General features: G+C 47.8%; 7 protein-coding genes and 4 long non-coding RNA genes across 18 annotated transcripts; 9 read left to right on the top strand and 2 right to left on the bottom strand.

Moving 5' to 3' along the window:
* Positions 1 to 16,236: 16,236 nt before the first annotated feature.
* LOC144718580 (fibroblast growth factor 16-like) lies at positions 16,237 to 20,337 on the top strand. The gene is made up of 4 exons (XM_078593953.1): positions 16,237 to 16,308; positions 16,411 to 16,699; positions 19,388 to 19,491; positions 20,047 to 20,337. The coding sequence occupies exons 1-4, from the start codon at positions 16,237 to 16,239 to the stop codon at positions 20,335 to 20,337; spliced, it is 756 nt and encodes a 251-aa protein (XP_078450079.1).
* A 12,083-nt stretch (positions 20,338 to 32,420) lies between these two features.
* LOC144719019 (uncharacterized) lies at positions 32,421 to 56,311 on the top strand. The gene is made up of 7 exons (XM_078594735.1): positions 32,421 to 33,665; positions 36,161 to 37,066; positions 37,833 to 37,919; positions 46,160 to 46,304; positions 47,397 to 47,558; positions 48,399 to 48,490; positions 52,304 to 56,311. The coding sequence occupies exons 1-7, from the start codon at positions 33,495 to 33,497 to the stop codon at positions 52,466 to 52,468; spliced, it is 1,728 nt and encodes a 575-aa protein (XP_078450861.1). The 5' UTR covers positions 32,421 to 33,494; the 3' UTR covers positions 52,469 to 56,311.
* Positions 39,006 to 44,904, top strand: LOC144719018 (uncharacterized). Its single transcript, XM_078594734.1, has one exon. The coding sequence runs from the start codon at positions 39,531 to 39,533 to the stop codon at positions 42,882 to 42,884; it is 3,354 nt and encodes a 1,117-aa protein (XP_078450860.1). The 5' UTR covers positions 39,006 to 39,530; the 3' UTR covers positions 42,885 to 44,904.
* Positions 56,312 to 79,347: 23,036 nt separating the features above from the next.
* Positions 79,348 to 151,653, top strand: LOC144719017 (uncharacterized). 2 transcript variants are annotated; one of them, XR_013585524.1, is made up of 4 exons: positions 79,348 to 79,516; positions 83,273 to 83,353; positions 107,382 to 107,494; positions 144,707 to 151,653. It is a non-coding gene; the product is annotated as an uncharacterized LOC144719017 (long non-coding RNA). The 2 variants fall into 2 exon arrangements; XR_013585523.1 differs by lacking the exon at positions 144,707 to 151,653 and adding an exon at positions 129,829 to 142,347.
* LOC144719012 (uncharacterized) lies at positions 91,563 to 97,892 on the bottom strand. The gene is made up of 2 exons (XM_078594725.1): positions 96,507 to 97,892; positions 91,563 to 91,675 (listed from the first exon to the last, which is right to left on the bottom strand). Exons 1-2 carry the CDS (start codon positions 97,776 to 97,778, stop codon positions 91,664 to 91,666), a joined length of 1,284 nt encoding a protein of 427 aa, XP_078450851.1. The 5' UTR covers positions 97,779 to 97,892; the 3' UTR covers positions 91,563 to 91,663.
* Positions 151,654 to 165,882: 14,229 nt separating the features above from the next.
* Positions 165,883 to 170,400, top strand: LOC144719011 (uncharacterized). The gene is made up of 4 exons (XR_013585520.1): positions 165,883 to 166,008; positions 166,172 to 166,264; positions 167,175 to 167,304; positions 169,043 to 170,400. It is a non-coding gene; the product is annotated as an uncharacterized LOC144719011 (long non-coding RNA).
* Positions 170,401 to 173,006: 2,606 nt separating this feature from the next.
* LOC144719010 (uncharacterized) lies at positions 173,007 to 178,334 on the top strand. Of its 2 annotated transcripts, XR_013585518.1 has the most exons (5): positions 173,007 to 173,274; positions 173,893 to 173,997; positions 174,288 to 174,366; positions 175,012 to 175,163; positions 176,650 to 178,334. It is a non-coding gene; the product is annotated as an uncharacterized LOC144719010 (long non-coding RNA). The 2 variants fall into 2 exon arrangements; XR_013585519.1 differs by lacking the exon at positions 173,893 to 173,997 and having other exon boundaries at positions 173,010 to 173,274.
* A 15,406-nt stretch (positions 178,335 to 193,740) lies between these two features.
* Positions 193,741 to 197,821, top strand: LOC144719009 (uncharacterized). Its single transcript, XR_013585517.1, has 3 exons — positions 193,741 to 194,037; positions 194,716 to 194,794; positions 195,450 to 197,821. It is a non-coding gene; the product is annotated as an uncharacterized LOC144719009 (long non-coding RNA).
* Positions 197,822 to 210,013: 12,192 nt separating this feature from the next.
* On the bottom strand, positions 210,014 to 219,974 carry LOC144719016 (mitochondrial ubiquitin ligase activator of nfkb 1-A-like). 5 transcript variants are annotated; one of them, XM_078594731.1, is made up of 7 exons: positions 219,557 to 219,974; positions 217,794 to 217,939; positions 217,105 to 217,192; positions 214,880 to 215,000; positions 213,680 to 213,896; positions 212,774 to 213,026; positions 210,014 to 211,391 (listed from the first exon to the last, which is right to left on the bottom strand). In XM_078594731.1, exons 2-7 carry the CDS (start codon positions 217,932 to 217,934, stop codon positions 211,126 to 211,128), a joined length of 1,086 nt encoding a protein of 361 aa, XP_078450857.1. In that variant the 5' UTR covers positions 217,935 to 217,939; positions 219,557 to 219,974; the 3' UTR covers positions 210,014 to 211,125. The 5 variants fall into 5 exon arrangements, with proteins under 5 accessions (XP_078450857.1, XP_078450858.1, XP_078450855.1 ...); XM_078594732.1 differs by having other exon boundaries at positions 217,794 to 217,934; XM_078594729.1 differs by lacking the exon at positions 219,557 to 219,974 and adding an exon at positions 219,477 to 219,518 and having other exon boundaries at positions 217,794 to 217,934.
* Positions 219,975 to 231,742: 11,768 nt separating this feature from the next.
* Positions 231,743 to 233,399, top strand: ANKRD9 (ankyrin repeat domain 9). Its single transcript, XM_078594723.1, has one exon. The coding sequence runs from the start codon at positions 231,839 to 231,841 to the stop codon at positions 233,258 to 233,260; it is 1,422 nt and encodes a 473-aa protein (XP_078450849.1). The 5' UTR covers positions 231,743 to 231,838; the 3' UTR covers positions 233,261 to 233,399.
* Positions 233,400 to 256,582: 23,183 nt separating this feature from the next.
* LOC144719006 (uncharacterized) lies at positions 256,583 to 268,093 on the top strand. 2 transcript variants are annotated; one of them, XR_013585516.1, is made up of 4 exons: positions 256,583 to 256,704; positions 257,959 to 258,006; positions 265,048 to 265,177; positions 266,702 to 268,093. XR_013585516.1 is itself a non-coding variant. In XM_078594722.1 (4 exons), the coding sequence occupies exons 1-4, from the start codon at positions 256,702 to 256,704 to the stop codon at positions 266,717 to 266,719; spliced, it is 237 nt and encodes a 78-aa protein (XP_078450848.1). In that variant the 5' UTR covers positions 256,589 to 256,701; the 3' UTR covers positions 266,720 to 266,855. The 2 variants fall into 2 exon arrangements, 1 of the variants encoding a protein (XP_078450848.1); XM_078594722.1 differs by having other exon boundaries at positions 256,589 to 256,704; positions 265,048 to 265,215; positions 266,702 to 266,855.
* The last annotated feature ends 11,638 nt before the right edge of the window (positions 268,094 to 279,731 follow it).

Here is a 279,731-nt window from a genome sequence, read left to right as displayed (position 1 = left end):
CCTACCAGCTCCCTCCGCAGGAGGAATGTGTTTTGGAGCTTTCGTGCCTGCAAGAATTACTCCCCTGTGTGCCTATGAGTGCGTCTCTCTCACTGTGTCTCTGTGTTATCTCTCTCTGCTTGTGTGTCTATGTGTCTCCGTGTCTGTATTTTGTCTCTCAAATTTAGCAGTCTTTGGAAGAACGTAATCAACCAGGTGGGGTGTTGACTGTTATGTTAGCCGACTCCCTGTGTTGTATTGCATTACATTTCCAAGTTTACTAGGTTCTGTTTTTTCTTTCATTTGTACCTGATGATGATTGCTTGTGTTGCAATCGAAACGTCGTATGCGATTATTTAATTTATTATTTTCTCTTTCACTGTGGGAGGTTTCTGTTTGCGTGTGTGCGCGTGTGGTTTTTTTGCAATATTTAGCTGTCTTTTCTTGGATTTCCTGTTTGCAAATAGTCACTTTAAGATGTTTTCTTGTTCATGTTTTTTTGTTTGTTGCGGTTGCACCCGATTCAAGAGCCGAATGGCTCACAGGGCTATACCTAATAAATGAAATTGAAAAACTGAAAACTGAAACCCGAAACGCCACCTGCTTGCCGAGTCTGGCCCGAGCCTTCGACCACTTCACGCGGCAGCCTCGAAGTGCGCCCCGACCTGGCAACGGTCGCCATGGTGGAAATCGCCGTCACTTCGTGTGCGAATGGCGGGTTGTGTAGGTTGAGATTGGTCTTACAAGGTAGCGAGGCTTTATAAAGCGTAAGAGGGTTGGGGTGCGACCTTCCGGTAGACTTCTTCAGCTTCTGGAAGATGGGGGGGGGGGGTGAAACCTGATCAGTATTCAGAAATGAGAATATTTTATGTATACTGCAAGGAGGAATCCGATGAGCTATAAAGCTCCCAGTAGGGGCGGGTAAGAACATTACAACAACAAACAAACAAAAAATACGATAGTAGTGCAAAGTGCAAGAAAGGTAAACAAAATCGCCCAAACGCAAACAAATACAACTAAACCATCCCCATCCTACCAGGCAAAAGTCCACCGATGTATTAACTTTTTATCTTTCAGAAGCGACCTCGCCACAAATGATAGCTCAACAAAGTGGCCCATTATCTGGACATTTATAGCCACCAAAATAATATAAATAATCTCAATGCATTCGTCATAAGTGCCCTGGCATTAAAATGGAATATACTGTGTATATATAATAGGCGGCGTTTCGGGCAATGACCCTTCTGCATAACATATAGGGGACTCGAGAGATGGACTGAATAATAGTTGGAGACTGCACCCTGCATTACACACACCATGCATCAAATGTGTGTGTTTTTTTGTATGAATGTAACCCAGTAAACATGGAACGTCGGGCGAACATTGGTCCCAACGGTTCCAATAACATGCCGACGTTGGCCCAACGTATGTTTAAAACCAAAAGTACAGGACCAAAAAATTGACAAGTGCGCAAAGGAGCGCGGCAAAGAGACGCATGCTCGGAATGACATTGAGAGACAGAACGTAAGAACCATGTGGATTCAAGAGCATGGCAGTAAGGTGGCTTGGTACACGTCATGGTAGAAGGGACGTGATAGCCGACGGTCAGCAATAATCACGGAGCGGGCAGCCAAGGAGTGGAAGCGTCCGAGAAAACGTGCAACGGAGGAGAAGGAGCGATGGAATCAGTGTGCAGGCGCTAGGTGGATTATTAAATTTCAGGATGGTGAGAGGTGGTGGGGGCTTGGGGAGGCCTTCATCCAGCAGCGGATTGACCATGGTTGATCAGAAAGAGCTATGAAGCTCTTTTTTGTCCAGTATGGGCGGGTCAGCAAGTCCATGATGAGGTGCAGGCACTGGACATTCATAATTATTAGCAGCGTCTCTTGTGCTCGACTCGTACGTGCGGTAACAATTGTTTACGAGTGATGTTCTTCATCATCATCATCCACTCGCTCTCCCAAGCCATCGGTCGCGTGATGTAACAATCCATCTAGCTTCTGCACACGAGCTGATTTCATCGCTTCATCTCCACGGTGGACGACTTCCGGTCGTGTTCTCTCCTCCGACTGCCACTCCGATTAAGCACGGTTGGCTACGTACGGTGCGAATCTATTAAGTTAACCGTTTGGTAATTTTTTTTATAATAATGCTCGTAATTCGTCAGGAGAAATAACATTCATCCCACGTGCAAATACCGAGCAATGAGCTAAAGAGACGAACGTGTCAGTGCAGGGCCCTCCTTGAAAAACATTGAGGCTCAGTTACAATTTCAAGAACATATCTGGGATTTATTTTCATTCTCTGCATAATAATTAGTTCCATTGCTTCAGCTGGATGTGAATTTGTTCTAAAATCACCAATTTAATCTACGTCAATTGCGCTATTAGAGGATCCGTGTCACCAGATTGGGGAAATGTTTCACGAACTCTCTTAGCAGATAATCTTCACGTCAAGTTAGCAAAGCGGTGCTGGAAGATGACAAAATTAAACAAGCGTGCAATGCGCCTCCATCCAACATTTTATCTCTCCGAATAAAAACGAAATGAAAGGCAGTTTTGTTTGCACATCTCATCGGGCCGCACGAGCTTCCGGAATTGTTTAAACACAAAGAACAATGCAGACCGGGTTCGGCATTCAGCGTCTCATCAGAAGAGGCAGGCTTGCTTGAATACCAATGCTGGTGAACTGACCCTTTGTTTTAAAAATGCGCCCCTGTTCGATGCAAAACTATTCCAGAAATATGCATGAAACATTCATCATCATGGTGGGTATTTGGGCAGACTTAAGCGCCGCTGTGATCAGAGGATGAATTATTGCAGACTTCCCTATGAAGTGATGACTACCCCTGACTTGCAGGGAGCTGTACTCGCAACCTCCGGATTGTGGAGACTGTAACAAATAAACTGATTGTGGGGTAATGTAAGGAACAACATGAATAACTAGAATAAGAACATCAGATGTCTCGGCTCGCTTCAATATAGGTCTCTCTCACACCCCGCACTCTTCGCTGCCCATGTTTGCCCTGTGAAGAGTGGTACACCTACACACGTCAGTTATCTGGTAATCTGGTATATTGATAGATACCAACCCTCAGGTTGAGATAGACAATATTATCTGAAAACAGCATATGATGGGGGTTTTGTAGGGTCATTGGTGATAGCACAGCAGTCACCCGGGGGGGGGGGGGCTGGGGGGTAAAAGAGGCGATTTTCCCCGGGTCTCACACAAAAGAGGGCACCACAACGGACCTGTGGCCAAACGAGATCTGACACTGAGCCTCTATCCCTCCAGGAACCTCTGGGGTGGTGATTGCAGTCATTGTTATGACTGCGTCTCCGTAATAATTATTTTTGGATTAGATCGCGTAAATATAAATGTGTCGTTAAACCCGCCACCAACCGACACAGCTAATTAGTAAGGTTGTTTACGTAATTATGGGCGAAACGTCGTACTCGAATTGTAAACGTGGGTTTACTCTCCCACACTCCGATGTGCTGAACTAGTAACAAATTGGCACGGTTTTTTTCGTGACAAACCTTACTAACTGGCTGTATTAAGTGGTGGAATGTTTAACGACATTTGTATTCATGTGATCTAACCCAAAAATACTCTTATGGTTTATTATTGTTAAAGTGACAATGACTGTCAACTCGCTACGCACTGCCATCACCAATTTTATCCCGATTGTGCGAACGGCGTCACGTCGGGAGACGAATCACTCCATTCGCATCTTCGTGTTAGAGATCGGCCCACGGAAGTGGATATCACAGAGCCACTTCGAGAACCACCCCTTTCAAGTGCACTCTGGAACACGTACAGTAGAGGGCAGCACTAGCCGCTCGCTCTGCGTGTGAGGTTCGTCGTGTGGCAATCAACTCGATATTTTAATTCTCAGAGATGAAATTTCGCCAATTTAAGTGCAGAACCCACGTATAATAAATAAATCTATGTCTGTGTGGAGTCATTGGTGACCGGGATGGGATGAGACAATAATCTCATTGCACTTAACAACTCGGTTTTAATCACAGGCGATTGGCTGCCTGGATTCGAACCCAGGGTCTCAGTGGTGCCCTGTAGGCGCTCTGACCTCTGAGTCAACTGGCCATTTCCTCTTGGCAATTAACATAATCGCTTTGCGCCATCACGAATTGTCACTCTCATCGTCATTCGCGAATGGTCCTTACGCCGACAGAGGTTTTGAGCCATGCAATTAAGCTAATATCTACCAGCTGAGTTGATTGTCGGTTATAATAAACACAGCGTCACTAAGCCAATTACGTGCGCCGTATGAGTCTCAGACTCACTCACCTGTCATGAGCTGATTAGGATTCTTCTGGGACAAAACTGTGGCTGAGCAATACTCGTCTCGTGTTTGAATAAAGGATATTGAATCGCATCGCTGCGTTGACGTTGTCCGAGAGAGAGAGCGCGCGCCCGTGTATCGGACAGCGGGAAAACACACAACAATACAAATCCCACAAGTCATCCTGATTGACTTTAGAAGCAAATTATGTTTGCGAGCACCTATTAAGGTCGGTACAGCAGACGACGAGTTGGTGGTATGGTCAACATCATGATGTTCACACACCACACCGGGCACTCATTTGAGGCTGAGTCGACATAGTAGTGATCCAGGACAGGCTCAGATAACTTCCACGTGCCACTAATGTTGTGCGTGACCATGAATCGAGCGTCGGTTGTCGGGATCTTAGCACACACACAGCGCACCACACAATGGCAAACATACCCCGAATAGCACATCGAGGCTGCGGGGGCAAGTGCTGTTAGCGAGCACCTATGAAGGCCAACACGGCGGTGATTTGGCCAGCACAGACACAGACACACATGTGGGGGGTGATGGTTGTGTGTGGGATGAGCGTTGGGAGGGGAGGGGGGAAGGTTGGTGAAGGTGGTGAGGAGTGAGGGGGGGGTGAAGGAGATGGTAGGGGAGGGGTGAGGGTGCGAGGGGCTATAAGGTGGAGGGGGGGTGTGGAGGGGAGGGGCTGTGGGCTCTTAAAAATATATAGTTTTGGCTTAGACAGATAGGGAGGGAGAGACAGGGGGAGAGAAGCAGAGAGAGAGAGACAAGGAGAGATGTCTCCACCAGGCAAGCCTTCACAATGCATGCATTAACACCACCATCATCATCATGCCACCGCTATCATCGCGTTACTGCTAATGTCAACAATCAGCATCGCTGCTATTGCAATACTTGCTGCTAATGTCACCGCGAAAGTGTTGCTGTGATGTCAACGTGCTCTCGCAGACGCGGACGTAACGGGACGAGAGTGCAATGCTATGACACGCGTGAGTTTTGCGCACTCTGAGTGCATGTTTTTGGTGTCTGTGCGTGCGTACGAGTTGGTGTGTACGTTTGTATGAGTTTGCACACTGTTGAGTTTTGTGCCTGCGGTGTGTGTAATGAGCATGTATGAGTATGTGTCTGGGATTGTGCATTCGATGAGTGCAAGTATGAGTTTGCACACTGTGAGTGTGTATATCTGTGCCGGTGATCGTGAGTATGAGTTTGTGAGTGCATCTGTGGTGTATCTGTGAGTGTGTACGTGTGAGTTTGTGTCGGTGAGTATGTATCTCTGTGCGCGTATTCGTTTGTTGTATGCGTGAGTTTTCGTGGTGCTAGCCACCCACCCCATCGTGTGTCGTGACGGCCTTCATAGGTGCTCGCTAACCGCACTTGCCCAAAAAAAAGTCTGGTCCAGGCTATATGGCGGATATTTGTCTTTGTATGGGATTGCACCTGGGGAGACAAAAGCGGCCGGGCGTGGTGTTGGCTACCCACCCCCTCGTGTGCCGTGCCTGCCTTCATAGGTGTGTGTGTATGTACCGCATTGGGTTAGGGCACTCCGCTATGAACCCGGCTAGAGCTGAGTTCGAATCCGGGCTACGGCTCACGTCGAGCATCTAACCCTGCTGCTGGTCCTCCCCTAGGTCGACTCGGCCTTAAATGAGTACCTGGCGCGGTGTGCACGCATCAGCACTGGGGAAACAGCGGCGACCGGGCGTGTTGCTGGTCACACCACCCGCCTTATGCGCCGTGCAGAATTGATAGGTGCTCGCGAACTGCACTTGTCCCAACAACCTGTGGAGGCTACACGGGGGGGGAGTCTTTGCCTTTGCATATGTCCGAGTATCTGAGGTTGCATATACGAACGTGTGTATATGAGTGAGTTTATGTTATATATATACGCACACGTGTGTGTGTCAGTTAAATAGCTGCACGTGTGTTTGGTACAGGCCGCGGGGCTGCTATGGTTTCATTGTTGAAGCGCTGTTAGGAATTCCTGTACATGGCGTTCGTTTGTTCGTGATGGCTAGGGAGAAATGTTTAAATCTTCGTGCTGGGTGAACGCTCAGAGGGTTCGGGCTTTGCTAAACGTTTTAGATCAGCATGGAACGTTCTTCCACGAGATATCAGGGATATCTGAGTCTGTGGATATAAAATGCGTTTTTAAAACCTATTTATACGTTAAAACTTTAAGTTAATTTAGTAAATGTATTTTTTATGTATTTATAATTTTATTATTTTCATGCTGAGTGTCTGTTGCTGCTGTGTCCTGTTAAGCGCTTTGAGATCCTTGATGAAAGGCGCTATATGAATGGAATTATTATATTATTGTGATGCCCAACGTGCAATGTGTCTGTCTATATAGTCGATCGTGTATATACAATGTGGAGAGCGGTAGTGTAGTAGTGTTTTGGTTAGCGCGATGCGCTACGAACGATTCCTGATCACGGCCAACACCAGTGACGAATTATCTGAACCGATCCGTGGTCGCCTCAGCCTCAAATGAGTGTCTGGTGCGATGTGTAAATATGAGCACTGGGGAGACAAAGGTGGCCGGGCGTGGTGTGGGCCCTCTTGTGCCGCGTCGAATTTCGTTGGTGCTCGCTAACAGCACTTTCCGCAGCAGTCTGTTAATTGGCTATACGGGGGATCTTTGTCTGTATATACAGGGTGTTTCAAAAAGATGGACCCAATTTCAGAGATAAAGCGATTTCAAATCGGGTCCATTAGTTTGAAATACCCTGATATACATATAAATAATCGTGCCTGACGGAGATTCCCAGGCGCTAGCTGGATTATGAACATCGCAGGATCGCCTGGGGAGGCCTTGATCCAGCAGTGGATTGACCGTGGCCGGCTGACTGATGTACAATTTTGTTGAAACAAAAACATTACACATCAATGTGAAATGTGTTCATTGTGCATCAACGTCAGACGGCCCACACACGATATGTATTCGTCACTGCAAGGATGTTAGCCGCACTAAATGGACACGGGAGGGGGACAGATGTTGAGCCTTAATTACATTTTGCGGTGTATTATTACAGAATGCTAAGGCGTGCGTTAATCTACGTGTTCCCCGATTTTAAAAGGTTGTTCACCCCTGATTTCGAGTACAGTATACATATATGTTCGAGTTAGACCGTTTGAGTGATTGGTTTACTGTAAGGCTTGGGAGTTAATCTAAGAGGCTCGCACTGAGGTCAGACAGAGAGGGCTCTGCACAATCAGGAAAAGACTGTGAGTCCAAAATCGCGCCAGCCCATCATCATCATCACCCCTTCAACCAGGGTGGGAAAGTTAAATACTACTTTGTGGAAGTCAACTGTGCACAATCAGGAGTAGACTGTGAGTCCAAAATCGCGCCAGCCCATCATTATCATCACCCCTCCACCAGGGTGGGGAAAGTTAAATACTACTTTGTGGAAGTCAACGGTATGTACGGTGTTAATATACTGGCCCCGTCATGGGAATCAGGAATTTTCACCATCTGGTTCAAGGGCTTGAAATTAACTGTAGCGATGTCGGTTAAACGCTGGGATCAGTGTAATGAGTTAGACCCAATGACTCCAGTGTAAATACACAGCCGCTTTTTCAATCCACTGCTGGTTGAGGGCTCGTGGGAGGGGGTTGACTATACTTCACCATCCTTGGCCAGTGCGGGTTGGTGAAGGTAGGGGATCACAGAAGTGCGGTACAACAATTGATTGAGCTGCACTGCCCTCTGCTGCCCCGCACGTGGCAGCCGATTGATTAGTGATCACCCATCAAAGCACTGCTCAGGCTCAAATCCTGCTTAGCTTCCGAGATTTGGCGAGATCGGGGGCGCATTGCGGGCGATTTCGCCACAAACCTTTGTTGCCGTGGTTGTCAGTCATGAGTTTAAGGTTGGCATCAGAATGAATTACAGTACACCGATTAACGTAATCTCCAGATTACAGAGGTGTGGACTCGAGTCATGTGACTTGGACTCGAGTCAGACTCGAGTCATGAATTTGATGACTTGCGACTCGACTTGGACTTGCATAACAATGACTTTGTCCCACCTATGAGATGTGGACTCGAGTCATGTGACTTGGACTCGAGTCAGACTCGAGTCATGAATTTGATGACTTGCGACTCGACTTGGACTTGCATAACAATGACTTTGTCCCACCTCTGCCAGATTATAAGACGCACTTTCCGCTCCCACTGCACTTTTAAGAGAACGTTCGGGGCAGGTTGCGCGTTATAATCCGGTCGCTGTGAGAGAGAGAGACGAGAGTTGATCAGACCAGAGTTGTCTAACTTTATTTGCCACCGGGGCACACGTTTTGGGTGCGTCTTACTTTCGGGAGCGCTCTTATAATCCAGAGAATACGGTCGTCGTTATGCGTTGGTGTCAGTTCTGTGGTTATAGTTTAGACTGTTTTGGCATTGAAGAGTTGAGGTTAGGCTACATGAAAATTTGGGACATCTTGCAGCCATTAACCAATTCAACGCAACTCTGGGTTTCATTAACAGAACTGCTGTAAATTAAAATATACAACTGCAGGTCATATTACTGTAATTGAATTCATGTTTACATTCTTAATACAAGTACTGCACATGTCGATTCATTACGCATGGCTCCTGAAACTATTCATCAAACCCCATTCTTACCGTTGATGAACTCCGGTATTCAATTCATTGATATAACCACCGATTCTATTCGTGCATTCTCCAGATTATAAGACGCTCCGGAAAGTAAGACGAACCCTAAATGTTCTTGGATCTTCCGGTAAAGTCACGTAGAAGGGAAAAAATATAATAATAAAAATAAAACATAATAAAATTCTCACGACGTTTCGGCCACAACACAAATCAGCCGTCCTCCGACAGCTCTGTTCTTCACCTGAGGACGCCTGCTTGTGTTGTGGCCGAAACGTCGTGATAATTGTATTATGTTTTATTTTTATTATTTTATTATTTCCCTTCTACGTGACTTTACGGAAAGATCCAAGAATATGAATCCCTGCAGTCACGAAAGCTTTAAATCGGAACCCTAAATTATTGTGCTCGGTGTCAATAAAGTAATATATTCATACACAGATACATACACACCTATCGGATTATAAGACGCCGCGGTGGTGAGATGTTAACTCCCTCGCCTGATATGGAGGAGGTCGTGGGTTCGATCACGACCCTGACGCCTGCTGCAGTACATTTGGAGTTTGCACGTTTCTCTCTCCCTGTTGTCACGTGGAATTTTCTCCTGGTCCTCCGGTTTTTCCCTCCACATTTATAATGATCAACGCGCGTTTAGAGCAATGGGCCATTTTCACGTGAGCTATCATTTGTGATAAGTCGCTTCTGAAAAAGAGCGATATAGCTCATTGGGCCTTACCTGGTAAACATTATAAACTAGTTTATAGTGATAATAGTTGAGTTATACTTTTAATTTTAAATACTGTACGAGAAAAAAATGCATCATGTCATACGGAGAACATGGTGCACAGCAATCATACCAACTCAAATCTCCTTTGGTAGAAACTCATTGAATAACAATCGGAGTTCTACTGACTCGATTGGCTCATTAAGCAATTCAGACCACCTCTTAATGCAACCCAAGCAAGTCAGATCTCGGAAGCTAAGCCTGGATAGTGTGTTGGATGACACCGTGCGTGCATCGACAGGTGCTGTAGGTTGTTCTTGCTGCTGTGGGGCTGCGTGCTTGGGCAGTAGAGGGCCGGCCGTGCAGCAAAAAGCCATATTGCTCTCCCCATGGTTGCCAACCGTCCCGGATTGGCCGGGAGTCTACTGGAATTGGTATTGATCGGTTACGATGGAAAGCAATCCGGGAGATGTTAATTGTGAGATGTTTAAAAAAAAAGTTAATAAAATCATTAATAGTTGGAAATCCTAATTCTCCCCATCGACCTAGTACACGACGTTGGGGAAGGGAGGCCCTTATCCAGCAGTGGAATTGATGGACAACTGGATGTATACATGTATGCCTGCGAGCACTTGTGTCAGTGGATGTTCAACAAACAGCACGTGAACAGTTGTATGTATATACAGTATCTACACATACCAAGTAAATAATGAAAAAAACCTTAAAACACCGAGGAATTTAACCCTAATTTCAACCAGGTGCTCGGCGTTTGTCCTCCAGCAGCTGGGAAGCTCGGTTGCAGGGGCGTGAGAATGATTTAGACTTATTTTTGGGGGGGGGGGGGGCAAGTAGCCGGGGATAAGGGGGGGGGCTATGTCATATCGAGTCTTCACGGGAGGGGGGGGGCTATAATGGATATTATCTGTGGGGGTGGGGGGGGGCACAGCATATGGCTTGCTTGCTTTGCTCCTCTCCCGTACAAAATTTGCGGAGGAGCCGTTCCTCTCTCATGCCATGCGCAGGTTGAGCTGTGCACACGCGGCGTGTGTACGGGCACGTGGCTGTTGTCGCGCGAATAGGACGTATAAGCCAGTAGGGTGCATATGTGTGTGTGTATGCTCTGACGATTATCCGAACCAGTCCCGGGCCTCCCCTAGGTCGACTCAGCCTCAAATGGGTACCTGGTGCGGTGTGTAAACATCACCGCTAGGGAGACAAAGGCGGCCGGGCGTGGTCCTGGCCACCTACGCCATCGTAAGCCCTGCCGGCCTTGATTGGCGCTCATCAACAACACGTCTGTTAAGGCTAAACGGGCGGTCTTTGTCTTTTGTGCTGAGTGAGAGTTGTATACCTGGAACACGTTTGGAGTGCGTCTTATTTTCCGGATAGTCGTATACTCCGGAGAATACGGTGGTTGGTGTTTGCGTCATCGCTGGCAGAGGCGATAGCAAGGAATGAGCGACTCACGGGTGTCTGGCTAACCCATGCAGCTGTCATGTCGATAACAACTTTGGACAATTTATAAGCCATTAAAATAAAACTCCAACCAGGCCATACACACCTATTCCCATACCTTATGGTTCTGTTGTCAATGACTTATTAGGGACACCCTGACCCCTCCCTCCATAGGCACATGTGCCTGTTTGGCATTTCTTCACTCGTGATTTCATCTCCGCCCCCACGGGACCCTCTATGAAAATTCCCATCAGTGCCTTTCAGCCTCCTCCTGCAAATTGAACCACTGAAAAACTCCAGATCTTCCCACTTTAGAACATGAGGCACGAGGAGTAATTGAACATTGTGGGAGTCTCTCTCACACGGGGTTCGCTGGATGCCATGAGGATGGTGTGGGTCCGACTTGCTAATTCGTCGTTGGCTTGATCATCTTACCCCCTCAAGTCACTCCCGATATTTAATGTTCCCATTCTCTCTTTCACTATTTCTCCCTCTTCCTCTCTCTTTCCTCTGCACCTCTTCTCTGCTCTAAATCACAGCCAGGGTTTGGAAATGAATCCGTCTTAAACTGATGTGGCGACCCCTTGTATCCTGGTTCCGTGTTCATGCTCGTTTTGTTCAGAATCAGAATATGTATTTATACTGGAGGAATCCGATGAGCTATCAGGCTCTTTTCACATATTTTTTCACAGATGTGGAAAATGTAATTATAATAAAATAAGAGTAAAATTATACCTTCCCACAAGGCAATTTTTTCCTATGTGCGTTTATAATGCAGTAAATGAAGTTAATATTTTATGGAAATCCAGTGCATTTGACAACGTATTGACACAAAAGGACATTGGTCACCAGATTTGCCAGATGGGAGAAACAAATCCCAACTGAAGATTAGGAGGTGTTTACCGTAGTAAGTTTGAAAAATAAGAATAGGTTTTACACTTTCTGGCAATAGAACAGGTGTTAAGATGTTCAAACACCAAATAGGTACCTTTTGCAAGGCATCAAGTCTGCATTAACCACACACAGTACGTATGGTGAACATGCAAACAAACATGCTCTGGTAATATATACATTGTCTTTGAAACTGATTGGCCTACACCAGAGACAGCCTTCTTTATGGCCTAGTCTCACCCAGTGTCAGACCATAGAATGGCAAAAGACGAACAGTACACCGACAATGCACGTATCAGATCATTTCTAGCTGGGGTGAGCAGCGATAACATGGGACTTTTTTGCCAGTATCAAAGTACAGGGTATTTAAAAAGGATAGACCCGATTTGAAATCGCTATATCTCTGCAACCACGAACCGCCCATGAATGAAACACTTACCACTAGAAAGGGCGGGGCATAGAGAAGGCGGGGCATGGAGAGGGCGGGGCATGGAGAGGGCGGGGCATAGAGAGGGCGGGGCATAGAGTTTCAAATGATTACCGGTAGATGCCTCTCCCAGCGCACAAACAGCCCCTAGCCTCAGTTATTCGCAAGACGGTGACCCCACAACACACAAGGGGCGTTTTGCGTTCTGCAGTTCAGCAAGACTAAATCCGTAATTGCGGTGCAGCGTGCATTTCAACGGCGTTTTGGCATTGATCCGCCAATGTCAAAGAGCATTCGTCGTTGGTACCGACAATTTGAGGAATCAGGCTGTTTATGTAAGGGGAAGAGCACAGGGCGACCACGCACCCCAGAGGAAAACGTGAGAAGAGAGGCGTTTGGGATAAATTCAACTATCGTCTCGATGTTGTCCGTACAGCAGGTGGAGGGCACATAGAGCATTTATAAAATGGTTAGTAAAACTTGATAACTCATTAAACCATTTGTAACTTTTTGTGTAATTTTAACATGTTGCCATACTGCTTTGAAAGTGGGTCCACCTTTTAAAAACACCCTGGTATGAAACATAAAACGTAGGTTTTACCCTTACTGGCAATAAAACAGGTGTTAAGATGTTCAAACACAAAATAGATATATGTTGCAAGGAATTAAGTCTGCATTAACCACACACAGCATTTGTGTGAAAATATGCAAACATACTCTGATAATACATATATTTGGTGTTTGAACATCTGAACGCCTGTTTGATTGCCAGACAGGGTAAAACCCACACTTACTTTTGTTAAACTTTGATACCGTCAAAAATATCCCATACGCTTTAATTGCTTTAGTGTTTACCAAACTTTCCCCCCATTTGATCCCACTTATTGCAATCGGTGTCATGCCATGAAGACGAAGTTACCATTCGGATTTTTCACACAGCAGTGCCATCCTTCGTGTTAGAGAATGGCCCGCAGAAGCGGATGCCACAGAGCTACCTCTGAGATCCAATCAAGCTCTGTTCCACGCAGCAGGAGGCAACACATTCTCCACCTGCTCTCGTATCACTGCCAAGCTGATCGTGTAATTCTTCGAGCTGGAATTTTTGCCAAATGAAATGAAGGAGAAAATGTAAATTTATAAGATTTTTTTGCGTGCAGTCATCGGTGATTGAGCTAAGCCTATCAACTCTGCTATACTTGAGAAGATCCACTTTAAAATAACTCTCTTCGGTTATTTCAAACATCCACTTAATTTTCTGAAAGAAAACAAAACCCGTCCACGCGTCAAAGGAATGATCAAACCAAGCAAACAACGACGGACGCAAAACCCAACCGGTCAGCAAAACAAGAAATCGGCCGCAGCAGTTCCCTCCAGATGGTTTTTAAAAAATAAATCAGAACCCCCCCCTCCCCTCTCCACCCCTCCCCATATAGAACTAATTCCAAGAACACAATCTCTAGGTATAGGGGTAAAACCTCCCATCTGGCAATGCTGCTAGCCATGCACGTGGGGCACGATGGGGAGTGGGAGGAGAGGAGCTCTAAGCTGCTCTCCCCTCTCTCTCGTCGTGACAAGGGACGGGTCCAGCGATGAGCTTCAGTCCCTGTCACACGTGCTTGTCAGCTCCACGTGAAGGCCAGAGAGGCTGCCATGGAACGATCACTTTCAGTTGTAACAACAGTTCTATGGATCACGTTGCTCGGAAGTCTACGACGTAGACATCGTAATGGCTATGTCATAATAGCTGTAATAATATATTGTTGTATTGTATTACTATGACTGTCTGTATTAACCACGCTCATAACCCAAGTGTGTCCTTAATGTATATTTATTTAAATGGTGCGTCTCCTTGGAGATGCGGTGATGACCGTGGGTCACCATGCGGATAATCATTGATGGTCTATCTCCATGGAGACGTGCGTCTCCATAGAGACACATCACTGAATATGCTGCTATGGGGACAAGACAAGTGTGTTTCCATGGAGATACGTTACTGAGTATGTTTCTATGGAGACAGGCTACTTTGTCTCCGTGGTGATGCAGCACTAACCTGTGCGTGTCTGGTTTGTGCACGTGGTTGCAGGTACTGGGTGGACACACGCTCATCCGCAAGCCCACGTGCCTCTCCCCGGCCAGAAAATTCGCGCGTGATACTACACCCGCGTGAACACACGACAATACTAACAGAACAGTCATCGTCGTCATCATCCTCAGCCTCCCCCTCCTCACCCTGAGCCTCCTCGTCATCATCCTTAGCCACCTGGGCCCTCCCCATTCTCATCCTTCGTGCCTTCATCACCTGAAGTCTTTATCCTGCTCCTCATTCTACATTAATATCTTAGTTCTTCTCCTACTCCTGTGTTTTTTTTGCCCTCCTAATATTTATCCCACTTTTATTTCGACTGTCCTCCTCGTATTTGACCGACTTCCTCCACGCCCTCCTTGCCCTACATTATACACCCGCGACGATGGCCATACCTCGGCTCTGAATGGAACGGGCAAGTGGCCCGAGTTTGACTGCGACTCCGTTGGGACTTCGTGTGACCGCGTGACGCTCACGCCAAGTCGCCACGTGCAGCTTGGATTTCTGATCGCTGCGGCCCAACAAAACTTTGATCGACGAAAGCCCCCCGGGCCACGGCACCCTCCACTTGTCTCTCATTGGACTAGAAGGCAGTGTGCCCGGCAGGCGTTATGATCGATCATTAATCTCAGCCAAGATCATCATCCTCCATTCTCTGGTGTCGGACTCGTTTTCATCGTCAATGTACATTGGCTTCTATAGCCTGAAACGTCTACAACATTTACATCTGCTATATCACAATTAGTGCTGGGCATTTGGGGTCATAGCCTTTCAGGCCTGTACTCGGCAAACCTTTGAAAAGTGTCCCGAGTGCTTTAAAACCCGAGTTTGGCCATCTCAATCCAAGGCCTCCAGCAACTCTTGGACGGTGTCTTACTCCCAACCATCATAACATTTCGTCCCAGACGTAGAACGACCAGATCTTGCAGATTCTTCCAAACGTCTTCTCTACCAAGCCATCTCTTCTATTAAATTGAAACACGTTTTTCCTATATTTCATAAACTAACTTAACGTCAGTATAAATTTGAGACCTGCAGCAGGCCTTAGCTGGACTGCACACGGCCAGCAGCGTCTGTACGAGGGCTGAATTGACGCCCAATAAAATAATATTGACTCAGCCCTGAAGGGAAACTAAAAGGGTTACAGCTAACTCAGACTTCTGAGGATACAAGTTGGCGGGACACAGCGTGGATGCGCCTCAAACAATATTGTTCACAGCAAATTAAAAGTGAGAACATTTAAAAGCGTTGGATACAACGGGGACTTTTATTTCTTGGTTTAAAGTTCATTCGTGAATTCAAAAAGAATCCGCAAACACTCAATTCATTGTCAAGAATAAAGTTTGATGCGTGTTGGTTGGGCATTAAAATTGGAAATCTTCAAATAAAGTTAATTCCATGTTTAATGACCTGATTGTGAATCACACGCAGTTCCAGCAAATCCATACAATTTTCTACCCATATCCGAACCCAACAGAATCAAACGAAATCCAAACAGAATCTGCTCCTTCAACCACCACTTAAGAATCCAGTGACAGCTACTCACGAATATTCTGGTTTTCATTAACAAACAAGACAACTTCCAACACAAGTGGATTTCTTCAGATGAGAACAATTTGTTCATCGGCAAGCAGTCAAGTTTCACCCGCCAACCTTCGTGCGAACAAGACATCTGCATCGCCGGCGTCATTTTGTCCTAAACACAAAACCTCGTCGCTCACCTCTGCATGTTCACAACAATGCCGGCCATCGCAGAGATAACCTCAGCCCTGCAAGCCCTCGCGGCCGCCACCAACGGAATCCCGGCCAACGTAATGACATCTCTACCCAGCGAGCCACTGGGCGCACTCTTACAAAGCATGCAGGGCAACCACCATCAACATCCAGTGAGCCACCACCACCACCACCACCAGAGCGCCGGTCTCCACCACAGCGCCGGCCTCCAGCAGCAGAGCGGCCACCTCGCCGACGTGATGTCCCTGAGCGAGCACATGGGCCGCGGCGGAGCGGATGGGGGCGGCGGCGGCGTCGTTGGCGGCGCTGGCGCCGGAATGGGCATCTTGGGAGCAGCCGGAGGAGGGGGCCTGCTCCACATGAAGGGCGTCATGCGGCGCCGGCAGCTCTACTGCCGCACGGGATTCCACGTCACCCTGCTGCCCAACGGCACGGTGCACGGCACGCGCCGGGACCACAGCCGATTCGGTAAATGGTTACCGGAGGCAGATCGGTTTTTTTGCGAGCGGTCAGCATTTGGTGACCGCACTCGACTGACGAGCCCCAATAGTGATGATGACACCACCGTGTCTCCAGTTGGCTCGTGTCTTTCTCGCTGCTGCCTGTCAGTTGGTAGGTCAACATTTTTGCTCCAATTTATTTTCATGGTGACAATACACAAAGGCTCTGAAACGCTTTTTGTACATCCTTCTGTATGCGTTTTGAAACGGGGAGAAGGGTTGCCGGGCAGTGGACAGGGGAGCAGCCACTGTGGGGGTCGTGCGTGCGAGCGGCACCAGAGCCTCAGAGGCTGCGTGCCTGCAGGCAAGGGAGTCCAATGATCCTTAACATCCACGGTTAACAAAAATCCCCGAAGCGTGCCTTCTCATTTTCAATTGAACACGAAACGGCACGTTCACAGCACTCTCCTGTGGTAATCTTGGGACAATATGAGCATTGGAGAATAAGAGGTCAGGTATTCTGCCCGCTACTCTGCCTGCGAACTCCGTAGTGTGCGTTAAAGCAGATAAAACGATGGGTATCATCTTCCTTGACTGCTAAAACCCTCATGCATTACAGGTGTTTTACAGGGGAATTTTTTTTTCGTTTTAAAAACTTTGTTGCGTTGTTATATATTTTTTTGAGTCCATGCCTGGTGGATTTTTTTCCCCCTTCAAGTTTTATTAGACTGTGCCAGACGTGGTTAAGAAACACTCAGAAAATCTTGGATAAAGCTCACGGTAATTTTGGAAGCCTGCTTTTTTCTCCGTTCACTTAAAGCTTCCGATGCCTGACAGTGTTTGTCTTTAATCAGCGATAATAACGGCAGGGCCCATGCGGGCACACAGGAAGCGGTAACATCTGTAGGCCGCGACGAGACGGACAAGGGCCAGGATGTCGAAGTGGGTCGTTTTAGTGCGCGGCGTATGGGTCTACAAACTTGGGGCAACGCTTTGATCAATTTGACTGGGGTTTTTTTTTTAATGGCAACGCAACCTTAAACTGGCGTTTCGTTCATACCGGATCATCTTTACGAGAGTTATCGTGCCCCCTTCTCCGTTTCAGACAGATGGACAAAGCTGATGCATTGACGCTGTCAACCCAAGTTGGAAAGAGTTAAAAAGAATAGATTCTTAAATTTATTGAATCGCTGCGAGGGTTTAGGCCGTAGTGGGCGGGGGGGGGGTGTATTGCCGCATGCTTCGTCTAGGACCTCTCGTTGCTGCTGCTGCTACCGCCACTGTATAAAACGTTGCAAAGATGACAGTGCTGGGTGAAGGAGTATATGATGATGATCTGTGGGATCACAAGGACCATATCAAGATAACTGTGAACCTCACATTGAACCTCTTTGGATCAGGGAGGGAGGGAGGGGGTTCAAGCCCCGGGTTGGGTTTTTACATCGCTCGGGGGCGTTTGTAATGGCCATGATGTGACACCGAGCCAAATTCTTTGAGTTCCTCAGCTCGTGCCCTGGGGTTGGGTGTCCCTCGCAGGGGCTAGTGCCCATGCCAGGAGACTCTGCAGACTTTGAATTTAAGTGCTGCGGGTAAAAAAAAAATGTTTCCCAATAACTGTGATATAGGTGAAACCATGTGCTCGACGTCGTCTGGGTCTAGAGTGATCGTGCACGCGACTGAACGTGTTGTTCCATGTCATATTTTTAAATCCTTTATATTAAGTTCGCGTGCTTGCTTGCTTGCGTGCTTGCTTGCTTAGGACCGTGCAAATCTTTCGGTCGTTTTTTAACCCACTTCCCGTGATCCAATCGAGCTGACATTTTCCACACAGACTCGTTGTGCCAGACAATTATTGTTCGTGAAAAAAAATTCCCAAAATTTTACACTTTTTAGGCAAAAAAAAAATATTTTACATATCAAATAGAACGCATTCATGGCTTTGGCTGAACGTCAGAGTGTAAGAGCCCAGAGCGTAACCCCTCTACAGGCCGTGGCGGAGTAGCGCAGTTGGTAGCGCCCTCGCTTCCCATGCCAAAGGTCGCGGGATCGATCCCCGCGTCCTCCACAGGCGAATATATTTTTAAATCCTTTATATTAAGTTCGCTGCCACGCATATAAAGGATTTATAGTGAAAAACTTTGTTTTTACGGGTTATACTTATTGGAATTCCGGTCAACGAATACATGACAATCGTCACCTCATCACGATAACTTATTTTGTGTGTATATTTCTACTGGGAACTACAATTTCCAAATGAGTCTTTTCTCATCACGATGTCATGTATTAGTTTTGAAAAATCAGAATTCATATCTTGGAAGAGGTGCGAGGCGGCAAAATAAAACAGGTGTCATAGGCTGATGCTGCATTGTGGTCAGCAGAGAGCAGTGCAGTAAAATCAATTGTTGCATTAAACTATGGCTCCATGTCGACGCTCATTTCCCGTCACCAACACGCACTGACGAGCGTAGTGAAGTACGGCCGAGTAACCTGCACAACGACCCACGCGGAATCAGGAGGCCCTCGTCCAGCAGTTGATTGGCAAAAAGGATGTGTGTGCACGTGCATCATGGGTACACCAGTGCCACCTTGGGACTGTGAACTGCTGTGCCCTGCTCATGATAACAAACCTACTGCCAGCCAATTGCTGTTTCCACCGACCACTGTGCACTCGCTGAAGTGACCGTTGCTCACAGATGTGGCCCCGTCTCTGCTGCAGGGATCCTCGAGTTCATCAGCGTGGCCGTGGGGCTGGTGAGCATCCGCGGGGCGCACACGGGCATGTACCTCGCCATGAACCAGCGCGGAGAGCTGTATGCAACAGTGAGTCCACGCACGCACAAACGCAAACACAAACAAAATGGCTCCCCAATTAACCTACCTCTCACAGACTTTTGGAGCAAGTGCTGTTAGCCAAGCACCCATTGATACATTTCATATCCAAACAGGGCACGATGGCAAGGTGTGGTCTGCACCACACCTCGCAGTGTGAACTCGCAACTTTCTGATTGTGAGATGCTCACTCTGCCATTGATCCTACACACCGGCTACTGTACCACGTTGTGGTGCAGTCAACAGTGGTCGCCCTATGAATAGACTTACCGTATACTCACCATAGGATTGTGGATTTTATGCCACTGGCTCCCCAGTAAACATGGAATTTTGGGCTAAACGTTGGTCCAGCATTTCCAACGACAATGTCCACGTTGGGCCGACATTGACATATTTACTGTTTACTGGATGAAGCTGGGGAGGGGGGGGCTGGCTGTAAACGGTAGATGAGCATCGCCCCAGCGCTCAACATTGAGCGGAAGACGACTTCGACTCGACGGACCTTTCATTTTGTGGTCGTGGTGTGTCTCGCATACGTGGCCCCAGGCCGCAATGTCGTCGGACACCATCTTCCGCGAGCAGTTCGAGGAGAACTGGTACAACACGTACGCCAGCGCAGCCCACCGCCACGCGCTCTCCTCCCGCCGCCTGTACGTGGCGCTCAACCGCGACGGCTCACCCCGCGACGGCACGCGGACTCGCCGGCACCATAAGAACGCGCACTTCTTGCCGCGTCCTGTCAGCGACGGCGGGCCGGGCGGCCGGCTGGGGGAGACCGAAGCCTCGGAGCGCGAGCAGGCGGCGCTCGTGCGGTCGCTCGGCAAGCAGCGCAGCTGATGGCACAAAACGAACGTTTAGTAACATTTTCCAGGTCAAGGGTCGGCAACCGTCGCGCCAGTTGTTGGCGATTGACTTCAACACCTTAAAGTGCACGCGTTCGTTTTCCAGATTGTTGTTATTATTTGTTAGCCCAAATCATTATTTATTCAGTGTGTATTAGGTTGATCAGAATTCAGTGTTGTTGCTGTTTAAGTTAAGTGAACCTCGCATTGATGGCGGAAAGGAAATAGTTAATTTAAGGTGGCTGGGTGGCTCTTGGGCGCTCGTCATCCTGAGGCAGGACTGAGAAGAAGCTGGGTGTGATCTGCGTCAACTCCTGTTGCCCCACCTGGTCCTTCCTTCTGTTCAGTGCAAGTTCGATCCGTTCAGCAGCAAAGTCGCCGACGAAGCACAAAATAAAACCTCACCACTGGTTTTGCACTTCATTCGGTGGAGACCAGGCCGGAGGCTGAGCCAGAAGGGTGCATTGTGTGAACAATTAATTCACCTTCACGACTAAGTAAAAAATGTCGAGTAGTTAGAGCACTTTCTGCGAGATAGACTTCTGCGGAAGCCTGGTATGTCACTTCTCAGTTGTTGCTAGATGATGCGTCTCATCGGTGTGAAGAAGTGCATACGAATTTCGAATATTCACATTGGGGAGGTGGGGGGTGGAAAGCGTAAAAACATGAAAAACATGACACTAAAATATTTTAAAAAAACCCTAAACTAAAAATATTCTTGGACCAAAAACAGTTCGACATGCTAACTGATGTTACACGATAATTTTAACACGAGTCAATTTCTCTGGCTGTGTCGACTGACCCTGGGATCTGTTGGTTCCTAGCTCCTGTGGTTCCTTGCCTCGCAAGCTATGTGCTGTCTCGCAAATCACACCATCACACCGGTCAATCACATCAATGGACATCACACATTTGGTGCCGGGCGACATATACCGGCATCTACCCAGTAAACATGCAACATTGGGCCATCATTGGCATGTGGTTGGAACCGGTGGACCGACGTTGGCCCAATATCGGCCCGACATTCTACTGGGCAGTATGTATGTCCTGTATTTGAACTTCTTTCGCACCGTACGTAGCCAACCATGCTAATCGAGGACAACAAATTCAACACAAAAAGCAGTTCTAAACATATTAGTTTTCAATCTAGATTTAACAGTACATAAGCTCCAGTGGCTTCCTAATATTGGAAGGAAGAGCATTCCAGATGGCCGCAGAATCGCATCTGAAAACGCGCGATGCAGTGACCATCTTTGTTCGATGGTTCGCCAAAAGCCACTGCGAGGATGACCGCAGTTTGTGTGATGGTCTATGCCCCTTTGCGAGATCAGCAAGGTATTGTGGTTTATTTGTGGCGAGCACTTTGTGTGTAAGAGGTCGTATATATAGAGTGAATGTGAAGGTGCGATGACCTCATCCGATTCTGACCACTGCCTCGGGACAAAGAGCGGCCCTGGCGTCGTATGAGTGGGTAGTTGAGGTTAGGGTCGTTTCTGCAGGTTGTTTAAAATTACCTTGGCCCATATCACCCAGGTCGGGTGAAAGTGCACGGTGGAATAAATGTAATTAAAATAAAAATTCAGATAAAACAGAAACAATGAAAATACCACTAAATATAAAACTTTATTTAAACTTAAATACCACAGATGTAATTTATAGGACTGTGGCCTTTGACCACCCAGCAACAATGGGCACTGTCCTGCCCTAAATGTTGTGGCAGAGCCAAGACATCTGCTTCAAGAAGAATTACCATCGAATAATCACCGAGATAGCGTGTACTATTGTTCTCTTCATACGCGTAACTGAATTAGCGTAGTTCTAACTCTGACTTCTGCTGGCGCCCAATCCTCCCAGGACAGCGATCCTCAAAAGGCGTTCTGCACTCGGACGAGGCTCTGATCCCAACTAGGCCGCAACAATCTAAAACGCTGTAATCTCCGTTATTTATTACCGCATTGATATTTTAGAAGGCATAATTTAAGCAATATTAACATATTATCATCACTATGCCGTTCCTGTATGTTTGATAACTGCCTTAAATGATCGGTTCTGTCGTCAGTGTAATCAATAACCGGTATTTAATGTAATCTCAATATCACTAGCTTTCTGATGCAGATATGGCTGTAACCAATCACACATAATTACTTAGTTTGAAATTACAGATATCTATGCATATTTAAGGTACGTTGTAGTATACGTAACGTATTATTAATATATACAGAGAGATTACTATACTGTAATTAAGGTTTTATACATGACTAATAATAAAGTGGCTCTGCTGGACTAGAATTAGCGAACGCAATAGCCTGAGAGGTTATTAAAGCTGGGTTCTAACTCAGAATGTGGTTCTGATCCCTTTGGTATGGGCTTGGGGGATGCCTCACCATTGTGGGATTGGATTCAAACTCAAGGTTAACGTGCCACTCATGTCGAGATGATCATGAGAGTGGCACGAGCATGTGAATCGCGTGTGTGTGTTTTTGGGTTCCGTTTATTCCAGCATTGGATCCAGACTCGGAGCAGCGTGGCATTTGGACCCGGGCAGCGGTGCACACTGTGTGCACATCAGTCATGCACACTGTGTGCACATCAGCGGTGCACACTGTGTGCACATCAGCGGTGCACACTGTGTGCACATCAGCGGTGCACACTGTGTGCACATCAGCGGTGCACACTGTGTGCACATCACACACTGTGTGCACCGCTGATGTTACCAGCAGTGCAGAAGCGCCCTATTTGCCCGACGTGATGACAACCGTGTACCGGTGTCACCTTTATTATTATCTTCAGTGCAGAGTGGCTCTGCTGCTTGATTTGAGGGCTGTATTATTACTGGTTTTATCGTTTTTAAGTAGCATAAACATTGCCGTGTATGTCCCATACCGTTCTTTTCAAATGCGTAACCCTTTTCAGTCTTCGATGTGACACGTGAGCAGTAGAGCCCTGCTGCCCGACACAACAAGTGTGTTAAGTGGTTTCAGCCCTATTAGGGATCATCGGTGGTGTGTCCCCCAACAACGATGCTGCCACACACCTTGAAATAACACCGCGTGGGGCAACTAAACTCATCCTCGCCCCTGTACACCTGGCAGTGTGAATAGGTACAAACCGACGGTCGATCGACAGGATGCAGTACGGTGGGGTAAAGTGTGGGCACCTCCACCTCTTCCAAGACGTTAAAGCCAGTGCGGAAATGTAGGCAAAATTGGGGGGGGGGGGGGCTGCCGAGAGGTCCTTTAAGTGGAGGCCCTTCTGCCAGCGAGTGGCCTGGGCAAGTAATTGCAGGGCTACGCCTTTACCATTAACCACCTTTGTGTGCCATTCGGGGAGGCACTCGGGTTACTACAATAATGTCGACGGGGATTTTGAACACTGATTAGATGAACAGAGTTAGATCCATTCCCAAATTCTGTGAATGTACAGTAGTCCTGCAACTAATTTACAAAAAGCTATTTACAAACCCTGCAACTAATTTACAAACTTCAGGCCAGAATTTTTAAGCACAGTTGTTTTGCTTTTCGCTTTTTTTACCTGAAGTGCCAATGGTCAAAGAAGCAAGTGGTAGTTAGCCGACAGAATGGGTTTAATTAGAAAGATTTTGACGAGATGGGGATTTGACCAATTAAGTCGATTTCATGTTTTAAACAACACAGCATCTTCCTCCTCCAGCAAATTGCCAACCACAAACGTTTGCAAGTGAATGCAAAAGCTAAAACACGCGTTCTTATTATTTTTAATGCAAAGAACTTTATCGACACTGAAAGTAAAAAGACCTTTTAGCGGTTTTAAAATAGACCGTAATAAAATTGGAATGTTAAGTAAACTCACCCGGGGTTTTATTTTTTTATTAAAGTTTTAAGTGACTGCAGAAACATGCCTAATTAGCAAAAAAAACACATGTAAAATGCGTTTAAGGTTCTATATGACGTTACGTTTAAAAGCTTGCTTAATTTAATCAGATAATTTAATAATTATTATATTTATTTAATGTTTGATTACTGTTATAATGAGTGCACTGAGCAACAGCGACAAGGTCACGCAGGGCCTCGCAGACCCTTCCCCCTTGCCTGAATCAACTGAAGCAGATATAGAACATCGGAGACGCGATGCCACTCCTTACACTGCTTTCACAACTGAAGAATTGTACATAAAACAAAAAAGGTTCCTTAACTGGCAGAGTACCAATTGAGGATCGAGCCACCCCTTTCAGTCGGGTCCAAGTTTAACTTGTTTGGCCAATTCACAATTGAGCATTTTGGAATGTGGGAGGCATCCGGAGCATTGTATGCACTGTAATGGGATTATTCTCAAATATCCACACAGGTCAACGATCTACAGGCTATGCCATGTTCCGCATACCATCTTCCAGTGAACATGTCACGTAGGACCAGGATTGGCCCAGTGTCAACCAACGTTGGTTCAACGTTGCATCTTACCGGGCTCCTTCCCAATGGGTATCTCACGCAACAATTTTGCGGGGATGACCCATACACCTATTACAGGTGTGCTCAGCCATGCTTGGCCTCTGCTTTCGGACAGTGGCCCATCTTTGGAGCAGAGAGAGACAGAGGGGAAGCGTGTCGAAAGTTGCGAATCATAGCCGAAGATGTCATTTCACATTGCGATTATTTAAAACCCTTTAAACATCGCACAATGAATTGGCGTACGAACAGTTTGCATGAGTAGATACCGAGTACCGAAAAACTCACTCTCGATGACGCAGCCGTAAGGGTTTAATTTTAGGCACATGAAGCAAATAAAATGTGCAATGTGGCATTGGGGCAAACAAATCGTGAGGATGGGCGATTGACCAACGTGCGTACAAAGATAATTTTGGGGGCCCAAAATTATCTTTATTGTCACGACGTCTGCCAGTTTCTTGTGGCTAAATCACGTCCAGCATCAGTTGCAAATGTCACGCAGTTTTACTCCCCCCGATTCTTTCCATTGTAAACTGTTGCATGATGACAGGTTGTAATAACTGCTGCACGAGTACCGATTGATCAATCGATAGCATGGGCGAGATTAACTCTGGTCCGAGACGCCTGGAGTGTTTATGGCCCGGGGTGAATTTGTAAAAGCCAAGTTTTATCTCCCCGGATGCCCTTTAAAAAACGAATTGTGTTGTCTAGTGGATAAGCGCCCTTTAAGACCGTATTGGGGGTAATGCTGTACTATCACGCATAAGCTTTGGAGGTTGATTCGCCATGCAATTACTGCTTGTGAATCAATTCAATTCCTGACTGCCGAAGGCTTCGTGGGAGAAACCCGCACCATCTGCTGGTGTGAATGTGCACAGCAGCCCGATTGTCAGCCACCAGGATTAAACAAAACACTTAATCTAATGTTCTAAAAGTTAATGCCAGGAAAGGGCAGTACGGGGACTATTTATTACGTTCATTTGTATTCATCATCAGTGCGTAACAAGCGCGTATTTGTTTAATTCGTGTAGACCTATTTGCCCTACGTTATGATAGCTGTGTACTGGTTTCACCTTTATTATCATCAATGCAGTGTGGCTCTTCTGCTTGACTTGAGCGCTGTATTATTGCTGGTTTTACCGTTATTAAGTACCATCAGCATTGCCGTGTATGTCCCATACCGTAAATTTGAAATGCGTACCCGTTTCACTCTTTGATGCGACACATGAGTAGCACGGGCCCTGCTGCCCGACATAACAAGTGTCTTCCGTGGTTTCACCCCTGTTAAGGCTCATCAGTGGTGTGTCCCCCAACTACGATGCTGCCACACACATTTGACAAACAGGGTTACTGGGGAAGGGGCGGGGTGGTGTGCGGGCCGGTGATATTTATTGAATACGTTTCTACAATGATCGCAAAATTGTGCCAATAATGAAATAAATCGTATCTGATGTTTTAAAAAAAAAAACGCGCGTGCACTCTTTTGTTCGCTGTGTTATTAGCAAGAGGGCAGGTGTGTTCCCTCTCCGCAGCACGGACTTAATTAAAGCAATATGACTGCAAAGGTCCTGCAATATTTGTCTTGAACACTGTGCGTGCGTAGTATGTGTACACACCACACTGGATATGGATCCTCTGAAAGAATACAACGTAACCTTAAGGCTAACAACACCTTAAAGGTCAACGTTTTCCAAGAACAAGCTACAGTTGTACACACAGTTTCCGTTGTAACAACCATGCCTGGGAGTTATAGAAAAGAAGACAACACAAGCCCCTTTGGGGTCAACTTTGAACCCGAACATGTCTTTGTTGCGTCTGAGAAATGGTATAAAAAATTGATTGATTATAGCCTTTAATGTGTGTTATCGTAATTTTTGGCTTCTTTCGGAGGTGGTAGAAGCAAATATTCAGAGCAGGTGCTGATATCTATCCATGGGGGTTTTTGTAATTGTGTTGAATGGTAACGCCAAAACAATTGATATCGCATCATACCGCGAATAATTATATCGCAGCAAACCCGCATGCTAAGTACAGCACGCATCTTTCTTATCCCATCAGCAATCCATTTGACAACGGAATTTAATATTCCCATAACGAGCAAATCAACAGTTTTCAGTAAAAAAAATATCTACGGTTTACTCCACGGTGCAATATACGGACAGAAACTGCACGCGTAAAAATATTTGCACGTATTATCTAATCAGTGGCCACTGCCCAAAAATAAGGTATGGATTATAGGGGAGCGGCGATAAAAAAAATGAAAATCGTGAAGAATGTGCGTTTGGGCCGAAAATAAAATATTAAAAATAAAATAAGTCTTAAAACGTGGAGATTAAAGAGAGCGCGTGCCGCGCGCCCCTGGGATTCAGGTATTTCCGCTGCTGGACGCCTGGATCTTATTAGACACAGCCTGGGATCCCATAACACAGAGCCTGGGATCCCATAGGACACAGCCCAGAATCCCATAGGACACGGGTAAACAATCCCAAAGGACATAACCCAGGCTCTCTCTAAGACACGGTTCCACGTTTCCATTTCACAATTTGTGAGGCTCTCAAGCAAGGCTTCCATACAACAAAACCCAGGTTCCATCACTGGTTCACGTTTTAGGCTCTCCCAGAAGACTCGCTGAATAGTCCCCTAGCCCAGACTCGCAGCCCAACCTTCTTGAGCAGGTGCCCATTAGACTCAGCCCAGACGCCCATCAAAGGCTCCCTAACCAGATATGTCTGGTGTGTGTTTATTATGTTTACGATGTGTATGAGGTATGTTTATGCTGCATGGTATGAATGGTGTATCACTATGTTATGTGTAGCATCTGCCACAGTATGTGCTTGTTGCAAATATGTATAGCATGCATTGTGGTGTCACTGGTGTATGTACGGTATATTAGCGTGTATATTATGACAGGTTTGTTTATGGAGTGTATATAAAATGCATAGTCGTGCTTTATTCTATGGTCATGGCAGGGAGATTCCTGCAGGTATCGTATCAGATTCCTACGGTTCCTCCCTGGATGATTCCGGAAAGAATCAGAGGTTTTCTATGGGTGATTCCCACGTAAAAAATCTCCATGAACGTGAATGGGATTCAAGCAGGCCCTTGTACAATATAATGGCATTCTGTGATTATATTTGCGAATTCTTCTTCGCCAAGCTGTGAGTTATAATGAGCTAAGCTAAGCCAATTCCAGCCGGCCAGAATAGAAATTCAAGCTTATTCTAGGCAGCCATAATCACAATCGAAACGAATGGTTGGTGCCGAGTGCTCTATGTGTCCAAGTGGAGCGGTGGCATATCGGTTCGCGTGACCCTGCGCTACAAACCTGGCGACCTGGATTCGATTCCCGCTCGTGTCCAACACCAGGTGCCAAATATCTGAACCGGTCCTGGGCCTCCCCTAGGTTGACTCAGCCTCAAACGAGTACGATGTGCGGTGTGTAAACATCGCCACTAGGGAGACAAACGCGGCCAGGTGTGGTGCTGGCCACCTACTGCGTTGTGTGCCTTGCCGGTCTTCATAGGTGCTCGCTAGCAGTACTTGCTCCTAAAGTCTGTTAAGCTCAGAGGTAGATATCGCAGCAAGTAATGGGTTCTCATTTACTTTGCCAGCACTTAATCTAAAAGGTGTAAATTCCACATTCGTATGGCACTGATACATTTTTCCAAAGCAGAACCATTGTTGACTTCCCACGATATGTCTGTCATTTATTTATATACACCATAGATCTGATATTGATAATAATTATATGATTATGATTTTGACCTGTGCCATTGCAATACAAAACTGGGTAAGCAAGGTCAGCCCCCCCCCCGCATCCCCCCTCCCCACCTATCCACCCCCTGCCCGTTTCACTTCCCCGCCAATGTTACCGTATTATGCGAACTATGGCGAAATGTTAACTACCTTGCCTGGTATACAGGAGGTCGTGGATTCCATCCCGGGTCCTCCGGGTTTTTCCCCTCCACATTTAGAAACACGCGTTTCCAGTGTTTGGCTGCTATACATTTCCACGTGATAAGTCCGTTCGTTGAGCTAACTTTTGTGGCCAGATCGCTTCTGAAAAAGAGATACAAAGCCTTACTTGGTAAAATAAAAAAAATAGTTTAAAATAAACAAGACGCATTTTCGGCCCCTGTATCTGAAAGCAAACGTTGGGGATGGTTTCTTACACAGTAATCCGGTTAGGTCTACAAGTGCACGAGGCCAGATCTGTTTAACTTGATCGACACCGGGCACACGTTTTTGTTTGGGTGCGTCTTACTTTCCGGAGCGTGCGTCTTATAATCCAGCAGAGCAGGGCAACAAACAGTTCAACAGGCGTGCACTTATAAACTTGTGTCACTGTGGTAACGGCCATTCACATTTCGTAGAACAGACGGGGCCGCTGCAACCTTCGAAAATGGCAGCATACATCAGCGGCGACCAAATTGCACGAGGTCGTCTTGGGTGAACCCCCCTTAAGATTGTCCTTCAAGGCAATTCGGTTTGTTTGAAGTGCTTTTAATTGCAACACAAATTGTATGCAACGCTGGCGTTCATGCTTACGTGATGACTTCACGGACACTTGTAATGAGATCATATGTCCTGTCCTCTTGACCGAAATACTGCAATGATTTACCCCAATTATGTATAATGGTTTCTCGAATGTAATTTTACTATGGATGGTTCAAAGAGTTTTTTGTCCAAGTCATCGTATGTTACAGAAGATTGTGTTGATTCAATACTGATATATGGACTGCACAGTATTGCATCATTGTACAATGCGGTAGTTTTGTTCTGATTTCGCTTTATTTACCTGAATGTGTGTTTTTTTGTTTGACATTTTTTTAGTAATTTTAATAACCCAGGTTATTCTGGCAAATGAGGATTCTCTGGTCTCTTTTGCATTTGTCTGACGTGGTTAAATTAAATTAACTATTAATTATACGAAGCGATGTTATTGCCTCATTTAATGCTGACAATTCAAATAATTGTGGGAGTTAGGTGGAACAACCTTCCTCGTAAAACACCTTGATTTCCTTATGCTGCTTCAAATATATAGCCTCATATAGTTTATTTTGTGTATTCTGTGAATTGCTATGATCCAGAGTCTTAACTGTATTTTTTACATTTTATATAGTGCATGCTGTATCTAGTTCCAACAGCCCATCCCCACTTCTTTGATGATGCCCACAAATATTCATTTTTGTCCAAGAGCGTTCCCCTTTTAATACTTTCCAAGTCAAGTAAATTTTATTTTTGCTTACACATATGGCGCTTTTCTGGCACACATCTGCCACCCAAAGCACCATCTCAACTCAGGTTGAAAGCAGTTATGCATTAGCTCTGACCTGTCTAAAACGGTGGGGGTGGACAGTTAATCTTATAGCGACGATCCAATATAACGTTTCTTGGACAAAGGTTTGCCAAAAACTTGGGAAATAAAAAACAGCGCTAAAATTATTTGCCTGCGCGTTAGTGTTGTCATATGGAGGAAATCGCCCCAGCCACATGAATGTGGAATTTCCACCATTGTCTCAGAATTTTAAACAGGAAATGAAAACCACCTCAATGCTCTTTTGAGCAGGAAATCACCGAAGTAATATATTTAAAACATTTTAAAATAATCAATTTAACCACTGAACGTGCTCCATATATTTTATTTGGGGTAGGCCACGTAATCATTTTACGCCAAAATTATTGTCATTAATCGCACACGCGACTTTTGAGTTCATTATCTCATGACGCTCAGGGAAGTTTCAGCGAAATCTTCGTATGTTCATACTGAATGCGATCTTTGCAAGGTTTTAACCCAGTAAACATGGAATGTTGGGCCAATATTAATTCAACGGTTTTAACCACATGCCAACGTTGGCCCAACGTCTGGTATGTTTACTGGGAAGCCACGGGTGAGGAACTTTATTGGTCGGAATTCGATCAATACATAAGCCAGGTTTTTGGGGTTAAATCGTGTAAATATATAAATGTGTCGTTAAACCCGACACCACCCCACACAGCCATTTAGGAATGATTGTCGCGTAAACAGAATATTCCAATTCATTACTAGTACAGCACACTGATGTGTTGGACAGCAAAGCCACATTTCCAATCTGAGTATGATGTTGCGCGCCAGTAATCACAACTAGCTTCATCAGGAAACAGCCAGATTTGTGGAGGAATCCTCCTGCTTCGTTCGTTAAATAGAGGGAGAGATGTGATGTCACTTGTGTGCCCTTCGAGCGCGAAGTAATCAATACAAATCACCTATTTGTAAACGTGACAATATTGTCGGGCGGTGGAGGGTTTATGACAACTGCGGCATAAAACGACCACCTTGTGGCCTAACCCAAAAACAAATATGGATCATTGTAGCTCAATCAACTCTCCAGGAGTGTGCGACTGTGATCATCCATAACAGACGGTACAACATGTAACAACGCAATGCCCCGATCCATAAATATAAAGGAGACATCACCTCCATGTGAAATTGTAGTTGTTGCTCTGAATCTACATCAGTAGCCATACGAAAGAAGCTAAACCTCCCGTAAATCTCATGACTTTTGTGTGGCCATCCCCACTCTGAATCCCTCCCGTCTCCCAGCCCCTTGTGAAAACAGACGCTGCTCCATGTAGCAGCACAGAGGGCCTGCAATAGCCTCTTCCTCCCTATGCCTCATCTTTCCTGACTCTTTGTTCCCGTTTTCCGTTCCCTTTTCATCCTTCTCTAAATTAACAATCATCAATTCGACTTGTAACCCGCGCATTCATCAAGAGAGACCGCTACTCAACAGGAGCGAGGAACCACAGACCAGCGGTAAAGGCCACCACGTGATGAGCCTGCGCCAAATCACCCTCCAAGCTCTGTAGTCCTCGATATATTAAATTATCACACAATTAAGAAGTGTATACACGTGGGAGACAATCCACGCGAACTATGGGGCAACATTCTATCCAAGAACTAAAGCGATATTTTGTTCGTCAACATTTGCCGTATTGTCTTCTCCTGGTAAGCCAGGCCGCCACGGTAGGAGGACACCTCCTCGAAGCGCCCACAGGAGTTTCACAACATTCGCGTGATCCACCAACCTTCACCTCCACAGTTCTGGATGACAGGCCACGTGCGTAGCCACCACCGCCCATTCTTTCTCTTCTCTCGTCCCTTTTCCTTTTTCCCCATTATATTATATCATCGACTCTACTGCTGCCCTATACCGTTGTGTGTGCCACGGGTAAAAACGAAATATATAAAATTGCTAGTTGGCAATCAAACACCACCTTATGTTGTAATCCATGAGAATGTGGAATTTCCAGCACCCTATCTTGTCGTATGTGCCACGTGTAAAAAAAAATTGCTAGCTGGCAATCAAAACACCACCCCACGCTTTAAGCCATAAGAACGTGGAATTTCCAGCATCATATCCCGTCGTGCGTGCCACGGGTAAAAAAAGAATAATTTCTAGCTGCCAATCAAAACACCACCCCGCGCTGTAAGCCATAAGAACGTGGAATTTCCACCACCGGCATCGGGTCGACAACGAGTTTCGGACACGTGCCACGGTTCGACAAACTTGCCAGGGCGACCCGCGTGCACGTGACGTCACGCCACGTGCGCGCGCGGCGTCGCTTCCGGCGCGGCGGTCGCCACGGCAACGCAAATCACGTCCACGCCGGCACTCGACGAGTTGACGAGGCGGCTGGCGGCTGTCTGAAGAAGCCACTCTGAGTCGGTCCGCCGTGAAATCGATACGCGGCAAAGTGGGACGCCCTGCGGCAGTGACAGCAAGGGAAGCGTCGAGCGGCGGCAGCTGGATGCTGTTAGTGCCCCCCCTGTTCGATCAGGAACAGCGGTGACAGCGACGATATAGCGAAAGCGGACGGCAAAGTGTCCGCTGTTGACAAGGCCAGCGGCGAGCGCGAAAAGAGACTTGGATGCAGCAGTAACAGCAGCAGTGTTGAGATATCTGTAGCTGCGCCAGCCGTAGTGAGAGACTGTAGTAGCTGCATCAGCAGCAGCTGTATCAGCAGCAGCAGCTGCAGCAGCAGCTGTATCAGCCGCAGCTGTATCAGCAGCAGCAGCAGCAATAGCTGCATCAGCGAGATTAATGGGCAGCGGTCACTGTGCCACAAAGCACTGAGACCCCAGTAATTGTGACAGCAGAGAGAGACGTCAGGAGGTGTATTAATAGCAGCAGCATTATCTGTATCAGCAGCAACATCATTATCTGTATCAGCATTAGCAGGAGGATCCAGTAGAGGCGGCTTGAGCTGTGCCAGTGAAACAGCAGTCGCAAGAGGCGATATTATCACTTGCAGCAGGAGCTCTACCAGCAGCGTTAAGCTGTAGCAGCAGTGGAATACAGCCGCAGCATTTGCATCAACAGCAGCCGTAGCGGTAGACGCAGCAGCTGTAGCAAGCAATCACAGACAACAACAACATCAACAGCAGCATCAGCAGCACCAAGGCAGCAGTAGAGGAGACAGCAGGGAGGCAGCAGTAGCAAGCAATCACAGACAACAACAACAGCAGAAGCACCAAGGCAGCAGTAGAGAAGACAGCAGGGAGGCAGCAGCTGCAAGCAATCACAGACAACAACAACAGCAGCATCAGCAGCACCAAGGCAGCAGTAGAGAAGACAGCAGGGAGGCAGCAGCTGCAAGCAATCACAGACAACAACAACATCAACAACATCAGCAGCAGCTGCAAGCAATCACAGACAACAACAACATCATCAGCAGCAGCTGCATCGCTATGGAGAGCGACAGCAGCCTGCGTGGGGACGTGGATCACGCGTTCTTCAGCAGCGACTCGGAGGCGGGGGGCAGGGGGCCTGGGACCAAGGAGCCGGAGACTCCAAGGGACCAACCAGGGACTGGGACCCCGAGGGCTGAGAACCACGTTGGAGGCCACACGCCTGTGCCGGTGAGTTGCCCCCGCACGGTTCGACGTCGTCGGTGCGTGTCCAGCTGTGTGGTTGTCTGTGTGTGCCAACGCCAGTGACGATGATCTGAACCGGACCTCCTCTAGGTTGACTCAGCCTCAAATGATTACTTGGTGCGGTGTGTAAACATTAGTGCATGGGGAGACAAAGGCGACCGGGCGTGGTGCTGGTCACCCCCCCCCCTCTCCGCCCCTGTGTGTGTGTGTGTTACACATGTTATAATTGCTGAGGTCAAAAGTGGGCGTCTCATTGTATTTGTGTAAATTACGATGCAAATTGTCTGTGAAGCAAATCACCCCGAATGTGCACCGATCTCGTCAGATCTTGGAAGCTAAGCAGGTTTGAGCCCGGATAATGCGAGGATGATTAAAGGAGACCAAACATGCACCAACAGATTTTTGACTTCAAACTTTCGTGACTTCAGGATTTCATATTCTTTGGTTCTTTCGGTAAAGCCACGTAGATATAAAAAAATAAAAGTTAATAAAAAATTACGACGTTTCGAAACGTCGTTATTTTTTTAAATTTACTTTTATTCGAAAAATTACGACGTTTCTAAACGTCATTTTTTTTATTTACTTTGATTTTTTTCTATCTACGTGACTTTACCGAAAGAACCAAAGAATATGCACCAACAGGTTGTTTGTTCGGAGGCTGCTGCTTGGCTTCAGGGTGGTCAGCAGAGGGCAGTGTAGCCAAATACGTTTTCTGTACTGGGCGTCTTTCGTCTGGAGATGTTTCTCACCTTCATCAAAGCCAGCCAGCACTGGCCAGCTTAGTGAAGTACCTGCGTTCCTAAGTCGAGGACCTGCTTGATATCTATTGTAAAAGCCCGGCGTTCCGTTTGTCCGTCAAATAAATAAAAATAACATTTCAGAAGGCCTGAATCAAAAAGTTATAGAAATTGGGGGGGTCCACAAAAATTGTCGACCCCCCTTCCAATTTTTTCACTCCCCCCTCCAAAATAAATGCCTACACACCCTACATACAATAGAGTCAGTAGAATTCACACACATTGGGCGGGGGGGGGGGTGAGAAAAGCCCTCCGCAAGAGTTAAAATAAGGCGGTCATAGGCCGCCGAAATTATCGTAGTCAAAATAACCACGACCCGCAACAAAGTGTGGTTGAGTCCCTCATCCAGCAGTGGATTGACATCGTTGTTCATCTGTGTACACATACGATCTGAACTCTTTGCACGGAGGGCCAGACTGCATCGCACGTTATAATAGCCACGAACTATACACGTAGACAATTGTTGGCTTGTTTGACTGGGTCAAGAGTCCATTGAGACAGGAGGTATCTTCCATGGTTGCATAGAGACGACGTGGCATCAAGCTATGCATTATACGCTGCAGTGTTATTCACCCTCTCTCTGTGTGCCGTTGCGGTTGAGACATCGTGTATGTGGCTGTGTTGTTTTTCTGCTGCTGTTTATTTAACATATTTCTGTCGGGCATTTTTTAAATTCTTATTTTTGGCTGTATATGCTGTTTGGGTTCATATGTTGCCATCTCTGGTATCCTCAGAAAATTTTTCGTAGTGTTGAGACACTATAGATATTCAAGTAACCACCTTTAAGATTCATCATTGGGGTTTATAACCAAAGGCATGCCTTACTGTTCATATGGATCTGTGGCAGTGTTAATCGTCAAGACTTGGAGAGCCAGACTGATTTATAAAGGATTATTAGGATGTATTATTAATACCTAAGGCCCTGTTTCATGTTTGGTAAATTTGATAAATAATTTTGCATTTAGGGGCCGTCCATAAATGACGTCACGCACCTGGGGGGGGGGGGGGGTTCAGACATTGTGACAATGTGTGACGGGGGGGGGGGGTGAGAAATGTGACGTCACATCAAAATGCGCAACTTTAAATAAATATAGACAACACGTTCTACTTAATTAAATATACTTTTAAATACATGTTTTCTCCTACAACATCAGAGTGCAGCGCCACATTAAATACGCACTACAATGACAATAGTTTAAAGCGATTTGAAGCATGTTTTATTTTTTTTGGGGGGGCAGAGCTTTGTGACGTCATATTTGAAGGGGGGTCTGACTTTTTGTGACGCCGTGTGACAAAGGAGGGGGGGGTCAAAAATCGTCCAAAATCACGTTACGTCATTTATGGATGGCCCCTTATCCATCTACACATAACTGGCCTTGTATAGTATTTAGTGTTATTTGATTATTTCAGGATGAAAGTCCGCATTTATGATTCTAAAATTCACCAATAATCAAATTCAGTAATCACTACATCACTACTGTAGTTGTGAATTAAGCTCAGGGGAATTTATCCAGACCAGACATATGTCTCATGGCTCCATACCTATGACCCCTGGTTACGATTCTGTTATGATGGGTTTCATCATCATTTACAGATTTGACCCGGATAAAGCCAACATCTGTAAATGCAGTGTAGAGACTGAGAGGCAGCTTAATTAACTGGACACTCATTACCTCCCTCCAGGTGAGACAAGTGACTTTTGGCGACAAGAGTGACAGCGATAGCGTGAATGAGGATGCGGAAGGTGGGGCGTCCCCAAGGGTACGGGCTGGGGAGCCAGCAAAGGATGCGAAACTCGATACTGCTAGTGGAGAGGACACCTCGGCAACCAGGGGCCACAAGGAGGAGGGTGACGACATTGAGACGACTCCACGCGCGGAAGCGGAGAGCCACGAGAGCAACAGGAGCAGAGGAAGCAGCACGAGCAGCAGCAGCAGCAGTGACGAGGACAGTTCCACGGATGACAGAAAATCGATAGATGGCAGAACGGCTCAAAATAGTGCCAAAATTGAAGATGATGTGAAATCAGAAAAGAAAATGGAAGATGACGCCAAGTCGGAAAGCGATGGAAAATTGGAAGATGAAACCAAATCAGAACGTGGAGCTCAATCGCCGTTTCGTACGCAGTCAGCGGACCACGGGAAGCCTCCGGATCATGCGAATTCACCAAATGGCGCAAGGTCAAGGGGGCGTAGCAGTTCCCAGGGCAGTGCCAGATCCTACAGAGATTCGTCAAGCGACACCGTCAAGTCCAGAAGCAGCACCGCGTCCAAGAAGAGCATCGCGTCACGGACCAGCGCGAAATCCAAAAAGAGCACAGGGTCTAGAGCTCGAAGCCAGGCCTCGCAGAGTCGTGAAGAGCATGGAACCAGGGCTGGTGCCAGCGTCAAGAACGACAGTTCTAGCTCCGACGAGGAGGACCACACGGTGCCACCGGCGAAGGCACAGGGTCTCAGGAAGCCGAGCCCAGTCATGAAGTCGACATCCGACAGCCTAGATGGTGGCCCACGATCGCCGCGGCAGGCGAAGGCGTCAAAGAAACAAGACAGGAAGGCAGACATTTGGCAGGCTCCTGCAATCTGCTCTACGGTAAAAAAAAAACACCACACTCTTCGCTGCCCCTCCGACCATCCAGACACATGACACGGTGCGGTGTTCATCTCTGTAGGGTGTCGTCAGGGATTGGTTGGTTAAGCATTACCCTTTGGCAGAAAAAAATCTAGGGCTTGTTTTAAAATTCATGTTCGGATAATTAATGAGTAAGCATAAGTTCAGAGCCCCGTGACTGATAAAATAGTGCACGCTGTTGTAAAAAAAATTCTCGGCTGCCCAGAATTATGTATGTATGTTGAAATTATTTGGCGCCGTACATAGCCAACCGTGCTAATCGGAGGCGCAAATATTATGGGAGAGACCCATAATGACTTTCAAGCCTAGCAGAGGTATTTATGTATAATATGTGCGTCACAGCTCCTTTCTTCAGCACCAGACTTAAAAAGCTGAAAATGTTGCCTTTGCAGAGACATTGCGGTAGTAAAGGAAGTAGGCAATTAGTTTAACTCTCATAATGTAGCACATTGTAGTACAGCTGTGCTACCATACATTACATCCATATTACAGTTTTACCCTTATTTTGGATGATCAATGTTGTGGCCTGGCCAACATACTTGTCAACTGTGTAACAGTTTCGCTTTCAGCAGAAATAGCCAGTAAATGAGGTGAGTACAATATATTTCTGCTACACTGTCAGGAACATGTTTAAATAGGTTTACTGGCGATGTCCATGCCATTGTCACTGAATGAATGTCAAAGCAGCATTCGTGTTAACCGGAGCAACTGATGGGTATGCCTGCAGACAAAACCGGTGAAAACGGCAAAGCAGTCATCCTCTTCGGCCATCTCCTCCTCGTCCACTCTGTCACCTCTCTCATCCGGTGTGGAGGTGAGAATTGGTACTACCTGATTAAGAGTACGTGGGATTCGAAAGAAGCGCGATCGATATCACGTGATGTCGACCTGATCGGCAGATTTGATTCTATTTTTACGATCTCACCTTGTTGGATTTTTTTAATGGCTGCAGGAGTCACCATTTGATTTGCGAATCATTTATTATTTTTCTATTTTTTCGTAATCAGATCAATAGCACCTGCACGAGTCAAGATTGGATTCACAAATCTATTAATGCTTTTATTTACTCGTAGAAGAGAGGCTTCAGTAGTCACAATTAGATGCATGAATGGAATCTTTCACGGTATGATGGAGCCATGACACACGTCTGTAATTCAGCAGTTCAGAGGAAAGTCCTGGTGGATCATATAGGCTTTGTATTGATGTTTAACTTCTTTTGCACCCTACGTAGCCAACCACGCTAATAGTAGGGTGCAAGACTCCCGAACGCACTCAACAGTATGGTGGCCATCAGAATTCAGTATGCAGGTGGGTTCATATACCCATTTGTAAGAAACGTGTATGTTTATATGTATGTAACTCCTTATACAGTATGTGTAAAATTTAAAAGCTCACCTCGGGTCCCGCTGATTGGTTCTCGCCAGCAAAAGGAGGCAGGGCTAGGAGCACGCACGCCTATTGGTTGGTTTCACCCCGGCTGATCACTGGCGGGAAAAATTAATCATGCGGGTGAGATCCGCTGTAGGGTGACGACGGTTTGAAGGGAAGAAGGCGACATTAAAGAGTTTAAGCGATTGGTGACTCCGGAGACAGATGCTGTATATGTTTGATAGGCTTAATAGACAGCCCTTCATAACTTTATATGTGTTGGAACTTTTTACATATGTGTGGGTTTTTATGGGTAATCTGGTATCCTATAAGCAAAAAATGTAATGGAATTGGCCAAATATCTTAATGTCAGACACGAGGATTCAGCCAGTATTTTTTTTATTAACGTTGTGTTGCTCCAAAAAAGACGTGAATTTTCTGTAGTTATATCATGTAAGCCTAAAAGTATTGCACAGTACATTTGTAGAGGTGTAATTGTGTATGGGAGCGGATGGCAAACAAACACAAGGGGCGTGGTTAGGGCCGTACACATAGGAGGTGGCCACACCGACGTCCGCACCTGCATCCCCCACGGGCCCCTCCCGGGGGGGCCGCGGACTATAAGAGGGGGTGAGCCGGAGGGCTCGAGGTCGAGGTATCAGCTTTAACCAGCGAAGACGGAAGACCAGCTAGAATAGGCCCCGGAGCTCCCCTGGCTCGCTGTCCTTATAAGGGCCGACCAGGGCAAGCCGGTGGCGTGGCCCCGAGAGCCCAGACTGACGAGCAGGTCTGGGAACTCAGGGGGTCGGATCCCAGCTTGACCAGGGCTGGGACAGGTAGCCTCCCCTAGCTCCCTAGTGGAGGACTTGGGCTTAGGTTAGCGGGGCTTAGATGTTGTGTCTCCCTGTTAGCCGAGTAAGGGGACGTTACCCCTTAGGTCCTGTGTATACTCGCTAACTGTATACAAGTTGTGTTAATAAATAAGTGTGCCTCCGATCCCGTCGTCAAGCCTCCTGAGTAATTACTACATCTGGTGTCAGAAGTAAAACGTCCAAAGATGGACACACGAGGGACGACACGTACCAGGGAGTCGGAGAGGGAGGACACCGCGGCCGAATCACCACCAGAGATGGCCGAGGTCGGATCGGAGCAGCCGGGGCCGAGTACACCCGCGCCGCTACGACAGGAGGGGGGGGATGCGTCGGCCGAGGGACTTCGGCTGGCTCACTCCCACCTGGCGGAGCTGCTCTACGCCGCGGCCGCCGTGTTGGAGGAGATCACGCGGCTGGGAGCTGGAGGGGCTGCGCGGGAAGACGGCAGCAGCCGACGCACGCCGGCATTTCCCGCCACCCCGACGCGGCTCGCGGTTAAATTTCCCGCCATCACTACAGTGCGAGCAGAGGGCGGGGCCGGCCTGCGTCAGGTGACTGCTGAGGGCCAAGCACGAGCCGTGACATCATCAACGCCGGCCAGCGCGTCAACAACGGAGCGACCGGCGATGCCATGCTCACAGCCCGCCCACACTGTAACGTCGGCTGGGAACGAGGGAGCGAGATCCGCAGCCACGGACGTCGCCTTACAACAGCGACTGCCGCCTCTCAAGGAGTTCGTGGGAGCGGCTGGAGATTGGGGCGGCTTCAAAAGGCGGTTCATCGCTCATCAAGAGATGGCGAACTGGACGGACGCCGAGGCACTATGCGCGCTGCCGGCGATGCTGGACGACGACGCCCTGGCTACCCTCACCTCGGCGCCTAAGGAGAAGCGCGCCACGCTGCACCTGGCGCTGCAGCTGCTGTCAGCCGTCTATGGGCCGCCTTCGGACTGCAGGCAGCTGTTCCACGATCGGCATCGGGGCGCCAACGAATCGCCCCTGGCCTTCCGAACGGCTCTCCTGGCCCTGGCAAAGGCAGCTTTCCCGCGGATGGACGAGGAGGGAGTGGACGCCATGGTGGCTGAAAAGCTGCTGCTACTCGCCGATGAGCTGGACATCGCCGTCTTGGCTCAAGACGACGGAGAGATGTCGTCCCTGCTGGTCGCGCGCCACATCCACGGGGGCTTGCGGTCCCTGCGTCGCAAGGCTGCCAAGGGGGTGGCCGGCCATGCCATGGCGGCCACCGCCCTCCCATCAGAGGAGGTCTGCGGGGTGGAGCGGCGGGGGGAATGGAGATCGGCGGCACCGCAGGCTCGGAATGGACCGAGCCGCCAGGAGCAGCCCAGGCCATCTGGGGCGCTCACACGCTGCTACAACTGTGGCCTGCAAGGCCACGTTGCGTCAGGATGCCGGGCTCCCCGTCAGCGCGGAGCGACACCTCGTCAGGACGCCACGCCGTCTCCACCCAAGCTCCAGCAGAGAAATACGGCGAGTCGTGGCACCTCACACGTTTGGCCCATGCACACATCCGACACACACTCACGCGCTCAACTGAACAGGGTTCGAAAATCGCCGCCCATCGCGCGCGATTGTTCTGAAATGCGGCGAGCGCTCCAACCGGGTCAGTGGTCGGAGCTCGCCCATCGTGTCGTTGCTGCGTCGGCGGGATCATCGGTTGTGGTCGGTCATATTGATGGGGTAGAGGTGCGGATTTTAATTGACACAGGGGCATCGGCGACCATTATATCTGATTTGATTTATAACATCCTTCCCGTTCAAAGTCGTCCCTTGCTCCCTGTTGACGTGCCATGCTATGCTGCTAACGGGGGCTCGCTGGGCATTATTGGGCAAATCCGCGCCAAAGTTTGCATTGGAGACATTAAATTATCCGGGCCTGTTTTGGTTTCCTCCTCACTCGCGGTTCCGTGCCTGTTGGGGACGGATTTCTTGGCCAAAATGCCCATCCGTATCTTGATTGACCAGGGGTGCATCGAGCTCCCATCGGGCCGACGTGTTACATTTTTGTCTTCCCCCACCACGGAGCGTCGGGCGTTTGCCACCGTGCAGGCGCTCGTGACAAAAACTGTGCGCGTACCCCCGGGGGCTCAGATGCTTGTCCCTCTTAGGTTGCGTCGGCCGTTTGCTAAAGGGGTTGCGGATCGGGGGGTCTTGTTGGGACCATCTCGGGCCGGGGTCAATGGACCCGATTTGCTAGCGGCTCAGACCATGGTGAAAGGGGATGGGGACCCCTTCATTGCAGTCCTTAATGTAGGATCGCGAACGGCCGTGGTTCCTCAAGGGACCGTGCTTGCACACGCAACGCCGGCGCCCTATGAGGAACCACTCGTGGGTCAGGTAACCACCGATCCTCCGTCGCGACCGCATTCGGACTGTGATGACGGATGGCTGGATGCACTTTGCGCGGGATCTGTGGATCTGTCCGACACGCAGCGTGCGCAGCTGCGAGTTCTCCTGAAAGAATTTGCCGACGTTTTTAGTAAACACAAATTTGATATTGGTTGTACTAAATTGCTGCGACACCATATTGACACGGGTGACAGCGCGCCAATCCGCCAAAATCCCTTTCGGCTCAGTCCCGCCGAAAAGGATCATGTCAAATCGGCTGTTGATGACATGCTTGCCGCCGATATCATTTCCCCTTCCAACAGCCCGTGGGGCGCACCGATCGTTTTGGTGAAAAAACACGACGGCTCACTGCGGTTTTGTGTCGACTTTCGGCGATTGAACAAAATTTCTGTGGCAGATGCGTACCCGCTTCCTCGAATGGATGAGTCGCTCGATGCCTTGGCGGGGGCGCGATTCTTTTCCACCCTCGATTTACTATCTGGATTCTGGCAGCTTCCTCTGGATGACGAATCAAAACCTAAAACTGCTTTTCGGACACCGCAAGGTCTCTTCCAATTTAACCGCTTGCCGATGGGCTTACATTCTGCGCCGGCAACTTTTCAGCGGTTAATGGAACTGGTCTTGGCAGGCTTACAATGGGATTCGTGTTTAATTTACTTGGACGATGTCATCGTCTTTAGCAAATCCTTCGAGGAACACCTCCAGAGGCTGCGTGCTGTTTTTCTCAAAATGCGGGCTGCCAATTTAAAATTTAAACCGCAGAAGTGCCATTTGCTCCGCGAATCGGTGCGGTATTTGGGTCACATTGTTGGGCGCTCGGGGATATCCACTGATCCCGCCAAAACGGAATGCGTCAGCTCCTGGCCGACTCCCACCTCGGTGGGAGAGGTCAGGAGTTTCATTGGGTTCGCGTCGTACTATCGACGGTTTGTGGCTGACTTCGCTACGATCGCGAAACCATTGCATGCCTTGACGTCCAAGGGAGTCAGGTTTCATTGGGGGCTGGAGGAGGAGGCTGCTTTTCACGCCCTCCGGAATGCCCTGGTGGGGGCTCCGCCGTTGAATTACCCCGACTTCTCACAACCCTTCTTGCTCGATACAGATGCAAGTAACACGGGCATCGGGGGCGTGCTGTCCCAACTCATTGGGGGCGTAGAGCATGTGGTGGCTTAGGGTAGTCGGGTACTGTCTCCAGCGGAACAACGGTACTGCGTTACCCGTCGGGAATTATTGGCAATTGTTTATTTCATTCAGCAGTACCGCCCATATCTGTACGGTCGGCGTTTCACCGTCCGTACAGATCATGCGGCCCTACAGTACGCTCTGCGGGTTCAACAACCATCGGGCCAGTTGTCTCGATGGTTGGAGATTCTCCAGGACTACGACTTTGTCACCACATATCGTAAGGGCGTCCGCCACACGAACGCTGACGCCCTGTCACGGTTGCCACCCACTTCGGAGTGCGCTTGCCTCCTGGGTTCGGGGCGTTGTAGGCCCCCGAACGTCACCACCGATTCGGTCCTCGTGGCCGCCGCCGATGCGCCTTTGGCTTCGGGTCCTATCGAGCAAGAAGGGAGGGATTCGTTGCTGGGGTTGTCGGTCGCGGAATGGGGACGCCTCCAAATGGAGGACACCTCCCTCCTCGCTCTGCGCCGTCGCGCAGGGGGGGTTGGGCAGGGGGTGGCGAACATTGACTCGTGGGGGTTGTTCCAGGGTCTTTTAATGCACTGGGACGGAAAAACCCGCCGCCAGCAGCTCGTGGTGCCTGCAGCATTGAGGGGTAAGGTGGTATGGGCTGTTCATGAGCGGCTTCTGCACTTGGGGGTTCACAAGACCTTTGCCACGCTCCAGCTCGATTTCTTCTGGCCGGGCATGGCAAAGGACGTGGGGGATCTCCTGGGGTCGTGCACGCAATGCGCGCAGCGAAAGCCACCAGCTAGGGGGTCCAACCCTCCGCTGCAGTCCATAAAGGTTTTCCGGGTTAACGAGCTCGTTGCGCTAGACATACTCGGGCCATTTCCCGCTACACCCAGGGGGAATAGGTATTTATTGACAGGGGTCGAATACTTCACGAGATGGCCTATGGCCTGGCCCCTGGCCAACCAGTCGGCAGCAGCCATCGCGGAGGCCTTTGTCCAGGGCTATGTCCTCGACAAAGGTGCTCCGGAACGGCTGCTTACTGACCAGGGTAAGAATTTTTCGGGAAAACTCCTCCGCGAGGTGTGCGACCTCTTGGGTACGGAGAAAATTCGGACCTCCCCGTATCACCCTCAAACTGACGGGATGGTGGAACGGCTACATCGGACCATCACGTCTATGCTGTCCCAACAGGTGTCCGAATCCCAGACAGATTGGGACCTTCGCATAGCCGGTGTGTTGCAGGCCTACAGGATGGCTCCCCATGCGGCCACCGGATTTTCCCCTTTCTTTTTAATGTATGGCCGCGAGGCTAACCCCCCTGTGACGACCCAGCTGAAGCTCTCGGCGCCTCAGGCGAAGTCTACCTTGTCCGAACACGTTAAATTTAACATCAGCAAATTGTCTGAGGCGCGGGAAGCGGCCGTGCAAAATTCTGAACTCCGCCAGAAGGCGAACGAGAGGCTTCGGCTGGGGCGGGTACATGTGTTCAAATGGAAACCAGGGGACAGGGCATGGTTGCACTGTCCCCAGGTGCCACTGGCAACCTCGTCAAAGTTGGTACGGCCGTGGCGGGGGCCAGTGGAGGTCGTACAGGTCTTACGGCCGCAATGTGTTCGCGTCAAATGGGGGAGGCGTCGGTGGTACGTGCACCCCTCAAGGTTGAAACCGTTCATTGCGCCGGCCCGTGGTTCACACACACACACGCATGGCCAAACGTGTGAGGGGTCCGCCGACTCCCCGACGTCGCTGCTCTCGCCTGACATGACATCAACTGTTCCATCTCCAGGTGCAACAGGAGTGACGGGTCCACGCCCGCCAACCCCTCCCGGAGGGGTCGGGGGTCACTCGGCAGCGACGCCAGACTCTCTTGCACCCGGACCGTCACCAACCACCACTGAGCGTGCCGGGTCGAGCCCTTGTGACGGGCCCGCCGCGAGAACGCGCGCCAAAACGCGCAGACTATTGTGAGGTCGGCCGTTGGGGGGCCCTTGCGGACAGTGGGGGAGGGGCATCCGGAGCGCGTGTATATATGTTGGGTTTGCGGAATGGGGTATTTATTGGGGAGGGTGCGCCGGGTTATTTTTTTTCTCTTTCTTCTTCTACCTGTTTCCTGTTGTTGTTGTTGTTATGACTGTTCTTGTTCTTGTTAAATTTACGCGAGGCACACACGGTTTTGGGGAGGCATGCACCTTTATTCTGGTTTTTTTGCAGCCGGGGACGGCTGCGAGCTGTACAGGGGGGGGTGATGTAGAGGTGTAATTGTGTATGGGAGCGGATGGCAAACAAACACAAGGGGCGTGGTTAGGGCCGTACACATAGGAGGTGGCCACACCGACGTCCGCACCTGCATCCCCCACGGGCCCCTCCCGGGGGGGCCGCGGACTATAAGAGGGGGTGAGCCGGAGGGCTCGAGGTCGAGGTATCAGCTTTAACCAGCGAAGACGGAAGACCAGCTAGAATAGGCCCCGGAGCTCCCCTGGCTCGCTGTCCTTATAAGGGCCGACCAGGGCAAGCCGGTGGCGTGGCCCCGAGAGCCCAGACTGACGAGCAGGTCTGGGAACTCAGGGGGTCGGATCCCAGCTTGACCAGGGCTGGGACAGGTAGCCTCCCCTAGCTCCCTAGTGGAGGACTTGGGCTTAGGTTAGCGGGGCTTAGATGTTGTGTCTCCCTGTTAGCCGAGTAAGGGGACGTTACCCCTTAGGTCCTGTGTATACTCGCTAACTGTATACAAGTTGTGTTAATAAATAAGTGTGCCTCCGATCCCGTCGTCAAGTCTCCTGAGTAATTACTACACATTGTTACGTAATACATTAAAACCCAATCACAATTGATCAGGATAAGTTGAAATGCCCAACCAGGATTGGATCTGTGGAAACCCAGAGGAGACTGGTTTGGAGTCACATTATGGTACCGATCTAAATCACGTGAGTGGGTGTAATCAGAGCCGATTCAAAATTGCTCATTTGGCAAGTGCAATACAATCTGTCGTAGTAAGTCGAACAGGAAATCGGTCATTATAAAGGGTTTATTTATCCAGGACGGTATGTTGGTGTACACTCTGAAATTTTATCCAATGAAAATCAAATGACCTGGAAACAGAATAATGAGGGGCTTTTCGGAGCCAGTATAGATCATGTTTCAGACCTATCCGTAGTGAGTTTTGAGTGTGTGTATGGGTTTGTCGAGGGACACGTGTTTTCTCCCATAAGCACCACATTACTCACCATAGGAGTAATTCATCTTGTGGCGATCGACTAATTGAGGAGTGGTGGACTAATTGCGTGATATTTGATTAATTATTTACCAAGGGTCAGTCGGGTGGTGGGTACCGCAGCTCGCGCGTGCTCAGCGAGGCTGAGGATCTCAACCACCTGCTCAAGGCTGTAGTTGCTATGGAGACACGGCCCAAGACTCGGCGGGCACCTGGAGAGGGCAGCTCGGCCACCAGCCGAAGTGAGTGGAGCTCACCTTGCCTCACCGTGCCTCACCACGCTTCACCGTGCCTCACCACCCCTCACCTCGTCACACCTCACCATACTTCACAGTGTCTCACCACACCTCACCATGCCTCACCACTCCTCAACGTACCTCACCTTGCCTCACCGTGCCTCACCACCCCTCACCTCGTCACACCTCACCATACTTCACAGTGTCTCACCACACCTAACCTCACCACCCCTCGCCGTGCTTTGCCACACCTCACCGTGCCTCACCTTGCCTCACCGCACCTCACCTTGTCACATCTTACCTTGCCACACTTTACAGTGTCTCACCACACCTCACCGTGCCTCGCCACACCTCACCTTGCCACACCTCACCTTGTCACACCACATCTCACCACACTTCACCGTGCTTCACCACACTTCACTACACATCACCATCATCATAATGTTTGCAATTTAAACATACTGACGATAATGATGATGACACGTAAGGTCACAAAGTGCGACACAACCGAAACGTAATTAAAGTAGTGACAATGAAACGGCTTCAAAAAGAAATCAAACTGCGATTAATGTGGCAAAAACAATGAACAACAAACATGGTTCGAAGCATCAAAGGAAATCACGCAGCTAAGATGCACACGTGTAAACTCAACGATGTGAGTGAACATCAGTGACCAGGAGCAATACACCACAATTGCCAATGATGCACTTTATTTGGCCTCATTCAGTTTCACCAAATCTCACCAAACCCCTCTGCACCACTCAGCGCAGCAACTCACCAAACTTGATCATCACTCAGCTCACCACGTCACAGTGCGCCAAGACTCGCCTCCCCTCATCACACGTCTTCTTTACCACACCTAAACGTCCCTTCTACACCACGTTGTGCCCCTATGAGTGTTGACGATGCCCCTGTATTTCCAACATTCCCCGTTGTGTTCCCCTTTACGTCACCCCTTTACCTCCCTTATCCCTCCATTGTCTCATGTTTGCCAATGACATCTGTGGTTCCTCAATGCCCCCCTGTGCCTCTCCCATGTCTCCTCGTGCCGCCCCTCCTCCCCGCTCACCGGGGCTCGCTGTGTCCCCGCGTCGCCAGTCCTGCGGGCGAGTGCCTACGGCAACGTGCGCCGTCCACTGCGCTCCAACTACTCGTTCAGCGAGGAGCAGGTGCGCAGAATCGACCGCGACAACCAGCGACTGCTTGAGCGCCTATGCCACCTGTCCCTGCCACCACTGCCCCCGCCCGTCCGCCGTGCAGGTATGGAGGCTGTGCAGGTGCATCCCAACGCAGGCACGAGGCCATAAGTAAAGCACCTCATGACCCCCATGTGAGAGTTCTACTTTCTCTTCCAAGGCCCCCATCTGGATATTGAACCATTCAAGTAAAAGGACAATCAGGTGTGGGTCTGCTCAAGCACGGGGCTATTCCATTCAGCGTCAACCTTTAAGCAGCAGCTCAAGGCTCACCTGTTCAGGCTGGTGGCGTGTCAGGGACTTTGAGCTCTCGCTCTGCGCCTCCGAGTTCTCGATCAAACATTGTGACCGATTCGCAAAATTGTATTCATCATTACGGTATTATTGTGAAACCACGCAGCTACAAGGCCACGCATGTAAGGGGTATATCGGTATTGTACGGCTCCCAACGATATAACTATCAATCAGGAGAGTGAAGCTACTTCATAAGTTTGGCATAAAAAGGAAGCGTGATTCTTTTTTATCAATGTCGGATCTCGTTCGCCCTCTGCTGCGGGTTCTCCCAGAAGGGTCATCACTGGGTTTTGTCTGACATCCTTTACCACCACTAGATTGCATGATTAACGAGATGTGTTACTGTTGGCACACAATCCAAAGATATCAGTCGGTTGACTTTTTGAAGTACAATTCAACTGACAACAACATTTACAAATTGTAGCTCTAAGTGACACCACCACACATGCACTACTATGGGGAGGCCCCACAGTCCATTCAAAACCCCAGAGGAGGACTCGGATATTCATATGTGATCCCGACATTATGCTTGACCCTCCTTTATTTTTCCGTTTGTATAGTCCAGCAGGAAAATGTACCTTGTGTGTGTGTGTGTGGGCTGTACCACTAGGAAGTGGGAGTGTCGTTATGGTTCCCAGCAGACCATACCACACAGCTGTGACGCGGGAGAGGGCACTTCGCAGAATTCAGGAGGAGAACATGGTGAGAACTGATGAGACATCACCATACACACCATCATACCCATCACCATCAACACCGCCAACAGCACTACAACATAAAGGCAAAAATCATCATGATTAATATCATCACCATCTCTCTCCGCATCAACATCATTAACATAATTTCCAATATCCGAGTACTGAGATTTTACAATCTTTATTGGCTGTGTAGGGTGCTGGCAGGTTTAACGACGCATATTTACGCGACCTAACCCAAAAAAACCTGTTTTATGGATAAGAGACCATGCCCACTAACATGCCCACCAACATGCCCACTGAAATGCCCACCAACATGCCCACTGACATGCCCACCAACATGCCCACCAACATGCCCACCAACATGCCCACCAACATGCCCACTGAAATGCCCACCAACATGCCCACCAAGATGCCCACTAACATGCCCACCAACATGCCCACTGAAATGCCCACCAACATGCCCACCAAGATGCCCACCAACATGCCCACTAACATGCCCACCAACATGCCCACCAACATGCCCACCAACATGCCCACCAACATGCCCACTGAAATGCCCACCAACATGCCCACTAACATGCCCACCAACATGCCCACCAACATGCCCACTAACATGCCCACTGAAATGCCCACCAACATGCCCACCAACATGCCCACCAACATGCCCACTGAAATGCCCACCAACATGCCCACCAACATGCCCACCAACATGCCCACCAACATGCCCACTAACATGCCCACCAAGATGCCCACCAACATGCCCACCAACATGCCCACCAACATGCCCACTAACATGCCCACCAACATGCCCACTAACATGCCCACCAACATGCTCACCAACATGCCCACTAACATGCCCACCAAGATGCCCACCAACATGCCCACCAACATGCCCACCAACATGCCCACTAACATGCCCACCAACATGCCCACCAACATGCCCACCAACATGCCCACTAACATGCCCACCAAGATGCCCACCAACATGCCCACCAACATGCCCACCAACATGCCCACCAACATGCCCACTAACATGCCCACCAACATGCCCACCAACATGCCCATCAACATGCCCACCAACATGCCCACCAACATGCCCACCAACATGCCCACCAAGATGCCCACCAACATGCCCACCAACATGCCCACCAACATGCCCACCAACATGCCCACTAACATGCCCACCAACATGCCCACCAACATGCCCACCAACATGCCCACCAACATGCCCACTAACATGCCCACTAACATGCCCACCAACATGCCCACTAACATGCCCACTAACATGCCCACTAACATGCCCACTAACATGCCCACTAACATGCCCACCAACATGCCCACCAACATGCCCACTAACATGCCCACTAACATGCCCACCAACATGCCCACTAACATGCCCACTAACATGCCCACCAACATGCCCACTAACATGCCCACTAACATGCCCACTAACATGCCCACTAACATGCCCACCAACATGCCCACCAACATGCCCACTAACATGCCCACTAACATGCCCACCAACATGCCCACCAACATGCCCACTAACATGCCCACCAACATGCCCACTAACATGCCCACCAACATGCCCACTAACATGCCCACTAACATGCCCACCAACATGCCCACTAACATGCCCACCAACATGCCCACCAACATGCCCACCAACATGCCCACCAACATGCCCACTAACATGCCCACTAACATGCCCACCAACATGCCCACCAACATGCCCACCAACATGCCCACCAACATGCCCACCGACATGCCCACCGACATGCCCACCGACATGCCCACTAACATGCCCACCAACATGCCCACCAACATGCCCACCGACATGCCCACCGACATGCCCACCGACATGCCCACCGACATGCCCACCGACATGCCCACCGACATGCCCACTGACATGCCCACCTAGTAGACCGGACCGTGAAGCAGCAATGCAAGCGGTCATATGGAGAACCCAGAGAAAATCCTCAAATATGATGGGATAGCTGTGAAAGCACCATACAGATCATTTGAGCGAATACTGTATATTGCGATACACCTTGCTGCCCAGGCCTACAACACTCAGCGCTAAGCAGGCTGAACCCCTTCGTTTTCCAAGAACTTGCAGACAGATTCTGAGTGATTCGTCATTATAGAAATACGCAACCCATAAAGACTATCACCACCGATACCAACACCATGGGCGAGACGACTCTGCTCCTGAATGCAGCCATCAATATAGTTACTGGAGCCACACAAGTGTTACATTCACCCAAACGCCACTGACAGATGTACAACCAACACCATCATCATCATCATCACCGTTACATTCACCACCACCACAACCGTCAGCATTGCCACCAACGTATACAATTATCGCCACATGGTGGCGCCACACGTACATGTACCGGACGTGGATATTCCGTTCATCCACTGCTGGTAGAGGACTTCATTGCGGATCGTGGGGGTTACTTGACCGTACTTCACCATGCTGGTCAGTGCGGGTTATTGAAGGCAGGGGGCATAAGGCGTGCTCTCTGCTCGCCACTATGTAACACAGCCCCGCGTTGCCAAAGTGAGCCTGGCATGCAGTAGCCACCTATTCAAGCACTACCCAGGCTCAAGTCTGCTTAGCTTCTGAAATCTGAAGAGACAGGGCACATTCCGGGTAATTTGGTCATTGGAATACACACAAATACTGGGCCTATATTTGTATGCAAGAAACATAATTATCCACACGATTATTAACGCCACCATCATCAGCACTGTTAACACCAATTCGTTTGAGTAAGCCAAATGACCAACTCCACTTTCACGGACATCATCATCATTACTAAAGAAAACGTATCCACTTATTAAATGATTTTTTTGTGATGCTGCGTTAGCAGAGGTGCACAGGTACAAAAGACAATGAAACTCAACGGATTCATCAATAACACTGCATTAAAATTAAATGAATACGTGCAGCAGTTGGCAATGTTTTGGACAATGGCACTTCGTCATAGCACGTGTTATGTGATGTGCTATGAAGAGAAATATGTTGAGTTTTATTGCTTATAATGCATGGAGCAATCAGGCAATTAATGGTCGAGGAAATGTTTGTGCTGATGGTGATTGTGCTGCTATAAATCGTAGTGTTGATACTGACTTGCAGGTGATGTCAAAGTTCACAATGTTTATGGTGGCGGTGTTGTTGATAGTGGTGACTGGTGCTATTGACATTATGGTTCCATTGATAGTGGGGTTGATATTGTAAATGGTGGTGATGATAATAACGGTGGTTATGGTACTCGTGATTATTGTGTTGATGTTGGTTATGTTGGTCGTGGATTTGTCAGTGTTTTTGCCGCCTCTATTCATGACCGTGGCACTGTGGTTCAATATGACCTCAGTGGCTTGAGTTCGATTCCTGACTACAGCTAACATCAGTTGCCAGTGATATCTGACCTGGTTATCTTCTCCCCGCTTCACCAATCCACACTGACCAGCATGGTGAAGTATAGTCAAATTATCTCCATGGCTTCTTATTTCATATGGCCTATGAGGAGCAACTTAGCGTGAGGAGGTCTTTATCCACCAGTGGATTGACAATAGGCTTACGTTATTATTTTATAAAATATTAAATGTAACTTAAAGCTTCTAGGTGTTGCAGAAGTGGTGATTTTCATCCTCAGCCTCAGTACAATAATTTTAATTTACATGCAGCTTCTAATACAACCGGATCTCAAGAAGCTCTACAGAACACTGGGGACAGCTATTGTATCGAGAGGACACAGTGGTGCACAATTCACAGTGACGTTGATGTCCTCGTTCATGTTGTGTACAGCTCATACTGCGCCGCCTGGAAGCTGTGCGACCGACTCCGGGTCTGTCCAGAGCAGAGCTGCTCCTCCAGTACTCGCGCCAAGCGGCATACATGGGCGGCCCCTCCTGGGCCCCAAGCTCCTCGCCCCGCAGGGCCCGTCGCCTGGGGGTCCATAGCTCCGTCTAGAGCCCCCCCACTGTCCCACACCCCACCACCAACTGAGGGTCTTCGTTACAACTCTGGATACCCTAACCAATTGAAGGCAGGTGCACCTCAAGAAATGGATGGCACTTATCTTGCAGGTCTGAACCTAGGTTGCGTGCCATCTGACACGAGTTTCAAGTTTTATTATTGAAAATAAAATAAAAAATATAACATCACCGTCGGGCGCTCTGCGGTGATGCTCCAATGACGTCGCTACATTGGAGCGTGGAACTGCTGTGAAGTGACGTCACGTTGACTTCACACGAGTGCCATAGTGACACGCTTGACCATCATTTCTAGATGTATTCTCTCTCAATAATGGCGCATCGAACTCGTATCGAATATCTTGTAATACACAGCCAGGGTATGTATCTACAACGTACAAGCTGCTTAACTTTTTTTGGGGGTTGTATCTTCCTTGAAGAGCCTCCTACCCTAATGGGAATTTTGCTGGTTATTTTCAGGCAAATTTTCCAATAGAGACGACCTTTCATCCAGCACAAATGACTCACCTCCACCAGAGGGGTATCCCCTCCACGGGGGTCTTATTGCTCATCCTAAGAGACTCCTCTTCACCTAAATCAGGGGTCGGCAACCAAAATAACAAGAAGATAATTTATTTTCGAATTCAGTAAAAAAATCTCAATATCTCAAGAGCCACAATGCATGTGATTTTGAGAACGGTGGTCCTTTATAAATAACGTCACAAAGCGGTCCTTAAAGAGCCGCATTCGGCTTCGGAACCGCAAATTGCCGACCACTGACCGAGATGATTTTTCCTTCACCAAGGAAACCTATTCTCTGCCAAAATAATTCTCTCTCTTAACTGGAGGCCTTCTCCTCTACCTCGGAGATCTCTAATACATTGAGACCACTCGACCACCAAGGGGCCTCCTCTCCCTCCCCCTCTCTCCTCCAACGAAGGGACCCCTCCACTCTACCCCACAGAAACTCTCATTCCCTTTCATGGCTCTTCATCTCGGGACCCTCGCACAAGGCCACTGAGCAGCAGTCCTGTCTGCAGCTGCCCACTGTTATCGTTTTATGGGTGTTATATTTGACCTTGTGAGTGTAGGAGCCTTGTAAATTTGAAAGGGTGGGAATGCTACTGCGTGTGTCGCTCCTAGCAGACGCGCACACGCACGTCTATACGCAGTGGTCTGTTCACTCACATGTGTACAGTACACACCTACGGGTACACATACAGTTGTGCACGTACACCCATACTTTGTTCCACGTAATCATGCGCACACAACACACATGATCAAGATTCTATGTGAAGCCATAATGTCCGCTATTAATATCCCAGATATTTAGGCATTGGCTTAATTTGGAAAGCAACACAACTTATCAAAACGACCTGCCTATATTTTACAAAAAAAGAGATTTCGATTATGTGTTTAATGAATGAAATGGCTACAGCAAAGAATTGTATTGAGATTCATACAATTGGCTTTAATCGGCCCCGTTGGAATTTGACAAAACATTACCTGCTAGTAAGACTATGGAATTTAACATAAGATGTCAACAGGCATGTTCCTGCTCCATATATTATTGCAGGTAATTACACTGATTACAATTTCCTTATTTAGGCACATTGCTATGTTGATTTTCATTATAAAGTTCAGTTCCAATAGCGCTCCCTACCTGCTGTTTGCCTGCCTGTTTATTTCATAGCTTTAATCCCGGTTTACCTTCAATAGCTTCCCTAGGTATGTGTATATATATATACTCTTACGTGCTTTCCATTTGTGTCTCTCCTTGACATTTATGATTTGTTTATCTAAATTGTTGTGCATGATGTTTTTGCTTATTTTTATCTTCGGCCAAATATTATTTAGCGGCCTTCTTAAGTTCTCCAACAATGTCCTTGTAGCTTCTTTCGTATGGCGTTTAACATTTTCACCAGAACTAATGGCATGGCCCTTTACAAAGAACATTGAATAACAGCTCAAAGGGGCACATATGAAGCAAGTAGAGGTGCACGTTTGGAATTATGAGAGACAAAAATGAGAAACACTTCGATAAGAGAACAGCAAAGGCAAGTTATAGGCATCGTTTGACCATTTATCAAGAGTCGGCTTGGTGAAGAAACACCGCTTAGAAAAGATGAGATAGCCAGTGGTCGAGGCTAACGACAGAGTGGCAACAAAAGGAGGGAACATGCCCGAGAAGACGTTCACCGCAGAGATGGAGCAGAGGTTCAACTCTTGTTCCGGAGCCAGATGGATTCGTGCATCGCGAGCGAGTGAGAAACGGCAACAATTTTGGGAGGGCTTCATCCAGCAGAGGATAGATAATCGCTGACGATGGTGATCTTCACGTGCATTATTCGTTTTGTTCAACGAGGCAGAGCTACTCGCTAATCCATCTACTCTGGGCTTTGTCGACTCTCTGATCCAAACTCAATTATTCCCAATCACTACCACCATTATTGACCAATACTTTTCTAACTGTATTTAACAGGCCTACTGGTGAAAATCTGAAACTGAATCGTATTTTTAGCATTGCCAGACGTAATATATAACTCTATATGTTTACTGTTGATGCTATTCTTATAACTCAAACAGTTTCTACATCATGGGACCTCCTTTGCCAGTACCAAAATATGAGAATAGGTTTAACCCTTTTTTCTGGCAATAAAACAGGTGTTAAGATGTTAAAACACCAAACTGAAACCTTTTTCAAGGAATCGTGTCTGCATTAACTACAATGCTTGTGGTCAGAATGCAAACAAAAAACGTACTTTGATAATATATGCATGGACTTTGAAACTGATTGGTCCACACCAGAGACAGCAACACAACGTTTTGAGACGAGACTCAAAAGAAAGCTATTTTTTTTATGATAGAATATAGTATTGTCATCAGTATGACATAAGTATACCAAGTTTGCAGTCGATACCACATTGGGAAGTGGGTTAAAATTGAGTTACAAGATTTGAGGATACAACGACAACAACAACAGACAGTTAATAGAAAGCGTGTAATAAATAGAGCTATAAAGCTCAATGGTCTTTACCTGGTAAAATTAAAATAGTATAGTCGTATAACACAAATCTACATGTAAAAAAATATATCAGTCAGCATATTTTACAATTTTGTCATACAGAGTCTAGTAGAGACTCTTTGTGACCGAAAAATCCAGGGGTGTTCATTATGGAGTGTAGAATATGGCCTGTGTAGGACATATAGGTCGCTGGCCTCGGTTAAAAGAAAAATTCGTGTCCGAATAATAAGAGCAATAAGTGCTGCGCCACCTGGCGGACAAAAGTGGACATTGCATGCTTGTATAACGCCGGCTTCACATTGTGCATACGGAGGGAATGGCTTACAGGGAGGGGAGCAGGCAGCGGCTGATGTGGGAAGAATCACCCCGTTTCCTAGGATGGGTGCTCCAGTTTCGATTTCTGAAAATAATTAACTTTAATATTTTGATAAAGTTACATGTTTTCCACACCAAGCATGATGACAGCTGCCCCCATAGTTACTAAAGCTAGTGTCCATGTGGGTCATAGTTGTATAATGAGGGCAAATCTCGCAACTTCACAATCACATTAACAAATTCCAAGCGACTAAATCACATCGTATCGTAATATGCTATTGCTGCTTCAATTACCATGCTAAGCCATATTTTGTTGCTTCTGTTCCTGGAAGGAAAATACGATTTAAAATGAATGGCTGTTCAGGTTTAGATTAACCACATTCCATTATTTTCATCACACACGGGTATCATGAATTTCGTGGGCCGTAAGTATTTGCGTGTTATCTGTACGTTGATCTCTGAAATGTCTGAATTCCGAATAAAGTATGAATTAACAATTTATCTCAAAATGGTCAGTTTTACTTTTAGTAATCGTGACGACGTTTATCCCGCAGTGTGTTCTCAGATTAGTGAGTAAAAGCGACACTCAGTGGCCTCACATCACTCATTGAGCTGAGAAGGCGAAGGTTGGTGGATGACAACATGTTGTGAAACTCCCTCTGATGACGGAGGCTTGTGTTTCTTCCGAAACGTCGTGATTTGATTAACTTTATTTTTTTACCTACCTGACTTTACCGAAAAAACCAAAGAGTATGGATAATTGCAGTCACGAAAACTTCAAATCTAGAACAAAGCCTGTCTTGCCAGGTGAATGCAGTACAGTAAAGTGTGGAGTAAACACATTCCTGCGGAGGGAGCTGGTAGGAACGTTGGGTTGCTCGGTCAATGGCCAGGGTCAACGGCGGCGTGATGTATTCCGCAAATATGCCCGACTGTGAGGGCGGGCACAAGCCGGCGTGAGTAGGTTAAACGTTGAGTTTTATAAGGGCACCACGGGGTGACCAGCCCCTCCCCACCCAGCCCCACCACTCCCACCCCCCACCCAGCCCCATTCTCCCCACCCAGCCCCTCCCCGCCCTCCCCACCCAGCCCCTCCCCACCCTCCCCACCCAGCCCCTCCCTGCACGACGGACGGAAGGACACAATAATCCCCTGTGGGCATGTGTAACCAGGAGGTTCCTACCAGTATTATCTATCTCTCTGAATGAAATAGAATGTTGCCTTCCACATGTATATACACTCATAAATTGGCGAACAAACATCTTCATATATGAAAGCCTGCAGAGCTTTCACAACTGCGTCGGCTCACTGCCTGGTTGCCTTAGATTTGTTTTCTTTTTAAGGACATTTTATTCACGAATGTGTTGAATTTTCATGCATGAAAGCGACATTTGGAAATGTAAGGTTACTGGACAGGTGGCGAACTGATCTCGACGTGACGGGAAGGTCCGTTCCCCGGTGTGACGATCCCTGTTACCTGCGTCGCTTTCCGAGAAGGGGCGTTTGTTTGTCACGTTGCGTGACGTGGAAATCTTCCTTAAATGGATGAAAGGTTTCTGCATTTTTGGGTTACGCGCTCGGGTGGTTGCGAAAGAGCAGAGATTTTAAGGTCACATTTCAATACTGCGACTTTGAAATCTCGCAACTTCACAATCACATTAACAAATCTCAAGTGACTAAATCACATCGTATCGTCATATGCGGTTGCTGATTCAATTACCTTGCTTAACCATATTTTGTTGCTTCTTTTCCTGGAAGGAAAATACGATTTTAAATAAATGGCTGTTCAGGTTTAGATGAACCACATTCCATTATTTTCATCACGCACGGGTATCTTAAATTTCGTGGGCCGTTAGTATTTCCGTATTATCTGTACGTTGATCTCTAAAATGTCTGAATTCCGAATAAAGTATGAATTAATAATTTACCCCACAATGGTCAGTTTTACTTTTAGTAATCGTGACGACGTTTATCCCGCAGTGTGTTCTCAGATTAGTGAGTAAAAGCGACACTCAGTGGCCTCACATCACTCATTGAGCTGTGATGGAGAGGGTTGGTGGAAACTCCCTCGAACCAAAGCCTGTCTTGCCATGTGAATGCGGTACAGTAAAGTGTGGAGTAAACACATTCCTGCGGAGGGAGCTGGTAGGAGCGTTGGGTTGCTCGGTCAATGGCCAGGGTCAACGGCGGCGTGGTGTATTCCGCAAAAATGCCCGACTGTGAGGGCGGGCACAAGCTGGCGTGAGTAGGTTTAACGTTGAGTTTAATAAGGGCACCACGGGGTGACCAGCCCCTCCCCACCCAGCCCCACCCCTCCCACCCCCCACCCAGCCCCATCCTCCCCACCCAGCCCCTCCCCACCCTTCCCACCCAGCCCCTCCCCACCCAGCCCCTCCCTTCACGACGGACGGACGGACACAATAATCCCCTGTGGGCTGATGTAACCAGAAGGTTCCTACCAGTATTATCTATCCCTCTGAATGAAATAGAATGTTGCCTTCCACATGTATATACGCTCATAAAATGGCGAACAAACATCTTCATATATGAAAGACTGCAGAGCTTTCACAATTGCGTCGGCTCACTGCCTGGTTGCCTTAGATTTGTTTTCTTTTTAAGGACATTTTATTCACGAATGTGTTGAATTTTCATGCATGAAAGCGACATTTGGAAATGTAAGGTTACTGGACAGGTGGCGAACTGATCTCGACGTGACGGGAAGGTCCGTTCCCCGGTGTGACGATCCCTGTTACCTGCGTCGCTTTCCGAGAAGGGGCGTTTGTTTGTCACGTTGCGTGACGTGGAAATCTTCCTTAAATGGATGAAAGGTTTCTGCATTTTTGGGTTACGCGCTGGGGTGGTTGCGAAACAGCAGAGATTTTAAGGTCACATTTCAATACTGCGACTTTGAAATCTCGCAACTTCACAAACACATTAACAAATCCCAAGTGACTAAATCACATCGTATCGTCATATGCGGTTGCTGCTTCAATTACCTTGCTAAACCATATTTTGTTGCTTCTGTTCCCGGAAGGAAAATACGATTTTAAATAAATGGCTGTTCAGGTTTAGATGAACCACATTCCATTATTTTCATCACGTACGTGTATCTTAAATTTCGTGGGCCGTTAGTATTTGCGTATTGTCTGTATGTTGATCTCTAAAATGTCTGAATTCCGAATAAAGTATGAATTAATAATTTACCCCACAATGGTCAGTTTTACTTTTAGTAATCGTGACGACGTTTATCCCGCAGTGTGTGTTCCCAGATGAGTGAGTAAAAGCGACGCTCAGTGGCCTCACATCACCCATTGAGCTGTGAAGGAGAGGGTTGGTGGAAACTCCCTCGAACATAAGCCTGTCTTGCCATGTGAATGCGGTACAGTAAAGTGTGGAGTAAACACATTCCTGCGGAGGGAGCTGGTAAGAACGTTGGGTTGCTCGGTCAATGGCCAGGGTCAACGGCGGCGTGGTGTATTCCGCAAATATGCCCGACTGTGAGGGCGGGCACAAGCTGGCGTGAGTAGGTTAAACGTTGAGTTTTATAAGGGCACCACGGGGTGACCAGCCCCTCCCCACCCAGCCCCACCCCTCCCACCCCCCACCCAGCCCCATCCTCCCACCCAGCCCCTCCCCACCCTCCCCACCCAGCCCCTCCCCACCCAGCCCCTCCCTGCACGACGGACGGACGGACACAATAATCCCCTGTGGGCTGGTGTAACCAGGAGGTTCCTACCAGTATTATCTATCCGTCTGAATGAAATAGAATGTTGCCTTCCACATGTATATACACTCATAAAATGGCGAACAAACATCTTCATATATGAAAGACTGCAGAGCTTTCACAATTGCGTCGGCTCACTGCCTGGTTGCCTGAGATTTGTTTTCTTTTTAAGGACATTTTATTCACGAATGTGTTGAATTTTCATGCATGAAAGCGACATTTGGAAATGTAAGGTTACTGGACAGGTGGCGAACTGATCTCGACGTGACGGGAAGGTCCGTTCCCCGGTGTGACGATCCCTGTTACCTGCGTCGCTTTCCGAGAAGGGGCGTTTGTTTGTCACGTTGCGTGACGTGGAAATCTTCCTTAAATGGATGAAAGGTTTCTGCATTTTTGGGTTACGCGCTGGGGTGGTTGCGAAACAGCAGAGATTTTAAGGTCACATTTCAATACTGCGACTTTGAAATCTCGCTACTTCACAATCACATTAACAAATCCCAAGTGACTAAATCACATCGTATCGTCATATGCGGTTGCTGCTTCAATTACCTTGCTAAACCATATTTTGTTGCTTCTGTTCCCGGAAGGAAAATACGATTTTAAATAAATGGCTGTTCAGGTTTAGATGAACCACATTCCATTATTTTCATCACGCACGTGTATCTTAAATTTCGTGGGCCGTTAGTATTTGCGTATTGTATGTACGTTGATCTCTAAAATGTCTGAATTCCGAATAAAGTATGAATTAATAATTTACCCCACAATGGTCAGTTTTACTTTTAGTAATCGTGACGACGTTTATCCCGCAGTGTGTGTTCCCAGACGAGTGAGTAAAAGCGACGCTCAGTGGCCTCACATCACCCATTGAGCTGTGAAGGAGAGGGTTGGTGGAAACTCCCTCGAACCAAAGCCTGTCTTGCCATGTGAATGCGGTACAGTAAAGTGTGGAGTAAACACATTCCTGCGGAGGGGGCTGGTAAGAACGTTGGGTTGCTCGGTCAATGGCCAGGGTCAACGGCGGCGTGGTGTATTCCGCAAATATGCCCGACTGTGAGGGCGGGCACCAGCTGGCGTGAGTAGGTTAAACGTTGAGTTTTATAAGGGCACCACGGGGTGACCAGCCCCTCCCCACCCAGCCCCACCCCTCCCACCCCCCACCCAGCCCCATCCTCCCCACCCAGCCCCTCCCCACCCTCCCCACCCAGCCCCTCCCCACCCTCCCCACCCAGCCCCTCCCTGCACGACGGACGGACGGACACAATAATCCCCTGTGGGCTGGTGTAACCAGGAGGTTCCTACCAGTATTATCTATCCCTCTGAATGAAATAGAATGTTGCCTTCCACATGTATATACACTCATAAAATGGCGAACAAACATCTTCATATATGAAAGACTGCAGAGCTTTCACAATTGCGTCGGCTCACTGCCTGGTTGCCTGAGATTTGTTTTCTTTTTAAGGACATTTTATTCACGAATGTGTTGAATTTTCATGCATGAAAGCGACATTTGGAAATGTAAGGTTACTGGACAGGTGGCGAACTGATCTCGACGTGACGGGAAGGTCCGTTCCCCGGTGTGACGATCCCTGTTACCTGCGTCGCTTTCCGAGAAGGGGCGTTTGTTTGTCACGTTGCGTGACGTGGAAATCTTCCTTAAATGGATGAAAGGTTTCTGCATTTTTGGGTTACGCGCTGGGGTGGTTGCGAAACAGCAGAGATTTTAAGGTCACATTTCAATACTGCGACTTTGAAATCTCGCAACTTCACAATCACATTAACAAATCCCAAGTGACTAAATCACATCGTATCGTCATATTCGGTTGCTGCTTCAATTACCTTGCTAAACCATATTTTGTTGCTTCTGTTCCCGGAAGGAAAATACGATTTTAAATAAATGGCTGTTCAGGTTTAGATGAACCACATTCCATTATTTTCATCACGCACGTGTATCTTAAATTTCGTGGGCCGTTAGTATTTGCGTATTGTATGTACGTTGATCTCTAAAATGTCTGAATTCCGAATAAAGTATGAATTAATAATTTACCCCACAATGGTCAGTTTTACTTTTAGTAATCGTGACGACGTTTATCCCGCAGTGTGTGTTCCCAGATGAGTGAGTAAAAGCGACGCTCAGTGGCCTCACATCACCCATTGAGCTGTGAAGGAGAGGGTTGGTGGAAACTCCCTCGAACCAAAGCCTGTCTTGCCATGTGAATGCGGTACAGTAAAGTGTAGAGTAAACACATTCCTGCGGAGGGGGCTGGTAAGAACGTTGGGTTGCTCGGTCAATGGCCAGGGTCAACGGCGGCGTGGTGTATTCCGCAAATATGCCCGACTGTGAGGGCGGGCACCAGCTGGCGTGAGTAGGTTAAACGTTGAGTTTTATAAGGGCACCACGGGGTGACCAGCCCCTCCCCACCCAGCCCCACCCCTCCCACCCCCCACCCAGCCCCATCCTCCCCACCCAGCCCCTCCCCACCCTCCCCACCCAGCCCCTCCCCACCCTCCACACCCAGCCCCTCCCTGCACGACGGACGGACGGACACAATAATCCCCTGTGGGCTGGTGTAACCAGGAGGTTCCTACCAGTATTATCTATCCCTCTGAATGAAATAGAATGTTGCCTTCCACATGTATATACACTCATAAAATGGCGAACAAACATCTTCATATATGAAAGACTGCAGAGCTTTCACAATTGCGTCGGCTCACTGCCTGGTTGCCTGAGATTTGTTTTCTTTTTAAGGACATTTTATTCACGAATGTGTTGAATTTTCATGCATGAAAGCGACATTTGGAAATGTAAGGTTACTGGACAGGTGGCGAACTGATCTCGACGTGACGGGAAGGTCCGTTCCCCGGTGTGACGATCCCTGTTACCTGCGTCGCTTTCCGAGAAGGGGCGTTTGTTTGTCACGTTGCGTGACGTGGAAATATTCCTTAAATGGATGAAAGGTTTCTGCATTTTTGGGTTACGCGCTGGGGTGGTTGCGAAACAGCAGAGATTTTAAGGTCACATTTCAATACTGCGACTTTGAAATCTCGCTACTTCACAATCACATTAACAAATCCCAAGTGACTAAATCACATCGTATCGTCATATGCGGTTGCTGCTTCAATTACCTTGCTAAACCATATTTTGTTGCTTCTGTTCCCGGAAGGAAAATACGATTTTAAATAAATGGCTGTTCAGGTTTAGATGAACCACATTCCATTATTTTCATCACGTACGTGTATCTTAAATTTCGTGGGCCGTTAGTATTTGCGTATTATCTGTACGTTGATCTCTAAAATGTCTGAATTCCGAATAAAGTATGAATTAATAATTTACCCCACAATGGTCAGTTTTACTTTTAGTAATCGTGACGACGTTTATTCCGCAGTGTCTTCCCAGATGAGTGAGTAAAAGCGACGCTCAGTGGCCTCACATCACCCATTGAGCTGTGAAGGAGAGGGTTGGTGGAAACTCCCTCGAACATAAGCCTGTCTTGCCATGTGAATGCGGTACAGTAAAGTGTGGAGTAAACACATTCCTGCGGAGGGAGCTGGTAGGAACGTTGGGTTGCTCGGTCAATGGCCAGGGTCAACGGCGGCGTGGTGTATTCCGCAAATATGCCCGACTGAGGGCGGGCACAAGCTGGCGTGAGTAGGTTAAACGTTGAGTTTTATAAGGGCACCACGGGATGACCAGCCCCTCCCCACCCAGCCCCACCCCTCCCACCCCCCCACCCAGCCCCATCCTCCCCACCCAGCCCCTCCCCACCCTCCCTACCCAGCCCCTCCCCACCCTCCCCACCCAGCCCCTCCCTGCACGACGGACGGACGGACACAATCATCCCCTGTGGGCTGGTGTAACCAGGAGGTTCCTACCAGTATTATCTATCCCTCTGAATGAAATAGAATGTTGCCTTCCACATGTATATACACTCATAAAATGGCGAACAAACATCTTCATATATGAAAGACTGCAGAGCTTTCACAATTGCGTCGGCTCACTGCCTGGTTGCCTTAGATTTGTTTTCTTTTTAAGGACATTTTATTCACGAATGTGTTGAATTTTCATGCATGAAAGCGACATTTGGAAATGTAAGGTTACTGGACAGGTGGCGAACTGATCTCGACGTGACGGGAAGGTCCGTTCCCCGGTGTGACGATCCCTGTTACCTGCGTCGCTTTCCGAGAAGGGGCGTTTGTTTGTCACGTTGCGTGACGTGGAAATCTTCCTTAAATGGATGAAAGGTTTCTGCATTTTTGGGTTACGCGCTGGGGTGGTTGCGAAACAGCAGAGATTTTAAAGTCACATTTCAATACCGCGACTTTGAAATTTAGCAACTTCACAATCACATCAACAAATCCCAAGTGACTAAATCACGTCGTATCGTCATATGGTGTTGCTGCTTCAATTACCTTGCTAAACCATATTTTGTTGCTTCTGTTCCTGGAAGGAAAATACGATTTAAAATAAATAGCTGTTCAGGTTTAAATGAACCACGTAGTTTATAGCAATGATACCCACCCAGTTGTGTCACCAACTACAAACGAAGTCTCACTGAGTAGGAATTAACATGCTAAACTACCGCTCATAAGCAAGAAGACCGCATAGTTTTGATGACCACTTATTCGGGTTCTGAATCTACAGGAGTCTGATGGGTTAGGTCCCACATTCCATTATTTTCATCACGCACGGGTATCTTAAATTTCGTGGGCCATAAGTATGTCCGTGTTATCTGTACGTTGATCTCTGAACTGTCGGAATTCCGAATAGAGTATGAATGAACAATTTACCTCACAATGGTCAGTTTTACTTTTAGTAATCGTGATGACGTTTATCCCGCAGTGTGGGTTCCCAGATTAGTGAGTAACAGCGACGCTCAGTGGCCTCACATCACCCATTGAGCTGTGAAGGCGAGGATTGGTGGATTACAACATGTTGTGACACTCCCTCGAACCAAAGCCTGCCTTGCCAGGTGAATGTGGTCCAGTAAAGTGTGGAGTAATTATCTATCCCTTCTTAATTAAATAGAATGTTGCCTTCCACGTCTATATACAATCATAAAATGGCTAAAAAACATCTTCATATATGAAGGACTGCAGAGCTTGCACAATTGCGTCGGCTCACTGCCTTGTTGCCTTAGATTTTAAATTTTTTAAAGTACATTTTATTCACGAATGTGTTGAATTTTCATGCATGAAAGCGACATTTGTAAATGTCAGGTTACTTCACAGGTGGCAAAACTGTTCTCGACGTGGCGGGAAGGTCGTTCCCCGGTGTGACTTTCCGAGAAGGGGCGTTTGTTTGTGACCTTGCGTGACGTGGAAATCGTCATTAAAGGATCAAAGGTTTCTGCATTTTTGAGTAAGTGCTTGGGTGGTTGCGAAACAGAAGAGGTTTTAAGGTGACATTTCAATACTGCGACTTTGATGACAACAAAAATGCCATTATGTTCATATATATTATAGACACAAACTAAGTCATACAAAAACTTAAGGTGATTGTTTTTGTATCTTCACAATGTGTCAACTTATAATCAAATGCGTATTTGTACACTTCATGATATTTAGTCACTCATGTTTTTCCCCTGAAAAGTTATGGTGATTTCTAAAACCTATCCAGCAACGTGACGATCTTATATTGCTGATGTGTGTGTAGTTACTGCATAGGGACACACGGGGAGACGCAGAGACACATTGCTAATAGGTGTATCTACTGCTAGCAACAAAGCCATTGAAAGTACTGTGCAGGCATTTGTTTATTATAACAGAATTCAATAATCACATGAACACAAACACAAAACGTACGCTTATGTTAAATTAAATCCTTTACGTATTCCTTATCATCTCACATCGAGTATATAAATCAACAGCAAGCCCCCCCCCCCCCCCCAAGAAAAAGTATTTGTGCTTAACTAGTAAACATGTCAACGTTGGCCGACGTTAGCCCAACGTTTTGGAGAGAAGAGATATACGCGGTGCGTGCAGTTATGCGGGTGCAACTGAGGACAAACAGGTATGCACGTTGCAACATGAGGTTTGCACCGACAAACCGACAGTAATTAAGGGGAGAAGCAGGTGCAAACGAAGTCAAACAAGTGGGGACGTTGAGGCTGGAGGTTGGTGTCGGGGTAACGGGAGATGGGGGGTGATGATAAGGGATTAATGAGGACACCAGGCGCCGGGCAGGCGGCGGCTTAAGTGGAAGCACGTGAGGACTCGGAATGAGCAGGGGGATATAAGCCGCAGTGTGCGTGAGCGGAGGGGAGATGCCTGGGAACCAAGAGTGAAGACATCTCGCTGCTGCCGCTCAAGGGGTCAACAAAGCCTCGACCCTCACGCCATCGCTGGGTGGGTGTTGGCTGAACCCCCTGCCAGTGACAGACAGATGAGCGGGTATGACGCAATGTAGGTGAGGGAAGCGGTGGAGATGCAGAGTTCTAAAAGCTGCTGTGTGCAGAGCCGCTGAGTGCAGAGTTGCTGTGTGCAAAGTCGCTGAGTGCGGAGTTGCTGTGTGCAAAGTCGCTGAGTGCGGAGTTGCTGAGTACAGGATAGGTGAGAGCGGAGAGAAGTCGATTGTATGTGACAGTAAAGATAGATATAGGAGTGCCTACAACTGGCGCGTGAACAGGAGTGATAAAGTGTAAGCAGGTGACTTGTTAACACGTCAGTTTAACATGTAGGCTCGCGACCAATATCATTCATGAGAGGTTTTTGGGTTAGATCGCGTAAATAAATAAATGTGTCGTTAAAACCCACCACCACCCGACACAGCCAACTAGTAAGGGTTGTCACATAAACAGAACATGCCAATTCGTTACTAGTACAGCACACCGGTGTGTTGGAGAGCTAAGTCACAACATTGGCCAAGCCACAACATATAAATGTTGTGGCTTGGCTCTTCAACACAGCCCAGCTGCACTCCGCCTTGGTCGTCTTCTTCAGTCTTGTCCCGAGCCCCCAATCAGACCATGTCTCCACGTGGACAGACCCACCTGCTCTTAATTAACTCAACATGTGTGTTCCACAATATTTCCCCCTCATAGTTTCCCACGCCTTCGTGGCCACTGTATCTCAAAGTGTGCACCAACCATAACTCCGATATAAAGGTCCCTGACAAAGGAAAAAAAACGGTTTATTTAAAAGGTAAAAACAACCGTTTGTTGCTTGACAATTCTACATCTAATCTTGATTTGAAGCTTTCGTGACTGCAGGAATTCATACTGCTTTGGTTCTTTCGGTAAAGTCACGTGGCTAGAAGAAAAATAATAATGGATCACGACGTTTCGATCGCAACAACAAGCAATCGTCTTCAGGTGAGAGAGAAACAACCTGTTGTGACGAGGTATTATATAGATTCGAGAGGGGGGGGGAGTAGGGGGAAGGGGGTTCCGCATCGGGCAAGAGGATGGGGGTGAAATCCTAAGAGGGAACGTGCGGAAGAGAGAGAGGTGTTCCGATTGCCACACAAGCCACACAAGCAATCGTCAACGTGACTTTACCGAAATAACCAAAGAGCATGAATTCCTGCAGTCACGAAAGCTTCAAATCAAGATTGAACCGCCTCTACGGGGAGGGTTTCCACAAAACACGTAACTTCAACCAAAAAGAAAGCTATGAATTGAGTAATCATTGGAAGGATGTAATCAACCAGGTAAAGTGTTAACTGTTGTGTTAGCCAACTCTCTGAGTTGCATTGCATTCTAAGTTTGCTAAGTTTGATGTCTCAGCTTCTTTTTTCTCTCTCTCACCTAAAATGATTGCCCTCCAAGGTTTTAATCAGCAGACGTTAACCACCCTCTCTCGATCCCTCTCCCCACCTTGGATCAGCACCGTCCAGGGGGAGATCTGCCGCACCACGGTCCAGGGTCCTCGCCAGTAGTTGGTCAGCTTCCCCACTTGTCCGGCCCCTACGCGCAGGGTATGCAGCCATACCTTAAAGCCCGCCGGGCTGGATCCCTTCCTCCGGTTGTGGCGAGACTCACGAACGGGGTCTGTCCAGTAGATGTGGGTACTGTGGTGGTATAGGTGAACAGGGCATAGGGGAGGTGTTAGTCCCAATCCTGCTGATTGGCGGCCGCCATTCGTTTGAGATTTCCGGCCAAGGTCTGGTTCATGCGCTCCACCATACCATTTGCTTGGGGGTGGTATGCCGTGGTTCGATCCTCCTGGATTCCAAACTCCCGGCACAGTGCCTGGAATAGCTCTGCCATGAACTCACTACCCTGGTCGGTAATTACTCGATTGAGCACGTAATGCTCCACAAATGCCCGGGCGACCACAAGGGCCATTTTATCAGGGATGGCCACTGCCACTGGATAGCGCGTAAAATACTCCACCGCTACAAGAATGTACCGGTTGCCTTGGTGGGACCGTGGGAATGGCCCCTGCAGGTCGACCCCAACCAACTGGTTTGCCCGGCTGACGCGGAACGGCCTCAGGGGCACCTGATACCGCGCCAGCTTCTGCCCACACTGTTGACACGGCAGCCATGTCTTGCATCAGTTTGGGCCAGAGATACTGGTGACGCAGGGTCTCCCGGTTGTGCTGTTCTCCATCATGGCTCCCAAGTGGGTGGTCGTGCACCAGCCGTAGCAGCTGGGGCCGCACCTGGGTGGGAACACAGATGCACCCCGGCTGCCTGGCTTCGGCTAGTTCCCGCATGACCCCATTCCTCACACACAATCGGGAATACAACCCACTCCAGGGTCCTGTAGGGCCGCCTCCATTGCCGCCAGGTCCGGGTCCCACTGCTGGGCCTTTCGCAGTTGTTCGTCGTCCAGGCCAGGGAACACACAGCCGACACCCTCTTGGATCTGACTGGGTTGGTCAGAGCATCCCATCGGGCCCATAGGTGCGGGATCCTTGCCCGCCGGGCGCCCCCCCGGGCCCCCGGCCCCTTCAGCAGGGACCTCTGTGACACACACGGCACTCTCTCTCAACAGAGGGGGATTATATTCCATGGTTCTTTCGGTAAAGTCACTTAGACAGGAAAAATAATAACAATAAAATAATAAAAATAAGTGAATAAAAAATAATATAAATATCACGACGTTTCGATCACAACACAAGCGGTCGTCATCAGGAACAGGGAAGATAGCCTCTGAAAGCAAGCTGTTTATAAAGGTTTAGAGAAGGGCGGGGCAGCTAATGTTAATGTAAGAGAGGTTTCTGACACCGGCAGTAGGTCTACACAAATCAAAGAGCTGTTTATAAAGGTTTAGAGATGGGCAGGGCAGCTAATTTTAATGTAGGAGAAGGCTCCAATACCGGCAGTCGGTCGACACCAATCAAAGAGCTGTTAATAAAGATTTAGAGATGGGCGGGGCAGCTAATGTTAATGTAGGAGAAGGCTCCAATACCGGCAGTCAGTCGACACCAATCAAAGCATTGCATCTTGCTGCACACACCCACACTGCTGACGGTGGAAGTGGGCAAGAAAAGACAAATCAAGTCATGACCCAAAGTGGTTGATGACAACTTTCCAATGATTGAAATTGTGTCTGTGTCTGAATATAGGGATGGCTTCGTGAACGAATTTTTGTTGATAGCCAGTCGGCTTGCAAAGTACCATCGTCTTAGAGAATCAATTTCATGTGAGCCAGCCACATTAAAGTAATGGTCAGCCACGGCAGAAGTATTGGACCTGCCGTGTTTTAGATCTGCCTTATGTTCACGAACACGGTCTGAGACATGTTGTTTGGTTTCCCCATTGTAACTGCTGCTGTAGATACAGCTTAGTTTGTAGACGTCGGAATATTGCATGTCAGGAATCTTGTCCTTCACAGATGGGATCAGCTCACGCATTTTATGCACTGTGTTAAATTGGACCTGGATCTTGTGTTTGTTCAAGATTTTGGAAATCTTTTTGGTCATCCCTGCTATGTAAGATAAGGTGATTGTTTTGATTGGATCTTCAGATGGCTCCTTCCTCACGGTTGGGGTGATGGCTTTGCGGATAGTGTAGTAAGAATATCCATTCGCTCTGAGAGCCTGGTGTACGTGTTTGAGTTCACTGGTCAGGTGTTCATGGTCGGAGATACACTGAGCTCTATGGTGTAGCCTTTTGATGAGGGAATTCTTCTGGAATGGATGGTGGTGGGAATCAGGTTTTAGGTAGGCGTCAGTATGGGTTACTTTCCTGTAGACAGAGTAGCTCATTGAGCCATCTGGTCTCTTTTTGATTAAGACATCCACGAAGGGTAGCATACCATTCTTTTCTACCTCCATGGTGAATTTGATAGCTGGGCGTATGGAATTGATGTGGTTGAGGAATTATTCCAGAGCCGGTCGGCCATGTGGCCAGATGACAAACGTGTCATCCACGTACCTTTTCCACAAGGACGGGTGTATAGTGGATGCCTGGATGGCGTCCGGCTCAAAATTTTCCATGAAAATGTTGGCCACAAGGGAGAACCCATTGGAGTGCCTTCAGTTTGTTTGTAGAATGTTCCATTCCAAGTGAAGTATGTATTGGTGAGGCAGTGTCTTAGCAGGGCTGGTACATCAGCATTCAGTCCTTGTTGGACCAAATCTTCAATTATTGCAATGGTATCGGGCACATGAACTTTGGTGAACAGAGAAGCTACATCGAAACTAACAAACAAATCACCCGAGGACAGTGAGATGTCTTTAATTGACGATACCAGGTGAGCTGAGTTAAGAACAGAAGAGATGGTCTTACCAATGAATGGCTGCAAGGTCTCAGACAGATATCGGGCCAGTTTGTAGGTGGGTGAGCCAATGGTGGAGACGATGGGACGAAGGGGTGTACTTTCTTTATGGATTTTTGGTAAGCCATATAGTCTGGGTGGTCTAGCAGCAGAAGGTTTTAAGGAAAACCGTTTGGTCTGTTCAATGAATGAAGCTGAATCAGTGATGATACTGTTCGTTTTTGTAATGAAGCAGTTGGTGGGATTTATTTCAATTTTTGTGTAGCTGCCATCATTAAGTAGGTTAGTCTCATGGCGTTCCAATGGGGGCGCTGCTCAGCCCGTTTTTCAGAGCACACCGCGGGTCGCCTCGACAGTGCGTCCGCGTTTGCGTGCGTCCGTCCAGCCCTGTACTCGATCTGCAGTTTATATTCCTGCAGCTGCGTCAGCCACCGGGCCAACTGCCCCCGTGGTTCCTTGAAAGTGAGGAGGAACTGTAGAGCATAATGGTCAGTGCGCACGCGACATTTCCGGCCATAGAGATATGGCCTGAACTGCTTGCACGCGAAAATCACGGCATACAGTTCTTAACGGGTCACATAATAATTCAATTCGGCCCCGCTCAGGGTCTGGCTGGCGTATGCGATGACCCGCTCCGCCCCATCCTACACCTGTGACAACACAGCGCCCAACCCACTGCTGCAGGCGTCGGTGTCCAGGATAAAATCTGCAGAAAAGTCAGGGAAAGCCAGGGTGGGGGTATGGGTGAGGTGGTCCTTGAGGGTGGCCGTGGCCATTCCACTATGGCACATACCTTTTCCAGGTTGGTACATACCTCTGCCTCGCTGACGCGGTGTTCGAGGTACCCCACCTTGCGCTGTGCAATATAACACTTCCGTGGTTTGAGCTTGAGATGGGTTGCTCGTCGTCGTTGGAACACCTCCCGTAACCTGGACCAGTGTTCAGACAGGGACCTTCTGAACACTATCACGTCATCCACATAAATCAGGCGCTGTTCCCACTGCAAGCCCTGCATCACCAACTCCATCAACCGCTGAAACGTCGCAGGCACGTTAGTGAGTCCAAACGGAAGCACTCTGAACTCGAACAGTCCTATTGGGGTGGTAGATGCGGTCTTCAGCCGATCCTCCTCCGTCATCTCCACCTGCCAGTACCCGGACGCTAGATCTAGGATGGAGAAATACCATGTCCCCGCGAGGCTGTCAAAGGTGTCATCGATGCGGGGGATGGGGAAGGCGTCGCCAAGGGTAACCACATTCAGCTTCCGATAATCAACACAGAACCGTGTCAACCCATCCTTTTTCGTCACCAGCACAACCGGGGCAGACAAGGGGCTCGCTGAGGGCTGGATTATGTTATCGCAGAGCATATCCGCTACCGCCTCTTTAATCTGGGCCCGTTTGGGTGCACCCACTCCCCCTCTCTCCAAGCTACCCCGCATGTCTCCGCTACAGCCCCCCTTTCCCCGCTCCCTCCAGGACGTCTTGCTCCAGCTCTCTCCTCTCTCTCTCCCTCCTCCTCTTCCGGTCCCCCGTTTTTATCCCCTTCCTTCGGGCTCCTCCTGTAATGTCCCCCTTCCCGTGCTCGCCCCTCGTTGACTGTTGAGGTGGTGGTGGGTGGAGGAGTTGGGGTGGAAGGTGGTGGGTGGAGGAGTTGGGGTGAGAGGTGGTGGGTGGAGAAGCTCATCAGTGGCTGTTGGAGGCCGTGATGGCGTGGAGGAGGCCGTGATGGCGTGGAGGAGGCCGTGATGGCGTGGAGGAGGCCGTGATGGCGGGGAGGAGGCCGTGATGGCGGGGAGGAAGCCGTGATTGCGTGGAGGAGGCCGTGATGGCGAGAAGGAAGCCGTGATGGCGGGGAGGAGGCCGTGATGGCGAGGAGGAGGCCGTGATGGCGGGGAGGAAGCCGTGATTGTGTGGAGGCCGTGATGGCGAGAAGGAGGCCGTGATGGCGTGGAGGAGGCCGTGATGGCGAGAAGGAGGCCGTGATGGCGTGGAGGAGGCCGTGATGGCGTGGAGGAGGCTGTGATGGCGTGGAGAAGGCCGTGATGGCGTGGAGAAGGCCGTGATGGCGAGAAGGAGGCCGTGATGGCGTGGAGGAAGCCGTGATGGCGTGGAGAAGGCCGTGATGGCGTGGAGAAGGCCGTGATGGCGTGGAGGAGGCCGTGATGGCGTGGAGGAGGCCGTGATGGCGTGGAGGAGGCCGTGATGGCGTGGAGGAAGCCGTGATTGCGTGGAGAAGGCCGTGATGGCGTGGAGGAAGCCGTGATGGCGTGGAGGAAGCCGTGATGGCGGGGAGGAGGCCGTGATGGCGTGGAGAAGGCCGTGATGGCGTGGAGGAGGCCGTGATGGCGGGGAGGAGGCCGTGATGGCGTGGAGGAAGCTGTGATGGCGTGGAGGAGGCCGTGATGGCGGGGAGGAGGCCGTGATGGCGTGGAGAAGGCCATGATGGCGTGGAGGAGGCCGTGATGGCGTGGAGGAGGCCGTGATGGCGTGGAGGAGGCCGTGATGGCGGGGAGGCCGTGATGGCGTGGAGGATGCCGTGATGGCGTGGAGGAGGCCGTGATGGCGGGGAGGAGGCCGTGATGGCGTGGAGGAGGCCGTGATGGCGGGGAGGAGGCCGTGATGGCGTGGATGAGGCCGTGATGGCGTGGAGGAGGGCGTGATGGCGTGGAGGAGGCCGTGATGGCGGGGAGGAGGCCGTGATGGCGTGGAGGAGGGCGTGACGGCGTGGAGGAGGCCGTGACGGCGGGGAGGAGGCCGTGATGGCGTGGAGGAGGCCGTGATGGCGTGGAGGAGGCCGTGATGGCGGGGAGGAGGCCGTGATGGCGTGGAGGAGGCCGTGATGGCGTGGAGGAGGCCGTGATGGCGGGGAGGAGGCCGTGATGGCGGGGAGGAGGCCGTGATGGCGTGGAGGAGGCCGTGATGGCGGGGAGGAGGCCGTGATGGCGTGGAGGAAGCCGTGATGGTGGGAAGGAGGCCATGATGGCGGGGAGGAGGCCGTGATGGCGTGGAGGAAGCCGTGATGGCGGGGAGGCCGTGATGGCGTGGAGAAGGCCGTGATGGCGTGGAAGAGACCGTGATGGCAGGGAGGAGGCCGTGATACGCTCACTCATCTTACACTGAATCACTCATCATACGCTGACTCACTCACACATCAAACACTTACTCACACTATCACTGACCCATTCACTCATCATACACTGATTCACTCATCATACGCTGACTCACTCACACATCATACACTGACTCACTCATCATACGCTGACTCACACATCATACACTGGGAGTGGCATGCTGCCAGCTATGGCTGCAAGTTTGGTCGTACATGTTATGTATTTCGTTTATTGTTAAATTTGAATCACAGTTCCTATGATTACTGTTGTTACATTGTTTTTATAGCTTTATTTTGGTGATTTCGAAAACATATGGTTAAGCCATGTTTATTGCGGAAGTGCGGAGTTGGCCTGATAACTTTGATCTAAATTGTCTTATGGTTGTTATTGTTTGACTTGCATCACACTGGGATTTTTGCACACAGCGTTGTAATACGGTGTTTTTTTTTTCTGTAAGATTTGCTGGTTTATCCAGGATGTTTCTGTTGTGCGTCGTCGCTTTAAGATGTTCTCTGTTCATATTTTGTTTGTTGTGGTTGCACCCGACTCAAGAGCCACATGGCTCATAGGGCTATACCTCGCGGTATTCCTCTACATCACCCCCCCCCCCCCCCCCCCCCCCTGTGAAAAAAAGATTAGCCATCCCGGCTGCCAACGTTATGTCGCAGAAAAGAGAAAAAAAACGCGGACGACTCCTACGACAAGCAGCCAACAACACAATAGAAGAACAATATCACAGGAAAATAGGAAAACAGCACGAGAACCAAGCGAAGGGACCGGATGGCCCGTGCAGAGGCCCCTTCACCATGGCCTGTCGTGCGGAGCACACCACCTGTGCAAACAATGCCCCGCCAAGCGGCGGGGTGCAGGAAGAGGGCTCAACGGAACAGCCTCTCCCTGGACCTCATCCCCGAGGCTGGTCCGCTTCCTCGAGTCGTAGCCTGGTCGAGCGGTGGCATTTCAGCCCTGCGAGACTGCTCCCCCCTTGGCAGGGGTCCAGGCGTTTCCTCGCGAATTAGGTGCTACGATCCTGCAGGTGGAGGAGAAGAAGCACCCTGACGCACCACCTCTCGACACCCACGACCCGGCTCGTCGGACACATCAGACACCCACCGCTCCGGATTCAACAGAACAAGGCACATACCTCTTCAACCATGAGGGGTGCACAATCCAACGGCGCCGGCCGAATTGGATGCGCATGCACTGTGGTCTCCGAACCTCTACAATCTCCACTGGACCCTGCCACGGGCAATATAATTTACGGGAGGTCCCCAGGGGCACCTGTGGGCAATGCAGCCAGACTTTATCACCAACCACCCACGGGGTTCCAGACCCCCGGTGCATCGTCAACCTCTCGTTCGTCGACTGATCCGACAAGGCCCGTGCCATAGGCCAACGAGTGAGGTACTCGACCCCGACCAGGAGATATGTATGGCCCCTTTTTGAATCCGGGAACGGGCCCAGGATGTCGAGAGCCACCACTTCATTGACCCGTCTAACCTGGATGGATTGCAGTGGGGGCAGATCCTGCCGAACCGGCGGCTTCCGGCGGGCACAATCCTGGCAAGCCTTTACAAACAGTCCCACCTCATCCTCCATACCCAGCCAATAGTAGTCGCACTTAATAGTGAGCAACATCATCCGAACCCCCAAGTGCATCACTATTTCGTGAACAACCCGGGTACGCTTCCCTCGGAGGACCATGGGCACGATAACACAATACCTCTGGGATTCGGCATCCCTCTGCATAAGGAGGCCACACTGAAGGGTCACCGATGGGGCCCTTGCTGGAGAGGACCTTTGGTCGGTCGGAATAATGCAGCATCACAGCTTAAGCAGAGGCGTCCTCTATCTGCAGGCGGGACCATTCATCGGGTGTAAGGCCCAGCTCATATTCCGCCAGCGACGGTGCCTCATTGGGGGGCATTGCTTCGGCTACTGCCACCAACTGGGTCGCGTTTACAGCAATGGGCCTGCAGCGACTGGCGCCCAAAGTGCATTCACAACTGCCACCAAGCGGCAATCGTGACAAGGCGTCTGCGTTGCTGTGCTGCACGCCCTTCCTGTCAATGACCTCGAAGGAGTATTCCTGCAACACTTCGAGCCAGCGGGACAGCTGATCCGAAGGTTGATCAATCCGCAAGGAGTACTGTAAGGCGGCATGGTCCGTGCGGACAACAAATCGCCTCCCATACAAATAGGGCCTATACAGCTGCATAAAATGGACGATAGCCAGCAGCTCCCTACGCATGACGCAGTAGCGTTGCTCTGCGGGGGACAATAACGTGGCTGCCGTATGCCACAACCCTTTCGACGCCGTTGACCCTCTGGGACAAAACGGCCCCAATGCCCGTGTCGCTGGCATCAGTGTCCAGGACAAAGGGCAGGCTAAAATCGGGGTACCCCAATGGGAGCGCGTTCTGATTGTAACAAACGCAGCTTCCTCTTCATCGCCCCATCTAAATTTTTGGCCCTTGGCGGTCAGCGCATGGAGTGGCTTGGCGGACGAATCGGCGGTAGTAGGAGGCGAACCCGACAAAACTGCGAACTTCAACCACAGACTTAGGGGTCGGCCACACACGCACACACTCAGTTTTGTTAGGATCGGTAGCCACCCCCGATGCGCTCACGACGTGACCCAAGTATCTAACCGAGGATTGTAGCAAATGGCACTTTTGGGGCTTAAACTTGAGGTTAGCGGCCCGTACCTTTATGAAAACCGACCGCAACCGTTGCAGGTGTTCCTCTAACGCCCGGCTGAAAACGATGACATCATCCAAGTATATGAAGCATGAGTCCCATTGAAGACCCACCAAGACCATTTCCATAAGGTGCTGAAAGGTGCCCGGGGCGGAATGGAGGCCCATAAGGAGACAGTTAAAATGGAAAAGGCCCTGAGGTGTGTGGAAAGCAGTTTTGGGCTTGGACTCCTCATCCATTGGCAGCTGCCAGAACCCCGACAACAAGTCCAGAGTGGAAAAGAACCGCGCACCCGAGAGAGCATCCAGCGAATCATCTATTCAGGGAGAGGGTAGACATCAGCGATGGAAATTTTGTTCAATTTCCGAACGTCAATGCAAAAACGGAGACTGTCATCGCGTTTCTTTACGAAAACGATGGGAGCTCCCCATGGACTGTTAGAGGGTGAGATTATATCAGCCGCAAGCATTTCATCAATGGCAAGGCGGACATGATCCTTTTCGTTGGGGCTTAGTCTATGAGCATGTTGTTGAATGGGAGCGAATTACCTGTGTCAATGTGGTGATGAATCAAGGAAGTAGGCCTATGTCAAATTTGCTTTTGCTAAAAATGTCGGCGAATTCGTTTAAAAGCGCTCGAAGGCGGACCCTGTCCTCCTGGGATAAATCCGTGTTCTCCGCACACAGCCAATCGATCCACATGCTGGATGAACCGCAATCCTCCACCACGCCAGCAACAACTCCCGCAACAGCTGCGGTATCTCCCTCAGCATGAGCTGGGGATGCGTGGGTCGAGACGGCCCCAGTCTGGGTGACCGCGTGCACCGAACGCTAATGCCTAAACACTGGTGGCTACAGAAGTCAACCGGGTGGGGGAGTCCAAAAACCGCAACTGGTGCCCCGGATGGCATCTCTATACAACCCTGGTCAATCAGGATTTTAAGGGGCATTCTGCCCAAAAAGTCAGTGCCCAGGAGGCATTGCACGGCCAAGGTTTTAGAAACCAGTACCGGCCCCCTTAGTTCCGTGTCCCCAACCTTAATAGGGGCCGTCATCTGGCCCATGATGCCCAGGTTGCCCCCATTAGCGGTGACGCAAGCACCCTCGGCCGGTCTCAACCGAGTACCCTTAGGTGTAACGAGGTTGAAGATAACCTCCGATATAATGGTGGCCGACACGCCCGTGTCCACCAAAATGCGGACTGCCACTCCCTGAATGTGGCCGAATACCGCGGAAGACCCGGCTGCCGTCGCAACAATGCGGTGTGCTAGCGCATCCCATTGTCAAATGCCCCTAGGCTATTCGGCCGTTGGCCCCATCCCCTGCATATGCATTCTGTCATTGATGGGGGTAACAGCGTGATTCGGACGAACCTTAGATGCATGAGGTGCGAGGAGCAGTCGAGTGTGTGATGTGTCTGTGGGCTCTCGGAAGAACATGACCTCGAGGCGGCAGGAGGTGCAGGCCAGGCGGAGTCCCCGACGACGTTTTGGCAGCCCCTGGTGATGTGACCCCGTTGACCGCACTTAAAACAAGCAGTGGGCGAGGACCAGTGCCCTGGGGGGCCCCCACTAGCCACTGCTCTCCCGGTCAGCGTCCTGCAGTCCCTATTGTGCGCTGACCGCGAGCGAAGGAGGCAAATGCCTGGCTGTCATCAATGGGAGTGAAGTCCTGTGGTTCCTCATGAACCGCCGCGTACGCCATCACTGCAGGCCACTGGCATAGGCCAAGGTGGGCCTGACTGCCTTGGGCATCCTTGAGGGATGATAGGTCAACCTCCTCCGTGATGGCCAGGATGACGCCCAACTCTGACGCCAGTGAAAGAAGTCGCTCCAGCGCTAAGGAGTCGGGCGCCACCCTGTCCATCCGGGGGTAGGCCGCCCGACCTAGCGCCAACAGTGCGCTGCGGAAAGCGAGAGGCGACTCGCCCTCCTCCCGCCTCCGCAGCAGGAACTTGCGGCGCGCTAGATGGCAGCTCGAAAATCGCAGCCATCTGAGCGCATGCTTGAGAAAGCGTAGAGCGATCAGTTGGTGGGATGGCGTTGATCATGGCCAGGGAGTCGTCATCCAAGGCCGTTGACAGGGACCTTAGCGCCTCCGCATCCGATCATCCCACTGAAGAATAGGCCGCCTCATAGCGGCTCTAAAAGGCCATCCAGTCCTCTCCCAACGCGGTAAATTGGCGGACTGGAGGCAGGCAGCGACATTTAAATAAATCGTTGCCGACGTCCGGCGCGAGCGGTACCGGTGCGGCGGTCAGCAGCAGATGCACGTCAGCAGAAATGGCACGCAGATGCTGCGTCGCATCTGTGAAGTCGTTGGCAGGAAGCGCCGGCCCGGGAAGAGAATTGGCGGGATCCGCCGATGTCGAAGAGATGGCGGGAACCCCTGCAGCCATGGCCACGTTTTGCTGGAACCCCGCCAAAGACATGCGGGCGACCAGTTGTGCGGCCGATGCGAGCAGCTGGCCGAGCTGTCTGAGTTGGGCGGCGACCTCCTGTTGGCCCTCAGGCGGCGGCGGAAGGAGAACACTTCCGCCCGCCTCCTGCGCTGTCAACAGCGGCGCAGCAGAGCGCATCTCCAGGGTCCCCGACTCTGGGGGTGTCGGAGGGACGACTTCATCGGCTGAATGCGCCGCAGGTACATTCTTCCACTTAGCAGTCGCTTTTGACATGACGCCAGCCAATGTTTACGTCCTTGATGAGTCGGTTCCTCCTCTTGCGAAAGCTCGATGGCCACTTTCGACACCAATGTAGAGCAGGACTTCGTGCCTGGGTATCAAGGATCACACAGATACCAGATTCTGTTCAGGGCATGCCGCCGTTAATTCCTTCTCTCACTCTCTCAACACTTCCCCTTGGTTGCGGGTACTCGCTACCCCCCCCGCACGTCCCTTTCTCCCTCCTCACTTCCCCTCTCTCCAAGCTACCCCGCATGCCTCCGCTACAGCCCCCCTTTCCCCACTCCCTCCGGGACGTCCTTCTCTCTCTCTCTCCATCCTCTTCCGGTCCCCCGCTTTGATCCCCTTCCCTTGGGCTCCTCCTGTTCCATCCCCCTTCCCGCGCTCGCCCCTCATTCGGTGCTTGCGGTACTCCTCTACACTACTATACACTACACTACTATACAAATACACTACCATATACTACACTACTATACACTACACATTGGGCTCTATGGAGGCTCGTTATTAAGCGATTAGTCGTTAACAGGGGTGGTCGTTAAGAGGCGTTTTTCTGTACCAATAAACCTTTAACGTCTACAAAAAAACAACGTGTCCTTAGGCTGCTATCTGTTCTCAGAATTGACGTCATTTCTGCAAAGAGATAGCATCCTGTTCCCAGAAACTACGTGATGCCTCTCCAAACACACCCGCCCCATTCGCACGCTCACTTCATATACGACCACCACGCCAGGTATATAAACAGAGCAGCAACGCTGAGTACCTCGTGAGCTCTTTCTGTCGCCCATACGACCGCCACGGACTCCTGCTGCCAAACCGCTAAAAAGGTAAGCGGCGCTTACACTCTCTTGATACTCAAACGAGTTTAAACTATACACGAGATCACACACACTCTGCTATGAGATTGGTGTCTTTCGAATGACAGTCAAACCAATATTTGGGTTTCAATCGTTGCTTGAAACGCAAAAACTGAAATACGTTTCTGTGCAGTTATTTATGACCGTGTTCAGTTCATTCGTTGATTAGATTTGACATTGCGTTTTTTATTTATTACAACAGCCCCAAGAATTATTTTAAATTTGCATGTACTATATCTGCATGAAGTCCTAGAGAACATGCAATTAGAATTATTTTCTTCGCCGGAGCGATCATCCGCTAGATGTAATGGTTTCCAGAATTCCGCTAGGAGTGTGTGTGTGTGTGCGCTAGCAAATGTGTGTGTGAAAGTGAGTGTGCTTGTGCTCGCATGCCCCCCTGTGTGTGTGTGCATGTGTGGTCATGTAGCATACAGCAAAAATAACCCTCTACCTACTCAGTGGTGCCGGTCGGTAATGCAGTGGTGGATAAGCCATCGGCGGAAGTTCAATTACAATTGGCTGCTCGTAGCCACCATATCAGCCAATGGGGGCTCTGGACGGGTGCAAAGGGCCACTAAACCATGTAAATAATATAGAACTAAGCTTGTGTCAAGGCCCCAGGGGGCCAGGCGTCTGATATCTCCTGGTCAAACTCCATTTGGTGGAGCCAAGAGACTGAACCCACACCCTCGGGGTTTCTCCAAAAGATGTGAAAATCCACTGCTAGTAGCCATGTAGAATGTTTGAACGCTGTCTCCCCAGTGGCGATGTTCACACACCACACCAGTTACTCGTTTGAGGCTGAGTCGACCTAGGGGAGGCCCAGGACCGGTTCAAATAATCGTCACCGGTGTTGGCCGTGAGCGTGAATCGAACTCGGGTCGCCGGGTTCGTAGCGCAGCGCGCTAACCACTACACTACCGCTCCTCCCACACACAAACACGCGCGCGTCCATAGGTACACATACACGCGCTTGCTGCAGACACACACAACTTTCAGGGTGCGTACGGCAGTAAACGACTCAAATAATAAACCAATGCTGCGCGAAGAACGCCTTAGACCTGCAACACATTTGTATTTCACTTTACCCGCGATCAGCAGGCACACTCCGTTACGCTTCCGCACACGGGTCACATGACAGATTTGACGTCACAGCTCACTTGCTGTGCAAAATATATGCATAATACACGGAGGAACAATGTTCCACACTGCCCACCAGGGATTATTTAGCTGTCTGTCTGTCTGACTGTCTGTCTGTCGTGCATAAATAAATATATAATACACACAGCTCTTTGATTGGTGGAGACCTTACAAACAGCTCTTTGATTGGTGGAGACCTACTGCCGGGTACGGAGAGGGGAGGTGCCTACGGGAGGAGGGTCAGGGGAGGGGCCTAAGGAAGGGGGGAGTCAGGTAAACAGCTCTTTGATTGGTGGAGACCTACTGCCGGGTACGGAGAGGGGAGGTGCCTAAGGGAGGAGGGTCAGGGGAGGGGCCTAAGGAAGGGGGGAGTCAGGAGAGGGGCCTGAGGGGGGGGGGGGGTTCAGGGGAGGGGCCTGAGGGGGGGTCAGGGGAGGGGCCTAAGGATATGGGGGGGGGTGCTCAGGGGAGGGGCCTAACAGAAGGGGGGTCAGGGGAAGGGCCTAAGGGAAGGGGGGTCAGGGGAGGGGCCTGAGGATATGGGGGGGTGGTCAGGGGAGGGGCCTAAGGGGGCGATAGTTAAGGGGGCTGTCTGCCTGGCTACCTAAAGTCAAGTTATCTTTTATACATACAGGTACGAACAACAGGTTCCACACTGCCCACCAGGGATTATTTGTCTGTCGTGCACAAATGCGCTGTCCAACCAAGTTCCTACCTGCCCACTCCGAAGGAACGTGTTTGCGCCCCCCCAAAAAAATACAAAAGTATTTTTTTTATATTTTTTGCATGGTGTACAGTCTGGAAAGTACCCACATGGCAAATTTCAAGTTTGTTGCATGTCGGCAAGTACGCTAAACGTTTTGAACAGACACATTCACAAATTTATCACAGTATTACATTTGTTTTATTTATGAGTTTAAAAATGCGTCCCTTTTGTGTTGAACCATACCACATTTTAGAACACTGACCGTATATTCTGGACAATAAAATATTGTAAGTCTGAGCATTTCTTATCGCGCACCATTATGAGTCCAGTCCATCACGAATGCGCACCTATCACACATGTAAACGCTTTGGAACAACACTGTTTTAGTTATCTTGCAAAACTGGCTCTAGCTGATAACTCGTTCCAGGTCTTCGGGCTGGAGACCCCGAAATTGCGCTGGCCATATTGCACAAGGTTCCCACATGGGTACAGCAGATCACCATCGGCCACGGATCGTAGGCGGCGTCGATGTGGGTCTAGTACGCACGAATAGGCAAGATAGGACGGAGCGTATTCATGCAGACTCCTGCAAACGAGTAGGTTCAGTTTGTAAGCAATCATGTTTTGATAGGTAGCCAGTGTAGCTCATCTCGTATCGAAGTCGTGATAGAATCACATTACCACTTCTGAACTATAAGACGAGCTGTAGCGTATAGTGGACGGACATGCACAGCGCTGGAACAACCGAAGATGCTGTTGCAGTTGTCCACATGGCTGATGATGAATGCGTGAACGAGCATGCTCGCTGTCTTGACGGTTAGCCTATAGCACCGTCCGATCAAGCGCCTGATGTGAGCGGCAAACGTCAAGTCATTGTCCACAATAACCCTGAGGCACGTTACCTTATCTGACACTGAAATGTCACGGCCATTTATGTAGATGGACTCACAATTTACTCTTGTGAGCTGATGGTGGGTCCCGAGTGTGATGAATTCAGTTTTGCTCCAGTTTAACCTCAGACTGTTTGACATCATCAAGATGTCTAAGTTGTCAAAGCACGATATCAGACGTGAGACGTGAGACACAAACAAATTGGCTTTTGAGTGAATGTAGAGCTGTATAACGTCGGCATGTGAATGCATGCTGATGTTATGATGATGGGAATGACATGTGCAAACGGTCAATGGAGTGTTCCATGATGAAAACTTTGAAGTTCCAAACTGAAAAGTGCCCTTAGGCGATATTTAAACTAAATTATTCAGGTGATAATCTACCTCTGTATATAAATCCTAAAACGTCACAAATGTAATAAATAGAGTTTCAGTTGAACTTTTCATTGCCCACAATTGGTAAATAATCCTATTTGCTCGGGAACGTGATGCGTCACAAACCACATTCCTGACCACATATAAATGTGAACGTCCTTCTCGAGGCGTTCACTCATCCTCCGTGGCACTTGCTATTTCTTTCACTTCTGAAAAAGTAATCTTTTGCTCCCTTCATGCATTCAATGTTCGTGTTTAATATTACATTTCATTCACCGTTTATGTTAAGGTAACAAGACTATGCCTCACTAAGAATGATATATTCTCTTTCAAAGCTGTGCCAAGAGCATACAAACGATACATTCCTTAGATGCACTCTGACATCTACTCATCTGCGAAGATGGGGATTATCTAGTGACGGTATTGACACTAGAAATGTTAAACTGCAGTAACACTGTAGTGATTCTACATAATTAGGAAAATGCTATATTTTACCTTTTGCTAGCTCAAAAATGGGGTCTCAATTTTTGTGAACGTGTTATTTTTGTTATACATTGTAGTTATATGTAATTATAACTGTATCGTCTTCTGACAATGTTATATTTTATTATACAGTTGTGCAAAGAGTCTGCAAACAACAGCAGACTACCACATCCCTTGGACTCAACGTGCTCTGACATTCCCTCAACTGCTAAGGTAAGGATTAACTAGTCACGATGTTGACTTCTGTCCAGTTATTCTGGAGTTAAACTGCAGTTTCTACATACTATGACTTAAAAAAAACTGTATTTTAACTTTGGGCAACTGAAACATTTAGGGATGTAATATGAACATTTTAATTTTGAACATAAGCACAAGAAAGTGATTACTTTAGTGTTTGTATAGATTCCTTAGCCAATTCAGGCATTATATAAACATTTTATGTAACCAAAATCATCACAATTGTCCCCAAAAATAAGGGCCTCTCCAGAATAACGGGGCTAAAGTGATAGATTAAATTTGGCACCAAAAGTTACGTCTATGATTCAAATTCAATACAAGAATTGTTTATTTGCAACCCACTAAAGGTTTCCCCACACCTTGAGGGTCATGGAATTTGCTTGACCATACTTCACCACACTGATCAGTTAGTATTGGTGAAAGGGACACGGGGGAGCCTTTATTTGCCATTGATGCTAACTTTGGCCAGAAATTGAACTTAGGTAGCCAGATTCATAACACAGTGACCAATTGTACAAATTATTTTGAACATTGGAACATTATTCTTTGGATTATATCTAAACATGTTATAATTGGGCATTTATGAATGCTTTATAAAAACTTGTAAGATTTTATTTATACTATATATTGTAGGCATAATGGTATTTATTATTGTTAATCACATGTTACCTACTATGACATACAGATTGGATATGTTGATGAATTACTGATAGAAAACAATGAACCAAAGCTGAAAAATATACAAAGTCTGACGAGAAGCCTGCTTTGAATTACACCGACTTGAATAAATCATGGATTAGCAAAGCCATACAAGTTAGAGACATTTAGATACGAAGCATTTTTCATAGCTGACCAGCAGTTGCTGGTCGGCAACGGTGGAAAATTACAGATCATGACTTCAGAAAAGTACGCATGGGTACAACATGTCTCTAGGGCGATGGAAATGATTGCCGGTAGTCTAGACTGTTGATGTAGTGGTAGCCAAATGACTGGACATGCCCAAAAGAATGTTCAATGGAGAGATGGAGCGATAAAATCAGCTCGTGTACAGTTGCAAGATGGATGGTTGCATCAGAATCTTTATTTATACTAGAGGAATCAGATAAGCTATGAAGCTTTTTATCACAAATGTCCAGTATGGGAGGGTCAGCAAGTTCCAACAACAAACAATCCAAAAAACTATAGGACTGCAAACTCGAGAAGAAGGTAAGTAAGTTACTAAATATAGGCAAATAAATATTATGTTATAAGTCCGATTTATCAAGCTTGGGCAAGGCAGCAATAACAACAACAAACAGTCCCAGACCAAACCAAGATAACACATAGTCCCTCGATAAAATGGCACATTGACATAGAACTATCAATATACAAGGGTCAAAGTTACAAATGACATTGGCAAATGTGACCATATCCAGCACTAATCTTCTGCTTCAAGATATTTTTAAAGGAAGATTTACGATGTTAAGAGAGCAAACAAGGTCATTCCAAAATATTGGTGCTGTAACGCAAAGGCTTAGCCATCTACTCCAATTCTTGTTCTAGGGATATTTAAAAGGCAATTAAATGGATGTCTTAGGTTTCTTGGGTTTGACAATGGGGATAATGAATTAGATAAGTATAGTGCAGATTTGCCAATAAGGATTTTCTGGATGAACATGGCCCAATGCAGATTTATTTTTGCATAAAGTGACGTGCGGTTGTATTATAAGTAGATGTCACAATGGTGGGTCCTGTATGGTACATCCAGTGAAATTCAAAGAGCAGAATGATGAAGCGGGTTTAGCCTATTTAGTGTTTCATTAGCAGCTAATGTATATGAAATGACTCGAACGACGAACTACTAGGAGCCTATTTTATTTCGACTCAGTAACAACACTAGGTGCGGGCTTCGTGCTTGGTCTTGAAGCTAGTCCCTTTCCTCGAACGTCCCATCCCCTTTTGCTCTCTACTTTTATATCACTCGAGCCCCCTTTCTCGAATGTTCACTCACTGTTTTTCCCCTAGCTAATCCCTGGCCTTCGCCTCTAACGGTTCCCCACCGTCGCCTTTGGGTTCCACTCTGTTTCTTACCTATTCTAGTTCAAACATTTTCTTCCAATCATTTAAAAAGCCTACCTCCCAAACTTTATTTGGAGCTTTCGTGACTGCAGGAATTACTCTTTGGTTCTTTCGGTAAAGTCACGTATAAAGATAAAATAATAAATTAAATACTAGCATACGACGTTTCGATTGCAACACAAGCAATCATCATCAGGTATAAATGAAATAGAAACACAAATCTAGTATACTTAAAAATGTAATGTAATACAACAGAGTCGGATAACATAACAATCAACACCCTACCTGGTTGATTACGTTCTTCCTGAGAATGCTAAATTTGAGAGAGAGATAAAACACAGAACCAGAGACATATAGACATATAGACAGACATATAAGCAGACAGATATCACAGAGATACATAGAGAGAGAACAAACATAGGCACACAGAGAAACCACGCCTCCGTGTCGAGGCCTTAAATAGAGAGGGGGCGCGGGGGCGGAGAGAGAGGGAGGGGGTTAGAGAAATTAGCATGTCAATGAGTAGCACGGTGAGTGGTACGGTGCGAAAGCTTGAAAAATTTAGGAGACAGGGAGAGAGACACACTACATTAAATAACCTAGCAACATTTCGAAATGTAATGTAATGCAACACAGAGTTTTTGAAAAACGTAATCAACCAAGCTATGCGTTAATTGTGTGTTGACCGACTCTTTGTGTTGCATTACATTACATTTCGAAATTTTGCTAGGTTATTTAATTTAGTGTGTCTCTCTCCCTGTTTCCTAATTTGTTCAAGCTTTCGCACCGTACCACTCACCGTGCTACTCATTGACATGTTAATTTCTCTAACCCCCTCCCTCTCTCTCCGCCCCCGCCCTCCCATCTCAAGCTTTTGCACCTTGCCACTCACCGTGCCACTCATGGACATGCTAATTTCTCTAACCCCTCCCTCTCTCTCCGCCCCCGCCCCCTCTCTCTATTTAAGGCCTCGACACAGAGGCGTGGTTTCTCTGTGTGCCTATGTTTGTTCTCTCTCTATGTTTCTCTGTGATATCTGTCTGCTTATATGTCTGTCTATATGTCTCTGGTTCTGTGTTTTATCTCTCTCTCAAATTTAGCATTCTCAGGAAGAACGTAATCGAACCAGGTAGGGTGTTGACTGTTATGTTATCCGACTCTCTGTTGTATTACGTTACATTTCTAAGTATACTAGATTTGTGTTTCTATTTCATTTATACCTGGTGATGATTGCTTGTGTTGCAATCGAAACGTCGTATGCTAGTATTTAATTTATTATTTTATCTTTATACGTGACTTTACCGAAAGAACCAAAGAGTTAAGCCTACCTCTCAACCAATCGCCGTGGAGGCCTCTTTCCGCCAATCGGAGACATTGGCCTACTTTTGAATAACTGTTTGGCTGCACATTGGCTTGAGGCGAGTGCTTGTTAATTTTGGTCAATATATACACAGCATCACAATAGTCAAACAGTAGTAGAATGATAGCTTCAACAATTTGCATGAGCAAACTAATGGGAATACAATGTTGGTTTATACATGAAAAAACACATTTTGTATTTTCTTTGAGATCTGATCAATTTGAGATTGGAATGTAAGTTTTGAATCAGTCAGAAACACCAAGTATTGCAAGCACTCCGTTTGTTCAATTATGTTGTTTCTGATATATGTAATTAGTAAAGGGATGAAACTGGATTTTTATTTGAAGAAAAGAGCATGATCTTTGTTTTTAAAGATTTAGGGGCAATTTTAATGATATCTAGCGGGAAATACCCAGCGTTGCCCAGGGGAAAAATATATTTCAAAACTTATCTTAAAAACATAACATATACATACACACTCTTTGGTTATTTCAGTAAAGTCACGTAGAAAGAAAATAAATTAAATAATATAATACGACGTTTCGATTGCAACACAAGCAACCGTCATCAGGTAGAACTAAATTTGAGAGAGACAAAACACAGACACGGAGACACACAGACAGACACACAAGCAGAGAGAGACAACACAGACACACAGAGAGAGACACAACATAGAGAGAGAAATAGTTTGAGAAAACAAAATTTAGCAAATCTTTTGGGAATGTAATGTAATGCAACACAGAGAGTCGGCTAACACACAGTTAACGCATAGTCTGGTTGATTACGATCTCCAAAGATAGCTAAAAATAGAAGTTAAGTTAGTAATTTCTGCAGTCATGAAAGCTTCAAATCAAGTTTGAACCACCTCCACGGGGAGGATGGGGGGTTGTTTCTCTCTGTGTGTGTGTCTGAGGATGTAAGTCTTGTGTCTCTGTCAAATTTCACACAACTTCAAATTTAGCAATCTTTGGAAACCGTAATCAACCAGGCTATGCGTTAACTGTGTGTTAGCCGACTCTCTGTGTTGGATTGCATTACATTTCCAAAAAAATTCTAAGTTTGTTTTCTCTAACGGCCTATTTCTCTCTCTAAAATTTACCAGGCTCTCATAGGTCCATTCGCTCTTTCTCTCCCCCGGCCGCTTCGGGGTAGATTTCCACACATCTCTCTGTATGCCTCTGTTTGTCAAATTTCACACTTAACTTCTATTTTTAGCTATCTTTGGAGATCGTAATCAACCAGGCTATGCGTTAACTGTGTGTTAGCCGACTCTCTGTGTTGCATTACATTACATTTCCAAAAGATTTGCTGAATGTTTTCTCAAACTATTTCTCTCTCTAAAATGTGCCAGGCTCTCATAGGGCCATTCGATCTTCTTTCCCTCGGTTGCTTCGGGGTGGATTAATTGACATGCTCATTTCTCTGCTCCAGCAAACTCACCTCTCTCTCTGCCCCCTTCGCCCCCTCTCTCTCTCTATTTAAGGCCTCGACACAGAGGCATTGGGTCTCTGTGTGTCTATGTGATGTGTCTCTCTCTGTGTGTCTGTGTTGTCTCTCTCTGCTTGTGTGTCTGTCTGTGTGTCTCCGTGTCTGTGTTTTGTCTCTCTCTCAAACATAGTTCTACCTGATGACGGTTGCTTGTGTTGCAATCGAAACGTCGTATTCTATTATTTAATTTATTTTCATTCTACGTGACTTTACCGAAAGAACCAAAGAGTAATTCCTGCAGTCACGATACCTTCAAATACAGTTTATATACATACACAAATACTAAGCTACTGTGAAAGCCTGGCGTGCCGTTTGTCTGTCCATTTGTCCGTCAACAAAATTATAAGAGGCTTGCGGATGTCCAAAAAGTTATAGAAAGTGGGGGGCAAATAGTTGACCTAAAAGGTTTCCGAAAATTGTCGACCCCCGTCCCCCCCTTAAAAAATATCTTTACCCCCGCTTAGGCATATATACCTACACACCCTACATACAATAGAGTGAGTAGTGTCTCGTGACTCTATAATAGTGTTGCGCCATAACAAGGCGCTGTAGGTCGCTTTACCTGCCACCACGCTCACGGGCCGACAGGGGGCAGCCGAGAGAAAGAACGAGGTGTGTAGGGGTTGACCGAAGGTAACCCCCCCCCTGGGTGGCCCGTGACCGGAGGTTGACACCCCAGACCCCCAAGGGCTGGGGGCTGGGGCGGATAAGGGCCACCCACCGATTTAGACCCTTTAAGATTTTAAACCCTTTAAGTCCTTTCCAGAACCTACCAGACATTTCTGGAAGGCTCTGGAGAGAGGGTGATTAGGGGAGGGGTAAGCCCCGACCTGGGGATAAAAGCCAGCCCTCTGAACGGGTCTGGCAGTGTTCACCAACTCAAGCCTGAAGACGTCCGAAGACCTGAAGACTGGACCAGCACCCTGGGACCCTCGACCGAGGCTCTTGTCAGAGCCGGGTTGTAGCAGACCGGTGGTGGGACCCGTATCCTGGCTGGGTCATGTTGGTCTAGCCCAGGGGTCTGCAACCTTTAAGACATAAAGAGCCACTTGGACCCGTTTCCGAAGGAAAAAATAAACTGGGAGCCGCAAAACCATTGCAACTATTAAAACAAATATAACACTGCATATATTGTTTCTTACCTTATTGCTATATACAGGATCGTGCAGTCAGCTGTCAATCTGAATAAAAAAATGACTTTTTCACTTAACAATGTAAAATATATTTTTGCAAATTAATAGCTAAATTACCTGGTTAATGGGATTTTTGCTCCTGAACCTCAGTGCACAGTGTCTGCACATCAGGGCTGTAAGACGTCACCTTCATTTTCACACAGGCTTGCAAGCTGTCATCTGTGAGACGTGATCGATGTTTGTTTTTAATATAGTTCATGTTGGAGAAGACCTGCTCACATACATGTGTGGAGCCGAAGATCGACAGGACTCCAAATGCATACTTTTTCATGTTTATATAAGTGTTGGGGATGGCATTCCATGTTTCGAATACAAGTTTGTCCTGTTTGGGAAGGTTTTCAATATCACTCCATTTATGATTCTGAGCCAGAATGGCCTTCTGACGGGCAACATCCTCAAGAGTAGCGGTCAAGCATTTGAACTTGGACACCCATATATCTTTGTCGGCTATATCGGCCAGTTCCATCTCAAGATCAGGTTGACTTACACCTGCAAATGCAGTCATATTCAATAGGGATGGATCGATCGCCAGGGGAGTGACAGGGAAGGATAATGTCGTTTTTTCCTCTCTGAACTCACAGAATCGTTTCCCAAACGAACTTTGCATTGTGGTGATTGCAGACTTGAAATATTCCAAATTTATCGTATCATGACTTTGTTTGAACTCTCTCAAAGAGGGAAAGTGAGACAGTGTACCTCTCTGTAAATCTTTGACAAACACTGTCAACTTGCGCTCGAATGCCAAAACCTCCTCCAGCATGTGCAGGGCTGTGCCTCCTTTCCCCTGAAGGGTTGTATTTAGCGTGTTTAGATGTGCTGTCATGTCTACCATAAAATGTAATTTTTCCAGCCACTCTGGCTGTTCCAGCTCAGCAAAGGTGAGCTCTTTGCTGCCCAGGAAGGTTTTTACTTCTTCCAAACATGTGACAAAGCAACGGCAACGTTATTGCCTGTCACCGGGCGGGCAGTGTGGAGCGGAGCGGCGACCTGTCAGCAGCGGCAACGCCAGAGCAGGTGTCACAGTGCGCCTCCTCCCCTCGCTAGCATCCGCCCCGGAGCCGCGGTCAAGGTTCAAAAGAGCCGCATGCGGCTCCGGAGCCGCAGGTTGCCGACCCCTGGTCTAGCCTCTCTTCACGGCCGTGGCAAGGGACCTGTGTGTAGCATAGCCCGGGGTGTGTAGGACACACTAGAAGGGAGGCTGTACCTCCCTTAGGCTATCAGGTTGAAGGGGCCGTACCCCTTCGTGTTACAGTTGCTGTCCGTTGAGTCTGTTGTAATAAACACGTTGCTTCCAGACGACGTCTCCCTGAAGTTAGTTATACACACAACAGTAGTATCTGACTCTACAGTAGTATCTGGCTCTACAGTAATATCTACTGACTCTATAGTAGTATCTTTCTATAGTAGTATCTGCTGACTCTGTAGTTGTATCTACTGATTGTACAGTAGTATCAACTGAGCCCAATAGTAGCTACTGACTGTATAGTAGTATCTACTGACTGTAGAAATAACTACTGACCATAGTAGTATTTACTGACCCTACAGTAGTATCTACCGACTCTAGTAGTATTTACTGACCCTACAGTAGTATCTACCGACTCTAGTAGTAACTACTAACTCTATAGTCATATCTGCTGACTCTATAGTAGTGTAGAGAGGAGCCGACACGAGATTGCAGGGGTCTCGTCCTTTATTCCTTTCCTTCCATTCACACCTGTCGCCAGCCGTCCCAATCCCGTTCCCCCAAAAGGCCCCCCTTTCCCGCCCGTTCTCTCCTTATATCACCTCGATCACCCCTCCCCCTAACCCATCTATTGGTGGGAATCCTTCCCCTGACACCCCTACATCACCCCCCCCCCCCGGAGAAAAAATAACCGTCCTCGGTTCTGCCTCCCCCATGGACCATTTAAGTCTCCCCATGCCTCCCACCACTGACAGTGACGACAGCCCTTACCCCCCCCCACAACCATACAATGCAATATAACACAACAAATCAATTGCGCGGCCTGCCCAGGTCTCCAGCCAGCATCCCGTAACAGCCCGGACATCCACAGGCAGCAGATGACCGTGGCGGCCCCCTCCTTCGAAGGCCCTCTCGTCGCGGTCCCTGGTTCGGTGGTGCCGGTGTCGCCTTGCCTGGCGCCGCTGTCTCTCCGGCCCCCGCTCGTGCCGCCGCTCCGTCAGGCCTCACATGGGGTGCTGTAGGTGACAAGGGAACACAGGGCACCGAACCCCCTGCCGGTCGGCGCGTGGTGGTCGGCGACCTTGGCCTGGGTAGGGATGATGATGATGTTGGCAGTGATGTTGGTGGTGATGTTGGTGAAGATGACGGTGGAGAGATGTATGGCTTAAGGCGGGTGGGGTGTACAAACCATCGTCGCTTACCCAGTTGGACCTGGACGCACTGCGGTCGGAGTGCTTTGATGACCTCGACCGGCCCTTTCCAGGGTCGGTGCAGCTTTGGTGAGAGGCCAACCGGCACCTGAGGACAGTGTAGCCATGCCTGGTCCCCGACTTTAAAGGGCTTGGCTGTCACTGTCCTCTCCCGTATCCGTACATTACTCTCTTGGCTCGCGGCCGATGCGGCCTCCGCTGCTTGGCGGGCCTCTCTCAAATAAATGAGGGAGGTCTTTAGTGCCTTCGGCCATGCGTCGGCTCTTGCCGGAATGTCCGTCAGCTGCACCTCAATAGGCGGAACGGGATCCCGTCCGTACATCAGGAAAAACGGCGAGAACCCCGTCGCCGCGTGTGGGGCCACCCTGTACGCCGCTAAGACCGATGGAATGTGGAGGTCCCAGTCGGAATGGTTTTCGTCCACCACTTGGGACAGCATGGCCGCTATGGTGCGGTTAAGCCGCTCTACCATCCCATCGGTCTGGGGATGATATGGAGATGTTCGGACCTTTTTAGTGCCCAGGATAGAGCAGACGTCCTTCAATAGCTGTGAGGAGAAATTCCTGCCCTGATCCGTGAGCAACCGCTCCGGTGCCCCCTTATCAAGGACATAGCCTCCCACGAAGGCATCGGCGATGGTCTGTGCCGTTTGGTCCGGGAGGGCCCACGCCATCGGCCACCTCGTGCAGTACTCGACTCCGACCAACAGGTATTTATTTCCCCGTGGCGTGACCGGCAGCGGTCCCAAGATGTCCAACGCAACCAATTCGTTGACCCTGGTCACCGTGATGGGCTGTAGGGGCGCCCGGCTTACCCGGGGTGGCGGCTTTCGCCGCGCACATTCGACGCAGGTAGCGACCCATCGATGCACGTCAGCGGTCATACCTGGCCAAAAGTACCGACCCTGTAATGTGTGCAGTGTCTTCCGCCCTGCCAGGTGCAGCAGCTGGCGGCCGTGTACGTCCATAACCAATTGTTGACGCAGCGACTCCGGAACTACCAGGCATCGCCGGCGCCCTGTCGGGTCCCATCGCATGAGGAGATCCTCCCATACGATGAACTCCTCCCCCCCTGCCTCTGCTGAGGCGCGTAGTGTTCGCAGTGGGGCTTCCTCCAGCTGTAGCCGTCTCCAATCGTCCAAGGTCAGCCCCAGGTCGTGGTCGGTCAGCTGGACCTCACCCTGTGCGCCCTCCGCCGTGCGTACAGGAGCGATGACCGTCCCCTCCGGCCTCGCCTCCTTGCAGCGTGCCCCGCCTGTGGTGCATGCACAAGGGCCCTGGGGCACCAGTCGGGACAATGCGTCTGCGTTGGCATGTCTGGTCCCTTTGCGGTGCACTACTTGGTACCTGTACTCCTGCAGGCGTTCTATCCATCTGGCCAGCTGGCCCGAAGGCTGGTCGATGCGGAGCGAATACTGCAAGGCCGCGTGGTCAGTGCGGACCGTAAATTTGCGACCATACAGGTAGGGTCGGAATTGCTGCACAAAGTGAACGACTGCCAGGAGTTCCCTACGTGTGACGCAGTAGCGCTGCTCCGCTGATGAAAGCACGCGACTACCATAGGCGATAACCACCTCCCGACCCTGCTGGACTTGCGACAAAACACTGCCGATGCCCACATCGCTGGCGTCCGTGTCCAGGATAAAGGGGAGGCCAAAATCCGGAAAGGCCAATGGTGGTGCATCTGTCAGACGTGAGCGCAGCTGCTGGAATGCCTCTTCCTCCAGAGGGCCCCAATAAAACCTCTGGTTCTTCGCCGTCAACACGTGCAAGGGCTTGGCAATGGTTGCGAAGTTGGGCACAAACCGGCGGTAGTAAGAAACGAAACCCACAAACCGGCGTACCTCCGGAACCGTTGTGGGAACAGCCCAGGCCCTCACGCAGGCCGTCTTTTCCGGGTCTGTAGCCACTCCCGACTCACTGACGACGTGGCCCAAGTAGCGTACCGACGACTGCATAAGGTGGCACTTCGACGGCTTGAGCTTCAAGTTCGCGTTCCGGAACCGCAGGAACACCTGACGCAATCGGTCAATGTGTTCCTCGAATGATCGGCTGAAAACAATGACGTCGTCCAGGTAGATGAGGCACGTTTCCCATTGGAGGCCTGCCAAGGCCAACTCCATTATGCGTTGGAACGTTGCCGGCGCCGTCTGGAGGCCCATAGGCAGGCAGTTGAACTCGAACAGGCCCTGTGGTGTCCGGAATGCTGTCTTAGGCCGGGAGTCCGCGTCTAGTGGGACCTGCCAGAACCCGGACAACAAATCCAGCGTACTGAAAAATTTTGCTCCCGCCAGTGCATCCAATGAGTCGTCGATACGTGGTAGGGGATATGCGTCGGCCAGCGTGACGGCATTGAGGCGTCGGAAGTCCACACAGAATCTCAGTGACCCATCTGACTTCTTGACTAGGACCACCGGTGCCCCCCAGGGACTCGAGGATGGAGAAATTATGTCGGCCCGCAGCATCTCCTGCACCGCTTGTTGAATGTGCCCTTTTTCCATTGGGCTCATTCTATATGTGTTTTGGCGCAGGGGTGCGGCATCTCCCGTGTTGATGTGGTGCTGTGACAGATTTGTGCGCCCTAGGTCGAACGGTCCCCGGCTGAACACGTCCGAGAACTCCTGCAATAACGAGTGCAGCTGCTGTTTCTGGTCGGGCGGCAATCCCGGCTCAGGCCCCGCCAGCTGGTCCATCCACGATTTGGCCCCTCTGTCCTCGGACTGGCTGATGCTGCCTACAAGCTCGGGCTCTGTCCCTGGGGCTCCTAGTGACAAGGGACTAACGTGGGCCAGAACTGTTCCCTCCTGCACCGTCGCTGTTCTATCGGAGGTGTTCAGCACCTGAATGAACAGATGCTGGTTCCTCTGTACAATAGTTTCGGCCCCCACCAGCGCATGACGATCCATGGCCGCTGACGCCGGAGACACCAGGATGGGTGAGTCTGGTCGGGCTGTCACGAGGGGGGACCGATATTGCAGCGGAACCAGCATCTGGGCTGCCGGGGGAATGGAGACAGACTTACTGACCAGAGCCTGCACGTAGGGTACACCCCGGCTGGCCCCCTCCGCCTTTAGGAAATGGAGATGCGTTCCCTGGACTTCCACCCGCCCATTGGCCAGATCGATTTTCATTGGCATCCGCCTCAGAAAGTCCGTCCCCAACAGGCAGGGTACGGGCAACGTTGCGGAGACAAGGATGGGTCCTGCTACCGAAAGCTGCCCAATCTGTATCGGGGCTTCAACCTGGCCCAGGAAGCCCATGCTGCCTCCATTTGCTGCAATGAACGTTGTCTTGACGGGGACTAAAGGTCGGATTTTATCCGGCAGCATCTCATGCATGGTGCTCGAGATGATCGTGGCTGATGCCCCCGTATCGACCAAGATACGTGCCGACACTCCCGCGATTTCACCGACCAGGACCGAGGTTCCTGACGTGGCCGCTACCACCCGCCTTGCCAGCTTCCTCCATTGTGTGGCTGAGTCCGGCCACTGACCAGGCGGCGTCTCGTTATCCTGTGGTGCATGGTGAAATGATGGGGGATGGGTGTGGATGGACTGAAGATGGGGTTCCTCCCTTTGGAGTGCGTCACAGCAGGGTGAACGCGCCCTTGTTACATAGTGTGGGCTTACCCCTGGGTTGCGGGCTGGGCTCTCTATCTAGTGCAAATTGCCCCCCCTAGGTGACGTAGGATGGGCCCCCCTTGTGGTGTGGGGGGGCCCCCCCATTGTAGGGGGCGGTGGGGACTGGGGGGTGGGCCTTCCCGTGAGCCCCTCCCTTTCCTTTGTCACGGGGGCGTGGTCCCCCTGGTTCCGTCTCGCTCTGTCGCAAAGCGGTGGTGAGGCGGGTCGTGGAATTGCTCCAGGGCGCAATGTCAATCGTGTGGGCTGCCTCCGCCCCCGGGCCGTTGCCCCTGGCAACTCGCCGGCGTTGCAGGTAACTGGTGACGTCACGCCCGCCGGCGACGTCACGCCCGCCGGTGACGTCACGCCCGCCCGCGAACCCACGCCCGCCCACGAAACCACGCCCACCCGCGACGTCACGCCCGCCCGCGAAACCCCGCCCGCCCGCGAAACCACGCCCACCCGCGACGTCACGCCCGCCCGCGAACCCACGCCCGCCCGCGAAACCACGCCCGCCCGCGACGTCACGCCCGCCCGCGAAACCCCGCCCGCGCGCGACGTCACGCCCGGCATCGACGTCGCTGCCGGCCGCGACGTCACTTCCGCCCGCGACGTCACCTCCGCCCGCGACGTCACCTCCGTCCGCGACGTCCCTCCCGGCGTCGGCGCGACTCCCGGCGCGGTCCCCGGCCTCGGCGCGATCCCCGACGCGGTCCCTGGCCCCGGCGCGATTCCAGGCGCGGTCCACGGCCCCGGCGCAATTCCCGGCGCGATCCGCGACACCACTTCCGACCGCGACGTCACTTCCGGACGCAACGTCACGTCCGTTCGCGACGCCACTCCGGGTCGCGATGCGACCACAGGCCCCGGCGCTATCACCTTCCCCCGACCAGAACAGCGGGGACCGGGAAACGACACCACCGGCGCCCACCCCGAGGAGACTCCCGGTGAGTTCGCGGCGTCGGAATTGTAATTACCCGGCCCGCCCGAGAGGCCGGGTGGGACGGCGTCACTCGCCTGGCTCCTGTCGGCGTTCGGCCCCGGCAGGTTCCAGGTGACGTTGGCGGCCTCCGGCTCCGTGCGGCACCCCCTCGCCACATGCCCCTCGCGACCACAACGGTGGCAGACCCACGGGGCGTTGCGTCGGGGGGGCTCGGCGCGATGTTGTAGAGGCGGCTGCCAGCGACGCGGCGGCTGGTCCCTCTGCTCCGCCAGTCCCCGGATCGCCGCGTACACCTCCCGCAGCGATGGCTCCGTCTCAGACGTCGGCGGTCCGTCTCCAGATGCCCCACCGGCAGCCTGTGGTGACGGTGCAGGTTCGGCGGTTAGTGTCGCTGGACCAAGTAGCGCCGCGGCAACGGCTCGGCTGTTCCCCCCCGCCGCGCCAGCCACCGGGCCCACGGGTGGCGCCCGGCCCATGACCTGCTCGTGGGCTTGGATGGTCCGGGCAGCCCACAGCGAGGTGCGTTCTTCCGGCGTCACTACGGGCATTACAACGCCGGCGCGGCAAGCGTAGGCGATGAGGTGCTCGACCACGAGGTCCTCGAGCGCTTCTTCAGCCAGGCGAGGGAAAGCTCTCCTCGCCAACACGAGCAGCGCCCGCCTGTAGGCTAAAGGGGATTCTTTAGCCCCTCGCTGGCGATCCTGGAACCGTTTAAAGGCTCCTTCCGCCGGGCAATAGATCTCCCCCAAAGCCTCGTAGGCCGCCTGTAGCGTGGACTTGCTGTGCGAGGGAAGGGAGGTGTAAGAGGAGAGTGCTTCTTTGCCCAGAACAGATGGCAGCGCTCGTAGGGCCTCTTCGTCTGTCCACTCGAGAGCGTGGAAGGCAGCCTCGAATCGGCGGACAAACTCCTCCCAATCTTCTTCCTCAGCCACAAACTTGTCGACGGGCCCCAGCCGACGCGGCCGTCCGGCCACCTGCTCTCCGTGTTGGGTGTTTAGCCCTGGGGGTTTTGGCGGGAGCGGCGGCGGCTGGCGTGACGAGGTTGGTTGCGGCTCCTGCCCGGCCGGCTGGTCGGCGTCCGGTTCCCGTGGCCTCTCCTCCCGTAGTACGCGTGGGGGTGGGGGTCCCGGTGCCGGCGGGCCCCCCATAGGGAGCCTCTGCAAGAGCTCCTGGAGCGCCCTCTCCACGCGGGCCATGCGGTCCTCCATGCGATCCTCCAGGCGATCCGGGCCCCCTTCTGCTGCTTCTGACAGCAGGCCCCCTTGTTGCCCAGGATGTGAAGGATCCCCGGCCCCTGCTTCCTCCTCCCTCGGCTCCCTCCCGCGAGGATTCTTCTTTGTAGCCATTAGGATCCCACCGCTGCCACCAAATGTAGAGAGGAGCCGACACGAGATTGCAGGGGTCTCGTCCTTTATTCCTTTCCTTCCATTCACACCTGTCGCCAGCCGTCCCAATCCCGTTCCCCCAAAAGGCCCCCCTTTCCCGCCCGTTCTCTCCTTATATCACCTCGATCACCCCTCCCCCTAACCCATCTATTGGTGGGAATCCTTCCCCTGACACCCCTACAGTAGTATCTGCTGACCGTAGTAGCAACTACTGACTGTAGTGGTATCTACTGACCCTATAAGTAGTATATACCGAGACTATAGTAGTAACTAATAACTCTATAGCAGTATCTGCTGACTCTATAGCAGTATCTGCTAACTCTATAGTCGTATCTACCGACTCTGCAGCAGTATATACTGACTGTAGTGGAATCTACTGACTGTAGGATTATATACTGACTCTATAGTAGTAATTCTAGATTTGAAGCTTTCGTGACTGCAAGGATTCATACTCTTAGTTCTTTCGGTAAAGTCACGTAGGTAAAAAATGAAATTAATAAAAATAAAACAATAAAAATCACGACGTTTCGGAGGCAACACAAGCTTCCGTCTTCAGGTGAAACCGTCACAGCAAAATATCTGTACCTTATATAGTGGTTAAGGGGGGAGGAGCCAGGAAGGGCAGCGGGGGAGGAGGAGTTGTGAATATGGTCAAGTACTGCTTTTGTTATGCTGCTGGGTGGGTAAATTAATTAAATACGATTAAGCCGCTCTTTGTTATGCTGTTTGTGCGCAAGTCACTGTGGGATGAATGGGCTCGTGGTCAGGGACGTGTTGCGCAAGTAACTGTGGATGCACATAATAGAAAAGGAGCGGAAATGCCCATGTTTATACCAGTGTTGGCTGACAATAAAGAGTACTGTTAAACGTTAGGGATGTTAACACTCGGTGAAGTAAAATAGTGCCTATCAGATAAGATGGTCCAAAAATGTGTAATTACATCTTTTTTGCATGGTTGATAACATCTTTCCAATGATTACTAAGTTTGTACCCATTATCACGGTTGAAATTATGTCTGTGTTTGTATATCTGAATGGCTTCGTGTACAAACCTTTGATGGTAGCCAGAAGGTTTGCAGAGCACTTTAGTCTCGGAGAAAACAATCTCATGAGAGCCCGCCGAGTTGTAGCAATGATCGGCAACGGCGGACGACTCAATTTTGCCGTGTTTCAAATCTGACTTGTGCTCGCGGACACGATCAGAGACATGACGTTTCGTTTCCCCAATGTTAACAGTCACCACAGCTGCAACTCAGTTTATAGACTCCAGGGTATTGCAAGTCAGGGATGACATCCTTCACAGATGGAATTAGATCGGTAAAGTCACGTAGGTATAAAATAAAATAAATTAAATCACGACGTTTCGATTGCAACACAAACAATCATCAGCATCAGGTGTGAAAACCACAGCAATATTTTTTTTTCTGAAGTGGGAGAGATGCCGGGGTTAAGAGGTTATAATGGTAAGAGAGTGGGGAGGGAGGGAGGGGGAAGGGGAGGGGGGTAGGGGGAGGGGAGCGTTGCGTGTAGGGGTCGGCACGGTTTGGCTCAAACCACCAAACCGCGGTTTGAACCGAACCAAATCGGTTTGGTTTGGCTCTGTTTGAACTGGTTCGGTTTGGTTTGGGGCTACGAAAACCGACTCGGTTTGGCTCGGACAGGGTGGAACCGGCTCAAACTAGTTTGGTTGGTTGTAAAGGCGACACGAAAGGACATGCTGTATTTGCCTATCCCGGCGTCGTCCGTGCCCTCCGAGAGAGCAAACTCGGCCGCCAAGCGCTCCTTTCTCGACCGACCAAACCTGCACAAGTGCACGTTCAAGGCCGAGATGTGTGTGCGCTCGTGGGCGCGGATGTTGCCTAGTGTTGGGGTTTCACTGCCATTGAACTACCACACTGCGTTCAAGGACATTGGGCGTGCCAAGCTTGAGGAGATGGCTGTGGACGACATCGTCGTCCAGTACTTGCTAGTGAATCTCAATATGAAGAAAGCCTGCGTAGAAATTAGCGATTAATACACTTGATATTTGTATTGAATGCGAATATTGTTTGCCGCGCATCTTTTCGGTTCAAGCCAACTCAAGAGGTTTGGTTTAGCTTAGTTTGGTTTGGTTTTGGTTTGGTTTGGTTCAGTCGTCGCTGGTTTGGTTTGGTTTGCTCAATTTGAAACCAGTTTGAGTCGGTTCAAACCGTGCCGACCCCTAGTTGCGTGGATGCTAGGAGAGGGACGTGAAGCTGGACGGGAGGGAAGTGGGCGGGGTTGGAAGTGGGAGGCTGAGGGAGCTGGGGATGCATGGGAGGGAGGGTGCAAAAAGCCAATGCCACTGCAGCAAAGCCAATGAAAGCAACAAAGCAAAAGCAGCAGCAGCACTGCCAAACGCTGGGGATGCAATTAACTCGGCAAAATAGACTAGTGACCAGTAAATATGATGGAACAACCATAAACAGTTATGGTTTTACCTGGTTAATAACATCCTTCCAATTATTGCTCAATTTGTATCCATCTTCTCGGTTGAAGTTATGTCTATGTTAATATATCTGGATGGCTTCATGAACAAACCTTTAATAGTAGCCCGAAGGTTTGCAGAGTACCTTGGTCTCGGAAAAAACAATGTCATGCGAGCCCACAGCGTTATAACAATGGTCAGCCACGGCTGAGGTATTAGTTCTGCCGTGTTTCAGATCTGCCTTGTGCTCGCGAACACGGTCCGAGACATGTCGCTTCGTCTCCCCAATGTAACAATCGCCACAGGTGCAACTTAGTTTGTAGACCCCAGGATATTGCATGTCAGGAATGGCATCCTTCACAGATGGGATTAGATCACGGATTTTGTGTACTGTACTGAATCGGACCTGGATCTTGTGTTTGTTTAAGATTTTGGAAATATTTTTGGTAACACCTGCTATGTATGGTAACGTGATGGTTTTGATCGGCGTCTCAGGGGGTTGTTTCTCTATGGTTGGATAAATAGATTTGCGAATAATGCGGTCCGAATATCCATTTATCTTAAGGGCCTGGTGGACGTGTTCCAGTGCTGCTGCTGCTTTTGCTTTGTTGCTTTCATTGGCTTTGCTGCAGTGGCATTGGCTTTTAGCACCCTCCCCCCGCGCATCCCCCAGCTCCCTCAGCCTCCAAATTCCAACCCCGCCCACTTCCCCCCCCCCCCCGTCCAGCTTCATGTCCCTCTCCTAGCATCCACGCAAACGCTCCCCTCCCCCTACCCCCTCCCCTTCCCCCTCCCCTCTCTTACCTAGAAACCTCTTAACCCTAGCATCTCTCCCACTTCAGCAAAACAAATTCTTGCTGTAGTTTTCACACATGATGATGATTGCTTGTGTTGCAATCGAAACGTCGTGATTTAATTTATTTTATCGCCACCTCCGCAGCCTCGTCGTCGTGGAGGTAGTTCCCTCTGATCTTACATTTACATGCAAATTGCATCACTAGTCCTGCCCACCTCGCTTATGAACCTTACGCTGCACCCATCTTAAACATTTATAACATCCTGCCTCAGCAGCTCTCCCGCAATTTTTTCACCTGATGACGATTGCTTGTGTTGCGATCGAAACGTCGTGATATTTTATTATTTTTCTATCTACATGGCTTTACCGAAAAACCCAAAGAATATCTACTGACTCTACAGTACTATCTACCGACTCTGCAGTAGTATCTCCCGACTTTACCGTAGTATCTACCGACTCTACAGTAGTATTTACCGACTCTACAGTAGTATGTACCGATTCTATAGTCGTAACTACTGACTGTATAGTAGTATCTAGTGACTCTGCAATAGTTTCAACTGAGTGCAGTCCTATCTACCGACTCTATAATAGTGAATATCGACTCTATACCAGTATCTACTAACTCTAGAGTAGTATCTACCGACTTGATAGCAGTATCTACTATCACTACAGTAGTATATACTGACTGTAGTAGTACCTACTCTCACTACAGTAGCATATACTGTATGTAGTAGTATCGAATATCACTACAGTAGTATATACTTACTGTAATAGTATCTACTATCACTACAGTGGTGTATACTTACTATAGTAATATTATTACTATCTCTATAGTAGTATATACCTACTCTATAGTGGTATCTACCGACTCTATAGTCGTATATACCGACTCTATAATAGTATATGTCGACTCAATAGTATTAACTACTCACTTAACAGAGTTCTGTGTTGAGGCCTAGTCTCATGCAGAGCCTCCGGCCTTGCCTAGATTGCTCAGCCGGCCGAGGTGGCACCTTGGCAGGCAGGGGCTGGACTGCTATACCCCTCCCACCGCCCGCTCTACAGTAGCAGTATATACTAACTCTACAATAGTATCTACCTACTTTATAGTCGTATATACCGAGTCTCTAATAGTATATATCGACTCTATAGTACTAACTACTAACTTAACAGAATGCCTTGGTGAGGCCTAGTTCCGTGCAGAGCGCCTGGCCTCGCCTAGATTGCCCAGCCGGCTGAGGTGTTGCTTTGGCCGGCTGAGGCTGGGCTGCTATCCCCCCTGCCCCCACCACCATCCCCCTGCCCGCTCTACAGTAGTAATATCTACTGACTATAGTAGTAGCATCTACTGACTCTATAGTAGTAAGTGCACACATTGTGGTGGGGGGGGGATAAGAAAACATCACAATGTAAAGAATTTCCCTCAGCGTTTTTTTTTGCATTTTGAACGCGAATGAGAATCCACTCCCGTCCCCACCGATCGCGTGTGTGCGTTGCTAGGGGAACCACGAGTCAGCGTTCTCGCGCATCCAGAGATGCATGCTTTTGTGCCGCCCTCTGCTTATAAAAGGATACATTCTTACGTAAACCCCACAGTTTGTCAGTTAAAAATGTTACAAGTTACCCGTGCAGGCAGATAGACACTCAGACAGACAGACAAAAATGAATTTTATAGGTAAGACTAGCGGGAAATACCCGGCATTGCCCGGGGGGAACATATATTTCAAAACTTGTCTTCTCTTGAAAACATAACAAATACATACACAAATACGAAGCTATTGTGAAAACCAGTTTGTCCATTTGTCCGTCAACAAAATTACGAGAGGCTTGCAGAAGTCCAAAAAGTTATAGAAAGTGGGGGGTAAATAGTTGATCTAAAAGGTTTCCGTAAATTGTTGAACCCCCCTAAAAAAATATTTGTATCCCCCCGTAAGCATATATACCTACATATCCTACATACAATTGAGTGAGCAGTATCTAGTGACTCTATAGTGGTATCTCGCTCTGCAGTACTATCTACTGACTCTATAGTAGTATCTGCTGACTCTGTAGTTGTATCCACTGACTCTATAGTATTATCTACTGACTTTATAGTAGTATCTACTGAACACAGTATTAATTACTAACTCTATAGTAGTATCTGCTAACTCTATAGTATTATCTGCTGACTCTATAGCAGTATCTGTTGACTGTTTAGTAGTATCCACTAACTATAGTAGTAACTAACACGATAGTAGTATCTGCTGACTCAAATTCACAGTTTCTGCAGACTCTATCGTAGTATCTGTAGACACTTTATGTAGTATCTGCAGATTCTATAGCAGTATCTGCTCATTATAGCTGTATCTACTGACTCTGCAGCAGTATATACTGACTATAGTGGTATCTATTGAGTGGAGTATGTTGTATATGCCGGATTATGAAATTTTGATAAAAATTAATAAAAATTGGAAAAATGCATAATTCGAATACATTATGTTAATGTATGTAATTATATGCATAAGTTATGATAATCACTGATATAATCGTATTAATTTATGTGAATGCTTGCGATTATGTTAACGTATGCAGTTATGATAACTAGGCTTAGTTTCGTTATCCAGAGTTGTATCAATCGGGATAAACGATTATCTTTGATTAAACATTTATTGATTATCTTAGTGTGTTTATGTTATGTTAGGTCTCCAAATTCATATCTCAACGCAGGTTACAGTTCTTATGAATAAGACAGTTTTGCATGGACTGGGAAAGAAGCACTCGAACACTTGGTGTTAAGCAATTTTAATTCTAAACAAACATATGCCACTCTAATATGCAAAGGCAAAAGTATACGTCAATAGATTCATCGGCAAGATTGTGCAATTAACGAAAATAAATGACTAAAACACTTCTTATTCATGTAACTCGACGGCAGCAACTGCTTTGCACGATCAGTTGATATTGAACGCACCACCTTGAAATGGCAACCCTTTTTGAAACACAAAGATAACTTTTTGAAAGTCGTATTCGTGTGCGTGTTGTGTGTGCGTTGTCCCCTTGTAAAATTATTATTTTAAGCAGAGGCAGGGCGTTGTGTCGGAGCTTGTGGGGTGGGGGAGGGGATACAACCAGCTCTTCAGAGGTTACTTCTCGCTTGGGCGTGGCCACAGCGAGGCCGTCCTGCTTTCTCTCTCCACTGCTAGATTGAGCGGCGTCGGCACGACGCTCGCCGTCGTGGCGCGCGATGATTCCTTCGTCGGATAGCGCCGTTCCTCCGCTGCTGGATGACGAGTTGGCACGACGCTCAGTGACGCCCGGGTGTGCTGCTCGTGCACTCTCTCTCTCCACCGCTTGATGAGTGGCGTCGGCACGATGCTCACCGTCGTGGTGCGCAATGATTCCGTCGTAGGATAGCGCCGTTCCTCCGCTGCTGGATGACGAGTTGGCACGACGCTCAGTGACGCCCGGGTGTGCTGCTCGTGCACTCTCTCTCTCCACCGCTTGACGAGTGGCGTCGGCACGATGCTCACCGTCGTGGTGCGCGATGATTCCGTCGTCGCTGCTGGACGTCTTGTCTGTTCTCACTGGGTGTTGGTCGGTGTGTGTGTGTGTATCAAACACACGCATTCGATGGCGCTCTCTCTCTCTCTTGGTGGCAGCTCCAGTCTTCTCCACTGCTGGATGATTGTTGAGTCGGCACGATGCTCGCCTTCGGCGGTGCCCAATAGCGCTCGCAGCTCATCCGCAGCTCGTCAGTGCTGACACTCTTTCTCCCTTGGCGTGCAGCTACCAGCTTCACGCGGGTACTCGCTGATGCCTCTCCCGCCCTCACTTCAGGGGTTTCATTGGTTCAGGTTCTCTCACAAGAATGATAGCTGGAATTTCGCAAGCTTCACTCGCACTTAACCACACCTCGCCACTTCGTTCTGTGAGAAGCGACACCGGCCATCGGTATCAGACTTCTGCGACTCCAATGACCCCTCCTTGTTCCATCTCTCCTCGAGGCACGATGTGCCCCAGCTCCCCTTGCGAGCCCCGTCGCAACGCCGCGTCGCAAGCCGAGTTGCAAGACTGAGCGCGACTCGAACCAGACTGCTCACAGACTTCTGTGCGTGTGTTTAAAACTCAAAAACGTGAACCCCTCCCCTCTGCGCATCTCTTGCGAGAGAAACAACAACAGAAAAACAGACACCCTCGGAATGTCAGGTCATAAACCCTTTTCGCAACCCTCTAACTCCCTAAGTATTTATGGCGCCATCTGTTTGTGCCGGACCGTTAAAGACAAAGGTGGCTGGGGGAGGTCCTGACGTTTGCAGTTTTTAATGGCATTCCACGTTTTTTTTTGGTGTGGCATGCGAGGGGTTGTTTTCATTATTTAATTAAACAAAAAGAAAAAAATATATATATAAAAATTGGCCTAATTCTTCTTAATATTAATTTTTTTAAAAAAGGGGCATAGATACAACAAGTATTATATACTGACTCTATAGTAGTAGCTACCAAATATAGTAGTAACTACTGATTGTACGACAGTAGTATCTACTGAATCTATTGTCATATCTATTTGCTATATAGTAGTATCTGCTGACTATAGCAGTAACTACTAAGTAATCTTCTCATTAACACAGCCGCTGCTGCCGGAGTCTTCTCACATTGACATGCTAATCTCTCACAATACAATGGCCACCCTCACAGCTCCGGTGGCACGCGGTTTTCTTATACTGACATTGTAATCTTACATCAACAGATTGATATGCTAATCTCTACGCTTTGGTTCTTTCGGTAAAGTCACATAGGTAGAAAAAATAATAAATCACGACGTTTCGATCGCAACACAAGAAATCCCAATACAATGGCCGCCTCTTCAGCACCATAGTCGTGGGGTATATCAGCTCTCCGATCTTAAATTAACATGCAAATTCCATCTCTAGCCCAGCCCACTTACCCTTGGGTGGCACCTATCTCAAACACATATAACCTCTTGCTGCAGCAGCTCTCTCGCTATATTTTTCCTGCCTCAGCAGTTCTCCAGCTGTACTTTTGCACCTGATGACGATTGCATGTGTTGCGATCGAAACGTCGTGATATTTTTTGTTATTCTTTCAAAATATTTTTCTATCTACGTGACTTTACCGAAAGACCCAAAGAGTTTAACTACTAACTTTATAGTAGTATCTTCTGACTCTGCAGTAGTATCTCCCGTCTTTACCGTAGTATCTAGGACTCTACAGTAGTATCTACTGACTCTAAAATAGTATATATTGACTCTATAGCAGTATCTACTAACTCTATAGTAGTATCTACCGACTTGAAAGCAGTATCTATTATCACTACAGTAGTATATACTGACTGTAGTAGTACCTACTATCACTACATTAGTATATTTCAGTTTCAAATTCATTTGTAGTGACTGTACTTGTCACTGTGTGGTGCCGGGACTTGTGAAGTCACGGCAGGTAATGTTGTCATTGCGGGAAGCCCGGGCTGCCGGCTGCAGTACCAACACTGCGAGCAGTGTGCGGTGCCGGCTCCCAGTGAGGGAGTGAGAACGAGCGTCAGCCAGCCAGGGTTACTCTGGAGCATGATACTCTGGTATACCTGTTGTCACGTGACCAGACGATACTGGAGGGGGGCCACTGGTGGACGGGGGCCAAGGGGCAGTCACGTGGTCCCGGAGAGCTCTCGGGAACATTCGAGAAGGGGCCCGAGGAGGCTGGAAGGTGGGCGGGGCGAAGGGCGGAGCCAACCCCAGCCTGGGAGCATATAACGAGAGCTCCGTGAGGAGCTCAGGGTTCTTCAAGTGTTGGTGTTCGAAGATCCACGTCGGGGAGAAGAAGCCTCTAGCCACGCGGTCTGGGACCCAGCTTGTGGTCCGGACTGGAATAGCGAACCATGTCTATTTCTGCCGTAGCGGGGTTAGATGGGCATTCGAGACCCGAGTGTAGGTTGTGTTATGTTCGTGCTATTATGTGAATAAATAGTGTTGCTCCCAAGATAACGTCTGCGACTCAGTTAGACTCACTGCAAATGTATGCAACTATATAATGAATACGTGATCCTATGGTCGAATTCAGGAAACCACTCTCTGCCCCGTGATTGGTCTGGTTATCTGTCAATAAACAGGCTTTACCAGCACTGGCAACTTAGACTCCAGGTGGAATGGGAATGAGAATATCGTGGAGTGTTTGTGTCACAACTTTGGTAAAAATGTTCATGCTTCTCAGGCATGACCTTCAACATAATTAGCAACCTGATTATTCCACTTCTCTGTCACCAGGTTAAATGTACAACAACAAGGGAAATATGCTCTGATCGTAATTGTGACATTGTTCTTGTGTTGGCAGATTGTGGTCCCAACCTTGTCAGTGATTGGGGTGAGCAGCTGGAGTTGAAAGGTCAGAGTCACTTCCATCAAAGCAGCACTTAGTCACGGCTCGTCATGGCGGAGCAACCGCAGGTACAATACATTGCAGGAGTGCACAATTCACAAAGTTAACTGTACATTAAAAGACATTCTCACACGTATAAACGAAAGAGTTGAGCAGGTAATTAGTCGTCACATTTTTAATACATTTTATATGTTTTGGCGGATTCCTGGTGTATATAAAAACATAAAGTGGGTGTCCCACCAAGCCTTTTCGGTCCAGTCCACTGATGCAGCTCGTTGCAGACTTAACAGATCACAGAGACACTGGTCTGGAAAGTGATAGCGTCACGATATATCATACATCCGGTACCAAGAGCCAATGGTCTAACTCCACAGTGCCAAATTACATTGGTACATTTGTATTATAAAAAAAACTAGCTGGCCTGTGGCCACATCTACAGCACTAAATATATGCTGCCTGCTGCACAAATTTGATTGTTTGCTTGAATTGCCTAAAATCAATACGGAAGTTCAACCTTAGTGGGTTCCTCTTTAGGCCTACCTCCTTCCTCCTTATGCTTCACCCCCTTACTCTTCATCCCCAAATCCTTCCTGATTAGGCCCCATCCCTTCCTGATAAGGCCCCGCCCATTTCTGATTCGGGCTCTCTCCTCTTTCGGCTTCTTGCGTTCATTTTTAGGACCCGCCCCTTATTATTTATACCCTTTTCCTGACTGTTTAGGCTCAGACCCTTCCTCCAGACCACAGGGTTAGTCTTGGGGTGCGGTTTTTGCAAATGTGAGGAGTGTAGGTAGTGTTGGGTGAGGACAGTAAATAGTGTTGGGTGGAGACAATAGGGACTGGCAGGGACAATAAGGTAGTAATGGGAGGGGACAGTAGGTAGGCGTGGGCCACTTTTCTACTAAAAATGTATTCGCTTAATCTTGAAAAATAAGTATTCCGCGTTGCTGCTCCACGTTTTTGAAATACCCTTGCCGCTTTTCTACACCTTGGTTCCCTCCATTTATTCCCCCACTATCTTCCAATTAGGTTAAAACACAGAGCTTACTTGTGTAGTGACATAAGAAGGGAGGGCCTGCTGGGGGCTCTGGGTTCCCAGGTGGGTCCAGACGCTTAAGCCTCTGGGCGCCAGGCGCTGGGTTCCCAGGGGGTCCAGACGCTTAAGCCTCTGGGCGCCAGGCGTTGGGTTCCCAGGCGCTTAAGCCTTTTTGGCGCCGCCAACGGGGTGGGGCCATGTGCGCCACCAGACATCCCACAGAGCACACACAGCCCCCCCCCGTTGGCGGCGCCAAAAAGGCTTAAGCGCCTGGGAACCCAACGCCTGGCGCCCAGAGGCTTAAGCGTCTGGACCCCCTGGGAACCCAGCGCCTGGCACCCAGAGGCTTAAGCGTCTGGACCCACCTGGGAACCCAGAGCCCCCAGCAGCCCCTCCCTTCTTATGTCACTACACTTGCATCTGGATTGAACGTTTTTTCTGGTACCTCTTTGGACTGTCTTTTTTGATCCGCGTGTCTTTTGTTTACGACTTAAAAAGACATTGTTTGTTAGTTGTGCAATATTCCTTAAGTATCCTGTACTCATTCTCTGAAATTTGTATCTTTTTTTTCTTTGTTTTTGTTGTTGCCCTGCTCACAAACCACGGATCTTTCTTGAAAAATAGCCAGGAAGCTGGTTAAACGGGATCATCAGTAGAACAAATAAATTACCTTAATTTTAAAAGACCAAAATCCCTATTAGCACAATACAATTTGAAAAAATATATTCGTATAACACTAGGTCCTCTATCAGCAATTCAATCAACTGTTGCAATCGTGGCTGTGATGAGATTAGATAATTATTTGTAATCGTGTTGTCATTTGTATTATTTGACCCATTGTCAAATCAAAGAAACCCTTTAACTATCCCAAGAACAAGAATTGGAATTGGTGGGAAAGCACCAACGTTTTGGAACAAACTTGTTTCTTCCATTAACATCATTAATCTTCCTTCAAAACTCTTATGAAGCAGAATATTAGTGCTGGATACAGCCACATTTGCCAATGTGATTTGTAAATTTGATTCTTAACAATATATTGATAGTTCTATTTCAATTAACAATTTTTAGTGAGGGACTGTGTTGTCTTGGCGTGATCTGGGACTGTTTATTGCTGTTTTTTACTGCCTTTACCAAGCTTGGGAATTGATGCACAAACGCAATTTGAACTTATATAATTATATTTTTCTTTTCCTTATTTAATGGGCGATATGGTGGTGCGATGTTATTTTCCTCGCCTGATATGCATGCGGTCGGGGATTCGAGCCCGACCCGAACGCCTATATATTTGGAGTTTGCATGTTCTCCCCGTGGTCGCATGGATTTTTCTCCGTTTCCTCTGGGTTTTCCCTCAACACTTAGAAACATGCGTTAAAATTATTTTGCTCCTATAAGCTACTTCGTTGAGCTATCATTTTTGGCCAGGTCGCTTCTAAAAAAATAAGCAGTGGGCTTCACCTGGTAAGAAAAAAATGTGTTTACTTTTATTAGTATATATTTTAGTCATTTGTTTACCTTTCCTATATTTGCACTCCAATTGTGTTTTGCATTGTTTGTAGTTGTAGCGTTCTGACCTGCCCCACTGGATATCTATGAAAAAATATTTTATAGCTCATCGGATTCCTCCAGTTTAAATAAATATACGGATTTTGATATTTTTTTTGTCTCGTCGATAAAGCTCCGTTTATTTCGCCAGCCTGTTATTAACAGCATATTTTTCTTGTAAATAATTGCTTTTGATCCAACGCGACAGGTGAGTGGTGCATAGCGGAATAGGCGGCTCGGACAGACAACAAATGCGGACGTGTAGGACTGTAGCATTATGTGGTACGTGCGTCAGATCCCTTTTCTTCGGGGGGAAAGAGGGGGGGGGGGGGGGAGTCAGTCTCATTTCAAGTTCAATCAAGTAAACTCAGGGTCTCTGGAGTGGCATTCACGAGGGGACCCCAGATCTGGGTGAACTCCCCTTCCTTATTCCTCAGTTTCAGACTCAGGTGTTCTAAAGCTGCTCGGCCAAATTGGGAGTTATGCCCCATGATTCTTCCAGGAGCTCAGGATGGTTTTTCTAACCGAAATGTTAAATGCGTGGAGAAGGATGTGTTGGTGCCTGGTGATACCTTGGGGTGTAAGGCTCAGGCGAGAGGATCCAAAGCTAGGTAGTATCTAGGTGCCAGACATCATGTTATACAGATTGGTTATTTTATCATAGAATGTGGGACAGTCCCAGAAGGTGTGAATGTACGTTTGGATGGTGCCCAGGGGGCAGCTAGGGCAGTCTGGGGATATGCTCTGGAAGAATTTAGCCATCCGTTGGTTAGTGAGATATGTGCCATGAAGGAACTTAAATTTAATCATCCTGAGAGGGAGGGATCTTAGACCCTGCTGGGGGTTGTGCCAAATTAGTTTTCAAGACTTTGATGGGATCGGGCGGCCCAGCACTCCCTCCCAAAGCGCTCTTGTCTTTGGTCTCACCTCGGTAGGGCCTGGGAGTAGGAGTTGGAATTATAGTGGGCCCTCTCCTCCATCAGCCATACCCATATCGGAGAGGGGATCTTTCGGAGGTCAACATCCCTTGCCTTCTTTTTGGTTCTTTCGGTAAAGTCACGTAGAATGGAAATAATAAAATAATAAAAATAAAACATGATTAAATAATTCTCACGACGTTTCGGCCACAACGCAAGCAGCCGTCCTCAGGTGAATCGAAATCCCTTGCCTTGTTAGAGTCCCTGATCTGGAGAAATTAAAAAACACTAATAGGAATGCCATATTGCTTTATAATGTTTTGGAGAGTGTCTATCCCCCCTGAGTCAGACGAGAGATCACCCACCCTTCTAATTCCCGCTCTTTCAAAGCCGGCCAGCTGACCCCCTTGCCCCCAATTCTGAAGGATGGATTATACCACATAGGGGAGAGTCGCTGAAGGCCAAAGGTGATAGGGAAACGTCTCTCAGGATCCATAGGGTTGTGTTGACCGAGGATAGTAGTTTAAAATCCGAGGGCTTATATCTAGGGTGCGAGTGGCCTATTCGCTCAAAGCTCCAGGGGATAATGATGCCTCTTAAAACTTCTTCCAGGAACCCTGTCTGTCCTTGAGCCAATACTTGACCATAAGGAGGCCTCCCGATAAGTAGTACAGTGGTACCTCAGTATACATCGTTAATTCGTTCCAGAGGGTAGGACCTGTACAGAAAATGACGTATACCAAACGAATTTTTCCCATAAGAAATAAAGGGAAAGGAAATGATCCGTTCCAGAGTATAAGAAATGATATTTTATATGACATAGTAATGGGGTTGTACAAAATAATTTAGACACTAGTTATTACTAAAATGCATACATAAATTAAAGTAAATGCATACATAAATTGAAAAATAAAATTTAACATCACTGTACCTTGCTGAGAGGAGTTGATAGCCTACGAGGATGGTGGTGAGGAAGGGGAGGAGTCATGAACGGGGTAGACGCGGGTACGCAGTGACTCATCCCGACCCATACAAGTTCTAGCAAGTGCATCGTATCCCAAGCAAGACACCGTATCCCAAGACATTTCTCTCGTCAAAACACGACATATACCAAAGTCGATGTATTTCAAAGCGGTCGTATACCGAGGTATGACTGTACTTAGCAAAATCAGATAGCGCCAGCCCAACGCATTTATTTTCATGAGTTAAGGTATAGTTGTCGATCCTGGCCACCTTATGGCCCCAAACAAAGGAGGATATGAGGGGTGTCTCGGCCTCGCTGTGCGCTGCGTTGCACAGCTAGCCGAGTAGTTAACCTCGCGTCCAATAAACCCTCAGAGCCAGGATGAACGTCCGACTCCAAACGTCATTTATTGAATTTAACGAGGTAAAGCTGGTAAGAAAACAGCACAGATACGGCATCTGTTAATACCCTGAAACACCAACACAATGAATGAACACCACAGCATCATAACATTGTCTTAGATAACATGTTTCTAAACAATAGATCCTGGATGGACCAGGCCCCTACACTACCACTGAATAACTATACAAGAGCATAAGCTGCTGTGTTACATAAAGGCACATCGTGTATTCATCACACTGCACCCCAAATGTACAGTATTACACAACACTAAATTGTGGATGAGATATTTCGTCATCCTTGCTCTCAGGATCGCAATATAGTTACTTGGGTACAAGTTTGACTCGACTTATTAAATTACAAGTAACATTCACAATAAGGATAGTTGCAGGCTTCGTTGTTAACTAGGCCTCGTATTTATCATAACAATTTAACAGCATTTTAAAGGCATTTACATCATTATAACGGTCATTCTAACATTATAACAGCATTGCCAATATTATAAGAACAAACGAACTTACAGACAGTGCTTCTTAAAGTCCCACAATGGACAATTGCGGCTGGCTTCACTGGGACGCGATGTGTGCCGCCATCTTGAATTATGTGTGTAATGGCCGACGCCCGCGTGGTTGAGCGGGAATCTTAAATCGCAACTTTCTGTTCACGTGACCAAACTTAGCATCAAAAACAGGAAATTCCTGTGTACATACACCCCACATCTGCCGTGAGGCAAGACACCTGCCGTGAGGCAGAACAAGGGGAGCGGAGCTTACTAAAACAATTCTGAGATATCTTTGTCAGAATCATCCTGAGATGGCACAAGGCCTTCGCAAGAGTAATCATTTTTACCAAGTGTACCCGATTGGGGAGTCATAGCGGGATATCGTCCCCAATGGCTAGGGAGGCCTCAATATACCACCTGATGACAGTCGCTTGTGTTGGGATCGAAACGTCGTAGTTTTGTTTATTTTATTATTTTGAACCCATCTACGTGACTTTACCGAAAGACCCAAGGAATATGAATTCCTGCAGTCACAAAAGCTTTAAGTCAAGATTTAAATATACTTTATTTTAGACTTGCCCGTAGCATATGCCTAATATCTCCTGGCTACTTCGTATCCTGGCTGGCAGTGTTCAATTGCAAATTGGAGGGGGGATAGGGGGCATCCTTGTCTCGTGATTCTAGTGAGGGGGAACTTATCCGAGACGAACCAATTTGTAGTAACTGTTAGTTGGATGAGCATAAAGGAGTCTGCACATTTCTATCAACCAGGGTGGGGGAAGGCTAGCCTCCGTATGGTACCAAGAAGAAACCCCCACTCAACCCAATCGAATGCCTTCTCCCTGTCTAGTGCAATGGCGTACGCTGATGCCGACCTGGAGGCAATATCAAGAGTTGACCAGGGTTCTGATGTTTGCCGAGGCATCCCTGCCTTTGACGAACCCCGTCTGGGCAGGGCCAATGACCTCTGGAATGGCTTTCTCAAGGTGCCACACCAGAGTTTTAGGATACAGCTTATAGTCCGTATTCAAGAGAGAAATGGGCCTGTAGCTCTTGGTCTGGTCTACAGGGGATCCTGGTTTATGTATGACGGTGATTGGTCACCTCTTCTAAGGAGTCCGGGAGTTTCCCTTGTCAAAGAGACTCGTTTAAAGTGTCAAGAGGTGTGTTAGGATCAGGGGGCCCAGGCTTCTGTAGAACTCCAATGAGAAGTCGTCAGGGCCTTGGGCCTTCCCTGCAGGGGGAGGAACCCAGGGCTTTCAGGAGTTCAGGGAGCTTAGGTCGGGGCTTCCATAGCTTCCCTCCAATCTGGGTGGATATAGGGTAGGGGAGTTTCAAGTAGAAATCTGTCGGGGCTCGATGGAAAGTCCAACACGTACAGGTCCTTGTCGTAGCTGCAGAACTTTTCATTATCCTCTGCTGCCCTTGTCCCGAGGTGCGCATCGGCATCCTTGATCCCAGCAATTTGCTTACGAGTTTCCTTGCACTTGACCAGCTGGGCCAAGAGCTTTGTCGTGGAGAGAGAGGGGTCGTGAAACAAAATCTTGGCCCTCAGGAGAGGGAGGTTTGGTCATTTAACACATTGTCTAGTTCCACATTAGTCTATTGACCTCCCCTTGGACCACACAAGATTCGGTTGCCTTGCATAGGCTATGTTTTTCATTCAGTTTTTCCTCCAGCTCAAGGATTGTTCTGGTCCTTTAATCCTCCAAGTCCCTTCTGAGATTAAAATGCCCGAGGGTAGCTTTAAGAGCATCCGAGAACAGCGGGGAGGTTGGGGTGGGGTGATCGAGTTTATTTACATGAAACGAGCGACGTCATTTCTGATTCTCGTTAATAGGCCTGCATCCTTCAATAATCTGGTACCCAGGGACCATGTGCTATGGGATTCTTCAGGTGGGGTCCAGAATAAACTGTAAGAACAGGACGGTGGTCAAAAAGTTGTTGGTCAAGTATCCTTACGTTTGAAACCCAAGGGAGGAGGGTGTTGGAGATTGAAAAGTAATCGATTCTAGACATGGTCCTGTGGACCAGATACATGAGTATAGTTCCTTTTCAGGGGAGTAAGGGTTTGCAAGGGGTCAATGAGGTGGTGGAGATCGATAACCAGTCACAATGATGCTACACCAACCCTCTTGGGGGGTTGGACCTGTCCAGAGCTGGGTCAAGCGTAATATTCCTGTCCCCTCCCACAATTCTTATTATCTTTATGCCCTACCAATGCTGCTATTGAGGAGAGCATCCTAGAGTTTAGCGGGGTGGTGGGGGTGTTGATGTTCAGCAAAGTAAGATTCGTCCCTAGAAAGGAGCCATCTACCAGGATAAATCTCCCGAGTAATTTTTTTGAGGGGTGGAAGTTCACGCTTATGGATCAAAATGGCTACTCCCCTGCTACCCTGCTTCCCTGGAAATGGCAAGGGTGGAAACCTGTCCCACCTATTCCTTCTTAAGCTTGGCTGACTCCAGCTCAGCGAGATGGGATTCCTACACGAAGGCAATGTCGGCTTTTTGCCTCTGGAGGAAGGACAGAGTCCTGTCTTTTTATAGGGTGGTTAAGGCCGTTGAAGTTCAGGGAGATAACATTGTCGGACGACCTCACCTTCCAGGAAGTGTCCCCATTAGCTGGCAGTGGCATCGTGTTATGAAGGGAAGGAGGGTCCGAGGGCCAGGGGACTGGGCCTCACTGTTGACTATGAGGCCCCGATCCCACAGAAGCCCAAGTTTATATGGCAGACTGTGTAGTGACCGACTCGAGGAGTAGGACGGGGGGAGGGGGAGGTTGGTGCAACATGCTTTTGCGGGTTTCGGTCTATATCCAAAACCCATAGCTAGCACCACTTGTTTAAGTTATGGTAGAGCCCCTATTTTACGCGAAGCCCCAAATGGCCATGCGCAGAACACAACCAAGATCACTGCCGGTATATATTCCAGATGTATAGTATTTAATTTCTACACAAATCTTACATTGTTAAAGGGCAACAGGCCTACTACTTCTCCAGAGGAGTGCACGCATCACAAGCCACTATACCAACCTAAATGACCCTCGCAACAAGACAACAGCCAACAGCCACACAACAACCTGACAACCACGGCCTCAGACTTCCTCCACCACGAATGCTGGTGGGAGAAAACCGCTGCGCAAAATCCCGAAGGCACGCATGAAGCACCACCCGGCTCTGGAACAGACCAAACATAAGCTCCAAACACCGAGCCGGATCAGTCCCAGCCACCTCGAGCCAGATCAGTCCCCAGCACAGCAGCCACCTCGAGGCGGGTCAACAGGCCACCTCAGTGGATCAGTCCCAGCTACTTAGAGTAGGATCAGTAGCGGAATGAAATCACCCGCCTGCCTCAGTCTCCTTCTCCAGCACAACAGCAGCCTTGAACAGTATTTAAAAACGGTTACTCCAATTACATAGGTCAACAGTTCCAAAACAATAACCCGCAAGAGGGACATTGCCACTAATACAAAATCCCCCATAGTTCCACAACACATGGCATGTACCGATAAACACAAAACTTTGCTGGTACAAATACATAAACAAGAATCCGCGATTGCCAAACCGAGTCTCGCTCCTCAATTCCCAGTGCAATGGCCAGGGGCGGAGCCAGGATTTTGACTTTGAGGGGGCCGACTTCAATAATTCTGAGATATCCAGTGTATGTTTTCCAATGGGCGCCACAAATGTATAAAACTAATTATTGGATTTGAACGGAGTTTATTGATAGGTTGGAGCCGCTGATGTGGCTATTAAGTTCGAAAGGCTGCTGCTCAAGCAGCCTGCAGGGCAGCACAAGGTGGCAGTCAGCATTTTGCAGCAGCCGGATATCCGGTTACCGCGAATAACCAACTTTACCAAAATTTCAGGGGGGGGGGGGGGGGAGACTGAGCCCCCCCCAGCGGCTCTGCCCCTGGCAATGGCTAAAATCACATTTCCCAGTGTTGCATGTATCAACACGTGCGACACGGAGGCAGAAGCCACTGCCATTTCCTTTTTGCTGCTCCACTGCCCATTCTTGCCTTATCTACCTCCCACCTGTCAGAGCAGCCTACAGGGTTAGGTGGTACACATCTGAAGGTGTCATAGGTGCCCCTGATCAAACCCTCGCACCTTCCACAAGGCTTCCTTTACAGCCCCAACAATGGCCCATTCCCAAGCCCAGGCCCTTACTGCTTTCCACTGAAAGACTCCCCAAATAATGCTTGGCAGTGACCTTGACAAGATAGAAACGTGCTAACAAAGGCTGGCACAGCTCCCATACTTCCTGCGCAAAGGAACAATCGCACAAAAACATGACCTGTGTACTCATCCGCACTACAGCCTCTTGGGTGCTTAGGGGTGTGGCTCATTTGGCATGAATGCATATAGGCTCTGCATGACAGCCTATCCCCAGACCGCCATCCAAGATACATCCCTTTGCACCTTAGTTAGGGCCTCAGATGACACGTTTACCCATATTTGCTGGTGAAGGGCACTCCGTGCGCCCGGTACCCCTTTGTAGGTCTCCTTCTTGACAATCTCAGCGAGGACACTTTGTGGGAGCCACGCCGCTCTTACAAGAGCCTGTTCATATTCTGCAATGTACTTGCTAACCGCAGCACACAGCCACCCCTGCATCCAGGGGAGGGGTTTACAGCAAGGTAGGTGACGCCATCCCCAATCAACGTAGGAGCCGTGCCAGTCTTTATTGCACAAAGTAGGAGGCTTTTGCTTGGAGACCATCTAAAAAAAGAAGCGAAAATTGTATTACAAACAAAGATCTACTCAGGGTACATGCGACGTTAGGGGCTTCCCTCCCACCATTCGCAGGATTTTTAGACATGTCTCCCTCTTCACCATCCATTTCACCTCCAAATGAACCTGAAAAACAGCATCTCAATATAATGCAACATTAGCACGCCTGGTGGAAAGATGTACACCAGGTGGTTGAGCACAGGTAACATTTCTAATTTTAAAACCAAAATCCTCCCTTCCATAGTGAGGCTTCTGGTCATCCATCTGACCAGCCTGCCCTTCATAGCCTTTATCTTTCCCTCCAGTTCCTTTTTGCAGAATCCTTTAGGTAAAAACGTGACCCCCAAGATCTTAATCCCTTCCACTTGCACTCTCAGCTCTGTTGGGCAACCTTCAAAAAGCATAGGGTCTCCAAGAATCATGATCTCACTCTTGCTCAGATTAATCCTAGATCCCGAGGCTAAGTGAAAAAGTCTTGCGAGCTCCAAAACCTCCCAAACCGATGAGACAGCCCTACAGAATACCACAATATCATCCATAACGTATTTTTTACCTGCTCTTTACACCCTGGGATGAGCACCCCTCGAATCCTCCAACTGGCTCCAACAGCCTAGGCAAAAGGCTCCATACACATAGACTGGCGACATGGGGCACCCCTTGTCTCACACCCATCTAACTGGAACAGCTTCAGAAAGAACCATTTATCAAAAGTCTACTAGAAAGATTACAATACAACTTTTGTACCTAACCAACCAAATGCTCTCCTATCCCCATGCGAGCTAACACCAAAAACATGTAGTCATGCGATATGTGGTCAAAAGCTCTCTTGATCTAAACTAAGGAGCCCCAGTGGCCTTCCTCCATCTATCGTGGACTCTAGGACCTCCATCAATACGATAAGGTTGTCTGAGATATGTCTGCCTGGGACCGCACATATTTGGTCTGCTTGTGTTACTTCAGCTATCTCTTCCTAATCGTGCTGCAATGGTTTTGGCCAAGATCTTGTAATTGGTATTCAGGGTGATTAGGCGCCAGTTCCCAATGTCACTGCGGCCCCCTTCCCCTTATATACAAGGGATATCACCCCTCCCCTCATGGACTCTGGCACTGGTCCAGCCGCCAAAATTTCCCTATACAATTGCAACAAGTCATGTTTGATAGTGTCCCAGAACTTGACGTAAAATTCGTCTGGTATCCCGTCACTCCCTGGTGTCTTTTGCAGCTGCAAACCTCTCACAGCCTTATTCAATTCCTCCATTTGTATTTGCTTATTTATCTCATCCGGAGCCACGACCGGCTAATTAACTTATCCAAGAAAGACATTCTGGGCATCCACCTCCGATATTCTACGGCTCTAGAAGTCTGCATAATATTATCGTGCAACCTCAACAATACATTCTGTCTGTGTCTGCCTACCAAGGCTAGGGCTGACGAGCTCATGGATTATACTGTTGGGGTTCCTAGACGTTTAAAAATAAAAACACGTTCACTTTTCTCCCTCCTCCACTGCCCTAAAAACAAACTGCGCAGCCCGTTTTTTAAGTGACAAGGAGATCTTGTCTTTTAGATGCCTTATTTCATCCACCATAGGAAAGCCCAAGTCAAGAAACCGGTATGCCTACTCCAGCTGGTCATTTAAGCCCCTCAACTCATTTCTAACACTCACCCTTTATGCCTGATAGAAACCCTTAGTCCGATTCTTAACCATCTCCCACCATTCAGCCATGGCACTGTAGGCTCTTCCATTCTTCATAATGTGTAATGAAAGCCCTCACAAGCTTCTCATCTTCCAGGACACTCGCGTTCATTTTTCAAATCCCTTTCTCCAACATTAATCCACCCGGAATTTGAAACCTCGCCATAATCAATTTGTGATCCGAGAAAGAGACTGGCAGTCTTTACATGCTCCGCTATAACTTCAGCAGAAACAAAAAGAAAATCAATTTTCGAATGCAGAGATCCAGAGTTACTGAAACCAAGTAAACCCAGGAAGTACTGGGTGCAGTAACCGAAAGGTATCAGTCAAATCATTATCCTTGATTAAAGCATTGATGTGTCTACAAGAAGGGCCTAGCCTCCAACTCCCAGAAGCACGCAGCACGTCTGATAAGTCGAGAGGGCAGTTGAAATCTCCCCCCAGAACAACATACCTCTGCGTGACCAGCAAAGTAGCTATTTCCCCACAGCTCCACTCACTCAGATTCGCCCGGTCGAGGGAGTAAGGCAGGTGACATTCCTGCAGAAAATAAAATGTTCCTTTTTAGAGTCCACAAATAATGAACCACTGCTCCACACTTATCACACCCCAGATTCCCCTCAAGTTGACCGATGCAAGAGAGCTCCATGGCTAGGAATCTAGTCCAGCTCATCAGAAAATTCCTTCAGCAGTGAATAGCAGTTCTTACCGATCAAATCCAATAAACATTCGGCACTCACGGGTTTCAGGAAAAACCCCATTTTGTGGCTAATTTTGGCTGATCTCTTCGAATGTAGCCTAGTTTTCTGTTGAAGAGTTAGACAGTCGAGGGCCTTTCAAGGAAAGACTAGTGAGGCATTCGGTGCCCTCCTCTTTCCCTTTCCTCTAACCCAGGCATGTCCAAAGTCCGGCCCGCGGGCCAATCACGGCCCGCAGCTTTGGTCTTATAATGTGTTATTTATGGCTCGCAAGGGCTGTCAGAATAGATAAATTCCTCTTTCCGCCACACGGTGGCAGCACTATTCTAATGCTCTCAAATTTTGCATCCGTGCCGTGAACCCCTCGAATCATTTCTGCCATGGCGACTTAAAAACAAGTAAACCCGTAAAAACAAAGTTTTTCACTCTAAATCCTTTATATGCGTGGCGGCTAGAGTTCTCTCGTCCTCTGGCTTGAGATGGCTGCAATCTATGGGTCAGATGATTGTCTGCCAGTATTAAGCAATTGGTAATTAAATATTTAATTTGTTTTCCCTAAACAGTGTAAAATTTTGGAAAAAAATTTTCACGAAAATTAATTGTCACACACAACGAGTCTGTGTGGAAAATGTCAGCTCGATTGGATCACGGGAAGTGGGTTAAAAAACGAGCGAAAGATTTGCACGGTCCTAAGCAAGCAAGCGAACTTAATATAAAGGATTAAAAAATATATTCGCCTGTGGAGGACGCGGGGATCGATCCCGCGACCTTTGGCATGGGAAGCAAGGGCGCTACCAACTGCGCTACTCCACCACGGCCTGTGGAGGGGTTACGCTCTGGGCTCTTACACTCTGACGTTCAGCCAAAGCCATGAATGCGTTCTATTTGAATATATGTAAAATACATTTTTTTTGCCTAAAAAGTGTAACATTTTGGGAATTTTTTTCACGAACAATAATTGTCTGGCACAACGAGTCTGTGTGGAAAATGTTATCTCGATTGGATCACGGGAAGTGGGTTAAAAAACGACCGAAAGATTTGCACGGTCCTAAGCAAGCAAGCACGCAAGCACGCGAACTTAATATAAAGGATTTTAAAAAATAGAAAAGTTGACAGTGAGGGCCGCCGCTTTCAGGAGCGGTGGAAATTACAATACTTCTTCACTGGAAATCGAGGATATTGTGTTTGTCTAATTTGTAAAGAGACGGATGCCTTGTTTGGGGATTTCAACGTAAAGAGACACTACGAGACTAAACATGCTACAACATACGACAAGCTAACAGGGAGTGACCGCGCTGAAAAAGTAAAGCAACTCCGTGCTGCTCTGGCATCGCAACAGCAATTCTTCACGCGGGCCTGTGAGTCAAAGGAAAACATCACCAAAGCCAGCTACGAAGTGACCATATTAATAGCTAAACATGGCAAACCTTTTACTGAAGGTGCGTTTATCAAAGACTGTGTCATTAAAATGGTGGAGAACATTTGCCCCGAGAAAAAGCAAGAATTTATTAATGTTTGCCTGGCACGCAACACTGTGGCACAGAGAGTTGAGGACATATCGTTAGATATTCCGAGACAACTGGGGGACAGGAGAGTGGCTTTTGATTATTTCTCATTAGCCTGCGATGAAAGCACCAATGCATCTGACACTGCACAACTACTTATTTTTTTAAAGAGGAGTTGATGACAACATGAACGTGACAGAGGAGCTGCTTGACCTCAAGCCTTAAAGGGCAAACCAGAGGAACAGATGTATTCGTTTCTGTTTGTGAAGCTATTGATGATATTAAACTACCATGGAGTAAAGTTTCTGGGATCATTACCGATGGTGCACCTGCCATGGCTGGTGAGCGAAGTGGATTGTCCACACTGATCTGCAATAAAGTCAGCGAAGAAGCAGGTAACGCTATTAAACTTCACTATCATTCACCAGCAGGCTCTCTTGCGCCAAACATCTCAAATTTGACGATGTTATGAAACCAGTGGCAAAGGCAATCAATTCTATTCGCTCTAAAGCTCTATACCACCGACAGTTTCAGCAGTTCTTGCGTGACATCCAGACTGAATACGGTGACGTAATATATCAACGATGTGAGGTCGCTACGTCGGGGGTCCGCACTGCAGCGATTTTTCTCTCTCAAAGAGGAAATTGGACATTTTTTGGGTGAGAAGGGACAACCAATGCAAGAACTGTCCAATCCTGTATGGCTGGTAAATCTGGCTTTTTTGGTTGACATAACGAAGCATCTGAATGCGCTGAATGTTAATCTTCAAGGGAAAGATGCAGTGGTGAGCCAGCTATATGCTCACACCAAGGCCTTTGGAACCAAACTGCAACGTTTCCAAAGACACTTGTCCCAAACAGAGCCCTGCACCGCACACTTCGCAGCTTTGAAAGAGGTAATTGACAGTTTCTCACAGGACAACATCGGTGCGCAAATGAATAGTTATGCAACAGCTATCGCATCTCTTTCTGTGGAATTTAACAAACGCTTTCGGGACTTTGCAGTTATTGAAAAGGACATGTTGCTTTTCTCTTCTCCCTTCTCCGTGGACCCTGATGATGCTCCGAAACAGCTGCATCTGGAGCTCATTGAGCTGCATTTTGACGATGAGTGCCGCGGAAAACACCAGCAGTGTTCTCTTGTTGACTTTTACCGGCAGCTGGACAAAAACAGGTTTCCAGAAATGCGGTCATTCGCTAAGAAAATTCTGTGGTTATTCGGCTCTACATATTTGTGTGAGCAAACATTGTCAGTCATGAATTTAAATGAGAACCGATTTAGGTCAAGGATGAGTGACTCCAAATTGCGTGGCATTTTATGCATCTCAACCACTGCCCTCAAGCCAGACCTGGTCTCTTTACTGAAATCTAGATCTCAGTATCACCCTTCTCATTAGTGTCAGCAAGTTATCTGTTCCTTGATCAATTTGAAATTGAGTGTTTTGAACGGTAACATCTGTCACTATTAACAGTGAAAAGCCTAAAGCACACTAATGCACTTGGACTTATGGCACTTGTTTTTATTAAACTTTTGAATAAGATTTGGTTATAACTGTTGATGTTATGTACCTGTAGATGTTACACAAACTCCTGCTTTCTAAAAGATCTTGTAAAAGACAAAATTCACTTGTTTTAAAGTTTAATGATAACAGACCACTTTGCATTACTTATAACTCCTGTTTAAAATGTTCATGAGGCAAATATATTTAACTCATGGAAATTTAAGGTATTCTATACAGTTTGTTCAATGTTATCTGACTGAATGAAAAGCAGAATTGTGTATTTAGAGTTGTTCACGTCTGCCTGAGCGGCTTATATTTGGTTGCATTGTCATTTGAAAAATAAAAAGGTAATTGTGACAATGATAATTGTTTTATAACAGTGTGTTTTCATGTAACTTGTGGTAAAAATGTCGGAAGGAACTATTGGCCCCCGGGCATCTTCACTTTATCAAATTTGGCCCTCTTTGCAAAAAGTTTGGACACCCCTGCTCTAACCCATCCTCTCAAATGACTCCCTCTTGTCAACTTTCTTCTGTTGCACTCCATCGCCCTCCGTCGCCTCAACCTCCTCTGCCCAGTCAACCACAACTGGCTCAGGGACCGCCTCCTCCATCCCATTGGCCTTGGAGCCGTCTTCCTGTTGACTCATAGATGCTTCCCCATCCACAAGACGGCGTTTCCAGCTCCTCCCTCTCGTCCAATAGTAGCGTTCTCTGGTCGACCGTCTCTCCATCAACATCAGCAGTTGCCCGATTACATAGTGTGTGCTCCAACAAAGTCTCAGCCATCTCTGCTCCCTCCATCAGTAGCCTGGTTTTCATGTGCCCGGACCATATTTGCATACGATTCAGGGCAATACCGGTATAAATGGTTCTTGCTTCTACAGAGGTTGAATTGTGCTGGGATTCGGCACTCATCCACTGCATGGTCCAGCAATTTGCGGTAGCACTCGTGCTTCACATGCCGCTGCCAGATGACCTCGTCCACCGCACCTCCTGCAGAGCTTGGGTTGGCCTTAATAGACAACATAGCCCCTACAACCACCAATGTTGAGGGTGCTCGGGATGTGTTGCAGGGCACCATCAGCAGCTCTTAACCTCACCCGCCACTGTCTAGCACCAGTCCCAATGACCAGAGAGTCCTGTACACGTTTGCAGTTTGACAACAGATGGCAGTGCTGTTGCAGCCACACCTCCACATCATGATCAGGTAGCGATTTATTGCACAGAAAGACAGTCACCATTTTCGTGTCAAATTCTGACAGCAAATGCAGCTTGAGCAGTAACAGAGGCCTCTCGCCTGCCCTCTCCTCAAACAGTGTCAGAAAGCGTTGCAGTAAATTGCTGGTCCTAAAGCTGACATTGAAAGCCCTGTCGCCCGGCAAAGCTATCAAACAAAATAGGTCCATGGGCTCAACTTGCAGCATTCATATAACCACTGTTCACACAAAAATCGAGCGGTCCAGCCACTTCTTCCGGCACGTCTTCCTTAAAAAGGCAACCCGGACGCAGTTGTCGCCTAGCACGGTCCTGTGCGAAGCGTGCTCCCGGCCCACCGCGCCAACGCCCCGCACGTTCCTGGCGCTGTTCCGCCCACACAGGTTCTACATTCACCTTTGTAGTCTTGTCCTGATCGTCTTGTGCCTGCTGGCCAGCAGAGTCCTCAACTTCCGTAGTACTCCTGTCAAGCCTAGCAGAAGCCACCTCCCTCTGCACCAGCACATCCACCCTTCCTGGCAGCTGCCTCTAGGCATCCCCCCGCAGCCTCCCGCCTCCCAGTCAAGACCGATGCCCGAGCTGCAGCACTCTCTTTCACGGGCCTCCGCCAGCTTCCACCTCAGCAGCAGTCGACGTGGCTTGGTCATGCCGACTCGTCTCGACAGCTCGGCAGGTCTCCGTAACCACTCTAGGTTGGCAAGGCAACATATGGCCCGACAGCCAGTGTACCTGCCTCTCCACGGAGATCTTTAGTAAGAAGGGAAAGCGTCTGCAATAGATGTCTGCAGCTTCAACGATGACACCAGCACAGCAGCCGCCTCGGCTGCTGTGCTGGGACATTGCCACGAGAAGAAACACAGGGTCACTTACAACACTTTGCTGCACAGAGCATACCGATCAGATAAAAAGAAAAGGAAAGAAGAGAAAAGAAGAAAACATTGTCGGTCCATCCACTACATTCAAAAGCAAGAGGTCCACAGCCACCAGAACAAGCCTCAAATCCGCAATACACTGTGCTGCGGGAGGGGACTTTCCCCAGTGCTGCTTGTGCTAACCCATGCCACATGGGTGCGGAGGCCACTGCCATTTCCATCTTGCTACATCACAGCCCAGTCTTGCCCCATCTACCTCTACCACCCGACCGATCAGCTTACAGATTAGGTGGTCGACCTCGGTCGGCGTCATGTAGGTACCCTGGAGCATCTGATCCCTCGCCTTCCACAAGGCTTCCTTTATCGCCCCCACAACGGCCCATGTCTGGGCCCAGGCCCTTCCCGCTTTCTACCGAAAGAGTCCAAATGATATTTGGCGTCATGACCTCGACCAGATGGAAACGGGCTAGCAAAGGCCGGTACACCTCCCACACCTCCAGTGCAAAGGGACGTCGCACAAAAAGATGGCTCGTGTACTCGTCCAAATTACAGCCCCTCGGGTACTTAGGGGAGCAGGTCATATGGTGAGAATGCACGAATGCCCTGCATGGCAACCTGTCCCAGGCCACTAACCATGACATGTCCCTTTGCATCTTAGTTAGGGCCCCCGACGTTACGTTCTTCCATATTTGGTGGTGGAGGGCACTCCGCACGCCTGGTATGTCCGCACAGGTTTCCCTCTTGCCAACCTCGGCAAGGACTTCCTTGGGTGCCACGACTCCCTCTCCAGTCGGCGCGTATTCCGCGATGTACTTGTCCACCATGCCGGCAGAGCTATTCAACAAAAAAGGTCCATAGGCTCGACCTGCAGCATGCCCACAATTACGGTCCGCACAAAGATTGAGCGGTCCATGGTTACGTCGTCCAGTACGTTGTCTTTAAAGGCCATCCGAACAGTTATGTCGCTCAGTCTGGGCCGGCATTAAACTCACCCTCGGTCCACCACGCCAACGCCCCGTACGTTTCTGGTGCCGCTCCGCCCCCATTAGTCCCACATCTACCTTGGCAGACGTGTTCTGGTTGCCCCATGCCCGCTGGCCAGCAGCGCCGCCAGCCACCACAGCATTCTCGACCAGCTCATCGGGAGTCGCCTCCCTCCGTGCCGGGAGCTCCGCTCTCCATGGCCACTGCCTCCAGGCATCCCCTGCCACCTGCCTCCTCCCAGTCGAGGTCGACGGCAGCGCCGCATCGTCCTCCTTCCCGGACTCCCGCCCTCCAGACGGCCGAGTCGCGTCGGTTCCTACCCCCGCAGGTGTCAACTGGGCCTGGTCGTCCTGGTCCTCCACAGCAGCTCGGCAGGTCTCCATCACCTACTCGGGATTCGCAAGGCGACCAATGGCCTGGCAGCCAGGGTCCTTTGCCGGTGCGCAGGCAGCAACGCAGTCAGGCAGGCACGATGACACAATCACGATAATGAGGCTCGGCGAGGCACACTCCTGCACAGCAGTCGCCTCAAACAAGCTGCAGAGCGGAATGAAATCCCCCCACCCCCTCCCCCTTGGTTTCCCGCAGCGGAGCCTTTTATTGAATCACACCCTTGGGCCCTTCCCACATTTGATTAGCACGGCGTGCCCACGAGTCCAAACCCCCGTCCCCACGAGCCAATCCAATCCCACACACCTGCAACCACTTTCACACAAAGCCACCCCCGCGAGTCCCTCGCTTCTCCCCAATCAAAGAAACACCCTGCCCCCAAAGCTATCACTCTGACTGCCACAGTTGGGGAGGGAACACCAGCCCCCCGAAGGGGGGAATCTCTGTGTGCTCTGGAGATAGCCATAAAGTGAGGCTATCCGCAGTGACCCGTGTTGTGTGCCTTGCATTGACACTGACATGAAGTGGTTGGTGAGGTCACTCGAAAGAGCAGCTCACTGTGGCATGACGTCACTGGAAGTTGATTCACAACATATTAATTGTCTTCATGATTTCATCACTTTAAATATGAAGAAAACAAGCATTGTAACGGAGAGTGCAATCAACTAGAGGCAAAGCAAAAGCAAACAGAGAACTACAAACGGCTGATAAAGAAACGAGAGCTCTGAAATTGTATGACAATGCCAAACAAAAGACTCACTCCACAGAAGTCTGAAAAACAATTATGAATTAGATTGTAAATCAGGGAACACATGAAAATTAATAGACGATATTATACCATGCTATGTGAAAAGAAGAGCTGTATAATGAAGTTAATAATTTTCAATTGACAAACGGCAATCTTTAGAGACAAAATCATAAAACTACTGTCATAAATAATGTATTCAGATCTGTATTACATTTTAAAAACATTACTCTGTATACTAGCAGGAAGTACCCAGCTTTGCCCGGGGGAAAAATATATTTCAAAACTTGTCTTCTCTTAAAAAATATTTTTACCCCCACTCCAGCCAATTTTTATTTTGTAGGCATATAGCAGTATCTACTGACTCTATAGTCATATCTACCGACTCTACAGCCATATATACTGACTGTAGTAGTATACACTGACTCTGCAGTAGTATCTACTGACTCTACAGTCGTATCTATTGATTCTACAGTAGTATCTACTGACTCTATAGTAGTATACACTGACTCTACAGTAGTATCTACTGACTATAGTAGTATTATCCACTGACTATAATAGTATATATTGACTCTATAGTATCTTAATTTGGAGCTTTCGTGACTGCAGGAATTACTCTTTGGTTCTTTCGGTAAAGTCACGTATAAACATAAAATAATAAATTAAATAATACCATACGACGTTTCGATTGCAACACAAGCAATCATCATCAGGTATAAATGAAATAGCAACAAAAATCTAACCAGAAAACTATAGACAGACATATAAGCAGACATATATCACCAAGATACATAGAGAGAGAGCAACACATAGGCACACAGAGAGAACATCTCTGTGACGAGGCCTTAAATAGAGAGAGGAGGCGGGGCGGAGAGAGGGAGGGAGGTTAGAGAAAAAAATAGCATGTCAATGGGTAGGACGACGTGTGGTAAAGTACGCAAGCTTGAAAATTAGAACGGGAGAGAGACACACTGAATTAAATAACCTAGCAAAATATCGAAATGTGATGTAATGCAACACAGAGAGTCGGTCAACACACAATTAACGCATAGCCTGGTCGATTACGTATTTCAAAGATTGCTAAGTTAGAATTTAAGTGTGAAAATTCCAAAGAGAGACAAAAAACGCAAAAAAAAACACGAGGAACGGAGACACACAGACAGAGCAGAACATAAGAACGACAAAAAACGAGTGGAGACAGAAAAAATACACTAAATACACAGGCAGAGAGAGAAAACAAAAAACCCAGAGAGAGAGAAAAAGATAAACTTTAAACTTCCCCGTAGAAGTGGTTCAATCTTAATTTGTAGCTTTCGTGACTGCAGGAATTACTCTGGTTTTTCTCTAACCCCCCTCCCTCTCTCCGCCCCCTCTCTCTATTTAAGGCCTCGTCACAGAGACGATCTCTCTCTGTGTGCCTATGTGTTGCTCTCTCTCTCTGTATCTTTGTGATATCTGTCTGCTTATATGTCTGTCTATAGCTTTCTGGTTAGATTTTTGTTGCTATTTCATTTATACCTGATGACGATTGCTTGTGTTGCAATCGAAACGTCGTATGCTATTATTTAATTTATTATTCTATCTTTATACGTGACTTTACCGAAATAACCAAAGAGTTAGACTCTATAGTAGTATCTACTGAGTATAGTAATAACTACTAACTCTATAGTAGTATTTGCTGACTCTAAAGTAGTAATTACTGACTCTTCAGTATTATCTTATGACTGTAGTAGTAGCTCCTGACTCTACAGTAGTATCTACTGACTCTACAGTAGTATCTAATTACTATTGTAGTATTTACTGAATCTATAGTAGCATCTATTGACTCTGTAGTAGTATCTATTGGCTATAGTAGTAACTACTAACTATAGTAGTATCTGCTGACTCTATAGCAGTATCTGGTGACTCATAGCAGTATCTAATGACTCTATAGTTATATCTACCGACTCTGCAGCAGTATATACTGACTGTAGTGGTATCTACTGACTGTAGTGGCATGTACTGACTCTATAGTAGTAACTACTGACTACCATAATATCTACTGACTGCAGTAGTAGCTCCTGACTCTACAGTAGTATGTACTAACTCTATAGTAGTATCTACCGACTTTACCATAGTAACTACTGACTCTACGGTAGTTTGTCTGTCCATTTGCCCGTCACAAAATTATAAGAGCCTTTCAGAAGTCCTGAATTAAAAGTTTAGAAAGTGGGGAGTAAATAGTTGATGTAACAAGTTTATAAAAGTTGTCGACCTTCCTCCCTCCAAAAATCTTTTACCCCTCGCAGGCAATTTTTATTTTGTAGGCATATATATCTACACACCCTACATACAATAGAGTGAGTAGTATCTAGTGAATCTATAGTAGTAACTACTGACTCTAAAATAGCATACTGTATAGCAGAGGTGTGGACTCGAGTCATGTGACTTGGACTCGAGTCAGACTCGAGTCATGAATTTGATGACTTGCGACTCGACTTGGACTTGCATAACAATGACTTTGTCCCACCTCTGCTGTATAGTGATTGTAGAGTCAGTCTCGTATCGTGATGACATTGAAAGCCCATGCAGATACAGCGATACTCATATGTTTAGCTAGATTAAGAGCCAACACATGAAAAAGCAGCACCCTTATATCTTAAACCACTGAATCCAATTATATATAATTAATTTTCATGTTTCAATGTCTTTGTTTACAGAACAACATGGACATCGGTAGTGCAGTCGCTGATTTCAACAACGCATGTTTAACTCTGAGAAATAATATAAACCAGTCGGAGGAAAAAATGAAATCACTTATGAAGGTCATACGTGGCAGTTCAGACGAAAAAATGCATCAGTTACAAGAAAATATTCTAAAACTTTCTTTAGATTACACTGATGTAAGAAAAAAATGTGATGCTCTTCATAAAAAATGTGAAATCACTCAAAAAAGTCTCTGCTTCGTGACAAACCAAGTTATTGTTGCTAATAAGTCACCAGATGAAACAATAAATATTTATAAAGTTGAGTTAGATACACTCATGAAATCATTTAAGAATGTTCAAAATTATCACCAAACCAATATCAACAATTTAAAAAAGTTGGTCTCTGAATTACGTCACGAGGGAGCAGTTCATGGTGAAAATTCAAGAAAAAGAGTACAACCATCTGCAGAAGTTCGAGCATCAGTAGTGAGGGCTCTCGCGGTAGACGCAAAAGGATTTCGGGGGAAATTATCAGTCATGAAGTGTAAATTACGTAATAAAGTTTTTGGAAAATTGCCATCCAAGATATTGGTAAGATTTACACAAGAATTCAAATCAATGGAAACAACCTTTAATGCGTGCGCCGATCAACTGGAAAATGTTATCGTGCATTCTAACAAAGCTAAACAAGACTTTGATAATATGATCTTTGCTGTCACAGATATTGACAAAAAAGTTAAACAAATGTCTCATCGTCAGTTAAGCCTAGAAATGAAAAAAATAATATTTAAAAAAATAATTGACGAATTTACCCGTGTTAATGAATATCGTGAAACATATTTTAGCAATTACAATAATTAATCCGTGTAAGGCCATTCCTGATGTATAATAGTCATTCTTGGGAATAATGTATAGAAAATGAGGAGTGAGTATTCTATTCAGCATGGAGATTGCAAACAATTATAATAATAGAGCAATAGTTTATGTATAACTGGATATGATACCATTGATGCATATTGTTCGCATACCAATTCATATTTAGTTTGTTTGCTTCTGCAAAGTTTTGATTTCTATTTTTGTCCTAGTTGCAAAGTTTATGTGACTATTGCCAATGCTAACATTTTTCAAACAGTACATTACCACAGTAAAACTAAGATACAGTTACCTGCCTGAATGGATGTGGTGGTCATAGGACCCTGCGTCATAATCCAAGTACGAAATCAGATCGTTATTCACATCTAGCACTATCATCATAAGTCATGATTAATCATGATCGTCACCATCTGTCACTTTCCCGTGATGCAACAATCCACCCAACAGCTGCACACAAACCCATCTCACTGCTCCATCTTCTCCAAGGTGGATATCCCCTTGGCCTATTTCCCTCCTTTGGCTGCCACTCAGTAGTTATTCTTGTCCACTAGCCACCATCCCGGCAAGAGTTGTATAATGTATGTCACTTGCATATTATCTCTAATCCATGTGTTCCTTTTGTAACTCAGTAGAACCAAAGTGTGAATTTTTCAAGGTTACATTGAGCACTGTTGAGCTTCATAAAATCCTTTTTGTCAGTTTCTATGTTTCTTATCCCTATGTACTAATTATTGTTCCTCTTTAGGGACGTGGTTTTCTCCTTAGTAAATTTTCCAGAGGCGCCCAAAACCACTCTCGTCTGCCCTTTTATTTCAGAATCATTTAATAATTTTAATCTTGGTCGACCTTCTATAATGGCTCCAGGTATAACTATTCTGCTGTGCTTTTCATTTACGTCCCACCAACATGTCACTGATTGCTTATAAAACTTGTTGAACATGACTTTTAAACATGATTTTAGTATTTGCAGTCTTCTTAATTATGTTATTCCAGAATTTCCTTTAGTTCATTCCCATTGGATGTTATGACTGCCATCAGCATATCTGAAGTGGTTCATGTTTTCCCACATATTTGCATCTCAAAGACATTTTTAGGAAAACATAATCCAATCTTGCTGTGATTAAAGGCTAGTCAAGTATAACAATAACACATTATCTTCTCACACATCTCACACCATCCACTTTTACCTAATTATGTTACTTTAATTCCATCTATATATATATACGCACTGGTGTATGAAGGCCTGCAATACGTAGGCCTCACCACACAGTGTTGGTAATGTGAGTGGCTTGATCATACTTCAGCATGAATGGGACCCATGACCAGATAAGAAATCAATTGCCACTGATGATAGACATGGGTATGAACCACACCTTCCCTATATAATGAACACGGTAAACATCTCTTCCAATATATTGCACCAAAATTATGTCCCGTCTACATTTGCTGGACACTGTATTCATATCCATCATCTGCTGAAGTAACAATGTATGTATGTTGAACTTATTTTGCACCGTACATAGCCAAACGTGCAAATCAAATGCTTTGCTAAAGCTTAGTACCGAATGCACATCCCATTGATGTGATCACTCGCTCTGGCTGTATATTTGCAGCATTGCAAAACTCAAAGCAATGTTTTGTGCAGAGCTGAAAATATGGCACCAGCCCTGAATTCACCGACCTTAGCCCTAGAACCCTAGTAGCCCTACTAAGGGTGCAGCAACGCTGCCTTCACAGACAGTACAAGCGATAGCAACAGACCATGGGGTCCCTGGAGGGACATGCATCATTGTGCGCACGAAAAAAACCCTGATAATTTTGGTGGGATCTGACGGCCATTGCTGTTCGAAGTTCTCGCTGAAAACAAGCTGCCTAATTCCCATTACGGGTCAATGATGCTCGCTGAACAATGGTTAATGTGGGAGTGGTGAAGGCAATCTGGAATGGTGGTGACAAGTAAAATACATTGTATCAAAAGCAAAAACATACATAAGCACGGAGAGGTACATGCTAAGAAAAACATTGAGAGACAGGAAGGGGAATTTGTGGATAAAAGAACAAACGCCAGTTATATGCGTAATATTGACTTAAAACTTTCGTGACTGCAGGAATTCATATTCTTTCGGTTAAGTCACGTAGATAGAAAAAAAATATCCTGATGACGACCGCTTGTGTTGCGATCGAAACGTCATGGCTTTCGTTTTTATATTTGTATTATTTTTCTATCTACGTGACTTTACCGAAAGAACCAAATAATATAATATTGACTATTAATTAAAGTCAGCTTACAGGGCACATCACTGGCAGGGGTGTAATAATATTATCAGTCAAGCCCGAGAGGAGATCTCAATGATGATGGAGTGATAGGACAAGCTCATGTGCAGGAGCTTAACTGTGGATTCGTGGGATCATGAGGGTTGTTGATAGCATGGGGAGGCTTTTATTGGGATAGATTATGCCTGGTGACGAATATTCCATTTTAGGTACTTTGTTCTCTTGAAATGTGATTTCTCCCTATCCGATTATGCAATCACTATTAATTATGCAAAAATTATGGAGTTCAGCTCTCACCTTCTACTGGTATATGAGCATGCTGCTACCTACTATCCTCATTCTTCCTCTTTAGTAATATACCAGACTCTCCTGAGCTGCCTCACGCATAGGCCATTATCCGCATGCACTCTGGCAGGGTCGCTAACTTGAATGATAATATCCTTAGGACACTGGCCACATGGGTGCCATACCTACAACTGTGAGTGCAAATCTTATATGCTCAATGATACTTTGGCTACTTATTTGCCAAAATTATCTTCCACTTCTCTCAGTAAGCTGTCCAAAATTGTATATTTGCATAATTAATTTACTGAGGGGTGACCTTTCAGTTAATATAGATGTAATCAACGTTTTTGGGTTTAGATCGCATTATTTATAAATGTGTCGTAACCCTCCACCACCCGACACGGCCAATCAGTAAAAAAGTGTCACGTTGACAAAAGACAAATAGTTCACTGCTTTAGCCCACCGGTGTGTTGAAGCCACAACATTTACAATTTGAGTACGACGTTTCGCTGGTAATTGCGATTTAAAGGTTTTTATTAACTTCTCAGCGGGTACAAGAAAAACCAAAGAGAGTACTGAAAACCACTCCTTCCCGGGCGCCCCCGTTGGCCTCTTCGAGTCTCCGTCACATCCACGGGCTCCACCCACATACAATGCAACAAAAAAAGCTCGCTGCCATAACGCACACCGCCCCGTTCCCCTTATTCACATTCATCACCACCATTCACCCATGCGCTGCTCCATCACATCGCCTTCCCCCAATCGAACACGCACATTCCTCGCCCACACGACTTAGCAGGCCGGCTAAAATGTGCATGGCCATCCTTCACTATCCCTTCCCTATACCCGCCGGTCCCCTCGCTACCCCACCCCGGGTAGGGGCCACTTCCACTTCACACCTGCGGCCTTGTATCCCAGCCTAACCCGGTCTACTTCCATCACCCTTTCTAGCAACCTCCTCGCCCAGTAGCACACCTCCAACGGTGATATAGGGGACCCATCCAACTCTTTTCTGCGAGCTCCCCACAAGGCCTCCTTTGTCGCGCCTATTATGGCCCACGTTCGATCTCTGTCATCTCCCCGCACCTCCCTTAAGAATCCCCACATAATGTCCCGACTTATCACCTGCGACGGGTAAAACCAGGACAACAGCGGACTGCTCAGTCTCCACACCTCCTGTGCGAAGGGACACTTCACCATGACGTGCACCGCGTCCTCATCTGTGTTGCAGCCCCTCGGGCATTTGGGCGAACGTGCCATTCGGCGAGAAAACATGAAGTCCCTCGTCTCCAATCTATCCCACACCGCCAACCAGAACAGATCTCTCTGTTCTTTTGTGAGCGCCGTTGATGAAGTGTTCCTCCACACTTGACGGTACATAGTCCTCTTTGCGCCCATCACCCCCTCGCAGGCCTCCCCTTCGTTTACTTTGGCCAATACCTCCTTGGAGTTCCACGGTCCCCCTCTCTGACTCAAATTGTACTCTTTTATGTAATCACCCACCGCCGCATTCAGCCATCCTTGTGGCCAGGCCAAGGGCGTGCCCGCCGGTAATTGGGTCATCCCAAGCCCCCTCAGGAGCCACATCAGGTGATACCTTAAATAACAAGCGGCCTTCTCCCGGGGCTCTTCGGAAAAGAATAACCTCAAAGTGTTGCACACGAAAATTGAGGACAGCACACGTGCAATATTTGGGGCACCCTTCCCCCCGTTCTCGACGCGTTTACACATCACCACCCTCTTCACTCTATCCATCCCGCCTCCCCAAATGAATTGAAACAACAGCGATTCCAGGATTCTTGCCTCCCTCCTACCTGGCGGGTACACATATGCGAGGTAGTTGAGTGTTGGTAAAACCACCACCCTCACTACCAGAATCCTCCCTTCCATCGTGAGCCGTCTCCCGGCCCACTTGCCTAACTGTCCCTTTACCTGCTTTATCCTCCCGTCCCAGTTTCATTCCGCCGACCTCTCTCGGCAAAAGGACACTCCCAAGACCTTGACTTCCTCCATCTTTATCCCCAACTCAGGCGGCCGGCCCTCAAATAGTCTCGGGTCCCCGAAGGCCATCAATTCGCTCTTCCTCGCATTCACCTTCAAGCCGGAGGCCAGGCCGAAGCGGTTTGTCTCCTTCATGGCCCCCCACACTGATGCCACGTCCCTACAGAGCACGACTACGTCATCCATATATAGCGCCACCTTCCCCTGTTCCTTATTCCCGGGGATGGTCACTCCCTTAATCTCCTCATTGTTTCTCATTGCCTGTGCAAGGGGTTCCATACACATTACAAATAGAACCGCGGACATCGGGCACCCCTGTCTCACCCCTGACTCTACTGGAATTGTCCCCGAGAGCTCCCTATTTATCAGTAGTCTGGTCTTGAGCCCTTGGTAAAGACGCCTCACCCAATCGACCAAGGGTCCCCTCACTCCTATTTTTTCCAACACTGCGAACATATACTCGTGCGAGAGGCGGTCGAAAGCCTTCTCAAGATCCAGGCTAAGAAGCCCTAGGGGGCATCCCCTCTCTCCTTCTACCTCTATTGCCTCCCTTAATAAAATCAGGGAGTCCGAAATCCTTCTTCCTGGCACCGCACACGCCTGGTCGGGTTCGACATCTCCCTCCACCACCTTCCCCAGGCGCGTCGCAGCTATTTTTGCCATAATCTTGTAGTCCGAGTTCAGGAGCGTAACTGGACGCCAGTTTCCCAACTCTCTCCGGTCCCCCTTCTTATACATCAGTGTGATGAGCCCCTCACACATTTCTTCTGGCACCAGTCCGCCCTCCAGCATTTCCCTATACATCTGCAGCATGTCCCCTTTCATTAAATCCCAGAATGTAATATAGAATTCTGCTGGAATTCCATCCAGTCCTGGCGTCCTATTCTTATTCTGCCTCCTCACTGCCTCCTCCACTTCCTCCATCTGGATCCTCCCTCCCAGTACCTCTGGGTTCTTAACCTCATGTCTTAGCTCCCCTAGTAGTGCCTCCCTTATTCCCTTATCCGTTCCCTTCCTCCCATACAACTCCCCATAGTACTCCTCCGCTATCTCTATCATACCCTCTGTCGTTGCCTGCCTGCCTCTGACCGGACTCACCAATTCCCTAAGTGTGTTGTCTCCTGCCTTGCATTTCTTAAAGAAGAAACTCGTACATTTCTCTCCCTGTTCCGTTGCCCTGACCCTTGCCCTGTATGCCATTTGTTTGACTCTTTTCTCCAATACCGAGGATAACCTTCCCTTCAGTCTCCGTATATCCTCACCCACCGGGAATCCCAGCTCAAGTAACTTGTGCTTCTTCTCGATTCTAGCGTTCCACAGCTGCAGTTCCCTGTTTACACTCCTCCTTCTACTATGTGTCTGGAAGAGGGCCTTTATCCGGCCCTTCACCATGCTCCACCACTCCACCCTCGTGGCAAAGCATTCCTGCAGGGTCGTCCAGTCTTCGTACTTCCTTACAAAGTCTTCCACGACCCTTCTGTCTTCCAACAGGCTTACATTCATTTTCCAGGTTCCCTTCCCCATCTTCAGGCCACCTGGAATACCGAGCTTTGCCTTCACCAAATTGTGATCTGACAAGGGGAAGGGTTCCAGGTCTGCTCCATCCACCTTCACATTGGCAGACACAAAGATGAAATCTATTCGTGATTGCGTTCTACCGCCCTTATCCGACCACGTGTATCCCGGTTTCACCGGGTGTACCTTTCTGAAGGTGTCAGTCATTTTAAAATCCTCTATCAGCTCCTTCAACTTCCTAGAGGAAGGGTCGAGCCTCCTCCTCCCAGCCACCGATAATAGGTCTGCCAGGCACAACGGGCAGTTAAAATCACCCCCCATTATGACTTGCCGTCTCGTCACGAGTAGGGTCGCTACATTATTCCATAGGTCCACTCTTTCTGTGCACGTCGTGGGGGCGTACACATTTATTAGTCTCAGGTCTGCCTCTCCATAAGACACGTCCACATAATGGAGACAGCCCGGGATCACCTCTTGGGACCCGACTATCTGTATACCCCTCCTGCCTAGGAGGGTAACCACCCCCGTGCATCGATTTTCATTACTCCCGGACCAAAAGTAGTAGCCATCCCAGCTCTCCAACAGCTCCTCCTGGCCCAGGGTGTATGGTAGGTGGCATTCCTGGAGGAAGACCACCTCCCACTTGGTAGCCTGTAGCAGTTGTATTATTGCTCCTCTCCTCCCCTTTCCCTTCAAGCACCTCACATTTACGGACGCCACGGAAAGTTCCATGTTGGGATGTGTCTCAGTCCGAAGCGGCCTTCTCCGCTCGCCCTCTGTAACCGTCTTCATTCGCCAGTTCCCGCAATTTCATTTTGCCCCTTGTTCTCAAGGGTTTCCCCCTGCGCCGGCTCTCCACCCTTTCCTCCATCCCCTCCCTCGAGGCCTCTGTGTCCGGCGAGGAGTCCGAGGATTCAGTGCTGCCTGAAGGGGCGCCTCTTTTTGGGGCTCTCCGTATCCTCCTTTTCCTTCCGATTGGTCCCTCCCATGTCTCGCTACCGCCTTCCTCCTGCTGTCGTTCCCCTTTTCCTTCATCCTCCTCCACCGCCTCCGCCCAGTCTTCCACGGTCGTCTCGGAGATGCTGCCCATGCCGTCGCTCCCCTCCCCCGCCAGCCCCTCTTCCTGCTCGCGCGATGTCGATTCTGCTCTTTTTGCATGCCTCTCCCCTTCTCCCCCTTTGTCCGTTGCTGGTGGCTGCTGCTCAGCCACCTCCCCACGTCCTTCCCTCACCAGTTCCTTATCCGGGTCCAGTTTGGTCCCACACCCTTCCTCATCCCTCGCTCCTCCTACCCTATACGCCCTAACCTTGTTGGCGTACGACTCCGGACAATTTTTGTACAGATGTTTTCGGCTACCACAGAGGTTACATTGTACCGGAACACTGCATTCTTCTACCTCGTGGTCCAGTGCCTTGCATCTATAGCAGACTTTTGTCTTGCACACTGCGGCCAGGTGACTGCTGCCCCCACACCTCCTACACAGTTTAGGTTGTCCGGCATACACAACATATCCCCGGTTGCCTCCTATGTTCAGGGCACTCGGGATGTGTCTCAAAGTCCCTCCCTCTGTTTTCAGCCGCACCCTCCATTGTCTTGCCCCTGTCCATATCCCCACTGAGTCCCTCACCTTTTTACAGCCCGACAGTACCGAGCAGTGCTGTCTTAGCCAGACCTCCATGTCGTGGTCATGTAGGGCTTCATTGTATAGGAAAATAGTCACCACCTTCGTGTCAAGCTCTGATAACAGTTGTAGCTTCATTGATATCAATGGCTTCTCCTCCGCCTTTTCCTCGAAGCGGGTCATAAATCTTTGTAGCAGGGGGCTTGAGTTGAAGCTTACATCAAACGCCCTCCCTCCCGGCAGAGTTATCAAACAGTACAAGTCTGTCGGTTCTATTTGTAGCAAGCCCATCATTATTGACCGTACAAAGGTTGCTCGGTCGATGGTCACTTCTTCTGCTACCTCGTCCTTCATCATTACTCTGACGCAATTATGTCGTTTGACATGAGGTGGTGTCAGACTCACCACTGCCCCGCCTCGCCATTTCCCGTCTCGTTCCCGGGGCCTCCCAGCTCCCACCGGTCCAGCGTCCACTGTCGCGTTCTCCCTCCAGGCCTCCCCCTGCCCCAGTGTTGCTGGCGTCTCCCTGGCTTCGTTCCCCACCCTCCGCTCGGGGGCACCCGCCTCTCTGCTTCCGGACGCCATACCTTTTTCTCCTCGGCCTCCCTCACCCACTCCATCAGCACCCACCCTCCCATCCAGTTCCTCCATCCTCTCCTTCTGCCGTGCCTCCGCCGCGTTCCCCTCCATCCGTCTCCGTGCCTCCTCCACGCATCCCCCTGCTGCCAGCGGGTCGGTCTGGTTGCCCCAGTCCCCTCCGGCGGCACAGGTGGTGTCGGTGGCCCTCTGCTTTCGCCACGTCTTCTTCTCGTCTCCTGCAGTCACCGTCTGGCCGACTCTGTCGTCCCTGGCTCCCTCAGCAGTGCAGGTGGCATTCATTTCTCTTGGCGCTCTCCCTGCTTCCTTTTCATCTGCTGCGAGCATAAGCTGGGCGGCTCGGTCATCCCGGTCTCCTTCAGCAACTCGGGTGGCCCTCGTGGTCCTTGACTCTCGCCGTTTCCCCTCTTTGTCTGTTGCGATTTCCGTCTCCATTCTCCAGCAGTCCCCGCTTCTTGGCAGCGTGGTCATCCCTGGCCACACGGTCAGGGCCCTCGCAGGCCTCGGGGCTGGTGGCTAGGTCTCACTTGAGATCCGGACGGGCTGGAAGGATCACCTCGATGCTCCTGGTGTCTCCCCTGGCAAGCCAGGGCAGTTTCCCCCTCATCGGGCAATTCGCCAGAATGGTGAGGCTCTGCTGTGTCTCCCGTTCTTATATAGAGCAGCAGCAGGGTGACGTCATCATTAACTCATTAACTCATCAGGTGCAAAGATTCAAGGGGGGAGTGATTGTAATTATATACTAGATTAGTAATCAGGCTATTGTTACGATGCGAGTTGTAGATTAGTAATCATTTGGAATGTGTTTTATTGTGATTATGCTACATTAGTAATCAGTTAGTGTTTGTTTCCCTTATAAGGAATTTTAATGCATCTTATTTAATAATACGCTTCCAGGCCGCACTAAGCCTGTAGCTGTCTGAGCGATTAAAGTTATTTCTGTTTCTCTCAATTTCAATCGATTCTCTAATTAGTCTTTGCCAGTAGTAACTAGTTTTACACAACACTTCAACGTTGTCAAAATCAATTGAGTGTCCCTGTTGGCATGCATGTTCTGCCACTGCCGACAGTTGTGTTTGTGATAGTTTAGTATTTCTCTGGTGTTCTTTTAGTCTTACACTAACGTTACGCCCTGTCTGTCCAATATAGCATCTGCCACATACACAATTAATCCGATATACACCTTCTGTTGATAATTTAGGTAATTGTCTTTAGTGCACGTTACTAGTTGTTGAATTTTGTGTACTGTACCAAATCTTACTGTAATGTTTTGCTTTTGCAAAACACGGGCTAATTTGTCAGTTACTCCTGAGATAAATGGTATTTTTATTGTTTTAATAATCTGATCGCTTTCAGCAGTGTTGCTTTGCGATCGTGATTTGGCTTTTAGTGCTCTGTTAATTTGAGCATTATTGTAGCCATTCTGTCTTAGTGGTTCTTTAACATGTTTAATCTCTCTCACTAGACTTTCACCATCTGACACTGTTTTAGCCCGATGTATGAGCGCCTTGATAAGAGAGGATTTCTGAGCTGGGTGATGATGCGAATCTGCATTCAGATAGGCATCAGTGTGCGTTTGCTTTCTGTAAACGCTGTGTGTTATTTTACCATTTAGGCCATGCCCAAGTAAAATATCCAGGAACGGGAGTGTGTTATTCACCTCCATTTCCATGGTGAACTGAATGTCCGGGTTTTGTGCATTGAGATGATTTAGAAATTCGTTAAGTGTATCTTTACCATGTGGCCAGACAACCAAAGTGTCATCCACATATCTAAACCAAAAGGATGGTTTTAATGTGCTCGAGGCAAGTGCTCTGGTTTCAAAGTTTTCCATGTACAAATTTGCTATAGCAGGAGATAAAGGAGAGCCCATTGCTGCTCCCTCCCTTTGTTTAAAGAATTCGCCTCTCCATAAGAAGTAAGTGTTATTTAAACAATGGTCTGCGAGTTTCGGTATATCTTTTGGTAAACCTGTATTCTTTACCAGTGTATCAAGTAATTTAAGCGACTCGCTCATTGGAACCTTAGTGAATAGCGAAATCACATCAAAACTCACCAAAATATCATTAGGGTTAAGTTTAATATCTTTGATCATATTCACAAGATGTTCTGAATTTCTTATGAATGATGATGTCCTACCGATGTAAGGCTGTATTTGTTTAGTTACATATTTTGCTAATTTATATGTGGCAGAGCCAATTGTACTGACTATGGGTCGTAAAGGGATGCCGATTTTATGGATCTTTGGTAGCCCATACAGTCTAGGTGGTTTTGAAGCCATTGGCTTAATTAGGAATTGCTCATTTTTTGGGATTAATAAATTCAGATTAATAAATTTGCAATGATTGCAGTAGTCTTACGTTCCAAAGTATTAGTTGGATCTCGTTTAATTTTAATGTAGGTACTTTCCTCTAATAAATCTTTAATTTTATTATCATAATCGGCTCGTGACATCACTACTGTAGTGCGGCCCTTATCATCTGCTAGAATTTGAATATCTTTGTTTAGACGAAGCTCTCTTAAGGCTTTTGCCTCGTTCGAGCTGATATTTACTTTTGGTACTTTACTATTCTCAATTATTTTGGCAACCTCGTGTCTAGTCATCTCTGCCTCATTATGTGGAAGGAGTCTTACTGCTGATTCTACCTCAGCAATTATCTCATCCACTGGAATTGTACGTGGGGTAACGGCAAAGTTAAGGCCTTTAGAAAGGACAGAAATCATGTCAGTGGTTAAATCAGTGTTAGTCAAGTTCATTACGTTTTTGTTTTTAAATTGTTCGTTTTTAATAGGGATTTGTTTATTGTAAAGTCTAGAAAATGTGTTAATTTGGTTAGCATTTGTTAGATTAAACACATTATCAGCCGATTGTTGTGTTATAGTATCGATTATATTCCAATCATGCATGGACATACCAGAGGTGGGACAAAGTCATTGTTATGCAAGTCCAAGTCGAGTCGCAAGTCATCAAATTCATGACTCGAGTCTGACTCGAGTCCAAGTCACATGACTCGAGTCCACATCTCATAGGTGGGACAAAGTCATTGTTATGCAAGTCCAAGTCGAGTCGCAAGTCATCAAATTCATGACTCGAGTCTGACTCGAGTCCAAGTCACATGACTCGAGTCCACACCTCTGGGACATACTATTGCTTATATTTAAATGTAAATGCTTTAGCGATTCAGAAATGTTGGATAATTCACTCCTGTTATGTTGTATTCTCTCTATTAATAATAATTCTCTAGCTTTGTGTAGTATTTTGTTAGCCTTAGAAGACTTTATGTGATGTGTTATTTTAACTGCGTTTGGTATTACCTTCGAATCTCTGCACCTTTTGAGGAACGCCAATGAAGATATCAATTTCATCCGCTTAATGTGGAGCTTCTCCAATTTTCTGGTTTTAAGAAAAGTATCCTCCCCATAGAGGTTAGTCAGTTTAACACGTAGGCTTTCGCGACCAATGTTATTCATAATCAACGTTTTTGGGTTCAGATCGCGTTATTTATAAATGTGTCGTAACCCTCCACCACCCGATACGGCCAATCAGTAAAAAGAGTGTCACGTTGACAAAAGACAAATAGTTCACTGTATGTTTTATTGTTCCATTACCTTCGAAACATAATATGGTTTAATCAGATATAGGTACATTATAAATAAGTTACTGAACATACAAAGTTGTTGTGAAACACTAGTTTTCAGTTATCATCTTCCTTCCTTAAACATTCAGATATCCGTGGTAAAATCAGTATTTTAACTGAAGAGAACCATAGACAGAAGCATAATTTGTATTATTTTCTTGTTGGAAACACATTACATATGCACTGGCAACGCCAGGCATGGGTGGCACACAACTGTCTACCAGCATTTTGGAGGTGAGGGCTGGTTAATCGGCCAAATTCGTGAAACTCCTGATCCAAGGTGATCGAAGTCACTAATCTCATATCTTGCAGGGTATGGCAGAGCATCAATTGTATGCAATTCCATTTGTAATCCATCTCTACAGGGAAATAATGTTACCCCCTCGCATGCGCACACTTTCACGGGTACTCCAGTTTCTTCCCATATTCACAAAACACTAATAAATGGTGTTGGCATAAAAACCCATCACAATATACGACCGCAGAGTTTTTGCAATTGTTGAGCGCCGAATCTGGCTACCTTCCCGCGAGTCTGTGCTTTCCCACGCCTTTATGCAAAAGCGATGCATGACAAATTCTTCAGCGTTTTGAGTTTCAATTAGCATGAATGGCACTGTTTAAACATAAAATCTATATTAATTATTACAATTAACCTAGACTCAAGAAATGATTGCAAGGTTTTGCAGGCTCTTCCTAACTGACCTTAAGTTTGCACCCTCTGTCAGCTCTTATTATACGTTCTCATCTTATACATAGTAATATAACAGAGCCTTATTCCAAGGTGCTTTACGGCAATTAAAATTGTACATGAGATGATAGTGGTTAAAATAAATAGTGGCGTTATTAAAAGTGGTGCTGTAGTTCTGGTGACACTAAGGAAAACATGTGGGAATGGTTGAGGAGAGGTTGGAGTAGGGGTAGTGATATGGGTAGGGGTTGGGATGGGCCTGGTCGTAGCTGGAGGGCGGGGGCAGGGAGTGTCAGTAGGATAGGCAAGGGAGAAGAAACGGGGGTTATATTTTAAAGGAGGAACGGAAGCAGGTTATGGTAAAGATAATTGTTTTATGTGCAGTAGGAGTTGGTTCCAGTGAAGAAGGAAGAAGAAACGAAAGCTTGACTGGGCGCAGGGCGAGGGAGGCACATAGAGGGACGGTAGAAATTGGGACAGAGGAGTAAGAGATGAGAGAAGCAAAATATGGTGGGGCAAGACAGTGGAGGGATTTAAAAACGAGAATGAAAAATGTAATCAGACTGTGATAGCAGACAGGGGGCCGGTCGTTAAGCAGTTGGAAATTCGGGAGGAGGAAAGGTCAGGGTTAAAGGAGGGAAATGGAATGAACATCTGGGTATCGTTGGCACAAAAGGAATGGGGGAAGTTAAATGAGGAAATTACGTTTAAAATGGTGTCTCGCTTCACAAAGGATGTAGGCTGATCACTTTAATAATGTATACATTTTGACTGGATATCATAAAGGTATCCAGGTGTCTCTATTACCTGCAGCAATAACTATGTTTTACTTTACCTATCTCTACATCCATCTCTCTTCCAGTTCCTATGTACCTCTATATTTGTCTCCTTGTCTCGATCTGTCTTTCTCCATGTGTTTCTCCACGTTTTTCTCTCTATTTTTTGCCCTCTATCTGCCTCCAAATATCTCTGAGTATCTTTTTGTTCCTATCGCCCTCTATGTCTCTCTGTGTTTTCCTTGTGCCTCTCTGTTGTGTTCCGGTGTCTGTCTCTGTCATTGTCTGTGTCTGCTTTTTGCAACAAATCACCGCACCCATCATTCCTAGCCTCACCTCCTCCACTTCCCCTGCCTCCCCCCCCTCAATTTCCCTTGATCTGCATACCACCCCATTTAAAAGCTGTGCCAGCAGCAAATGCAACTTAATGAAGTAAAGTGACAAGATTCCAATAAATGTAAATTTTTCATCTCATTCATCTTGATCACATTGACATATAGCCCATGCAGCTGTAGACATATTTATTTGTTTAATCAGACTTAGCAGCAGCACCCTTATATTTTAAACCATTTAATACAAGTTGATCGAAAATATGTTCATGATTCATTGTATTTGTTCACAGGGCAACATGGACATCAGTGGTGCATTCGTTAAATTGAGCAACTCAGTTACAACTCTGGGAAAAACTGTATCCCAGTCATATGAACACATGCAATCAATGATGAAGGTCATACGTGGCAGTTCAGATAAAGAAATATACAAGTTACAAACAGATATTCAAGAACTGTCTTTAAAATATACAGATGCAAAAAATAAAGGTGATTATCTCTGTAGAAGAATACCTACCACGAAAAAACATCTCCGCCGAGTGGCACGTGAATTTATAAATGGCAATATTCCACAAAACGAGGCAATCGGAGAATATGTGGATGAGGTAAAGGAACTCGTGGACTTATTTACGGACATTTGTAAGGTTCACCAATCCATTATTAAGGAAATGAATGCGTTGGCTACTCAATCACATGAACAGGCTGCAGTTTTTGATCAAAAATCTAAACAACGAGTAGCACCAACTGAAGAAGTTTTAGCATCAGTATTGGCTGCTGCCACTCTAGACGCAAAAGGCACAAGTGGGACATTATTAGCCATTCAGTGTAGTTTATCCGTTCTAATTTTCGACAAGTTACCTTCTGGCATTTTGAAAGAATTTACTAAACAAAACACATCACTGGCAAACATATATTTTAATGTAGAAAAGGGACTGCTAGCAGTTAGTGATGATGCCTACAAAGCAAAGCAAGACCTTGAAAATATTGTCAGTGCTCTCTCAGATATTGACAAAAAAGTAAATACAATGCCTGCTCGTAAATTATCCGACAATATGATAAGTTTGAAATTTAAGCAATGCATGGATGAGTTTGCTCGTGCTGAGGAATATGGTGCAAAATACTCTGAAAAAACGAAATCTTCATGACTTGTGCAATTAAACTAATGCATCTTGTGATATTATATATATTCCTGATTTCTTCGAAATATTAGCTGAGCATGTGAGTTGTTGATTTTATGTATTACATCTATATTTAGATATTTTGATACACTATACCAATGGGGCCTTATCTTTAGTTACAACCGGATGAGGTATCACTGATCCACACTTTTTTAAGAAGCTAGTTGATAGTGTATCTTTGTTTCAGTTTACAAATATATTGTACAATATTTTATATTGCCATCAATTTATCAAGTTAACAATCTTATTAAGATAAATAGTAAAAATGTTAGGTATATTATAAACAAAGCTTACATGTTGTCCTCAAATGCAGAGTATAATCCAAATAGTATGCTGATGATTTTATATTTTCAAGCTTATAATTCTTTAACTGATTAGTTTTAAATTATTATTCGAGTTGCTAAATTTCAGTTTTAGTATCGGCCATAATAAATTTAATTCGAATTAGTTAATGGTTAATGTGGTGCCGGGAGTCTGTCCTAATCCAGTCATGAAATAAGAAACCTCTTAAAAAACAACATTGCATTGTATCAAATAAGCCCCTCAACCTAAACCTCTGAAGCCATCCACTATTACTTCGTTCTGTTACTTTGGGGAATCCTAGAACCATATTTTACTGTACATTGTGGCTTATATGAAAAGTCCAATATTCACGGTGCTTGAAAACTATGCTTATTGTGCCTCAGTGTGGTACACAATTGATAAAGATGTGCTGTTTAAAAAAAAATACTTTTTAAAAAAGCATGTGCATAATACTTTGTAGACTAGGCAAGCAACGATGCATCAATAAATCAAATACAATGTATGCTTAAAATTACTGGACATACATTATATGCGAGCATATATTTACGAATCATGAAAATTACGTGCACGTGATATACACGTTATATGCTGTTACATTAAGGATACTTACACAAACAATACGACAAACGAGACTGATAAAAACATAATCAATACAAAGTGGATGGTAAAAATGAGACCAAAAAGTTTAAATTCTTGCATCAAACCACAATCCCAAATAATGCTAAATTATTGATGGGTTGATCAATAAAGGCATATTATGAATTGTCCATACAGCTTTTTAATTTTCCCTGCAGAGATATAGCTACTATTTTGTTTAAAGAAATATGTATACATACATGTATATACAGAGCATAGGGTTCCACAACAAAAATAGAATAATAATTTGGTCTCAAACAGAAAATCACCATTAAATTTTCCCGTGGAAGATATAAAATGTTCATTTAGCGGAACGATCGCCTTATGCCTGAACAAACGGTCTTCCACTGTAGGAAAATGTTTCACCATGTCTGTGTAAAAACAACTTTACACACTTTTCTTGAGATGGTTTCTTCATTGAAGACACGTTCACTTGACACAGGCGGAGACCCCACTGCAACAGCCACGAGTCCCCCGCACATCTCCCTTATATACGGACCGAGGCCACGCCCCCCTTCTGACTCTGGACGCTCGCTCCACCAGCAGACTTTACCGTTCTCTTCCGTCACCTGACCACGCTCCCATTCTCGATCATTCCCGTAGCCACCAGTCCCTTCGTACTCACAGCGGACAGCCCTGTTATTATCTCTCGTGGCCACTAGTTAATTCGCACTGTAAGCTGACTCCCCTGTCATTACCTCCCGTGGCCACTAGTCCACTCACACCGCAGGTAGACTCTACTGTCATTACATCTGTATAGCCACACATCTAAATAGCCCACCGTGGGCGACACTAGGACAGAACCAGATCTGGAATAAAATTAAAATCTGTCTGCACCGGTTGTCAATCTGATCCTGCATAAACTACTGGATCTTCATCTCAAAATTACTCGTAGATTCCACTTCACTTACCTATCCACTCTTATTTCACTCTACGCTCCACCACGTGCACTCTGCTCGAGCAAGGTCCTCTGTTAAAGGCTCCAGTCAACATAATCATTATTAACACTTTTTCACTGCTCATATGTTCATGACCTGGAATCCCCTCCCCCTAGCAGTCTAAACTTCAGAAACAATCCCGCTGTTTAAGTCTAGATTCAAGACAATTATCTTCTTCTCTGTCTATATATTGCTCAATTGGCATGACACGCACATTCATCATAACCATCTTATCTTTTATTCTCTGCCGCCCCATGCTGTATCGCCCCATAACTCTTACAGGCGCAATGTACTCCTCGGTTGTAAGACCTCCTGATGTGCATGCCTTAGTGATTGTTGAAGAGTTGAAGATGTGGTCACACTTAGACACTTTATAAATGTCTAATAACATTCACCCTGACACTTTGTATCCTATTAGTGTCCCAAGTTTATTTCTATGTTATAGAACTAAAATATATATACGCATATTGCAGAGAACACCCAAAAGTTATGCCATAGAGTCCATGTTAGTATTTAAGGGAGACTCGACCTCTGAGTTGACCGAGGGCTGTTTATTAGCCAGGAACACAAGGTGTATGGAGTACAGTTCCGAGTGAGCCCCAATATGGTGTATTCAAACGCTTATACTCTAATATCCATCTTTAGCCTTGTTTTAACTTCGCACCCGATTCTCCCTCTTCAGCCAATCAAACCTAATAGCTCCCAACGAGTCTCTAACTGACCCTGACTTTGTGCTTGAATTTCCCGAGCTTTGAGCCTCTCAACGGTTCCAACAATGAATGCCTCCCACTCACGGCCCACCAATCTAGTGTGCATTGGCCGGTTTGCTAATCACGCGAATCAAAGCTCGCTCTTGAATGTGTCTGCTATTACAGTTTGACAGCTAACCAATGGGGAAGTATGTCAATGCTTTCCGCGACTGTGGATATAATAAATTAATTCATTGTATGGTTCGATCACAACGACCCTCATAACTGCATACGAAAATCATTGTTAATAACAAAGGGTTTATTCTATTTTATTTTTCTTCTGTTAAACAATGAAGTACACTAATGACTTTTTGCGTGGTAATGTTTGAACCAAAGTGCAAATAATGCGTTTTTATAACTCAAGGATGACACGAGGATTCTCATAAGTTGGATACATTGCTTACAATTATGCTGCTTTTAGTCTCACGCAATGAAATAAAATGTGTTTAAGTCTATAATAACTAAATGCTGTAATCCATGGTATAATGACAGCCATAACTGATAATATGCATTGCGCCTGCAAGTGAAATAGATGTCTGCATTTGTCCTGAAATCCCATTACGTATCCAAACTAAATAAGATGCATTTATATTATGAGATGCAATAATACATATTTAAATTATCCTTAATAATGATCTCAAACTTGAACTATTTTCAAATTATTTTTCAAAGTAGACATCGTTTTTGCTGGTTGTATTTAATACGGTTGTAGCGCTTGGATTTCGTTGACTCAAAACCCAAATCTTACTCTGGACCGTTTCGAACCGAGATTATTTCGATCAGGTCGCTCAATCAGAACCTGTTAGCTAATCTGATCTGGATCGATTTGAATAGGATTTTATTTATTACATAGTAACGTACTACGCAAAACTTTGATATTCCTCTTCTCCTACGTGTATGGCTCTCTCTTGTTTAACGTCTCTTCGTGGACACCTTCACCATTACCACCACATAATTTCTCTATGCTATAGTTCCCTCGGTTTTCCTGCCATGTTTGTCGCGGAATCTCTTGAGATGCAGTCACATTCATACACTCGGAAATTAAAATTGTATAGCACTTTAAGAGGAGGCATGGTAAGTAGCGTGTAGAGGTGAGGGTCGTAGCCAATCATTCTACGTAATTTACGTGACGTTTTTGCAGCTTATTCAAAGAAAGGGTTCTCTGATGAGGATAATGCCGATTATCACCAGGGTATCAAGTAATTAGACAGTGTACTAAGTCAGCTTAAGGCTCCTGCATAACCCACCTTTGCGAAAACCCCACATATCGAGGTGGTCAAAAAGCAAATACATTGGGAGTTCAGTTAGTTAGCTGTTGTCAGACATCCCTGAAGCTAAAAGTCATTACGCTCCACAAATGTTTTACATCCGAAACCAACTATCTTGCTGTGCTGAGTGCTCCACAGTCTGTGCTCGAGTCTCCTCTGCTTACTCGCACATTTTCACCTCTTTTGTTTCTCTGTCCATCTTAAACGCTGATATGTTATCAGACGTCCCTAGCTTTCCACTCCTTGTCAAGTACTCCTCTTTAAGTGCCCAATGTTTTTTTATATCTGTGCGTGGGGCCAACATTATTCAAATAACCCTGTATGCTGCAGAAAACACCACAAATCCCTTGATGGAGCAAATGAGATTCATAGTGGATAACATTTGGATAAAGTTTGTAGAACATTAAACAATTTGGCACATTGATGTTGCTGCAGTAACTAATGTTGCTGCAGTAACTAATTGGCGTTTTGTTTACGTGACAAATCCCTTACTAATTGGCTGTATCGGGTGGTGGAGGGTAACGACACATTTATACTTACGCGATCTAATCCAAAAACCTTTACTCTGAATAATATTGGTCGCGAAAGCCTACGTGTTAAACGAAACGCCGGTTTGTGATATGTTTCTACTGAAAGAGTTCTCAGTCGTGTTACACTTATTACCTTGATTGACGAAATGCAACTTCTAGGCGTGGAATATAAATCTGTATGCATGCGCTGAGTGTTCTGTAACGTAACCAAACTAATTTAACTTTAGAGAGATTGGTTACAATGCGTGAATGTTCCTTTGTATGATTTCAAATGTGAACTTTGCATAGATTCTCTTTGAAAGCAGGCATCATTTTTCTTGCAGATTGGCATGGAGTTCCACTATACATTAGTGCAGTTTAATAAAGCTATTGATAGTATACACTCCATTACAGTCGAAAGTTATGAGCATCTACAGTCTCTTCTTGACATTTGGAAAAATAATTTAGCATTAAACAGCAAAACATTACTAAGTGATCTTCAATCCATGTCGTTAGATTATTACAGTGTTACCAGTAGAGCTGAAAATCTGCTGAAGAAAACGCATATATCAAATCGGCATCTTGACCGAGTGGCAGGTTCAATTCTCCAGGGCAGAGTAATACCACGGGAGGCTGTTATGGAATTCAATCTGGAATTAAAGGATCTCGTTTTTTCACTGCGACCAATTATCGAGGCACATGAGCACATGTTTGAAGCATTTTCTTTGTTGGTGAGTAAATACTCCCAACAAGGAGCGCGTGCGAAAACAAACTTGAGTGGTGGTGGCAATATGCCAGGCATAGAACAAAAAATTACAAAAACATCTCAAAAAGGTCAATCGAAATCATCTAGTATGTACAATAGATTTGTTTCTGTCTCAACAACAACTGCTTTAAATCAAATAGCGATCATACGACGAGCAATTGTAGGAGGTCAAGCAGGTCCACAAGAGAACATAGATGGAGCAGTAACAGTTGACGTTGGTCGTGTAGGGAACATGGGTTTAGCAAACACAGTTGACAGTCAAGCAGGGAACGTAGATTCAGCAGATGAAGCTATGGAAACAGATATACCAAAACAACCACATATTGCAACTGTGGTGGTATTACCACAGGAAAACAGAGATTCTAAATTCCAGCATTTCAAGCAGCATCAGAAGGAAAAAGTTGTGGAAGCAAAGTGGAATCTTGTTGAAGTGGAGCAGTTTCTGAACAGCATAGACCAAGAGATGTTAAACATTACAGGCACTTATTTAAATATGTCTCGAGAGGATTTTCAAATTGCAATGATTAAAGTTGGGCAAAGACAAAGGATTAAAAACGAATAAATGAACAGTGATCACAAACAAAAGTAGCACAGCGTGGAATCAGAGGTCGCTGAATATTGGATGATCTTCATCCATTCCTTTGCTCTTGTTTTCGTAAATTTCCTTTCTCTACTGTTTTTGATTTTATCTTTTAAATAATCTTGTTTGTTCACTGCCGTATATGGCATTTTAATTTTCGTCCTTTATTGCTAAGTTCCAAATACCTAATTGATGCTCTCCGGCGCCTGGGTGAAAAGTGGGCAACCCCTTTACTCAGTCCTGGCCAGTTGGCTCTAAACTTAACAAATACATAAACTAGCATTAAACCTCAACTGAAACAAATGAGAGAAAAAAATAAAATCCCAGAATGTAACGCAACAAGAAAACGAAGATTATAACTTAGAGTATTTCAAACAGCAGAAAAATAGAGGTGTACATGCAAAGTGCAATATGGATTATGTGGAGGAATTTCCAAAGGCATAGTTAAAGCAAATGTCAAAGACTGAAGGCACTTATTGAAATGTCTCGAAATGATTTTACAACTGTAGTGATTTAAGTTCACCAAAGAAAAACATTAAACAAGAATCAACGTAGGGAAATCAACATTTGTTACAAACAAAAGTAGTAACACAAGCAATCAGAAGAGTTGCTTATTAGGAGACACGTCAAGTTACCACGAGGCACGAACATTCACAGTCTTCCCATTTCATCACGGACGGACACTTTCGGCTTCAGGGTCACATATCCATCGTTTAGTGTGTACCTATATATAGACGTCACCATTGACGGTCACTATTAAATCCACAAGCAACTGAAGGAAATTGCTACAAGCGTAGAAAGATAGGCTGTATCTCATGTCAAGGAACACGTGTTTCAGTGCTGAGCTACCGAGGTCATAAACAATAATCCCCTCTCAGTCTCTCACAAATGTCCCGACTTCTTAACTCTGTATCAAGCATCCTAATTGATGAATAAATAATTGTAATGCATATTTTTTTTATCTTATGTGTTTCATAACGACGACGGTTTATAAACAAAATCGAAGGTTAAAATGTTACATTGTAAAAATTACAATTTTAAATATTTCAAGAATGGTGAATTTTAAATGGGTAACTTTTGTGTGTAACCTTTGTTTAGTACTTTAATCATTCTACATTGCCGTAAAGGATTGACATACTACAGTATAGTGTGCAAACAAAATGCTATTATAATCAAATGCGACTGTAATCAAGTTGCACAACGATCATGAATACAATTTGATCTAGAGCAAATTCACTCGGCGATATACAAATCGTATTATTCGGAATTGTATTACTGTATTGTGTTGTACATTTAATGGGATATACAAGTTGATTGCAAATGTAAAGTTAACACCTAAAATGCATGATATTTTACTTTTTAATTTTTTGTTTAGTGGTTAATAATTGTTGGTATGATCAAATGTAAACTAGTTTCCAGATATGTGTGTAATAATTATGAATAGATGATATTGATATCACTGGTCAGCTTTATCACAACTCTTTTATCTGCTTAGAATATCAGTCCATTGATAAATGTCATGGATATACAATACCCTTATATATATACAAAAAACCATTGAGTGTTAAGTAGGATTAAATACTAATTGTATCAATCACATATGGATTTTCATACTAATCAATGCGGAAATGTATAAATGATTACTTGTTGTTTTCGTATATATGCTCTTTTGTTAAGAGAGATTGGCACCACAGACAGGACTATAACCTGACTTGAGAGCTATGTAACAATTTGCGGTTTTCTCATAATGTACCGAAGACACCCCCTTCATTATAGTGATAAAATGCCACTGTGCCATGCACGTAACATTAGGCCAAACACTCACAAACTATCTTTATCTCCGAAAAAGGATAGATTGATAGCGATGCTGTGGTCTAATTAAATTGGCAAGTTCTCCATTGCCTCAAAAAATAGACAGAAAGCACTTTTCTTTCTCATGGGAAAGCTGAGATAAGAATTAAAATTGTTCATTCTTATACATTAGTCCATTCATAAAATGAGTATATTAGTGGGTTGTGTTTAGAGGAAAGACCAGACGCAGAGCCAGGGGAAATACTGATGTTCATGTTGGCCGGGTATCTCCCGTGCTAGTAAGATTGAACTCGATTGAAGTCGTGCATGGCACGAGAATGGCTGAAACGACGAGTAGCCACTCAGAGGTATTGTGGTAATGCAGTGGAGACGCTAAGAACTAATTTTCAGATTTGCAGTTAAATACCAGAGCCGTTACATACGGTAAGTGAGGTTAAAGCGACCGAAAGTAAGTGCTGGAGAAGAATTACTGGAAGAGAGAGGACAGATATGCCTACAGATGTTAACATTGCACCGAGCTGTGCTGCAAGGTCACGTGCCGTGGATGACGCGAACTAAAGGAAAAGTGACTATAAAAAAAGTTCGTGAATAATTTTCACGGTCAAGAAAAGTCTGTACGTCGGACGGTGAAGAAAAAAGGACATCATCGTTCTACACGTCGTCAAGGCCTGGCCACACCTGGAAAGTCACCAGCTGCATCCACCACCTGGCTGTGTGCTACTTCACATTCACCAGCACAGAAGATTCCTACAGTCTGCCGTGTCAACTTCTCAACGCGAGCATGAAAAACCATCTGCTCCAGACTGTTCCCAATCCCTGACACTCTTACCACTTTAAATCATTCCATCACGAGAATCTCAATGTCACATATTATGATATTCACCAGAGTGTTAAACAAAAGGTTTAAGAGTCTGTGTGCCAATGGTATTCTGAATTTAGTATATACAAAACATATTAACTGGGCTTCATATCATTGAAAGCTGATTGTCTTTGTTGAATTGATTTCCTTATCATAGTCGTATTGTGTATTGGGTGGTGCCTTATTAACCTACATTCTGAGTTAATCAATTGCTTAATTTTTTTTCATATATGTAACAGTATCAATTATTCTTTGAACCGAGTCTCAGTTACAGTACATATCATACGACTGGTTCTCTGATTTTAAATAAACAAGAGACTTGTTTGGACAAAAAAACACCTATATGTGGTCGAATGTTTAGTGTGCTTATGACCAGCTTCGGTTTGTCAGCAGAGGTCTCACTCCGAATCAGTCAGGCGGCATTATATTTCCATTGGCTGTATCACGCTATGTAGAAGCTACCTGGTCTGTCGTTCCACGCGGAGCTTTGGTTCTTCTTGGCCACAGTCATGCACTCCCATCTCTATGTTTGTGAAACGTGGACCCCTCAAAACTAACATTTGCGCCGGTTAGAACATTTCAGGCTGACCTGCCTACGAATCATCCTGGCTTTAACCACAAATCCTTGAAAGATCTGGACACGTTCCCATCAGTGAGCTCCTCCCGCAGGCAATGCTGCATTGGCTGGGTTATGTAGCCCGCATGCCCAGCCACTGCACGCAGCTTCTGTTTGGCCAGATAGAGGGGGCTAAACGGGCATGACATGGGCTGCATGCTGTACAAAGAGGATGTGGATCTGAGTGGACTTGCTGAAGACTGGTACCAGCGGTATCAATAGCCTCTATTGAGGAGGCTCATGAAGGACGCTTCTGGTCAGTTGGAGGCAGTCGCCCTCCAACAACAACTGAGGGCAGAGGAGCAACGCTCACAACAATGGGCGGAGTGCCGAGTGGCTAAAATGCAGAACATTTGCACAGTAGAGGGCACAGCTGGTACATCTGCCAGTCATCTCAATCAGTCAATCCAAGGCACCTGTGTCTGTTCCGTAACCTCCTGTCAGCGAGCCTTCGACACTTCACGTGGCCTCAAAGTGCATCTCACCTGGAACAGGCGCCGTGGTGATGTCACCATTGTTTAATGGGGAATGGCGGATATTGATATATTGCATAGAGATGGTAGAAACCAATCTTAAAAACAAAAGTACATTCATGAATTTGAGTATTTTGTGATTTGTGAGAGAATGCATCAGCGATGTGTTAATACAGTTTTCAGAGACAGTGCTGTCTGCTCAGGAGCTACACCCGTCAGTGTGATCACCACTATTCTCAAGTGAACGCATTCAGGCCGCAGTCGCCTCAATTAGCTGCACCTGCATGGCTCGAGCATGAACACCATGGAGCAGAGAGCACCATCTCCTCGAGTGGTCTCACGCCTCGCCAGTGATATTGTGATGCTGCCTGCCGCGAAGCCGCTCGGCGGGTGCCCCATCTACAACCTCGCCACCACCAAGCGTCGGGGCCGACCCTGCTTCCCCCTCACCGCTCCCCATATAAACACACCCTCACACAATTCCCCCCCCCCCCCCATAGAGCTCCGAGGGGAGGTCCCCTGGCTGGCAGGTTTTCACCCGAAAGCCCTCGTAGGGATAATCTTCACGGTTTCCTGCGGCCAGGGAATTGGACGACCTCCCCCGATGCTAATTCGCACCGCGGCGCTGTGACCTGAGTTAAAGATTGCATGGTCACGGCGGGGGGCTGCCTAGCCACCGCGGTTGAAACGCACCCCCCACACACACGTATCGGCGAGGCAGGCAGGGGTCCACAACCACGAACTAAGGGGAAGCCAGAGGGGGGGGCGGCTGATTGACGTGGCGGTGTGCTCGGGAATCGCCGGCGCGCCGCAGCCCACGGCGAGCCTTGTTACGGAAGCCGCGGCTGATTGGCATAACAAAGGCGCCCGTGAAACGCCGCCGCGGCCAGCAGGCAAACCCATTGTTAAGGAAACCTTGGAATGCGGCTTAACGGACGGGGCGACCTGATTGGCCGAGAAGGCTCTCGGGTCGGCATTCTTTGATGTAGGTAAACGATAAAAGGGGGGCGCAGACAGGTAGAGGCCCTCTTGCTCCAAAGTCAGCCCCCGAGACGGTCTCCAGCTCGGCCACTCGAACGTCCGTGTGAAGTGTCGAGGTGCGCAGCGAGGACGAGACCAACGGAACGCCGTGGGCATCTAACCGTGAGTAAGCGGAAAGGGAGTCTTGGGATAGAGGCTAGAGGAACCAGAACCGCTTAGAGCCTATCTAATCAGATAAATCGGGTACAGACCCCTGGACGATAGCGTAGACCTGCCTCGCCGACCCATACTGACCCAACAGTAATTCGCAGTCGGCCGATAATAAATAATTAATAACCAGAGGTGGGACAAAGTCATTGTTATGCAAGTCCAAGTCTAGTCGCAAGTCATCAAATTCATGACTCGAGTCTGACTCGAGTCCAAGTCACATGACTCGAGTCCACATCTCATAGGTGGGACAAAGTCATTGTTATGCAAGTCCAAGTCGAGTCGCAAGTCATCAAATTCATGACTCGAGTCTGACTCGAGTCCAAGTCACATGACTCGAGTCCACACCTCTGTTAATAACCCATCGCAGCCTCGTGTGGTTTTACGAGTGGGTGAAAGCGCGTGGTGCTGTGTGTATGTGTGTGCGCCCGTAACGTGGGTGGTCGGTGCGTCCATGGGTGCCCGCTCCGTCTGTCGCCGCGGAGACTTGTGCGGTGTGAGGGCTCACACCCACCATAAACACCTGTTCCGCGGTCCCTTTAAACGAGCGTTCTCGCCCGCTCGCGGAGGCTGCGCGGGTGCGAGCAACGTCATTCGCCTTCCGACCCCTGACCCCCCGTTCAGAGCGTGTGATTAGCGGAGAGGCAACGCAGTGTTTACAGGCGTACGGGAGCCGGCGACGAGCCATGCCTCTCACGCGAGCTCGCGGAGGTGCGGACCAGGGAGGGGAACCGTCGGGCGACAGGCCTTACCCCGCGAGCGAGGAGCCCAGCGGCGGCAGCAGCTGTTCGCAGACCAGCGAGGGGTCGGTACGCAGCAGGGAGAGGCCTCGGGGGCCAGCGGCCTCAACAATATCACCACCCGTAAGGCCTTTATACTCTGTGTGTATTGAAAATCAGGATAATACCTGGAGACTTTGTTCGATCACCCTGAAAAATAGACATGCTGAGATGTAATTAATTGTACCCTGACTTAGGATGAATAAAGTCAGATTGCAAATAAAGCTGATGCCAAAATAAATATTGCGTGGGTCTATTGAGGGGGAATAACTGTAATTTACTGCATTTACAGGAATCCGTTCTACACACACTGGCTGATGCTAAAACACCTTATAGTCCCTCATTATCCGAGGACATTCTCCTTGCAACTTGTCAGAAGTTATGATGTCTGAGAGTGCAGCTCTGATCATCATGGCCGGCAGTTACATAAACAACAGGAGCAATCTAAAGTTTCTGGGTATCACTCGGCAAACATCTCACCTGCACTTACCACATAGATAAAGATGTCGCAATACGTGTCGTCTAATTGCTGCATGCCTTGACTATTGCAACACTACAGTATGTTATAAGGCGTAAACGATGGCCTCAGAAAACGTTCCAGCATTTCCAAAATACCCTCCTCGCCAGTCACTTGCCTGTTCCTTCACACCTGTTGAAGGAGCTACACAGTTCAAGGTCGTAGTGCTTACTGTTATAGCATAGACAAATAGCGAACCAACCTGAGCGATGCCATCCACTCATACGTACCATGCAATTGGTTAAACGCAAACTATATGCCGACTGCACTGCACTCTACAGGTGTAGAGGAGTAGTGTGAGCAACCATGAGGGGGCGAACAGAGGGAGGTGCGAGCGAGTTGACGGCTGAGGATGACGTCATGTCACAGAGGCTCTAAGGGAGTACTTAAGGGGGACCCGGTGACGAAAGCAGGGACGTTGTGGGGAGCCAGGGAAAGGATCGGCTGGAAGAAGAGAGCTAATGGATAGCCGAGAGTAGGATAGAGTCTATTCAGTAGGAATCGGTGTTGGATGAGCCCCCGTTCCGGGCAGATGAGTGAGAGAGCCCTAAAGGATAACCGAAGGTAGGACCAGGTACTGTTGAGAGTCCGGGGTAAGGACTCAGATAGAGAACACCTACCTCTGCTGTGAGTTAGAGCGTTGAGTTTAACAGTGTTTAATAAACAGTGAGCGACGAACATGGCAAGCGATTTCACCAGGACATTGCAACAATGGAAAAACGCTATCAGAGCAAATGGAGCCCATCAATGCTTGCAGACTAGAGAGAGTCGGTCAACACACAATTAACGCATAGCCTGGTTGATTACGTATTTCAAAGATTGCTAAGTCACGAAAGCTCCAAAATTAAGATTGAACCACTTCTACGGGGAAGTTTTAAGCTTATCTTTTTTCTCTCTCTGCCTATTTGTTCTCTCTGCCTGTGTCCTCTCTTTGGAATTTTCACACTTAAATTCTAACTTAGCAATCTTTGAAATACTTAATCAACCAGGCTATGCGTTAATTGTGTGTTGACCGACTCTCTGTGTTGCATTACATCACATTTCGATATTTTGCGAGGTTATTTAATTTTAGTGTGCCTTTCTCCTAATTTTCAAGCTTTCGTGCCATGCCACGTCGTCATCTTACTTGCGCAGCAGCAGCACGTTGCCGTCCACTCATTGATATGCTAATTTTCTCTGCCCCCTCCCTCTCTCCGTCCCCGCCCCCCTCTCTATATTTAAGGGACCGTCACAGAAACGACCCCTCTCTTTGTGCCGATATGTGTCCTCTCTCTGTGTGTCCTTGTGATGTCTGTCTGCTTGTATGTCTGTCTATAGTTTTCTAGTTAGATTTTTGTTGCTATTTCTTTTATGCCTGATGATGATTGCTTGTGTTGCAATCGAAACGTCGCTATTATTTTAATTTTATTTTAATTTATTATTTTATCTTTAGACGTGACTTAACTGAAAGAACCAAAGAATAATTCCTGCAGTCACGAAAGCTCCAAAATTAAGATTGTGGAATAATTATCTATCCCTTTTGAATGAAATAGCATGTTGCCTTCCACATGTATATACACTCATAAAATGGATTAAATACACATCTTCATATATGTAGGACTGCAGAGCTTGCCCAAATGCGTCAGCTCACTGTCTGGTTGCCTTAGATTTTTTATCTTTTTAAGGACATTTAATTCACGAATGTGTTGAATTTTCATGCATGAAAGCGACATTTGTAAATGTCAGGTTACTTGACAGGTGACGAACTGTTCTCGACGTGATTGGAAGGTCCGTTCCCCGGTGTGACGAACCCTGTTAACTGCATCGCTTTACGAGAAGGGGCGTTTGTTTTTGGCGTTGCGAAACAGCAGAGGTTTTAAAGTCACATTTCACTACTGCGACTTGGAAATTTCGCAACTTCACAATCACATTAACAAATTCCAAGTGACTAAATCACATCGTATTGTCATATGCTGTTGCTGCTTCAATGATCTTGCTAAGCCATATTTTGTTGCTTTTTTCCTGGAAAGAAAATACCATTTAAAATAAATGGCTGTTCAGGTTTAGATGAACCACGTAGTTTATAGCAATACTGCCCACCCAGTTGTGTCAACAACTACAAACGATGTCTCACTGAGTAGGAATGGATATGCTAAACTACCAGTCATGAGCAGGAAGACCGCATAGTTTTGATGACCACCTATTCGGGTTTTGAGGCTACAGGAGTCTGATGGTTTAGGTCCCACATTCCATTATTTTCATCACGCACAGGTAGCTTAAATTTCGTGGGCCATAAGTATTTCCGTGTTATCTGTACGTTGATCTCTGAAATGTTTGAATTCCGAATAAAGTATGAATTAACAATTTATCTCACAATGGTCAGTTTTAGTAATCGTGTGTGTTCCCAGATTAGTGAGTACAAGTGTAATGACAGAGTGACACCTGCTGGCCTGGGAAGGGATTCATGGGTACGGCCACAGAGGTAACAACCAATCAGGGAAGGAGGCGTATCTAGGGCAAAGGTAACAGGTGGGGCTAGCCGAGATCTTCCGGGAACCTGCTCGAAGGTTCCACGAGAGGGCGTGGCTGGAGGCGGGACCTAGCCACGCCTGGGGGGGATATAAGGGGGAGTGGTCCCGGAGATCCGGGCTCGTGTGTGGGGTCCTGGTTCCTGGCGTGTTGCTGTTCATCAACATCTCTCTCCGTCGTCCTTCACCTTGAAGGTCTCCTGTGTGGGTGCCATCGCCGTCGTCTTCACGCCACCAGCCAGCGGCGGAGACGAGTGAGGGGCCCACGCCGGGTGATCGGCTGTGCGTGCAGCCGGTAGAGGTGTTATTTCCTAGAGTATTTTCAGTGGGAGGAAGAACCAGTGTTGGCCTGTGTTGTGCCCAGTGTGAGTAATAAAGAAGTACCCTCTATACGACGTGCCATGGAAGTCGCTCATCACACAAGCGTCGCTCAGTGGCCTCACATCACCTATTGAGCTGTGAAGGCGAGGGTTGGTGGATTACAACATGTTGTGAAACTCCCTCGAACCAAAGCCTGTCTTGCCAGGTGAATGCGGTACAGTAAAGTGTGGAGTAATTATCTATCCCTCTGAATGAAATAGAATTCTAGATTTGAAGCTTTCGTGACTGCAAGGAATCATATTTTTAGGTTTTTTCGGTAAAGTCACGTAGGTAAAACATCAAAATTATTTTATTTTATTTTCATTAATTTTGATGTTTTACCTACGTGACTTTACCGAAAAAACCTAAAAATATGAAATAGAATGTTGCCTTCCACATGTATGTACACTCATAAAATGGCGAACAAACATCTTCATATATGAAGGACTGCAGATCTTTCACAATTGCGTCGGCTCACTGCCTGGTTGCCTTAGATTTTTTTAAAGAACATTTTATTCACGAATTTGTTTAATTTTCATGCATGAAAGCGACATTTGTAAATGTCAGGTTACTGGACAGGTGACGTGGCGGGAAGGTCCGTTCCCTGGTGTGATGATCCCTGTTACCTGCGTCGCTTTACAAGAAGGGGCGTTTGTTTGTAACCTTGTGTGACGTGGAAATTGTCGTGAAGGGATCAAAGGATTCTGCATTTTTGAGTAAGCGCTGGGGTGGTTGCGAAACAGCAGAGGTATTTAGGTGACATTTCAATACTGCGACTTTGATGACAACAAAATGCAAATGTGTTCATATATACACTCATATCTTTTATAGGCACAAACAAAGTTATACAAAAACTCATGGTGATTGTTTTTGTGTCTTTATATTTATTACGAGTGACAATGTATGTCAATTTATTATCAAATGCATATTTTTTCTCTTCATGATATTTAGTCACGGATGTTTTTTTCCCCTGAAAAGTAATGGTGATTTTTTTAAACCCATCCAGCAATGTGACGATCTCACATTGTTGATGTGTGTGTAATTACTGCATGGGGACACACAGGGAGACGCAGAGACACGGAGACACATTACTGATACAGTGAGGGAAAAAAGTATTTGATCCCCTGCTGATTTTGTACGTTTGCCCACTGACAAATAAATGATCAGTCTATAATTTTAATGGTAGGTTTATTTGAACAGTGAGAGACATAATAACAACAAAATCCAGAAAAAACGCATGTCAAAAATGTTATAAATTGATTTGCATTTTAATGAGGGAAATAAGTATTTGACGCCCTCTCAATCAGAAAAATGTATGGCTCCCAGGTGTCTTTTATACAGGTAACAAGCTAAGATTAGAAGCACTCCCTTTAAGAGTGTGCTCCTAATCTCAGCTCGTTACCTGTATAAAAGACACCTGGGAGCCATACATTTTTCTGATTGAGAGGGCGTCAAATACTTATTTCCCTCATTAAAATGCAAATCAATTTATAACATTTTTGACATGCGTTTTTCTGAATTTTGTTGTTGTTATTATGTCTCTCACTGTTCAAATAAACCTACCATTACGAGCTGAGATTAGGAGCACACTCTTAAAGGAAGTGCTTCTAATCTCAGCTTGTTACCTGTGTAGTAGAGTTACCCACTCGATATTCACAAACTCGGAGAGCAAATCGTTAACAAGGTTTTCCCGCTCAAACTAACGGTCAGGGTCTCACAAGCTGTGAGATCTGACCGTAAACAAGGTTTTCCCGCGTGACCAAACGGTCAGGGTCAGATAGGGTGAATTGGGATCGAAAAGCATATTGGGAACGACCAATCACAGGGTTCCACAAGGTGGCCGGGGATTGGACAACCCGGCCACGAACAGGTATAAAGCCAGAGCGCTCAGAGCTCTCGGGGAGTTGAACCACACGAAGACCCTAGACGGCGGAAGAAGCCTAGGACCCTGGACCAAGCCCTCCAGCCCTTATCAGGGCTAGGGTTCAGTGTAACCAGTGGTCGGGAGACATCTCCCTAGGTCCAGTCAGAGGACACTGAAAGAGCGGGATATTAAGTAGCCTGTAAGGTACGGGGGCTTGGACGTTCTGAGTGTAACGGGTGAGGGGACCGTATAACCCTCAGTGCATAGGGACTGTGTTAATAAGACGAATAAAAGTGTGTGCTACAAAAGACGTTGAAGAGTCCGTCTGTACAACACTACACCTGTATAAAAGACACCTGTTCACAGAATAAATCAATCAATCAGATTCCAAACTCTCCACCATTACCAAGACCAAAGAGCTCTCTAAAGATGTCAGGGACAAGATTGTAGACCTACACAAGGCTGTAATGGGCTACAAGACCATCGCCAAGCAGCTTGGTGAGAAGGTGACAACAGTTGGTGCGATTATTCACAAATGGAAGAAACACAAAAGAACTGTCAATCTCCCTCTGCCTGGGGCTCCATGCAAGATCTCACCTCGTGGAGTTGCCATGATCATGAGAACGATGAGGAATCAGCCCAGCACTACACGGGAGGATCTTGTCAATGATCTCAAGGCAGCTGGGACCATAGTCACCAAGAAAACAGTTGGTAACACACTACGCCGTGAAGGACTGAAATCCTGCAGCGCCCGCAAGGTCCCCCTGCTCAACAAAGCACATATACATGCCCGTCTGAAGTTAGCCAATGAACCATCTGAATGATTCAGAGGACAACTGGGTGAAAGTGTTGTGGTCAGATGAGACCAAAATGGACCTCTTTGGCATCAACTCAACTCGCTGTGTTTTGAGGAGGAGGAATGCTGCCTATGACCCCAAGAACACCATCCCCGCCGTCAAACATGGAGGTGGAAACATTATGCTTTGGGGGTGTTTTTCTGGTAAGGGGACAGGACAACTTCACTGCATCAAAGGGACGATGGACAGGGCCATGTACCGTCAAATCTTGGATGAGAACCTCCTTCCCTCAGCCAGGCCATTGAAAATGGGTCGTGGATGGGTATTCCAGCATGACAATGACCCAAAACACACGGCCAAGGCAACAAAGGAGTGGCTCAAGAAGAAGCACATTAAGGTCGTGGAGTGGCCTAGCCAGTCTCCAGACCTTAATCCCATAAAAAATCTGTGGAGGGAGCTGAAGGTTCGAGTTGCCAAACGTCAGCCTCGAAACCTTAATGACTTGGAGAAGATCTGTAAAGAGGAGTGGGACAAAATCCCTCCTGAGATGTGTGCAAACCTGGTGGCCAACTACAAGAAACGTCTGACCTCTGTGATTGCCAACAAGTACTAAGTCATGTTTTTCAGAGGGGTCAAATACTTATTTCCCTCATTAAAATGCAAATCAATTTATAACATTTTTGACATGCGTTTTTTCTGGATTTTGTTGTTGTTATTCTGTCTCTCACTGTTCAAATAAACCTACCATTAAAATTATAGACTGATCATTTTTTTTGTCAGTGGGCAAACGGACAAAATCAGCAGGGGAACAAATACATTTTTCCCTCACTGTAGGTGTTTCTACTGCTAGCAAAGCCAATAAAAGTACTGTGCAGGCGTTTGTTTAGCAGAGTCAATAAAGGCTATCTGTCGACTAAAATTATAGCAGAATTCAAGAATCACACGAACACAAACACAGTGTACGCTTATGTTAAATTAAATCGTTTACGTATAAATTTCGATTTAAAGCTTTCGTGACTGCAGGGATTCATCTTCTTGGTTATTTCGGTAAAGTCACGTAGAAGGGAAATAATACAATAATAAAAATAAAACATAATAAAACACAATTCTCACGACGTTTCGGCCACAACGCAAGCAGCCGCCCTCATGTAAAGAACAGGTATGTCGGAAAGACAGCGACGCTGTAACGTCGTGAGAATTGTATTTTATTATGTTTTATTTTTATTATTTTATTATTTCCCTTCTACGTGACTTTACCGAAAGAACCAAGGAGACGTTTACGTATACTTTATCATCTCAAATCGAGTATATAAATCAACAGCAAAAAATATATTTGTGCTTAGCTAGTAAACATGCCAACGTTTTATAATTTACTGAATATACGACATTCCACGTGGGCCAGCACCAACTGCAATCTGACGCCCACGGACAATACAATACAGAGCAGTAAAGTAACTAATTACAGTCACGACACGCATCTGTTAGACAGGTTCACAAAACACGTTAAACCTGCTCTTCCATTTCCCCCTGCCATAGAGCCGACGAAGTTTGACAAGTAAAACCAGCTTCCCTGGACGCTGTGGCTTGGCCAATGTTGTGGCTTGCCTCTGCAACCCACCGGTGTGCTGTACTAGTGACGAATTGGTATGTTATGTTTACGTAACAACCCTTACTAGTTGGCTGTGTCGGGTGGTGGCGGCGGCGGCTTTACCGACACATTTATATATTTACGGGATCTAACCCAAAAAAAACCTCATTGTTTAGTTTGTTGGCCTTCCCCCGCACCTCCGATTAGCACGGTGCGAAATAAGTTCCACATAAGGTACAGAAAATGTAGCCCGTGGTCACATCCAGGAGCGGCGCATGTTCGCCCGTGTCACAGTGCAGCACAGCGATACCCCAATTTACGTCGGGGATGCGTTCCGGAAATGTGCGACGACGAATATCAAAACGACGTCAGTCAAAGCGATGTACAGGGTAGGTGGTGGAGGCGAAGGCTGAGAGGCGACGGAAACGAGAAAAGACGGACGATGCTTGTCGGAGACGTCCGCGTGGGGTTGAGGCGACGCGAATCGGACAGCGGTGTTGATAAAGTGCCGACGTAGGTGTGGAACGACGTTAAAGGGGGGAGACGTAAGTCGAGGTGTTCATACTGCACTGCAGGCTGTCTCTGAACGCTCACTCTACTCGATATGAAGTAGCAGATGCGCATCCGATCACCCACTTCACTAAAGCAACCAATAAAAAAAGATTTAACATTGTATCGAGATTGTGTTGGATGAATCGGAGGGAAACGCATAAGTGCAAGGAATGCGGTGGGTTGCCACTGGTAATTCGTCATTGCCCATGGGAATAACTTTGTTCGCCTTGCTCCAAAGACAATCATCACTCGTAGAGCTTTAACAGACTGCTGGGGCAAGTGCCTGTGAGCGAGTAGCACCTGACGAAGGCCGGGCACGGCACGCGAAGCGGTGGGTGGCCAGCGCCACACCGGGTCACCTTCGTCCCCCCGCTGGCTCCACTTACACACTCGCACCAGGTACTCATTTGAGGCTGAGTCGACCCAGGGGGAGGCCCGGCACTAGGTTCAGATAACCGTCGGTGGCCGTGAGCGGCAAATTGGAACACCGCACCCGTCGGGGTTCATAGCGCGGCGCGCGCTAACCCCTGCGCCACCGCTCCCCCGTATTAGGGCACTCCCCCCCCCAGCTCCCTCCCCCCAGGCCGCTCCCCCCCAGGCCGCTCCCCCCCAGCCCAGTCCGCCCAGCCCAACACCAGCCCGCCCGACCGTCCACTGACTTCGCCTGCAGCCCACAGGAGACGGCTGAGCTCGCGCAGTCGCCGACCTCCGAACCGTGGCGGTGGGGAGCGGACAGACGCGTGTCCCGCGCGACAGGTTTGCATGAAGCTGTCACACCCCATGCGGTCTGTTCCCCCCGTGTTCTTCTGTCTTGGACAGGGAATTTGAGTTTTGAGGTCCGTGCGTCGTATAGTTATTTCAATACGGGCAACTAAAAATGTATGTTTGTGTTTCTCCCCTTCGGTGTGGGACTCTGTAGGACGAACGTTGAGATTTACAAGGGGCACGGGGTGATCAACACGGTCTGAATCGGTCTGCAACAAGGTCGGCAGCACTGATAAGGGGTCGACAGGTGTGGCTATGTTCGTACGCGCTGCGCGCTGAACTTCTTTCGCACACCGCGCGCTGAACTTCTTTCGCACACCGCACGCGTGGCCAGCCGTGCGAATCGGAGGTGCGGGTGGAGAAGGACACGAACTAAGCAAGCACCCACACACAGCGCGTCTCACACACATACACACAGCGCGTCACACACACACACAGCGCGTCTCACACACATACACACAGCTCGTCTCACACACACACACAGCGTCTCTCACACACACACACACACAGCGCGTCTCACACACACACAGCGCCTCTCACACACACACAGCGCCTCTCACACACAAACAGCGCCTCTCACACACACACACAGCGCGTCTCACACACACACAGCGCCTCTCACACACACACACAGCGCCTATCTCTCACACACACACACAGCGTCTCTCACACACAAACAGCGCCTCTCACACACACACACAGCGCGTCTCTCACACACACAGCGCCTCTCACACACACAGCGCCTCTCACACACACACACAGCGCCTCTCACACACACAGCGCCTCTCTCACACACACAGCGCGTCTCACACACACACAGCGCGTCTCTCACACACAGCGCCTCTCACACACACACACACAGCGCCTATCTCACACACAGCGCCTCTCACACACACACAGCGCCTCTCACACACACACAGCGCCTCTCACACTCACACACACAGCGCCTATCTCACACACACAGCGCCTCTCTCACACACACAGCGCCTTTCTCACACACACACACAGCGCCTATCTCACACACACACAGCGCGTCTCGCTCGGAGGTGACGGGGTCTCACTCAGCAAGCTGCGGGTTAAAGCATCACCGTTGCCGTGTGCGCTGCTTTGCTCATAGAGTGAGCGAGTGGCGCAAATCCGCGTGATGTCGTTAACAGACTCCACGCTTGCTGGAGGACGGTGACAGCAGTCGACGTGGTGAAGAGACCCGGACGTGGTGAGGAGACCGACCGAGTCACATTCCTCTCCTTCCACCTTGGAGCCATCAGGCGACACCGTCTAATGGAGGCAAGTTTCAAGGTCGTCGAGATGTCTTTGGGGTTTAACACGTTGTAGGAGGATTTTGCGACCAATATCATCCATAATAGAAGGTCTTTTGGGGGGTTAGATCGCGTAAATATATTAACGTGTCGTTAAAACCCGCCACCACCCGACACAGCAATTGTTTTGCTGTGTTGGCTATGTATAGTAGTAAAACGATGTTTCTTTCGGTAAAGTCACGTAGAAGGGAAATAATAAAATAATAAAAATAAAACATAATAAAATATAAAAATTAATATTTATTATTTTATTATTTCCCTTCTACGTGACTTTACCGAAAGAACCAAGAAGATGAATCCCTGCAGTCACGAAAGCTTTAAATAGTAAAACTATGTTTCTTGCGTCCGTGTTCACTTACTGTATTCGAAAATACGTCCCTTAAAAACGTGTGTAGCTGGGAGCGGTGGCGTACGACGCGCTTTAAATGCAAGGGTTGGTGGACGACGCGGGTTTTGCCACACTCCTGGACCTACTGGCCTGCGAGCTAACCAGTAGTTGGGAGTACAGCAAGTGGGTCGACTCCATCTGTGCGGACGTTTGAAATGGCGTTAGCCCCTTGTATGCCAAACGCTCATTCGTGGACTCGTACAAACATCCTCGTACCGTAACCCTCCTGAACGCGAAGGGTCTTAAGACGTTGGTTGTAAGGCTGTCTTGAATAAACAAAATCATTTTTAGTCGTTGTAGGTTGTTAATGCAGCCATTGTACGGCATTGTTGTGTCCAAATGTCGAAAAAGTACTGCTGTACTTCTCATTCCGAAAGAACCAGTTGGACGTTTATTTTGTTTAACCAGGTGGTGCAAACTCAAGAGACCAGGCTAAAGTCCAATTTGCAAGAGCGCCTTGGGTCACCAAAATGACCAAAGCAAAACAGAATAAATGAAGTAGAACAAATTAAGAATATAGAAATCGGCGCAATGAACAAGGGTGCAGCACTTTCCACCCGCCCTGCCACTGAGAGGAACGTTTGTCGTACAAGTCAAATCGACGTCTGTAATAATTACCAGAGCTGGAGTTTAGCCAAGTTGGCTGCAAACCCCCACATTTTGTAATGCTCTGTCCGGACATTGGTAACGTCTGAGACCATCAAGTTGCTACGTTTGAGAACTCGGTTTGGGCGCGCAAGCAACCTCCTGGATTCGACCCCAGGAGCTTTTTGGCGCCAGCTCAGCGATTCTACCTCTGAGCCACCTGGTCCTTGATAGTGATAAACTTAATAATACAAGTATTCATTTTAACACACCTACTCTCCAATAAAATAAAATAAGAATCACTCAATTGGCTGTTTAAGTTTCCTCGAGTTTTTATTCACGAAACCCCTCCATTGTGGTGGTCGATATCCTACATTCTCGCGCAAAGTCCCACTGACTTTAGTTTAACAAAACTTTTAGTAGGTGGGACAACTTCGGATGAGAAATCTCCTGCCTGTATTTTGATGAAATTTAATTGGGCACCGTAGTAGCGAAGAGATACTATGTCCCCTGACAAATGCTATCTCCCCTGACGAGGCCTGTTTTGAGGTTACATATTCTTTCTCCCCGTGGTCGAGTGGATTATTCTCTGAGTTCCTCCGTTTTTTCTCTCCACATTTATAAATGTATATTTAGATCGTTTTACTGCGACTATAAATCCCCACGTGTAGCTCCGTGGCCTTTTTCTTGGTAAATGAAATAGTTTACAATAATGGGTGTTATGTTTTTGCAGGTCAACTTGGACTTCCTCAGAACTCTGGATCGATTTGACAAAACTAGTAATGCTGTCCATGGGCAAATAGAGAAATGCCGCCAACACCTGGAGTCTTTTATTGCATCCACGTTCAACAGCTCAGAAGGCAAAGTCCAGGAGATCCGAAAAGACCTCCAGCCAATCTCCACGAGATACAAAGACATAAGCACCAGGACCAGCTTTCTTGTGCAACGTGCAAAATCCAGAAATGAGCACTATTTACAAGTGGCATGTAAGGTTGTGCAGGATAAAATTTCCCCAGAAGAAGCGGGGAAGGAATTCGCTTCGGAATTGAATGACCTTGTGACATCGCTCAGAAATATTATTGGCGAGCACAACAAAGTCGTCCAGTTGCTTCGCAGGGCAGTTTATGTATCTCAGAAAATTACTGGGGATGAAAGAAAACATGCGAATCGAATGCAATATTTACAAACTGTGTTGACCTACACAGCAATAATGACATTGGTGGTAGGAGTGGTCACGGTGGCAGAAATAGTAGATGTAAGAGAGTGTGTGATAGGAACAGTATTAGCACAAGTGAGAAAAACCTTGGGATGGGCAACAGGAGTGGAAAGGGCAATAACACGAGTAGAAGTGGTATTCTCAGAAGTAACAGTGGCAGCGATTATGGCATCAGTGGCGATGATTGCATCACGTTCGTTACGTTGCACGGGAGCGCTGGCAGCCGGTGGTGCGCTTGTAACGGTGGCAACAAGGGGGGCGGTGAAGGTAATGCCACTGGCAGGGATAATGGTGTTAGCTGGATTGGTGGGAGTAGCAAGCGTTGCAATAAAAACATGGGTGAAACCTAAGGAGGCTTGGAAAGACAATGAGGAGCATGACGCTTGGAAATCGAAGGGTGCGAGGTTTACCGAGGAGTTGGATGAGATCGAAGAATCCATTCGGGAAGCGAATGGAAACCTCGGAGGAGTGGATCATTTTCTAAAACTTCTCGCGGATGAGATGAAGACCTCCCCAAGCAATAGGACATTGATATCCAAAACTAATTTTAAATTTATGATAAAGCAATGTCAAAACCACCAGCGATAAAATCAGTGATCATGCTACACCGAAATGTATTTCTTGAAACAAGTCAATTCTACATCTGTACCGTCGCAGAATGTCAATGAAATAGAGCCCAGCAGTTTAATGGTCCTTCCCGATGAAATAAGAAAGTCAAATATATCTGTCTATTTCATTAATTGCGCAATATGTCTAAGCAAAGTTTGCTGACAGTAACCCACGTGTCACGTTTTAAATATCTTTTGATTGTAATTACGCTATTTGCCAACGTTGGCTATGATTTTTTTGTTGCCAAATAAAACCCGTGAAATCCTTACAGTTGTCAACGTTATTGTTCTCAAGTACACATTAAAATATCTTCCAAATATCACATGTGAGGTAAATCAATGTTTTACAGATTGTATTTGTATATGTATAGGATTCAACTGAGTTGCAGACGCACTTCTTGGAGGCAACACATTTATTTATACCAAATAACAGCCTATGGTGATGGACCACAAGGCTGAACTACACTAACACACTGGTATGTTAGCAACAACGGACCGGACCCTGGCTCGGGTCCAGGTCCAAGTGTTGGTGACTCTTCTTGGACGTAGAACGTAGATCTCCAGATGACGGTAGCAATGCTGAACCCCGGTCCCTGTGGGGAGCCGGTTTATATGCTCCCAGGTCGTGGCTGGCCCTGCCCTTGGCCACGCCCACCTTCGAGAGACCTCGAGTTCTCTCTCGACCCTTCCCGTAGGATCTCTCCCCCCGACACGTGACCACCCCCTATCCCCCACCTGGGGCCACATGTCGACTTTACTGGTCACGTGTCCTTCGGGGTCAACCAGAGTGCCATGGCCCACAGTAACCTCGTTCCCGTGGCCTGCACTCGCACACCCTACCCCGTAGGGTCAGCACTACATGTGGAGCGTTGTGCTACTGAGCGCTGTCGCTCGGCACTCACCGAGCCCCCTCCAGGGCTGGTACTACACCCACATATACGGGGTGTCCACGATGGCAATACATCGCACGCCATGCCTCACTAGAGCCGGCATTACCCAGCGATATCCACGATGTCGCTACATACCTGATATCCACGATGGGGTTACATCACACGCCATGCCCCTCTAGGGCCGGCACCACTCAGTGACTTCCCAGATGTCACTACATGTGTAGTGCCATTGTTAGGCGGTATTATTCTTACCTGCAGTAGTGGACATTTGTCAACAGAGGGTGGTAGACAGGATAGGTGGGATTATACAGGCCGTTGGGCCACCAGGAACCCCAGACCCCACGAGGGGGGCTGGGGGGATGCCGATATATTTCAGGGCCCCCTACAGAGTTCGAGAAAGAAGGTGTGGCTAGAGGCGATGAGACTCTGAAACGGGTATAAAAGCCGGACCCCTGAACGGGTCCGCCAGTCATCGTCCACCTGGATATCTGAAGAACCACTCTGAAGACCTGAAGACTTGAAGCGAAGTACCCAAAGGGCAAAACCCGAACCCCTGGCTAGGATCGGGTTCAGAGCTTACCAGTCTAAGGTTAGCGCTATAACCAGAGTGAGGGCACATTAGTCCGGAGGGGCTATCTCCTTAGGGTAGCGAGTGTGTAGTGCCATAGGCCCATCTGCAGGTACCTCGTTCCCCCAGCGGAGGGACCACTGTGCCAGCCCAAGAGGGGAGGGGCTGCTGGGGGCTCTAGGATCCTAGACAGCTAAGCCCTTGGCGCCAGGCTCTAGGATCCCAGGCAACCCAGACCGCTAAGCCCCTTGGCGCCACCAACGGGGGGCTGTGTGTACTCTGTGGGGTATCTGGGGGCACACATCCCCACCCCTCGATGGGCAAGAGGCATAAAAGGGCCGCTCCCTGGCCGATTGGGGCCAGTTGCAGCTCAAGACCCAAGACCAGCCAGCTTGGGACCCTGGACCCCCTCGTCCCACAGAGAGGACGCTGGTGCGGGGAGGCCGATCACTCGATCGGCGGCAGCCCGGCGAGAAGGGGCGGAGGAGGACGGGGGAGAGGAGGGGGGCGTGTCAGCCCCCACAATATGTATCCCTAGTAATAAATCTTGTTGCCTCCAGCAAGTCTCACTATCCTTCATATTTGTAGTTCGGCCATTGCGTCGCTATATGTTGTATGGTCTGTTCTGGATGACCACAGTCGCACACTGGAGAGTTTTACGTTTTCATTTGTGCAGCAGATATCCGCATCTACTGCCATGATTTGTGCGGATGCGGCGTTGTTTGGCCCTGAAGAGGGCCGTGGGCGTGGCTTGTGTTGTTGTTGCTCTGGAGACCGGAAGATCGATGATCAATGTTCGGTCTCCAGAGCAGCAGCGCAAACGGACTAAAAAAACGTAAATGGACTTCATTCCTAGGATTAGACCCCAGAACGTCAGGGTTATGAGTACTGTACAGTGATTATAAAACAGTTTAACACGTAGGCGTGCGACCAATATCCATATTAAGTTTGTGGGTTAGATTGCGTAAATATGAACGCATCGTTAAAATCTGCTACAACATGACAGAGCCAATTAGTAAGGTTTGTCACGTAAACAAAACATGCCAATTCATTACTAGTTCAGCACATCGGTGTATTGGAGAGTAAACCCACAACATTTACAATTCGAGAACACGAATGGTGTGCTGAACTAGTAACGAATTGGCATGTTTTGTTTACGTGACAAACCTTACTAATTGGCCGTGTCGGATGGTGGCGAGTTTAACAACACATTTATATTTCCGCGATATAACCCAAAAACCTCGATGATTAATTTAAAAAATCAGTGCGCACCTCCGATTAGCACGGTTGGCTACGCACGAAGTTCACCACAGAGTACGTCACAAAAGAAACCAGTTTGCCCCCGACCACGCAAACAGCCCCCATCCCCTGCCTCTTCCGAGAAATGCGAGCGTCACGTCAGTCGCCCAGCTCCCCCCATCCCCTCCCCAACATTTCCACGTCCTTGCTGTTGACATTAAAACCATACCCACGGGCGAGGTTGAGGTGCCAAAACAGCACACGCGCAGGTGAACGTCGTGTTAAGTTGTCAACTCGGCAAATCAAACGTTGTCACGCGTCACCCATCCGTAACTACAATTGTGAGACCTGGCGACGTGAAGTCGTTCACTCCATGCCGACGACGGAACGCGCTCCTCCTGCAGCTCCCGGACACCTGTCCAAAGCCATTATACTGCGTACGAGGTAATTAAAAGCTTTTCAAGATTTAATGTAGGGGGTTAAATGACCGCTAAGACAAACATATGTAGTTTAAGTTACATTTCCCAGCGACCTTAATTCGCTTCTCGACCACGGCTAACGTCAGTGGCGAGTTATCTCTGAACCCAACGGCCTTCATCTAAGTTGCGATTTAAAGCTTTCGTGACTGCAGGGATTCATCTTCTTGGTTCTTTCGGTAAAGTCACGTAGAAGGGAAATAATAAAATAATAAAAATAAAACATAATAAAATACAATTCTCACGACGTTTCGGCCACAACGCAAGCAGCCGTCTTCACCTGAGGACGGCTCCTGAAACGTCGTGAGAATTGTATTTTATTATGTTTCATTTTTATTATTGTATTATTTCCCTTATACGTGACTTTACCGAAAGAACCAAGAAGATTAACCTGAGTTATCTTGTGGTTGTTGTTGTTTGACTTGCATCCCACTGGGATTTTTGCACACAGCGTTGGTGTACGGTGTTTGTTTATGGAATTTTTGCTGTTTTTTTCCCTGGATTTTCAGTTTCCGCATAGTCACTTTAAGATGTTTTCTTGTTCTTGTTTGTGTTTTTTGTTTGTTGCGGTTGCATCCGATTCAAGAGCCGAATGGCTCACAGGGCTATACCTAACAAATGAAACTTGAAAAACTTGAAAACTTGTCCAGGGCTCTCAGGACACCAACTCGCATGTGACCAGCCTGGTGAAGTATGTTTAAACACTTACGGCCGACGTAGTGTGGATAGGCCTATACATCCAGCAGTGTATCGGCAAGGAGCTGTTATCCGTAGATTATAATTGTATGTAATTAGTAAGTAACTTTAACAAGTCACGAGGTGCAAACGGAGAGGGACAATACCAGAGTTACGATGTAAGACAATTTTAGACGTACTTCGCTTGTTCACATAATCGCATCCTAAGACGCTCTGTAGAAGTGCACGGTCATTACACAATTCACTATGTTGTGCTGTTGATGTTCGTGTTGGCGTCCCGTACAGATTACACCACCACCACCAAGTTGACTTAGCACACGGCTGGGACGTGTATTGTCGCTATCCACCGTGGTGAACGTTTAAGGTGAGGATGATTTTTGTTTGTTTCTAAATGTCGTTTCCAACGTTTCTCTTTTTTCGCGATTTGTTGCGTATGGTTGCAATTTACTTTGCTCAGTCGGTGTTCTGGCGGGTTTCTGTTGCTCTGGGAGTCTGGGGGTATGTGGCAAACATCCAGGTGGGGTGCGTGAGGTGATTCATAAATGTGTGACATTATATCATGCATGAGAGCCATTGAATGATTATGTATGAATCTGCAGTGTAAAATAACTACGATAACCTAGAACTATATAAAGGACCATTCTAAACTCATTGATCGTAATAACGTCACGCACGCAGATCGTCCGCTGATTTTTTTTTCGCCTGTTGTTACTCGTGAGTTAAGATACCTCGCAAAATGGAGAATTGGTTAAAATATTGATGTTCATTCTTAATACATTTATTTAGGAGTACCTTGTTGGGTCAGGCAAGGGCGGGGGGGGTACTCGGTTGAAACAAAATTCAACAAAGGGGGCACAGTAACCAAGCAAGGTTGAGAAGCACTCCTCAATGCCCCTGTACCGTTCACGCTCTGTTGTAATGTTCACCGATGCCATCTTTATTGAGGGCGATATCGGCACGTAAAATAAAGATCGATTAATGGACTATATAAATGTTGTCTTAAATTCAGGGTGACTGTACGGAAGCAACATACGTACAATGTCGGTGGTCATTCTGTAGTCGCTCGGCTACAAAATGAGACGACGGTATGTTGAAAAGTCTGACAAGATCCAAGCAGAGCCGTGCGAGACAAAAGGTGCACAGGAGGGGGCGGAAAAGAAGGTACGACGGACATGCACGGCCTGCCGTCTGTTTTTGCCGTTCAGTTTATTGTCGATTTGGACGGAATGTGTCACTGAAACGTGTTAAGTTACACACCTAATTAGACTCCAAACGCGTACATCGAATAACAAACATCTGCTTAGATAACTGCTGTTGTGTAGTGTAGTAGAACGACAATACTGCGTTGGCTCGGTATGGGGGCTGTACGCGGTTGTCACGGAGGTCGTATCAGGCCGCGTGAACCCAACAGGACACGTGACTGGATAAAGGGGGGCAGGGGTCCCAGGGAGGTCACGTGGTTGGGAGCTCGGGCCTTCCCGAAGGATCGGGAAGGGGGGTGTGGCTTGGGGCGGAGCCAGCCACGCCGGAGGGGATAAGCGGGGTGTGGACGGAGAGCTGGGCTGTTCTGAGCTGTTCTGCTGGGTCAACTCTGGGATGAAGCCACCATCTACGATCCTCGGTCTCCAGGCCAGATATGTAGCATCCCCGTGTGTTAGCTAAGTTAGGAACAGTGGTTACCACCCTATGTCGTTATCCTGTTAATGTAAAGAGTTACCCGTTGTGTTTAGCTCATAAATAGTGTTGCCTTCAAAGTTCCAATGTGCGCCTGAATGTAACCCACTACAGTTGTATAAATATCCACTGTTTAAAAATAAGTAGAGGAAGGAGCGCTTTCAAATTAAATAAACGAACGATAGTTTGCCATTAGTTTGAAACACGCCATTCATCCGCTGCAGTGATTGCTCCCCCACAAACAGAAATCTGCCACGTCACCTCTGAAAAGCGTCGGTCTCATCACCTGGACTGCTGCTAATCGTAGCTACCACGGGTTTTCAAATTCACTGACCATTTAGTTTCATTGCAGTCGGCTCGGACAATGCACTGTGCGGTTTTACGCCACTAGGTGGATTCTGACAAAAATGCGAGGGAAACATCTCGCTGCATTTCTCGTGCGCAGTCATACGAAGGGCACGGGGTTACGCACGGGATACGTTTGTCATTTAAACGAAACTTTTTATTTTACCAAGTAAGGCCCACTGAGCTACACTGCTCTTTTTCAGAAGAGACCTGGTCACAAATGATAGCTCAACGAAGTGGCCTACATGGAAATGTATAACTGCCAAATACTCTTAAATGCATGTTTCTAAATGTGGAGGGAAAACCCGGATGACCCGGATAAAAATCCACGTGACTACGGAGAGAGCATGCAAAATTCTAATATATAGGCATCAAAGTCAGGATCGAACCCAAGACCTCCTGTATACCAGGAGAGGTAGTTAACATCTCACCACCGCAGCACCCAGTGTCAAAGAAATTGTACCTGAGGTCCAAGAGACAAATCCCATTCATTAAGCATATTTGGCATAGCTTATATAATATGTAAACGTCGCTTTACCTACTGAACCATCATTGTACTTTCATGAGAAATATGAATGATATCTTGTCAATGTGCTAAATCTATGTTAACCTTTTTGTGCATTTTCAGATTGGCATGACGACCCTAGAAGAAACCAGTGATAAAAATGTGATAATGGTACTTAGATGTCTACAACAAATAGCTACAAAACACAAAGACATCCAAATTAATGCTGATTCATATGTTGACAGCATTTGCTTTACAATTGGTGAGTTTAATGACGTGATGGAGAAGGTTAAGCAGAACAAAATAACACCTGAGGTGGCAGTGGAAGATTTTGCCACCCAATTCCATGCACTGAATGAGGAAGGTAAACACATTTTCAGCGCCTATGATCCTAATTTAAACGAGCTTTGTAACTTAACAAATAGAACACAAGATGAAAGAAACAACTGCAAAGAAAGATTGTCTAGGCTTGCAGCAATAAAGCCAAAACAAATCGAGACACTTGCAAAGGACAGAGCTGCAGGATGGAATAAGGTGGCCGGAGAAGCGGGAATAGTAGCAGTAAAATCAGGGTGTATAGGAGCAGCAGGGGGTGGGACAATCTTGTTAAGTGCAGCAGGAGCAAAGATGGCAGGGGCGTCGGCAATTGCCGCGTGTGCAGTAGAGGTAGCAGCAACAACAGGGACAATAATAGTAGGAGGTGCAGCGGTAGCAACAGGGGCAGCATTGGTTGCAGGAGGAGGGGCCCTTGCATTGGGATTAGGAGTCAAAGTGGCACACCACTGGTCTAAACGTTCAGAGGAGGAAATTCAACAAGAAAAAAATCAGTGGAAGGCAACCGAGGCACATTTTAGCCAATTAACTGAGCAGAATGAAAAAATAAAAGAGGTAATTGATCAAGAAAAAAGTTTGCTTTTGAAAGTGAACTTACGTTTAGAAAGTATTGCTAAACAAATGCTATTGTTGAAAGATAAAACGCCAGAAATGGTTAAATGTAAACTTGAAAGGCAATCTAAAGAAGTAAGAAATCTCATGGATGAATGTGAAAAATACAAGAAAATGAGATTGCAAACAAAGAATACTATAAATCCAGAAAATGCAATATGCACAACGCATACACAATAGCAGAGGGGAAGATTGCTGATAGCCACTACATCTGGCGAGACATAATGGCTATTCACACGTAAATGGCAAACCATTGTGTCCCACATCTTTCTGCACTCATCTTGGGTTTAAACATTCCAAAAAGTTGTTCGGTATCTTTAGTCTAGAATTATAATTGCAAAAAAGGTTTTATAAATATTTTCAACAAACGAGAATCATGAGGATAACACGTAGGCTTTCGCTACCAATATTATCCATAACAGGTTTTTTGGGTTACATCGCATAAATATAAATCTGTCGTTAAACCCGCCACCAACGACACAGCCTATTAGCAAGGTTTGTCATGTAAATAAAACGTTCCAATAAGTTACTACTTCAGCACACCGGTGTGTTGGAGAGTAAACCCACAAAATGTATAATTCGCGTACGAATTGCCTCATCATGCGACAGCCAGAACCTCTACTTTGGATAACACTTGGGAGCACATCTAAACATTACCCTGACCCTCGGGAGAATATTTTACCTGCATCCTTTAGAGCAGCGGTCCCCAACCTTTTTGGCACCAGGGACCGTTTTCGTGGAAGACAATTTTTTCAAGGACACGGGGGGGGGCGGGGATGGTTTCGGGATGATTCAAGCGCATTACATTTATTGTGCACTTTATTTATATTTTATTACACATGTAATAAAGGTCGCGGAAGCAACTTCTGGAATCAGGTTTGTTTATTATCTTTCTTTCACAGCTCTCATCATACGGACTCTTCTGCTATCTAACTCCTTCACGCTATTGACAGACAGCGTGAGAGGGAGGGATAGAGAGACTGTCGCTGCCACGTGGCAGGCTCTGGACCCCCGCTCCTGCGTGGCTTCTCCCTTCGTTCGTTCCAGTTCTGACCACGTGTTGCCCGTTTCCACCCCTTTTAATCCCTGGGTCACGTAGTGCCTTTCAGCCAGTCCTGGGTAACCTCCTTGGAATCTTCCAGATTCCATCCTACGGTCCCAGGACCACGCCCCTGACTCGTCCCCCCATTGGCTGTGGCTAAAGCCAGCAGGGCCAATCATCTCCTTCCAGGTGTCACCTTCCCATTACATCAGGGCCACGCCCCTACACCTCTCCCCATTGGTTATGGGCCTGGACCGGTAGAGCCAATCATTATAAACGAGGTGTGACCATTCAATCAACCAGGTATACCCTCACATTACACATAGTAATATATAATGAAAGAATTATGCCACTCACCATAATGCAGAATCAGTGGGAGCCCTGAGCTTGTTTTCCTGCAACTAGACAGTCCCATCTGGGGGTGATGGGAGACGGCGACACCCAAAGTGCTCTCAGTGCAGACACATTTGATGAAGGGTAGCCTTCAATAATTGCTTCTGTTATTAGTATTAACGTTTTGTTCTTTTGAAAAACTCCAAAGGCTTGGTCTCCATGTGGCGAAGAAGTTATGAACGTTTCATGGCTTCGTTGGGTAGCCAGTCGCCACATATACAAAGCAGACTTGGAGAATGTGAATCACCTGTTGCAATGAGCCCATAATTTAAGTAGAACTCTTGGTATTTTCTTTTAAATGCAGCTTTCTTTTTGTTGGTAGTCTTAGAGTCTTCTGCTGTCGCATCATTGGGTCTTTCCCCCGTTTCAAAGAAGGTCTCCAGCGATGTTTGTTTTTTACTCATTCTGGCTAGGGTTAGCTTGTGGGCTTTCCAAAACTGACTGAGACAAGTGCGCAGTGCGGGAAAGAGGCGCAGACGGAAGTGGTAAACACAATAATGGGCAAGCCACGCGCGGACTAAAATAAGTGTCGGATTGTGACTTCTCATAAGGAGCTCGCAACCTAGATCCCTCGCATGCACAGTTTACAGTAGGGTTCACGCTCCTATGAGAATCTAATACCGCCGCTGATCTGACAGGAAGCGGAGCTCAGATGGTAATGCGAGCGATGGGGAGCGGCTGTAAATACAGATGATGAAGCTTCATCTGTCGAAATAGATGATGAAGCTTCGCTCGCTCACCGCTCACCTGCTGTGCGGCCCGGTTCCTAACAGGCCACGGACCGGTACCGGTCCGTGGCCAAGGCGTTGGGGACCCCTGCTTTAGAGGACATCTATCCATAAGCATTGGGAAGATATCCAACTCTACCTCTATCTATTGGAAAGACCTTTCACCTTAATCCTTAGGACATCTAACAGCCACGATAACTCTTGGAAGGACATCTAACGCTCGGGAGAACATCTCACCCTAACCTTGGGAAGTGCATCGAATGCTAACCCTTGGAAAGATGTCAAACACTGAAGACGTCTAAATGATCTTGCCCTTATCCTTGGGAGTAGTGTTATCTAACCCTAGCCATACGCCAATTTGTTTAAATTATAAACAACAGCAAAGTTCAGCGAAGTTCACGTGATTGTGCATAGAAACATATTGAATTGTTTTATGCACTAACACAAATTTGTTTTTCAATCTCTTCCCGACAATAATACAAATAAAAGTAATAACCAATGTACTGGTTGGTGAAAGAGTGATCATGGCGGGCCATCATCTACCATATGATAACCATTATTTTGTGATACTGGGTTGGCAATGGTGCACAAGGACAAAAAACGTAAACTCACATTCGTCAATAACACTGTGACCTTAAAAGGCAAAAAAAAACAATCGGTGACGTTTCAGGCAATGACCCTTCTTCATAGCCCAGACAATGACCCTTCCGGGGAAATGGCCCTTGTCCATGTGCTATGAATAAGGGCCATTTGCCCGAAATGTCGCCTATTATATAATCTATATATTTTTTTTTACTTTAAGGCCACAGAGTTACGGACACATATGTTGTGTTTCTAACCATATTCTAGTTTATCCGGGGCTTGGGCAAAACATCGACATGGCCACGACACCGGAATATAACGGACCTTCAGAATATTGGCTCCCATAACACAAATGTGACGTTGGATATGCTATTATTATTTATATTGTTATTGACTTAAAGTAGGGATGATCAAACTCCAGTCTTCGCTATCCACCACGATGCACCTTTTCACGTTCGCCAACCTCCATTCAAACGAACCCGGAAGGCACCAACTGCACTAGTTAGTTGGTAAGGAAGCACACATGCGCCTTGGTGGGGTTCAAGGACTGGCCTTGAAGAGGCCTTGTATTTGAGGTTTCTTCCTATTCTTGTTTTTTTGACACAGCCCGTCAAGGTTCTCTATCGCCATACAGCATTCACAGTTCAACGCAATGCTATTCAAATCGTTCTCTTTTTGCAATAAAACATATATAACAAATTATTAATTTAGGGGCCGTCCATAAATGACGTCACGTGATTTTGGACGATTTTTGACCCCCCCCCCCCCGTCACACGGCGTCACAAAAAGTCAGACCAACCTCAAATATTACGTCACAAAGCTCTGCCCCCCCCCAACCATATTTCCATTTTGAAAATAAAACATGCTTCAAATCGCTTTAAACTATTGTCATTGTAGTGCGTATTTAATGTGGCGCTGCACTCTGATGTTGTAGGAGAAAACTTTTATTTAAAAGTCAATTTAAGTACGTGTTTATATTTATTTAAAGTTGCGCTTTTTGGTGTGACGTCACATTTCTCAACCCCCCCCCCCTCTCGCACACATCGTCACAAATGTCTGACCCCCCCCCAGGTGCGTGACGTCATTTATGGACGGCCCCTTAGGGCTACCTATCACAATGTATCCAATTGATCTTTCACCAGGTTATAAAACATTGCATATTTGCTTGAATATAAGTTGTATTTAATGTGTGTGGAATACTGTAATTATACCAATGTATTGCATGTCAAATTCCTTGCTGAATTAAAATGACTGATTAATCACTGATGCATGTTATGATTATGGTTGCTTTTGCTCCCGTACTTTCAAATGTATAATAAATAACAATTTATTGTGCATTAATGAGATTGCAGTTACATTATGATAAACATAAAGACAAAGACTCCCCCGTATAGCCTGAACAGATTGTTGGGGTAAGTGCTGTTAGCGAGCACCTATGAAGACTGGCAAGGTACACGAGGTGATTGGCCACACTACGCCCGACCGCTTTTGTCTTCCTATTAGCACCAGGTACTAATTTGAGGCTGAATTGGTATAGGCAAGGCCCAGGACCGGTTCAGATAATCGTCACTGGTTTTGGCCGTGAGCGGGAAGCGAACTTGGTTCGCCGGGTTTGTCGCACGGTGCGCTAACTGCTACACTACCGCTCCCCACAATATAAGCGTGGATACACATACGGACAAGGGGGCACTCTTAGTGCTCTGGGCAGGGTACAAAGCAGACTCAAGGAGCTCAAAAGAGGGAGTGGTGTGAGAAGTGGGCAAGGAGTGGAGAGGAGACCACATGCTCCTGAAGGTTGGAGAGGAAATGTAGGCTGGAAATGGGGCAGTAGTTCGACAGGATGTAGGAAGATTCGTTTTATAAAGCATTGTTCAAGCAATTGCATATCGGAATGACTGAGCAACGACAGACAAGCTGGAAGGCTAACTGGCGGTGGGCCGGTGCCAACAATTTATCTGCTATTTACTATGTACGTTATTAAGATTATTACATACGCGTGTTTTGTCAGAATGGGAGTAATGACGGCAGTTATACAGGCACGGGGCACGATGCCAGGAGACATTGATAGGTTAATACTGGTAGGAACCTCCTGGTTCCACCAGCCCACAAGGGATTATTGTGTCCGTCCGTCGTGCATCTAAAAATGGGAGGGGCTGGGTGGAGAGGGGAGGGTGGGGAGGGGCTGAGTGGGAAGGGAGGGGCTGGGTGGGGAGGGGCTGGGTGGGGAGGGGCTGGGTGGGGAGGGTGGGGCTGGGTGGGGGATGTGAGGGGTGGGGCTGGGTGGGGAGGGGCTGGTCACCCCGTGGTGCCCTTATAAAACTCAACGTTTAACCTACTCACGCCGGCTTGTGCCTGCCCTCACAGTCGGGCATATTTGCGGAATACACCACTTCAAGGAAGTGCTCTTGCATGTGCACTCCCTCAATGCCCTCATCTGTTTTCACCTTCATCAAGAGGGAGATGTATTTATTTGCCAGCAGCTTGTAGTTTGAGCTGCTCACCTTCACTCGCTGTATGGCCGCTGAATTGAGGCCACTGTCTGAGGTGTTTGAAGCTTCAGATATATCTGCTTCAACCCGATCCCATGCCCTTTGTATCCTGGCATCAATTCTTTGGTTCTTTTCGGTTAAGTCACGTCTAAAAATAAAATAATAAATCAAAATAAAACAACACATTACGACGTTTCGATTGCAACACAAGCAATCATCATCAGGCATAAAAGAAATAGCAACAAAAATCTAACTAGAAAACTATAGACCGACATACAAGCAGACAGACATCACAACGGCACACATAGTGAGGAGTAGACAAGCACACGAAAATTAAATAACCTAGTAAAATATTGAAATGTGATGTAATACAACACAGAGAGTCGGTTAACACACAATTAACGCATATCCTGGTTGATTACGTGTTTCAAAATTTGCTAAATTAGAATTTTAAGTGTGAGCAACAAATATCTAACTAGAAAACTATAGACAGACATACAAGCAGACAGACATCACAACGGCACACAGAGAGAGGACACAAATCGGCTGTGTGAGCAACAAAATCTAACTAGAAAACTATAGACAGACATACAAGCAGACAGACATCACAACGGCACACAGAGAGAGGACACAAATCGGCACAAAGAGAAGGTCGTTTCTGTGACGGTCCCTTAAATATAGAGAGGAGGGGGAGGGGGCGGGGGGAGGGAGAGGGCGGGGAGAATCAGCATATCAATGAGTGCACGCCAACGTACTCCCATTGTAAGTGAGATGATAGACGCGGCACGGGAGGCAAACCTGAAAATTAGGACAAACGCGGCACGGGAGGCAACACAGGCAGAGAGAACAAATAGCCAGAAAGAAAAAGGATAAGTTTAAAACTTCCCCGTAGAAGTGGTTCAATCTTAATTTGGGAGCTTTCGTGACTGCAGGAATTATTCTTTGGTTCTTTTCGGTTAAGTCACGTCTAAAAATAAAATAATAAATCAAAATAAAACAACACATTACGACGTTTCGATTGCAACACAAGCAATCATCATCAGGCATAAAAGAAATAGCAACAAAAATCTAACTAGAAAACTATAGACCGACATACAAGCAGACAGACATCACAACGGCACACATAGTGAGGAGTAGACAAGCACACGAAAATTAAATAACCTAGTAAAATATTGAAATGTGATGTAATACAACACAGAGAGTCGGTTAACACACAATTAAGGTATATCCTGGTTGATTACGTGTTTCAAAATTTGCTAACTTAGAATTTTAAGTGTGAGCAACAAATATCTAACTAGAAAACTATAGACAGACATACAAGCAGACAGACATCACAACGGCACACAGAGAGAGGACACAAATCGGCTGTGTGAGCAACAAAAATCTAACTAGAAAACTATAGACAGACATACAAGCAGACAGACATCACAACGGCACACAGAGAGAGGACACAAATCGGCACAAAGAGAAGGTCGTTTCTGTGACGGTCCCTTAAATATAGAGAGGAGGGGGAGGGGGCGGGGGGGAGGGAGAGGGCGGGGAGAATCAGCATATCAATGAGTGCACGCCAACGTACTCCCATTGTAAGTGAGATGATAGACGCGGCACGGGAGGCAAACCTGAAAATTAGGACAAACGCGGCACGGGAGGCAACACAGGCAGAGAGAACAAATAGCCAGAAAGAAAAAGGATAAGTTTAAAACTTCCCCGTAGAAGTGGTTCAATCTTAATTTGGGAGCTTTCGTGACTGCAGGAATTATTCTTTGGTTCTTTTCGGTTAAGTCACGTCTAAAAATAAAATAATAAATCAAAATAAAACAACACATTACGACGTTTCGATTGCAACACAAGCAATCATCATCAGGCATAAAAGAAATAGCAACAAAAATCTAACTAGAAAACTATAGACCGACATACAAGCAGACAGACATCACAACGGCACACATAGTGAGGAGTAGACAAGCACACGAAAATTAAATAACCTAGTAAAATATTGAAATGTGATGTAATACAACACAGAGAGTCGGTTAACACACAATTAACGCATATCCTGGTTGATTACGTGTTTCAAAATTTGCGAAATTAAAATTTTAAGTGTGAGCAACAAATATCTAACTAGAAAACTATAGACAGACATACAAGCAGACAGACATCACAACGGCACACAGAGAGAGGACACAAATCGGCTGTGTGTGATTACGTGTTTCAAAATTTGCTAAATTAGAATTTTAAGTGTGAGCAACAAATATCTAACTAGAAAACTATAGACAGACATACAAGCAGACAGACATCACAACGGCACACAGAGAGAGGACACAAATCGGCTGTGGGAGCAACAAAAATCAAGGTCCTGCTTCTCAGCATCATAGTTTTCCAAGGCCCGCTGTGTCAGCCTGACCTGTCTTTGGGGCCTTGAACTCCCTTGGTCCTCTTGAGGCAGGATGGGAGGTCCTGGATTGCATACATCACTTTCATCAGCATCTATCCCTGCTGAACTGTGGCTTTCCATGCTGCGATGCTTGCAACACAATTTTTAACATAGACTTGTTGCAGAGCCGGTTGCCTGACAGCTCCTTGTTTGCTGCAGGCTGACTGCTTGAGAGCTCCTTGCTTGCTGCAGGCTGACTGCTTGAGAGCTCATTGCTTGCTGCAGGCTGACTGCTTGAGAGCACCTTTGCTTGCTGCAGGCTGACTGCTTGAGAGTTCCTTGCTTGCTGCAAGCTGACTGCTTGAGAGCTCCTTGCTTGCTGCAGGCTGACTGGGAGCTTCAAGAAGAGTGTCTTATTACTGTCTCAGCCTCGCTGTGCGCTGCGTCGCACCGCTATCCGAGTAGTTAACCTCGCATCCAATAAACCTTCAAAGCCAGGGTGAACATCCGACTCCAAATGTAATTTATTGAATTTAACGGAGTAAAGCTGATGGAAAAACACAGCACAGATACACCATCTGTTGATACTTAGAAACATCAACACAATGCATGAACACTACAGCATCACAACATTGTCCTAGATAACATGTTTCTCAACAATAGATCCTGGATGGACCAGGCACCCACAACAGCACTGAACAACTATACAAGAGAACAAGCTACTGTGTTAAACAAAGGCACATCGTGCAATCATCACACTGCACCCCAAATGTACAGCACTGCATATAACACTGCACTATGAATGAGACATTTTGTCATCCTTGCTCTCCAAATCGGCTCTACACCAATAGAGCGAGACCAGCGAGACCAGCTGCGCTTGGCCCGCGACTGGAAAATGCTAGCTGACATTGGCCGGCAACTTGTGTTTCCTCCGGAGATCGCAACCACCACCCTAAGACCTGACATGGTGCTCTGGTCCCGTTCGCTCATGAAGGTCTTCATCATTGAGCTCACAGTACCCTGGGAGGACTCAGTAGATGAGGCTTATGAGCGAAAACATCTGCGCTATGCCGATCTAGCTGCCGAAGCACGGCATCATGGCTGGAACACAGAAGTCCGACCAGTGGAGGTGGGCTGCAGAGGTTTTGTGGCAACATCTACTACCAGACTGCTTAGAGACCTGGGAATTAAGGGCCAGAGCCAGCGTTCGGCAATCAGAGCTGTATCGGAGGCGGCAGAAAGCAGCAGTCAGTGGCTCTGGATGAAGAGGAAAGACCCCAGCTGGGCCCCAAAGTGAGAGGGCCAGGAGGTATGCAGTCAACAATGCTTGACTCAGGGAGGAGGACGCCCCTGCCATGCATAGTCCCATGGGATGTTGGCTATCAACAACAAGTCAACTCCTCTGACTAATTGGGAATGGGACGCAAGCGTAGGATTGATCACCCTGTCGCTGGCCGCCTTTGGGGAGGGTGTATAGTATGAAAGGCCGAAACACCCTAGGAACCAAAGGGTCACTACTGACGATGCGCTCCCCAAATTTCACCAGGCTCACTGTTCATGAACTCTTGGAAGTGCTTGCACAAAGGATAGTAACATCTCATCCTGTGTTCTTTGGAATCTGAATATCTGGACTTGTCCAGTGACTGCTGAGAAAGATCAGCTGACAACAGGGGAAAGTCCTTGTGGTGGCACGGAGAGACGGGTGACAGGAGGGAATAGACCCCACTGGGACAGTCATGGGTTAGCTTCCCATTTCTGTAGTTTCCCATGCTTCGCAGTATGTTGGAAACACCCGATTTAGCTACAGAAAGTCAACATACGAGAATACCCCTAGAGTCTGCGAGAGCGGGGGCGGAAGATGACTCATCGACTGACAACATGGTAACGACTGGACCGGAAACGACTACGAGTAATGAGAGCACAGCACAAGAGAACACCACAGCAACTGTCACAAGTTCCGCTGCAACAGCAGGCCACAAACAGATGCAGGTATGTGTCTGTGGTTGGAGGAAAGTTACATCACACCATGGGTTGAGGATCCACCAGGGGAAGAAGGGGTGTTTGGGTAAAGAGAGACAGAGGCCTCGCATTGATTACTTTCTGCGAAAGCGATCAAATCAGTCGAATGAAGCACAGCAACTGGACGCAAACCATAGTTTGCAGTGCATCAGTACCACTGTCATGGAGGACGTAAACTCAAGCACCGAAGTAACAACTGAGGTGGAACCAACAGGAGTGGAACTCACCCAGCCTCCGAGACCTGCAATCGAGAGGAGACTACCAGGGCACAGACCGTATGTGAAGTGGCCTGGCGCCAGTGACAAGAAGTTGTGGGAAACAGTGAATACTGACCTTACCTTGACCCTCGAGAAACTTCGAGGCACAGTGGAGAAGAAGTTGGAGAGGATGGGGGACATCATCTATGAGTACGGGGCAGAAAGCTTTGGAGTGCAAGAGGCAAAAGGCGGGAGAAAGGTTCCAACCCCACCAGTTTCCAGGAGGCAACAAGATATCAAGCGCCTCGTTCAAGAAAGGAGACAGCTTAAGAAACAGTGGAAGAAAGCCTCGGAAGTGGAAAAGGAGGGCATAGAGGCACTTCAGGCTGACATCAAAACCCGGTTGGCATCCCTCCGTAGAGCAGAGAACCTACGAAAGCGCAGAAGGAAGAAAGAACAAACTAGAACTCGATTCTATGAAGATCCCTTCAAGTTTCTTAAAAGTCTCTTCACGAAGGAAAAAAGTGGAGTTCTAAAAACAACAAAGAAAGACCTAGAAGAGCACCTGAGAACAACAAACTTTGACTCAAAGCGACATGAACATCTGGCCATCCCATCAGATATCCCACCCATTGAACCCCCGGAACATCATATTGAGACCAGCCCTCCGACATGGAAAGAGGTGGAAAACACAGTTCGAAGGGCAAGAACAGCATCAGCCCCGGGGCCAAATGGAGTCCCGTACAAAGTGTATAAGAACGCACCAGACGTCCTGAGGTTCCTCTGGAGGCTTATGAGAACAGCTTGGCAAAATAAGATAATACCCAAAGTGTGGCGTAGGGCAGGCGGGGTCCTGATCCCTAAGGAGAAGGATGCAGTGAACATCAGCCAATTCCGCCCAATCTCCTTACTGAATGTCGAGGGTAAAATCTTCTTTAGGATCATTGCCCAGAGGATGGCCGAGTACCTGCAAAGGAATGCGTACGTCGATACATCTGTACAGAAGGCAGGAATATCAGGGTTCTCTGGCTGCTTGGAACATTCCAGCATGATCTGGCACCAGATCCAAATGGCCAAGGTGGAGAAAAGGGACCTCCATGTAGTCTTCCTCGACCTCGCCAATGCATTTGGCTCTGTGCCCCATGAACTCCTGTGGTCTGCCTTCAGATTTTTCCACATACCGGACACCATCACAACCCTGGTGAAGTCGTACTTTCAGGATCTGCAGTTCTGCTTCACCACCTCAGAGTTCACCACCTCATGGCAATGCCTGAATGTAGGTATAATGGCGGGATGTACCATTTCTCCATTGGCATTCATAATGGCAATGGAGGTTATCATCAGATCCTCAAAATGGGTTGCTGGTGGACAGCGAGTCGACTCTGGTTTTCGCCTCCCTCCACTCAGAGCCTACATGGACGACATTACAACATTGACCACCACTGTCCCATGCACCAGGAGACTGCTCAGAAAACTTGAGGAGAACATCAGCTGGGCCCGTATGAAGATTAAACCATCCAAGTCACGCAGCATCTCGATTGTGAAGGGAGTACTCTGTGACCTGAAATTCTTCATCGGAGATGACCAAATCCCAACAGTGTCTGAGCAGCCGGTAAAAAGCCTTGGAAGGTGGTATGATGCAAGCCTGAAGGACAAAGACCAGGTGCAACAGCTGCGCAAAGACATCAGTAGTAGCCTACAGTCCATCGACAACACCCAGCTACCTGGAAAGTTAAAGGCCTGGTGTCTGCAGTTTGGTCTCCTACCCCGGGTGTTGTGGCCCCTAGCAGTGTATGAGGTTCCAATCTCAACAGTGGAGAAGATGGAAAGAGGAGCCACGAGCTACTTAAAGAAGTGGCTCGGAGTTCCACGATGCCTTACCACCATAGGCCTCTATGGAGATGGTGTCCTCAAGCTGCCCCTCACCAGTCTAACCGAGGAATTCAAGTGTGCAAAAACCAGGCTCCAGATGACACTGAATGAATCTCGAGACCCAGTGGTGAGCAACAACGCGCCGACCTTGGCAACTGGGCGCAAATGGAGGCCAGGAAAAGCAGTCCAGGAGGCAACAGCAGCCCTCAGACATGCTGACATTGTAGGTCATGTTCAGCAAGGGAGAGGAGGCCTTGGGCTAACTAGCCGTGCTGCTTGGAGTAAGCCCACTGCACCAGAGCGGCGGAAGATGGTAGTGCAGGAAGTACGCCATCAGGAGGAGGCTGCAAGGTGGGCCAAGGCAGTCTCTCTTGCCAAACAAGGACAGTGGACTCGATGGGACAGTGTGGAGAAGAGGAAGATCAGCTGGAAGGATCTGTGGGCCATGGAAGCGAGGCGGTTGAGCTTTTCCATCAGAGCAACATATGACATCCTTCCAACACCAGTTCATCTTCACCAATGGTATGGTGAAGATCCGGACTGTGCCCTCTGTTCCATGCCAGCCAACCTCAGGCACATTCTCACAGGGTGTAAAACAAGCCTCACCCAAGGACGCTACACTTGGCGTCACAACCAAGTCCTTAAAAAACTTGCGTCCGCCCTGGAGGACAAGCGAGCTGCCACCTACTCCCTACCACCCCCAGCAGCATCACACCCCTTACGGACGACCTTTGTCCGCGAAGGGGCTAAACCACCGAAGAGCGGCTCTACACCAATAGAGCGAGACCAGCTGCGCTTGGCCCGCGACTGGAAAATGCTAGCTGACATTGGCCGGCAACTTGTGTTTCCTCCGGAGATCGCAACCACCACCCTAAGACCTGACATGGTGCTCTGGTCCCGTTCGCTCAAGAAGGTCTTCATCATTGAGCTCACAGTACCCTGGGAGGACTCAGTAGATGAGGCTTATGAGCGAAAACATCTGCGCTATGCCGATCTAGCTGCCGAAGCACGGCATCATGGCTGGAACACAGAAGTCCGACCAGTGGAGGTGGGCTGCAGAGGTTTTGTGGCAACATCTACTACCAGACTGCTTAGAGACCTGGGAATTAAGGGCCAGAGCCAGCGTTCGGCAATCAGAGCTGTATCGGAGGCGGCAGAAGGCAGCAGTCAGTGGCTCTGGATGAAGAGGAAAGACCCCAGCTGGGCCCCAAAGTGAGAGGGCCAGGAGGTATGCAGTCAACAATGCTTGACTCAGGGAGGAGGACGCCCCTGCCATGCATAGTCCCATGGGATGTTGGCTATCAACAACAAGTCAACTCCTCTGACTAATTGGGAATGGGATGCAAGCGTAGGATTGATCACCCTGTCGCTGGCCGCCTTTGGGGAGGGTGTATAGTATGAAAGGCCGAAACACCCTAGGAACCAAAGGGTCACTACTGACGATGCGCTCCCCAAATTTCACCAGGCTCACTGTTCATGAACTCTTGGAAGTGCTTGCACAAAGGATAGCAACATCTCATCCTGTGTTCTTTGGAATCTTACTTGGGTACAAGTTTGACTTGACTTATTCGATTACAAGTAACATTCACAATAAGGCAAGTTGCAGGCTTCGTTGTTAACTAGGCCTCGTATTTATCGTAACAATTTAACAGCATTATAAAGGCATGTACAGCATTATAACGGTCAATCTAACATTATAACAGCATTCCCAGTATTATAAGAAAATAAACCAACTTACAGACAATGCTTCTTAAAGTCCCACAATGGACAATTACAGCTGGCTTCACTGGGACGCGATGTGTGCCGCCATCTTGAACTTTGTGTAATGGCGGAACCCCAGCCTCGTGGTTGAAAGGCTGTCAAATCGTAACTTCCTGTTCACGTGACCAAACTCACCCTCAAAACAGGAAATTCCTGTGTATTCACACCCCCACTCCTGCATGGAGCAAAACACCTGCTGTGGGGCAGAACAATATATGAAGGACTGCAGAGCTTGCCCAATTGTGTCCGTTCACTGCCTGGTTGCCTTAGATTTTTTTAAAGGACATTTTATTCACGAATGTGTTGAATTTTCATGCATGAAAACAACATTTGTAAATTTCAGGTTACATGATAGGTCGTGAACTGTTCTCGATGTGGGCGGGAAGGTCCGTTCCCCGGTGTGACGATCGCTGTGTAGTGGGTTTGTATGGAGACGGAGTCTTCGAAGGAGGCAACACGTTAATTATATAATGTAAGAGCAACAAAAACACTAGGTCCCTAACACGAAGGGGTAATGGCCCCTTCCACTCACAACCTAGGGAGGTACAGCCTCCGGGCTAACGTGCCCTAGCCACTGGGGCTAACTGCTCCTGTAGCCCTCCGGCTAGTGGGACCTAGGGGAGGCTGACGCGACCCAACCAAGGTGCGAGTCACAACCCTGGCCCATCCAGACCCGGCCCTTAGAAGGACGTCGGGTTGAGGGATCCTCAGGGTCCTAGCCTATTGACCGCTGGCCTCACTGAGCCCCGGCCCTCAGAAGGACGTCGGGGCTTGGGGTCCAGGGTCCTATCTTCAGGTGGCTTCTTGACTTCTGCTTGATGCGAACTCCCTCAGCCGCTCTGGGGTCTGGCTTTTATGGGGCTCCCAGGGTCACCCCGCCCCTGGCCACGCCCCCCATCTGGAACCTTCTCGAGGGACCTGGATTGTTGCGCAATCTCCCCCAGCCCCCCACCCGGGGTCCAGGGGTGTCCCCCTCCGGTTCCCAACCGTCCCCCCCGGGATGCCTGACCCCAGAGTCCTGTTTGTCACAGGTCGGACTCGCTATTGCCCCCTGTTGGGCCCTGACTGGAAGTACCAGCTCAACCACAGTGGTGGCGGCGTATTACGCCCAACAATTACCCACAACACCTGTTACCTGCGTCGCTTTACGAGAAGGGCGTTTGTTTGTCACGTTGCGTGACGTGGAAATCGTCGTTAAGGAATGCAAGGTTTATTTTGGGGTCATTGCGAAACAGCAGTGGTTTTAAGGTGGCATTTCAATACGGCGACTTTAATGACAACAAAAATGCTATTTTATTAATATATATTATACACTAAGTTTTACAAAAACGTATGCTGATTGTTTTTGTATCTTTACATATATTATGAGTGGCAATGTATGTCAAATTATAATCATACGCATATTTGTACACTTCATGATATTTAGTCAAGCATGTTTTTCCCCTGAAAAGTAATGGCGATTTTTTTAAAACCCATCCAAGTTAGGAAATTGCGAATGTGAGGATCTCACATTTCTGATTTGTGTGTCGTTACTGCATTGGGATACATGGGGAGACGCAATGTGGCACGGAGGCACTTTGCTGTGTGGAGCTATTGTATGGAGAAACACGGGGAGACGCATAGAGATCTGGATACACATTCCTGCTGGGTGTACCTACTGCTAGCAACAAAGCCATTGAAAGTACAGTGCAGGCGTTTGTTTAGTAGAGTAGAGTCAATAAAGTCCATCTGTCGATTACAGCCGGAAGTCACAATTATAGCAGAATTCAAGAATCACATGAACACAAATACAAAGTGTACGCTTATGTCAAATTACATCGTTAACATATCCCTTGTCATCTCACATAGAGTAAATAAATCAACAGCAAAACAAATATTTGTGCTTAGCTAGTAAACATGCCAACGTTGGCCGACATTGACCCAACGTTTTATAATTTACTGGATATTCGACTTTCTACGTGGACCAGCAATCAGTCGACGCCCACGGACAATACAATACACAGCAATAACTAATTACAGTCACGACATGTATCTGTTAGACAGGTTCACAAAACACGTTTAACCTGCTCTTCCATTTCCCCCTGCCATATAACCGACGAAGTTTGACAAATAACACATTCCTGCGGAGGAAGCTGGTAGCAACGTTGGGTTGCTCGGTCAATGGCCAGGGTCAACGGCGGCGTGGTGTATTCCTCAAATATGGCCGACTGTGAGGGCGGGCACAAGCCGGGGTGAGTAGGTTAAACGTTGAGTTTTATAAGGGCACCATGGGGTGACCAGCCACTGCCCACCCAGCCCAACACCCCACCTAGCCCCACCCCCTACCCAGCCCCACCCTCCCCATCCTCCCATCCCCACCCGGTCCCTCCCTCCCTTCCCACCCAGCCCCTCTCCCCACCCAGCCCCTCCCTGCACGACAGACGGACGGACACAATAATCCCCTGTGGGCTGGTGTAACCAGGAGGTTCCTACCAGTAAAACCAGCTTCCCTGGACGCTGTGGCTGGCCAATGTTGTGACTTGGCTCTGCAACACACCGGTGTGCTGTACTAGTGACGAATTGGCATTTTCTGTTCACGTGACAACCCTTACTAGTTGGCTGTGTCGGGTGGTGGCGGGTTCAACGAAACATTTATATATCCGCGATATAACCAAAAAACCTCGATAATGAATTCGAAAAACAGTTCGCACATCTGATTAGCACGGTTGGCTACACACGATGCGAAAGAAGTACACCACAGAGTACGCCACGAAAGAAACCAGTTTGCTCCCGACCATGCAAACAGCCCCCATCCCCTACCTCTTCCGAGAAATGCGAGCGTCACGTCAGTCGCCCAGCTCCCCCCATCCCCTCCCCAACATTTCCACGTCCTTGCTGTTGACATTAAAACCCAACCCACGGGCGAGGTTGAGGTGCCAAAACAGCACACGCGCAGGTGCGCGTCGTGTCAAATTTTCAACTCGGAAAGTCAAACGTTGTCACGCGTCACCCATCCGTAACCGCAATTGTGAGACCTGGCGACGTGAAGTCGTTCACTCCTTGCCGACGACGGAACGCGCTCCTCCTACAGCTGCTCCCGGACGCCTGTCCAGAGGTCCATTATACTGCGCACGAGGTAATTAAAAGCTTTTTCAAGATTTAACATGGGTTGTTAAATGACCGCTAAGACAAACATATGTAAATTTCGATTTAAAGCTTTCGTGACTGCAGGGATTCACCTTCTTGGTTCTTTCGTTAAAATCACGTAGAAGGGAAATAATAAAATAATAATAAATTTTATGTTTATGGTTGGGTGCTCGGGCCTTTTATTATTTTATTATTTCCCTTCTACGTGATTTTACCGAAGGAACCAAGAAGACAAACATGTGTAGTTTAAGTAACATTTCCCGGCGACCTTAATTCGGTTCTCGACCACGGCTAACGTCAGTGTCGAGTGATCTCTGAACCCAACGGGTCCAGGGCTCTCACGACACCAACTCGCATGTGACCAGCCTGGTGAAGTATGGTCAAACAACACTTACGGCCGACGCAGTGTGGGAAGGCCTATACATTCAGAAGTGTATCGGCAAGGGGCTGTTGTACGTAGATTATAATTTTATGTAATTAGTAAGTAACTTTAACAAGCCACGAGGTGCTAACGGAGACGGACAATACCAGAGTTACGATGTAAGACAATTTCAAACCTACTTCGCTTGTTCACACAATCGCATCCTAAGACGCTCTGTAGAAGTGCACGGTCATTACACAATTCACAATGTTGTGCTGTTGATGTTCGTGTTGGCGTCCTGTACAGATTACACCACCACCACCAAGTTGACTTAGCACACGGCTGGGACGTATGTTGTCGCTATCCACCGTGGTGAACGTTTAAGGTGAGGATGATTTTTGTTTGTTTCTAAACGTCGTTTCCAACGTTTCTCTTGTTTCTTACGCGATTTGTTGCGTATGGTTGCAATTTACTTTGCTCAGTTGGTGTTCGCCGCTGAGGTCCTGGCGGGTTTCTGTTGCTCTGGGGGTATGTGGCAAACATCCAGGTGGGGTGCGTGAAGCGATTCATAAATGTGTGACATTATATCATGCATGAGAGACATTGGTGAATGATTATTTATGAATCTGCCAGTGTAAAATAACTACGATAACCTAGAACTATATAAAGGACCATTCTAAACTCATTGATCGTAATAACGTCACGCATGCAGATCGTCCGCTGATTTTTTTTTCGCCTGTTGTTACTCGTGAGTTAAGATACCTCGCAAAATGGACAATTGGTTAAAATATTGATGTTCATTCTTAATACATTTATTTAGGAGTACCTTGTTGGGTCAGGCAAGGGTGGGGGGGGTACTCGGTTGAAACAAAATTCAACAAAGGGGGCACAGTAACCAAGCAAGGTTGAGAACCACTCAATGCCCCTGTACCATTCACGTTCTATTGTAATGTTCACCGATGCCATATTTATTGAGGGCAATATTGGCACGTAAAATAAAGATCGATTAATGGACTATATAAATGTTGTCTTAAATTCAGGGTGACTGTACGGAAGCAACATACGTACTGTGTCGGTGGTCATTCTGTAGTCGCTCGGCTACAGAATGAGACGACGGTATGTTGAAAAGTCTGACAAGATCCAAGCAGAGCCGTGCGAGACAAAAGGTGCACAGGACGGGGCGGAAGAGAAGGTACGACGGACATGCACGGCCTGCCGTCTGTTTTTGCCGTTCAGTTTATTGTCGATTTGGACGGAATGGGTCACTGAAACGTGTTAAGTTACACACCTAATTAGACTCCAAACGCGTACATCGAATAACAATCATCTGCTTAGATAACTGCTGTTGTGTAGTGTAGTAGAACGACAATACTGCGTTGGCTCGGTATGGGGGCTGTACGCGGGTGTCACGGAGGTCGTATCAGGCCGCGTGAACCCAACAGGACACGTGACTGGATAAAGGGGGGCAGGGGTCCCAGGGAGGTCACGTGGTTGGGAGCTCGGGCCTTCCCGAAGGATCGGGAAGGGGGGTGTGGCTTGGGGCGGAGCCAGCCACGCCGGAGGGGATAAGCGGGGTGTGGACGGAGAGCTGGGCTGTTCTGAGCTGTTCTGCTGGGTCAACTCTGGGATGAAGCCACCATCTACGATCCTCGGTCTCCAGGCCAGATATGTAGCATCCCCGTGTGTTAGCTAAGTTAGGAACAGTGGTTACCACCCTATGTCGTTATCCTGTTAATGTAAAGAGTTACCCGTTGTGTTTAGCTCATAAATAGTGTTGCCTTCAAAGTTCCAATGTGCGCCTGAATGTAACCCACTACAGTTGTATAAATATCCACTGCTTAAAAATAAGTAGAGGAAGGAGCGCTTTCAAATTAAATAAACGAACGATAGTTTGCCATTAGTTTGAAACACGCCATTCATCCGCTGCAGTGATTGCTCCCCCACAAACAGAAATCTGCCACGTCACCTCTGAAAAGCGTCGGTATCATCACCTGGACTGCTGCTAATCGTAGCTACCACGGGTTTTCAAATTCACTGACCATTTAGTTTCATTGCAGTCGGCTCGGACAATGCACTGTGCGGTTTTACGCCACTAGGTGGATTCTGACAAAAATGTGAGGGAAACGTCTCGCTGCATTTCTCGTGCGCAGTCATACGAAGGGCACGGGGTTACGCACGGGATACGTTTGTCATTTAAACGAAACTTTTTATTTTACCAAGTAAGGCCCACTGAGCTACACTGCTCTTTTTCAGAAGAGACCTGGTCACAAATGATAGCTCAACGAAGTGGCCTACATGGAAATGTATAACTGCCAAATACTCTTAAATGCATGTTTCTAAATGTGGAGGGAAAACCCGGATGACCCGGATAAAAATCCACGTGACTACGGAGAGAGCATGCAAAATTCTAATATATAGGCATCAAAGTCAGGATCGAACCCAAGACCTCCTGTATACCAGGAGAGGTAGTTAACATCTCACCACCGCAGCACCCAGTGTCAAAGAAATTGTACCTGAGGTCCAAGAGACAAATCCCATTCATTAAGCATATTTGGCATAGCTTATATAATATTTAAACGTCGCTTTACCTACTGAACCATCATTGTACTTTCATGAGAAATATGAATGATATCTTGTCAATGTGCTAAATCTATGTTAACCTTTTTGTACATTTTCAGATTGGCATGACGACCCTAGAAGAAAACAGTGATAAAAATGTGATAATGGTACTTAGATGTCTACAACAAATAGCTACAAAACACAAAGACATCCAAAGTAATGCTGATTCATATGTTGACAGCATTTGCTTTACAATTGGTGAGTTTAATGACGTGATGGAGAAGGTTAAGCAGAACAAAATAACACCTGAGGTGGCAGTGGAAGATTTTGCCACCCAATTCCATGCACTGAATGAGGAAGGTAAACACATTTTCAGCGCCTATGATCCTAGTTTAAACGATCTTTGTAACTTAACAAATAAAACACAAGATGAAAAAAACAACTGCAAAGAAAGATTGTATAGGCTTGCAGCAATAAAGCCAAAACAAATCGAGACACTTGCAAATGACAGAGCTGCAGGATGGAATAAGGTGGCCGGAGAAGCGGGAATAGTAGCAGTAAAATCAGGGTGTATAGGAGCAGCAGGGGGTGGGACAATCTTGTTAAGTGCAGCAGGAGCAAAGGTGGCAGGGGCGTCGGCAATTGCCGCGTGTGCAGTAGAGGTAGCAGCAACAACAGGGACAATAATAGTAGGAGGTGCAGCGGTAGCAACAGGGGCAGCATTGGTTGCAGGAGGAGGGGCCCTTGCATTGGGATTAGGAGTCAAAGTGGCACACCACTGGTCTAAACGTTCAGAGGAGGAAATTCAACAAGAAAAAAATCAGTGGAAGGCAACCGAGGCAAATTTTAGCCAATTAACTGAGCAGAATGAAAAAATAAAAGAGGTAATTGATCAAGAAAAAAGTTTGCTTTTGAAAGTGAACTTACGTTTAGAAAGTATTGCTAACCAAATGAAATTGGCGAAAAGTATTAGCTCAGGAATGCTTGAAGCTAAACTTAAAAGGCAATCTAAAGAAATAAGAAATCTCATGGATGAATGTGACAAATACAAGAAACTGAGAATGCAAACAAAGAACACTATAAATCCAGAAAATGCAATATGCACAACGCATACACAATAGCAGAGGGGAAGATTGCTGATAGCCACTACATCTGGCGAGACATAGTGGCTATTCACACAAACGGCAAACCATTGTGTCCCACATCCTTCTGCACTCATCTTGGGTTTAAATATTCCAAAAAGTGCGTCGGTATCTTTAGTCTAGAATTAGAATTGCAAAAAAGGTTTTATAAATATTTTCAAAAAAAGGGAATCATGAGGATAACTCCTAGGCTTTCGCTACCAATATTATCCATAACAGGTTTTTTGGGTTACATCGCATAAATATAAATTTGTCCTATGAGATCTCTTTTACCAGTGGCAAAATATAATAGTAGGTTTTTACCCTTTTAACTGGTACAAAACTGACACCTTTATTCAAGGCATCATGTTTGCAATGACCACAACACAAGTAGTCAAAAAAGCAAACAAAAAGAAGCAACTCTGATAAGGACAGTGCATATTATCATCCTTATCAGAGTTGCTTCTTTTTGTTTGCTTTTTTGACTACTTGTGTTGTGGTCATTGCAAACATGATGCCTTGAATAAAGGTGTCAGTTTTGTACCAGTTAAAAGGGTAAAAACCTACTATTATAAATTTGTCGTTAAACCCGCCACCACCGACACAGCCTATTAGCAAGGTTTGTCATGTAAATAAAACGTGCCAATAAGTTACTACTTCAGCACACCGGTGTGTTGGAGAGTAAACCCACAAAATATATAATTCGAGTACGAATTGCCTCATCATGCGACAGCCAGAACCTCTACTTTGGATAACACTTGGGGGCACATCTAAACATAACTCTTGACCCTTGGGAGAATATTTTACCTGCATCCTTTAGAGCAGCGGTCCCCAACCTTTTTGGCACCGGGAACCGGTTTCGTGGAAGACAATTTTTTCACGGACGGGGGGGGGGGTGGTTTCGGGATGATTCAAGCGCATTACATTTATTGTGCACTTTATTTATATTATTATGACATAGTAATATATAATGAAATAATTATGCAACTCACCATAATGCAGAATCAGTGGGAGCCCTGAGCTGGAGGTGATGGGAGACGACGACAGCCGAAGTGCTCTCAGTGCAGACACATTTGATGAAGGGTAGCCTTCAATAATTGCTTCTGTTCATAGTGTTAACGTTTTTTTTTTATTTAGAAAAACTCCAAAGGCTTGGTCTCCATGTGGCGAAGAAGTTTTGAACGTTTCATGGCTTCGTTGGGTAGCCGGTCGCCACATATTATACAAAGCGGGCTTGGAGAATGTGAATCACCTGTTGCAATGAGCCCATAATTTAAGTAGGACTCTTGGTATTTTCTTTTAAATGCAGCTTTCTTTTTGTAGGCAGTCTTAGAGTCTTCTGCTGTCACATCATTGGGTCTTTCCCCCTTTTCAAAGAAGGTCTCCAGCGATGTTTGTTTTTAACTCATTCTGGCTAGGGTTAGCTTGTGGGCTTTCCAAAACTGTGACTGAGACAAGTGCGCAGTGTGGGAAAGAGGCGCGGACGGAAGTGGTAAACACAATAATGGGCAAGCCACGCGCGGACTAAAAAAAGTGTCTGATTGTGACTTCTCATAAGGAGCTCGCAACCTAGATCCCTCGCATGCACAGTATACACTAGGGTTCACGCTCCTATGAGAATCTAATACCGCCGCTGATCTGACAGGAAGCGGAGCTCAGATGGTAATGCGAGCGACGGGGAGCGGCTGTAAATTCAGATGATGAAGCTTCATCTGTCAATACAGATGATGAAGCTTCGCTCGCTCACCCACCGCTCACCTGCTATGCGGCTCGGTTCCTAACAGGCCACGGACCGGTACCGGTCCGCGGCCCAGGCGTTGGGGACCCCTGCTTTAGAGGACATCTATCCATAAGCATTGGGAAGATATCCAACCCTACCTCTATCTATTGGAAAGACCTTTCACCTTAATCCTTAGGACATCTAACAGTCACGATGACTCTTGGAAGGACATCTAACGCTCGGGTGAACATCTCACCCTAACCTTGGGAAGTGCATCGAATTCTAACCCTTGAGAAGATCTTAATTTTGGAGCTTTCGTGACTGCAGGAATTATTCTTTGGTTCTTTCGGTTAAGTCACGTCTAAAGATACAATAATAAATTAAAATAATAGCGACGTTTCGATTGCAACACAAGCAATCATCATTAGGCATAAAAAAATAGCAACAAAAATCTAACTAGAAAACTATAGACAGACATACAAGCAGACAGACATCACAAGGACACACAGAGAGAGGACACATATCGGCACAGAGAGAGGGGTCGTTTCTGTGACGGTCCCTTAAATATAGAGAGGGGGGCGGGGACGGAGAGAGGGAGGGGGCAGAGAAAATTAGCATATCAATGAGTGTATGGCAACGTGTTGCTGCTGTCTTCCTCCTAATTTTCAAGCTTGCGTGCCGTGCCACGTCGTCATCTTACTTGCGCAGCAGCAACACGTTGCCGTACACTCATTGATATGCTAATTTTCTCTGCCCCTCCCTCTCTCCGTCCCCGCCCCCCCTCTCTATATTTAAGGGACCGTCACAGAAACGACCCCTCTCTCTGTGCCGATATGTGTCCTCTCTTTGTGTGTCCTCGTGATGTCTGTCTGCTTGTATGTCTGTCTATAGTTTTCTAGTTAGATTTTCGTTGCTATTTCTTTTATGCCTGATGATGATTGCTTGTGTTGCAATCGAAACGTCGCTATTATTTTAATTTATTATTTTATCTTTAGACGTGATTTAACCGAAAGAACCAAAGAACCTTGAGAAGATGTCAAACACTGAAGACGTCTAAATGATCTTGCCCTTATCCTTGGGAGTACAGTGTTATCTAACCATAGCCATACGCCAATTTGTTTAAATTATAAACAACAGCAAAGTTCAGCGAAGTTCACGTGATTGTGCATAGAAACATATTGAATTGTGTTATGCACTAACAAAAATTTGTTTTTCAATCTCCTCCCGACAATAATACAAATAAAAGTAATAACCAATGTACTGGTTGGTGAAAGAGCGATCATGGCGGACAATCATCTACCATATGATGAACTTTATTTTGTGATACTGGGTTGGCAATGGTGCACAAGGACAAAAAACGTAAACTCACATTCGTCAATAACACTGTGACCTTAAAAGGAAAAAAAAAGAATCGGTGACGTTTCAGGCAATGACCCTTCCGAGGAAATGGCCCTTCTCTATGTGCTTTGAATAAGGGTCATTTGCCCGAAATGTCACCTATTATATAATCTATATATATTTTTTTACTTTAAGGCCACAGAGTTACGGACAGATATGTTGTGCTTCTAACAATATTCTAGTTTATCTGGGGCTTGGGCAAAACATCGACATGGCCACGACACCGAAATTTAACGGACGTTCAGAATATTGGCTCCCATAACACAAATGTGACGTTGGATATGCTATTATTATTTATATTGTTATTGACTTAAAGTAGGGATGATCAAACTCCAGTCTTCGCTATCCACCACGATGCACCTTTTCACGTTCGCCAACCTCCATTCAAACGAACCCGGAAGGCACCAACTGCACTAGTTAGTTGGTAAGGAAGCACACATGCGCCTTGATGGGGTTCAAGGACTGGCCTTGAAGAGGCCTTGTATTTGAGGTTCCTTCCTATTCTTGTTTTTTTTACACAGCCCGTCAAGGTTCTCTATCGCCATACAGCATTCACAGTTCAACGCAATGCTATTCAAATCGTTCTCTTTTTGCAATAAAACATATATAACGAATTATTACAAATCCCAATGTTATTTTGACATGTGTTTAATTTAGGGGCCGTCCATAAATGACGTCACGCGATTTTAGACGATTTTTTACCCCCCCCCCCTCGTCACACGGCGTCACAAAAAGTCAGCCCCCCCCTCAAATATGACGTCACAAAGCTCTGCCCCCCCCCAAACCATATTTCCATTTTGAAAATAAAACATGCTTAAAATCCCTTTAAACTATTGTCATTGTAGTGCGTATTTAATGATGCGCTGCACTCTGATGTAGGAGAAAACTGTTATTAAAAAGTTTATTTGAGTACGTGTTTATATTTATTTAAAGTTGCGCATTTTGATGTTACGTCACATTTCTCACCCCCCCCCCCTCGTCACACATCGTCACAAATGTCTGACCCCCCCCCCCCCCCCCAGGTGCGTGACGTAATTTATGGTCGGCCCTTTAGGGCTACCTATCACAAATGTATCCAATTGATCTTTCACCAGAATATAAAACATTGCATTTTTTGCTTGAATATAAGTTGTATTTAATGGGTGTGGAATACTGTAATTATACCAATGTATTGCATGTCAAATTCCTTGCTGAATTTAAATGACTGGTTAATCACTGGTGTATGTTATGATTATGGTTGCTTTTACTCCCGTACTTTCAAATGTATAATAAATAATGTATCGTGCATTAATGAGATTGCAGTTACATTATGATAAACATAAAGACAAAGACTCCCCCATATAGCCTGACCAGATTGTTGGGGTAAGTGCTGTTAGCGAGCACCTATGAAGACCGGCAAGGTACACGAGGTGAGTGGCCACACTACGCCCGACCGCCTTTGTCTTCCTATTAGCACCAGGTACTAATTTGAGGCTGAATTGACCTAGGCAAGGCCCAGGACCGGTTCAGATAATCGTCACTGGTTTTGGCCATGAGCGGGAATCGAACTTGGTTCGCCGGGTTTATCGCACGGTGCGCTAACTGCTACACTACCGCTCCCCACAATATGATAACCGTGGATACACATACGTACAAGGGGGCACTCTGGGTGCTCTGGGCAGGGTACAAAGCGGACTCAAGGAGCTCAAAAGAGGGAGTGGTGTGAGAGGTGGGCAAGGAGTTGAAAGGAGACCACATGCTCCTGAAGGTTGGAGAGGAAATGTAGGCTGGAAATGGGGCAGTAGTTCGACAGGATGGAGGAAGAGTCGTTTTATAAAGCGTCGTTCAAGCAAATTGCATCTCGGAATCACTGAGCAACGACAAACAAGCTGGAAGGCTAACTGGCGGTGGGCCGGTGCCAACAATTTATCTGCTATTTACTATGTACAGTATTAAGATTATTACATACGCGTGTTTTGTCAGAATGGGAGTAATGACGGCAGTTATACAGGCACAGGGCACGATGCCAGGAGACATTGATAGGTTAATACTGGTAGGAACCTCCTGGTTCCACCAGCCCACAAGTGATTATTGTGTCCGTCCGTCGTGCATCCAAAAATGGGAGGGGCTGGGTGGAGAGGGGAGGGTGGGGAGGGGCTGAGTGGGGAGGGAGGGGCTGGGTGGGGAGGGGAGGGTGGGGAGGGGCTGGGTGGGGAGGGTGGGGAGGGGCTGGGTAGGGTGGGAGGGGTGGGGCTGAGTGGGGAGGGGCTGGTTACCCCGTGGTGCCCTTATAAAACTCAACGTTTAACCTACTCACGCCGGCTTGTGCCCGCCCTCACAGTCAGGCATATTTGCGTAATACACCACGCCGCTGTTGACCCTGGCCATTGACCGAGCAACCCAACGTTCCTACCAGCTCCCACCGCAGGAATGTGTTAATGTCATCAGCATTAATAGCACCAAGGATGTGAATTCGTGAGATGAGCAACACAAGTGGTCGTCATCAGGATAACGATCGAAACGTCGTAGTTTATTTTCTTTGAACCTATCTACGCGACTTTACCGAAAGACCCAAGAATATGAACATCTACATTCAGCTCCGAAAGTGGAAGTATGAAAGACGGGTTGATATTAGAATACCTTAAAATAGTATATGTCTGACTCAAGCTTCCTGCATGCCGTCCGATCCGTGTCCTTATTCTCCCATCACAAGAAGGCCCTCCACACCACGAGGGAAGGGGAGTTCAGACTGTCTACTTCCCCTTTTTCAATGGTGTTTATGGAGGTGTATGCAGGCATACCCCGGGTTTACGGCCAGGATGCGTTCCTGAAAAGTATAACGTAAATCTAAAGTACTTAAATCGAAGCAAAGAGATGGGATGATGGATCGTAACGTGGTACAATACCTAAACAGGATTCTCAGTAACCCATTTCGCATCTATATTGTGCAACCATCGGTGTGAAAATTAAGTATATATTATTGATATATCAAGATATATCTACGTTGTCTATGATACCATATGTAGTATTAGTTGTTTGTTATATGAAAAATAGTTTACACGTGGAAAAAAGTCGCCATAAATACGTAATGTGGGCAATTAAAAAAAGAGTACGTGTACACTTGAAAGAGACTATGGCCATGACTGTCGCCGTGCAAAGTAAACAACGTTAGGGGTCTTTGCGGGGAAGTTCGCAAATCTCGAGGACGTCATGGCGAGGTACCACGGAACGTAAAACCGGATTGGGAATCAATAAGTTGAGTACGTTATAGCGATAGTACGTAAAACGAGAGTGCGTATTACTAAAGCAAATTATTTATAATTGTTGGAGCAATCCAACTATCGGGCATTATTGGATATCATGAGATGTATGTTAGTGGCAGGACACAGCACTGCACCTTTGTGTTAGTATACCCGTTGCGTAGATTATATGTACCATATTCCAACACTACATTTACTATGTCACCATTGTTGTAGAATTAGTGTGAGAAAGCATTCCTTCTTCCGGTGACATTAAAGGTCATAATTACAAAGAGGAACAAAATGCGTGTGGCAGCCATTGGTAATTCAATCAAAGTTCATAACACATTCCTGCGGAGGGAGCTGGTAGGAACGTTGGGTTGCTCGGTCAATGGCCAGGGTCAACGGCGGCGTGGTGTAATTCCGCAAATATGGCCGACTGTGAGGGCGGGCACAAGCCGGCGTGAGTAGGTTAAACGTTGAGTTTTATAAGGGCACCACGGGGTGACCAGCCCCTCCCCACCCCTCCCACCCCCCACCCAGCCCCACCCTCCCTACCCAGCCCCTCCCCACCCAGCCCCTCCCCACCCTCCCCACCCAGCCCCTCCCCACCCCTCCCACCCAGCCCCTCCCTCCCCACCCAGCCCCTCCCTGCACGACGGACGGACGGACACAATAATCCCCTGTGGGCTGGTGTAACCAGGAGGTTCCTCCCAAACACGTTCCTTCGGAGTGGGCAGGTAGGAACATGGTTGGACAGCGCATTCGTGCACGACAGCCAGACAACTCATACCTGGTGGGCAGTGTGGAAGCTGTTACTACCTGTATAAGTATAGTGTATCGTGTCGTGTATAGTGTAGTGTGTAGGTTAAACGTTGAGTTTCATAAGGGCACCACGGGGTGACCCACCCAGCCCCCTCCCCTTGCTTAGGCCCCTCCCATTACCCCCTCCCCTGACCAACCCCCCATATCCTTAGGCCCCTCCACCTGACCCCCCCTGCCTTAGGCCCCTCGTCTGAACCCCCCACCCCCCTCAGGCCCCTTTCATGACTCCCCCCTTCCTTAGGCACCTCCCCTCTCCGTACCCGGCAGTAGGTCTCCACCAATCAAAAAGCTGTTTGTAAGGTCTCCACCAATCAAAGAGCTGTGTGTATTATATATTTATTTATGCACGACAGTCAGACAGACAGACAATTAATCCCTGGTGGGCAGTGTGGAACATAGTTCCTACCTGTATAAAAGCGTAGCCTTATGTGTCGTCACCAGGAATCAAAACCCACGTGCCATCAACCCTAGAGTATTTACACACAGATACCCGATATCACAGCAACGATGGAGCGTGGCGAGAAACTCGTGAAGACGGCGATGAAACAAGAGGTCAAACCGTGAAGACTTTGGCCACGTGAAGTCATATACAAAGCAAATTAATTCACGATCTGGAGAAAATATGTATAAATGAAGTAATATTTCGTTCGTCTGTTCCTGCAAACGACCGTGGTTGGCAGAAATGCGGTTGGCAATACTCAGGTCTTTTTTGGGAAATTGGAGGTTAGGGTCACAGCAGTCTGTTCCTTCTCTAAACACAAATAAAATAATACAAATAAATAAATGTTAAAATAATTAAAAACAATAAAATGACGTGATTTAACTCAAATACTGAGGGTTTAAGTCCATGGTGATGACGATGACGTTGGTGAGGAATTGGGGGAGATGGGTGTTCTAAGTGGTCTGATCTGTGCTCACACCTGTCTTGAGATGGCTGGTGGGGGGGGGGTGACATTGTGTGGGATTAGAGGGGCGAGCCAGTTTGTTGGGTATGTGGACGCACACCCAGGATGATTGCTTGCGCGGCGTGATAACTGGGGAACAGCTGGGGTGATTAATGGAATAATTAAGTAAGAGCCCCCACCGCCGAAATAAAGGGGACTGAGCCAGAGATCGAAACAGCTCTCGGGGGGTGGGTGAAATGGTTCTTTGGGCACGGCTGTGAAGCTTTGCTATGTTTAAACTGTTTTTTTTAGGACATTTACATTATTTTAAATGAATACCTGATGGATACCAATCTGCTATGGCCGCTCCAATGAGCTCTGAGTCTCTCTACCTACGTGACGTTACCGAAAGAACCAAAGAGCATGGATTCCTGCAGTCACGAAAGCTTCAAATCAAGATTGATTGCAAGGAGGCAACACAGATGTGGGTGATTTGAAATTGCAAGTGCCAGTCGCCTTGCTAAATAAACCGTGGATACACAAAAGTCCATACCGCGGTTAGCAAATTGGTATGCCGAAGGAAAACCGTGGATAGATATATACCGCGGATGCAAAAAAACACAGGGCAGGCGTGGAATTGCTGTATATTCTACGGATGCATCTCGTCGCTATTTCCCTCCCCACCCACCACTCGTGCAGTTTCACTCCGTGCATTTTCAGCATCCCATACACATCGTCCGCGATGTTGTGTTGATAATCTCGTGTCCTTTCTTCGCTCGATTCGCCCTTAGACGATATTTAATCATGACCACTAAGCGTGGTGGTGATTATAGTGAGAAAAGGCAGAGAAAAGTGAGGTTGTTGCATACGCTTGCGAGAGGTGAGAGTGCTACATCCGTGTGAATGATTCGACTTCGAGAACGGTTAAGAAATTGGACAATATAAAAAGACCCCCGCCAACATCATGGTCACCATCAATCATCGTAAGAAAAAAAGCAGTTCCACTTATATTTCATTGTACGTCTTAGTATATTTTAACTCAATTCACCTGCACAGTATTAAGTGTCTGATTTAATTTTTACGTGATACCAAGTGGGGAAAATCATAGATTTTAGGGAGCGTGTGAAAATGTTTACATTTACACATACTTCTGATAAAGCACAGAAAATAAACATGACCCACATAGAGCTTATTCAAACTGAATAACAAAATTCTCTCAGACGAAAGAATGGTCTTCTGTTGATATATTTGCAGGATACATTTGAACTTACCCTGAGAGACGGCAAAATGTCAGCGTCCCATTTTCAAATGAATAAAGTAATTTACCAACATCGTATGATATACAATGAACGTCAGGCCTATGGGCTCTCATCAGTATTTACACAGGAGACTCAGCTCTATCTTTTATAAAATCCAGATTGAAAACTAATTTCTTTAGAACTGCTTTTTGTGTTTAGTTTGTTGTCCTTCCCCCGCAGCTACGTACAATGTGAAATAAGTTCAATATAATACAATCATTGAGCGGTAGTGCAGCTCTTATGTCAAGAAAACCTTTGTATAGGTTTTACGTATAACAGGAAGTCCTCTGTTTATGTGGGAGATGCGTTCCAAAATAAGGGCACACAAAGCGAAACCGCACGAGACAGCGGCCTGCCGAGTAGCGCATACAAGAAACACACACAATGTTGTAGAAATAAGTTCGCCACATTTAAGTGAAATCGCACAAATCGGACCCGCATAAAGCGAGGGAAATATGTATGTTATATTGTTGTATTATATCTGCTGTAGCCGAGGCATGTTGCCGTCGGTATTGGACTCTGTTAAGAGCGTTCGTGAGCAATGCGGCATTGTACAAAGTAGGACAATTTAACCTCGAAGAGTAAACTGGCATATTTGGCCTTCACTCCATCCACATCATTTCCATCACCTCTCATCAGTTACTCTCCACGACCCCATTATTATATAACCTGGGCATTTTCCGAAATCTACCTTCAGCTACACTTCACCAAACATAATTAGAACATGCCTTTTATTATTATACTAATTTACCCAGGAGAGGCTTCACTGAGTTTCATGACATTTTTTTCAGGAAGATCCTTCCAAATCGTCACCGGAGGGGGAGATGATTTGTCCTGACCTCCTACCAGTGGGCATTAATAAAAAAAAAACCGTGGTTTGCCCTGTAACCTCATTCCAGCGATCCTTCACTGCTGCTTCGTAAGAAATGTGCATGAAAGGATTGCTCGTCCGACAGATGCCATGGAAAATCCTCCACCCTACAATTCCCTGTACGGCACGGGGTGGCCTCATCCAGCAGTGGATTAATAAAACATGGGCTTACGTGTACATGCAGTGCAGCCATCGATGCCCTGCGAAAGGAAACCTGGCACACTCCTCTTCCACAACCGCAAGACCAAATGTATACATGGCTAGCCACATGCAGATCTTTTGGGGAAAGTGGTTGGCGAGCGCCTATGAAGTCCGGCAGGACACACGAGAGGGTGGGTGTCCACACTGGCTGAGCTAGTGGGGGGTGGGGTGGCACGTGCCCCCCCAATGATCCGATCGAAATCCCTAATTTCGATCGTATCATTGGGGTTTATTAATAATAAATCGGCATTTTGCGACCCCCACTGCCACTGTGTGGCATATTATTATGTGCCAGGGACTATGAGATGATAGGACAATAGTCCATAATTGGCAATAAGTAATGGCAAAGCAGTTATAAGTGACTCAGAATTGTGCACAGTTGCGTATACAGGACACGAGTTCCCTTGAGCGAGCGCGATGCCGATCACACACGGTTCGAATTCGACCCTCGATAGATGGCTGCGCCATCGCCGCACACGCGAATAAAAAGCAAATGACAGGTTCTTACTAACAACTCCTATCATTTTTCATTGCTAGAGGGGTTGCCCCCCTACCTGAAAATCCTGGCTCCGCCACTGGGTGTCCAGCAACCCGCCTTTAGCCGCCTTTGTCCCCAAGTAGCGATGCTTACAAACCACACCAGGTACTCATTTGAAGCCGAGTCGACCTAGGGGAGGCCTAGGACCGGTTCAGATATTCGTCACTGATGTTGACTATGAAGGGGAATCGAACTCGGGTTTCCAGGTTCATAGCACATCACATTAACTGCTACACTATCGCTGCCATGTGCACACACACCCACGGAGATTCATAAACGTCCAACGGGGATTTTATAACTCCAATTTGCATGCTTATCCTGCAGACAGGTGTCTAACATAGAGTGGGTTCGTGGGCGGGATTGCGGTTTGTGCTGCATACATGATTGTCCACCTTGTCTTCTGCACCCCCACTTCCTCTTATTGGTGCAAACCTAAGTCCATCGCGAAAGTGAGGTAATTTCAGACTAGTATAAACCCTCGATATGCGCGAGTTCTGAATTCGCGAGTTTTTGCATATTCGCGAGTTACTAAATGCACATCAATTCCCTATTCGCGACCCACCGGACTCCAGTATTCGCGAGTGGACGTCGTGCCAGCCCACCGACACCGGGGAGGTGCGTGCAGAATTAAACATTTCACATTGCGAGGATTAGTCACGCTCCCTCAGCCGCCCACTTAGTCCTCCGTCTCGCAGCAATCTCGTTCTGAACTCGCTATTGTGATTTCTTTCTGTATACGTACTTAGTCCACTCGTTTACACATTTTGGTATGAACGAGTCGACTGTCGGGTCCATTAAAAAAACGCGAAAACAATCGGGCAAAGTGTTGCGGCTAATGCTCCTCAGTGTGCTAAAATGATAACTGTGCAATGTTTTCAAACACCTGCATCTCCCCAGGAGTCATCCTCCGGAATTCAACACCTTCACCACCACCTCCATATAAGTCAAATCATCATCAAAGACAATTAAAATCATTGTTCTTGATAATGTATTATTTATTGGAGTCATTGTTATTAAACATTTACTATTCCCCCCATGTTCACTATAGTACCAGGAACGTAAACCCCATTGTTCCCATTGGAAGGTTTCTGCATTCGCGAATTCTGCATTCGCAAGAGTGCTTTCAAGAACGCAACCCTCGCGGATAGAGAGGGTTTAATGTACTCATGAGTAAGATCGCCTTGTTGTCGTAAAATCGTCTCAACTGTAAAAAAATAATGTATAGGCATGGATTCTATAATATTTTCCAACATGCATTTGTCTTCGGAAGTATTTAATTAACAGTTATGGAAGCTGATGGGTAGCAGTCAGGGCAAAATGCATTTGCCATATTGGCAAAGTCCTTCTTGCTACGAGTTGTGTCTCGAAGTTTTGGGCAACGCTTTCACTAATTTGGCCGGTTTTGAAAAGGATAATTCCCAAATTTCAACACAAGTTTATACTAAAACTTCCTTAATATAGGATTATCTTTACAAGAGTTGAAGTGCCACCCCCATCCCATTATGGATGGACCAAGGTACGGAATAACAGACAGCTGCTGCACAAATGCTTGCACCTTAGTCGGAAGGAGTTAATAAACAGCCCACGCTCCCCATGAACATAATCATGTTCGTTACACGTATATGCGTGCACATGGGACCATTGTCAAACTCAACTGTGAAGTTTTGGTCTTACTTGACAGCAGCAGTTTTATTCAATCACGTGTTCAAACGAGCAACTGGTTAATACTTGTTCATTTCTGTTCGTATTCCTGAGCCAATTCCACGTTCCTATGACAAAGCTATTCTATCCAGAGATAAGCCAATGTTGACTTCCCATAATATCATAATTTATACCATATGAAGGCAAGGTGGAATTAGTCAAACCCCATTGAGATTTCAGGGCATTGTGGTGGTCTGCTGTGGTAGCACTGTGTGGTGAGGCGATGTGGTATGATGTGATAGCATTGTGTGGTACAGAATGGCGATGTACAGTTGCTGTGATGTCCCAGTGGTGCCATGGTATGCCGCGTTAGTGCAGTTTGGTAACTGTGGTGTGGTACCACAAATATGGTGTGCGAGCACAGCCCGCAAACCGGGCTCCGCTACGAGTGGTAGAGAGGCACGATGCGGGACACGGGCGAGCGGCACACGGGGCAGCACACGGGGCGTGGGAGCACGCGGTAGCACGGCAAGCAGCAGCACACGTGGCCGCAGTCAAGGAGCACACAGCCGCGCGGCGCGCTCAGGCACACCACGCACGGCAGCCGCCCGCCCTCTTCCGTCCCACCCGCCCCGTCTTCGGGGGCCAACTGGGCCGCCTCGGCCTCCTGCTCGCGTCTCAGCTTGTCCCAGCGCCTCTCTTCCCGGGCTGTGGGAGGCGGCACCACAAGGAGGTAACGATGTGAGATGAAACAACGGAAAACTCTGGCATGGTGATGATGCATCCACTGTGCGTGTACGGTGCACTGTAAGCCACTCAAGTCAGCCTATATAGACAATAACCTGTGTATAGTCCTACCTTTAACCCGCACCTCATGCCCTTCATCAAAATTACCATTATATTAATCCCTTATGCCTAAATCCTGACTCACCACGTCTCTCATTTTGCCATAATTGATGGTAAATTAACAAATACCACAGTTAAATCAAAATGCCTCCAATTACACCCTGATCATGACAGGTATGTCCTATGCTAAACGAGGCAAGGCTTTGCCAGTTGGTGGATGGGCAGCCACTGAGAATCATTAAGAGCGATGTTGAAGAGTGGCGTTTGATGTCCATTAGTGGGCCCACGTCTTGTCACCGGTAACACAAGTTTCTCATCGGAGTTTTTTCCGCCATTGTTTGCTTGGGCATTGTATGCCCTCTGCTGGATTCACTTTTCACTGGTCGCAAGTTTGTGGGTGAGAATTTGCTAATACTCGAGTTTACAATATGAAGCTAGACAGCAGGTTGGCATGTAATTATTGATTACATAAATCGTTATGCTCACATTGATGCATGGAATTGCTTGTGCAAGAATAGATGACTTACAATTTATTAAAATATTTGGAAACATTATGATTGTACTATTGGACCGAATGACAATTTAACAACAAGATGAGAAATACTAGACAAGAAAACATAATTAATTTGTTAATTAATTTCAAATGACAACTCATTGAATATCGGTGAGAGGGTGATTCATTACATGTTTACGTGATAGCAGAGTGGTTCCTCACCACTGTCAATTCAAGAGTAAAAATTCTGAATTATGTCAAAGACTGATAATTTCCATCCGGAAGTATTAATACCATTGTTAACAAGCACTCTGACCACCATATCACCTGGGATGCGTCCAAATTAATCAGATTCTCATACAATGAGCACAGTTGAGCCAGGATAGAGATTTTAAGGTTGACTCGTAGGCTTGCAGCCGTATCATTTTTCACGACCGTAGCATTGTAAAGTAGATGTCGTAGGGGATAAGACTGCTGTATATTTGGAGTTTGCGTGTCACTATCAAGGTCCTCCTGTTTTTCCCTCCACATTTAGAAACATGCGTTTAGATGAATTTGGCTACAGTAATTTCCACGTGATAAGCCACTTCGTTGAGCTAATTTGTGGCCAGGTCGCTTCTGAAAAAGAGCTATATAGCTCAGTGAGCCTTACCTGCTAAAATAAACAATAGTTTAGTTTCAGTGTGTTTAGTCACATGGTAATGTATCATTGTGGTTGTAAGGTTATGCATTGCCACAGTGCGGGCACTACCTCGGCGGTAGATCCTGCGCAGGACCCAGAGGGCGAGTGCCAGGGTGAGCAGCGTGCAGGTGACAGCCCCGAACCTCCACATGCCCATGCTCCAGCGACGCTGCTCCACCAGGGCCCGCAGGCCGCCCGCCGCCGCGCTCAGCAGGTAGGCGGCACCGTCCCGCGGGGGGCGCACCTCAGGGGCCCCATGCTCACCCAGCGCCACCTCCCCCACAGCCGTCAGAGTTGCTCCCACGCGCAGCAGGCGCTCAACCTGGCGCACGCGCGCACACGCACGCACAAACATACACACAAAGAAAACGATCCCCCGTATCGCCTTAACATTCTTGTTGGGGCAAGTCATGTTAGCGACCACCTATGAAGGCCGGCACGGTACACGAGGGGGTGGGTGACCAGTACCACGCATGGCTACCTTTGTCTCCCTAATCGCTATGTTTACACACAGCACCAGGTACTCATTTGAGGCTTAGTCGACCGAGGGGAGGCCCAGGACCGTTTCAGATAACCGTCACTGGTGTTGGGCGTGAATAGGAATCAAACTCGGGTTGCTGGGTTCATAGCACAGCACGCTAACTGCTGGGTCACCCCACACAAACATGCATACATACAAGTACATTTGCATGCACTCACACAGTGACAAACAAGACAAAAATGCTGTTACCTTCCAGCACACTGATGTCACAAAGAATGAACGTGACATTATCTCTGCCCCTGGCCCTGCTTGGCCACAAGCTAGATTCGGATGTCTTGTGAGGGCAATGTATCATGGTTTGTTTCTGGGTAGGCTCGGCAAATAGCGAATGGAAAACAACCCTGAGATAGGCTCGGCTATGTGTAATAAAATTAGTGTAAACAATAGATAGAGGCGGCGGTGAGGACAATGCCTGTGGGATGAGATCGAGCGACCTGCAGCACCCCGCGGGGTCGCTCCCCGCTGAGCAGCCCCAGCAGCTCGCCCCACGTCCCCGTCGACGGCTGAAAGGACTCGGCCACGGGCTCCAGCGAGAGGCCGCTCGCCTCCTGGGGACTCCGCACACGCACGCTGGCCGCCCGTGGTCCCGTGCCCTCCAGGACAAATGGCACCATGTCCGTCCGCGTGTGGATCACATGCTCCGTGTTGTTCCTGCATCAGGGTGTGCATTGCGTGATGGAAGAGGACACAGATGGGAATAGCGATGCTTAATTAGAAAGAAAACTATATATATATATAAAAAAAGATATAAACTAGAAATTTGGCAATATTAAGGATGTAACGATTCACGTCTCAGGCAATTTGAATGTTCTTTTTATGATTCCGGGTCGCAATTTGATTAAAGAATCACGTATTTTTTGTTTCACTCGGACTGTCGTGCTTGCTGCAATGTGTCACGCTCTTCAAGTTCGATCTGTTGGTGTAAATGTAAAATTGCATTATTTGTAAATATATTATTATTACATTCATCAACTGATGCCTCAGTGTTTTGGGGGCCCCTGAGTGTAGTTTGGGTCAGGTGCCTAGAGGGGCAGAGGGAGTTCTTCCACAATTCTTCACACGTCCCAGGGTCTACAGAAAGTGTGGAGGGACCTGTGTCTCCTGGGACACGTGTGGGCTTTTATTTCAGATTTTTCTCCCAAAGTTTGATGTACTATCAACTGTTGCACAATTTGGTAGTTGGATGCAACTCACTCTTGTATTGGTCCAGTCACTTGGTCATTTGCTTGTATGTGCATGTTTGCCTCTCCCATCTCATTCCTACCCATCATAGCACATGCCTTTGTAGTGTTGCGGGGTGATGATTTTCTTTTACATGTCACACCTACGTAATACAGATTTGATTAGAATTCACATTAATTCGAATATAAGCTTTACACACGTGCACCGATTGTGTCATCGCATGTCATATTTAATTGATATCAATCCGTTACATGTGTTCAGCTGTACGACAATTAATTTGGATCTGCTGGCTCTACTATGTTGTTTCACCTTATTTGCTTGTGTGGCTTTTAGCGATTTAGTAAATGTCAGATCTGGAAAACCACTCGATATATTTTTGTTTAAACATCCAAAGGACTGCATTGCCCTTCATATGCCCTGATGAGACCTGCCGAGTGCATCAGGAAAGTTACCAGTGGTGGGTGAGGCTGCTCCAGACAAGCTTCCGCTCCTTGAACTCCACCTGCTGCATGACGCCCAGCACGTCGGGCCGCAGCTGGCTCTGTAGGTGCTCCTTAATGGGGCGCACCGTCCCTGTGGAGTGGAACGGGCAGCCCCGGGAAGCGATCCCCCACCCCACCTTTATTTATGTCGGCTGAATTGTGCATTAAAGTCATCATCATGCATGCGACTCTAAACCTGCTAGCCTACAAGGTAACCAGGATGCATGTATGCTGAACTACTTTCGCGTCGTACGTAGCCAACCGTGCTAACCGGTTGTGCGAAGGATGTGGCAGTACAGCAAGTGGGTTTCTGACCTGTATGGGCATGCGTTTGAGAAGCATTAGCTTACATGGGGTGGGGGGGTTTCTCTCGGACATTTATTTTCCTCTCGCATGCAAAATACCCATTCTGAAAGGAATCAAACATCTTAAAACATCAATTGCCTGCAAAAATCCTGAAACACATTGAGACTGTGTTGGATTTACAAAACACTATAATAAAGGACCCACGACGAGCTGTGCATTACTACAATTAAACAAAGCTCCAAGTTACCTGGAAAATGAACAGTTGAGGTAGTGATTATAACTAGCCACTAGGGGGCAATGGTAATCGCGATAATGTACAGGGTGTTTAAGAGAGATGGACCCAATTTCAAAGCAGTATATTTCACGATGGCAACATGTTACAATTACACAAAAAGTCACAAACTGTTTAATGAGTTAAGTTTCACTAACCATTTTATAAATGCTCTATGTGCCCCTCCACCTGCTGTACGGACAACATCGAGACGATCGTTTAATTAGTCCCAAACGCCTCTCAAAGTGTCTTCTTCCACTGAAATCACCGCTGCCGTGCTTCTGTTTTTGAGGTCATCCAGATTAGTCGCTAATGGTGGCACAAAAACACGGTCTTTTGTGGTCGCCATCTTGCGAATGACTGAGGATAGGAGCTGTTTGTGCGCTGGGAGAGGCATCTAGCGGTAATCATTTGAAACTATATGTCCCACCCTTTCAAATGGTAAGAGTTTCATTCATGGGCGGTTCGTGGTTGCAGAGATATAGCGATTTCAAATCGAGTCCATCTTTTTGAAACACCCTGTATTGTGCATTAATGTTGACAAACCCATAGTTCAACAACACATAACTACTCCTAAGCACAATCCTGACTATAAATCTATGAAGGGGATTGGGGGTTTGCATCCTGGATGGGTAGGGGTGTGTGGTGATGTGTGTGTATGAACCGTTTTTTTCCTTCGCCGGTTGGAAACATTTAGGCTGGCCTGCCTACGATCCATCCTGGGTTTAACCAGGCTGGATTGTGTGAGGAGCTCACAAATCCTTGAAAGATCTGGGCAAAGTCCCATCGGTGAGCTCCTCCGGCAGGCAAAGGCTGCGTTGGCTGGGTCATGTAGCCCGCATGCCCAGCCACCGCATGCCTAAACAGATTTTGTTCGGCCGGATCGAGGGGGCTAAACGGGCGCGGCACGGGCTAGAGAAGAGATGGAGTGATGTGGTACAGGAGGACGTGGAGCTGAGTGGACTTGCCGATGACTGGTACCAGCGGTGTCAAGATCGGCCTCTGTGGAGGAGGCTCGTGAAGGACGCTGCTGGGCAGTTGGAGGCAGTTGCCCTCCAACAACAACGGAGGGCGGAGGAGCGACGCTCACAACAACGAGCAGAGCGCCGGGTGGCTAAAGCACAGCAAGTTGGTACAGTAGGGGGCACAGGTGGTGCATCAGCCAGTCATCTCGGTCATCTCGGTCAGTCGACCCGTGGCACCTGCTGGGTCTGCCCCGTGACCTCCTGCCAGTGGGCGTTCGACACTTCACGTGGTCTCAAGGTGCACTTGGCCTGGCACAAGCGTCGTGGTGACGTCACCGCCACTTAGTGGTGAATGGCGGTTGTTGTTGTTGTATGAACCGTCATGGGAAACAATGTTGCAGTGATTCGCACACTTAGCTATGAACCCAGTGATCAAAACCTATATTGGGCCTTCTCTAAGTCGACTCAACTTCATATTAGCATCAGGTAAAGCTTGTGAACATTGGCACTATGGAGACAAATGTGGCTGGGCATGATGCTGACCACACCTCCTTGTAAGCTGTGCTGGCCTTAACATGGACTGACACAGCAATTGCCCCAACAGTCTCTACGACTATAGAGGGGATCTCTGTAATGTGTTTGCACAATTGTACCTTCCAACACCACATATGGTAAGTAGCCCCCAGGTGCCTCCTTCAGCCTGCCTATGAGACCATCGTCCAGGGGAATCTGTGAAGTTTCCTGTGAATCACACGAAGAACACCAGAGACTTTCAGTCATGATGAAAATTAACTGAAATTACCCCTCAACAACAACTGATTCTGTGAAAAGAAACGCACCTATAGCCTTGGCACTCTGAAAGCAGGGTTGGTGGCTCATGCAAGCAATCAAGTGCATGAGAGCGAAACAGCAGCCGGTAGAGAGCAGTGCAGAAGGCACATTGTGTCCCCACCCCCCCCCACTCCCGATATCCGCCACTGATGTATCGGATGGGATTAAAATGTGAATTCAAATCTTTCTATTTTTTTTATTGTGGGCCAATTACTAAATGTATTAATATTTAACAAAACTCTGAGAGTGCGCAGCAAATGGTAATTCTCTTCCCAAGGGCAGTTGTATCAATCTCCCTCTAATCCCATCCCACTCTCTTTATCTCATAACATCACACCCCATGCTACAGGTCTTGAACCATAAGAGAAGAGTATTTTAAATGATTTATCTTTCCCTTCCTCAACACCATCACCGCATAAAGATCAACATCATTCCCAGAACAAAATTTGTAAATATATTAACTGTAAATGTAACTGTTTTGTTATAGTTCGTTGCCTCAGAGCCAGCGGACCTGCAGCTTGCTCAGAGCTGCACTCTTCCTGCGAGCGACGCTCCAGGAGATGAAGCTCACGGCCACACCAACGCCCAGGAACACCAGCTCCCGCGTACTGGGCCCATCCGGCCCCAACATCGCTCCCAGCAGCGTTGTCATCTTTTCTTTTCACACACAACAAAAGTGAATACAATTACATCATTGCCCCCAACATCAACCACGAGTACCACACGGTAATTACTGAACACCTATTACAATAACCTCAACCACACTATAACACCAAACACACAGCAAATGCACTAACCTCAACCACAATATTACATTAACCATACTAATCACACACTCACCCGAAATAAACTATCACTCGCAACCACTCTCTTAATTACTACACACCTCCACTTCCAATCAACTAGAACACCAACCACCCAATAATCACGGCACCAAACCACAAGCTACCACGTCAACCCAATTAACCAGAGCACCGATAGCCACACGAACCACGTAAACCATATTCGTATCTACACCAGCAACAACAACACCATACCAACTAGACACCACTAAATGAACCACACTACTACACACCATCCATTACTCCACGATACAACCTTTATGAAATCACACACCAATAATACACACCTACGGCCCTAACCACCGCATCAACCACCATGCTGACCACTACACGAGCACAAACTATAACATTAACCCAACCTTACCAAATCATTGTTGTGTGTCACGCTGCGGTTATCTGACCTTAATTGTCTATGCTGGTCAGTGCGGGTTTGTTGATGGTTAGAAGCTGAGATGTGATAGCTGACAAGGTAACATTCCAGGCTCAAAACCTGCTTAGCTTCCGATATCTGACGAGGCAGGGTGCATTCCGGGTGATTTGATCATAAGCGCCACACAACGACCTCACCAAACACCACAACCACACAATATACAGTACAACCACATCACAATACAGTAACTAATGGGCAACGGTGCTAATGGTTACCAACAAGCACAAGGAACCACAGTCCCAACTCACACAGCCAAGTTGTAGTTTCACCCACAACAACCACCACACAAAGTACGGTGTCACCACTGGACCAACAGACATATCAAACATATACAGGCAAGCTAATACCTTGTCAACCCCAATTCAGACCTTATTGGTAACCCCGTGCCCTTATAAATCTCAACATTCATCCTACATAGTTCCATCATGAAACGGCTGTACGCCGTATGGACCTGAAAACTATATTTAAGAATATGGGTAACCCATATGGTTTGACAGGTATGCAATCTACAGTACAACACCTAGCAGCATATATATATAGTACAACAACAACAGCCGCACCATGCACTGCTGAAGTATAAAACACACTCACCACCACAAATATTACAGTACACTATCAAGCACGGCTCCAAGGACCAACGAAACCTCTATTGGGTTCAATCCAACCCAACAAAAACCCTGTAGTATGGATATTGGTCGCGAAAGCCGACATTTTAAAACCACTACTCTTAATAACCACGCTCACCATGCTATTATTCAACCACGTACGATATGTGTGTATATATGTAGCCAGACGACAATACACTCGAATACAACCAAACTAAAGTGTACAAGAACATTAACAGGCGAAGCACACGACGATCAACCGCGCACAGCCAAAACACAGCCAACAACTTCCCTACACTCCCCGCCCGCCACTGCACCTGGAGCCGGCGGCATAAAACCTTCATCTCACGCATGAACGTGAGACGAACGTGAGATGAACGTTTACAACCAACCACACCTGGACCGCGTCTGACAACGCCGAGCGACCGTGGACCCCCCTCGCCGAGCCGGGTCTCTGCGGCCCCGGGTTTCACTCCCAAGGAGTCCCGGGGTAGAGGGCCGAGGTGGTCGCTCTTCCGCCCGCAAAGCCGCGCGAACCCCGGCGGTGGAGCTCAGGAGAGGCCGAGGATAAGGCCCGCACCGCGGGAAGAAGAGACGAGCGAGAGACTTTGAACTTGATTACAAATTAAAGGTGCATTTAAAAAAAAAATGTACGCACGCACGATCTAGCTTTAGGCAGGGTTTTGCCGCGGGTAGATTTGATGGATTTTTTTTAAAAAAAATATTTTTTTGTCTTGGAAGGAAATCGAGAGATTCACTTCGGTGTGCGACTCGACGGGGTGGAGGGTGGGGGCTGAGTCCCACCCAGGGGGAGGCGCTGGTCGCGCGCGCGGTTTAGTACAAAGTTTAACCCCACCGCGTTTAAAGTTTAACCACACCGCGTTTAAAGTTAAACCCAATGCGTTTAAAGTTAAACCCAATGCGTTTAAAGTTGAACCCCACCGCGTTTAAAGTTTAACCCCACCGCGTTTAAATTTAAACTCAATGCGTTTAAAGTTGAACCCCACCGCGTTTAAAGTTTAACCCCACCGCGTTTAAAGTTAAACACAATGCGTTTAAAGTTGAACCCCACCGCGTTTAAAGTTTAACCCCACCGCGTTTAAAGTTAAACACAATGCGTTTAAAGTTGAACCCCACCGCGTTTAAAGTTTAACCCCACCGCGTTTAAAGTTTAAACCCAATGCGTTTAAAGTTGAACCCCACCGCGTTTAAAGTTTAACCCAATGTGTTTAAAGTTTAAACCTACCGCATTTACACGGTGCGTTCTGAGATAAACCCCCCGTTATTGTAAGAGCAACCGTTGCGTTTCGCAAAGCTGTCAACCCCTTATCAGTGGCCCTACTTATTACAGATCAATTCAGACCTTATGGGTCACCCAGTGCCCTTATACAGCTCAACGTTCATCCTGCAAAGTCCCATCGCAAGGGAGAAACACAAACAAATAGACAATCACCACTACTACACTCACCACTAGTACACTCACCACTACACTCACCACTAGACACTCACCACTACACTCACCACTATTACACTCACCACTATTACACTCACCACTACTACACTCACCACTAGTACACTCACCACTGCTAAACTCACCACTAGTACACTCACCACTAGTACACTCACCACTAGTACACTCACCACTATTACACTCACCACTATTACACTCACCACTACTACACTCACCACTAGTACACTCACCACTATTACACTCACCACTACTACACTCACCACTAGTACACTCACCACTACACTCACCACTAGTACACTCACCACTACTACACTCACCACTATTATACTCACCACGACACTCACCACTAGTACACTCACCACTAGTACACTCACCACTACTACACTCACCACTACTACACTCACCACTACTACACTCACCACTATTATACTCACCACGACACTCACCACTAGTACACTCACCACTAGTACACTCACCACTATTACACTCACCACTACTACACTCACCACTACTACACTCACCACTAGTACACTCACCACTACACTCACCACTAGTACACTCACCACTACTACACTCACCACTATTATACTCACCACGACACTCACCACTAGTACACTCACCACTAGTACACTCACCACTATTACACTCACCACTACTACACTCACCACTAGTACACTCACCACTATTACACTCACCACTACTACACTCACCACTAGTACACTCACCACTACACTCACCACTATTACACTCACCACTACTACACTCACCACTACACTCACCACTACTACACTCACCACTACTACACTCACCACTAGTACACTCACCACTATTACACTCACCACTGCTAAACTCACCACTAGTACACTCACCACTAGTACACTCACCACTAGTACACTCACCACTATTACACTCACCACTACTACACTCACCACTAGTACACTCACCACTATTACACTCACCACTACTACACTCACCACTAGTACACTCACCACTACACTCACCACTAGTACACTCACCACTACTACATTCACCACTACACTCACCACTATTACACTCACCACTACTACACTCACCATTACTACACTCACCACTATTACACTCACCACTGCTAAACTCACCACTATTACTCTCACCACTACTACACTCACCACTATTACACTCACCACTACTACACTCACCACTACTACACTCACCACTAGTACACTCACCACTATTACACTCACCACTGCTAAACTCACCACTAGTACACTCACCACTAGTACACTCACCACTAGTACACTCACCACTATTACACTCACCACTACTACACTCACCACTACTACACTCACCACTATTACACTCACCACTACTACACTCACCACTAGTACACTCACCACTACACTCACCACTAGTACACTCACCACTACTACACTCACCACTACACTCACCACTATTACACTCACCACTACTACACTCACCACTACTACACTCACCACTATTACACTCACCACTACTAAACTCACCACTAGTACACTCACCACTAGTACACTCACCACTACTACACTCACCACTACACTCACCACTATTACACTCACCACTACTACACTCACCACTACTACACTCACAACTATTACACTCACCACTATTACACTCACCACTGCTAAACTCACCACTATTACACTCACCACTACTACACTCACCACTATTACACTCACCACTACTACACTCACCACTACTACACTCACCACTAGTACACTCACCACTAGTACACTCACCACTATTACACTCACCACTACTACACTCACCACTAGTACACTCACCACTATTACACTCACCACTACTACACTCACCACTAGTACACTCACCACTACACTCACCACTAGTACACTCACCACTACTACACTCACCACTACACTCACCACTATTACACTCACCACTACTACACTCACCACTACTACACTCACCACTATTACACTCACCACTGCTAAACTCACCACTAGTACACTCACCACTAGTACCCTCACCACTAGTACACTCACCACTACTACACTCACCACTACTACACTCACCACTAGTACACTCACTACTATTACACTCACCACTACTACACTCACCACTAGTACACTCACCACTACACTCACCACTAGTACACTCACCACTACATACCTGTCAACCCCTTATCAGTGCCCTACCTTATTACAGACCAATTCAGACCTTTTTGATCACCCCGTGCCCTTATAAATCTCAACGTTCATCCTACAAAGTCACATCACAAGGGAGAAACACAAACAAATAGACAAAAAATCATTGTTTTGCCCGTATCAAAACGGCTGTACACCGTATGGACCTGAAATCTCAATTTTCCTGTAGAAGAATAGGGGTAAATCGTATTGTGTGTGTCTCGCTCGGTGTGTCTTTGTGTGTCTCTCTCTGCATGTGTGTCTGTCTATGCTGTCCCCGTGTCCGTGTTATATCATTCATTCTTACCTGATGATGGTTGCTTGTGTTACAACCGAAACGTCGTATTCTCATATTATTTGATTCAATTTTCTACGTGACTTTACCATAAGAACCAAAGAGTAAATCGTATGAGTTGACCTATAGTTTCGTCACAGTGAAGAGACGACCCCGCTGTTACTTTTAGTTGCCAAAAACTGCGGCTATTTATATTTTAATCCTTGTTAAGGCTACAGTGTTATTGCCGAATATGTGTTTTTGTTGTGGTAAATGTTATGTTGGGCAAACAGGACGAATGATCAGCACGAGACTAAAAGATCAGAGAAATATTTAATTCTCGCAAATACAACTGTCAACAGTTGCAGAACACGCGTGCCAACAAGGACACTCAATTTATTTTGATAATGTTGAAGGTCTGTGCAAAACTAGCTACTACTGGCCAAGACCAATTAGAGAATCTATCCCAATTGAAAGAAATGAAAATAACTTTAACCGTTCGGATAGCTACCTCCTTAGTGCTGCGCGGAAGCGAATCATCAAATAATACATTATTTAAATGCATGCTTACAAAGGGAAGCTTACTTCAATAGGGATTACCGTTGGTACGCTATTTGAATACACACGATAGACAGGAAGGACAAGTTTAAAGGGCTCGCATAATGCACATGTTGACTCAGTAAACCCCCCCCCATGTGGCGCAAGAGCGCAGCTGCGTAATCACCACATCTACGCCACTATATAAGGAACGAAACAGTTAGACTTCTTCACAAATCTGGCTGTCGCCTGATGAAGCTAGTTGTAATTCCTGGCGAAACGGCGTACTCACTGACGGAGCCAGTGGCACGTGCCCCCCCCCCCCCCCCCCAATGATCCGATCAAAATCCCTCATTTCGATCGGATCATTGGGGTTTATTAGTAATAAATCGGCATTTTGCGACCCCCACTGCCACTGTATAGCATATTATTACGTGCCACGAACTCTATGAGATGATATGACAATAGTCTGAGTCCATAATTGGCATTGTTGGCAATAAGTAACGGCAAAGCGGTTATAAGTGACTCACAGAATCGGTCGCAGTTGCGTATACAGTACACACGACTTCCCTGAAGGCATTCACCTTCAGCGAGCGCGATGCCGATCACATAACGCAGTTCGAATTCGACCCTCGATCGATGGCTGCACCATCGCCGCACACGCATCGAATAAAAAGCAAGGGACAAGTCCTTACTAACTCCTACCATTTTTCATTGCTGGAGGGGTTGCCCCCCCTACCTGAAAATCCTGGCTACGCCATTGGTACTCGTACTCAGATTGTAAATGTTGTGGCTTGGCTCTCCAACACACCGGTGTGCTGTACTAGTGACGAAGTGGCATGTTCTATTTACGTGACAACCCTTACTAGTTGGCTGTGTCGGGTGGTGGCGGGTTTTAACGACACATTTATATATTTAGGCGATCTAACCCAAAAAAAACTTTTATTGACATATTTGTGTTGCTATTACTGTGCTCACACACAATGAGATCTACCTTGTAAAATACCCGGGAAACTGACTAAACTGGATAATCCGTGTAACAAATACACCTAAACACACGTAGATAACAAAACAAACGCAAAGCAGTGTTCATATTTACTGTGAAAAAAGGAAGTGTCTCTTGCAGTATGATGGTGATGACCGTCTGGAATGTCTTTAGAATGCTTCAAACTCGAAGCACGCATGTAGTTTCTGACTGCAAAATCAACTTTATTAATGTATTGATAATTAAATAATTTATAGGTTTTGTCAATTCACTGCTGGATGAAGGACTCCCCACGCAGTGTCGGTGATGGAGGTTGAGCATACTTCACCATGCTGTTCAGTGCGCGTTGAAGGTGGGTGCCAAAGACGTTTCAGCTATCATTTGTCATTGATGTTAGCCGTGGATGGAGATCGCCGCAGGCTGCCGGGTCGATACTGTACTCATCTCCTGCACTGGTCTAGAGAGTGTAAGGTGGAAATTCCACATTTATATGGCTGGGACGTGTCTGACCCTACGAGACAACCACCGACAGCTTCCCACAACGTGGAAGTCTTTTATAATTGCCCGCGGTGGAGATGATGGGCCACATTGAACCACCTAACCTGGATTTGAACTCGCAACCCCTTCTGCACCCTCCCTTCACGTGTCAACCGCATTCACACCCCGTCTGCAGAGAGAGAGAGAGGAGAGACTCACGCCGGCAGGGACACAAAACAACACAACGACCAAAACACGCGGACGAATATAAAATGTGCTTGGCTCAGACGAGACGGGGACACCGAGACGAGGCCAGCAGCGACTCGACCAGCAGAGGCACACGCTCGGGTACTCCAGAGAGCTAACGGGGCCGCGCTCCAGCACTCACGCAGAAGGTCAGCGGCGAAACTTGATCCGCACACGTGCTCAGACTGTCCTGTCCTGCGCTTTAATAAGCACCGCGGTGACGTCATGACAGCTCACCCATCAGCCACACTTCAACACTCTCTCAATCCACCCCCACCTTCCCTGCCCCCCAAACCGGCCCCTTCTATCACCCCAACATTCGGACCCAGATACCGGCTCCAGCTCCTCTCGGATGGTGGAGCCAGTAAGTGATGTTTGTTGTTGTATGTGGGACACCATCACAAGGTGGTTCATCACGAAGGAGAGTCAACTTTGGTGGGACAAAAGGACATTTGGTGGTGTAGGGTCCATCCCAGTAACCCCCCTAGCGCCGGGCCCCATTGTATGTATGTATGTTGAACTTCTTTCGCGCCGTACGTAACCAAACATGCTAATCGGAGGTGCGGGGGAAGGACAAAAAAATAAACACAAACAGCAGTTTGAACGAAATGATTTTCAAATCTAGATGTAAAAGTGCACAGCTCCAGTGGATTCCGAATATCGGAAGGAAGAGCGTTCCAGACGGCCGTAGAAGCACATCTGAAAGCACGCGATGCAGTGACCATCTTTGTTCGATGGTTATCCAAAACCCGGTGTGAGGATGACTGGAGTCTGCGTGATGGTTTATGCTCCTGACGAGATCAGCAAGGTATTGTGGTTCATTTGTGGCAAACACTTTGTATGCAATGCTGCGAGTCTGACTTGGTCCCCAAATATAAGTAGGGAATAAAGTAAGGCCTATTGTACAACCCCTCTATTCATCCACTGCTGCATGAAGACCTCGCCACGTTACGTCGGTCATGTGGATTTTTTTTATATATTTCACGCTGGTCAGTGTGGGTTGATGAAGGGAGGATGGCGTGGGCTCAGGGCCGGTTGAAATATAACTCGCCACTGATTTTTGTTTGCACACAGCCCCGTGCCAAAGTATGCTCAAGCGACCCCCATTACCGATACGGTGTGGGGAGGTCGTTATCCAGCGGTGGATTAATGGGCTGTAAATTAGTAGTACATATATATCTTGAATTTAAGCGCATGTATCTTTAATGACTGCAACATATTTATAATTCATATCGAATTCCTAAACGTTTGTACTGATATACAGTAGTGTAAAACAGAAATCAGTACTTATTGGAGGAAAGAATGGAGATTGAAATATCAGTGGGTATGCACGTTCGCTACTGAGTCAGTACTGAGTCAAGTGACACAGTTCGATTTCAGCAACAGCCACCTTGCCTGCGGTGTGCTGATATCAACAAACCACTATAGTTGCATTAAAACGTGTCATTGTCATTCTGTGTAAAAGTCGAGAACCAAAGGTAGTACAAGAATGAGCAAAATATGAACACTGAGAAAAATCTGTTCTTTTGTAAAAATTCCAGTGTTTTTTTAAAGGGCGTGACCTGATCTGCAGAGCGCGAAAAATAAGTCTTGTCGCGTGATTTGTTGCCTGTGATTGCTCGCTAGAAACTCCTATTGACGGATATCTAAATTAAAATATCATACTCCTACGGAATCATTATACTCCTACGGTCATAATTAATAAAATTAATTATGTTGGTGATGCTGCGTTATTGAAGGCTTTATCTTTTACTCAGATATAATTTGGTAACTATTCAGGACAATCTAAAAAAAATTGTTCTTAAGTGCAACCCTTATGTACTGTCTCTCTGGCCCCTTTCTATTATTCCGCACCTCTGATTAGCACGGTTGTCTATGTACGGTGCGAAAGAAGTTCAACATATATACATTTATGTGCTATGAAGGACCATTGCCTGAAACGTTACATATTTGTTTTCCCTTTAGGTTATTGACGGATGTTGAGTTTTTTGTAATTTAATAAACGTGGATTTTCATGATCATCATCATCCTACACCTCTTGATGTTTTGAAAAACGTCCGTCCATCATTCTGTTTTTAACCTGACCATGGTGGTGAGAAGTCGCCAAAAGCCATCATCAACCATGGTCAATCCACTGCTGGATCAAGGTCCCCCAAGCCACCACCTATCTTCCATGATCATGTGTTGTAATAATCCACCTGGCACCTGCACATGACATGATTTTATCGCTCAATCTCCTCGGAATACGTCCTCTGGCATGCATGCCAAAGAACACCGCCGATACATAATTACAGAACAAGGCATGACTGCTGAAACATGGATGCTGAAAACACTGTTACGTCATCTTTTTTCCCAACGTGTAAAACCGCCTAAGGCTACATTTTAACGAGGAAGAAAATCAAGATGATCATGCATATGCATGGTTTCTGACATGCTTTCCAACATGTTTGTCCTCGTATTTAGCAATAATCGCAGTAGCATGTCGCACAAATCAGTGGTGATGCCATCAGCGAAGCAATCCCGTTATTTTGTGGGGAGTGGATGGGATCAAGAGATGAAACGTTAAACACCATAGGAACCTAATCAATATCATCATTGTTTCAGTCCGAGTGGAAGGCAATGAAATTTGCTTACCAGTAATCATTACATACCTCTCGCATATTATTAATGCAGTACTGTACCATATTAATACTAGGCGGAATCTGCCGTGGTGTAAGTGGTTGGCAGCACACTGCATTTCCAAGCCAGAGGTCGATCTCCCAGCGCGGCAGTTGAAACAAAGTGCACGTTTCTTCATTCCGCCATTGTCCACCCCACAGTATAAATACATGGGCACAGCACAGTTTGTCGATCGGCAGATCGCGTGTGCTGGGGTAAAGTGGGGCTATTTCCGCCTCCTCCAATGCGTTTGGCCAGCGTGGACGAGTAGGCCAACACTCCCTGGAGAGGGCCTCTCGAGAGGGCCTTCGCTGAACCTGAACTAAAACAAATTATCATAAATACAAAAAACACAAACACGCTTCGCAACTTACGGACAGCACGAACATAATCATTCCTGTTGATGGAGCTTCACAGAACACGTACAGAGAGTGTGGTGGCAACCTTGGAATAGACCCTTACCCACCAGGGCCCCCCCTCGCCCCGGGCTAAAGGCGACTCTATTAATAAAAAAACCCCATTAATAATGACTCCGAGGGAAGCGAAACTCGATCCCCTGCAAGCAGACCCGGGGTTGTTGACAGAGAGAGACACATGGGGAGGGGAGTGGCAAGAGGAGGAGGTGCATGGTGGTGGTCACTCAGCCTTTATAAACGTGCCGAGACCCTTGATCTGATTGTTGCTGTTTCGACCGAACGACTGGGCAAGGGCCACAGAGAGAAGGACAGGTAACTGGCATTTAATATTCACACTGCGGTTGGCTCACACGCACAGCATAGCTCACGGCATAATGTACAGCACAACGGAACGTGTTCTTGTTATGTACGTCCATGTACAGGACTGGAAATGTGTATGGGGGCGTGAATGTATTATAGTATGGCATCAGCGGCAGTGGCAATACGTGTGCCTCAGCTTTGTAATGAGAAATGTATCCTTTGGGCTTGGTGTGGCTTTCCTAAGATGTCGGGGGGGGGGGTAATCATTGGCATAATTACAATAAACATCTACACACATTTATAGAGTGCACGCATAGAACACAAGATAGCCTAAAACATCAGATAGCCCCGAATAGCTTAAACATACTTTTGGGGCAAGTGCTGTTAGCGAGCGCCTCTGAAAGGCCAGCACGACACACAAGGCGGTGGGGTGGCCAGCACTACGCCCGGCCGCCTTTGTCTCCCGAGTGGCGATGCTTACGCACCGCACCAGGTACTTATTTGAGGCTGAGTCAACCTAGGGGAGGCTCAGGGCCGGTTCAAATAATCGCCACTGGTGTTGGTGGCTGTTGGTGGCTGTGAGTGGAAATCGAACTGTGGTGGCTGCTTTCATTCGTGAACCACCACACGACCGCTACTCCAAGAGTACATGACCACATGCTGACATTACCCTAATATACATTCACAGTGACATATCTCTCCACATTACGTTTGCTGTATAGCGACATATAGATGTAGTACTTTAAGTTACTATGCATTCAGCACACGTTTGCAAAAAAGCTACATACACATCGACATTACATGATGATAATACCAATCCTCTGTGAACGTAATGCGCTATACACAGACTATCACGCGTTCACACGTGCAACGCTTAATCGTGATAACTGGGTTTATCGGAGTGGTTTTGACAGGGCACCCCCAGTGGAAACTGGCCCTGTGCAGCACAAGGTGTTTCAGCACCTTGGCTGCCAGTAAGTAGGGGGTTGCCGACGGTTGCTGTGTATAGTCGTCCCAACTGAGTCATACGGAAACGTTTGACTCACACGTGTACATTCATTCAGTGCACGTACACAGGGGCGTATCAAGGTTCAGTAAATACTGTAACGTATTTGCAAGGTGTTGTTTCCGTGATGCAATTGTTAGCACACTGGACTTGCAAATGAGAGGTGGAAATAATTGACCCATTCCTTGTATCTCCCCGCCCCTGGTCACTCAGCAATACAGTCTGTTCTCCTATAACGCGTTCGTAGTTGCGTTTCTGAAGAACACGGCGTTATGGAAACATCGCGTTTTAATATATATAGGCAAAGCGCAGTCCCCGATAACATGCGAGATGCGTATGCAGGCTGAACGTCGGTAGCATCTGGAAGCATCGAGCAACTATCCGAGTTGTGTGACGTTACGGCCACGGCAGCCGTCCGACCGCTTTGTTCCTAACTCGCGCGACGTAATTCTTTCTGCTGTATCCAAATCGCGTTATATCCAATTCGCGTTATAAAACAGGAGAACTGACTGCAACATATAAACAGTTACACCACACTACGTCGATTGGCAGGGCGCGTCGTTTGCGGTAAAGTGTGGGGAATCCCACTTCTTCCGAGACGTCTCTGGCCAAACGAGGAAGATTCGGCCAAAACTACTCGGGATAGAGGAGCGTTCTAGAGCCCACTCTAGTAGAGACCCTTCCGCCAAAAGTTGCGTCGGAAAGCACTTTTAGCGCTGCACTTTTACCTTTGTATGAACCTTTGTACTGTTAATCGCATAACCCCAACACAGAGGCAAAGATCCCCCGTATAGCCTTAACAGAATGTTGAGGGAAGTGCTGTGAGCGAGCACCTATGAAGGCCAGCACATCACACGAGGGGGTGGGTGGCCAGCACCACGCCCGACCACATTTGTCTCCGCAGTGGCGATGTTTACACACCGTACCAGGTACTAATTTCAGGCTAAGTCGACCTAGGGAGGCCCAGGACCAGTTCAGATATTCGTCACTGATGTTCAAAGCGCAGCGCGCTAACTGCTACACTACCGCTTCCCACAACCAGTACACACACACGCACACAAACAATATTTATAATGTTTGGATGGAAGTTTTTCAATTTCCTGGAAGGTAATGACCCGAATGATTATGTTTGTTGCATTGCGTCCAAGCAATTATATATGTTGTGTAATCACGTGTCATGTAGCTCGTGGCATTCTTCAAATCCAGTACACGTTTGAATTTAGTTGAGTGACCAATACAAACCCATTTTAACAAACGTTTTAAACTCTGACCCATCCACAGGCTTTGCAATACAGTCTGGACGCATGTATGATGTGTAACTGATTGTTATGTTCATAATCAGTGCAAAGTTGTGGCCGGTACGGTCTGGGAATGCTGCTCCGGGAATTATTTCAGCGTGCCACATTCATCTCGCCGTCTTTTGTCCTCATGATACTGCATCATATTTTTTGTCATAGGATTATTGCAATGCAGGGTACAATAATACGTATAGGATTATTATAGATAAGTGTACCTTGTACTCTAGTGGCATTGCCAGCTGACACCGATAAGCCCTGCTCCAGGCCAGCTTTGTAACGTTCTGGAAAATATTCAATGAGACATTAAGCCCCGATGATAATTTTCTGTCTGCGCATCTGGCGTCTTTATACTGTGTTAATGTTATTGCCATGATTATTTTTCCATCTGCAGTTGGCAAAACGAATTGATGCAGAGACCCAGGGCGAGAAGACTCCACCCCAAGTGCCGCAGGTTCCAGGGTCCAGAGATTCTGCCGTCATCCGCCTGAAAACCTTGGTCCCCCAGACCACAGAGAATTCCAGAGAGATCAATCAACCCCGTCGCTCTACAAGGTCCGCTGATCACCAACTACTGTCCATTGATATCCTTCTTCCAACCAAAGTCCGCTGGCCCAATACCCTGCCAACCTCCACCTACCACCAGGACCCTCACACCTCCACTAGACAGAGCCTGCTGAGAGCCACCATCTAAAGCTCACTTACAGACCTACCGAACTTCCCCACCCACCCAAAACCCACCACACACCCAGGACCTGTCCGTTCCTCTCTCTTCCATCCCCCAGGCCCCCCACTTCTCACACCAGCCCTCCCAGCACTCCACCTCCACCGCACCCTGCAGAGCAAGGCCGCGCCATGCAGGGCGACGCGATGGCTTTCGCGAGCCGTGTGCGCGAGTGGAGCCGTGCCGAGTGCTACCACGCCCAGTGCCGCCACTCGTCGCTCATCTTCTACCGCGCCGTGCGCGACCGCCGGCCGCCGTGGGCCCTGGAGGAGCTGCGCACGATGGGGGTGTTCCACTGGGAGCGGGGTCCGCATGCGTCACGCGCCGCCTACACCCCCAGCGAGGCGCTGCTCTACGCCATCGTGCACGACCACCGTGCCTACGCGCGACACCTCCTCGGTGACGGGCCCTGCCTCGCGGCGACGCAGGGTCAGCAGATGCTCAACTGGCAGGGAGATCTCGAGAACCAAGAGAGATCAATGGAACACCAGCAAGTAGCTTCGAATATTCAACAGGAGGCTCAAGACCAGCAGCCGCAGGTCAGACAAAGCATTCATCAAGACGGACTCCAACAGGTGTACCATAAGAACCAGAATCAGCAAGGTCACCACCAGCAAAGTGTGCAGGACTATCAAACCCACCAAAAGCTTCAGCAGAAGCTGAGTCCCCCTTCTGCCCTGGCCCCACCGGGCCCCGCGTTTGGCGCATCACACCTGGCCACGGCTGTACGCTACGACCGCGTGGAGTTGCTGCTGTTGCTGCTGCGCGTGGCGCGTCGCTACTGTGACTCCTTTCGTCTCTCCGACTACGTGAACGCGGCCGAGGTGACGCCCACGTGGGGCCCTGGAGCCGGCAGGACCCCGCTGCACCTGGCGTGCCAGCTCGCCAAGCCCGAGTGCACGCGCATCCTTCTAGCGCACGGGGCGCGGGCCGATGTGGCGGACATGCAGGGTGAGTTTCCGCTGGACGCCCTGCTCGAGCCCCTGGAAGGTCCCCTGGGGTCGTCCAAGCGAGAGGGAAATGGGGGACCAGTTCCCCCTGGGTGTAGGTCTTGTCAAATTAATAATAACCATCGCCAAATCCACCCCCATCGTCGTAGTTCACTGACCAACCAGGACCTCCACCAGAGGGCCTCCCAGGTCCGGCACGAGACGGCCCACAGTGAACTTAACGAGAGGGCTGCCCGGAATCTCAATGAGCGGCCCTGCCAGGACCTCCACGAGTGGAACCGTGGCAACCTCAATGAGCGGGCTCACCAGGATCTCCACGACTGGGCCCCCCACGACGCCCTGGCACGTGCCCGCTGCCTGGAGCTCCTGCTCCTCTTCTCGCCGTCCGGGGGTCGCGGCCCCCCCAGCTCAGGGTCCGCGCGCGCCCTACTGGAGCGCGCGCCCGAGCGGTGGTGCGCGCTGCTGGGCACCGAGATGTGGATGCGTGCGCTGGGGCGCTCCCCACCAAGCCTGCGCGCGTGCGCCCTGAGGGAGCTCCTACGCGGCGGGGAGCGTGCACGCAGCGCCATGCTCGATTCCCTGCCCATACGCCATGGCATCTAGCCTCGATATCCACGGAAGTTCCAGACAGGCGTCCGTGTGGCGGCACCAGATGGGCTTCATTGGAAGTTCCAGACTTCTTGTGAAAGCACCGGGAGAGACTTTCGTGAACGTTTCAAACTTCTGTGCAAGCTCTTGACATCTGTGGAAGCCCCCGGACAGGCATCCACTGAAGTTCGAGGCATATATAGAAGGGCGATTCCACGCCTTTAGTTCAGCACTTTAGTGGGTAAGGGTAGGACTGGTGAATCATAAACGTATTTTTTTCGAGACTCCCAAATGCACTGGTGCTGAGAGGTTTCTTCGAGATGGTCAGTACAACAAAGTGGGTTCAGCAAATGGGTTATGTGCAGACTTTTGCATGCAATCTTCTCATATGTTTCTTAGGTTTGTTCAAGTACCCCAAATTCCTCACAGATGTAATGCAATGATCAAAAGGTATTGGTCAAATATCTGAAAGCTGGGCTCTCATGGAAAAAAAGTGTCTGTGGAGGCTCAGTGACGCTCATCAATACGAAACACCTGTGGAAACTCCTGACATTTGTAAGCCCACCCTGCGCCTGACATCCACAGTAATTTTAGACATTGATGTGTAAGACTCCCGAGACAAATGCTATCTTATAATATCGGTGGGATTAACTTGTAATTGGCGGAAGTGCAGAGCAAACGAAATCTGTGGGATTCCCAGAAGTAAGCACACAAGCGTCTTTGCGATGACGACAGAAAGTGTAGCCCAGTTGTTGCCTCGACTCCGGCCAATGTAGCTCGTGTTGAGAGTTTTATTACGGATGTCAGGCAATGAGGAATGCGGAACATATCGGACTTTAAAAGGGGAATCGTGTGAACAGTGCATTCAATAATGCATGACGGGTTTTATTTCTGACAATGATGTACCCTTTGGGTGCCAAAAATGAAAACAAACAGGATTTGCTTTTGTTGTCGCTGATTCAGCAGATACCTACGAGAAGGCAATGGCCTCTTGTTTCAATGTAGTCGTTCCACGCATATTATGAACTTTGCCACGACTGGTACAGCCGTCGCTGCATTGCTGCCTCGGCTTCCAAGAATCTCACTCCTCCTTACACCCTCTTCCAATGTCCATTTGTGCAAGGGCACCACCATCTTTTTGCACGTTATTCAGAAGCGACATTTGGAGTCGGGGTGGTGGGGGGGCAAGTGAGAATATATTTCATACGATTTGCAGGGTCATACCCCACTCACGATGCGCTATTCACCAGAATCGCGATGACGTAAATGACACAATTGATTAAGCCTCCATTGCAACACACTGGCGGTGCAGCACTCTCCATGTGCCATGTAACTCTCACATGAAACATGCACTGCTAGAACTTATAAATGCAAAATTATAGTTTTAGGAGATATTTTTGTAGTTGCCACCGCATGTGACAGCTGCTCACATCGGAATGTTTACTAAACGGGGAGTATTTAAAGGTATTGGTTGCCTCCTTGTATTCCTATTTTAAAACTAAGCCCACTATGTGAGTGCAGATGGGTAGAAATGTAACGAGTCACTGAGACGCGAATTTAAATTGGTTCGTATTCTCACGATACTGCACGTGAACCTCCATCGTGCACTTAAAATTATTGGTGGGTGTTCAGTGTCGCAACTAAATAGTAGGCCATGCGTGGCTGCGTCATGGTCCAAATCTGCCAAATGCAACCAAATTACTTGCAAATTACCTAACTGGAACAACCAATAGCGAACATGGCCCCCTTGCTGGCAGACTAATGCCCACCTGCAGGCAGGTGATTTGTTCACCTTGTGCCACACAGGGACAAGCTGCCAATAGGGGGCTCAATAGGCTAAATATATATAACTGCAGTGAGAGGTTTTGTTACGTTATAGGTGCAATATAAATACAAGTATCATTGTTATTTTATGCTTTTTATACCACTAAAGATTCCACAGATGAATGCCATCTTGGAATTAGTTTCACCACAATGGCAGAAAAAATATCGGTTCGAGAAAACAATGAATCTATGAATTTTGATAACGCATTGAATCGTAGAGAGTGTGAATTATTACATCCCTACAGACGGTCGACTGAGAAGGGTGCGGAAGGCGTTAGACAAGTTTAGAACCCCGCCTGCATGCCATACATATCCAGCTGACACAAACATTTGGTTGGAAATGCTGTGCAGAGAAGCTGCGGTGGCTAGCAAGCAGGCTTTCATTGGTGTTCTTTTTATTATCACAGTTGGCTGCTGTAGGACTATTTTGGGCCTACAGTGCAAAGCGGCCAGCGATTGATACATTGTTTCCACGGCACAGTTAACTCAAGTAAACTGGAGCTGGCCTGAGCTGGCCTGATTTCTCCTCGTTGGTACAAAAAGATAAAACTAAAATTGTCCTTTTCAAGATTTTCCGAGTTACTCGAGTTATCACATGGGATTGGCAGGTCTTCCTGAAGAAATAAAGTCAGGGTAAGATTCTCCTAGTTGTGTTAGTTGCTGGTATATTCAGTCCTGTCTCTTCTTCTATGGCTGTCACTTCTCACGTGGTATTCACAAATGGCAGGAGCAAAGGTTTCCTACGAATTCTAATGCGGCGTTCACTACCACCCGCCTACATCTTTCATTGACATGTTTGGTGGCATATTTACGCTTGTCCCAAAAATCCTGACAGCAGGGAATTCAGGCCAAGACGGCGAATCGTAATTGACATAAAAAAAAACACATTGGGCTGCAGCTCGAATTGGGAGCCCAACTCGAGTTGACAACAATAGGGACAAACGCAGCGGGGGCGGCAACTCGAGTTGGTTCCAGAGTTACGTGGCTCATGGAAACGCACGCGGCGGGATGTCAAGTTTCTTAGGCCCTCGGAGCCTCCTTACTCCTGAGTCGCAATATTTGTGGTCCTTGCCACAGGCGTGGCTGTAGGGGAGAACATTGCCGACCAGTTAGATCCAGTGCAAAGGCTGCTCGTGGCAAGAAGACTGTAATAGCTGGTAATAGACAGCCTTACTATTCAAGTCAAGGCCGTAATTATAATATATATTGGGGGGGACAAATCCGCCCCAATATTCAAATATGCTCAAAATGTCCCCCCCCCCCCCCCCAATATATTGCTATAAAATAGATTTCTGTTTATATTATTGTGGTTATGGTTGTACTTTATTAATCCCTAATCTCTGCCGTTACATACAATGAAACAAGAAAATGTCAAAATAAAAAACAGAGCAATGTAATACAATACACTATTAGACATTATTGTAAAAAAGAAATAAAACGTCCATCCTATGTGTTAGTAAATTAGTTCTCAAATTGAGATTTGTTTCTGGGGAGGAGACCCTCAGACCCCCTGGAAGATTTGGTCGGTCCCCCCAATGTTGACTCCATGGCTACGGCCTTGATTCAAGTGTATGCCATAATGCTGTAGCTCTATCTCGTCACCCCGTGCCTACCTGTTATGTTGTTTTTATGTCACATACGGATGCCAACGGCACTTCTAATACCATCAGCAACATGTCCGGTGCTCGATGCGTTCTTCCCAGACTTTTTCGGCTACTTTGCAAGACCAGCTCTGTGCCAATCTTAACCAAGATTGAGCTGCTCAATGTGCAGTCTGCATGAAATGAGGCCTGCGGTCAAGGCACGATCGCACCCCCTCCAAGAACAGTTTAATTTGTGCGCCGTTATTGAAACCTGTCACCAAGCATTTACCAAAATCCGACAATCGCTCCCTTACAGCGCAAGCAGAACACAGCGGTGTGGCTAGTTATGGGACTCGCCTTCCACGATCGTGTCACACCTGCTCTTCGAGAGTTGCGCCGGCTCCCAGTACACTTTTGCATCGAGTATATACTCTGCTGCCTATTAATGCACATGGCCTATATAAACACATGTCCAGTTTACTTGTCCAAAAACCCTCACAACCCATATAAAATCTCATGTATCACAGGCCGGTCCTCGCTCTGCAGACAAGCTCTTGACTACGACCTCCCGCGTGTACAAAATCTAAGTTGGGGAGCGGCGCCTTCTCATACGCTGGGGCCAAGGCTTGGAACTCGCTTCCCAGCAAACTGCGTGCCACTTAAAAAAGTATATATATTTTTTAAACTTCTAAAGTGTTATATTTTCAATCTGGCTTTTAATTGTTAAGATCAGAATAATGTGATGCGCTGCTGGTCAATATTGTACGCAACGCAAGATAAGTTTATTTTGTTATTTTGCGCGATGATGCGGCCGATGAGAACCATTGCGTTTCTTGAACTGAGCAAAGGTTATAGTAGCTATGAAAACGATGCGACGGGAGCTGGTTTAAAAGTAAAGAGGAGAAATAGTGTGTCTTGCACCATCATGTTAAACGAATCCCTCAACATTTGTGATGGAGCCAAAAGCGGTTGCGCTGCGTTTGATACCAGCAGCTATGATTGTCTTACGTTTAACACGTTAGAGGCAAGATTATCATCTTAGTGAAAGTTTATATTAGTATATTTTGCTTGTGAAAAAAAGTGCCGATGCGTGCCAAGTTGCCAAAACCACGTGTTTTGGCCGTTTCTTCGAAGATAGAAATGTGGCCATAAAAAGACTGAAACTTGTAATGGTTAGCCAAACAGTTTTCGGTCAGCGGAGGCATTTTGTATATCCGTTGTAAATTGTGTGTAATGTGTATATGCGTGTAAATATATACATACTGGGTGTTGTACAGAATGTTCACCAGTTTGATGTGTACATAAGTGAATAAAAACAAATTTACGCGTAAAATGAATTGTATTGACAGTGCTCATTGCCATTGGTAATGCATTCCCCATTGCTTGTTTACAATATAGAGGTAAATGCGCAGCCCTGCAATAGCTTTCTCACGCAACTGCTGGCAGAAGGGCCTCCACCAGTTGGGGCTCGAGTCTGGAGCACACCTCCAGGGGGTACGTAGATCCACTCTTCCAGACGTCTTGAAGACTGTTGTGGTACTCACACTTTACCCCACAACTTGTGACCTGACGATCCACCAGCTGATTGGTGGACAGAGGCGGTGGGGGAGAGCGAAGCGAATCGTGATGCTCATATGGATACTCGTGTTGATCCTTAGGGGTCGTCCATAAATGACGTCACGCACCTAGAGGGGGGGGGGGGGTCAGACATTTGTTTCTCCTACAACATCAGAGTGCAGCGCCGCATTAAATACGCACTACAATGACAATAGTTTAAAGCGATTTGAAGCAGAGCTTTGTGACGTCATATTTGAGGGGGGGGGGGTATGACTTTTTGTGACACCGTGTGACGAGCGGGGGGGGGATCAAAATCGTCCAAAATCGCGTGACGTCATTTATGGACGGCCCCTTATGTTGATGATTTCGATGTTTATTATAATGATGTATGTATCTATGTAGAACTTAGCCAACCGTGCTAATCGAAGGTGCGGGGGAAGGACAACAAACTAAACACAAACAGCAGTTTTAACGAAATTAGTTTCAAATCTAGATTTTAAAGTACATCGCTCCAGTGGCTTCCTAATTAGGGCTGAACGATGTGGGGAAAATATCTAATTGCGATTTTTCTGACAGATATTGCGATTTGATTTGCGATTAAAATTTTTTAAGTCAAGCTTCAGTTAAATGTTCACTGTGTAATAGAATTAAAACATGTGATGGAGCATTACCACATGATACCATCCAATTATGAACTGCTCTATATATTCTAATGCAAAGATGGAACTTAAAAGATATGAATTGCTTCCAACATCTATTTATTAAGATGTTATAATTGAAATAGAACAATCGAACATAGAACAATTGTTAAATTAAATAAATAAAGTTATAATAATACAAAATAAAACAATTCCAATAAGAAAGTAATGGGACTTTTGAAATCGCAAAAAATCGCAGCCTTTGCGAAATTCTAATCGCATTGTTTCATATTGCGATTTTGATTTGAAATCGATTAATCGTTCAGCCATATTCCTAATATCGGAAGGAGCGTTCCAAACGGCCACAGAAGCGCATCTGAAAGCACACGATGCAGTGACCGTCTTTGTTCGATGGTTAGCCAAAACTCGGTGCGAGGATGACTGGAGTTCGCGTGATGGTTTATGCTCCCTGACGAAATGATGACGATGTCGTTGTTGTTGTTGATAGTGGTGATGAAGACGATGTTAAATCCCCAAGATAGGAGCCAGCTCTGTGCACCAGTGCCACTGCTCGGAGTGTGCCGCGTGCTCATAATCTGCTGACGTCAGTGATACCCACTGCTGACGTCAGTGACCCCCACTAAATATATACTCGTCCGTGCTTTGCGGAGGCGTGCGGCCACGGTATTCTGGGAGGACCAATCGGAGACGAAGATGTGACACCTCCCCCCCTCACCCATTCACCGACCACCTGCTCCCTGCGCCCCCCCTCCTTTCCCCCAGCCCCTCCTTCCCTATCAAATCACTCTCCTACCTTAAAAATAACCCTACCAGGAGTTGGGAGAAGTTGAGTTTAAGTCCTGGATGGGATTGGGGGTTGGTTGAACAGTTTCCTCCAAGATTCAAAAGTTTCACTTTTATTCTTAAAATAACAAGGCGAGAACTCAAAAGATGGGGAACGTTGAATTTGTGTGAGATTGGTTATCAAAATGACAAAAGCATAAGAAATCAGATAAATTACACCAATGATACAAGTATAAATCAGAGCAAGGTGAGTTTGATCAATGTTGACACCTTCAGATGAATGTGATACGGAATATCCAAAAGAATGCTTTTTCAATACAGATAACCCCATATAGAACCCTTGTCCCCATCCAATACAAAGAACCCTTGTCTTATACAATGTAAACTTCCCTCGCTTTGTCTGGTAGGGCGCACAAAGCGAAATCGCACGAGAGAACTACCTGCCGAGTAGCGCATGCAGTACAGTACACACCAACGTGGTCCCACGTCCGAACGCATCACCACACATTTCGGGAATTATGGATATAAATAGGTTAGCCGCATATACGCGAAATCGTACAAAGTGTAAGTTATAGTTTTATTCCATGAAGCGAATGTATCTAGAACCCTTGACGCATCGAACACAGAAATTAATGTCTCGTTCCTAACATAATCCTCCTCTCATTCGACGTAAAACCCTGGCCTCATCCAATAAACGCAAATTCAGAATCGACGTTCCATGTACCTGATGCAGACTCCCGTGCCCTGAAGTTTGTTCAAAGAGTGTTGGCCTCTTCCACCAATCACATTTCGAGGTCAAATTTAACCTGGGGTGGCGGTGAGCGATATTTAAACCAGTTCAGGGTCGAATCAGCTTTGAAATGAGCATTGGAGAACATCGAAGGCTGCCGTGCGTGCTTCTGTCTACACCACACACTCGTGAGCCCGTTCCAGCTCGATAAGATGCTCGGTAACACCGGCGTGCCTGAAGGTGATGTTGCGTCTGTTCAGCAATGCAAACGTTTTGAAAAATTCTGGCCGCTAAAACGATAGGGACATCTTCGTGCGTGACAAATGTTGTAACATCGTTATCGTGACAGAGATCTTCGTAAACACCCTTAACAAGTGTTGTGATTGTGCCTCGATCATGCGTCATATGGTTCCACCATACAGCCTAAGATCTGACATTTGGAGTAAGTTCTGCCATGAGTTTCGTGTAAATAATGTTGGAGTTTTTGGTCTTTAGTTTGTACGCTCCCTCCTTACGATGTCCTCCAGCAACTGCCGCCACTTGCCGACGGTCTTGGGCTGCGGTCATCCGTGTCACAGAGCTGCTGAGCTCAATGGGGCCTCACCAGCTGAAACAGAATCATAATCTTTAGACTGGAGGAATCCGATGAGCGATGAAGCTCTTTTATCACAGATGTCCATCAACGTCCGCTCCTGGCTGATTTCATGCGCCTGGATCGTGATGATAACGATGAGGCTTTCATCCAACAGCGGATAGATAATGCATCATGTTGTTGTTGTTGGTGGTGGTGGAGGATGTGGGGGTCACGGTGGGTCTTGGGGTTGCGGGGGAGGGGGGAGGAGGGGAACGGTGGTTGGGAGCGCCTCCTATTTTAGAGAGGCACACGCGCGCACGGAGACATGGTGCCGCGCTCACGTTACGGGAATGACGCGCGTAACCGGGCGTGGGGATGTATTTACACCACGTGATTTATATTTATTATTACAAAAAATAGGCTTTGATAATTCTCCATTGGCTCTGTATGGAGGAAAGCCCCGATGAGGCTTGATAATAGCAATGTTGTAATGACGTTCAGCTATGCTTCCATAATGTTGGTGGTGGAATGGTAAGGGTTCAGCCCTGCAATTGCTTGTCTGACGACACTGCTGGCTGACTTGCCGCCACTTGAGGGAGCTCGATAAGGAACCTCGAGTTGACCTACGCCTCCATGCGGCCCGGACGTCTTGGAAGAGATGTGGAGTTACCCACGTACTGTCCATGCTGCTGGGTGGACAGAGGCGGGGGTGATTTAAAAAAAACATGCATCATTGGTTCAACTGCCGCGCCGAGAGATCGAATCGAACCTGCGACCTCTATATTGCACGTCCAGTGTGCTAACCATTACAGTGGGTCACCCAGGTAATTGTGGATCAACCAGATGATGGTTATTCGACCAGATGGTTGTGGGTCAACCCGATGATTGTAGGTCACCGGGATAATGATGGCGGGCAACCCAGATCATTGTGCATCAACCAGACGATGGGTGTTCAACCAGATGGTCGTGGGTCAAGCAGATGACGGTGGGTCAATTATATGACGGTTGTTCACCCCAGAATTGTGGCACTCCAAAACTGCTTGGGTTGTGAGGTCGCCGAGAAATGGCAATGCAAACAGTGGGCTTCTGAACCCATCTTGTGCGGACCTTTAAAAATGAGTCACATCGGTGTACGTCACTTTTCATTGACAGGCTGAGCTTTTCGGAAACACTCCAAACCTGCTCTCGCCCGCCTCTTTATTGAATAGCGTTATAAGAGGACGAATGAAACATTTGGAACACTTTACCCCAAGAAAAATGTGCTTGAGATCTTCCCCGCAAAAGAGAACGCTAATCTGAGCGCCATCTCACAAGCTTCAATTGAGAGAACATGAACTGTACTGTAGTATGGACCTTACAGGTATTATGGATAGCATAGTAAACCACTCTCGCCTGCGTCTATTGAACGGAGGAGGGAAAGCAAAACTACAGGGACTGTCTCTCTCTCCTGAAGCCCTCTCGTCGTGACGAGCAGCAGACCTCGACTGGGATTGCATCGAGCTTCTTGAACGTGCTGCTTGCTGCTGCCACCATGCGCATGAATAGAATGAGCGACCTGGATGTAAGGGGCCATCCATTTAGTGCGTACGCATGGAGGGGGTTAACACAAATGCGTACGCTTACGTATGGGGAGTCTATTGATAATGTACGTACGCACAGGAAACGGGGGGGGGGGGGGGGATGGGGGTGAAGCCTCGATAATAATTTGTCTACATTGGCCTTCAAATTAGTTAGATAGTCCGGCGGTGGACTATCTGTTTGCTTAAACACGTGGATTAAATATCGTCCGTTCTATAGGATTCGGGGGGGTGGGGTGTCAAGCGTACGTACGCAGGTGGGGGGTGTAAACAGTACGCGTGCGTATAGGGGGGGGGGGTCAAGTTTTGACAGATTTTTGTGTACGAACTAAATGGATGGCCCCGAACCCGGCTGCGAGAAAGATTTGGAGGATGTCGCCCTCTGGCGGTCATTGCTCCGCAAACGGCAGCAGCAAGTGGCTATTATTTGTGGCCAGGTGGCCACAAATACAGTAATGGGCTTTACCTGGTAAGATTAAAAAAACATTACATTTTTATTTATATATTTTAAATGATTTGTTTACATGTCTAATACTTTGCACTGCAATCGCGTTTTTGTATTGTTTGTTGTAACGTTCTGACTCGCCCCGACGGGATTCCTCCAGTATAAAAACAGTTTCTGATTCTGATTAATTCTTTACACCAGAGCCCATGCCAACCACGACACACCACTGGCAGTAGGGAGCGGTGACAACATTCTCACCATCGTCAGCTAGCAGCTACTACCATCACCACCAAGCATCATCATCATCAACAGTACCAGCAGCAGCAGTGGTGGCGCATGCCGTGGCATGGATACCGTGCAGGATTAATTTTGATTGTGCACGGAAAACGCCACAACCACGTCGCTGCGACAAAACACACCAATGCCTTACTAACCCTTCGTCGACCAGAGACACGGACATGTCATCTCTCTGTGTAGTGGTACCTTCGTAACCTGTGGGGGGATATGTGGGGTTTGGGGGGTGGCGTGGGGGGCGCCACTCGTTCAGGATTGAGAGGAGTGACCGGGGAAGCGATTGGAGCAGCGTCGCACTGCAGCGCGCTGCCGGCAGGGGACGGAATGGAGCGGTGCGAAGTCGCGACGCCTCCAATTCTTCCTGGAGTGGCGATCGCGGAGTCCAGGATTCAGTTTTCGACTTGCATCTAAAGAGCCTCGGCACCGTACTCGACCAAAATATGTCGTTTGATCACCACGTGCAAAATATAGTGAGCTCCTGCAATTTTCATATCAGTGGCTCTCCGACACATCAACACCCAGCACCACCCATCAACACCCAGCACCACCCATCAACACCCATCAACACCCAGCACCACCCATCAACACCCAGCACCACCCATCAACACCCAGCACCACCCATCAACACCCAGCACCACCCATCAACACCCAGCACCACCCATCAACACCCAGCAGCACCCAGCACCACCCATCAACACCCATCAACACCCACCACCACCCATCAACACCCATCAACACTCAGCACCACCCATCAACACCCACCACCACCCATCAACACCCATCAACACCCAGCACCACCCATCAACACCCATCAACACTCAGCACCACCCATCAACACCCAGCAACACCCATGAACACCCAGCACCACCCATCAACACCCAGCACCACCCATCAACACCCAGCACCACCCATCAACACCCAGCACCACCCATCACCACCCATCAACACCCAGCACCACCCATCACCACCCATCAACACCCAGCACCACCCAGCACCACCCATCAACACTCAGCACCACCCATCAACACCCACGCGTGATGTTGGCGTCAGCATGACGCTCCACGGGAGTCGAATGACTTGCTTCGCTGATGGTAACGATCATTTACAAGTGTCTAGCACAGGGCTCGGCAACCGGCGTCTCTATTCACAGCAGATTCGCAAACACGAATCTTCGACACGACGGCTGTCAACGTCAAACGTGTACGAAGGGAGAAGGCGGCGCAGGGCGCAGCGTGAAGCTTGGGCTTGAGCTCGCGGCGGGGCTCGGAAACCTGCGGAGCCGCGCGCGGCTCTTCAAGGACCGAGTTGTGACCTAATTCACGTGGCATTGCGGTTCTTGAAATATTGAAGTTTTTCTTACCGAATTCGAAAAAAGTGTCTCTTGTTCTGATTTTGGTTGCCGACCCCTGGTCTAGCAGGAGACTGTGGGTCAACCAACGAACCTTCGGTCCGCAATTATTGCAGTCCAAATGAAAACATGCTTTTTTAATACTTGTAGAGTTTCGATTTAAAGCTTTCGTGACTGCAGGGATTCATCTTCTTGGTTCTTTCGGTAAAGTCACGTAGAAGGGAAATAATAAAATAATAAAATACAATTCTCACGACTTTTCGGCCACAACGCAAGCAGCCGTCCTCAGGTGAAGAACAGGTCTGTCGGAAAGACAGCGTCAAGTTTAATGTGTTTTTGTGCTGTTCAAAGTATTTGTAGCGTTGCTTCCCCTGCCTTCTCTCTTTTCCTTTGAGCCCCCCGCCCCACGCGTTCATTTTCTTAATTTCAAACCCACGCTTCCTGTGTGCAAGAGAGATTCGCATCTTATTGGACACTCGTCTGGTGGTATAAAGGTGTCGATGGGTCTCACTCTGTTCGGATTTACATAATTTATAGGGTTTAATTCCACAACTCAAACTGAAGCTGAGCATTGGTAATCTGTATTTGGTGGTCGTATGCTAATGGTCTGGAAATTCCACCTTCCTATACCGAGGCTAGTATCACCATGAAACAGACGAGCTGTGCTTTTATTCCTGTTTTTCACTCATTTTCAGTTTGTTGCTTTAGTATACAGTATTTAGTTTTTGTAAAGATATATTTTTGTTCCCAACGCTTGTGTATTTACATTATTGCAGGGGTTATTTTTTAAAGATAATTTTGGGTCTCGTTGTATTTTTGACTGGCTAAATAAAGATTTATAACATGAGCTTTTGCCTGTGAGCAGATCACCTGGAATGTGCCCGATCTCTTGCCAGATCTGAAAAGCTGAGGGCTAAGGCTTGTGGTAGGGTTATAGTTGTGAATTTGGTTTAGGGCTGGTGCTAGGTTTGCAATATGGACTGATGTCCAGCATGGAGCTATGCATTGGAGATCATAGTAGAATTGGGGCCATTCAATGAAGTTTATGTCAAGAGTTAGGGCTGTAAGTTGGGGTTAAGGCCTGGTGTTAAGGCTAGTGTTCGAGTTATATACTAATCGTGGATTGGCTAGGGTTAGTCCTAAGGCCAGTGCTGGGATTAGGGCTACGATCTGGGTTTAATGTTTACGGTTGCATGCGACCTTCATGTTGGGCCGCATAGAATCGTGAGGCATTGCGGTCACGTCACATGCACTGCATGCCTCCTCTGGTGCTGGGTGTCGATGGGTGGCACCGTTGGCTACGTACGGTGCGAAAGAAGTCCAACATACACACAAGCGCATCGTGCTGCTGGTTACGACAACACTGTGCTCGGGTAGCTTGTGTCACGTTAGACGCACCCTTGAGTGAGTGGTTGTCCCGTTCTTCTTTCCACAAACAAAGTCAAAGTATTAATGCTCTTAGGATTAATAAATGATGGATTAATTTCGCCCGCGCCCATTAAACTTTCACGAGAGCCCAGTCTGTTAAACTCGAGAATAATTGTTTCATGTTGACGCCAGTGGCAGGAACACCCTGATACCTGACCCCCCCCCGCCAGCTCCCCCACTCCCCCTTCACAATCGCTCCTTAGGTCAGGTTGCTGACACCCCCGCCCAGGTGTGCAGCACCCTCCTCCTAACCCTGCTCATCATCCCCGTCCTCCCCCCACCCTTCCCCAAAAAACAACACTCGCAACATCTCCCACGCAGCAAACACGCACGATGCACACTACGCAAGCGGGGAAGAGAAGGCCAAAGTACCCTCGAGAGGTGCTCTCTGCCGAGTGGAAGCCAGCAGCGGCGTGAGCATGACATTGCAGGGCTGCACCTTTACCTTCTATGCATGCAGTCAGTGCTAGCTCAATATAGGCAGCACAAGGGCGTGTCGCCGCACGGTCGCGACGACGACACGACCCACGGTTCACTGGTGCGTCGACGAGCACCTATGCACGACACGGTCGAGTTGGTGGTGTGTGGGTCGCGGGGAAGCTATGCACAGGTGCGAGTTGGTGGTGTGTGGGTCGCGAGGCAGCTATGCACACGTGCGAGTTGGTGGTGTGTGGGTCGCGGGGAAGCTATGCACACGTGCGAGTTGGTGGTGTGTGGGTCGCGAGGCAGCTATGCACACGTGCGACTTGGTGGTGTGTGGGTCGCGAGGCAGCTATGCACACGTGCGAGTTGGTGGTGTGTGGGTCGCGAGGCAGCTATGCACACGTGCGAGTTGGTGGTGTGTGGGTCGCGGGGACGCTATGCACACGTGCGAGTTGGTGGTGTGTGGGTCGCGAGGCAGCTATGCACACGTGCGAGTTGGTGGTGTGTGGGTCGCGGGGAAGCTATGCACACGTGCGAGTTGGTGGTGTGTGGGTCGCGAGGCAGCTATGCACACGTGCGACTTGGTGGTGTGTGGGTCGCGAGGCAGCTATGCACACGTGCGAGTTGGTGGTGTGTGGGTCGCGAGGCAGCTATGCACACGTGCGAGTTGGTGGTGTGTGGGTCGCGGGGACGCTATGCACACGTGCGAGGGCGCGCGTCTGTGTGCGCGCGTTCTCTATCCAATAACCGAATGCAAACACATGCGAGCCTTAGAAAATTCAGAGCAATATGAAAAAACACACTTGGCCACTGTGAACTCCTTTCATTATGGAGTTCATCGAATGTCCCTTCTCTCTTTCATTCTCTCTCTCTCTCCTCTCGCCCTTTTCCTCTATGGACTGTATTCATAATGGGGTTGGAGTTGGTAAGATGAAAGGATATTTTAGAGTGTTTGCTTAAAGTCAGCCACCATCTGCTGCCCGGACCCTAATGAAAATACAAATCCACCCGTTTTCAATCAAGACGCAAACACGTGTAAAAAAAAGCACACACACACACATCACCTGTGCATTTTGCAATACTAATACGAATCCAGCAAATTTTCTTGAAGAAGGGCATTGTGGCTTCTCAGATCACCATCAAAAGAAATGCGTGCTAATGTGACCGCAGCAGTGAGGCATGTTGTCTGAAGACAAACTGCGGTGGGCCCAGAACCGGATTACAGGCTAATAGGTAGGAAGGACCTATGTATAACAGTAAATATTGCAAAATAAATAAAGTCATAAAACACGTATTTGCCTATGTAAAATTAACAGATTAATTCGACTCAAGGTAAATTCACCAAACACAATTCACTCACTGCACGAATTTCTTCAAATATTTGTCATCCGAGCTTTAGCTGTGCCAAAGTCTAGAATGATGTCATCGTCATTCAAAGACAAAAAAACCTCCGATGGCCACGCTACCGTCGCTCAGCTGTTACTTCAACGTGGAATGGATGGCCTAAGGGAGGGCCAACACCACTGTTCTTCACTCATTTTCAGAAGGGGGACACTTTCGCCGATAAGACATCATCAGTGTGAGGACCACCACACATTTGATACAACTTTGGGTTTGACAGCACATTGGCGGTGTTTTGACACTTGGGTATTGTCGGAGGCCACACGTCAGGGGCCGCAGTGAAGGCCCCGTGGGCCCTGCAATGAAGAAGAACACTGTGCTACACGATACGAGGAGCTAAAGCCCATTGTGTTAATACGTCCCTGGGTGGCCTCGAAACCGTAAAAAATAAAAAAGCCATAAAAAATAAAACATTAAGTCACGTGACTTCTTCATAATCTGTCGTATGGAGAGGTGAAGTCATTAGCAACATTACACGTGGCTTACAAAGTTGTTTAAGCCAGTGGTTCTCAACGGAGGACACGCGGACCCCGGGGGTACGTGGCAAATGTCCCGGGGGGTAGGTGAGGTGATTTATAAATGTGTGAAATGATATCACACATGAGGGCCATTGGTGAGTTATCGTGTATGAATCTGCCAATATAAAATAACTACGATAAAATTAAATCCATACGGTGATCTAGAACCATATAAAATCAATTGATCGTAAACAATGTGGTTTACAAGAGTAATCAGCGAGCACGACCACATTACGTCATGCAAGCTGAGCGTACGTTGGAATTGCGTTTATTCGCTTGCAGTTACTCGCTAGTTAGGATACCTCACAAAATGGACAATTGGTTAAAATATCGATGTTCATTAATCATACGTTCATTCGGTCCCGCAAGTGGTACTCGGCTGAAATAAAATTCAACAAAGGATACAGAAGCCAAGCAAGGTTGAGAACCAGTGGCTGAAGCCGTTCAGTAGCCTCTGTGGAGGCTTGGTGTATGTTTCGTCACGCGACTATAAACATCACATTTTAAATTGTCTTTTGGGTTTGCTCACGTCATGATCCGACCACATTGTTGCGTTTATCTCATTCACCACCCTGGCAGAGCCACACGAATCAAACTGTCGCGCGTTTACCGCGCCAAACGCCATTGTGTAAACTCCACCCCGCAGGTTGATTTGAAGAGTTCTCCCAACCAAGCGATTTACATAGGCGACGTGTCGCTTGCAACTGCGTCAAGCATCACCTATGGTGTTAAACATTCGTGTTAAGATAAAAATTATATGACGGACAAGCGACACCAATTAAATCAGCTTCGTAAAGTAAATGAAGACAATTGCGACTGTTTTAGACTTGGCATTTGAATGATGAGCTTTATATGCATCAGTTACGTGCTATGAAGCAGGGCAGGGTAATCATTGACGAATGTCTTTCGTTTTTTGTTGTTGCTTATTGTGCGTCACTGCGTATACAGCAGCGTCACCGGATCGTTTTGGACCAGGAACTCAGTTCATTTGGTGTTCCTCTGATTTATTTGGGTTTGATAATAGGGTTTTCCCATTTTTCTGGCAACAAAACAGATGCTAAGATATTAACACACCAAACTGAAACCTTTTACAAGGAGTCATGTCTGCATTAACCACAATGCTTGTGGTCAGAATGCAAACAAAAATACATCCTCTGATAAAATTATGCATTGTCTTTGAAACTGATTGCTGATGAATTCGGAGTCCCTTGAGTTGCTTGGGTCCCTGAGCGTTCGTTTGTCCGGAGCGCTCTGCCTCTAACCCTAGCCCCAGGGGTCGCCAACCAAGATAACAAAAATTATCAATATTTCTGGAGCCGCAATACATGCAAATAGTGTCGAGAAGCACTTCTTAAAGAGCCACACGCGGCTCTGGAGCCGCGAGTTTTCCGAGCCCTGCCGCGAGCCCAAACCCAACCCTCTCGCTGCGCCCTGCGCCGCCTTCTCGCTTGGTTCGCTTTTGACGTTGACGACCGTCGTGTCGAAGATGAATGTTTGCGAATCAGCTGTGTATAGGAGACCGCTGCTAATACGTCTCCATTACCGACTCTCGGTCAACATTCGCTTAGGTGTACGTTTATTTATTTATCCAGGAGGTATCCTAGGGTACAGCGGTGGTGTTAGGAGATGAATACTTTTTTTTTTCCTCTGAGAAGTCGCAGGGTACACATTACACAAAAATGTACTTCATTGTTTACAGCCTCGTTTTAACTATTTATACACACCGATGCATTTACAAAGCAATTTGAGATCAAGTAGCGTTCAGGTGCGTTATCACTCACCTTTGTCTTCATGAAATAAATATAAAACAATTTATACTTATATTCTTGGTTCTTTCGGTAAAGTCACGTAGAAGGGAAAAAAACAATTACATTATCACGACGTTTCGACTGCAACACAAGCAATCATCATCAGGTGTGAATTTTCTTGTTTTATATTTTTATTATTTTATTTTTCCCTTCTACGTGACTTTACCGAAATAACCAAGAATATGAATCCCTGCAGTCACGAAAGCTTTACATCAAAATGTATACTTAATAATACTAATTGCATTTATTTTCCCAAGAAAGCATCTTTGGCCTGTGAGTCTGGCTGCTGCTACCGCGACATTTGGACGATTGGCCAATTCAATTAATGAGAGTTTAGATTCGCGAGACGGGAAACCGGAGAAAACCCCCTCCCACACGAGGGGAGGGAAATCATCGCTGCCATCTCGTGGCCACCTCGCAACCTCTCGCCTACAGCACGTGACAGGTGCTGCTGGTCTCACATCCAAGCGCTAACCAGGCTTCAGCCTGCTTAAACTATCGAAACTAAACTCGTTTCATTATACCAGGTAAAGCCCGCTGAGCTACATAGCTCATTTTTTCAGAAGCAACCTGGCCACAAATGATAGCTTGTTTATTCCCTCGAATGCTATGTAGGAGGCTGTGGGTTCGATTCCGACCCTGACGCCTGTATTTTTGGAGTTTGCACGTTCTCCCCGTGGTCGCGTGGAGTTTTCTCCAAGGTCCTCCGAGGTTTCCCTCCACAGTTATAAACATGCATTTAGAGTATCTGGTTACTATACATTTCACATGATAAGCCCCTACGTTGGGCTATCAATTGTGACCAGGTCGCTCCTGAAAAATAGATAGAAATCAAGGGGGCCTTACCTGATCAAATAAAAAATAGTTGAGCTTATAGTTTCAGTGGACTCCACGCAATTACCCTGCATCCGTGCCTTAATCTAGCTCTATTAAGCCTCGGCCTTTAACGATTAACCCCCTATGATGCATGAGCCTGGCTCCATAACCCTCGCTCATTCACCTCCCCCAACTCCGTATGGTGACTTATTCCAGCTCTGCGAATCAAAGTCCAAATCATAATTTAGACGGCAGGAGGTATCCGATGGGTTATGAAACTCATTTTCACAGAGCGCCTAGTATGGGGCTGGTCAGCAAGCGACAACTGCAAACAAATACAAACAATAGGAGTGCAAAATAGAGAAAATGGGAAGCAAGTCACCGAGTAGTAAAACGGAAATTATGAGTCCGAAATATCAAGCTTGGGCAAGGCAGAAAAACCATTAACAAAACAGTCCCAGACCACACCAAGTTAGCACGCAGTCCCTCAATAGAATGTCACGTTAACATTGAACTATCGAAACACGGATAATGATCAAAGTTACAAGCTTCATAACTTAAGAGGGATTCAAAAGGGTTGCTTAGAGTGCCTCGTTAGGTCGTTTGCACTGATTAATGATTCCTTTAAGTCCCTTATACTGGCTCTATGAGCCTTAGGCATTACCACTTAAACTCTTGTGGTCCTTTAGACCGTGAGCTTCAGGTGTTAATGATGAATCAGAAAAGTGTCTTAATTTGACAATATGAGTCCAACGCATTAACAATTAACTCAAGGGGTACCTTGGTGTGGATCTATGATTCTCAGTCATTAAATATGAATAATAATGGTAACGTTGTCTGGCTATATGAGCCTCGTTAATTAATCATGCACTCCTACGTTGACTTTGGCTGGCTGGCTGAGTCTCATGCATTAATATCGAAAATAGAGCCACACTGCCTTAGTCTGGTTTCATGAGCCTCAATATTAAAACCTCAGAATTCTAAGGATGCGCTCGCTATGCGATATTCTGTCTGCCTCTATGAGTCTCAGACAACAACGCTCGCCTCTAAGAATTGTAACACGGCACCTCGGCCTGTCTCTATGAGCCTCGGGTGTTTCAAATCATATTGAAATGAACACTCCTTTGTCAATCCATTGCTGGATGAAGGCCTCTCCACAAAACATTGGTTTTGGGCGTCGTTTGACCATACTTCACCACGCCGTTGAGCGCGGGTTGATGAAGGGGGTGGAGGAGGTGGGGAGGGGGGTGTGGGGGTAAGAGATCACTCTACACTGATGGTAGCTGTTTTAATTCCATCCATTACGTTTCTGAGCCAGCTGAGCCAGGATTGGGCAAAAGCTATCCCCACTTTTCACCCAGCCAAGTGGAGAGCACAGACCAAGTGTTGCTAACCTTCACGAACAATACTAGATTGCAGAAACACAATTAAGAGATGGGGAATCGAACTCAGGCCACCGGGTTCACGGCCCTTCGTGCCAAACACTGCACCACCGCAACACCCGCAAGGGCTGTCAAAATCGACGATACCGGCGATGGGCGCGTGGCTATCGAATAATTATCGAATCAATTTCCATATTAGCGCCGTGATAGTTAAAGTAACATCATGTAGCATACGCAATATAATTACATGGATCCCGACCCCCCCCCCATTGTTATCAGAAGCTTAAGCAGGGTGTCAGCCTCGAGAGTGCTTGGATGGGTGGCCACCACTGCGAATAAAACACGTGGGCAGCAAGAGGGCAGAAGTGCAGCGAGATCTGATGTTCTGTGTCATCCTCACCTTCACCAACCCGCACTGACCAGCATGGTGAAGTATGGTCATTCAACCCTCAGGTACCCGCAGGCGCGTGGGGGAGGTCCTCACCCCGTAGTGGATTGACAAACGGATATAGAGCAATGTTTTATACGTGTGTAATAAAGTTTCGGCGATTTAATATATACCGTGCGAATATATGTCTTGATGCGAAATAAACCATCGTACTTTGATTGCCTGCGATCGCTCCTCTGCATCGATGGTGAGTGACTTGAGTGGCAGGCGAGAGGGCAGGTTGATCGGTGTTGTCACCTCCTGCGAAATGGATACTTGCTATCAAAAATAACGCGTGCGCACGCGTGTGTGTGTACGTTCATTAATACTGCAAATACAAAGATCCCTCAACAGACTGTCGGGGGCGAGTGCTGTTATCGAGCACCTATGGTGCTGATGTTTTAACACACCGCAGGAACAGTACTCATTTAAGGCTGAGTCGACCTAGGGATGGACCAGGACCACACAGGCACACACACACATACAACAACAAGAGCTGCCATTCGTCACTCAGTGACGGCGGCATATTCAAGTTTAGGTGCACACAAATATCACCTTTGATAAATGTTTGGGGAACGACACACCTTGTGATTAACACGACGTCCGGCAGCCTTTGTCTCCACCAGTGCTCGGCTAATGTTTATAGCAGGTGTTCGTTTAAGGCTAAGTAGACCTACAGGAGACTCGGGACCGATTCAGATATTACTCACTTCACTGATGTCCAGGCGCGACCGGGAGTCAAACTCCGGTTGCACACGAGGGGGTGGGTGGCCAACACCACGACAAAGGCACTACGTACTCATTTGAGGCTGAGTCGACCAAGGGGAGGCCCAGGACCGGTTCAGATAATCGTCATTGGTGTTGGCCGTGAGCGGGTATGGAACTCGGGTCGCCAGGTTCGTAGCGCAGCGCGCTGACCACAACACTACCAGCTGCACCACACACCGTCAAAGACAAAGATCCCCCGTATAGCCTTAACAGACTGTAGTGGCAAGTGCTGATAGCTAGCACCTATGAAGGCCGGAACAGTACACGAGGAGGTGGACGGGCCAGCACCACGCCCGACCGCCTTTGTCTCCCCAGTGGCGATGTTTACACACCTCACCAGGTACTCATTTGAGACTGAGTCAACCTAGGGGAGGCCCATGACCGGTTCAAATAATCGTCACTGGTGTTGGCCGTGAGCGGGAATCGAACCCAGGTCACCGGGTTCATAGCGCAGCGCGCTGACCGCTACACTACCGCTCCCCACACCACACACCGTCTCACACACACACGTGCCCGCGTGTACATGCACACACAGATACCTGGTGCAGCCTCATAGACCCGGGGTAATTTCCGTTCGCGAGCGCCTAATAAGGTTGGGATAGACACACGGCGGAGTGTTCGGCCAACAGCACGCACGCCACGCCGCCTTTGTCCAGTGGTTTCGGACGTTGCGTGTGGCGCGCCACGCAACTCGTTTACGGTTGAGTGAACCTAAAAGCACGAAAAAAATAAAACCCTCGCTCAGATACCAATTTCCGCTGGCATTGTCGCACCGCGGCCAGGAATTGAACCCGGCGGTCACCATCGCAGACAACAACAAAACAATCAGCGAGGCGTGACACTGTCATCGTCAACAATGCCTCGTGACAAATCGTATACAATAGACTAACGGTCCAGGGTCAAGACCCTCAGGATAGACAGCGTGTTGTCCGAACGGGTTCACAGAGTACCATGGCAGCACGCGCATCCTCCCCTCTGCCCCCCATTAGACACGCACGCGGTGTCGAGTGGATACCCCAAGTTCGCCAAGGCGTACACGAGAGGGCTGGAGCGGTTCATCACGACTCCCGGTCGCCTTTTGTCTCCCCAATTCTGAATCTTACCGCCCCAGGTCCTCATTAATGGTTGGATCGACCTGGGAATCGGTTCAGATGCCGCTTGCCACTGATGTTGGGGAATACTATCCCAGGTCACCGTCACGTCACCAGGTTCATAGCACGATGTGCTCGCCACCGCTGAGCCTCGTGTACGCAACGCACGTGCGTACAGGCGTGTAGGCGCAAAGGTGTCACACACACACGTAGGAACACACTGCCAGGTGGACAAAGACAAGTACACATGCAACCCACGTTAGATCTACGCACACGCATACACACGACCCTATATATATGCGCGTCGGCATACACATGCTCATATACTCATACATAGATCCCCCATATATAGACTTTAACACGCTGTCGGGGCAAGTGCAGTTAGCGAGGCGAGCATAGCCGCAAGAAGGTGGGTGGACATCACCACTCCCGGCCGTCTTTGTCTTCCTATTTATGATATGTACACACCGCACGAGGTGCTCATTCAAGGCTGAATCTACCTGGGGGGAGGGGGATCCAGCAGATCTTCAGACATTGGTTGTGAGCGGGAATCGAACTCGGGCAACCGAGTTCGGAGCGGAGGGCGTTAACAACTTTGCCAACACACCCCCTAACCATTATCGCTGCATAAGCAAAGAATTTGCACATATTTTGCATATTCGCGTGGAACCTTGTTGTCAATCCACTGCTGGATGAGGGCCTCACCACGCAGTGCGGGTCATGGGGGTTATTTGTCGATGCTTCACCACGCTGGTCAGTGCCGGTTGGCAAAGGTCGGGAGCATAGACGCTGGGGCATAGTACCGTGCAACAGTCGATGTTACTGCATTGCCCTCTGATGGCAACGTAAACGATATCGAGCAACATTCTGGGTGAGTTTGAGACAGGCAATACTAACCATGACTAATTGCCCTTAAACCTATGTAACACCTGCTTTGTGCAAGCTTGTTTGCCCACCCGAGCACTCTCAAGGGCTAAACCTGCTTAGCTTCTGAGACCCGATGAGACCAGGTGCATTCCAGGTGCATGTATTAGAGGCTTTCATTTGAATAAAGCATAATTGCAGGCACACATCGATGCGTGCATGGCGAGAGAAAAGAATCGATTGCATTGTTATTCAACTAAACTAAAAACGAAACTAGTTTTATTTGACCAGGCAATGCCCACTGAGCTATATAGCTTTTTTCAAAAGCGACCTGGCCACAAATGATAGCTCAACGAAGTGGCTTATCACGTGGAAATGTATAGCAGCCAAATACTCTAAACGCGTGATTCTAAATGTGGAGGGAAAACCCGAAGGACCCGGAGAAAAATCCACGCGACCACGGTGAAGACATGCAGACTCAAAAAATACAGGCGTCAGGGTCGAGATTGACGCCACGACCTCCTGTATGCCAAGCGAGGTGGTTAACATCTCGCCACGAATCGATGCAAGATACATTCCTAATTTTTAGGGCCTAGTTTAGATTAAAACTCCACACATTGGTCAAGAACACTGTGACCTTAAAATGAAACATTTAAACAATAGGCGATGTTCTGTGCAATGGCCTTTCTTCAGAGCGCACAGAAAGGACAGAGAAATAGAGTGGATAAACGTTGGAGAATGTCGCATGGTTACAGTGCAGTCTCCCACCCTTATTCTCTCTAACTCTATAAAAATGTGCAATGAAGACCATTTCCCGAAACGTCAATTATACACTTTTGCTGTTCAAGCAATGCTATTGACGCATGTGTTGAGGTTTTATTTGTAATTTGTGTTTGTGCACCCACTGCCGACGGAGTACCACCACCAAATAATGTGTTTGGTTTAGGTTAGGTTACACAGTGCGCTAACCACTGCACCACTGCTCCCACAACGAACTACACACGCACACCTACACGTCCGCTTTAAGACAGACGATACACACACACGCGCGCACATCACCGCTATAAAACCCAGCAGCAGATGGAAGCGCCACTCGACACAGAAGACTCATCGAGGCACTCTCGTTTCTCCCTCTCCACCCTCCTCAACCTCCTCAATGGTGAGTGAGCCTCCACTGAACCCACTTCCCATCCCCACGTCTCCTTTTGTTGTCTCAACCCGGTGCTTTATTTAAAATTGGAATTTCGTTTTCGTGAACGAATATCATCACACCGACGACGGCGGCGAGTTCGTGCGTCTACATTTGCGTCTAGATTTGTTTAACGGGATTATAGCAACATCGGGTAATGTACAATCATATAGATTACTGACCAGGGCGTAACTGGTGCTCTAGTGGTAGTGCCTTACGCCGATAATCCCTACTCCAAGCCGTCCCCGTAGCGTTCTGGAAAACATCGAGTGAGAAATGTAAGCCCTGGCTCAACTCGCCCACCCCCTTCCCGCTCTCCAAATGTAGATGTTTAAATACCAGAGTTCGATTCCTGGCCGAGGGTAAATGCGAATAAGCATTTGGGGAAATTCCTCCTTGCACCGTTGCCTCTCGCCTTCCCAGATACATCACGTGGGGCAAACAAGGCACCGTGGTCGCTATATAGTCAATGGGACGCATAGATTTTAATGGTTGTGACCAGTGGCGTAAACAAAGGTAAAGGTGCAGGCCTTGCAATTCCCTGCTCGTGCCACTGCTGGCGGAGGGGCTTCCTAAACTAAACTATAAACGAAAACTAATCAAGTTTTTATCTTACCTGGTAAGGCCCACTGAGCTGTATAGCTCTTATTTCAGAAGCGACCTGGCCACAAATTATTGCGCAACGAAGGTGGCTTATCATCATCATCACGTGGACATTTTATAGCAGCAACATGCTCTAAAAAGGGGAGCTCGAGTGAGGCCCTCTTCATGTGGTGGGGAGCCTCACGTGGCCGCGGGGAATATGGAAAATGAAGTCGCGGGGTCATTGCCGACCCGTCGGCGGTTGACCCCCCCCCCACTCCTGCCCGAGAAGCCACTGACAGTCGTGGTTAGAGCATGCGTGTGAGAGTACGCACCCTCGTAGTCCTGTACGTTGCCTGTCTGTTTCTTGTGTGTACCCATCCTTCCGTCTGTCTGTTGTGTCTGTTTGAGTGTCGCTTTGTCACAATGTTTATTTTATGTGCATGTCGCCTCTGTCTGTGTCTGTTTGTATGTTTCTTTTTTACGTGTCTCAGTATATGTCTGCGTGTTTGTCTGTCTTGTCTGGCTGAGTGTGCATCATCTGTCGTGTCTGCGTGTCTCTTTTGCCTGTCCGTCTGTCTGTATGTCCATTTTGGCTGTCTCAAAAATGTGTTGTGTCTGTGTGTTGTGTCTGTCTGCCAGGCGTACAAACAGGCAGACGCAGAGAAGATGTTTTTCGCCCTGGACAAGGTAGGGAACCTACGAGACTCGAGTTCCCTCATCCCCTTACCCACTCACCCCCTCACTCCCTCACACCTTCATCCCCTCACTATCCTCATCCCTTCGGGTCCCCAATGCTGCCTCTTACCCGAACCCTAAACCCTAACCCAAGAACAGACCCCCAACATAAACCGGGCCCTAACAATTTAGTATTCTTTCGATTTAAAGCTTTCGTGACTGCAGGGATTCATCTTCTTGGTTCTTTCGGTAAAGTCACGTAGAAGGGAAGTAATAAAATAATAAAAATAAAACATAATAAAATAAAATAATTCTCACGACGTTTCGGCTACAACGCAAGCAGCCGTCTTCAGGTGAAGAATGAGACACTACCAAGCTAGGAGCTTATATATAAGCTGGGTTGGAGGTGGAAGAGCGCCTTAACAAAAAGAATGTGCATATGAAGAGGAATTTAGCATATTCATGGGAAATGCGTAGGAGGTGGGGGGGGGGGGTTTCATAGTCATATTATGCCCATGCATTATGCAGGATCAGCAGCACCAAGGGAGGGTGCAGGGAGTAGCATTAACAAAGGAAAACTATAGTATAAACTACATAAAAAAAAAACTAAAGTATAAACTGCATAGCACAATCAGTATACTTACTATACTCTACAATAAGCTGTTTTATTTTATTATTTTATTACTTCCCTTCTACGTCTCTTTACCGAACGAACCAAGAAGATGAATTTAGTATTCATCACGCGCCCATTAAAATATATCATCAGCGCGCACCACGCACGCATCGAATTGTCCGTGCTGGAATCCAGACTTGACGATTCATTTCCACGTGTCGCCTTAGACTAAATCACGCGACATGCGCCTGATCTCTTCAGATCTCGGAACCTAAGCGGACTTGACCCTGGGTAGTGCTTGGATGGGCGATCGCCGCCATGCAGAGCAGGAGTTCGGTAATGGTCAGCAGAGGGCAGTGTAGCACAAATCAATTCGTCTTTATATCTCTACGTAGCCAACTGTGCTGATCGGAGGTGCGGGGGAAGGCCAACAAACTAAACACTAAAAGCAGTTAATCTATATTTAGAGGTGCATCGCTCCAGTGGCTTCCTCATATCGGAAGAGCGTTCCAGACGGCCGCAGAAGCGCATCTGAAAGCGCGCGATGCCGTGACCGTCTTAGTGGCCAGCCATCGAACTAAGGATGACCGGGATTCGCGTGATGATGGTTTATGCTCCTTGATGAGATTAGCGAGGTTTCATGGTTCATTTGTGGCAAGCACTTAGTGTGTAATGAGCGCAACCTTGTAATGTATTCGTTCTGCAACACGCCACGTCTATGCTTCCCACCTTCGCCAATCGTCACTGACAAGCGCGGTGAGGCATAGACAAATAAACACCCACGAACACCGCACGGCGTGACGAACAGCTCACCATGTGCATCTTATGCAAACTTATGTAAATAGATGGGCGAGGGGGGGGATCGGAACAACATTGTTTCGGAAATTACGATCTGAACCCAGATAACCGCCTAAGCACGTTTCCCTGCCACTGCGAACAACAATCGCCAGTGACATCTGAAACCGGTTCTGACACCCTTCACTCCCTTTTCAGGAGGGTCCTGCCACATTGGGTTATTATTTTTGAGATGTTTTCAGCCAATTTACGATGAATTTATTATGTACGTGGGGAGGAAGAAGCCGGAAAATCCGGGGGGAAAAAAAATCCCACGTCTTGTGCGAGGGGGAAACGCTCTATCCCCGTACAGATGGCGATGAGTGCACACGTTTGCTCTACCGCCTTCTGCTGGCGAGCCAGGGGCATGGCACTTCGACGCCCAACGGGAAAGGGGTTTCACAACATCTGTGCGGTTAATCCACCAGCCCTCGCTGCCGCGAAAGTGCTGAATTACAGGCAGCCACGTGCAGCATGAACACCACAGCCCGGCTTAATGTTGCCAATGTTATATCGAGGCCGGTGGGGTGAGCACACGTGTACACGTAAGACACCAGACAAGACAGACAAGAGAGAATCGTACTGTTAGGTTTTTCGGTAAAGTCACGTAGGTAAAAAAAATAAAATTAAAAGTTAATAAAAGTAATAATGGAAATAAAATAAAATAATAAATCACGACGTTTCGGAGGCAACACAAGTCTCCGTCATCAGGTGGGACCGTCACAGCTAAAATTACTGCATCAAGTGTCGCTTTTTGACTGGAATCGGGCCAGTCTTGTGACAACTCGTGGAATCGTCGAGCGGGAGAGGGGTGAACATACTTGATTGTCAATTTATCACGAAGGCTTTCGCGACCAATAATCATCCATAGGTTTTCTTTGGGTTAGATCACGTAGACATACATGTGTCATTAAACCCGCCACCACCCGACACAGCCAATTTAGTAATGTTTGTCATGTAAACAGAGCATGCAGATTCGTTACTAGTACAGCACACCGGTGTGTTGGAGAGCAAATCTACAACATTTACAATATAAGTACGACGTTTCGCCAGTAATTACAACCAGCATCATCAGGCGACAGTCAGATTTGTGGAGAAATCCTCCTGTTTCGTTCCTTAAATAGAGGCGTAGATGTGATGACGTCACGTATGAGCCTTTCACGTGCGAAGGGGGGGGGGGGAGTTAATGAATGCATATACATCACAATGGGTATCCATTGCCGGTTGGGTTATTAATTTGGTAAACCATATACATTATGGATGCACATTATGCGTGCACATTGTTCTTGTATCTCCTGTTGTTTGCGTGCAATAGCAGTACCTGATATTGTCCACGTACAGGTAATCCCCATTGATGTATGGTGACCTGTATAGGCATGCATTTAAACAGTGTATTATTTTATGACTCGCTTCCAAGCAGAGTTAAGCCTGTAACTATCCAAACGGTTAAAATTACTTTTATTTCTCTCAATTTCGATAAATTATTTAATTAGTCTTGGTCAGTAGTAACTAGTTTTGCACAGAAATTCAACATTATCCAAATCAATTTAGTGTCCTTGTTGGCACGCGTGTTCTGCCACTGCCGACAGTTGTATTTAGAGGCCGTTCGAAACTGAATTTTTGGTTTCGGCCGAAACCGAAAGTAAAAAATTGACTTTCGGCCGAAACCGAAACTATGCCGTAAGAGGCCATTTGCCAACTTTCGGCGCCGAAACCGAAACCGAATTTCTGTGGGCCTCTAGTTGTATTTGGGAGTATTTAATATTTCTTTGGTATTCTTTTAGTCTCGTGCTGATCATTCGTCCTGTCTGCCCAACATAACATTGATTTTTCCATCAAGTTCACTGCATTGTGTCTGTCATGGGTGTTGTTTGACCATACTTCACCACGCTGGTCAGCGCAGATTGGAGTGAATACGAAATCCAGAGCTAGTACAAATACCACGAGCTGTGGCCGGGAATCGAACTCGCGTTAACTGGGTTCATAGCGCTGTGGGCTAACCAATGCGCCACCACCCTGCCAAAGGGAACAAGCGTATGTCAAGTTGCATATAATTTGCATAAACAGTTAAACATTTATTGTGCCGCGCATGCGATAGATGAGTGCTTACAGCGGGAGAGTGGGGGATTATTTATACAAGAATCGATCAATGTCAGGGGTTAACTGAGAGCGCTGCCTACCAACAACTGTGGTGTTAAACACTGCCCAGCCTGAATCGAACCGTGCATCTATATATGTATGTTGAACTTATTTCGCACTGAATGTCGCCAACCGTGCTAAACGGAGGTGGGAGTCTCCAAACATCCCAGCGGAGCATGACCCTCTTCAAATATCTTGAGACTCAGCGACGCCTGGCTGGGGGAAATAAAGCACTATATTAAACTTAGTATTATTACCAGAATAAAATCCTAATAGTTTTATATACTGCGTGTGTTCTGTATTTGATGCATTCTATTAGCCGTGTATTCTTTGTGCTGGTTGTACCATGCTGGTGCACTCCCTTGCCATTTGGAACTTGACCCTACGCAGTTGTCCATGGATGGTTGTGTTTGTGTGCTGTAACCAGGTTTCTGTAACCAGGTGCCCATCAAAATGGCCATTTATTGCACCAATGGGTTTTATCTGCGTCAAATATAAACCTAATCTAAATATAGTCGAACACACCCTGAACCATAAATAACCATGCTTTGACACCGGACTCTAATGCAGCCTCTTACCATACATTATTCTGATGATTCATACTGAAGCTGGCATCATAACCCACTGTCCAATCTGGACACTAAAAATCTGCCGTCACCTGAACTCTGACTATAATCCGGACCTCAAAGCGTGACCGTTGAACCCTTGAAGAAATGAAGAAATGTGCAGCCCACTCTCGGCTGAGGGCCTCCTCACGCCGTGCGGGTCGTTTGGCCATAAATCACCACGCTGGTCAGTTGGGGCGGGCGACAACGGGCCGTTGGAGCAAAGACTAAATACAGTACAGGGTGGTCTAGATGTCTTGTGACACCCCCCCCCCCCAATTAATTACACCCTAACACCCCCCCCCCCCCCCCCCGCATATTGATTTCTGGTGTAAATAAACCTTATGCAGATCTTTTAATAAAAAAATATTACATGAAAAGTGAATTAAAGGGGGCTGGGTCACAACACATGTGGACCATCCTGTACAGCAACGGATGTGACTGCACCGCCCTCTGCTGACAACGTCACCCCCACAGCATCCTCACAATCCGGGGCCACGGCGAGAGGGCTGCTGGGTTGGGACGTGCGCCATCAAATATCCCTTGCGGCACCCCCCCTCCTCCTCCATCACTCAACATGCACTCTCCTGAGCGGTGAATCACTGTCACGGTGTCGCGGTGACCAAACGCACCCCACTCCGCACGCCATCCGACAGGAGCAGCTGGAGCCGAGCCCGCGAGGTTTGTTCTCCTTCCGCGCACAACTCCCGACTAGCGCGCTTGGCTACGTACGGCGAGAAATCAGTTCAACGTATATATTATACCACGTACATAGATGAAAGTCGTCCGTCCAAACACTATGCGTGCTCAACCCCGGCTCGGATTCTCAGATCTAACGATATCGAGCAGCATTCTGGGTGAGTTTGAGACGGGCAATACTAACCATGACTGCTTGCCCTTAAACCTATGTAACAATGTTCTTTCGAGGACCCATAACCCCAGCAATTACTGGGGGGGGGGGCTACGTCTCATCAATCAGCTATTGACGTTGACCTATCTCAACTGTGCTGGGGCATTGCCGCAACACATTCGCCCTCCTCCCTGCACATCAGAGCACGCCCTGCACTGCAACTCACATGACCCTGCACACGATGATTAGCCACCACACCCTGTAATATCCCCGGGGCATGCCGAGGAAACCAAAGGATTTCTAAAACGTTGAAATTAATAGCCAGAACGGGGGGAGGGGGGGGGTCCCTACCTCGCTCTCACACACACCCAGCCCGGCTGTCTGCACCTCGCCGTCTTTCACACACCCTCTCACACCCATAGATGTCACAATGAACTTGTTCCACTACAACAACCGCATGTACTGCGTGTATCCAACAACAGTTAACAGGCTGTTTGTATGTATGTACAAACCTACATACAAAGACAAAGATCCCCCGTATCGCCTTCACAGTCTGTAGGGGGCAAGTGCTGTTAGCGAGCACCTATGAAGGCCGGCACGGAACACGAGAGGGTGGATGGTCAGCACCACGCCCGGCCGCCTTTGTCTCCCGAGAGGCGATGTTTACACGCTACACCAGGTACTCCTTTGAGGCTTAGTCAACCTAGGGGAGGCCCTGGACCGGTTCAGATAATCATCACTGGTGTTGGCCGTGAGTGGGAAGCCGAACTCGGTTCGCCGGGTTCGCAGCGCAGCGCGCTAATCGCTCCAAAATCGCACACACACCCACACACACCCACGCACACAACTCGCCTAACGAGTGTTTCGTTCTCTTGCTCACACACAAACTTGCTGAGTCTCTCCCGCACGTGTCTATGTATCTCCTCTATCACACACACACTCAAGTGTCCTCTCACACGTGGATACATACTACATGGGTCCATTTCACACACACACACGCGCTTGATGCAGAGGTTCACAACTGGAACGCAGCGGGTGTAATAGCCACTTTAACACTGCACGCCATTGGCTTCACAGTAGAAGTTAAATATCCCCTGATGTCATTGGCAAGAGTAGAGGGCATTGGGTGCCTGGCGTCAGGGTCAACATTTTTTGCCACATTCTAAAATGGCACCGCAAATTATTCAATTGGGACTACACACAGCAACCAATGCCCCCTACTGGAAGAAAAATGCCCCAGGTCCCTCTTGCAAATTAGACTTTGCTGATCTCTTGAGTTCTCCCCTGGTTAAACAAAATTATATTGAAACGTTCCAACTCTGCCTCTCTCACACACCCATCCCCGTTCTCAAATCGCGCTCTCAAAATGCACACAGCGCGCGCTCAAATGTGTCTCCCAATACGGCTGTGTCTGTCGATGGTCAAGAATAATAACGGAGTGGCAGCCAAGGAATGGAATGCGTCCGAGAGGACGTCCACCGAGTGGATGGAGTGAATAAATCAGCTCGCGCGCAGGTGCTAGGTGGATTACTACATCACATGATCGTGGGAGACGTGTGTTTGGAGAATTTATTTCGCACCGTACGTAGCCATCCGCGCAGTCCTAAAGAGAGTAACTTTCAACGTAGATTCGAAAGTACATAGTTCTAGTGGCCTTCTAATATCGGAGGAAAGGGCGTTGCAGACGTCCGCAGAAGTGCACATGAGAGCAAGCAATGCAGTGCTCGTCTTTGTTCGATGGTTCGCCGAAAAGCCGCTGCGAGGATGACCGGAGTTCACGTGATGGTTGTGCTCCTTGACGAGATCAGCGAGGTATTGCGGTTCATTTGAGGCAAGCACGTCGTGTTTTAATAAAGCGATCTTGGGGAGGCCTTCATCCGGCAGTGGATTTACCATGACTGATGATGATGGATGTCTCCCTCTGTCCATCCCTCCTGTATCCCATGCACCCCTCTTCACCCACCCCTCTCGTCCCGCGCCCTAACCCCCCCCCCACCCCCCCGATCGTGCAGGATGGCTCGGGTTATCTGACGATGAACGAACTCCAGGCCGGAGCGAAGACCCTTGGTGTGGCCGAGGACAAACTCGAGGACTTCATGCGTTCGGCGGACAAATCCGCTGATGGCAAAATCGACATCAAGGGTTCGTGTGGAGGAGTGCTCACAGCCAAGCCACTCCAAGTACACGCATCCCCAAAAACACTCTCAACGCACGACCACTCACATGGCCAACTCTACCGCTCATGCAGCGCATCACACCATCACACTCACCAGACCACCACCACTCACACAACCACCTCTACCCATACACACCACCACACCACCACTCGCACAGCCATCTCTACCACCGATGCAGCACACCACACCACCAGACTCACCAGACCACCACCACTCACACAACCACCTCTACCCATACCACACCACCACTCTTACCATACCACCACAAGAACACCACTCACACAGCCACATCTATCACCCATGCGGAGTACCACACGTGCCACACTAAACATAACATATAGCGCTCGTACCACGCTCACCACAACACCATTCTTTACTTGCAAGCCTACCAATCGCGCAGCACACCACACATGCCACACCTGTCAATCACTGCACGACACCCTCCACGTTGCCAATCCCCCGTCCACACCCATCGACCGCACCCACGCCTCCATCCACACACATTCCTCCACCCACACCACACCCAACCAGCCGTACCCTAATCGAACAATCACGAACATTCGAAACGAGTGCACACGTACAGCGAGTTTTGTCAGTCCACTGCTGGATGAGGAAGGGGCATTAAAATGCCTCAATCGAGAGCGCAAGGAAAACTGCAGTGATTGTGGTAGTGCAGCATATAGGGGGACCTGCGTGACCCACCAACCCCTTGTGGTACGATCACACTCGCAGTCTCGTAGACATGTACACAGTGGCTGGGATCACCCTGCTGCCAACACCACCAGTGACGACTGTCTGGACCGGTCCTCAGCCTCTCCCAGGTCGACTCCACCTGTGCAAACATCCAAACACCACACACCAGGGAGACGAAGGTGGTCGGGTTTAATGATGGCCACCCACCCCCTCATGCGTCGCGCCGGCCTTCATGGGTGGTCGCTCACAGCACTTGCCCGAACAGTCTGGCAAGGCTATACGTGAGATCTTTGTCTTGTCTTTGGCGTTAGCTCAGCCGAAGAAGCTGCGGGAACGACTTCACCAGCTCCAGGCGACACTCTTATTTCGCGTGGCCATGTTCCTTTAGGGCAGGATTTGAATTTGGTGGGGGGTGTGGGGATTAGAGTGGGGGGGGGGAGGCTATAATCGTCGTGCGAAACTGTGGAGAACATGGGAGCCTGGTGACTCCAACATTGTGTTGAGTGTTGCAGTGGGGCAACATGCAAAACTAACAAAACGCCCTCAACGTATTCGTCACGATACACTGTGGCATTAAGAGGTTAAATTGCTTCTCTGTATATGTGTTAGGAAGCAAATGTATACTTATTTATTTATTTTACCAGGTAAGGCTGACTGAGCTGTCAAGCAATTTTTTTCAGAAAAATGACCGATATTGGCCACCTTCGTCGAGACGAGAATGATACATGGACGCCCCCCTATCAATCGTTATGCTTATACGGCATTGTTGTTCATGTTGCTGCTGTTGTTGTTGTAGAGTTCGTGGCTTACATGACTGGAAAGTGAACCCAGGAGACCAGAACAATGCGGACACGTGGAGAGGAGTGACGTCGCGTGCACCGCACACACACACACACGTGTACACACACAAGTGATCACACACGCAGACGTTCACACACATGAAGATCAAAGATCCCCCGTATAGCCTTCACAGACTGCTGGGGCAAGTGCTGTAAGAGAGCACCGATGAAGGCTGGCACGGCACACGAGGGGGTAGTTGGCCAGCACCACGCCCGGCCGCCTTTGTCTCCCTAGTGGCGATGTGTACCAACCGTACCAGGTACGTATTTAAGGCTAAGTCGATCTAGGGGAGGCCCTGGACCAGTTCAGATAATCGTCACTGGTGTTGACCGTGAGCGGGAATCGAACTCGGGTGGCCGGGTTCGTAGCGCAGCACGTTAACCACGACACGACACTACCACTCCCCACACAACCACGTGCACTCATACACACGTGCTCCCACACGCAACACGGACACGCACAAAATGCATAAGCTCATGCAATACGCATGCTTTCACGCGTGCACACTAACGATATTATACACACGAACACGAATAGAGACACTAGCACATACATACACACACGCACACTGTAATATATCCTACACACACACTGCCGCACATTAATTCGCACAAATATATGCAGTTAATGCATGGACGCTACTATATATACACACACACATCGACCGATAATACAGACAAGCCCAGAGCAATAACACGCGTGCACAATTGCACACTAATTTATTGCCAGTGTACATATTTGCACACGTGGAAAGCATCTTTAGGGCCCACGCACTTGCAGAGACGCGCACGTACGCACCTGTACACGAGAGAGTACATTGAGTGTGAATGTATTTTATTATTTACACGGACGATCGAGTTTAGCCAGTTTCCCTGATATTTTAACATCTACGTGTACACAAAGACAAAGAGCCCCCGTATAGCCTGAACAAACTGTTGGGGCAAGTGCTGTTAGCACGGCACACGAGGGGTGGGGTGGCCAACACCACGCCCGGCCGCCTTTTGTCTCCCTAGTGGCAATGCTCACACCAGGTTCTCGTTTGAGGCTGAGTCGACCTGGTGATGGTCGTGAGTGGGAATCCAACTCGTGTCTCTGGGTTTGCAGCGCAGCATGCTAACCGCTGCGCCACCACTTCCCACACACATACAGAACGCAGACACACAACAGACGGATGCATTATATTCACACACGCTCATTCATCACTGTGAAAAAGTCACAGACGTTCACGCACACGCGCACAAACACTCACTCCACGCCTGCAGTCGTTTGTGCCCGCTTATACGGAACATGTGTGTGTGTGTTGCCTTCAAGACTAACAAATAAACGTTTCGTATTGAGAAACAAAAAACCTCCACATTCAAAAGAGCCTTACTTCATCATCGGGGCCTAATTTCAGCACGCAAGATATCCCGGGGCTGAGGTCCGGAAAAATGTCGGGTCTGTCCGCATTGTGGCGCCCATGCTCACCTCCCCGACAAACCCCTCCTGGCTGAGTCTCAAGGCGCTAATTTCACACGGGTCCTGTACTGGCACATCGTGTGTTTGGCCGATTACATTTCCCCGTGGAGCATTTTTCCTTGTGTATTGCACCTGGGTAAAGGCCACCACGCAAAGGAAGGGGATGGCGCTCAAGGTCCGCACAGATGGGGCATGAACCAACCCTTGATTGTCTGCCTCCCGCAAGCCGGGGGGTTCGGGAGTTTCCCACAACTCTCTGTGTGGCCTGGCAAACCTTCCACCAAAATGATCACGGGCATGCGCCAGAAGGCTACATAGTTTAATTTAGGGCGTTTTCAGCCTGTGGTATAACATTATGCTGTCATAAATAATGCATTTCAGTAACGACAACAGAGCGTGAGAGAGGGAGGGAGAGAAACATCACAGAATGAGAGAGATGAGTGGAACTGAAATGGGAGATGGCGTGATGAGACAATTGGTAAAGTGACAGCTAGAGTGAGAGAGAGAGAGCAACGACTGAAAGAAAGAGGGGTGGAGAGATGGGGGGGGAGTCGGTGAGAGAGGATGGAGAAAAACAAGTAGGGTGGTTTAGGTTTTTGTTGTTGTTGAGAAAGCCTCACTGAGTCTCAAGACTAATTTTCATGAGGCTCCTGCCAAGTTACCTCAGTTAATTTCTCGGGAGAGATACGATGGCGGTGAAGAGACAGGGTGGCGTATGCAAACAAATACAGAAACAAAGATCACAGTGAACAAAACACAGAGAGTAATCCAAGGAGAGTTCGAAGATGCGAGAGCGACGAGAGAGGAAGATTTAGAGAAGCGGTTCTTAACCTTTACTGCAGTCTTGGACCCCTTTGGTTCTCAATCGTAAACAATGTACAATGTTACTGGCAGGAACCTCCTGGTTACACCAGCCCACAGGGGATTATTGTGTCCGTCGTGCAGGGAGGGGCTGGGTGGGGAGGGGAGGGTGGGGAGGGGCTGGGTGGGGAGGGTGGGGAGGGGCTGGGTGGGGAGGGTGGGGCTGGGTGGAGGATGGGAGGGGTGGGGCTGGGTGGGGAGGGGCTGGTCACCCCGTGGTGCCCTTCTAAAACTCAACGTTTAACCTACTCACGCCGGCTTGTGCCCGCCCTCACAGTCGGCCATATTTGCGGAATACACCACGCCGCCGTTGACCCTGGCCATTGACCGAGCAACCCAACGTTCCTACCAGCTCCCTCCGCAGGAATGTGTTAATAAATACACACAGAGGGTTTGATGAAACAACGTAGTTGTACTTACGTGCCCGTGCTTAATTTGTGTTTCAATGATTTACCTTCGAAAAAAATCTGGCATGTCTCGCACCCCTACAAAGGGTGTCTCGCACCCTCTGGAGTTGCACTCACGGGGTGCGGCAACTCCAGGCGAAGAACCGCTGATTTAGAGGGATACAGCGATGAGTCGAGGCGATCACGGTGATTCCAGATCAGAATCTGGATAGGTTCATTAATAGAGTCCTTTGTAAATACAGTACACTACTGGATGAAGACCTGCCCAATCCGTGTCGGTCATGGGTGATACTTTACCATACTTTACTACGCTGGTCATTGCAGGCTGGTTAACCTTGGCAGAGGGGATACGCGGGCGGGGTCTCTTCAGAACCGCTTCAGATATCAATCGCTACGGATGTTGGTCGTGGCCGGGAATTGAACTCTGGTGGCCGAGTTCATTGAACAGTGAATTACCCAGCGTGGCAGCGCGTCTCAATGCGTTCGGTGCCAAGTCACGCCCTTGCCCCCAAGTTGCGAGAACATCGCTCCCTGGACAGACGCTCCCAACTTCCTCCCTCTGCTGCCCTGATATGGAACTGCCTCCCTGAACACATTGTCGGCGAAATCGCCGATTCTGGTCTCCAAGCACTTCAAATGTCGAGCACGTGGACATCCCCTAACTTCACCACGCGCCTTGTCCGGACTGAGTCTTTGAGCTGCAGTGAACCAATGTGTATGTCGATTAGATATAGTAATGTCTGATATGGCTGTCGTTCACAATTGCACCCAATAGAAAAAAATGCACAAACATATACATAATAGGTAAACGGCATTCTAATCCACTACGCCGTACATACATTTGTCAATAAAATTCACCACACATATATATTGGGTAATGATTTGTAAATAAATAAAGTAACGGAGGTATATACAAATTAGTTTTTCCGTCTGTCTCCATTTTTCCTAAAATATTTTTTCTCTAATGAAAGGCAAAGCAACTTTTATTAGACTTTTGGCCTCGAAATCTAAGCAGGTTCGTGCCTGGATATTGCTTGGGACGAGTGGCCCACCCTGCAGGAAGGCAAGGTGCAGTTGGCGTTGTGGGTTGCACAGTGTCGTGCATCACAAGCGAAACAAATCCAAGGTGATGTGTGTAGTATACTCCAAACTAGCACTGACCAGAGTGGTGAAGTATGGTCAAATAGCCCCCAACGGCTGACACGGAGTGCTAAGGGGAGGAACCTCAACGGGCAGTGTGGATTGACAAACGGGCTGTGTGTGTGTGTGTGGAGACGTGGTTCAATGTTATCACTCGATATGAAAAAGGGGAAAGGAACTCCGGTATCCCACCCAGCGACAAATAAAGGATAGACACGAGATTAACAGCGAGGGAGGTATTTGCACTCTTGCTGCCCTGCATGGGCTAGGGAGAGATTACGATCTCACGACGGCGACTTCGGCCCGGAGTCGCAACTCGGAAAGCGCAGAGCAACGAGATACGGCGACACCTGGACACACCAATTCCACAAGCAAACACGCACGCGCACACACACGCGCGCGCACACACACGCACACATATAAAGATAAGTACGTACGAACAAACATCGAGTTATTGACACACGGATGCGATCACTTACATGAACATGCATACACGCATCGGCAAAGGAATACATCTCCCGTGTAGCCTTTAACAGATTTGGGGCAAGTCCTGCGAGCGAGCACCTATGAAGTAGTTTTTTGGGTGTTTTCGGTAAAGTCACGTGACTTTACCGAAAAAACCCAAGAATTTGAATCCTTGCAGTCACGAAAGCTTCAAATCTATAACCTATGAAGTAGGACTGAACGATTACAGGTAATCGATTTCAAATCGCAATCGCAATTTTAAACAATGCAATTAGCAAATCGCAAAGCTGCGATTTGAAAAGTCATATTACTTTCTTATTGGAATTGTTTTTATTATTATAACTTTCTTTATTTAACTTAACAATTGTTCTATGTTTGAGTGTTCTATTTCAATTAAAACATTTTAATAAATACATGTTGGAAGCAGTTCATATATTTTAAGTTCTCATCCTTGTGTAAAGGAGAGCCGACACAAGGTTGCAGGGGGTTCGTCTTTTATTCCTTTCTCCAATCCACACCTGTCCCCAGCTGCCTCAATCTCGTTCCCACCAAGCTCCCCCTCTTCCCGCCCGTTCTCTCTCTTATATCTCCTCTCTTGCTCCTCCCCCTTCCCCTGTCACCGTCCCACCCCCCTCCTTTTGGTGGGAATCCTTCCCCTGACATCCCTTACATCACCCCCCCCCCCCAGAAAAAAAAACCGTGCTCGCTTCTGCCTGCCCCATGGACCATTTAAGTCTCCCCATGAGCCTCCCCCCACTGACAGAGAGGACCGCCCTTAACCCCCACGCAACCATACAATCCAATATATCTCAACAACATGAATTGAACGGTCTGCCCGGGTCTCCAGCCAGAGCCCCGTAACAGCCCAGACATCCACAGGCTGCAGATGACCGCGGCGGCCCCCTCCGTCGGAGGCCCTCTCGTCATGGCCCCCGGTTTGGTGGCGCCGGTGTCGCCTTGTCTGGTGCCGCTTCTCTCCAGCCCCCGCGACCCCCGGTCGTGCCGCCTCTCCGTCAGGCCTCACATGGGGCGCTATAGGTGACAAGGGAACACAGGGCACCGAACCCCATGCGGGTCGGTGAGTGGTGGTCGGCGACCTTGGCCCGGGTAGGGGTGATGATGGCGGTGTCGATGGCGGTGATGATGGCGGTGACGATGGTGGAGATGCTGGTGGAGAGATGTATGGCTTAAGGCGGGTGGGGTGCACAAACCATCGTCGCTTACCCAGTTGGACCTGGATGCACTGCGGTCGGAGTGCTTTAACGACCTTGACCGGCCCTTTCCAGGGTCAGTGCAGCTTTGGTGGAAGGCCGACCGGCACCTGAGGACAGTGTGGCCATGCCTGTTCCCCGACTTTAAAGGGCTTGGCTGTCACTGTCCTCTCCCGCATCCGTACATTGCTCCCTTGGCTAGTGGCCGATGCGGCATCGGCTGCTTGGTGGGCCTCCCTCAAATAAATGAGGGAGGCCTTTAGTGCCTGTGGCCACGCATCGGCTCTCGCGGGAATGTCCGTCAGCTGCACCTCAATAGGCGGAACGGGATCTCGTCCGTACATCAGGAAAAGCGACGGGAACCCCATTGCTGCATGTGGGGCCACCCTGTACGTCGCTAAGACCGATGGGATGTGGAAGTCTCAGTCGGAGTGGTTTTCGTCCACCACTTGGGACAGCATGGCCGCTATGGTGCGGTTAAGCAGCTCCACCATCTCATCGGTCTGGGGATGATATGGAGATGTTCGGACCTTCTTAGTGCCTAGGATAGAGCAGATGTCCTTCAATAGCTGGGAGGAGAAATTCCTGCCTTGATCCATGAGCAACCGCTCAGGTGCTCCCATATCAAGAACATAGCCCCCCACATAGCCCCCCACGAAGGCATCGGCAATGGTCTGTGCCATTTGGGCCCACGCCATCGGCCACCTTGTGCACTACTCGACTCCAACCAACAGATATTTATTTCCCCGTGGCATGACTGCCAGTGGTCCCAGAATGTCCAACACAACCAATTCGTTGACCCTGGTCACTGTGATGGGCTGCAAGGGCGCCTGGGTTACCCGGGGTGGTGGCTTCCGCCGCGCGCATTCGATGCAGGTAGCGACCCATCGGTGCACGTCAGCGGTCATGCCTGGCCAGAAGTACCGACCCTGTAATGAGGACAGTGTCTTCCACCCCGCCAGGTGTAGCAGCTGGCGGCAGTGCACGTCCATGACCAATTGTCGACGCAGCGACTCTGGAACCACCAGGCATCACTGGCGTCCTGCCGGGTCTCATCGCATGAGGAGGTCCTCCCATATGATGTACTTCTTCCCCCTTGCTTCCGCTGAGGCGCGTAGCGCTCACAAGGGGGCCTCCTCCAGCTGTAGACGTCTCCAATCGTACAAGGTCAGCACCAGGTCATGGTCGGTCAGCTGGACCTCACCCTGTGCGCCCTCTGCCATGTGTACGGGAGCGATGACCTTTCCCTCCGGCCTCTCTTCCTTGCAGTGTGCCGCGCCTGTGGTGCATGTGTAGTATGAATTTAGGAGGCTTGACGACAGGGTCGGAGGCACACTTATTTATTAACACCAACTTGTGCACAGTAACGGGTACACACAGTACTTAAGGGGGTATCGTCCCCTTCACTCGGCTACAGGGATACACAACATCTAACCCCGCTAACCTACGCCCAAGTCCTCCACTACGGAGCTAGGGGAGGCTAACTATCCCAGCCCTGGTCAGACCGGCTCGTCAGTCTGGGCTCTCGGGGCCACGCCACCGGCTTGCCCTGGTCGGCCCTGATAAGGACAGCGAGCCAGGGGAGCTCTGGGGCCTATTCTAGCTGGTCTTCAGTCTTCGCTGGTTTAAGCTAATACTCGACCTCGAGCCCTCCGGCTCACCACCTTTTATAGTACTCGGCCCCTGGGAGGGGCCCGTGGGGGATGCAGGTGCGGACGTCGGTGTGAGCACCTCCCCTGTGTACGGCCCTAACCACGCCCCTTAGCCATCCGTGGCCATGCACAATTACACCTCTACATCACCCCCCCCCTGTACAGCTCGCAGCCGTCCCCGGCTGCAAAAAAAAATCAGAATAAAGGTGCATCCCTCCCCAAATCCGTGTGTGTGCCTCGCGTAATTTAAACAAGAACAATGAGAACTATAACAAGAACAACAACAGGAAGAGAAAAAAAATAACCCGACGCACCCCCCCGAATAAATACCCCATTCCCCAAAACCAACATATATACACGCACTCCGGACGCCTCCCCCCCACTGTCCGCAAGGGCCGACCTCACAATAGTCTGCGCGTTTTGGCGCGCGTTCTCGCGGCGGGCCCGTCACAAGGGCCCGTCCCGGCACGCTCAGTGGCGGTTGTTGACGGTCCGGCTGCAAGAGAGTCTGGCGTCGATGCCGAGTGACCCCCGACCCCTCCGGGAGGGGTTGGCGGGCGTGGACCCGTCACTCCTGTTGCACCTGGAGATGGAACAGTTGATGTCAGGTTAGGCGAGAGCAGCGACGTCGGGGAGTCGGCGGACCCCTCACACGTTTGGCCATGCGTGTGTGTGTGTGAACCACGGGGCGGCGCAATGAACGGTTTCAACCTTGAGGGGTGCACGTACCACCGACGCCTCCCCCATTTGACGCGAACACATTGCGGCCGCAAGACCTGTACGACCTCCACTGGCCCCCGCCACGGCCGTACCAACTTTGACGAGGTTGCCAGCGGCACCTGGGGACAATGCAACCATGCCCTGTCCCCTGGTTTCCATTTGAACACATGTACCCGCCCCAGCCGAAGCCTCTCGTTCGCCTTCTGGCGGAGTTCAGAATTTTGCACGGCCGCTTCCCGCGCCTCAGATAATTTGCTGATGTTAAATTTAACGTGTTTGGACAAGGTAGACTTCGCCTGAGGCGCCGAGAGCTTCAGCTGGGTCGTCACAGGGGGGTTAGCCTCGCGGCCATACATTAAAAAGAAAGGGGAAAATCCGGTGGCCGCGTGGGGAGCCATCCTGTAAACTTGTAACACACCGATAATGCGAAGGTCCCAATCTGTCTGGGATTCCGATACCTGCTGGGACAGCATGGACGTGATAGTCCGATGCAGCCGTTCCACCATCCCGTCAGTTTGCGGGTGATACGGGGAGGTCCGAATTTTCTCCGTACCCAAGAGGTCGCATACCTCGCGGAGGAGTTTCCCCGAAAAATTCTTACCCTGGTCAGTCAGCAGCCGTTCCGGAGCACCCTTGTCGAGGACATAGCCCTGGACAAAGGCCTCCGCGATGGCTGCTGCCGACTGGTTGGCCAGGGGCCAGGCCATAGGCCATCTCGTGAAGTATTCGACCCCTGTCAATAAATACCTATTTCCCCTGGGTGTAGCGGGAAATGGGCCGAGAATATCCAGAGCAACGAGCTCGTTAACCCGGGAAACCTTTATGGACTGCAGCGGAGGGTTGGACCCCCTCGCTGGTGGCTTCCGCTGCGCACATTGCGTGCATGACCCCAAGAGATCCCCCACATCCTTTGCCATGCCCGGCCAGAAGAAATCGAGCTGGAGCATGGCAAAGGTCTTGTGAACCCCGAAGTGCAGGAGCCACTCATGCGCAGCCCATACCACCTTACCCCTCAATGCTGCAGGCACCACGAGCCGTTGGCGGCGGGATTTTCCATCCCAGTGCATTAGAAGCCCCTGGAACAACCCCCACGAGTCAACGTTCGCCACCCCCTGACCAACCCCCCCGGTGCGACGGCGCAGAGCGAGGAGGGAGGTGTCCTCCATTTGGAGGCGTCCCCACTCCGCAACCGACAACCCCAGCAACGAATCCCTCCCTTCTTGCTCGATAGGACCCGAAGCCGAAGGCGCATCGGCGGCGGCCACGAAGACCGAATTGGTGGTCACGATCGGGGGCTTACAACGCCCCGAACCCAAGAGGCAGGCACACTCCGAAGTGGGTGGCAACCGCGACAGGGCGTCAGCGTTCGTGTGGCGGACGCCCTTACGATATGTGGTGACAAAGTCGTAGTCTTGGAGAATCTCCAACCATCGAGACAACTGCCCCGATGATTGTTGAACCCGCAGGGCGTACTGTAGAGCGGCATGATCTGTACAGACGGTGAAACGCCGACCGTACAGATACGGGCGGTACTGCTGAATGAAATAAACAATTGCCAATAATTCCCGACGGGTAACGCAGTACCGTTGTTCCGCCGGAGACAGTACTCGACTACCGTAAGCCACCACATGCTCTACGCCCCCAATGAGCTGGGACAGCACGCCCCCAATGCCCGTGTTACTTGCGTCTGTATCGAGCAAGAAGGGTTGTGAGAAATCGGGGTAATTCAACGGCGGAGCCCCCACCAGGGCATTCCGGAGGGCGCGAAAAGCAGCCTCCTCCTCCGGCCCCCAATGAAACCTGACTCCCTTGGACGTCAAGGCATGCAATGGTTTCGCGATCGTAGCGAAGTCAGCCACAAACCGTCGGTAGTACGACGCGAACCCAATGAAACTCCTGACCTCTCCCACCGAGGTGGGAGTTGGCCAGGAGCTGACGCATTCCGTTTTGGCGGGATCTGTGGATATCCCCGAGCGCCCCACAATGTGACCCAAATACCGCACCGATTCGCGGAGCAAATGGCACTTCTGCGGTTTAAATTTCAAATTGGCAGCCCGCATTTTGAGAAAAACAGCACGCAACCTCTGGAGGTGTTCATTGAATGATTTGCTAAAGACGATGACATCGTCCAAGTAAATTAAACACGAATCCCATTGCAAGCCTGCCAAGACCAGTTCCATTAACCGCTGAAAAGTTGCTGGCGCAGAATGTAAGCCCATCGTCAAGCAGTTAAATTGGAAGAGGCCTTGCGGTGTACGGAAAGCCGTCTTAGGTTTGGATTCGTCATCCAGAGGAAGCTGCCAGAATCCAGAAAGTAAATCGAGGGTGGAAAAGAATCGCGCCCCCGCCAAGGCATCGAGCGACTCATCCATTCGAGGAAGCGGGTACGCATCTGCCACAGAAATTTTGTTCAATCGCCGAAAGTCGACATAAAACCGCAGTGAGCCGTCATGTTTTTTCACCAAAATGATCGGCGCGCCCCACGGGCTGTTGGAAGGGGAAATTAGCATGTCATCAACAGCCGATTTTACATGATCCTTTTCGGCGGGACTCAACCGAAAGGGATTTTTGCGGATTGGCGCGCTGTCACCCGTGTCAATATGGTGTCGCAGCAATTTAGTACAACCAATATCAAATTTGTGTTGACTAAAAACGTCGGCAAATTCGTTCAGGAGAACTCGCAGCTGCGCACGCTGCGAGTCGGACAGGTCCAGTGATCCCACATAAAGCGCATCCAGCCATCCGTCATCACAGTCCGAATGCGGTCGCGATGGAGGATCGGTGCTTACCTGACCCACGAGTGGTTCCTCATAGGGTACCGGCGTTGCGTGTGCAAGCACGGTCCCTTGAGGAACCATGGCCGTTCGCGATCCTACATTAAGGACTGCAATGAAGGGGTCCCCATCCCCTTTCACCATGGTCTGAGCCGCTAGCAAATCGGGTCCATTGACCCCGGCCCGAGATGGTCCCAACAAGACCCCCCGATCCGCAACCCCTTCAGCAAACGGCCGACGCAACCTAAGAGGGACGAGCATCTGAGCCCCCGGGGGTACGCGCACAGTTTTTGTCACGAGCGCCTGCACGGTGGCAAACGCCCGACGCTCCGTGGTGGGGGAAGACAAAAATGTAACACGTCGGCCCGACGGGAGCTCGATGCACCCCTGGTCAATCAAGATACGAATGGGCATTTTGGCCAAGAAATCCGTCCCCAACAGGCACGGAACCGCGAGTGAGGAGGAAACCAAAACAGGCCCGGATAATTTAATGTCTCCAATGCAAATTTTGGCGCGGATTTGCCCAATAATGCCCAGCGAGCCCCCGTTAGCAGCATAGCATGGCACGTCAACGGGGAGCAAGGGACGACTTTGAACGGGAAGGATGTTATAAATCAAATCAGATATAATGGTCGCCGATGCCCCTGTGTCAATTAAAATCCGCACCTCTATCCCATCAATATGACCGACCACGACCGACGATCCCGCCGACGCTGCAACGACCCGATGGGCGAGCGCCGACCACTGACCCGGTTGGAGCGCTCGCCGCATTTCAGAACAATCCGACGCAACGGCCGTCGATTTTCGAACCCTGTCCGTTTCAGCGTGTGAGTGTGTGTCGGATGTGTGCATGGGCCAAACGTGTGAGGTGCCACGACTCGCCGTATTTCTCTGCTGGAGCTTGGGTGGAGACGGCGCGGCATCCTGACGAGGTGTCGCCCCGCGCTGACGGGGAGCCCGGCATCCTGAAGCAACGTGGCCTTGAAGGCCACAGTTGTAGCACCGTGTGAGCGCCCCAGATGGCCTGGGCTGCTCCTGGCGGCTCGGTCCGTTCCGAGCCTGTGGTGCCGCCGATCTCCATTCCCCCCGCCGCTCCACCCCGCAGACCTCCTCCGATGGGAGGGTGGTGGCCGCCATGGCATGGCCGGTCACCCCCTTGGCGGCCTTGCGACGCAGGGACCGCAAGCCCCCGTGGATGTGGCGCGTGACCAGCAAGGACGACATCTCTGCGTCGTCTTGAGCCAAGACGGCGACGTCCAGCTCATCAGCGAGTAGCAGCAGCTTTTCAGCCACCATGGCGTCCACTCCCTCCTCGTCCATCCGCGGGAAAGCTGCCTTCGCCAGGGCCAGGAGAGCCGTCCGGAAGGCCAGGGGCGATTCGTTGGCGCCCCGATGGCGATCGTGGAATAGCTGCCTGCAGTCCGAAGGTGGCCCATAGACAGCTGACAGCAGCTGCAGCGCCAAGTGCAGCGTGGCGCGCTTTTCCTTAGGCGCCGAGGTGAGAGTAGCCAGGGCGTCGTTGTCCAGCATCGCCGGCAGCGCGCGTAGTGCTTCGGCGTCCGTCCAGTTCGCCATCTCCTGATGAGCAATGAACCGCCTTTTGAAGCCGCCCCAGTCTCCGTCCGCACCCACGAATTCTTTGAGAGGCGGCAGACGCTGCTGTAACGCGACGTCCGTGGCTGCGGATCGCGCTCCGTCGTTCCCAGCAGACGTTACAGTGTGGGCGGGCTGCGAGCATTGCATCGCCGGTCGCTCCGTTGTTGACACGCTGGCCGGTGTTGATGATGTCACGGCTTGTGCTTGGCCCTCAGCAGTCACCTGACGCGGGCCGGCCCGCCCTCTGCTCGCACTGTAGTGATGGCGGGAAATTTAACCGCGAGCCGCGTCGGGGTGGCGGGAAACGTCGCCGCGCGTCAGCTGCTGTCGTCGTCCCGCGCAGCCCCCCCAGCCCCCAGCCGCGTGATCTCCTCCAACGCGGCGGCCGCAGCGTAGAGCAGCTCCGCCAGGCGGGAGTGAGCCAGCCGAAGTCCCTCGGCCGACGCATCCCCCCCCTTCCTGTCATAGCAGCACGGGTGTACTCGGCCCCGGCTGCTCCGATCCGACTTCGGCCATCTCTGGTGGCGATTCGGCCGTGGTGTCTTCCATCTCCGACTTCCTGGTACGTGTCGTCACTCGTGTGTCCATCGTTGAACGTTTTACTTCTGACGCCAGATGTAGTATGTATTTAGGAGGCTTGACGACAGGGTCGGAGGCACACTTATTTATTAACACCAACTTGTGCACAGTAACGGGTACACA

The sequence above is a fragment of the Lampetra planeri genome, chromosome 5, assembly GCF_965212315.1.
Source record: "Lampetra planeri chromosome 5, kcLamPlan1.2.h2, whole genome shotgun sequence".
In the NCBI taxonomy this organism is placed as follows: Eukaryota; Metazoa; Chordata; class Hyperoartia; order Petromyzontiformes; family Petromyzontidae; genus Lampetra; species Lampetra planeri.
The sequence above is the reverse complement of the archived record's forward strand: the minus strand, read 5'-3'. Positions and strand labels throughout refer to the sequence as shown.

Excerpts from the sequence above, each read along its gene's own strand:
- LOC144718580 (XM_078593953.1), top strand. The coding sequence starts at position 16,237 with ATGCCGGCCATCGCAGAGATAACCTCAGCCCTGCAAGCCCTCGCGGCC. Across the intron at positions 16,309-16,410 it reads CCAACGGAATCCCGGCCAAC|AGCGCCGGTCTCCACCACAG; the intron begins GTAATGACATCT and ends CACCACCACCAG. Across the intron at positions 19,492-20,046 it reads GCGGAGAGCTGTATGCAACA|GCCGCAATGTCGTCGGACAC; the intron begins GTGAGTCCACGC and ends ACGTGGCCCCAG.
- LOC144719019 (XM_078594735.1), top strand. The coding sequence starts at position 33,495 with ATGGAGAGCGACAGCAGCCTGCGTGGGGACGTGGATCACGCGTTCTTC. Across the intron at positions 33,666-36,160 it reads GAGGCCACACGCCTGTGCCG|GTGAGACAAGTGACTTTTGG; the intron begins GTGAGTTGCCCC and ends ACCTCCCTCCAG. Across the intron at positions 47,559-48,398 it reads CCCGCCCGTCCGCCGTGCAG|GAAGTGGGAGTGTCGTTATG; the intron begins GTATGGAGGCTG and ends CTGTACCACTAG.
- LOC144719018 (XM_078594734.1), top strand. The coding sequence starts at position 39,531 with ATGGACACACGAGGGACGACACGTACCAGGGAGTCGGAGAGGGAGGAC.
- LOC144719012 (XM_078594725.1), bottom strand. The coding sequence starts at position 97,778 with ATGGCTACAAAGAAGAATCCTCGCGGGAGGGAGCCGAGGGAGGAGGAA.
- LOC144719016 (XM_078594729.1), bottom strand. The coding sequence starts at position 219,512 with ATGCGTGAGATGAAGGTTTTATGCCGCCGGCTCCAG. Across the intron at positions 213,897-214,879 it reads AGCAGCCTCACCCACCACTG|GAACAACACGGAGCATGTGA; the intron begins GTAACTTTCCTG and ends ACCCTGATGCAG. Across the intron at positions 211,392-212,773 it reads GCGCAGGATCTACCGCCGAG|CCCGGGAAGAGAGGCGCTGG; the intron begins GTAGTGCCCGCA and ends CGCCTCCCACAG.
- ANKRD9 (XM_078594723.1), top strand. The coding sequence starts at position 231,839 with ATGCAGGGCGACGCGATGGCTTTCGCGAGCCGTGTGCGCGAGTGGAGC.
- LOC144719006 (XM_078594722.1), top strand. Across the intron at positions 258,007-265,047 it reads TGTTTTTCGCCCTGGACAAG|GATGGCTCGGGTTATCTGAC; the intron begins GTAGGGAACCTA and ends CCGATCGTGCAG.